This window comes from Tribolium castaneum, chromosome 1 (assembly GCF_031307605.1).
Source record: "Tribolium castaneum strain GA2 chromosome 1, icTriCast1.1, whole genome shotgun sequence".
Classification (NCBI taxonomy): domain Eukaryota; kingdom Metazoa; phylum Arthropoda; class Insecta; order Coleoptera; family Tenebrionidae; genus Tribolium; species Tribolium castaneum.
Genome location: NC_087394.1, coordinates 32,881,767 through 33,094,545, shown reverse-complemented (window position 1 = coordinate 33,094,545; position 212,779 = coordinate 32,881,767). Strand labels below are relative to the sequence as shown.

The window sequence follows — 212,779 nt, the reverse complement described above, 5'->3', positions numbered from 1 at the left end:
ACTTTAAATGTCAAAATTTGTTTAATTTTTGGTTTAAACTTACTCAAAATAGCTTAAAAGGTGACAAATATTACTAGTCACAACTCGACGAGTTAATTATCACACAGCTATGAAGTTTTATGTAAAATATACAACAAACAACCACCGTATATTGATGAATTTTAATCCACCCTCGTATAAAGTGTTTTAATTAAGAAAATTAAAATTAATAATAATAAAACAGCTTGAAAGGTAACAAATATTACTACTCACAACTTAACGAATTAATTATCACACAGCTATGAAATTTTATGTATAATATATAACAAACAACCCTCGTATATGTCATCCCATGAATTTCAATTTGCCCTCGTATAGTGTCGGCGCGCTTTATTTCCACTAAATACGTCACAAATGTCACTAAATTATTGATTTTTCCAAACCTCACGTACGAGGGCACTTATAAAATTAATTGAAACCCCAACTTTGAGGTGAAAATGTGGCTTTCAGGCCAAAGCAAAATTTTTTTTTATTTTCAATACTCTTGCTGCACTCGGTGTGTCGTCGTCTGTGAGGGTTGTTTGAAAAAAATATAATTTTCTACCCTTAAAAATAATTAAATAAAGTTGCGGAGGGAATAATTTTTGGGCCGCCCCTGTAAGCGGTGCACGACCGACCGGCCGCAAAGTGCACTTTTTCACAAGTACGTCAGCTGCGATAATCAGGTGACGCTGCTGTTACACCACTAGGGCAGTAGTCGGGCGGCTTTCGAGGTGTGCGGATGTGCGTTTTGACCGTCAAATTAATAAATAAATTATTAAACCGCGAACGCGACGCGAATTAATTAATTGTGTGTGTGTGTGTGTGTTCAGTGTGATTGAGTGTGATGTGGATATTGGATACTTTCCGCAAGTACACTTTTATTAAATTATTGGGTCGCGAAATAAACTTTAATTTCAAATTAACAAATTTATTGCGAATCGAAACGAATTAACATTGAAACGTGAATGCGGTCCGAGTACATTTTTATTAATTTGAAGCGCGAATTAAATTTTATTTTCAAATTAACAAATTTATTGCGACTCGAAACGAATTAACATTGAACGTGAATGCGGTCCGAGTACATTTTTATTAATTTGAAGCGCGAATTAAATTTTATTTTCAAATTAACAAATTTATTGCGACTCGAAACGAATTAACATTGAACGTGAATGCGGTCCGAGTACATTTTTATTAATTTGAAGCGCGAATTAAATTTTATTTTCAAATTAACAAATTTATTGCGACTCGAAACGAATTAACATTGAACGTGAATGCGGTCCGAGTACATTTTTATTAATTTGAAGCGCGAATTAAATTTTATTTTCAAATTAACAAATTTATTGCGACTCGAAACGAATTAACATTGAACGTGAATGCGGTCCGAGTACATTTTTATTAATTTGAAGCGCGAATTAAATTTTATTTTCAAATTAACAAATTTATTGCGACTCGAAACGAATTAACATTGAACGTGAATGCGGTCCGAGTACATTTTTATTAATTTGAAGCGCGAATTAAATTTTATTTTCAAATTAACAAATTTATTGCGACTCGAAACGAATTAACATTGAACGTGAATGCGGTCCGAGTACATTTTTATTAATTTGAAGCGCGAATTAAATTTTATTTTCAAATTAACAAATTTATTGCGACTCGAAACGAATTAACATTGAACGTGAATACGGTCCGAGTACATTTTTATTAATTTGAAGCGCGAATTAAATTTTATTTTCAAATTAACAAATTTATTGCGACTCGAAACGAATTAACATTGAACGTGAATGCGGTCCGAGTACATTTTTATTAATTTGAAGCGCGAATTAAATTTTATTTTCAAATTAACAAATTTATTGCGAATCGAAACGAATTAACATTGAACGTGAATGCGGTCCGAGTACATTTTTATTAATTTGAAGCGCGAATTAAATTTTATTTTCAAATTAACAAATTTATTGCGACTCGAAACGAATTAACATTGAACGTGAATGCGGTCCGAGTACATTTTTATTAATTTGAAGCGCGAATTAAATTTTATTTTCAAATTAACAAATTTATTGCGACTCGAAACGAATTAACATTGAACGTGAATGCGGTCCGAGTACATTTTTATTAATTTGAAGCGCGAATTAAATTTTATTTTCAAATTAACAAATTTATTGCGACTCGAAACGAATTAACATTGAACGTGAATGCGGTCCGAGTACATTTTTATTAATTTGAAGCGCGAATTAAATTTTATTTTCAAATTAACAAATTTATTGCGACTCGAAACGAATTAACATTGAACGTGAATGCGGTCCGAGTACATTTTTATTAATTTGAAGCGCGAATTAAATTTTATTTTCAAATTAACAAATTTATTGCGACTCGAAACGAATTAACATTGAACGTGAATGCGGTCCGAGTACATTTTTATTAATTTGAAGCGCGAATTAAATTTTATTTTCAAATTAACAAATTTATTGCGACTCGAAACGAATTAACATTGAACGTGAATGCGGTCCGAGTACATTTTTATTAATTTGAAGCGCGAATTAAATTTTATTTTCAAATTAACAAATTTATTGCGACTCGAAACGAATTAACATTGAACGTGAATGCGGTCCGAGTACATTTTTATTAATTTGAAGCGCGAATTAAATTTTATTTTCAAATTAACAAATTTATTGCGACTCGAAACGAATTAACATTGAACGTGAATGCGGTCCGAGTACATTTTTATTAATTTGAAGCGCGAATTAAATTTTATTTTCAAATTAACAAATTTATTGCGAATCGAAACGAATTAACATTGAACGTGAATGCGGTCCGAGTACATTTTTATTAATTTGAAGCGCGAATTAAATTTTATTTTCAAATTAACAAATTTATTGCGACTCGAAACGAATTAACATTGAACGTGAATACGGTCCGAGTACATTTTTATTAATTTGAAGCGCGAATTAAATTTTATTTTCAAATTAACAAATTTATTGCGACTCGAAACGAATTAACATTGAACGTGAATGCGGTCCGAGTACATTTTTATTAATTTGAAGCGCGAATTAAATTTTATTTTCAAATTAACAAATTTATTGCGAATCGAAACGAATTAACATTGAACGTGAATACGGTCCGAGTACATTTTTATTAATTTGAAGCGCGAATTAAATTTTATTTTCAAATTAACAAATTTATTGCGACTCGAAACGAATTAACATTGAACGTGAATGCGGTCCGAGTACATTTTTATTAATTTGAAGCGCGAATTAAATTTTATTTTCAAATTAACAAATTTATTGCGACTCGAAACGAATTAACATTGAACGTGAATGCGGTCCGAGTACATTTTTATTAATTTGAAGCGCGAATTAAATTTTATTTTCAAATTAACAAATTTATTGCGACTCGAAACGAATTAACATTGAACGTGAATGCGGTCCGAGTACATTTTTATTAATTTGAAGCGCGAATTAAATTTTATTTTCAAATTAACAAATTTATTGCGACTCGAAACGAATTAACATTGAACGTGAATGCGGTCCGAGTACATTTTTATTAATTTGAAGCGCGAATTAAATTTTATTTTCAAATTAACAAATTTATTGCGAATCGAAACGAATTAACATTGAACGTGAATGCGGTCCGAGTACATTTTTATTAATTTGAAGCGCGAATTAAATTTTATTTTCAAATTAACAAATTTATTGCGAATCGAAACGAATTAACATTGAACGTGAATACGGTCCGAGTACATTTTTATTAATTTGAAGCGCGAATTAAATTTTATTTTCAAATTAACAAATTTATTGCGACTCGAAACGAATTAACATTGAACGTGAATGCGGTCCGAGTACATTTTTATTAATTTGAAGCGCGAATTAAATTTTATTTTCAAATTAACAAATTTATTGCGACTCGAAACGAATTAACATTGAACGTGAATGCGGTCCGAGTACATTTTTATTAATTTGAAGCGCGAATTAAATTTTATTTTCAAATTAACAAATTTATTGCGACTCGAAACGAATTAACATTGAACGTGAATGCGGTCCGAGTACATTTTTATTAATTTGAAGCGCGAATTAAATTTTATTTTCAAATTAACAAATTTATTGCGACTCGAAACGAATTAACATTGAACGTGAATGCGGTCCGAGTACATTTTTATTAATTTGAAGCGCGAATTAAATTTTATTTTCAAATTAACAAATTTATTGCGACTCGAAACGAATTAACATTGAACGTGAATGCGGTCCGAGTACATTTTTATTAATTTGAAGCGCGAATTAAATTTTATTTTCAAATTAACAAATTTATTGCGACTCGAAACGAATTAACATTGAACGTGAATGCGGTCCGAGTACATTTTTATTAATTTGAAGCGCGAATTAAATTTTATTTTCAAATTAACAAATTTATTGCGAATCGAAACGAATTAACATTGAAACGTGAATGCGGTCCGAGTACATTTTTATTAATTTGAAGCGCGAATTAAATTTTATTTTCAAATTAACAAATTTATTGCGACTCGAAACGAATTAACATTGAACGTGAATACGGTCCGAGTACATTTTTATTAATTTGAAGCGCGAATTAAATTTTATTTTCAAATTAACAAATTTATTGCGACTCGAAACGAATTAACATTGAACGTGAATGCGGTCCGAGTACATTTTTATTAATTTGAAGCGCGAATTAAATTTTATTTTCAAATTAACAAATTTATTGCGACTCGAAACGAATTAACATTGAACGTGAATGCGGTCCGAGTACATTTTTATTAATTTGAAGCGCGAATTAAATTTTATTTTCAAATTAACAAATTTATTGCGACTCGAAACGAATTAACATTGAACGTGAATGCGGTCCGAGTACATTTTTATTAATTTGAAGCGCGAATTAAATTTTATTTTCAAATTAACAAATTTATTGCGACTCGAAACGAATTAACATTGAACGTGAATGCGGTCCGAGTACATTTTTATTAATTTGAAGCGCGAATTAAATTTTATTTTCAAATTAACAAATTTATTGCGACTCGAAACGAATTAACATTGAACGTGAATACGGTCCGAGTACATTTTTATTAATTTGAAGCGCGAATTAAATTTTATTTTCAAATTAACAAATTTATTGCGACTCGAAACGAATTAACATTGAACGTGAATGCGGTCCGAGTACATTTTTATTAATTTGAAGCGCGAATTAAATTTTATTTTCAAATTAACAAATTTATTGCGACTCGAAACGAATTAACATTGAACGTGAATGCGGTCCGAGTACATTTTTATTAATTTGAAGCGCGAATTAAATTTTATTTTCAAATTAACAAATTTATTGCGACTCGAAACGAATTAACATTGAACGTGAATGCGGTCCGAGTACATTTTTATTAATTTGAAGCGCGAATTAAATTTTATTTTCAAATTAACAAATTTATTGCGACTCGAAACGAATTAACATTGAACGTGAATGCGGTCCGAGTACATTTTTATTAATTTGAAGCGCGAATTAAATTTTATTTTCAAATTAACAAATTTATTGCGACTCGAAACGAATTAACATTGAACGTGAATGCGGTCCGAGTACATTTTTATTAATTTGAAGCGCGAATTAAATTTTATTTTCAAATTAACAAATTTATTGCGACTCGAAACGAATTAACATTGAACGTGAATGCGGTCCGAGTACATTTTTATTAATTTGAAGCGCGAATTAAATTTTATTTTCAAATTAACAAATTTATTGCGACTCGAAACGAATTAACATTGAACGTGAATGCGGTCCGAGTACATTTTTATTAATTTGAAGCGCGAATTAAATTTTATTTTCAAATTAACAAATTTATTGCGAATCGAAACGAATTAACATTGAACGTGAATGCGGTCCGAGTACATTTTTATTAATTTGAAGCGCGAATTAAATTTTATTTTCAAATTAACAAATTTATTGCGACTCGAAACGAATTAACATTGAACGTGAATACGGTCCGAGTACATTTTTATTAATTTGAAGCGCGAATTAAATTTTATTTTCAAATTAACAAATTTATTGCGACTCGAAACGAATTAACATTGAACGTGAATGCGGTCCGAGTACATTTTTATTAATTTGAAGCGCGAATTAAATTTTATTTTCAAATTAACAAATTTATTGCGAATCGAAACGAATTAACATTGAACGTGAATACGGTCCGAGTACATTTTTATTAATTTGAAGCGCGAATTAAATTTTATTTTCAAATTAACAAATTTATTGCGACTCGAAACGAATTAACATTGAACGTGAATGCGGTCCGAGTACATTTTTATTAATTTGAAGCGCGAATTAAATTTTATTTTCAAATTAACAAATTTATTGCGACTCGAAACGAATTAACATTGAACGTGAATGCGGTCCGAGTACATTTTTATTAATTTGAAGCGCGAATTAAATTTTATTTTCAAATTAACAAATTTATTGCGACTCGAAACGAATTAACATTGAACGTGAATGCGGTCCGAGTACATTTTTATTAATTTGAAGCGCGAATTAAATTTTATTTTCAAATTAACAAATTTATTGCGACTCGAAACGAATTAACATTGAACGTGAATGCGGTCCGAGTACATTTTTATTAATTTGAAGCGCGAATTAAATTTTATTTTCAAATTAACAAATTTATTGCGAATCGAAACGAATTAACATTGAACGTGAATGCGGTCCGAGTACATTTTTATTAATTTGAAGCGCGAATTAAATTTTATTTTCAAATTAACAAATTTATTGCGAATCGAAACGAATTAACATTGAACGTGAATACGGTCCGAGTACATTTTTATTAATTTGAAGCGCGAATTAAATTTTATTTTCAAATTAACAAATTTATTGCGAATCGAAACGAATTAACATTGAACGTGAATACGGTCCGAGTACATTTTTATTAATTTGAAGCGCGAATTAAATTTTATTTTCAAATTAACAAATTTATTGCGACTCGAAACGAATTAACATTGAACGTGAATGCGGTCCGAGTACATTTTTATTAATTTGAAGCGCGAATTAAATTTTATTTTCAAATTAACAAATTTATTGCGACTCGAAACGAATTAACATTGAACGTGAATGCGGTCCGAGTACATTTTTATTAATTTGAAGCGCGAATTAAATTTTATTTTCAAATTAACAAATTTATTGCGACTCGAAACGAATTAACATTGAACGTGAATGCGGTCCGAGTACATTTTTATTAATTTGAAGCGCGAATTAAATTTTATTTTCAAATTAACAAATTTATTGCGAATCGAAACGAATTAACATTGAAACGTGAATGCGGTCCGAGTACATTTTTATTAATTTGAAGCGCGAATTAAATTTTATTTTCAAATTAACAAATTTATTGCGACTCGAAACGAATTAACATTGAACGTGAATACGGTCCGAGTACATTTTTATTAATTTGAAGCGCGAATTAAATTTTATTTTCAAATTAACAAATTTATTGCGACTCGAAACGAATTAACATTGAACGTGAATGCGGTCCGAGTACATTTTTATTAATTTGAAGCGCGAATTAAATTTTATTTTCAAATTAACAAATTTATTGCGACTCGAAACGAATTAACATTGAACGTGAATGCGGTCCGAGTACATTTTTATTAATTTGAAGCGCGAATTAAATTTTATTTTCAAATTAACAAATTTATTGCGACTCGAAACGAATTAACATTGAACGTGAATGCGGTCCGAGTACATTTTTATTAATTTGAAGCGCGAATTAAATTTTATTTTCAAATTAACAAATTTATTGCGACTCGAAACGAATTAACATTGAACGTGAATGCGGTCCGAGTACATTTTTATTAATTTGAAGCGCGAATTAAATTTTATTTTCAAATTAACAAATTTATTGCGACTCGAAACGAATTAACATTGAACGTGAATACGGTCCGAGTACATTTTTATTAATTTGAAGCGCGAATTAAATTTTATTTTCAAATTAACAAATTTATTGCGACTCGAAACGAATTAACATTGAACGTGAATGCGGTCCGAGTACATTTTTATTAATTTGAAGCGCGAATTAAATTTTATTTTCAAATTAACAAATTTATTGCGACTCGAAACGAATTAACATTGAACGTGAATGCGGTCCGAGTACATTTTTATTAATTTGAAGCGCGAATTAAATTTTATTTTCAAATTAACAAATTTATTGCGACTCGAAACGAATTAACATTGAACGTGAATGCGGTCCGAGTACATTTTTATTAATTTGAAGCGCGAATTAAATTTTATTTTCAAATTAACAAATTTATTGCGACTCGAAACGAATTAACATTGAACGTGAATGCGGTCCGAGTACATTTTTATTAATTTGAAGCGCGAATTAAATTTTATTTTCAAATTAACAAATTTATTGCGACTCGAAACGAATTAACATTGAACGTGAATGCGGTCCGAGTACATTTTTATTAATTTGAAGCGCGAATTAAATTTTATTTTCAAATTAACAAATTTATTGCGACTCGAAACGAATTAACATTGAACGTGAATGCGGTCCGAGTACATTTTTATTAATTTGAAGCGCGAATTAAATTTTATTTTCAAATTAACAAATTTATTGCGACTCGAAACGAATTAACATTGAACGTGAATGCGGTCCGAGTACATTTTTATTAATTTGAAGCGCGAATTAAATTTTATTTTCAAATTAACAAATTTATTGCGACTCGAAACGAATTAACATTGAACGTGAATACGGTCCGAGTACATTTTTATTAATTTGAAGCGCGAATTAAATTTTATTTTCAAATTAACAAATTTATTGCGACTCGAAACGAATTAACATTGAACGTGAATGCGGTCCGAGTACATTTTTATTAATTTGAAGCGCGAATTAAATTTTATTTTCAAATTAACAAATTTATTGCGACTCGAAACGAATTAACATTGAACGTGAATGCGGTCCGAGTACATTTTTATTAATTTGAAGCGCGAATTAAATTTTATTTTCAAATTAACAAATTTATTGCGACTCGAAACGAATTAACATTGAACGTGAATACGGTCCGAGTACATTTTTATTAATTTGAAGCGCGAATTAAATTTTATTTTCAAATTAACAAATTTATTGCGACTCGAAACGAATTAACATTGAACGTGAATGCGGTCCGAGTACATTTTTATTAATTTGAAGCGCGAATTAAATTTTATTTTCAAATTAACAAATTTATTGCGACTCGAAACGAATTAACATTGAACGTGAATGCGGTCCGAGTACATTTTTATTAATTTGAAGCGCGAATTAAATTTTATTTTCAAATTAACAAATTTATTGCGACTGAAACGAATTAACATTGAACGTGAATGCGGTCCGAGTACATTTTAATTAATTTGAAGCGCGAATTAAATTTTATTTTCAAATTAACAAATTTATTGCGACTCGAAACGAATTAACATTGAACGTGAATGCGGTCCGAGTACATTTTTATTAATTTGAAGCGCGAATTAAATTTTATTTTCAAATTAACAAATTTATTGCGACTGAAACGAATTAACATTGAACGTGAATGCGGTCCGAGTACATTTTAATTAATTTGAAGCGCGAATTAAATTTTATTTTCAAATTAACAAATTTATTGCGACTCGAAACGAATTAACATTGAACGTGAATGCGGTCCGAGTACATTTTTATTAATTTGAAGCGCGAATTAAATTTTATTTTCAAATTAACAAATTTATTGCGACTCGAAACGAATTAACATTGAAACGTGAATGCGGTCCGAGTACATTTTTATTAATTTGAAGCGCGAATTAAATTTTATTTTCAAATTAACAAATTTATTGCGACTCGAAACGAATTAACATTGAAACGTGAATGCGGTCCGAGTACATTTTTATTAATTTGAAGCGCGAATTAAATTTTATTTTCAAATTAACAAATTTATTGCGACTCGAAACGAATTAACATTGAAACGTGAATGCGGTCCGAGTACATTTTTATTAATTTGAAGCGCGAATTAAATTTTATTTTCAAATTAACAAATTTATTGCGACTCGAAACGAATTAACATTGAACGTGAATGCGGTCCGAGTACATTTTTATTAATTTGAAGCGCGAATTAAATTTTATTTTCAAATTAACAAATTTATTGCGAATCGAAACGAATTAACATTGAAACGTGAATGCGGTCCGAGTACATTTTTATTAATTTGAAGCGCGAATTAAATTTTATTTTCAAATTAACAAATTTATTGCGACTCGAAACGAATTAACATTGAACGTGAATGCGGTCCGAGTACATTTTTATTAATTTGAAGCGCGAATTAAATTTTATTTTCAAATTAACAAATTTATTGCGACTCGAAACGAATTAACATTGAACGTGAATGCGGTCCGAGTACATTTTTATTAATTTGAAGCGCGAATTAAATTTTATTTTCAAATTAACAAATTTATTGCGACTCGAAACGAATTAACATTGAACGTGAATGCGGTCCGAGTACATTTTTATTAATTTGAAGCGCGAATTAAATTTTATTTTCAAATTAACAAATTTATTGCGACTCGAAACGAATTAACATTGAACGTGAATGCGGTCCGAGTACATTTTTATTAATTTGAAGCGCGAATTAAATTTTATTTTCAAATTAACAAATTTATTGCGACTCGAAACGAATTAACATTGAACGTGAATACGGTCCGAGTACATTTTTATTAATTTGAAGCGCGAATTAAATTTTATTTTCAAATTAACAAATTTATTGCGACTCGAAACGAATTAACATTGAACGTGAATGCGGTCCGAGTACATTTTTATTAATTTGAAGCGCGAATTAAATTTTATTTTCAAATTAACAAATTTATTGCGACTCGAAACGAATTAACATTGAACGTGAATGCGGTCCGAGTACATTTTTATTAATTTGAAGCGCGAATTAAATTTTATTTTCAAATTAACAAATTTATTGCGACTCGAAACGAATTAACATTGAACGTGAATGCGGTCCGAGTACATTTTTATTAATTTGAAGCGCGAATTAAATTTTATTTTCAAATTAACAAATTTATTGCGACTCGAAACGAATTAACATTGAACGTGAATGCGGTCCGAGTACATTTTTATTAATTTGAAGCGCGAATTAAATTTTATTTTCAAATTAACAAATTTATTGCGACTCGAAACGAATTAACATTGAACGTGAATGCGGTCCGAGTACATTTTTATTAATTTGAAGCGCGAATTAAATTTTATTTTCAAATTAACAAATTTATTGCGACTCGAAACGAATTAACATTGAACGTGAATGCGGTCCGAGTACATTTTTATTAATTTGAAGCGCGAATTAAATTTTATTTTCAAATTAACAAATTTATTGCGACTCGAAACGAATTAACATTGAACGTGAATGCGGTCCGAGTACATTTTTATTAATTTGAAGCGCGAATTAAATTTTATTTTCAAATTAACAAATTTATTGCGAATCGAAACGAATTAACATTGAACGTGAATGCGGTCCGAGTACATTTTTATTAATTTGAAGCGCGAATTAAATTTTATTTTCAAATTAACAAATTTATTGCGACTCGAAACGAATTAACATTGAACGTGAATACGGTCCGAGTACATTTTTATTAATTTGAAGCGCGAATTAAATTTTATTTTCAAATTAACAAATTTATTGCGACTCGAAACGAATTAACATTGAACGTGAATGCGGTCCGAGTACATTTTTATTAATTTGAAGCGCGAATTAAATTTTATTTTCAAATTAACAAATTTATTGCGAATCGAAACGAATTAACATTGAACGTGAATACGGTCCGAGTACATTTTTATTAATTTGAAGCGCGAATTAAATTTTATTTTCAAATTAACAAATTTATTGCGACTCGAAACGAATTAACATTGAACGTGAATGCGGTCCGAGTACATTTTTATTAATTTGAAGCGCGAATTAAATTTTATTTTCAAATTAACAAATTTATTGCGACTCGAAACGAATTAACATTGAACGTGAATGCGGTCCGAGTACATTTTTATTAATTTGAAGCGCGAATTAAATTTTATTTTCAAATTAACAAATTTATTGCGACTCGAAACGAATTAACATTGAACGTGAATGCGGTCCGAGTACATTTTTATTAATTTGAAGCGCGAATTAAATTTTATTTTCAAATTAACAAATTTATTGCGACTCGAAACGAATTAACATTGAACGTGAATGCGGTCCGAGTACATTTTTATTAATTTGAAGCGCGAATTAAATTTTATTTTCAAATTAACAAATTTATTGCGAATCGAAACGAATTAACATTGAACGTGAATGCGGTCCGAGTACATTTTTATTAATTTGAAGCGCGAATTAAATTTTATTTTCAAATTAACAAATTTATTGCGAATCGAAACGAATTAACATTGAACGTGAATACGGTCCGAGTACATTTTTATTAATTTGAAGCGCGAATTAAATTTTATTTTCAAATTAACAAATTTATTGCGACTCGAAACGAATTAACATTGAACGTGAATGCGGTCCGAGTACATTTTTATTAATTTGAAGCGCGAATTAAATTTTATTTTCAAATTAACAAATTTATTGCGACTCGAAACGAATTAACATTGAACGTGAATGCGGTCCGAGTACATTTTTATTAATTTGAAGCGCGAATTAAATTTTATTTTCAAATTAACAAATTTATTGCGACTCGAAACGAATTAACATTGAACGTGAATGCGGTCCGAGTACATTTTTATTAATTTGAAGCGCGAATTAAATTTTATTTTCAAATTAACAAATTTATTGCGACTCGAAACGAATTAACATTGAACGTGAATGCGGTCCGAGTACATTTTTATTAATTTGAAGCGCGAATTAAATTTTATTTTCAAATTAACAAATTTATTGCGACTCGAAACGAATTAACATTGAACGTGAATGCGGTCCGAGTACATTTTTATTAATTTGAAGCGCGAATTAAATTTTATTTTCAAATTAACAAATTTATTGCGACTCGAAACGAATTAACATTGAACGTGAATGCGGTCCGAGTACATTTTTATTAATTTGAAGCGCGAATTAAATTTTATTTTCAAATTAACAAATTTATTGCGAATCGAAACGAATTAACATTGAAACGTGAATGCGGTCCGAGTACATTTTTATTAATTTGAAGCGCGAATTAAATTTTATTTTCAAATTAACAAATTTATTGCGACTCGAAACGAATTAACATTGAACGTGAATACGGTCCGAGTACATTTTTATTAATTTGAAGCGCGAATTAAATTTTATTTTCAAATTAACAAATTTATTGCGACTCGAAACGAATTAACATTGAACGTGAATGCGGTCCGAGTACATTTTTATTAATTTGAAGCGCGAATTAAATTTTATTTTCAAATTAACAAATTTATTGCGACTCGAAACGAATTAACATTGAACGTGAATGCGGTCCGAGTACATTTTTATTAATTTGAAGCGCGAATTAAATTTTATTTTCAAATTAACAAATTTATTGCGACTCGAAACGAATTAACATTGAACGTGAATGCGGTCCGAGTACATTTTTATTAATTTGAAGCGCGAATTAAATTTTATTTTCAAATTAACAAATTTATTGCGACTCGAAACGAATTAACATTGAACGTGAATGCGGTCCGAGTACATTTTTATTAATTTGAAGCGCGAATTAAATTTTATTTTCAAATTAACAAATTTATTGCGACTCGAAACGAATTAACATTGAACGTGAATACGGTCCGAGTACATTTTTATTAATTTGAAGCGCGAATTAAATTTTATTTTCAAATTAACAAATTTATTGCGACTCGAAACGAATTAACATTGAACGTGAATGCGGTCCGAGTACATTTTTATTAATTTGAAGCGCGAATTAAATTTTATTTTCAAATTAACAAATTTATTGCGACTCGAAACGAATTAACATTGAACGTGAATGCGGTCCGAGTACATTTTTATTAATTTGAAGCGCGAATTAAATTTTATTTTCAAATTAACAAATTTATTGCGACTCGAAACGAATTAACATTGAACGTGAATGCGGTCCGAGTACATTTTTATTAATTTGAAGCGCGAATTAAATTTTATTTTCAAATTAACAAATTTATTGCGACTCGAAACGAATTAACATTGAACGTGAATGCGGTCCGAGTACATTTTTATTAATTTGAAGCGCGAATTAAATTTTATTTTCAAATTAACAAATTTATTGCGACTCGAAACGAATTAACATTGAACGTGAATGCGGTCCGAGTACATTTTTATTAATTTGAAGCGCGAATTAAATTTTATTTTCAAATTAACAAATTTATTGCGACTCGAAACGAATTAACATTGAACGTGAATGCGGTCCGAGTACATTTTTATTAATTTGAAGCGCGAATTAAATTTTATTTTCAAATTAACAAATTTATTGCGACTCGAAACGAATTAACATTGAACGTGAATGCGGTCCGAGTACATTTTTATTAATTTGAAGCGCGAATTAAATTTTATTTTCAAATTAACAAATTTATTGCGACTCGAAACGAATTAACATTGAACGTGAATACGGTCCGAGTACATTTTTATTAATTTGAAGCGCGAATTAAATTTTATTTTCAAATTAACAAATTTATTGCGACTCGAAACGAATTAACATTGAACGTGAATGCGGTCCGAGTACATTTTTATTAATTTGAAGCGCGAATTAAATTTTATTTTCAAATTAACAAATTTATTGCGACTCGAAACGAATTAACATTGAACGTGAATGCGGTCCGAGTACATTTTTATTAATTTGAAGCGCGAATTAAATTTTATTTTCAAATTAACAAATTTATTGCGACTCGAAACGAATTAACATTGAACGTGAATACGGTCCGAGTACATTTTTATTAATTTGAAGCGCGAATTAAATTTTATTTTCAAATTAACAAATTTATTGCGACTCGAAACGAATTAACATTGAACGTGAATGCGGTCCGAGTACATTTTTATTAATTTGAAGCGCGAATTAAATTTTATTTTCAAATTAACAAATTTATTGCGACTCGAAACGAATTAACATTGAACGTGAATGCGGTCCGAGTACATTTTTATTAATTTGAAGCGCGAATTAAATTTTATTTTCAAATTAACAAATTTATTGCGACTGAAACGAATTAACATTGAACGTGAATGCGGTCCGAGTACATTTTAATTAATTTGAAGCGCGAATTAAATTTTATTTTCAAATTAACAAATTTATTGCGACTCGAAACGAATTAACATTGAACGTGAATGCGGTCCGAGTACATTTTTATTAATTTGAAGCGCGAATTAAATTTTATTTTCAAATTAACAAATTTATTGCGACTGAAACGAATTAACATTGAACGTGAATGCGGTCCGAGTACATTTTAATTAATTTGAAGCGCGAATTAAATTTTATTTTCAAATTAACAAATTTATTGCGACTCGAAACGAATTAACATTGAACGTGAATGCGGTCCGAGTACATTTTTATTAATTTGAAGCGCGAATTAAATTTTATTTTCAAATTAACAAATTTATTGCGACTCGAAACGAATTAACATTGAAACGTGAATGCGGTCCGAGTACATTTTTATTAATTTGAAGCGCGAATTAAATTTTATTTTCAAATTAACAAATTTATTGCGACTCGAAACGAATTAACATTGAAACGTGAATGCGGTCCGAGTACATTTTTATTAATTTGAAGCGCGAATTAAATTTTATTTTCAAATTAACAAATTTATTGCGACTCGAAACGAATTAACATTGAAACGTGAATGCGGTCCGAGTACATTTTTATTAATTTGAAGCGCGAATTAAATTTTATTTTCAAATTAACAAATTTATTGCGACTCGAAACGAATTAACATTGAACGTGAATGCGGTCCGAGTACATTTTTATTAATTTGAAGCGCGAATTAAATTTTATTTTCAAATTAACAAATTTATTGCGAATCGAAACGAATTAACATTGAAACGTGAATGCGGTCCGAGTACATTTTTATTAATTTGAAGCGCGAATTAAATTTTATTTTCAAATTAACAAATTTATTGCGACTCGAAACGAATTAACATTGAACGTGAATGCGGTCCGAGTACATTTTTATTAATTTGAAGCGCGAATTAAATTTTATTTTCAAATTAACAAATTTATTGCGACTGAAACGAATTAACATTGAACGTGAATGCGGTCCGAGTACATTTTAATTAATTTGAAGCGCGAATTAAATTTTATTTTCAAATTAACAAATTTATTGCGACTCGAAACGAATTAACATTGAACGTGAATGCGGTCCGAGTACATTTTTATTAAATTATTGGGTCGCGAATTCAACTTTAATTTCGAATTAACAAATTTATTCCGAGTCGAAACGAATTAACATTGAACTTGAATGCCGTCAAAGTACACTTTTATTAAATTATTGGGTCGCGGATTAAACTTTAATTTTAAATTAACAAATTTATTGCGAAACGAAACAAATTAACACTGAACTTGAATGCAATTAAAGTACACTTTTATTAAATTGATTCGCGAATTAAACTTTAATTTCAAATTTAGAATTAAACCAAATTTAGGTAAGTGGTTGAAATAATTTGAATGCAATGAAGGAGCTGTTTACAGCAAGCGATTTAAATTTTATTTCAAAATTGAATTAAATTTATATTAATTTGTTTCGTTTCATCAAGTGATTTCACAATTAACAGCTAACGATTTAAATTTGAAAACTTCGTTTTCATTCTCGATTTAATTTTAACTAAATAAAATTTTAGTTTGCTTTTGTTAATTCTCGAAATGGGAATACGTTTGTAAAGTTCCCAATTTAAATTTAAACAAATTAAAATGAAAACGAATTATTTTACTTCAGAGTTTGAATTTGTAGATACGGAAATCATATAACTGGTTTTTTGCTACTGCTGTTTTTGTAGCATCATTGGCCTGACATTAATTTCATAAATTTTTAACCTCATTTGAGGCGTTGTGTATCGAAAAAATATTTTGAAAAACAAAGGCTTTTTGAAGTTACTTAAACATCAGTATCATCTTAACGGAGGTGTGCTTAACGATTCGAACTTGGAATTCACTGCAATTATTTTGTCTTCTATTTGTTAAACTATTGTTAAATTTTAAATTCAACAAATTAACAAAGGGAAGTATGTACTTTGAAAGAAAATAGGTTTAAAGTACACGTGTTCTTATATCTAGTATAACATTTTTTTACACCGCTACTGAAAGCAGCCAACAAAATTCTGATTTTTACCGCGTCTTGTCTTTTCTTGTTTTCAATTTACTTTCACTGTGTACCTATTGTTTATCTCACACATTTTTCACTTTATCTTTTCTTCTCTCTCTCCCCTCTTTGTTTCTTTCTTTCTCTTTTTTTTCTTCTTTTTCTTCTTCCTCATATGAACGCTTAAAACGGGAATAGATGTAACCGCAGATGCTGACTGACTGCAGTCAATTCAATTTGTTTCCAATTCATTGAAGAAAAAGCTATGAATGCAATTTTACTTATGAGATATTTTCCTCACTCCAGGTAATTTTTTGCTTGCGTCATCATCGCCTACTGGGCCAACCGGGGATTTTAAATTAATCCACATTGTTGCATCGAAAACAAATGGTCTCGTGGCATGGTGCTGAACCATTGGGAAAAGGAAACTATCTGATGGTTATAATAGAAGACATAATTGAACGTCGCTCCAACTCATGGCATGTTGGGGGAAAAGTGGAGGAAATAATAAAAAAAACTGGATTCGGTGGAACTGACTGATCTAATTATGATTTCTTAAAAGTGGGTTAGTATGATTCTCTTGAATAAGTGGGCACTGATTATTTTCCTATGACTAAATTTTATCAAAATTGATCAAAAAAAAAAAATTGCAAACCCCTAGATTTGTTAATGTATCAATGGTGTACTAAGCTCGTAGTAAAATCGAATAAAGACTCGATCTCATTAATTTGAGTGTGTTAGTCGTGCTGATGCTCCTCGATAGACACATACCTATAAACGGTATTAGCTGTCGTGCAAATACATATCTTAGATATGTAGAGGAGATGCTGCGAGCATAAAATAGTACACTAAATACAGGCATTTTCTAGGATGGCTTTGCATTCATTAAAAAAATCAAAAATATACACAAACTATAAAAAAAAATAAAAAATAAACAAAATAAAAAATAAAAAATAAAAAAAAATAAAAAATAAAAAATAAAAAAAAAAATAAAAAATAAAAAAAATGGTCGCAAAAGGAAATTAATCATTGCCTGTTTATTTAAGAGAATTGCTTAGGTGCCCAAGAATCATAATTAGATCGGTCAATTTCATCGAGTCCGCCTCTGCTTTTCTCCCGTTTGCCATGAGTTTGAGTGGCGTTCCCGTCTTCTATTATAATCATCACACTGTTTCCTTTTCCTGGTGGTGTCTGCACTGTGCCAGGAGACCATTGCTTTCGATGCTTCATTGTGGACAAATTTAAAATCACCAACTGGCCTATTTAGCCGATTATGACATAAGCAAGAATTATTTGGTCTGAGAATAAAATATTTCATGGGTAATGCGCATTTATAATTTTTTCTTGTTGTTTTTTTAATGGTGTCACATTATCATCACAGTCATCAACTGCTTTCTCATTTATTTCCACTTTAAGCGATTTTTTGTCAATATTTTGTTAATTTAATGAATTTGGTGGCTGATTTCGGTAGCGGATTTTTTTATAAGTCTTTGGTCTTCTTTAGCTATTATTATAATAATGTACATACTTTCCTTTATAATAAATATATAGATTCAAGTAAGAATTTTTTAAACATTACTATTTGTCCATTTCGGAAGCGAAATAAAAACAGTGAATTAAATTTTAATTCAGTCTTTTATAAACCGACCCTTAGTTTATTTGTTTATTAATCGAGGTTGTGGGTTTGTTAATTTTGCGTTTTAGAAGATTTATTATTTATGGTTTATTTTTTAACATTATTTATAGATTGGGTTTATTTGTTTTTCCATTATTGGTGTGGGTGTATAATTATTATTAGAGGGGGATTTAGACGTTGTACTAAAACTTTTTATGTCTGTTGACAAGTAGAATTTAAGTGAAACGTTTTAGTCTCCTCAAGAGCAGCTTTTACAATTCTCGTGTCACTTCAATTGTTACAACTTCTTTTTTTATATCTGTCCTTGGAATAAATTTTTCCGACGATTGTGAATGCTGCTCTTATTGTTCCTATTTATATTAATCGGAAATAATTTCTACTTTGATTTTGTTTACATGATTTGCTACCGCCTCAAGTTTCAGACCAAATTTGAAGAGGGCAATTATTGCTGCGACTAACACGACAGCATACATTGCATTGAACGGTAAGTAAATTTTAAGTTGATGAAATAAATTTAAGATAGAAACAAAAATCGTCTTAGGTCGTCACATGTGCCTTAACTTCGAAGTTTCCAGTTGGAGCTGAGGTTTTAGAGGTCACATAATAGTGGTGACTGGGTAAGGATTAAATTAAGCTTACTTTTTATAGATTTATTAAATATTTATCTTTAAGGATTGCTTTACGGACTGGACTGGTGGCGGTCTGCGGGATTCGGAGGACATCAAGGACATTCTTCGTCTGATTCTTCAGAAATTAATTTAACTGACAATAATGTAAAATATTTACCATTAAGATAGTTGTGTGTTTATTGAAATATTTAAGATTCATTGAATGTTGTTACATATTTGTGTGATTGGATATGTTTTATTAATAAAAGCTACATGGGGGGGGCAAGGGAAGTGCAATAAAATATAAGCATTATTGAGCAAAAAAAAAATTGAAGAAAAAGGTAAGTGGAAAAATGATGTACAAATAAAGTGTTTTAAATCGGTTTTCGCGCTTTAAATTAAAATTAAAAGTTTTATGATTACGTGTTGTCAATCATTACCAATATAAAAATCACACTAAATCGGTAACTAAATTTAAAAATGACGTGAACACGTGTTTAAAAAGTAGTGCCCCCCTAAAAATCGCGCTAAATTTGTTACAAAATTTAAAAATGCCACGTGTTTCTCGTACTGCCAACCTAAAAATCGCACTAAATAAATTTAAAAATGGCGCGGACACGTGTTTGTAAAGTAGACAACCCTAAAAATCGCACTAAATCTAAAAATGCCACGTGATTCTCGTACTGCCAACCTAAAAATCGCACTAAATAAATTTAAAAATGGCGCGGACACGTGTTTGTAAAGTAGACCACCCTAAAATTCGCACTAAATTCGTAACTAAATTTAAAAATGCCACGTGTTTCTCGTACTGCCAACCTAAAAATCGCACTAAATAAATTTAAAAATGGCGCGGACACGTGTTTGTAAAGTAGACCACCCTAAAATTCGCACTAAATCCGTAACTAAATTTTAAAATGCAACGTGTTTCTTGTACTGCCAACCTAAAAATCGCACTAAATAAATTTAAAAATGGCGCGGACACGTGTTTGTAAAGTAGACCACCCTAAAATTCGCACTAAATCCGTAACTAAATTTTAAAATGCCACGTGTTTCTCGTAATGCCAACCTAAAAATCGTACTAAATAAATTTAAAAATGGCGCGGATACGTGTTTATAAAGTAGACCACCCTAAAAATCGCACTAAACCTAAAAATGCCACGTGTTTCTCGTAATGCCAACCTAAAAATCGCACTAAATAAATTTAAAAATGGCGCGGACACGTGTTTGTAAAGTAGACCACCCTAAAATTCGCACTAAATCCGTAACTAAATTTTAAAATGCCACGTGTTTCTCGTAATGCCAACCTAAAAATCGTACTAAATAAATTTAAAAATGGCGCGGATACGTGTTTATAAAGTAGACCACCCTAAAAATCGCACTAAACCTAAAAATGCCACGTGTTTCTCGTAATGCCAACCTAAAAATCGCACTAAATAAATTTAAAAATGGCGCGGACACGTGTTTGTAAAGTAGACCACCCTAAAATTCGCAGTAAATCCGTAACTAAATTTTAAAATGCCCCGTGTTTCTCGTAATGCCAACCTAAAAATCGCACTAAATAAATTTAAAAATGGCGCGGACACGTGTTTATAAAGTAGACCACCCTAAAAATCGCACTAAACCTAAAAATGCCACGTGTTTCTCGTAATGCCAACCTAAAAATCGCACTAAATAAATTTAAAAATGGCGCGGACACGTGTTTGTAAAGTAGACAACCCTAAAAATCGCACTAAATCTAAAAATGCCACGTGATTCTCGTACTGCCAACCTAAAAATCGCACTAAATAAATTTAAAAATGGCGCGGACACGTGTTTGTAAAGTAGACCACCCTAAAATTTGCACTAAATCCGTAACTAAATTTAAAAATGCCACGTGTTTTTCGTACTGCCAACCTAAAAATCGCACTAAATAAATTTAAAAATGGCGCGGACACGTGTTTGTAAAGTAGACCACCCTAAAATTCGCACTAAATCCGTAACTAAATTTTAAAATGCCACGTGTTTCTCGTAATGCCAACCTAAAAATCGCACTAAATAAATTTAAAAATGGCGCGGACACGTGTTTGTAAAGTAGACCGCACTAAATCTAAAAATGCCACGTGTTTCTCGTACTGCCAACCTAAAAATCGCACTAAATAAATTTAAAAATGGCGCGGACACGTGTTTGTAAAGTAGACCACCCTAAAATTCGCACTAAATCCGTAACTAAATTTTAAAATGCCACGTGCTTCTCGTAATGCCAACCTAAAAATCGCACTAAATAAATTTCAAAATGGCGCGGACACGTGTTTGTAAAGTAGACCACCCTAAAATTCGCACTAAATCCGTAACTAAATTTTAAAATGCCACGTGTTTCTCGTACTGCCAACCTAAAAATCGCACTAAATAAATTTAAAAATGGCGCGGACACGTGTTTGTAAAGTAGACCACCCTAAAATTCGCACTAAATCCGTAACTAAATTTTAAAATGCCACGTGTTTCTCGTACTGCCAACCTAAAAATCGCACTAAATAAATTAAAAAATGGCGCGGACACGCGTTTATAAAGTAGACCACCCTAAAAATCGCACTAAACCTAAAAATGCCACTTGTTTCTCGTACTGCCAACCTAAAAATCGCACTAAATAATTTTAAAAATGGCGCGGACACGTGTTTGTAAAGTAGACCACCCTAAAATTCGCACTAAATCCGTAACTAAATTTTAAAATGCCACGTGTTTCTCGTAATGCCAACCTAAAAATCGTACTAAATAAATTTAAAAATGGCGCGGACACGTGTTTATAAAGTAGACCACCCTAAAAATCGCACTAAACCTAAAAATGCCACGTGTTTCTCGTAATGCCAACCTAAAAATCGCACTAAATAAATTTAAAAATGGCGCGGACACGTGTTTGTAAAGTAGACCACCCTAAAATTCGCACTAAATCCGTAACTAAATTTTAAAATGCCACGTGTTTCTTGTACTGCCAACCTAAAAATCGCACTAAATAAATTTAAAAATGGCGCGGACACGTGTGTGTAAAGTAGACCACCCTAAAATTCGCACTAAATCCGTAACTAAATTTTAAAATGCCACGTGTTTCTCGTAATGCCAACCTAAAAATCGCACTAAATAAATTTAAAAATGGCGCGGACACGTGTTTGTAAAGTAGACCACCCTAAAATTCGCACTAAATCCGTAACTAAATTTTAAAATGCCACGTGTTTCTCGTAATGCCAACCTAAAAATCGCACTAAATAAATTTAAAAATGGCGCGGACACGTGTTTATAAAGTAGACCACCCTAAAAATCGCACTAAACCTAAAAATGCCACGTGTTTCTCGTAATGCCAACCTAAAAATCGCACTAAATAAATTTAAAAATGGCGCGGACACGTGTTTGTAAAGTAGACCACCCTAAAATTCGCACTAAATCCGTAACTAAATTTTAAAATGCCACGTGTTTCTCGTAATGCCAACCTAAAAATCGTACTAAATAAATTTAAAAATGGCGCGGACACGTGTTTATAAAGTAGACCACCCTAAAAATCGCACTAAACCTAAAAATGCCACGTGTTTCTCGTAATGCCAACCTAAAAATCGCACTAAATAAATTAAAAATGGCGCGGACACGTGTTTGTAAAGTAGACCACCCTAAAATTCGCACTAAATCCGTAACTAAATTTTAAAATGCCACGTGTTTCTTGTACTGCCAACCTAAAAATCGCACTAAATAAATTTAAAAATGGCGCGGACACGTGTGTGTAAAGTAGACCACCCCAAAATTCGCACTAAATCCGTAACTAAATTTTAAAATGCCACGTGTTTCTCGTACTGCCAACCTAAAAATCGCACTAAATAAATTTAAAAATGGCGCGGACACGTGTTTATAAAGTAGACCACCCTAAAAATCGCACTAAACCTAAAAATGCCACGTGTTTCTCGTAATGCCAACCTAAAAATCGCACTAAATAAATTTAAAAATGGCGCGGACACGTGTTTGTAAAGTAGACCACCCTAAAATTCGCAGTAAATCCGTAACTAAATTTTAAAATGCCCCGTGTTTCTCGTAATGCCAACCTAAAAATCGCACTAAATAAATTTAAAAATGGCGCGGACACGTGTTTATAAAGTAGACCACCCTAAAAATCGCACTAAACCTAAAAATGCCACGTGTTTCTCGTAATGCCAACCTAAAAATCGCACTAAATAAATTAAAAATGGCGCGGACACGTGTTTGTAAAGTAGACCACCCTAAAATTCGCACTAAATCCGTAACTAAATTTTAAAATGCCACGTGTTTCTTGTACTGCCAACCTAAAAATCGCACTAAATAAATTTAAAAATGGCGCGGACACGTGTGTGTAAAGTAGACCACCCCAAAATTCGCACTAAATCCGTAACTAAATTTTAAAATGCCACGTGTTTCTCGTACTGCCAACCTAAAAATCGCACTAAATAAATTTAAAAATGGCGCGGACACGTGTTTATAAAGTAGACCACCCTAAAAATCGCACTAAACCTAAAAATGCCACGTGTTTCTCGTAATGCCAACCTAAAAATCGCACTAAATAAATTTAAAAATGGCGCGGACACGTGTTTGTAAAGTAGACAACCCTAAAAATCGCACTAAATCTAAAAATGCCACGTGATTCTCGTACTGCCAACCTAAAAATCGCACTAAATAAATTTAAAAATGGCGCGGACACGTGTTTGTAAAGTAGACCACCCTAAAATTTGCACTAAATCCGTAACTAAATTTAAAAATGCCACGTGTTTTTCGTACTGCCAACCTAAAAATCGCACTAAATAAATTTAAAAATGGCGCGGACACGTGTTTGTAAAGTAGACCACCCTAAAATTCGCACTAAATCCGTAACTAAATTTTAAAATGCCACGTGTTTCTCGTAATGCCAACCTAAAAATCGCACTAAATAAATTTAAAAATGGCGCGGACACGTGTTTGTAAAGTAGACCGCACTAAATCTAAAAATGCCACGTGTTTCTCGTACTGCCAACCTAAAAATCGCACTAAATAAATTTAAAAATGGCGCGGACACGTGTTTGTAAAGTAGACCACCCTAAAATTCGCACTAAATCCGTAACTAAATTTTAAAATGCCACGTGCTTCTCGTAATGCCAACCTAAAAATCGCACTAAATAAATTTCAAAATGGCGCGGACACGTGTTTGTAAAGTAGACCACCCTAAAATTCGCACTAAATCCGTAACTAAATTTTAAAATGCCACGTGTTTCTCGTACTGCCAACCTAAAAATCGCACTAAATAAATTTAAAAATGGCGCGGACACGTGTTTGTAAAGTAGACCACCCTAAAATTCGCACTAAATCCGTAACTAAATTTTAAAATGCCACGTGTTTCTCGTACTGCCAACCTAAAAATCGCACTAAATAAATTAAAAAATGGCGCGGACACGCGTTTATAAAGTAGACCACCCTAAAAATCGCACTAAACCTAAAAATGCCACTTGTTTCTCGTACTGCCAACCTAAAAATCGCACTAAATAAATTTAAAAATGGCGCGGACACGTGTTTGTAAAGTAGACCACCCTAAAATTCGCACTAAATCCGTAACTAAATTTTAAAATGCCACGTGTTTCTCGTAATGCCAACCTAAAAATCGTACTAAATAAATTTAAAAATGGCGCGGACACGTGTTTATAAAGTAGACCACCCTAAAAATCGCACTAAACCTAAAAATGCCACGTGTTTCTCGTAATGCCAACCTAAAAATCGCACTAAATAAATTTAAAAATGGCGCGGACACGTGTTTGTAAAGTAGACCACCCTAAAATTCGCACTAAATCCGTAACTAAATTTTAAAATGCCACGTGTTTCTTGTACTGCCAACCTAAAAATCGCACTAAATAAATTTAAAAATGGCGCGGACACGTGTGTGTAAAGTAGACCACCCTAAAATTCGCACTAAATCCGTAACTAAATTTTAAAATGCCACGTGTTTCTCGTAATGCCAACCTAAAAATCGCACTAAATAAATTTAAAAATGGCGCGGACACGTGTTTGTAAAGTAGACCACCCTAAAATTCGCACTAAATCCGTAACTAAATTTTAAAATGCCACGTGTTTCTCGTAATGCCAACCTAAAAATCGCACTAAATAAATTTAAAAATGGCGCGGACACGTGTTTGTAAAGTAGACCACCCTAAAATTCGCACTAAACCTAAAAATGCCACGTGTTTCTCGTGATGCCAACCTAAAAATCGCACTAAATAAATTTAAAAATGGCGCGGACACGTGTTTGTAAAGTAGACCACCCTAAAATTCGCACTAAATCCGTAACTAAATTTTAAAATGCCACGTGTTTCTCGTAATGCCAACCTAAAAATCGTACTAAATAAATTTAAAAATGGCGCGGACACGTGTTTATAAAGTAGACCACCCTAAAAATCGCACTAAACCTAAAAATGCCACGTGTTTCTCGTAATGCCAACCTAAAAATCGCACTAAATAAATTTAAAAATGGCGCGGACACGTGTTTGTAAAGTAGACCACCCTAAAATTCGCACTAAATCCGTAACTAAATTTTAAAATGCCACGTGTTTCTCGTAATGCCAACCTAAAAATCGTACTAAATAAATTTAAAAATGGCGCGGACACGTGTTTATAAAGTAGACCACCCTAAAAATCGCACTAAACCTAAAAATGCCACGTGTTTCTCGTAATGCCAACCTAAAAATCGCACTAAATAAATTTAAAAATGGCGCGGACACGTGTTTGTAAAGTAGACCACCCTAAAATTCGCACTAAATCCGTAACTAAATTTTAAAATGCCACGTGTTTCTCGTAATGCCAACCTAAAAATCGTACTAAATAAATTTAAAAATGGCGCGGACACGTGTTTATAAAGTAGACCACCCTAAAAATCGCACTAAACCTAAAAATGCCACGTGTTTCTCGTAATGCCAACCTAAAAATCGCACTAAATAAATTAAAAATGGCGCGGACACGTGTTTGTAAAGTAGACCACCCTAAAATTCGCACTAAATCCGTAACTAAATTTTAAAATGCCACGTGTTTCTTGTACTGCCAACCTAAAAATCGCACTAAATAAATTTAAAAATGGCGCGGACACGTGTGTGTAAAGTAGACCACCCCAAAATTCGCACTAAATCCGTAACTAAATTTTAAAATGCCACGTGTTTCTCGTACTGCCAACCTAAAAATCGCACTAAATAAATTTAAAAATGGCGCGGACACGTGTTTATAAAGTAGACCACCCTAAAAATCGCACTAAACCTAAAAATGCCACGTGTTTCTCGTAATGCCAACCTAAAAATCGCACTAAATAAATTTAAAAATGGCGCGGACACGTGTTTGTAAAGTAGACCACCCTAAAATTCGCAGTAAATCCGTAACTAAATTTTAAAATGCCCCGTGTTTCTCGTAATGCCAACCTAAAAATCGCACTAAATAAATTTAAAAATGGCGCGGACACGTGTTTATAAAGTAGACCACCCTAAAAATCGCACTAAACCTAAAAATGCCACGTGTTTCTCGTAATGCCAACCTAAAAATCGCACTAAATAAATTAAAAATGGCGCGGACACGTGTTTGTAAAGTAGACCACCCTAAAATTCGCACTAAATCCGTAACTAAATTTTAAAATGCCACGTGTTTCTTGTACTGCCAACCTAAAAATCGCACTAAATAAATTTAAAAATGGCGCGGACACGTGTGTGTAAAGTAGACCACCCCAAAATTCGCACTAAATCCGTAACTAAATTTTAAAATGCCACGTGTTTCTCGTACTGCCAACCTAAAAATCGCACTAAATAAATTTAAAAATGGCGCGGACACGTGTTTATAAAGTAGACCACCCTAAAAATCGCACTAAACCTAAAAATGCCACGTGTTTCTCGTAATGCCAACCTAAAAATCGCACTAAATAAATTTAAAAATGGCGCGGACACGTGTTTGTAAAGTAGACAACCCTAAAAATCGCACTAAATCTAAAAATGCCACGTGATTCTCGTACTGCCAACCTAAAAATCGCACTAAATAAATTTAAAAATGGCGCGGACACGTGTTTGTAAAGTAGACCACCCTAAAATTTGCACTAAATCCGTAACTAAATTTAAAAATGCCACGTGTTTTTCGTACTGCCAACCTAAAAATCGCACTAAATAAATTTAAAAATGGCGCGGACACGTGTTTGTAAAGTAGACCACCCTAAAATTCGCACTAAATCCGTAACTAAATTTTAAAATGCCACGTGTTTCTCGTAATGCCAACCTAAAAATCGCACTAAATAAATTTAAAAATGGCGCGGACACGTGTTTGTAAAGTAGACCGCACTAAATCTAAAAATGCCACGTGTTTCTCGTACTGCCAACCTAAAAATCGCACTAAATAAATTTAAAAATGGCGCGGACACGTGTTTGTAAAGTAGACCACCCTAAAATTCGCACTAAATCCGTAACTAAATTTTAAAATGCCACGTGCTTCTCGTAATGCCAACCTAAAAATCGCACTAAATAAATTTCAAAATGGCGCGGACACGTGTTTGTAAAGTAGACCACCCTAAAATTCGCACTAAATCCGTAACTAAATTTTAAAATGCCACGTGTTTCTCGTACTGCCAACCTAAAAATCGCACTAAATAAATTTAAAAATGGCGCGGACACGTGTTTGTAAAGTAGACCACCCTAAAATTCGCACTAAATCCGTAACTAAATTTTAAAATGCCACGTGTTTCTCGTACTGCCAACCTAAAAATCGCACTAAATAAATTAAAAAATGGCGCGGACACGCGTTTATAAAGTAGACCACCCTAAAAATCGCACTAAACCTAAAAATGCCACTTGTTTCTCGTACTGCCAACCTAAAAATCGCACTAAATAAATTTAAAAATGGCGCGGACACGTGTTTGTAAAGTAGACCACCCTAAAATTCGCACTAAATCCGTAACTAAATTTTAAAATGCCACGTGTTTCTCGTAATGCCAACCTAAAAATCGTACTAAATAAATTTAAAAATGGCGCGGACACGTGTTTATAAAGTAGACCACCCTAAAAATCGCACTAAACCTAAAAATGCCACGTGTTTCTCGTAATGCCAACCTAAAAATCGCACTAAATAAATTTAAAAATGGCGCGGACACGTGTTTGTAAAGTAGACCACCCTAAAATTCGCACTAAATCCGTAACTAAATTTTAAAATGCCACGTGTTTCTTGTACTGCCAACCTAAAAATCGCACTAAATAAATTTAAAAATGGCGCGGACACGTGTGTGTAAAGTAGACCACCCTAAAATTCGCACTAAATCCGTAACTAAATTTTAAAATGCCACGTGTTTCTCGTAATGCCAACCTAAAAATCGCACTAAATAAATTTAAAAATGGCGCGGACACGTGTTTGTAAAGTAGACCACCCTAAAATTCGCACTAAATCCGTAACTAAATTTTAAAATGCCACGTGTTTCTCGTAATGCCAACCTAAAAATCGCACTAAATAAATTTAAAAATGGCGCGGACACGTGTTTGTAAAGTAGACCACCCTAAAATTCGCACTAAACCTAAAAATGCCACGTGTTTCTCGTGATGCCAACCTAAAAATCGCACTAAATAAATTTAAAAATGGCGCGGACACGTGTTTGTAAAGTAGACCACCCTAAAATTCGCACTAAATCCGTAACTAAATTTTAAAATGCCACGTGTTTCTCGTAATGCCAACCTAAAAATCGTACTAAATAAATTTAAAAATGGCGCGGACACGTGTTTATAAAGTAGACCACCCTAAAAATCGCACTAAACCTAAAAATGCCACGTGTTTCTCGTAATGCCAACCTAAAAATCGCACTAAATAAATTTAAAAATGGCGCGGACACGTGTTTGTAAAGTAGACCACCCTAAAATTCGCACTAAATCCGTAACTAAATTTTAAAATGCCACGTGTTTCTCGTAATGCCAACCTAAAAATCGTACTAAATAAATTTAAAAATGGCGCGGACACGTGTTTATAAAGTAGACCACCCTAAAAATCGCACTAAACCTAAAAATGCCACGTGTTTCTCGTAATGCCAACCTAAAAATCGCACTAAATAAATTTAAAAATGGCGCGGACACGTGTTTGTAAAGTAGACCACCCTAAAATTCGCACTAAATCCGTAACTAAATTTTAAAATGCCACGTGTTTCTCGTAATGCCAACCTAAAAATCGTACTAAATAAATTTAAAAATGGCGCGGACACGTGTTTATAAAGTAGACCACCCTAAAAATCGCACTAAACCTAAAAATGCCACGTGTTTCTCGTAATGCCAACCTAAAAATCGCACTAAATAAATTAAAAATGGCGCGGACACGTGTTTGTAAAGTAGACCACCCTAAAATTCGCACTAAATCCGTAACTAAATTTTAAAATGCCACGTGTTTCTTGTACTGCCAACCTAAAAATCGCACTAAATAAATTTAAAAATGGCGCGGACACGTGTGTGTAAAGTAGACCACCCCAAAATTCGCACTAAATCCGTAACTAAATTTTAAAATGCCACGTGTTTCTCGTACTGCCAACCTAAAAATCGCACTAAATAAATTTAAAAATGGCGCGGACACGTGTTTGTAAAGTAGACCACCCTAAAATTCGCACTAAATCCGTAACTAAATTTTAAAATGCCACGTGTTTCTCGTAATGCCAACCTAAAAATCGTACTAAATAAATTTAAAAATGGCGCGGACACGTGTTTATAAAGTAGACCACCCTAAAAATCGCACTAAACCTAAAAATGCCACGTGTTTCTCGTAATGCCAACCTAAAAATCGCACTAAATAAATTTAAAAATGGCGCGGACACGTGTTTGTAAAGTAGACCACCCTAAAATTCGCACTAAATCCGTAACTAAATTTTAAAATGCCACGTGTTTCTCGTAATGCCAACCTAAAAATCGTACTAAATAAATTTAAAAATGGCGCGGACACGTGTTTATAAAGTAGACCACCCTAAAAATCGCACTAAACCTAAAAATGCCACGTGTTTCTCGTAATGCCAACCTAAAAATCGCACTAAATAAATTTAAAAATGGCGCGGACACGTGTTTGTAAAGTAGACCACCCTAAAATTCGCACTAAATCCGTAACTAAATTTTAAAATGCCACGTGTTTCTCGTACTGCCAACCTAAAAATCGCACTAAATAAATTTAAAAATGGCGCGGACACGTGTTTGTAAAGTAGACCACCCTAAAATTCGCACTAAATCCGTAACTAAATTTTAAAATGCCACGTGTTTCTCGTAATGCCAACCTAAAAATCGTACTAAATAAATTTAAAAATGGCGCGGACACGTGTTTATAAAGTAGACCACCCTAAAAATCGCACTAAACCTAAAAATGCCACGTGTTTCTCGTGATGCCAACCTAAAAATCGCACTAAATAAATTTAAAAATGGCGCGGACACGTGTTTGTAAAGTAGACCACCCTAAAATTCGCACTAAATCCGTAACTAAATTTTAAAATGCCACGTGTTTCTCGTAATGCCAACCTAAAAATCGTACTAAATAAATTTAAAAATGGCGCGGACACGTGTTTATAAAGTAGACCACCCTAAAAATCGCACTAAACCTAAAAATGCCACGTGTTTCTCGTAATGCCAACCTAAAAATCGCACTAAATAAATTTAAAAATGGCGCGGACACGTGTTTGTAAAGTAGACCACCCTAAAATTCGCACTAAATCCGTAACTAAATTTTAAAATGCCACGTGTTTCTCGTAATGCCAACCTAAAAATCGTACTAAATAAATTTAAAAATGGCGCGGACACGTGTTTATAAAGTAGACCACCCTAAAAATCGCACTAAACCTAAAAATGCCACGTGTTTCTCGTAATGCCAACCTAAAAATCGCACTAAATAAATTTAAAAATGGCGCGGACACGTGTTTGTAAAGTAGACCACCCTAAAATTCGCACTAAATCCGTAACTAAATTTTAAAATGCCACGTGTTTCTTGTACTGCCAACCTAAAAATCGCACTAAATAAATTTAAAAATGGCGCGGACACGTGTGTGTAAAGTAGACCACCCTAAAATTCGCACTAAATCCGTAACTAAATTTTAAAATGCCACGTGTTTCTCGTACTGCCAACCTAAAAATCGCACTAAATAAATTTAAAAATGGCGCGGACACGTGTTTGTAAAGTAGACCACCCTAAAATTCGCACTAAATCCGTAACTAAATTTTAAAATGCCACGTGTTTCTCGTAATGCCAACCTAAAAATCGTACTAAATAAATTTAAAAATGGCGCGGATACGTGTTTATAAAGTAGACCACCCTAAAAATCGCACTAAACCTAAAAATGCCACGTGTTTCTCGTAATGCCAACCTAAAAATCGCACTAAATAAATTTAAAAATGGCGCGGACACGTGTTTGTAAAGTAGACAACCCTAAAAATCGCACTAAATCTAAAAATGCCACGTGATTCTCGTACTGCCAACCTAAAAATCGCACTAAATAAATTTAAAAATGGCGCGGACACGTGTGTGTAAAGTAGACCACCCTAAAATTCGCACTAAATCCGTAACTAAATTTTAAAATGCCACGTGTTTCTCGTACTGCCAACCTAAAAATCGCACTAAATAAATTTAAAAATGGCGCGGACACGTGTTTGTAAAGTAGACCACCCTAAAATTCGCACTAAATCCGTAACTAAATTTTAAAATGCCACGTGTTTCTCGTAATGCCAACCTAAAAATCGTACTAAATAAATTTAAAAATGGCGCGGATACGTGTTTATAAAGTAGACCACCCTAAAAATCGCACTAAACCTAAAAATGCCCCGTGTTTCTCGTAATGCCAACCTAAAAATCGCACTAAATAAATTTAAAAATGGCGCGGACACGTGTTTATAAAGTAGACCACCCTAAAAATCGCACTAAACCTAAAAATGCCCCGTGTTTCTCGTAATGCCAACCTAAAAATCGCACTAAATAAATTTAAAAATGGCGCGGACACGTGTTTGTAAAGTAGACAACCCTAAAAATCGCACTAAATCTAAAAATGCCACGTGATTCTCGTACTGCCAACCTAAAAATCGCACTAAATAAATTTAAAAATGGCGCGGACACGTGTTTGTAAAGTAGACCACCCTAAAATTTGCACTAAATCCGTAACTAAATTTAAAAATGCCACGTGTTTTTCGTACTGCCAACCTAAAAATCGCACTAAATAAATTTAAAAATGGCGCGGACACGTGTTTGTAAAGTAGACCACCCTAAAATTCGCACTAAATCCGTAACTAAATTTTAAAATGCCACGTGTTTCTCGTAATGCCAACCTAAAAATCGCACTAAATAAATTTAAAAATGGCGCGGACACGTGTTTGTAAAGTAGACCGCACTAAATCTAAAAATGCCACGTGTTTCTCGTACTGCCAACCTAAAAATCGCACTAAATAAATTTAAAAATGGCGCGGACACGTGTTTGTAAAGTAGACCACCCTAAAATTCGCACTAAATCCGTAACTAAATTTTAAAATGCCACGTGCTTCTCGTAATGCCAACCTAAAAATCGCACTAAATAAATTTCAAAATGGCGCGGACACGTGTTTGTAAAGTAGACCACCCTAAAATTCGCACTAAATCCGTAACTAAATTTTAAAATGCCACGTGTTTCTCGTACTGCCAACCTAAAAATCGCACTAAATAAATTTAAAAATGGCGCGGACACGTGTTTGTAAAGTAGACCACCCTAAAATTCGCACTAAATCCGTAACTAAATTTTAAAATGCCACGTGTTTCTCGTACTGCCAACCTAAAAATCGCACTAAATAAATTAAAAAATGGCGCGGACACGCGTTTATAAAGTAGACCACCCTAAAAATCGCACTAAACCTAAAAATGCCACGTGTTTCTCGTACTGCCAACCTAAAAATCGCACTAAATAAATTTAAAAATGGCGCGGACACGTGTTTGTAAAGTAGACCACCCTAAAATTCGCACTAAATCCGTAACTAAATTTTAAAATGCCACGTGTTTCTCGTAATGCCAACCTAAAAATCGTACTAAATAAATTTAAAAATGGCGCGGACACGTGTTTATAAAGTAGACCACCCTAAAAATCGCACTAAACCTAAAAATGCCACGTGTTTCTCGTAATGCCAACCTAAAAATCGCACTAAATAAATTTAAAAATGGCGCGGACACGTGTTTGTAAAGTAGACCACCCTAAAATTCGCACTAAATCCGTAACTAAATTTTAAAATGCCACGTGTTTCTTGTACTGCCAACCTAAAAATCGCACTAAATAAATTTAAAAATGGCGCGGACACGTGTGTGTAAAGTAGACCACCCTAAAATTCGCACTAAATCCGTAACTAAATTTTAAAATGCCACGTGTTTCTCGTACTGCCAACCTAAAAATCGCACTAAATAAATTTAAAAATGGCGCGGACACGTGTTTATAAAGTAGACCACCCTAAAAATCGCACTAAACCTAAAAATGCCACGTGTTTCTCGTACTGCCAACCTAAAAATCGCACTAAATAAATTTAAAAATGGCGCGGACACGTGTTTGTAAAGTAGACCACCCTAAAATTCGCACTAAATCCGTAACTAAATTTTAAAATGCCACGTGTTTCTCGTAATGCCAACCTAAAAATCGTACTAAATAAATTTAAAAATGGCGCGGACACGTGTTTATAAAGTAGACCACCCTAAAAATCGCACTAAACCTAAAAATGCCACGTGTTTCTCGTAATGCCAACCTAAAAATCGCACTAAATAAATTTAAAAATGGCGCGGACACGTGTTTGTAAAGTAGACCACCCTAAAATTCGCACTAAATCCGTAACTAAATTTTAAAATGCCACGTGTTTCTCGTAATGCCAACCTAAAAATCGTACTAAATAAATTTAAAAATGGCGCGGACACGTGTTTATAAAGTAGACCACCCTAAAAATCGCACTAAACCTAAAAATGCCACGTGTTTCTCGTAATGCCAACCTAAAAATCGCACTAAATAAATTTAAAAATGGCGCGGACACGTGTTTGTAAAGTAGACCACCCTAAAATTCGCACTAAATCCGTAACTAAATTTTAAAATGCCACGTGTTTCTCGTAATGCCAACCTAAAAATCGTACTAAATAAATTTAAAAATGGCGCGGACACGTGTTTATAAAGTAGACCACCCTAAAAATCGCACTAAACCTAAAAATGCCACGTGTTTCTCGTAATGCCAACCTAAAAATCGCACTAAATAAATTTAAAAATGGCGCGGACACGTGTTTGTAAAGTAGACCACCCTAAAATTCGCACTAAATCCGTAACTAAATTTTAAAATGCCACGTGTTTCTCGTAATGCCAACCTAAAAATCGTACTAAATAAATTTAAAAATGGCGCGGACACGTGTTTATAAAGTAGACCACCCTAAAAATCGCACTAAACCTAAAAATGCCACGTGTTTCTCGTAATGCCAACCTAAAAATCGCACTAAATAAATTTCAAAATGGCGCGGACACGTGTTGTAAAGTAGACCACCCTAAAATTCGCACTAAATCCGTAACTAAATTTTAAAATGCCACGTGTTTCTCGTACTGCCAACCTAAAAATCGCACTAAATAAATTAAAAAATGGCGCGGACACGCGTTTATAAAGTAGACCACCCTAAAAATCGCACTAAACCTAAAAATGCCACGTGTTTCTCGTACTGCCAACCTAAAAATCGCACTAAATAAATTTAAAAATGGCGCGGACACGTGTTTGTAAAGTAGACCACCCTAAAATTCGCACTAAATCCGTAACTAAATTTTAAAATGCCACGTGTTTCTCTTAATGCCAACCTAAAAATCGTACTAAATAAATTTAAAAATGGCGCGGACACGTGTTTATAAAGTAGACCACCCTAAAAATCGCACTAAACCTAAAAATGCCACGTGTTTCTCGTAATGCCAACCTAAAAATCGCACTAAATAAATTTAAAAATGGCGCGGACACGTGTTTGTAAAGTAGACCACCCTAAAATTCGCACTAAATCCGTAACTAAATTTTAAAATGCCACGTGTTTCTTGTACTGCCAACCTAAAAATCGCACTAAATAAATTTAAAAATGGCGCGGACACGTGTTTGTAAAGTAGACCACCCTAAAATTCGCACTAAATCCGTAACTAAATTTTAAAATGCCACGTGTTTCTCGTACTGCCAACCTAAAAATCGCACTAAATAAATTTAAAAATGGCGCGGACACGTGTTTATAAAGTAGACCACCCTAAAAATCGCACTAAACCTAAAAATGCCACGTGTTTCTCGTACTGCCAACCTAAAAATCGCACTAAATAAATTTAAAAATGGCGCGGACACGTGTTTGTAAAGTAGACCACCCTAAAATTCGCACTAAATCCGTAACTAAATTTTAAAATGCCACGTGTTTCTCGTAATGCCAACCTAAAAATCGTACTAAATAAATTTAAAAATGGCGCGGACACGTGTTTATAAAGTAGACCACCCTAAAAATCGCACTAAACCTAAAAATGCCACGTGTTTCTCGTAATGCCAACCTAAAAATCGCACTAAATAAATTTAAAAATGGCGCGGACACGTGTTTGTAAAGTAGACCACCCTAAAATTCGCACTAAATCCGTAACTAAATTTTAAAATGCCACGTGTTTCTCGTAATGCCAACCTAAAAATCGCACTAAATAAATTTAAAAATGGCGCGGACACGTGTTTGTAAAGTAGACCACCCTAAAATTCGCACTAAATCCGTAACTAAATTTTAAAATGCCACGTGTTTCTCGTAATGCCAACCTAAAAATCGTACTAAATAAATTTAAAAATGGCGCGGACACGTGTTTATAAAGTAGACCACCCTAAAAATCGCACTAAACCTAAAAATGCCACGTGTTTCTCGTAATGCCAACCTAAAAATCGCACTAAATAAATTTAAAAATGGCGCGGACACGTGTTTGTAAAGTAGACCACCCTAAAATTCGCACTAAATCCGTAACTAAATTTTAAAATGCCACGTGTTTCTCGTAATGCCAACCTAAAAATCGTACTAAATAAATTTAAAAATGGCGCGGACACGTGTTTATAAAGTAGACCACCCTAAAAATCGCACTAAACCTAAAAATGCCACGTGTTTCTCGTAATGCCAACCTAAAAATCGCACTAAATAAATTTAAAAATGGCGCGGACACGTGTTTGTAAAGTAGACCACCCTAAAATTCGCACTAAATCCGTAACTAAATTTTAAAATGCCACGTGTTTCTCGTAATGCCAACCTAAAAATCGTACTAAATAAATTTAAAAATGGCGCGGACACGTGTTTATAAAGTAGACCACCCTAAAAATCGCACTAAACCTAAAAATGCCACGTGTTTCTCGTAATGCCAACCTAAAAATCGCACTAAATAAATTTAAAAATGGCGCGGACACGTGTTTGTAAAGTAGACCACCCTAAAATTCGCACTAAATCCGTAACTAAATTTTAAAATGCCACGTGTTTCTCGTAATGCCAACCTAAAAATCGCACTAAATAAATTTAAAAATGGCGCGGACACGTGTTTGTAAAGTAGACCACCCTAAAATTCGCACTAAATCCGTAACTAAATTTTAAAATGCCACGTGTTTCTCGTAATGCCAACCTAAAAATCGTACTAAATAAATTTAAAAATGGCGCGGACACGTGTTTATAAAGTAGACCACCCTAAAAATCGCACTAAACCTAAAAATGCCACGTGTTTCTCGTAATGCCAACCTAAAAATCGCACTAAATAAATTTAAAAATGGCGCGGACACGTGTTTGTAAAGTAGACCACCCTAAAATTCGCACTAAATCCGTAACTAAATTTTAAAATGCCACGTGTTTCTCGTAATGCCAACCTAAAAATCGTACTAAATAAATTTAAAAATGGCGCGGACACGTGTTTATAAAGTAGACCACCCTAAAAATCGCACTAAACCTAAAAATGCCACGTGTTTCTCGTAATGCCAACCTAAAAATCGCACTAAATAAATTTAAAAATGGCGCGGACACGTGTTTGTAAAGTAGACCACCCTAAAATTCGCACTAAATCCGTAACTAAATTTTAAAATGCCACGTGTTTCTCGTAATGCCAACCTAAAAATCGTACTAAATAAATTTAAAAATGGCGCGGACACGTGTTTGTAAAGTAGACCACCCTAAAATTCGCAGTAAATCCGTAACTAAATTTTAAAATGCCACGTGTTTCTCGTACTGCCAACCTAAAAATCGCACTAAATAAATTTAAAAATGGCGCGGACACGTGTTTATAAAGTAGACCACCCTAAAATTCGCACTAAATCCGTAACTAAATTTTAAAATGCCACGTGTTTCTCTTAATGCCAACCTAAAAATCGTACTAAATAAATTTAAAAATGGCGCGGACACGTGTTTATAAAGTAGACCACCCTAAAAATCGCACTAAACCTAAAAATGCCACGTGTTTCTCGTAATGCCAACCTAAAAATCGCACTAAATAAATTTAAAAATGGCGCGGACACGTGTTTGTAAAGTAGACCACCCTAAAATTCGCACTAAATCCGTAACTAAATTTTAAAATGCCACGTGTTTCTCGTAATGCCAACCTAAAAATCGTACTAAATAAATTTAAAAATGGCGCGGACACGTGTTTATAAAGTAGACCACCCTAAAAATCGCACTAAACCTAAAAATGCCACGTGTTTCTCGTACTGCCAACCTAAAAATCGCACTAAATAAATTTAAAAATGGCGCGGACACGTGTTTGTAAAGTAGACCACCCTAAAATTCGCACTAAATCCGTAACTAAATTTTAAAATGCCACGTGTTTCTCGTAATGCCAACCTAAAAATCGTACTAAATAAATTTAAAAATGGCGCGGACACGTGTTTATAAAGTAGACCACCCTAAAAATCGCACTAAACCTAAAAATGCCACGTGTTTCTCGTAATGCCAACCTAAAAATCGCACTAAATAAATTTAAAAATGGCGCGGACACGTGTTTGTAAAGTAGACCACCCTAAAATTCGCACTAAATCCGTAACTAAATTTTAAAATGCCACGTGTTTCTTGTACTGCCAACCTAAAAATCGCACTAAATAAATTTAAAAATGGCGCGGACACGTGTGTGTAAAGTAGACCACCCTAAAATTCGCACTAAATCCGTAACTAAATTTTAAAATGCCACGTGTTTCTCGTACTGCCAACCTAAAAATCGCACTAAATAAATTTAAAAATGGCGCGGACACGTGTTTATAAAGTAGACCACCCTAAAAATCGCACTAAACCTAAAAATGCCACGTGTTTCTCGTACTGCCAACCTAAAAATCGCACTAAATAAATTTAAAAATGGCGCGGACACGTGTTTGTAAAGTAGACCACCCTAAAATTCGCACTAAATCCGTAACTAAATTTTAAAATGCCACGTGTTTCTCGTAATGCCAACCTAAAAATCGTACTAAATAAATTTAAAAATGGCGCGGACACGTGTTTATAAAGTAGACCACCCTAAAAATCGCACTAAACCTAAAAATGCCACGTGTTTCTCGTAATGCCAACCTAAAAATCGCACTAAATAAATTTAAAAATGGCGCGGACACGTGTTTGTAAAGTAGACCACCCTAAAATTCGCACTAAATCCGTAACTAAATTTTAAAATGCCACGTGTTTCTCGTAATGCCAACCTAAAAATCGTACTAAATAAATTTAAAAATGGCGCGGACACGTGTTTATAAAGTAGACCACCCTAAAAATCGCACTAAACCTAAAAATGCCACGTGTTTCTCGTAATGCCAACCTAAAAATCGCACTAAATAAATTTAAAAATGGCGCGGACACGTGTTTGTAAAGTAGACCACCCTAAAATTCGCACTAAATCCGTAACTAAATTTTAAAATGCCACGTGTTTCTCGTAATGCCAACCTAAAAATCGTACTAAATAAATTTAAAAATGGCGCGGACACGTGTTTATAAAGTAGACCACCCTAAAAATCGCACTAAACCTAAAAATGCCACGTGTTTCTCGTAATGCCAACCTAAAAATCGCACTAAATAAATTTAAAAATGGCGCGGACACGTGTTTGTAAAGTAGACCACCCTAAAATTCGCACTAAATCCGTAACTAAATTTTAAAATGCCACGTGTTTCTCGTAATGCCAACCTAAAAATCGTACTAAATAAATTTAAAAATGGCGCGGACACGTGTTTATAAAGTAGACCACCCTAAAAATCGCACTAAACCTAAAAATGCCACGTGTTTCTCGTAATGCCAACCTAAAAATCGCACTAAATAAATTTCAAAATGGCGCGGACACGTGTTGTAAAGTAGACCACCCTAAAATTCGCACTAAATCCGTAACTAAATTTTAAAATGCCACGTGTTTCTCGTACTGCCAACCTAAAAATCGCACTAAATAAATTAAAAAATGGCGCGGACACGCGTTTATAAAGTAGACCACCCTAAAAATCGCACTAAACCTAAAAATGCCACGTGTTTCTCGTACTGCCAACCTAAAAATCGCACTAAATAAATTTAAAAATGGCGCGGACACGTGTTTGTAAAGTAGACCACCCTAAAATTCGCACTAAATCCGTAACTAAATTTTAAAATGCCACGTGTTTCTCTTAATGCCAACCTAAAAATCGTACTAAATAAATTTAAAAATGGCGCGGACACGTGTTTATAAAGTAGACCACCCTAAAAATCGCACTAAACCTAAAAATGCCACGTGTTTCTCGTAATGCCAACCTAAAAATCGCACTAAATAAATTTAAAAATGGCGCGGACACGTGTTTGTAAAGTAGACCACCCTAAAATTCGCACTAAATCCGTAACTAAATTTTAAAATGCCACGTGTTTCTTGTACTGCCAACCTAAAAATCGCACTAAATAAATTTAAAAATGGCGCGGACACGTGTTTGTAAAGTAGACCACCCTAAAATTCGCACTAAATCCGTAACTAAATTTTAAAATGCCACGTGTTTCTCGTACTGCCAACCTAAAAATCGCACTAAATAAATTTAAAAATGGCGCGGACACGTGTTTATAAAGTAGACCACCCTAAAAATCGCACTAAACCTAAAAATGCCACGTGTTTCTCGTACTGCCAACCTAAAAATCGCACTAAATAAATTTAAAAATGGCGCGGACACGTGTTTGTAAAGTAGACCACCCTAAAATTCGCACTAAATCCGTAACTAAATTTTAAAATGCCACGTGTTTCTCGTAATGCCAACCTAAAAATCGTACTAAATAAATTTAAAAATGGCGCGGACACGTGTTTATAAAGTAGACCACCCTAAAAATCGCACTAAACCTAAAAATGCCACGTGTTTCTCGTAATGCCAACCTAAAAATCGCACTAAATAAATTTAAAAATGGCGCGGACACGTGTTTGTAAAGTAGACCACCCTAAAATTCGCACTAAATCCGTAACTAAATTTTAAAATGCCACGTGTTTCTCGTAATGCCAACCTAAAAATCGTACTAAATAAATTTAAAAATGGCGCGGACACGTGTTTATAAAGTAGACCACCCTAAAAATCGCACTAAACCTAAAAATGCCACGTGTTTCTCGTAATGCCAACCTAAAAATCGCACTAAATAAATTTAAAAATGGCGCGGACACGTGTTTGTAAAGTAGACCACCCTAAAATTCGCACTAAATCCGTAACTAAATTTTAAAATGCCACGTGTTTCTCGTAATGCCAACCTAAAAATCGTACTAAATAAATTTAAAAATGGCGCGGACACGTGTTTATAAAGTAGACCACCCTAAAAATCGCACTAAACCTAAAAATGCCACGTGTTTCTCGTAATGCCAACCTAAAAATCGCACTAAATAAATTTAAAAATGGCGCGGACACGTGTTTGTAAAGTAGACCACCCTAAAATTCGCACTAAATCCGTAACTAAATTTTAAAATGCCACGTGTTTCTCGTAATGCCAACCTAAAAATCGCACTAAATAAATTTAAAAATGGCGCGGACACGTGTTTGTAAAGTAGACCACCCTAAAATTCGCACTAAATCCGTAACTAAATTTTAAAATGCCACGTGTTTCTCGTAATGCCAACCTAAAAATCGTACTAAATAAATTTAAAAATGGCGCGGACACGTGTTTATAAAGTAGACCACCCTAAAAATCGCACTAAACCTAAAAATGCCACGTGTTTCTCGTAATGCCAACCTAAAAATCGCACTAAATAAATTTAAAAATGGCGCGGACACGTGTTTGTAAAGTAGACCACCCTAAAATTCGCACTAAATCCGTAACTAAATTTTAAAATGCCACGTGTTTCTCGTAATGCCAACCTAAAAATCGTACTAAATAAATTTAAAAATGGCGCGGACACGTGTTTATAAAGTAGACCACCCTAAAAATCGCACTAAACCTAAAAATGCCACGTGTTTCTCGTAATGCCAACCTAAAAATCGCACTAAATAAATTTAAAAATGGCGCGGACACGTGTTTGTAAAGTAGACCACCCTAAAATTCGCACTAAATCCGTAACTAAATTTTAAAATGCCACGTGTTTCTCGTAATGCCAACCTAAAAATCGCACTAAATAAATTTAAAAATGGCGCGGACACGTGTTTGTAAAGTAGACCACCCTAAAATTCGCACTAAATCCGTAACTAAATTTTAAAATGCCACGTGTTTCTCGTAATGCCAACCTAAAAATCGTACTAAATAAATTTAAAAATGGCGCGGACACGTGTTTATAAAGTAGACCACCCTAAAAATCGCACTAAACCTAAAAATGCCACGTGTTTCTCGTAATGCCAACCTAAAAATCGCACTAAATAAATTTAAAAATGGCGCGGACACGTGTTTGTAAAGTAGACCACCCTAAAATTCGCACTAAATCCGTAACTAAATTTTAAAATGCCACGTGTTTCTCGTAATGCCAACCTAAAAATCGTACTAAATAAATTTAAAAATGGCGCGGACACGTGTTTATAAAGTAGACCACCCTAAAAATCGCACTAAACCTAAAAATGCCACGTGTTTCTCGTAATGCCAACCTAAAAATCGCACTAAATAAATTTAAAAATGGCGCGGACACGTGTTTGTAAAGTAGACCACCCTAAAATTCGCACTAAATCCGTAACTAAATTTTAAAATGCCACGTGTTTCTCGTAATGCCAACCTAAAAATCGTACTAAATAAATTTAAAAATGGCGCGGACACGTGTTTATAAAGTAGACCACCCTAAAAATCGCACTAAACCTAAAAATGCCACGTGTTTCTCGTAATGCCAACCTAAAAATCGCACTAAATAAATTTAAAAATGGCGCGGACACGTGTTTGTAAAGTAGACCACCCTAAAATTCGCACTAAATCCGTAACTAAATTTTAAAATGCCACGTGTTTCTCGTAATGCCAACCTAAAAATCGCACTAAATAAATTTAAAAATGGCGCGGACACGTGTTTGTAAAGTAGACCACCCTAAAATTCGCACTAAATCCGTAACTAAATTTTAAAATGCCACGTGTTTCTCGTAATGCCAACCTAAAAATCGTACTAAATAAATTTAAAAATGGCGCGGACACGTGTTTATAAAGTAGACCACCCTAAAAATCGCACTAAACCTAAAAATGCCACGTGTTTCTCGTAATGCCAACCTAAAAATCGCACTAAATAAATTTAAAAATGGCGCGGACACGTGTTTGTAAAGTAGACCACCCTAAAATTCGCACTAAATCCGTAACTAAATTTTAAAATGCCACGTGTTTCTCGTAATGCCAACCTAAAAATCGTACTAAATAAATTTAAAAATGGCGCGGACACGTGTTTATAAAGTAGACCACCCTAAAAATCGCACTAAACCTAAAAATGCCACGTGTTTCTCGTAATGCCAACCTAAAAATCGCACTAAATAAATTTAAAAATGGCGCGGACACGTGTTTGTAAAGTAGACCACCCTAAAATTCGCACTAAATCCGTAACTAAATTTTAAAATGCCACGTGTTTCTCGTAATGCCAACCTAAAAATCGTACTAAATAAATTTAAAAATGGCGCGGACACGTGTTTGTAAAGTAGACCACCCTAAAATTCGCAGTAAATCCGTAACTAAATTTTAAAATGCCACGTGTTTCTCGTACTGCCAACCTAAAAATCGCACTAAATAAATTTAAAAATGGCGCGGACACGTGTTTATAAAGTAGACCACCCTAAAATTCGCACTAAATCCGTAACTAAATTTTAAAATGCCACGTGTTTCTCTTAATGCCAACCTAAAAATCGTACTAAATAAATTTAAAAATGGCGCGGACACGTGTTTATAAAGTAGACCACCCTAAAAATCGCACTAAACCTAAAAATGCCACGTGTTTCTCGTAATGCCAACCTAAAAATCGCACTAAATAAATTTAAAAATGGCGCGGACACGTGTTTGTAAAGTAGACCACCCTAAAATTCGCACTAAATCCGTAACTAAATTTTAAAATGCCACGTGTTTCTTGTACTGCCAACCTAAAAATCGCACTAAATAAATTTAAAAATGGCGCGGACACGTGTTTGTAAAGTAGACCACCCTAAAATTCGCACTAAATCCGTAACTAAATTTTAAAATGCCACGTGTTTCTCGTACTGCCAACCTAAAAATCGCACTAAATAAATTTAAAAATGGCGCGGACACGTGTTTATAAAGTAGACCACCCTAAAAATCGCACTAAACCTAAAAATGCCACGTGTTTCTCGTACTGCCAACCTAAAAATCGCACTAAATAAATTTAAAAATGGCGCGGACACGTGTTTGTAAAGTAGACCACCCTAAAATTCGCACTAAATCCGTAACTAAATTTTAAAATGCCACGTGTTTCTCGTAATGCCAACCTAAAAATCGTACTAAATAAATTTAAAAATGGCGCGGACACGTGTTTATAAAGTAGACCACCCTAAAAATCGCACTAAACCTAAAAATGCCACGTGTTTCTCGTAATGCCAACCTAAAAATCGCACTAAATAAATTTAAAAATGGCGCGGACACGTGTTTGTAAAGTAGACCACCCTAAAATTCGCACTAAATCCGTAACTAAATTTTAAAATGCCACGTGTTTCTCGTAATGCCAACCTAAAAATCGTACTAAATAAATTTAAAAATGGCGCGGACACGTGTTTGTAAAGTAGACCACCCTAAAATTCGCAGTAAATCCGTAACTAAATTTTAAAATGCCACGTGTTTCTCGTACTGCCAACCTAAAAATCGCACTAAATAAATTTAAAAATGGCGCGGACACGTGTTTATAAAGTAGACCACCCTAAAAATCGCACTAAACCTAAAAATGCCACGTGTTTCTCGTAATGCCAACCTAAAAATCGCACTAAATAAATTTAAAAATGGCGCGGACACGTGTTTGTAAAGTAGACCACCCTAAAATTCGCACTAAATCCGTAACTAAATTTTAAAATGCCACGTGTTTCTCGTAATGCCAACCTAAAAATCGTACTAAATAAATTTAAAAATGGCGCGGACACGTGTTTATAAAGTAGACCACCCTAAAAATCGCACTAAACCTAAAAATGCCACGTGTTTCTCGTAATGCCAACCTAAAAATCGCACTAAATAAATTTAAAAATGGCGCGGACACGTGTTTGTAAAGTAGACCACCCTAAAATTCGCACTAAATCCGTAACTAAATTTTAAAATGCCACGTGTTTCTCGTAATGCCAACCTAAAAATCGTACTAAATAAATTTAAAAATGGCGCGGACACGTGTTTATAAAGTAGACCACCCTAAAAATCGCACTAAACCTAAAAATGCCACGTGTTTCTCGTAATGCCAACCTAAAAATCGCACTAAATAAATTTAAAAATGGCGCGGACACGTGTTTGTAAAGTAGACCACCCTAAAATTCGCACTAAATCCGTAACTAAATTTTAAAATGCCACGTGTTTCTCGTAATGCCAACCTAAAAATCGTACTAAATAAATTTAAAAATGGCGCGGACACGTGTTTGTAAAGTAGACCACCCTAAAATTCGCAGTAAATCCGTAACTAAATTTTAAAATGCCACGTGTTTCTCGTACTGCCAACCTAAAAATCGCACTAAATAAATTTAAAAATGGCGCGGACACGTGTTTATAAAGTAGACCACCCTAAAAATCGCACTAAACCTAAAAATGCCACGTGTTTCTCGTAATGCCAACCTAAAAATCGCACTAAATAAATTTAAAAATGGCGCGGACACGTGTTTGTAAAGTAGACCACCCTAAAATTCGCACTAAATCCGTAACTAAATTTAAAAATGCTACATGTTTCTCGTGATGCCAACCTAAAAATCGCACTAAATAAATTTAAAAATGGCGCGGACACGTGTTTATAAAGTAGACCACCCTAAAAATCGCACTAAACCTAAAAATGCCACGTGTTTCTCGTAATGCCAACCTAAAAATCGCACTAAATAAATTTCAAAATGGCGCGGACACGTGTTGTAAAGTAGACCACCCTAAAATTCGCACTAAATCCGTAACTAAATTTTAAAATGCCACGTGTTTCTCGTACTGCCAACCTAAAAATCGCACTAAATAAATTTAAAAATGGCGCGGACACGTGTTTATAAAGTAGACCACCCTAAAAATCGCACTAAACCTAAAAATGCCACGTGTTTCTCGTAATGCCAACCTAAAAATCGCACTAAATAAATTTCAAAATGGCGCGGACACGTGTTGTAAAGTAGACCACCCTAAAATTCGCACTAAATCCGTAACTAAATTTTAAAATGCCACGTGTTTCTCGTACTGCCAACCTAAAAATCGCACTAAATAAATTAAAAAATGGCGCGGACACGCGTTTATAAAGTAGACCACCCTAAAAATCGCACTAAACCTAAAAATGCCACGTGTTTCTCGTACTGCCAACCTAAAAATCGCACTAAATAAATTTAAAAATGGCGCGGACACGTGTTTGTAAAGTAGACCACCCTAAAATTCGCACTAAATCCGTAACTAAATTTTAAAATGCCACGTGTTTCTCTTAATGCCAACCTAAAAATCGTACTAAATAAATTTAAAAATGGCGCGGACACGTGTTTATAAAGTAGACCACCCTAAAAATCGCACTAAACCTAAAAATGCCACGTGTTTCTCGTAATGCCAACCTAAAAATCGCACTAAATAAATTTAAAAATGGCGCGGACACGTGTTTGTAAAGTAGACCACCCTAAAATTCGCACTAAATCCGTAACTAAATTTTAAAATGCCACGTGTTTCTTGTACTGCCAACCTAAAAATCGCACTAAATAAATTTAAAAATGGCGCGGACACGTGTTTGTAAAGTAGACCACCCTAAAATTCGCACTAAATCCGTAACTAAATTTTAAAATGCCACGTGTTTCTCGTACTGCCAACCTAAAAATCGCACTAAATAAATTTAAAAATGGCGCGGACACGTGTTTATAAAGTAGACCACCCTAAAAATCGCACTAAACCTAAAAATGCCACGTGTTTCTCGTACTGCCAACCTAAAAATCGCACTAAATAAATTTAAAAATGGCGCGGACACGTGTTTGTAAAGTAGACCACCCTAAAATTCGCACTAAATCCGTAACTAAATTTTAAAATGCCACGTGTTTCTCGTAATGCCAACCTAAAAATCGTACTAAATAAATTTAAAAATGGCGCGGACACGTGTTTATAAAGTAGACCACCCTAAAAATCGCACTAAACCTAAAAATGCCACGTGTTTCTCGTAATGCCAACCTAAAAATCGCACTAAATAAATTTAAAAATGGCGCGGACACGTGTTTGTAAAGTAGACCACCCTAAAATTCGCACTAAATCCGTAACTAAATTTTAAAATGCCACGTGTTTCTCGTAATGCCAACCTAAAAATCGTACTAAATAAATTTAAAAATGGCGCGGACACGTGTTTGTAAAGTAGACCACCCTAAAAATCGCACTAAACCTAAAAATGCCACGTGTTTCTCGTAATGCCAACCTAAAAATCGCACTAAATAAATTAAAAAATGGCGCGGACACGCGTTTATAAAGTAGACCACCCTAAAAATCGCACTAAACCTAAAAATGCCACGTGTTTCTCGTACTGCCAACCTAAAAATCGCACTAAATAAATTTAAAAATGGCGCGGACACGTGTTTGTAAAGTAGACCACCCTAAAATTCGCACTAAATCCGTAACTAAATTTTAAAATGCCACGTGTTTCTCTTAATGCCAACCTAAAAATCGTACTAAATAAATTTAAAAATGGCGCGGACACGTGTTTATAAAGTAGACCACCCTAAAAATCGCACTAAACCTAAAAATGCCACGTGTTTCTCGTAATGCCAACCTAAAAATCGCACTAAATAAATTTAAAAATGGCGCGGACACGTGTTTGTAAAGTAGACCACCCTAAAATTCGCACTAAATCCGTAACTAAATTTTAAAATGCCACGTGTTTCTCGTACTGCCAACCTAAAAATCGCACTAAATAAATTTAAAAATGGCGCGGACACGTGTTTGTAAAGTAGACCACCCTAAAATTCGCACTAAACCTAAAAATGCCACGTGTTTCTCGTAATGCCAACCTAAAAATCGCACTAAATAAATTTAAAAATGGCGCGGACACGTGTTTGTAAAGTAGACCACCCTAAAATTCGCACTAAATCCGTAACTAAATTTTAAAATGCCACGTGTTTCTCGTACTGCCAACCTAAAAATCGCACTAAATAAATTTAAAAATGGCGCGGACACGTGTTTATAAAGTAGACCACCCTAAAAATCGCACTAAACCTAAAAATGCCACGTGTTTCTCGTACTGCCAACCTAAAAATCGCACTAAATAAATTTAAAAATGGCGCGGACACGTGTTTGTAAAGTAGACCACCCTAAAATTCGCACTAAATCCGTAACTAAATTTTAAAATGCCACGTGTTTCTCGTAATGCCAACCTAAAAATCGTACTAAATAAATTTAAAAATGGCGCGGACACGTGTTTATAAAGTAGACCACCCTAAAAATCGCACTAAACCTAAAAATGCCACGTGTTTCTCGTAATGCCAACCTAAAAATCGCACTAAATAAATTTAAAAATGGCGCGGACACGTGTTTGTAAAGTAGACCACCCTAAAATTCGCACTAAATCCGTAACTAAATTTTAAAATGCCACGTGTTTCTCGTAATGCCAACCTAAAAATCGTACTAAATAAATTTAAAAATGGCGCGGACACGTGTTTGTAAAGTAGACCACCCTAAAAATCGCACTAAACCTAAAAATGCCACGTGTTTCTCGTAATGCCAACCTAAAAATCGCACTAAATAAATTAAAAAATGGCGCGGACACGCGTTTATAAAGTAGACCACCCTAAAAATCGCACTAAACCTAAAAATGCCACGTGTTTCTCGTACTGCCAACCTAAAAATCGCACTAAATAAATTTAAAAATGGCGCGGACACGTGTTTGTAAAGTAGACCACCCTAAAATTCGCACTAAATCCGTAACTAAATTTTAAAATGCCACGTGTTTCTCTTAATGCCAACCTAAAAATCGTACTAAATAAATTTAAAAATGGCGCGGACACGTGTTTATAAAGTAGACCACCCTAAAAATCGCACTAAACCTAAAAATGCCACGTGTTTCTCGTAATGCCAACCTAAAAATCGCACTAAATAAATTTAAAAATGGCGCGGACACGTGTTTGTAAAGTAGACCACCCTAAAATTCGCACTAAATCCGTAACTAAATTTTAAAATGCCACGTGTTTCTCGTACTGCCAACCTAAAAATCGCACTAAATAAATTTAAAAATGGCGCGGACACGTGTTTGTAAAGTAGACCACCCTAAAATTCGCACTAAACCTAAAAATGCCACGTGTTTCTCGTAATGCCAACCTAAAAATCGCACTAAATAAATTTAAAAATGGCGCGGACACGTGTTTGTAAAGTAGACCACCCTAAAAATCGCACTAAACCTAAAAATGCCACGTGTTTCTCGTACTGCCAACCTAAAAATCGCACTAAATAAATTTAAAAATGGCGCGGACACGTGTTTGTAAAGTAGACCACCCTAAAATTCGCACTAAACCTAAAAATGCCACGTGTTTCTCGTACTGCCAACCTAAAAATCGCACTAAATAAATTTAAAAATGGCGCGGACACGTGTTTGTAAAGTAGACCACCCTAAAAATCGCACTAAACCTAAAAATGCCACGTGTTTCTCGTACTGCCAACCTAAAAATCGCACTAAATAAATTTAAAAATGGCGCGGACACGTGTTTGTAAAGTAGACCACCCTAAAATTCGCACTAAACCTAAAAATGCCACGTGTTTCTCGTACTGCCAACCTAAAAATCGCACTAAATAAATTTAAAAATGGCGCGGACACGTGTTTGTAAAGTAGACCACCCTAAAAATCGCACTAAACCTAAAAATGCCACGTGTTTCTCGTACTGCCAACCTAAAAATCGCACTAAATAAATTTAAAAATGGCGCGGACACGTGTTTGTAAAGTAGACCACCCTAAAAATCGCACTAAACCTAAAAATGCCACGTGTTTCTCGTAATGCCAACCTAAAAATCGTACTAAATAAATTTAAAAATGGCGCGGACACGTGTTTATAAAGTAGACCACCCTAAAAATCGCACTAAACCTAAAAATGCCACGTGTTTCTCGTAATGCCAACCTAAAAATCGCACTAAATAAATTTAAAAATGGCGCGGACACGTGTTTGTAAAGTAGACCACCCTAAAATTCGCACTAAATCCGTAACTAAATTTTAAAATGCCACGTGTTTCTCGTACTGCCAACCTAAAAATCGCACTAAATAAATTTAAAAATGGCGCGGACACGTGTTTATAAAGTAGACCACCCTAAAAATCGCACTAAACCTAAAAATGCCACGTGTTTCTCGTAATGCCAACCTAAAAATCGCACTAAATAAATTTAAAAATGGCGCGGACACGTGTTTGTAAAGTAGACCACCCTAAAATTCGCACTAAATCCGTAACTAAATTTTAAAATGCCACGTGTTTCTCGTAATACCAACCTAAAAATCGCACTAAATAAATTTAAAAATGGCGCGGACACGTGTTTGTAAAGTAGACCACCCTAAAATTCGCACTAAACCTAAAAATGCCACGTGTTTCTCGTACTGCCAACCTAAAAATCGCACTAAATAAATTTAAAAATGGCGCGGACACGTGTTTGTAAAGTAGACCACCCTAAAAATCGCACTAAACCTAAAAATGCCACGTGTTTCTCGTACTGCCAACCTAAAAATCGCACTAAATAAATTTAAAAATGGCGCGGACACGTGTTTGTAAAGTAGACCACCCTAAAAATCGCACTAAACCTAAAAATGCCACGTGTTTCTCGTAATGCCAACCTAAAAATCGTACTAAATAAATTTAAAAATGGCGCGGACACGTGTTTATAAAGTAGACCACCCTAAAATTCGCACTAAACCTAAAAATGCCACGTGTTTCTCGTACTGCCAACCTAAAAATCGCACTAAATAAATTTAAAAATGGCGCGGACACGTGTTTGTAAAGTAGACCACCCTAAAAATCGCACTAAACCTAAAAATGCCACGTGTTTCTCGTAATGCCAACCTAAAAATCGTACTAAATAAATTTAAAAATGGCGCGGACACGTGTTTATAAAGTAGACCACCCTAAAAATCGCACTAAACCTAAAAATGCCACGTGTTTCTCGTAATGCCAACCTAAAAATCGCACTAAATAAATTTAAAAATGGCGCGGACACGTGTTTGTAAAGTAGACCACCCTAAAATTCGCACTAAATCCGTAACTAAATTTTAAAATGCCACGTGTTTCTCGTACTGCCAACCTAAAAATCGCACTAAATAAATTTAAAAATGGCGCGGACACGTGTTTATAAAGTAGACCACCCTAAAAATCGCACTAAACCTAAAAATGCCACGTGTTTCTCGTAATGCCAACCTAAAAATCGCACTAAATAAATTTAAAAATGGCGCGGACACGTGTTTGTAAAGTAGACCACCCTAAAATTCGCACTAAATCCGTAACTAAATTTTAAAATGCCACGTGTTTCTCGTAATACCAACCTAAAAATCGCACTAAATAAATTTAAAAATGGCGCGGACACGTGTTTGTAAAGTAGACCACCCTAAAATTCGCACTAAACCTAAAAATGCCACGTGTTTCTCGTACTGCCAACCTAAAAATCGCACTAAATAAATTTAAAAATGGCGCGGACACGTGTTTGTAAAGTAGACCACCCTAAAAATCGCACTAAACCTAAAAATGCCACGTGTTTCTCGTACTGCCAACCTAAAAATCGCACTAAATAAATTTAAAAATGGCGCGGACACGTGTTTGTAAAGTAGACCACCCTAAAAATCGCACTAAACCTAAAAATGCCACGTGTTTCTCGTAATGCCAACCTAAAAATCGTACTAAATAAATTTAAAAATGGCGCGGACACGTGTTTATAAAGTAGACCACCCTAAAATTCGCACTAAACCTAAAAATGCCACGTGTTTCTCGTAATACCAACCTAAAAATCGCACTAAATAAATTTAAAAATGGCGCGGACACGTGTTTGTAAAGTAGACCACCCTAAAATTCGCACTAAACCTAAAAATGCCACGTGTTTCTCGTACTGCCAACCTAAAAATCGCACTAAATAAATTTAAAAATGGCGCGGACACGTGTTTGTAAAGTAGACCACCCTAAAAATCGCACTAAACCTAAAAATGCCACGTGTTTCTCGTACTGCCAACCTAAAAATCGCACTAAATAAATTTAAAAATGGCGCGGACACGTGTTTGTAAAGTAGACCACCCTAAAATTCGCACTAAACCTAAAAATGCCACGTGTTTCTCGTACTGCCAACCTAAAAATCGCACTAAATAAATTTAAAAATGGCGCGGACACGTGTTTGTAAAGTAGACCACCCTAAAAATCGCACTAAACCTAAAAATGCCACGTGTTTCTCGTACTGCCAACCTAAAAATCGCACTAAATAAATTTAAAAATGGCGCGGACACGTGTTTGTAAAGTAGACCACCCTAAAAATCGCACTAAACCTAAAAATGCCACGTGTTTCTCGTAATGCCAACCTAAAAATCGTACTAAATAAATTTAAAAATGGCGCGGACACGTGTTTATAAAGTAGACCACCCTAAAAATCGCACTAAACCTAAAAATGCCACGTGTTTCTCGTAATGCCAACCTAAAAATCGCACTAAATAAATTTAAAAATGGCGCGGACACGTGTTTGTAAAGTAGACCACCCTAAAATTCGCACTAAATCCGTAACTAAATTTTAAAATGCCACGTGTTTCTCGTACTGCCAACCTAAAAATCGCACTAAATAAATTTAAAAATGGCGCGGACACGTGTTTGTAAAGTAGACCACCCTAAAATTCGCACTAAATCCGTAACTAAATTTAAAAATGCTACATGTTTCTCGTGATGCCAACCTAAAAATCGCACTAAATAAATTTAAAAATGGCGCGGACACGTGTTTGTAAAGTAGACCACCCTAAAATTCGCACTAAATCCGTAACTAAATTTTAAAATGCCACGTGTTTCTCGTAATGCCAACCTAAAAATCGCACTAAATAAATTTAAAAATGGCGCGGACACGTGTTTGTAAAGTAGACCACCCTAAAATTCGCACTAAATCCGTAACTAAATTTTAAAATGCCACGTGTTTCTCGTACTGCCAACCTAAAAATCGCACTAAATAAATTTAAAAATGGCGCGGACACGTGTTTGTAAAGTAGACCACCCTTATATTCGCACTAAACCCGTAACTAAATTTTAAAATGCCACGTGTTTCTCGTAATGCCAACCTAAAAATCGCACTAAATAAATTTAAAAATGGCGCGGACACGTGTTTATAAAGTAGACCACCCTAAAAATCGCACTAAACCTAAAAATGCCACGTGTTTCTCGTACTGCCAACCTAAAAATCGCACTAAATAAATTTAAAAATGGCGCGGACACGTGTTTGTAAAGTAGACCACCCTAAAATTCGCACTAAATCCGTAACTAAATTTTAAAATGCCACGTGTTTCTCGTACTGCCAACCTAAAAATCGCACTAAATAAATTTAAAAATGGCGCGGACATGTGTTTGTAAAGTAGACCACCCTAAAATTCGCACTAAATCCGTAACTAAATTTAAAAATGCCACGTGTTTCTCGTAATGCCAACCTAAAAATCGCACTAAATAAATTTAAAAATGGCGCGGACACGTGTTTGTAAAGTAGACCACCCTAAAATTCGCACTAAACCTAAAAATGCCACGTGTTTCTCGTACTGCCAACCTAAAAATCGCACTAAATAAATTTAAAAATGGCGCGGACACGTGTTTGTAAAGTAGACCACCCTAAAATTCGCACTAAATCCGTAACTAAATTTTAAAATGCCACGTGTTTCTCGTACTGCCAACCTAAAAATCGCACTAAATAAATTTAAAAATGGCGCGGACACGTGTTTATAAAGTAGACCACCCTAAAAATCGCACTAAACCTAAAAATGCCACGTGTTTCTCGTAATGCCAACCTAAAAATCGCACTAAATAAATTTAAAAATGGCGCGGACACGTGTTTGTAAAGTAGACCACCCTAAAATTCGCACTAAATCCGTAACTAAATTTTAAAATGCCACGTGTTTCTCGTACTGCCAACCTAAAAATCGCACTAAATAAATTTAAAAATGGCGCGGACACGTGTTTGTAAAGTAGACCACCCTAAAATTCGCACTAAATCCGTAACTAAATTTTAAAATGCCACGTGTTTCTCGTACTGCCAACCTAAAAATCGCACTAAATAAATTTAAAAATGGCGCGGACATGTGTTTGTAAAGTAGACCACCCTAAAATTCGCACTAAATCCGTAACTAAATTTAAAAATGCCACGTGTTTCTCGTAATGCCAACCTAAAAATCGCACTAAATAAATTTAAAAATGGCGCGGACACGTGTTTGTAAAGTAGACCACCCTAAAATTCGCACTAAACCTAAAAATGCCACGTGTTTCTCGTACTGCCAACCTAAAAATCGCACTAAATAAATTTAAAAATGGCGCGGACACGTGTTTGTAAAGTAGACCACCCTGAAATTCGCACTAAATCCGTAACTAAATTTTAAAATGCCACGTGTTTCTCGTACTGCCAACCTAAAAATCGCACTAAATAAATTTAAAAATGGCGCGGACACGTGTTTATAAAGTAGACCACCCTAAAAATCGCACTAAACCTAAAAATGCCACGTGTTTCTCGTACTGCCAACCTAAAAATCGCACTAAATAAATTTAAAAATGGCGCGGACACGTGTTTGTAAAGTAGACCACCCTAAAATTCGCACTAAATCCGTAACTAAATTTTAAAATGCCACGTGTTTCTCGTAATGCCAACCTAAAAATCGTACTAAATAAATTTAAAAATGGCGCGGACACGTGTTTATAAAGTAGACCACCCTAAAAATCGCACTAAACCTAAAAATGCCACGTGTTTCTCGTAATGCCAACCTAAAAATCGCACTAAATAAATTTAAAAATGGCGCGGACACGTGTTTGTAAAGTAGACCACCCTAAAATTCGCACTAAATCCGTAACTAAATTTTAAAATGCCACGTGTTTCTCGTACTGCCAACCTAAAAATCGCACTAAATAAATTTAAAAATGGCGCGGACACGTGTTCGTAAAGTAGACCACCCTAAAATTCGCACTAAATCCGTAACTAAATTTTAAAATGCCACGTGTTTCTCGTAATGCCAACCTAAAAATCGTACCAAATAAATTTAAAAATGGCGCGGACACGTGTTTATAAAGTAGACCACCCTAAAAATCGCACTAAACCTAAAAATGCCACGTGTTTCTCGTAATGCCAACCTAAAAATCGCACTAAATAAATTTAAAAATGGCGCGGACACGTGTTCGTAAAGTAGACCACCCTAAAATTCGCACTAAATCCGTAACTAAATTTTAAAATGCCACGTGTTTCTCGTAATGCCAACCTAAAAATCGTACTAAATAAATTTAAAAATGGCGCGGACACGTGTTTATAAAGTAGACCACCCTAAAAATCGCACTAAACCTAAAAATGCCACGTGTTTCTCGTAATGCCAACCTAAAAATCGCACTAAATAAATTTAAAAATGGCGCGGACACGTGTTTGTAAAGTAGACCACCCTAAAATTCGCACTAAATCCGTAACTAAATTTTAAAATGCCACGTGTTTCTCGTAATGCCAACCTAAAAATCGCACTAAATAAATTTAAAAATGGCGCGGACACGTGTTTATAAAGTAGACCACCCTAAAAATCGCACTAAACCTAAAAATGCCACGTGTTTCTCGTACTGCCAACCTAAAAATCGCATTAAATAAATTAAAAAATGGCGCGGACACGTGTTTGTAAAGTAGACCACCCTAAAATTCGCACTAAATCCGTAACTAAATTTTAAAATGCCACGTGTTTCTCGTACTGCCAACCTAAAAATCGCACTAAATAAATTTAAAAATGGCGCGGACACGTGTTTGTAAAGTAGACCACCCTAAAATTCGCACTAAATCCGTAACTAAATTTTAAAATGCCACGTGTTTCTCGTACTGCCAACCTAAAAATCGCACTAAATAAATTAAAAAATGGCGCGGACACGTGTTTATAAAGTAGACCACCCTAAAAATCGCACTAAACCTAAAAATGCCACGTGTTTCTCGTACTGCCAACCTAAAAATCGCACTAAATAAATTAAAAAATGGCGCGGACACGTGTTTATAAAGTAGACCACCCTAAAAATCGCACTAAACCTAAAAATGCCACGTGTTTCTCGTACTGCCAACCTAAAAATCGCACTAAATAAATTAAAAAATGGCGCGGACACGTGTTTATAAAGTAGACCACCCTAAAAATCGCACTAAACCTAAAAATGCCACGTGTTTCTCGTACTGCCAACCTAAAAATCGCACTAAATAAATTAAAAAATGGCGCGGACACGTGTTTGTAAAGTAGACCACCCTAAAATTCGCACTAAATCCGTAACTAAATTTTAAAATGCCACGTGTTTCTCGTACTGCCAACCTAAAAATCGCACTAAATAAATTTAAAAATGGCGCGGACACGTGTTTGTAAAGTAGACCACCCTAAAATTCGCACTAAATCCGTAACTAAATTTTAAAATGCCACGTGTTTCTCGTACTGCCAACCTAAAAATCGCACTAAATAAATTTAAAAATGGCGCGGACACGTGTTTATAAAGTAGACCACCCTAAAAATCGCACTAAACCTAAAAATGCCACGTGTTTCTCGTACTGCCAACCTAAAAATCGCACTAAATAAATTTAAAAATGGCGCGGACACGTGTTTGTAAAGTAGACCACCCTAAAATTCGCACTAAATCCGTAACTAAATTTTAAAATGCCACGTGTTTCTCGTAATGCCAACCTAAAAATCGCACTAAATAAATTTAAAAATGGCGCGCACACGTGTTTATAAAGTAGACCACCCTAAAAATCGCACTAAACCTAAAAATGCCACGTGTTTCTCGTACTGCCAACCTAAAAATCGCACTAAATAAATTAAAAAATGGCGCGGACACGTGTTTGTAAAGTAGACCACCCTAAAATTCGCACTAAATCCGTAACTAAATTTTAAAATGCCACGTGTTTCTCGTACTGCCAACCTAAAAATCGCACTAAATAAATTTAAAAATGGCGCGGACACGTGTTTATAAAGTAGACCACCCTAAAAATCGCACTAAACCTAAAAATGCCACGTGTTTCTCGTACTGCCAACCTAAAAATCGCACTAAATAAATTTAAAAATGGCGCGGACACGTGTTTGTAAAGTAGACCACCTTAAAATTCGCACTAAATCCGTAACTAAATTTTAAAATGCCACGTGTTTCTCGTAATGCCAACCTAAAAATCGTACTAAATAAATTTAAAAATGGCGCGGACACGTGTTTATAAAGTAGACAACCCTAAAAATCGCACTAAATCCAAAACTGCCACGTGTTTCTCGTACTGCCAACCTAAAAATCGCACTAAATAAATTTAAATATGGCGCGGACACGTGTTTGTAAAGTAGACCACCTTAAAATTCGCACTAAATCCGTAACTAAATTTAAAAATGACACGTGTTTCTCGTACTGCCAACCTAAAAATCGCTATCTAAATTTAAAAATGGCGCGCACACGTGTTTGTATAGTAAAGCCACCCTAAAAATTGCGTTTAATGTGTTCGTGGTAAAGAAGAGGGGTGGTTCTGCCCTTTTGAAATTCTACAATCCCGAAGGATTTTTCCTGCTTTTCTCATCCCCAACAGGAAGGAAATATCGCATTTTATTAAAAAAAATTAAACAACTTTTTTTAAATTCCAATACTTCTTTAATTAAACTTATAAATGGAGTAAAACCAGTCCGCGGTTGTCCAATGAGTGACGTGACTTCAACAAATATCCTTTTTATAAAAATATTGGGGACCATACCATTCGCAGGACTGCCCTGCACTAATGAGCCCCAACAAGGGCGATACCGGTCAGAAAAGTTGGAAGAATGGGATTGAATTCGTTTCAGTTGAATGTTGGAAAGACCTCTTTGCGTTTCTGTGATTCTGATACGAAATCTATTTTTTAAATTTCGCGAAATTTGAGGCAAAATTTTAAAAATGGATTTTGTATCAGGAACACAGGAATGCAAAGAAATCTTAAACTTTTTGACCTCTTTGCGTTCCTATGATCCTGATACGAAATCCATTTTTAAAATTCCGCAAAATTGTTTTACTTCAACTAAAATTTTCTCGCACTCTTAAAAATTATTATAAAAATTGGAGAAAATCTGCAATTCACAAAATGCGAAATATCTCGGTTCCTGTTGGAGATAGAGGGGTGGTTCTGCCCTTTTGAAAACCCAACGGCCCTGTAGTATTTTTCCTGGGCTATCGAATGGAATAGGTCCCGTTCCCGTATCTCAATCAGGAACCGAAATAGCACTGCACATTTTTAGATCGACAATCGATGTACATGACGTAATAGTGCTTCAAAAGTTACGTTTGCATGCAAAATTTCAAGTCGCTACGATAACGGGAAGTGCCCCAAATTTAAGTTCAAAATATTTATAATTTCTAAATGACAAAGTATTTTTGACTACCGCCATCTATACGTGACATAGTAAAACATTTACTTACAGAAACCTGTAATTTTGAAATAATTATAAATTTTTGTAATTTTTTAATAATTACAGAAACCTGTAATTTTAACTTATTACAAAAACCTGTAATTTTTAAATAATTGCAGAAACCTGTAATTTTTTAATTTATTACAATAACCTATAAATTTAGCATGAATAAACAACTGGCAATACTTGTTGCTTGTAAATTTTTTTTGAACTTAAATTTGGAGCACTTCCTATTATCGTAGCAACTTGAAATTTTACATGTTTACGTAACTTTTGGAGCACTATTACGTCATGTACTTCGATTCTCGATTTAAAAATGTGCAATGCTATTTCGGTTCTTGATGGAGATACGGGAACGAGACCTATACCATTCGAAAGCCCAGGAAAAATACTACGCGTTTTCAAAAGGGCAGAACCACCCCTCTATCTCCTACAGGAACGGAGATATTTCGCATTTTGTGAATTGCAGATTATCTTCAATTTTTATAAAAATTTTGCAAAATTCTAAAAACGGATTTCGTATTACGATCACAGAAACGCAAAAGGTAATGAGAAAAGATATATAACTCAAAATACACGCATGTGTATAACTGATTGCATGCAAACGCCGCTAAAATTTCGTAACCTCTTTGCGTTCCTATGATCGTGATACGAAATCCATTTCTAAAATTTTGCAAAATTGTTTCACTTCAACTAAATTTCCTCATACTTTTAAAATTTTTCTTAAAAATTTTAAAAAATTTACAATTCACAAAATGTGAAATATCTCCGTTCCTGTAGGAGATATTTCGCATTTTGTGATTTATAGATTTTCTTCAATTTTTATAAAAATTTTGAGAAGTGAAAGAAAATTAGGTGAAATTCTGCAAAATTTTAAAAATGGATTTCGTATCAGGATCACAGGAACGCAAAAAGGTAATGAGAAAAGATATATAACTCAAAATACACGTATGTGCATAACTGGTTGCATGCAAACCCCGCTAAAAATTTCGTGACCTCTTTGCGTTCCTATGATCCTGATACGAAATCCATTTCTAAAATTTTGCAGAATTTCACCAAATTTTCTCTCAGTTATCGAAAGTGTGAGAAAATTTAGGTGAAGTGAAACACCGTTGCAAAATTTTATGATTTTATGATTAGGATTTCTTATCAGGATCACAGAAACGCAAAGAGGTCTTGAAAAGTTTTGACCTCTTTGCGTTCCTATGATCCTGATACAAAATCCATTTTTAAAATTTTGCAGAATTTCACCTAATTTTCTTTCACTTATTAAAAGTGCGAGAAAATTTAGGTGAAGTGAAACAATTTTGCTAAATTTTAAAAATGGATTTCTTATCAGGATCACAGAAACGCAAAGAGGTCTTGAAAAGTTTTGACCTCTTTGCGTTCCTATGATCCTGATACAAAATCCATTTTTAAAATTTTGCAGAATTTCACCTAATTTTCTTTCACTTATTAAAAGTGCGAGAAAATTTAGGTGAAGTGAAACAATTTTGCTAAATTTTAAAAATGGATTTCTTATCAGGATCACAGAAACGCAAAGAGGTCTTAAACTTTTTTACCTCTTTGCGTTCCTGTATTGCAAAATATCTTTTTGCATTATCTATCTCTAACAGGAACGAAGATATTTTCCATTTTGCGATTTTCAAATTTTCTTAAATTTTTTATAAATTTTATGAATTTTTAACTTTCAAAGACTTCTTTGCGTTCCTGTGATCCTGGTCCGAATATTATTTTTTAATATTGGCAAAATTTTAAAAATAAATTTTGTATCAGGATCACAGGAACGCAAAGAGGTCTTTGACTTTTTTACCTCCTTGCGTTCCTATGATCCTGATATGAAATTTATTTTTAAATATTTGCAAAATTAAAATTGTTAATCGATATACATCACATAACAAATAATACAACAAAAGTTAAAAAAATATTTTTATTTACGATTGTAAAATCCTCCCTAAATCTGTTAACAATATATGTTTCGTTTTGAGAAATGCCAATTTTCAAAATTTCCTTGCACAGGAGAAAAACCGTACATTTTAACAGTGTTGAAGAATAAAAGAAATTACAATTTTACAATCAACAAAATTTTTTAAAAGTGTTGGTGGGACATCTCGCTGTCGGGTGCCAAAGTATAACTTTATAGTATTCTATAAAAAAATTAAAATAACAAAAATTGTGGTTAGTGGCATCTAGGTGCCAGATGCGCAAGTACATTTTTACAGTAATTTTTAACTAATGTGACGACATCTAGGTGTGGGATCTAAAACTAAGTATAATTTTATACAATAATAAAGTAACCTATAGTTTTTAGCGCCACCTAGGCGCATTATTGTTAAACATAGTTGCTCTTACATAGTCTCCTTGATTTATAAAGACAAATTGGTTCTTTAGTGGCCTTAGGAGGCCATGGTTTGTGAAATTAAAAACAGTGAACTCCCGCCATTTTGGCTCTGAAACGGCGGTAATTTTGAATTTGACAGTTGGGCAATGTCAAATGCGGCGCCAAAGTAACTCCTTTGGCATTTTTGTAGCCAAATGAGAGAACCACAACAAACGGGCGTAAACACTTGACTAAAAATTGCAAGTATGTTTGCTAACCCCTGAATGGCAATCCTCCGTTGAAAAGAGCGGTTCCTGCCTCCTGTCGGTTCTTCAAATAACATCAAAAATGGCGGACGACATGGTCAACATGTCAACTTGTCGGCGTTTTCTTTGAAAAAATGTAAATTAAGTTTGTTTAAATGCATCACAAAGTGAGTTCCAATCGAATTAGTTCGCCCCGACAGCAATTGCAAAAATAGGGTGCACACCATGAACGCCCCAAACCCCTCCGGGGACGCTTGCCGTCTCTGCGATGAAAATAAAGATAAAATGTACAGCATTTTCTGCAAGAACACGCAAGGCCTGCAAATACTGCACCTAATCAAAGAATGCTTGCCTCTTATTGTAAGTAGCGACCGCGTTCACCGTGTGCACACTTACGGCATCCGAAACTTCCAGATATATAGAACAGACCCCCTTTCTAAGCACGTTTGCGAGGAATGCTTCAGCAAACTAGAAACGTTTTACAAATTCAAGAAAACTAGTCTAGACACGGCCGACAAACACAAGAAGCACCTGCAGAGCACGAGGGACGGCGGCAACAAACGCGTCCAGCTGTACCTGGGCTGTGAAGACACCGAAATGGTAACACGTGCCCCTTTTGCCCCACTTACCCCAATCTGTGCTTTCAGAACGAAGTCAACATTCCCACCCACAGTAGCATAGGCACCTCAACGGACGACCTCACAATATCCTGTCTCAACTGCAAGTCAACCTGCTTCGACTCCAGCACCATAAACAGTGAAGTTGAGTTGTGTGCCGAGTTACATAAAGCTATAACAGACTCTCTGAGTGTTAACAAACTGGTGACTTCGTCCGAATCCGAGAAGGTGCTCCGGAGCCGCAGACGAAAAAGCCAAGCCTTCTACCACGAACTCGACGACTCACTTTGCAGCAGTTTAACCGAATTCACAAACACTGAAAGCTCGCAATGCTACGAGGAGTATCACACAGACGTGGAGTCGTACGACTCGGACAACGAGGACCTGAACAGGGCGAAACGGCGCAAACTGAACGATTCTGTCGTCAGCAAGGACAAGGCCAAACGCGAGCTGGACGTCCAAACACTTAGGGAAATTTACAAGGACGAGACCGAGGCCCGGTACTTCCCCCTCAGTCTGATGACCCTCGCCTTAAACGTGGTGAACAAACGATTAGTCCCAGGCCACGAACCCTACGATTTCTACCAAAAGGTGGTCGAACCCCAATGTACATACTGCAATTTACAGTTCAAAAACTCCAAGTTGTTGGCGTTGCACGAAGTCGAGCACATCAACATCGAGCTGGGGGAGAAGGTGGACAACCCCATCCCCTGGCACGAGTCACGCGACGACGCCCACGTGCGCAACAAGTGGCTCAACAGCTACGACGAAGTCGAGGAGCCAGAACCTGGCGATTTCATGGAAGTCGAACCACCGACAGCTGGTGATAGTTTACTCATACCCGTGGGCACGGAAATCACCCAAGAGGAGGAACAAATCACCAGTGACATACTCCTAGTGATGGCCAAACCAACCGTTCACGGCATCCCCTTAGCCGAGTACTCCAAAGAAGAACGCAAGAGCTTCTACAAGTCGATGAAAGTCGGCGGTGTTAATAAGAAGTTCTGTCCCTTGTGTCGTTACAGCTTCAAGGATAACTGGGCCATAGAATCACACTATTTCTCCCTTGCTTGCTATTACACGTGTCGCTACTGCGGCATGCGTTTCAATAAACAGCGGCATCGGTTCGACGAACACGTCAAAGAACACGAGGAACAAGGAGACCCACTTTCGACAAAAATTTACGCCGCCAGTAAACTAAACAATTTCGTCCCGCGTGAAATACAACCCGATAAAGTTAAGAAAAGTAGCGAAATGCCACAACCAGTCGTTAAAGTAAAGACGTTCCCGCGCAAAAGCTTACAATCGTCTGGTATTAAAATCAAAGAGGAGAAGCTTGATTCCGACGACGAGAAACCGCCCCCCACGCTGTCCAAGGCCCCCCAAGCCGCCCCCAAAACCACCAACCAGGCCTACTTCTGCCGCAAATGCTACAAAGTGTTCTTCAAACTGGACGAGTTCAACATCCACAGCAAGAACTGCGACTACAACCAGTTCCCGCAAGGGCGCACCAAATTCGCGCCCCCCAGCTCCAACGGCGAGGTGGTGTCCCCGACGGGGCGCCCCATGAGGCACTGCGTGCGCGAGACGACCTACAAAGACGACGAGTCGCGGGAATCCCCCACCCAAACTTTCGTCTGTTTCATCTGCAACACGCCGTTCCCCACGATCTACTCGCGCAACAGCCACATGCGCATCCACAAGGGGGAGACCACAGCCCCCACGAAGCCCACAATGACGACCAGGACGCGCCAAAGTTTGAACAATGAAACCACTTACCCCAATTATATCAAGCGCGAGCCGCTGGAGCCCGAGATACAGATACACGAGAGCGAGCAAAACAATTATAAAAATGATTCGATCGGGGCTGTTAGTATAACCCCCATTTCGAAAAACCCGAATCAGAAAGCCACGATTAATCCGAACATCATGAAGTTGGTTCAGAACAACCCACATTTGACGATTCGGGCGAATAGGTCGCCCGAGAGACAACCGGCGCCGTCGGCCAGTAACGCGAATAATGCCTCGGATTTGGATAACAAGTCGTACAAGTGTTCGAGCTGTTGGGAGCCGTTTTCGAACAAGTCACACCTTTATTTTCATAAGAAAAATCAGTGTGAGGGGTCGAAGTATCCGTGTCCGTTTTGCAAAAAGCGCTTCGGGACGGAGGCGGCGTACAGTTCGCATATTTTCTACAGCCATCCCGAGTAACTGCATTCCATGGGGGAAAATACAAGTTGCTGGTTTTATTCGGAATTTTATGGTCGCAAATGCCATTACAGTTTTATTTGTGATATATACGTAATTAGTTCAAGTGATATCTTACTTCTGATTTACACCTTCTCATCGTGCGTGGATCGCTTAATTAACTTTACCTTTTTTAATTTTATTTATTTGTCAAAAATACTCGAAATTTCGAAAGATCTACTCTATTATTTATTTGGAACATTTGGTGTACTTTTTACAGTATTTTTGTTCATGTTTAGGTTAAGTCGTTTCCTATTATGCTAAACGTAAGTTTAAATTTTTGTAAAATTAGAGTAAACTCGTAGCTATATCATGTATGTAAATAATCATGTAACAGGTTTATGACGTGAATAAACACTATATTTAGTACTTGTTCGGTTCAGTTGATTAAGACAAATTGTTATAATCCACCGTTTATTTAGATGACAAGCGTAGTGACTAGGTGTTAATAAGAGCACTTTCACATCTTAAAATTAGGTGTAGAAAGTTTGTTAAATATTTTACTTAGAAAATTAACAAATGGTAACTGTTATAAAGCTTTTAAATAATCCTAAATAGGTACTACGCCTAGAATACCTAATTTAATCTCCTCGTTTAAAAAAATAACAGTATTAAATTAGTAAATCGAATTTGATATTTTTGTTAGCAATCACAAAACACATCAACTGTAAACAATAATATCAAAAATATTGCAATATTTTGATATTAAAGTTTGATTTGTGAATAAATTTGTACGGAATTACTGAACTCACCCTCATGCAAGAACACAAAATCTCTCCATACCTACTAACCCACTACGTAACAAATACTGTACATAACAAATAAATGCAGACGCAAAATAAATAACCACGTTAGGAGACAGTTTGCACGACCTCTTCCTGATTTATTTCCTGTGAGTCGGGGGAAGTGTACAGTATATTAGCCGATATGATGATAGGATACTCCAAGTCTTTGTCAAGCGCCATTATCTGCACCTCCTCCCCTTTGGCAAGGCTCAGTTTTAGGATCTCTGACTGCTTGGAGTAAACTATCTGTCTTTGCTCGTTCAATTTGACAACGGTTACCCTAAAATCGCAATAAAATTTTTTGTGAGATTGATATTTGTTCTCTTAACCATTTAAAAACACGGGGGTGGACACCATACCTTATAGCTATATGTCTCGAGGTTTGGAAGCTTAACAGTTGCTCGAACTCCGACCTGTGGTTTCTTTTGACAGAGACCGTGTAGCCATCGGTCATCATGAGTAAATCCATTCCGAAATGGAATCCGGTCCACCTCCACACATGTCGCTCGTTCACCATCAAAATCCTGCCACACCTGAGACTAGTCTCCAGGAATAACTCGTTTGAGACTTCGCTGGGGCTGGAAGGCACAGTTACAAAGTGTGATGAATTTTTGTTTGTTGGTACCCCTTATCGTCGTTTTGGTTGACTCTCAAGACCTGCTTCCACTGCTGCAAAACCACCGGATTCAGCCAACTGTGCGGTATGATATTATCGTGAAGAACTAACTCTACGTCCATTTGGTGCGAAATTAAGTTTGGTATTCGAAGACCTTGGAAAACTGGCACAAATTTTCGTCCCTCGTCAGTCAAAAGATATGGCATCTCGTCTTGAAACATTATTGCAATCAATTGTTTTTGTCTAATTAAGTGACTGGCTTACTTTTTCTCGAACAGAAAAAATTGTTCACTTCTTTACTACTCGGAGTCTCGTCGCCCATTTCCGGATGTGTAAGTATATAAACCCAATACTTGAGTAATACATAAATGGAATATTCAGTCTGCATCACAAATAAATCGGGATGTGCTACAAGCTTCGTCATAAGAGGTATAGGAATGCTTTTTAAATTAACTACAGGATGACTAAAGTAATACGTCATTAAATTTACTAAAAACCATTTGAAGCACACGTCTTGCAATTTCTTATCACCGTACTGACATGCCGCATTATAGTACTCCAAAGAAGACTGAAACAGGGGCGTTAGCTGGGTTGTGGGTAACTAGTTTTGGGGGAAAACCTTCGGATTTATTGTTTCTAACATCACTTCCGTACATTTTTCAATTAATCCATCGAGTTGGAACATGGTGGCTGTCGCCAGCGTTGAAACGATTTGTAATGGATTAAGAGTTATCTCACAGTTGTACAAGGACCCAAATACCACTTTCAGTGCTAAAAATAAGAAATACCTTTTTTATATTAAAATAAAATAAATTATATCATAATATTATTAGCTGTGTGCTACTGGAGGGGACATAAAGCAAACAAACAAGTTTCTCTTAGAATCTTATGTTTGCTTATGTAAGCTAAAAACGTAACTTTGAACCTTATGATAAAAGTGCTCGTAAAATTAATTAATATTTTTCCTTATTTACTGCGATAATTGCTCCCATAATTGGGTGAGCTTAGACTTACAGTCGATTGTAATAAGTGGATCCACTACATCGATATGAATATACTTTTTGGTAGCTTCCAGCCACGAGCCCCCAAACATGCTCGCAAAATAGGGGCTCTGACATAAGTAAATCTTGTGTAAATAGAACTCTTCTCCCAAGGCACATACTGTTATGTCCGAATTCTTCCCCTCTTCAAACAGCGCCTGATAAATGTACTGTGCAGTGCTCACTAGCTTTTTCCTGAAAGAAAACCAACTGTCAGGTGGTGCTGCCCCAAAACTGGGGGTTGTTATACCTTTTTGGTGTGTGTAAAGCAATGTCTATGACTTTGTTAACTTCATCGTCTTCCGAATCCGAATATTTTCGCTTCCTCCCAGAAATGTAATTCGTTACGTTGTCCACTATGCTACTACTGGAGTAAATCAGCCCCATGGTGCGACGTAATAACCGCAAACACTAAATTTCGGTTACTACCTCCATTGCAGTCAGTTCAACACACAAAAAACGGTCAAAAAAACTTGAAAAGGTACATCACTGTCAACCCACGACGCTCTCCAACAATAATAAATGTGCAGAAAACTTTCTCTTTTTTGTAATTGTTTATAACATGTGCGACTCGTCGAGCGACACGGAAACAACGCAAACTCTACTGTGGCTCAACTGGACAACTTTTCGTTATCACAACGAGTCACTACGACAATTCCAAACCCAAATTTGGGTTTTATTGCACTATTATGTACCAATTAACACAAATATTGCCCCAATGATGACACTTTACAACTGCAACACCACTGATCAACGGCGCGGTCGCTCCCTGCTTTATCGGCCGAATGATATTAAGCACGTTTCAAGCTTATTAAATTTTATGAATAATAATGCGTTTGAAGCATTACACCATCTTACGCTAATTGTGGTTGACTTTTTTTAAAAATCAGGCAGAACTTCTGCACAGTTTGACCTGATTTGACACTTTGACAGTTGACAAATGTAAACAAGTCAAGTGACAGCAGCTGCCAAACAGAGAGAAAAACATTTTATGGAGAAACACGGAGAAATCTTAGTATATCATCTCCGAAAATAAACTTTGACCTGTTTTTAAGTCAATAAAACCGCCACACCGGAGGTGTGTTTTAAGAAATGAGTGTTATGCAAGGTTTGCGGCATGAGAGATATAGGTTATGTTCGTTTATTTTAAACAAGTGTAGCTCAAATAATAGGATAATTAGCCAATTGTTTGTTAAACCGCAACAGCAAAGACAGTTTTCGTTGCAATCGACTTTTGACTCGATCGCGAAAACCCAAAGTGGCATTTTTAAAAGTTTGTCAGAAAGTGCCCCAGTTGAGTATTGCCAGAAATTTTTGCTAAATGTCCATGATACGACGGGGCTCCCGTGGTGGGCTACCATAATATGCACCACGGTCATGATGCGAGGGTGCGTGACTGTGCCCCTTGCCATTTACCAGAATTACATCATGGCCAAGTTAGAGTTTGTCAAGTTAGAAATGGATGAAATTGCGCAAGAGTTGAAGAAGGAAACGGCAATTGCTGTTAAAATGTATAACTGGGACGAGAAGACTGCGAGAATCACGTTCAAACGATCCGTATTTAGCCCAGTTAGTTTTTTTGCCTTATTTACTTTTAGTTCTAGATTAGGAAACAGTGGCAGGGTTTAATACAGCGGGAGAATTGTCATCCGTTTAAAACCACTTTATTGATTTTTTTCCAAATACCGTTATGGATATCGCTTTCGGTTAGTCTGAGAAATTTGGTTTACATGTTGCCACAGCAAGACACAAGCGCTCAGATCACCTTTACTGAGCTGAGTGTTGGCGGTTTTGGGTGGATCCCCAACCTGACTGTGGTTGATTCATCACTGGTTTTGCCCATTTTGTTTGGTTTACTAAATTTGGCAATTATTGAAGTATTAACCAATTAACTGTTGCAACAAAAATAATTTTATGATTTCCAGATGCAAACTTTATCTAAGATAAATGTCCCGACCAAATTGCAACGATACTTAACAAATTTTTTTAGAGGACTTAGTCTTGTCATGATCCCTGTTGCATCAGCGGTGCCATCAGTAAGATTTTACCGAACTGTTGTCTCAAATAACGGTGTTATTTCAGTGCGTTGTGTTATATTGGACAACTTCAAGTGCCTTTGGGTTCGTGCAAAATTTAGTATTAATTTCGCCAAAAATCAGGCGAATTTGCAAAATCCCACAAACACCAAGTGAGATTGAACAACCCTACCAACACATTCTTCTAGGGTTTAAACAAAAGTGTAGAAACCTAACGAGTGGTTTTAAAACATGATTGGACAATGAATAAAGCCTGAAGTCATCAAAAAATCATATTTATTTTTACAGAAAACAAACAATTCAGAAATAGTCCCCAGCAGTAAAGTCTGGTTTTACAAAATAATGCATGTATATATAAAAAAAGAAATCTTAGAAACAACTTACTTTACTTTCTGTTTGTGTCTTAAAGTCTTATTTGTGTTTTGATCCACTTCGGGGAGATCAGATTCCTCGTTATTAACTTTTTTACCTTAAATCACAACAATTAAAAAGAATCGAGTTATTACCGCAACTTACTTTTTTTCGATTTTTCTTTCTTCTGCACTTTGGGTTTGGGAACAGTGGTGTAGGCTTTATTTTCGCGCGAACGTGCAATTTCTTGATTGATTACGTTAATGGTCAGATACATTTGCAAAACAAGGATTCCTCCCAAAACAGCAAGACGGACAGTAGCAGTGTTGTAGTAACCGGCTTGGATGTCAAGGGGTTGTTGCTCTCCTAAAGCCAAGCCATACCACAGGGTTAAAACAGCCAAGATAATGCTACCCAAACGGGACGAAATCTGTAAAATGTTGGAAACCATTCTGGCCGCTACAATTTGATAATTAGTGCTTGCGATAACAGCTGAAGTATTTTACCCTTTGAAAATTTCTCATCTTTGTCAATTGTTTGGATCAGTTGGGTGATGTGGTAAAACAATTCGGAGCTATGGTGGAGCACCAGGAGGCAAACAAGCAGGCGATTGAAGCTGGAAATAATAAAAAAATCATTAATCAGAAGTCGTTACACGTTGCCTTCGGTTTTGTGGTTTAAAAATATCTTTTAGAATATCTACTAACTTCTCTGCTAAAGAGAATGCTTATTGTTTTACCAAATAACTTTTTTATTAATAATTGCATCGCTTAAAAATTAATTATGAAATGAAGCTTTAATTTCTCTAGAATGCGCTTCATACCAGGTGAATAAGAGCTTATAACTTACTTTAAGAAGTAGGGGACAGCTACAAGAAGCAGAGTTGCAACGCTTTGGACGGCTTTTGATGAATATTCTTCGCGCTTCACTCGTTGGAAGTACAGTTCAGGTAATTCGTGCAGACTGTAGGCAAGTTGTATGATAATGTATAATTTAACGAGGAAAGTCATTGGAGCGGGATAGTCGGACCAAAGTCGTGCAATTTCGGGCAAATATTGCTCCTTCAAGATAATATCAGCCCCCCAGAATGTCGAAATTAGATAAAACACGGTCAATTGGCCACTGGTCGAAAAAACCGCAAGCTTCGACTTGGACAAATGCAGCTTCTTCGAGATTTTCTAAAAGCAATAATTGACAAAAAAATGAGCGAAATTAATGAGAGTTGCTTACATCAAGTCCATATTCTTGGATAATGGCGTGAATCACGATACAGATCAAGCTGTAGAAGAAAACAGCTGCCCAGTCTTTAATCCCGGGACTGTATAAAGGAATCTCCCCAGCTTCTGTTACGTTGTGTTGGAGCGCAATGAAGACTGAAGCTAGGGGCGATGTGGCCTAAGAATGAACATATGTGTGATTTTTGCCCAAATATGTGCCAAGTTATTAATTAAAAACACACTTACTTGGACCATAAGGCCCACCACGAACACCATAGCCACACAGGAGACGATGTCCGCATGGTTTTGGATGATGAATTCGTGGCTCAAGATTGGGGGGTTCTTGTTTGAGTTTTTTCTGACTGGTTTGACCATCTTTGCGCGATTAAAGTTATTTACTAATTAAAGTTGCGTTAAATAGACTATTCTTTTAATAACGGTAGTGTAACTGTAACGGTCTGGTCTTCTTTCTGTGTTCTTGTACTGTTAGCACCACTACAACGCACCGACACCGCTGCTTCCACGACACAGAGTGAACGTATGTTTTGGCTGGTTTTGGAGGTTCTCGAAGTGGTACACAGACACGTAGACAACGTAATCGTCGACGTCGATAAATTTTACGTAGCCACTAAAACACCAGCCGCAATTTTGACAATTACAACAATTGTCAACTGTCAAATGTCAGTTGCGAGTGAAAGGATTGCCGCCAAAGTTTGAAACAGCAATTTTCTGTTCACGTTTCAACACTGGAATTTGTAAAATTGTAATAAAACAAAATTATTATAAAATCAATAACGTTACGTTGCGTAGTTATAGACAGAAGCAAATAAAAAAACTGTTGCTTGATTCATCTAAAAATAAAAATTAGGAATGTTTTTTTTATAGACTTCATAAAAGAATGTAGCTTTAGAATTGTTTTAGGGTTTGCCCTTTAAACAAGAAGTAAATACCTGCATTGCAGAGGAACAACAGTTATTAAATTCCACTTCAAACCTTAAAATAAAACAGGTCACTTGAGACTAACTGCATAAAAACTAAATTTTGTATGATGGATCTGAAAGGCTCTTCTCACGGGTCGATTTTAGTTGTTCAATAAAAGTTCTTACGATAATCATGTTTTTCCTTAGCTGTGCCATACCTTTCAAGCAAAAATCCCTCGCCTGAAGATACAATAAAGCTCGAAACGTCGCGACGAATTTAAAATTGTCGTTTTCCTTATTTTTGCCCTAAAATACCACCTTCGTCCTTTGACATAGTCAGGAAACCTAATATTGTGATAAAAATAATACAAAATCACTGATTTTATGCTGAACATCTTAAACATAAATATCTAAAGGTGTTAGGTGTCCACATAAAAATAAAATGATGTATGTGTTCACAGTCCTGGCTAAGAATCATTTTTTATACTTTATTGTACCGACATAAGACGTATACATAATCCCTAATACTAAAGTTACATAAATGCGAGTACTAGTATTTTCCAGATTTCACAGAATATTTTATTTTTCCATCACTGTCAATTGAAGACGAACTCGAACTAAAGGCTCCTCTGGGTCCTTGAGCGCTACTTGAAACTTTAACACCATTACCAGTATCTTCACCAAAGCGAGAAAATAAAATTGGTCTGAAAAAAAAATAAATTAACAGTCACGTATTCAAATTTATAAACTATCTTAAAGAAATATATTTACACTCTTTAGATGTTCTGAATTCTTACATTTCGCATATTTAATTTTCATTATAAATTATAAAAAAATACTAGTTGATTTAAATTTATGAATTTTTTCAAACAACGGGGAAAAACGTATATTTTCAACTTAAATGGTGGAAATCCGTAAAGAAATGGACCAAGTGAATCAAGTTTTATTATCTAAAACCCTTTCTAATTAATTCTAAATGATTACAATTCTAAAAAAGATAGCTGATTTATAGGGAGAAACATTATGACTAATTTTTAAATGAATTGTCCACTTTTACGGTTCGTTTTTCACTTTCGCTTAATTAATTCAATAGCTGAGTGAAAACGGCATCAGTTACAAAAATTTTGGTCCACTGTAAAAAACACTTCAAATATATTAAGTTATTATTATTAAAGTATTTAATTATTACCATACTTTACATATAGTACGAATGAGTATATCTACTAATTAGGTTTTTATTATTGATTGCTTAGATTGAAGAAGTACACGAATAAATTAAATCTTTATCACTAACAGGTTTTAGTCGTCAATAACCGACTCATACACACGTTTACGTCAAATAAATCATTACCTGTTATTATAAAAGCACTGGAAAAGAACGCAATACTTAGAAATTATAACATGGACATAAATATTAATGTTTATATTATTTCAGTGCTGCTAATTGGGTGAATCCACGTTTAATTACAACAACGTGTTTTGTGCAAAGTTTAATGGATAAATGAATCTTACTATCATATACCTCAACAAACGTTTTAAAGAATTATTAAAAAAATGGCAAAAACCCAAAACTTGTGTATTTAGTTGAAAAAATCCCCACGTATCCACAAATATGCAATACCTGTTTAACAAAGCAAATATTTCTAATAATTCGGTTAAACAAAGGTAGCCTTCACTAAAATGAGTTGTTTAAACGAAAATATTCATTTTTAACTTGAGGCGATTTCGCTTTCATACTTTGATCACAACAATTTATAAACACTGACTCATCTTACCCTTTATATCCGGGTCCCGCCGTTCCGCCAACACCTCCAAAACCTGAGGGAATCCCCGAAGAGCCGCTCGAACTGGAACTGGCGAAAGAATGTGCAAATGCACCGCTTCCGCCGCCGCCGCCGCCACCGGTACTACTGGCAAGTTTTGCTAAGGCATCGAAGTTGCTGTTGAAAAATTCAGCGAATCCAGGGTCTATGAATCCCGGAAAGTAGTCTTTAAATGAATATCACACGATCAAGAAATAGGCCAAAAAATTAGTAAATGTTTCGGCATGCGTGTTAGTCACTGGCTTGAAAAACTATTTACCGCTGCCTCCCTGGAACGGTATGCCACCGCCTCCGGCGCCGCCGCCCCCAGCCCCGAATCCGGCGCCGCTGCTGCTGCTGCTAGACGCGGAACTTTGCGAAGAGGATGAGGAGCCGCCCCCACGTTTTACCCGGAAAAGGGGGAACGATTCCACGTCCCTTTTACTCCTGAAGTAGACGACGTCGGATTTGTGACCATCCTGGTCGATTATGTAGTAGGATTTTGGGACGAATTCGCCTGAATCTGAAATTTGAATTGTAGATAAAACAACAAAAATAATAATTATGGAAGAATTTTGTTATCAAACTAAACACTATTTACTTACAAGCTAAGACACAACTAACTAAAGCCACAAAAATTAAAGTGTTTCGCAGACCCATTGTAAAATACATTTTAGTACCGGCATGTACCGGTGTCGATCTTGAAATGTTTAAACTTTAGGCCTCCCCACCAGATATATTATTCTTCGAAGATGGTTTACAGTTAATTTAAAAAAACACGTACTTGTTGCTGTTGTTATGCAATGCATTTGTTGGTGTTAAAAGCTGTCTATTGTAATTGTTTGATTGGTGACTAATCGGTACTTCCCAAAATCCAATTTAAACAAGACCATCCTGTATTATGCAAAAATACAAGTTGTGTGTCAATGGCCAGCCTTGTAAATTTTTAACTGAAAATAAACATTGGACAAAAAGCTTATTTTGTTTATATTTAGATGAAATAATAAGGATCTCATCAATTTCCATTAACAACCTATTTTTGGTACATTTATATTTTAGTTCATTTTTTGTGTGATATAAAAACTTAATATAAGAATGTTCTGACCACAAATCCGGATTTTGAATTACATTGTTATTGGAAATAAAGCCTTGAGTGATGCGCACAGATATACTGATGATTCATTTTCAATCCAATGACCATCACGAAATCCTTCGTCTTAAAAAAACTGGAAGAATCTCTCGGAGATTCAAGTATGACATTATTTTTCTGTCTTCTTTACGAGTACAAGGTGGTAATTAGAAATTATTTTTACCAATAATATGGAATTTTTTGCATGTGTTTATAATATTTTTGAAATTCTGAACTTACTAAAATGTGATGAAAGCAGTGAACCGGAAAAGTTCAATGTAACCAAAAGTGGCGTATCCACACCTATTGTACACTGTGGATAATTCATTTTATGTTTACTTTCTGTGGCTAATCAGCTTCCTTCCGTTTTAGGCGAAGGTTATTTTTTTAATTTTATTTTTGGACAAATAAACTATTTAAAAACGTACCTGTTTTAAGGAAAATTAAAAGTAAGTAAAACAAAAGTGCAAAATAATTTTTACTTCTTTTTTGAGGCATCTTGTAACAATGAGATTGCGTATTTCTCATATGCAAAAATACTATTCCATACCACCTCTGGGTAATGCATCAAATAATTGCGATAAGATTAACCTTGATTTGTAACAGATTACATAATTTGTTATACAATAAATTGAGTCCATTACAAAGAAACAACACAATTAGATAAATGCCGTATGCAGATGTTTCAAGATAAAAATTTAATTATCCAATTAAAAGAGTTTAGCAAAATTACACCCTCCTTAGATCGGAAAATCCGAACTAAATGAAACATTAAGCTGACAGTTTCCTGTTATATTTAATTTATGTCGCATATCAGAGCGTTAAGGTTCTTGACAAACATTTAAATTCTGGTGTTACCACGTCGAACGGTGAACAAACCGTTACAGAAATTAAATTCTAAAAACCTAAAAAAATAAACTTAGGACAGCCATGTACCAAATTAATGCGTAGAATTGTTTGGACACACGTTCCAGACACAACCTAGACCTGTAATTACCACAAAACAAAGCCGCAGGCAATTATATGGGATTTTAATAAATAAATTTGCAAGTTCGACCCCCTAGATGCGGAACATCTGATACCATCCCGCCAAACTAAACAAAAAATGGTTTTTTCCATCTTATATAAGTTGTAAATTTGCATTAAAGTTGAATGCGTTCATTATTTTAATAAAAGTGCTAAAGAAAACGACAAACTCGTGACTCAATTTCGCCGAAATCTTCCCCAGCATGGAAATTACGCCAATACCAACCGAATATTGTAGCCGAGTTGCAACTCACAACAGCCCCCTTGGATAATAACGCAGTGCCCATATCGAGGAACTTACCTTGAATAATAATAGCCGCCTCATCCTTGCGTGAAATCTCCTGTTTAGTAGACCGTCCATCGCATCGTCGGATTCAACTCCGTCTCAGCGAGTAGTTTTTCTTGTAATTCAATTAATTACTTCGATTTTCAAGTTTTCTGTAGCGGCAACACCTGTTTGTCGTTCGAAAACAAGAATTACAGGAAACGAAATGAAAATGCCAGGCTTTAAATGCAATATTTAACATTAATATATTTCTATGGCTACACAATATATTACATCACTAATATCCTAGATACAATTTCTACAGAAAAGTGTAGGTACTTCAAAGAATTACATACGTGTTGTAAAATTTAGTTAAAAATTTGGAGTTTAGAAGTAAATATCACAATTGTTCAAATTTTAATTGCACTTGCTGCGACGAGAGACAACTTGTACGTAATTCCCAGAAATCCGTTTGTTTAAAATATCTAATACAAACCTGTAACAGGTGGATTAATTAAATGAAACCATCATTCTCTAATTAAAAATTAAATGCAAATTAGCGCAAGCGAAGTAAAAAATTACAAAAATTCATTATAAAAATTTCTATGTTAGGCCTCATTTTGCTAATCCATCATGCTCTGAAACCCTGTTAGTCTTCGTTTTAATGTTTGATATTCAAATAATCCATGTATTAATCAACCTTAGAACCAAACCTAGCATCTATGTATCGTACAGAATCATTAAAAATGTCATTAAGTAACATAACCATTTTCGTATAACACCACTGCTTTAATCACAATCTAGTTTGTACCATTATCAGTCGAAGTTACATTACGCGTAGACTAAATTAGACATTAATACCTTAGGATAATTCTGTACCACATACATTTCCAAATATTCCTATCATAATAACTCTACTGTACAAAATTAATTTACAGACAGATACACTACAGAGACGATGTAATTGGACCACGGAGATTTGGAAACATGACTGGTGGATGCGATATCGCCAAGAGAATTGAAAATAATTGAACCATTTGAATACTAATCATACCATAATGAGAACTTAAAAACTATGAATAACTTTATAAAATAATAGTACGAGAGAAATTACAAGTACAAATCCTTAAATCAAGCGTTTCGTTAAAACAAGCAACTTTCATAGATTAACGATAGATGAAAGTCAAATGATCACAAATGCGTTGGTGGGAATTGCTTCCCGATGACTACCGACAGAAATACAAAAAACACATTTACAATTATATACAAGAGAACATATACAAGACGAAGACAATTATACAAATGATGAAAAACAATATGCGCATTTTGAACGATTCCAACAATTTGTACTTCAACTGTCAAACTATAAGCATGTCATTTTACACAAACAGATACTCCTAGAATTTTTGGCAATTACGATAAAAAATTCAGTCAAATATGTACACAAAATCACATGACTTAGTTGTGGAAAATTATAGAATTCTTTAAGATTAAAGCTAATCACAATATGCAGATTCGATCGAAAACGGGTCACTCACAATGATTAAAAGAACTGCACGTGAGTTTTAACAACTAAAGGAACTAATCTCAAATATACATACTTAATATAAGTAAAGCAAACTATTGTTGATTTAACGTTTTAATTATCGTGAGTGAGAGTTTCCTTAGAGAAAACCTTAAATGAAAATGCAAAATATTGCAAATGGCATTATCTGTCATGACAGAAGTTTATCACAGCAACAAACTTAAAATTACGAAATAAAAGTTCTCATAATACCTAAAAACAAACTGCTTATAGTTTGGACTCGATTAAAATATGATGAAATTACAAAATATACAGATAATGACACGAAGGCACCTGAACTCTATACATATAAAAGTGTAAATTTTAAAGCACCAGTTCGTTCCGAAGGAAGTATTTTGTATACTTTGCAAATATTTTAGTTTTATTCCTGATGGGAGCTGGTGACTTAATCATGAACAATGACCATCTACCATTAATCAATCTTGAGAAAAAAAGATGAGACGAACTACTACACTCTACATACGTTCTTGTAGTGCGTTCTATTCATATTCATGTTTTTATAGAACGGTGGGTTCGTGGGATAGGAGCCTCTGCACAGCTGACGATTGGATCCCAAATTGAAATTCCCCTAAATGACAACATAGCATCAAAACTCGTTTCGTGCACCAACAGAAATAACACTTACCTCATGCGCTGTCTTGACCCGAAACGGCGAGATGAACATGTTCTGGGGGTTACGATATTTATTCGGAAAGTCGGTTGAATACCTTTGATACGGTGGTCTTTGTACTTTACGTAACAGTTTTTCCTGGAGAGGAGTCGAAGGAGGAGTTGAATTTGGAGTCGAATTCTCAGATGAGGAAGAACGGTTCTCTGATGGGAAAGTAGCTAACGTACAGTACGAACCTTCCGATTCGCCAAGTCTGCCACAAAAACACAATTAAGTGACCCGAAACAGGATACTGCCGACTCATCATTACCTGTAGCATACTTCACTAGGGTCAACCCACACCGTCAGTTCAGTGGGCAATCGAAGATCGCTGTAGGACGAACCACATTTGCTGGCAGCACGTTCTAAGGTCAAATCGATGGGGCTGACACCGTTGATGCGGATGCATCGGTATGCCTGACCCTTGGTTGGCAGTTCCGGAAACCAATGCTTCTCAAATCTGTCGTAATCGAAAAATTCGTCAATTACGTGATCGCTGGGATTATTCAATTTCGGAATTTGAAATGTTCGGATCAATGAGTAATTATCGCGCAAAAACGCACACGAAGCTGATCAATCACAACCCGTGACGCTTTACTTTCAATGTTAGTTACAGAAGTTATGCTTAAAATTTTACTACGCTTCAGTTATTATGACTGGTCTGTTTACTACCATGGGAAACTATTTTTTCGACCTTCTACTAATTTTAAAACAACACAGAAAGACACCGGTTGTTATGATACAAGTTTTGGGCAATAATCATTTGCGATCCTAGAATAACAAAGAAGTTCAAGGTTATAGCTATGATTTATCAGTCCGAACAATCACAAACTTATTGATGTTTAGAAAACTGGTGAAAGTAATGCATGTCAAAAAGATAAGGATCGTTAAATTTATTGGTACAATAAAGATAAGGTGACTTTTTGTATTATTTTCAAGCTTGGTATTGTCAATAATAAGGTATTGTTATAAAAAGAATGGTAATGTGTATATTATTCTCCTAGGAATATGGCCAATTGAATTAAATTGAAAATGTTCGACATTCACAAATGAAAACTTTTACTTTTAATAAATTAAATTGGTGTAAATTAAATTCAATATACCTGGCGTTAAGTAACCAACTTTTTATGACATTTCCTATTTCAATAACTAGAAACTTACATTTTTAATGATAATAAACCCAAAATTTTAATTAAATGATTATCATTGTTCACAACACGTATGCATATTTTTATTCAACCACAATTGCCTTTACTCCTATCAGCAAGTGAAAAAGTATTCTAACCAATTTCCTGCCATTGTTACGTTATCATACCACTGACTGTTATTTTTTGAAATATTTTTCATTCTTCACCACAATTTTGTTTCTTTTCTCGTTTATTTGAGAGTTTGAAATGTATGACAAATAATCAAAATCATAATCATAATCATCTTTGTCGAATTATTAATTTCAAATTACATTGTAACCCAAAAAGTGCCACATTTTAAAGTTACATTAAATTATTTTTATGGTCAACATCTTCGTTATTAACATAAAACATGTGTACTTAATTAGACAATAAATCAGAACAAAAAAGAAAACCACCAAAGTGCATTCTGACAAAATTATTATTAATTAAATCAGTCCTAAAGTGTCCACTTTCTACACAAAGAGTTTTTGTTTTACAAGCAACGAAAAGACTATTTTCTTCCGCAAACGCATTTGCTTCTATTTCTGGCACGCCTTACCAAATTTAAGATAATATTCGTACGTCTAACCTAGTTTTATTCTTAACAAAATATTTTATTTGAAGGTAAATGAGGGCATTTTCATTGGAAAAGTTTCGAAAATGAGGCATCCTTTACAGAAAATTACCATAGTCATTTCCGAAAGTATGTCAAAGGTTTCATAAATTTTGACTTGTGACAATGATTTAAAACGCCCTTTTTTACACAATAAAGAAAGTTCCACATCAACAAGATTGTACCCATTCAAATAAATTATACAATGAAGCTTTTCATATGCTGGTTGTTCGACACTAATTCGTTATGTTCTTGCATTATTCTTTTGTTTGCTACTTTCACTACTGTTTAAATATTAACTTTTGTAATAATACGTACACATTTAATCCTCAATTTAAAACATTTATCAAATGTAATGCGTCAATTTAATTACTTGCAAGGAATAAATATTTAAACTTTAAATGTGTGGCCACTTTATTTTATAAACAGTTTACGTAAAATGTGAAACTAAAAACGTTAATTTAAAATGAATGCAGAGAGTTTCGTAAGTCTGAATAATTTCAGTCAGATTTCAGGTTACTGATGCTATTTACTCACAAAAAACGCTGTTATATCATGGTCTTTATTCGATCAGTTGTTACCATGCAGAAGTCTATTTCTATTATGCAAACTGTTTAATATTTTAATAATTCAATCGGTTTAATCAAAATATTTAGCCATACCTGTTCACAATTTAGTGATGTAATAATAAATCGTTCCGTAAATTTTAAATCTGTTTGCCCACAAAGCCCAAAAGACAAGATAAAAATGATAAGATAAAGTTTTAAAAGAAACCTACTGGAACAATTTAACGTTCTCCGCTTCTTTGTTAGGTCTTGGATTATTATTTCAAGTAAACTCTCAAGGCTTTCTGACGTTTTGTTACATAAAAAATTAATTACAAATTACTCAATCTGGACCTTTAAACAGTCGCAAAGTTAAATATCGTCGTACTACATTATGATACGTAAATAGTACGCGTACCTTTAACTGAACCATACGTAGAACAATAATATTTAATCTACAAAGTCAAAGTTCTTGCTATTTAAAGTAATGTTTACAAAGTTCGTAGGCACGTATTGTTATCAGTTCACTATTCAGCTAGTTGTGTTACTTGACTCGATGATTAATAGCGCGCAGAATGAAACTTGATGAATAAAAAAACAACTTACCTTTCCATGAGAAGTTCGGTTAGGTGCTTTTTGAAATTTTCGATTTGGTCTTGAGGGAACTTGTCGCTTTTCTCAATGAACCTTATAAAGAACATAACAGCAGCTAAAATTTCTTCCTTCATTTCGTATTCTAACAAAATCCTTCACATCAGGGGAGAAAATGAAGACGTAAACCGAATGAAAGTTACCAAAGGTTATCTGAAAGGAAATGACGGCTTTGTTACAACTTTATCGCACTTAGATTTGCACAAAATTCTTTTCACTTATTTTACAATACGCAGTTGAAAATTGCCATGTAGGTGCTTTTAAAAATTAGATTAACGTTCATTTGATAACCTCGCATCACAGAGATTGATTAATCTTAAATTATCTGCTTTTTCTTGCGTTTATTTTTAACCCACTCTGAAGGGGAACCTGAAGTTCAAATCCCAAATCACGGCAACAGTTGCACACAGAACGATTTTCACAGTAATTACGGTTTGTCACATGATAAAAATTACACCGATTTAAAATTTAATCTATTCAGAATGACTCTGATAAAGGTCTGCTTACAAATTGTTGCGATCTCTTCAGAAATGACGTTTAAAACTTAATTGTTTGACATAAAAAACAGAAACAATCGTTACAATTTCCCCAAAAATCGACCCCGCATTTAAATAAATAGGGTCAAGTGAACTAAATGTGAGACATCCGCTTATTTAGGCAAAACTAGACTATGCTGAACATCTGTCATAAAAGAAAGATGTTATTATGTCCCAGCAGAGTGGAAATTTCAAATTACAAACCGACTTCAAAACGTTTCCAGCAATATTTTCGCCTTGAACCAAACGAAAAAACATTAGCACTTATAATTAGAAAACTCTTTGCTCACAGATTATATTTGTAAAGACGACTTACAAAATAAATGCAGCGAACGAGAATGGTTTGTGGTGATATCATGAAAAGTAAATTATGGGCCCCTATTATCTTTAGTCTTATTATTATGTTACATTATGTGATCAAGTTTTTATTGGGTAATATTTTGTTGCTAGCTGAACCGAAATACAATCTCATACAAAATGGCAGATCTCAATTTGCAACAGAAATAAAAGATCTGAAAAAGATTGAGATCACGATTATTGAAAATCCTTTTTGTACGTGACGTTACTCACGAGTCCGTCAAGGAGAACTGAACTGCTGCTCAAAATGCAACCACAAGATCATTATGCCAAAAAAGATTATTCTTACCTGTAAACACATACAAATACGGGTTTTATTAATACGGCTGGAATTTTTCCGTATTTTGAAAAGTCGGAATTTCCAACACATTTACAAGAGTTGCCATTTTATTTATTACATTCTGCTTAGAAGTTAAACACATACTTCAGACCAAAAATCATCTAATCAGAAGCCTCAAAAATTACACTTTTTTACTCTTTTGAGAAGTTTTCCTTAAACTTTGCGTTTTTAATACCAAATTTTTATTTTTATTGGTAGTTTTGGAAGAGTTTTTTTTTGTGACGTGCAAAAACAAAGAATATGTATTGATGTATTGCGATTACATATCCAAAATGTTAAAATAATAAGTAATAATAATAATATTTCAAAAATTAAGCAAAATCGACCAATAAATAAATGCAGAAAAATAAAGGGTGTTTCATTAATAAACTTTAACTCTGTTTAAACAATTTTGAATTTAAATAGCGAATTAGAAGTTTCTTAATTTCAATATAAATTGTCTTAACTGTCCTCAAAGATTTTAATTAAATAAAATTACAAATTTCTAATCAAAAGATACGTTTAATGATTACGATGTTATCAGGCCCAAAAATTTAGGACGCAGATGCCTGTTGACATTAATTTAATTATTTTTGTCGATATTTGTTTCACGAACTACACTTACAATTTTTGTAAACAGATTTCGTCTTATTGTTGATTATTTGAGCGACAGTTTTTAATTTTTGGCTCTTAATTATCAACACCTTTATCGTTGTTTGTGTTTGTTACATGATAACCTAACGATTAACGAACAATTAACAAATTTTTTCGAGTTACTGATGAAGTATTTATGTAATTAATGTGTTAAATAATAATCAATGTACAAGTTGGCAAAAAATGCTTTGGTCGAAGTCATTAAACAAAAATTCTGCTTTTATTGTGCAATGTAAATATTTTCTTCATTGTTCGGATAGAAAAACAGTACAAAGATAAAATATTTTAACATTTTTCGATAAAACAGCAATTTAAATGTTAAACATTCTTTTCATTACAAGGTACAACACTTACAAAGGTTATTCATTCGAGGAAATAAATGTAAAGTAGGGATGGCAATTCCTTGAAACTTAAACATTTCAATGCAGTATTTTGTACAAAACTAGTAAATACAGCAAAAAATTTGCATTTGCAAATAATGTCAGAACCCAACCCCAGACCAGTCCTTCTTGTAAAATCATTGAATTATTTTGGGAACAGACGTTAACGTGAAATAAAGTAGTCATTTTTAGAACCAGAATGTCCGAAATGGTTCTAAAACCGTCTGCTCATTGAAACGTATTTACAAACAAACCCAGTTGGGGCTTTTTACAACATCTGCTCCTAGCAATGAAATTAAAAAAGCAACGCTCTCAAGCACAACAAAAATACCTTCCTGCCTCATAAACTCTACAATGAGCGGATTTCTAACATTAGCAGGGGTCATATTTTTGGGAAAATTGGGCATCAGTAGGCCACAGCGTGCACCTACGAAAACAAAGAACTGGGCAAATATAGGTTGTGCCCCCCAGGAGCAGCAAAAATTATGAAAAACTACGCAGAACCAATCGTCTGGAACACAAATAACGAAAAAAAGCAATAATTGTTGCGTACTTCGAACGTATTGCGTTCCAACGTTAATTTTATGAAACACTTTTCAAGGAACTTCTGGTGACATATTTGTTCAAGTTTCACGCAAAAAAACAGCATTTAGCACGGCTTTTTCCGCACAATACTTACCTGAATTCGTGGACGGTGATGTACAGAAGCACTAGGGAAAAAACTGGCATCGAAAACACAAATTTTGAAGAGATTTTCGAAAAAACAAGGCGAGAATCAACAAACCAGTACAGTATTAGGACACGAATCGGATGTGAGTCACAACAAAAGCACAAGTCAGAAATCATCTGTTTCCTAGCGCGCGCAATTTGAAATCGACGTCACGCGATTTTAAAAAACACGTTATTCGGGCTGATTATCGACGATTTTAATAAGACAGTTGATGAATTTTGGAGCCCAAACTGATAACACCCTCTTATCTAAAGCCGAGTTGTTTGTTACGCTCTAAAATAAAACCTTATCACCGTATTATTGCAACGTCTCGTATCAAAGACGCGCCGCTGAATTAGAAATGCATACAACGCGTACTTATAGTAACTTTTGAAGGTTTTGTGCCGAAAATAACGTTTTATTAATGAAATCTAATAAAGGGGACGATTTCGCTTCGAAACTAAAGTTTTGTTCAAAAGCAACGTGTATAATTGGTTGCCTAGCCACTAAAAATTTAAGCAGTTTTTCAATCAATTTTCAGAAAAGAATGTGAGAATGGGGAATCGCAAACAATTAACACACTTTTGTACATATATTTTTGCCATGGAAGTAATTACATGGGCAATCATACATGAAAAATATATAATTTGTTAAAATATTGTCACAGTTGAATATAAAGTATCAAAACAAAGTATCGTCGCAAACTTACGTTGATAGGTACTTATAAATAAATTTGTCGAGGTAGCTACAATAAAAATGGACTCTTAGAAAATAAACCGTATTAAAGTAGTTTAGTGTAGGCCAAAGTAATTTTTAAGTACTATGTTAATCATGTTAAGTACCTAGTGCATATAATTAACCTTATCCTAAGTACTAATTTATAAAAAAAATACTTAAACTAAATCTAATTTAAATTTACACTTGAAACAAATGGAAAACTTCGAATTGTTTAAGTAACTTGTTTACACTTGAAAATAATTACTTATGGAATTGCTCGATGCACAGTTTGCAGGACCACGATCCTTCAGGAGGATCTGTTAAAGGCGGAGAGAGACAATACATGTGGTAACCACGGTCACAATCGTCACAGAATAATAACTGATCCTGGAAAAAAATTATAATACCGAATGGCGTAACAAAACTTTAAACTTACATCGTTGTCCGAATTACCACACACGGAACAACATTTACATTCGATACATTGCCAGCTATATTTCTTTACGGATATTTTCATGTTTTCGGTGAATAAGAGGCAAGATGGGTGTCCTGAAAAAGATTCGTTAAGGAACGTGTTCCGTTTGCTTACCTTTAAGACTTTAAGCATCTAATTTTATGTGCCATGAAATATAGTGTCGGTCCAATTTTAAATAATCAAGAGCCACATGACCAAGTAACTAAGCAACAGCATTGCCCAGGGTCACGTGGTGCTTGATCATTTGATGTAAAGGCACCGTAAATGTAGTGTTATTATTTTTAAACGTTGTAATTTAAGTATTAAAATTTTCTTATTTCATAAGTTGTACTAACTGAAAGTTAAAGTAAAAGATCAACACTTCAGCCTTAAAAGTTGCTTAGATCATGTGCTGTGTAGCACAGTAGCCATTCCTCAAGGAGGGGGCACTTAAACAAGAAAGTCCATCAAAGTTCTGTTTTAAAAACACTAAAAAGGAAATTTTTTGTTGTAAAAAAATTAAAATAAAGACAGAGCGTTAAATTCTGAATAGAAAGATATTAAAACAGTTGGTTTTGTTTTTTCCAAAGAAATTCAAAAAATATCAAAAGATCTACTAAATGTTGCCTCTTTGTGAAATTTCTACTCTTTAGTAGAACCTACTTACCTTGGGGATGGAGGGGAAGAGGGTATCGAGTGCCGAAGAACAGTGACTTTCCAAGTTACGTAATTTTTCTCTAATATTATTTTGAATGCATCAAAATAATAGAATTTTGAATAGCAAAATTTCAATGCATTAAAATAACTAGAAAAAAAGTTATAGAAAAATGTACATAAGTTGAAGTGCACCAATCCTCAGCACTGAAAAATTAACAACAACATTTTGTTGTATTGGCATCATTTTATTGCACGATTTTCACGATACACTTTTCAATAATATTAATCTTGGAAAATAACTGTTCTTACAACTCATCAGTGTATGTTAAATTTGGATGCTTTTTACAGCACACATTTTACATGAGCGTGTCTTGGTGTAAAAAACATTCAAATACAAGTGTTTCATTTACTATAGCACATAATTATTAAACTATGTGAACGATTTGACTAAAATAGTTTTACTTTGTTGTCTCGGCAATACTTGATAAACGTTAAATAACATTAAATAATAGACATAACTACAAACTGCTTAAAGGTCAGTATATAAAAATATTCACAAAGATAGTGCCACTAGAACAATGTTAAAAAATAGTTGAATAACATAAGTCAAAGTCTTTGAAAGCCCACGATAATGAAAGTGAATAACGATTATACTGAGACATTTAAAGAGTTTCACTTACATTATCATGGGGAATTTGTAACAAATATGTCCATTATCTTGTCTTATGCCGTTTTCAACTATTACATCTTAAAAGTGACTAAAATATTTTACTAAATCCAGCTTCGTGTTTACAAACAATGCCAACTAACATCTCCAATATCCGTATCACGACGTTGTGTCAAAAATAATGCCCTCATAGAGCTTAATTAAGTGTTAGCTTTTTAGTGTAATTTTTGTTTAAATTGTACAGTATCTTTAAGTATTGCCCATATACAAATTAATGTTAATGTGAATAAATAAGCCTTGACTAATTAAATAAATAAATCCTTAAATTTTGGAAGACAATCCAATATGGATTTTTTTGAATATAATTAAACCCAACTAAAAATTAAATATTTGGTAATCCAGTCTATCTGGCAAGATATTTAACTAATTTTACTTAGCTTAAAGCACGATACAGTTGATTAATGTTTATCTATTATATATCAATTAACTATAGATTAAAATAACTATGAACAATCAATGGTAGTTTTAATAGTCGAAATCAACTGCTTGAAACAATTATAGAAAGGAACAGATAAACGTGTAATACTGGACATTAAAATTATTGTTCAGATTGTTCTCAAATAAATAAGTTGTTGAGTCTGCTTCAAGCTTTTTTTATTTTTGCTCCTTGACTACGTTCTACTAAAATGTAAAATATCCTAGAGGGCTTTTTATGTGAGACAATGAGATTCCTCTTCTTACCATAATCATCATCAGATCAAAATTCAAGTTTCATGTATTAAAATATTTATCACAGACAAAAAAAAGTTTGAGCTTAAATAAAGAGAAGTCGATAATTTTGTACATTTTTGGCAGCTCGTTAGTACTAGAACTTAATAACCTTGACAAAAACTATATAATATATAAATGCCCAGTATTGGTCCTTCAGCGATTCAACTACCAGAAAAAATACTAAGACGCAACATTTACACAGTTTTTACAACAATTCGCTACTTTAAAATTTTGATAAAGTGGTGTTTCGAATGTTCTTAAAACATCAGGTATAGGACCCACATTATAAATATGATACATAGAAATAAACGCATCTAGTAGCACCGTAAATGTGATAAATAGTCTGATGCTGACTAGCTGCATTTATCAGAATAAAATCCCAACGCCCTTTAAAAATTGGTCAACAACTAAACCTTCAACAGTTTAAACTAGACTTTTTTTTTCCTCCCTTTCTTATTATTTCCCTTGTCATCGCTTTTTCCTCCGTTCTTACCTGATCTCCCGCAATCTGAACATGATACTAGTTCCTCCATAACGCCAGTCTTTTTATTTTCCCTTGAATCGCCTAAGCAAAAGTCACAGTACGGACTAGGTGCCGCTTTATCTTTACCGCAGTCCATTGACGTAGAAGGGGGAGGATCGATTTTTTCGGGAAGCAAGACAGGCATTGGGGGATCATCGACAGGGGGAGAGGGCTGTGCTGGAGGTAAGTTGGGAGGTAGCGTTGGAGGCGTGTTGGATTGTGACGGTGGTTGCATGATTTGAGGAGGAATAGAGGGTGGAGGAGGGTTTGGCTGACGGCCTCGACGACCCGGTGTACCTGTAGGATACAGTTCTGTTAACTCCACCATTATCTTTCTTCTAAAAAGGATACAATAAAAAGTCATGAAACGGGTCACCTCAATCAAAAATCGATGGAAAATCAGTCCCAATAGATTAACTCGTCTCGTCTGTGATGTAATCTGTTGGTATAGATTTCCATCGGTGAAAAAAATAAAAATAAAAAGATACACTCATGCTCAAATCACACTCTTGGTAACACATAATAATTGTTAAATAGGGACGTGCACCACAGGCTCTCCCACTTTTCTTCCAGAAAACATCAAGTTGCTCCATATAATTTGTTTGGGAGGCGTAGTTTCATTTCGTTTCTGCTTCATTTTTTTTTCTTGTATACCGAATGTTTCGCACACTTGTAACTATTTTATAAAAAAAATTAAACAATACATATAGATACAGATAAATAAGCTCTAACAATAATAATTATTAAACATTGGGTCATCCAAATAATTAGTTTTAAAATAACTCACCTATGAAAACAAATTCATCTGGCCTCTACGAGGAGTGCCAAAAAATAGTATTTTTTTTATTTATTGATGATTCTATGCAACACATTTTGACATTTCATTGAAAAATATACAATTAGACAAAGTGTAGAACCACGCGTTTTGTGTATAAACTATGTGACTTACGAAAAAACTAATTAGTACACCATTAACTACTTTAAAAATGTGATCATTTTGCAAGAATATTTTTTTCCGAAATTCTTATTAGTTTTCTAGTTATTAATTTTTTTTATTCTTAAAAAATGACAACATTTTTAAAATATTTGATGATGTACTAATCAAAGTTTCCGTGAGGAACATAGTTTAGGCTCGAAACGCGGGGTTCCATTCATGTGTCTAAAATCTCTGTATATGGTTTGTATTATTTCATTACAAAAATAAAACAAGTTACAAGAATGCAAATACCCAACTAAAACACTGGATATTTTGAGGGTTTTGGTTACAAAAACACAAAAGATAAAAAAAAGAAACAAAGTGAAAGCACGACTTGATGCAAATTATCTGAAACAGCTGACCTCGGTCTAGAAGAGTGGGGGAGGTGACGTGTGCGCGCCCTATTGGTCAGTGTGCAGTAAGAACTGATACTTTCAATAATACACTTAACTGCCAAAAATTAAGAACTGGTACTTGTTAATAAATTACAATACAAATTACTGAAGAGAACTACAAAGTTAAATAAAAATGTAAAACTGGTCTAATAGAGCATATCATTCCAACTACTCATGCATGCAAATAACACTCAAATGAAAGTAAAAGAGATTATAAAGGCAGTACCGGGTGTCTGGTTCAAAAAGGAAACATAACTATCTTGATACACATGTCCTTGGATGGCGGGCCCTTGAGGTATGGCAGTAGGGGCCTCTTCCCCCATCCCCCCCAGCATGGGCGGCTGAGGCATGACGGGCCCCGGCAGCATCCCACCCATCATGGGCGGGTTGAGGCCGAGGGGGCCCTGCATCAACGCGGCGCCAAGCTGCGAGGAAGGGGTGGGGGCGTTACTGTCGCGCGAGTTTTCATCACTAGCGCCCTCTTTGTGTGAATGGCTGTAGTGGTATGTCAACCCGGGTCGAGTCTTGTAACGCGCTCCGCACACTGAAATTTTTCAAAAAAAAATGCCGAATTCCACTTTTTGATTACACGATTAACGATGATTTATGTTACAGTCGAATTTCAAACGATCATCTTCTGAAAGCCAATGGCTTATGGGAAACAATGAGAGAAGATTAAGCCCCCACAATGTGTAATCAATCTGTAACAACTGCTCACGCGACACTTCTTGGCGCTGTTTGAAGATTTACCGTCAGTCGGGTTTATTAGTTGGACAGATGGAAAGTATTAACGTGTTAGTACATAAGCGATACGGAAAATCGAGCATTTTAATACCACCATGTTGAATACTTGTAGACTCACTGTAGTTCAGAAGATCATCATTTTGAAATGAATAGAACTAGGGACTGGAACCGATTGTTTTCAAAAATTGGATTGCGACAAGAAAAAGCACACAATACGCCCTCTAAACGTGTTGTCAATTGTTAGTAGCGACAGACAAACTAGGTGTAGCTCAAAGAGAACCAAAGCGCCAGGTAAGCGAACCCGAACCGAAATTTGGAACCGCTACAAAAAAGGCACAAAATATACGATAGGAGGAGATGTTATGTACACATGGCATGGTTTCGGTTCGAGTCCCTGCCTAAACAATAAGAAGAAGCTGTACTAAGCATCAAGCATTCAAAACATTATTATTGCTAAGAGAACTACAAATCATCTTCAACATAGTTCTTAAAAGATTATTTTAATGTTACATGCTCAAGCACAGAGTTCTTTCTTTTAAGGTGAACCAGGTTGATTGTACTCCAAATTTTAAATTTAATTGAAGTATGTACTTTTTCCAAACCAAACCAATACCCATAATACAGGCTTAAGAATATTATTGAATTCAAATTTCACATTATCGCTTCGTAAAACCACTCATAAAAATCTATCAAACCATTGTAATAATTACACAGTAAAATAGTAAAATACAGACTGGAATCCCAATTTTTGAATTTATTTTAAGATAAACTGCACTCTAACCCATAATTAATATCATCAAAAATAGATAGAAAAATTGGGACTCACTTCGCGTCACAGTTGAAATTATACAAGTACATATTCCAACTTTTTGATGACGAAATTATTCTGAATCATGGTAGTTACGTGATAAAACAATGTCCTTATGTATTAAAATTATGGAAAAAAGTAGAAATAAGACTCACGTTCACAAGCAAATGGCTTGTCCGGATCGCCAGGCGTTGGTTCAAAACTGTGAACTGCTTTTTTTCGGCCTCTGCCACTTCCCTTTTTTCTTCCAGGAGTGCTAGGTGAATCATTGCCACCTCGACCCTGAAACAAAATAACAAATGTTTCCAATTTCAAAAATATGTCACAAAAACAAGCCACAAAAATTATTTTTATTATTACTCTTGACAAAGCATATCACAATTTATAAATTGCTTTTACTCAAACTGTGATGTATTAATTTAATATAAGTTAGAATAAACTTAGAAACAACTACATAACTACATATCATATTAATTGATAACGACAAGTAAAATGAAGACTTATTAATACATTGGCTGAACATTTATTTTGTCATCTATTGCCTTTGTTAACACTAATTTCTTATAATTTGATATGATCAGTTAAATTTTCGTTGTGAAGACAGGAATGCAAATTTAAGAGAAGTGACGATTTTAAATCAATACAATAAATGTTTCCTTATCAATAAATTAGCTAAAATCTTCACCAAAAGTATTAGAAAATAACAAATAGTGTTTTTTTCACCTTTATCTGAAACAAGAAGCAATTTGCATAATTTTGATGACCTAGACAGTAAAATAATCATTTAACTCTCTATTTTGAGAAGTGAACTAAACCATTTTAAAGCAAATAAAATTTCTTACCCGTCCTGTATTTTTTCTCCTTTTACTTCTCTTACTGTAAGTTTCCTCATAATCCAGATCAGAATCTTGATCGGGTTCATCATAAGCGTCCATTTCTAACATATCTTGATCATCATAATACCAATCCTAAGCAAAAAATGCTCATTAGTGAGAATTTTTTTGTAACAGTAATAAAACACACCTTTGAATCATCTTTCAACAACTGACTATCTTTACTATCAGTATCCTGAAGAGCAGGATTTTCAATTTGAGATATATTGTGCATATCTGCATCACCGTCCAACATTGAGTCTGTCGCCCTTGCAAAGGCCCGTGAATTCATTATCAAATACTGCCTTCGTTTCTTTCGCCACCTCTGGCGCGGGTACGTATAGATCTGTCCTGGTAGGAGTCCAGGGATCCGCTGTCTCTTGTGCATAAATAATGAGGAATGATTCTGGGCGACCCCAGTCTGAGTGTCTATGAAGGGAAGTCGCAATCGCCTTTCGATACATAGCCGCGTATTGTAGTTCAAGGAGCTTTCTATACTTTCGTTATACAAGGGATCACTCAAAAAGCTGAAAAGAAAAACGACAATGACCTCAAAGCGTCTTATTGATTTTTCCCAGGTTGCTACACCCATCAACCATTATAAAAGCGTTAAACATTAAAATACGAAAAACTGCAGTTACAACTCTAATCGAAACATGCCAAGCGTTAATTTTTTTACAAATTTACACAACTTACCTTTCTACTTTTTCTAAATTTGTTTGATTAATTGGACCTACAGGACCACTCACAGCGGCTGCCATTTTTCTGCAGCCTCCATAGAATAAGAGATAGATAGAATTGACTCTTTCCTTGTTGGTGGCGGTTGAGAGACTGCAGCGCCATCAGTAGGTGGTCGCGAGCGTAATGGCGGTAAATTTAAATGACTCCAGCCTTTACTTAGTCATAAAATATTATAATTTTTCGTAATCTTTGCAAATATTTGCAACAACAGTTTTTAGTAACAAATTACTAAAAACTGTCATTGCAAATATGTGCAAAGAGTACAAAAAATGTTTCATAATAAAAAATTGTAATATTGTAAAAATTTATTAATAACAGCCAACTGGCAATCCAAACTACATTATCCAGGGTTCTTGACGGCTTGTATCTACTGATGGGATGTGGGAAACCAAATATGGGCCTTTTATTGTTGGTACACCCTTGTACCGAACAAACAACAGTGTTATAGTCCCATGCCCACGTTTAATTTTCTAGAGTCAAGTTTTGTTATACGTTAATTTACTTCTATTGGTTTACCTCTCACGAATTCAAAGAGTACTTTATTAGTTGTAAAAACTAAAACCAAAGTAAATGCACTGCTGTATGCATTTTGTTGAATAACAAGGTAAAAAAAATCACATACAAAATCGTTAAAAATGGGGTTTCGACCATTTGATAGTTTTGTTTGACATTTGTGCTGTCGGTATTACAGACTTTGACACCAGAGCCCACAGCCAAAGCCTGTTTAGGTAACACAGTAACACAAAGTGCAATTTGTGCTGCCTATTTATTTCTACCGATGCGCTCCCTTGCGGTGGCTGAAAGCTTTATTTTTAATCGACCAATAACGTCGCTTTACATAGCCCTGGCAGCCTCTGCTAGCCAGTGGTTGTAATGCGCATGTGCACAGTGTTTAAAAAGGATGCGCAGCGCAAATTTTTGAAAAAAAATTAAATGACTCCTATTGACCTGCTGCTGCGTCAACATTAAAACAAAGGAAATTGAAATTATAGATAAAGACCGAGTTTTAAGATCCAAAAGACAAGTGGTTAGAAGCCTCAAGTCAATTGTACCTCAATGCCTAATAATCCAGTTTTTTATTGTTATTGTAATTGTGTTTCTTTTAAAATCGTTCGTATAATAGTACTTTTCAGTACTCATATCTCAAGTACGCATACAACGGTTGAAATCGCCTTTAAATTAATCGATATAGTCTACGATGTGTGCACGTGTACAGTGTTGGTTGCATAACATTTCAAATTTTTATAAAAAAGTAATAATTTAACAAAAAATATTAATAATAAATTGTATGTTATGTACCCCATAAATATATTAAATCGTCAAAAAAATTAATTAATGATCAAAATAATGAAAAAATACTGTAGTCAGTATCAATTGCAATAACTGTAAATAAAGAAAATGTTATTTTTTGTTGGCCTGTTTCAGATGTAGATAAAAAACTGGTTTATTAATTAACTTACAAATAAAAAAAATGTACCCTTCAATTTAGAATCAAAGTGATAAAATCATAGTAATTTTTTTTAAGTATACTGCTTTTGTTTAGACAAATATGTTTCCCCTGTGGTTTCCACATAATAAATTATACAGACAAAGCAAAGAGACGTACCCGTAAGTATAGTAATAACAATTTGTAATAAAATGATTGGAGTGTATATTGAATAGCATTATAGTTTCGGATATCAATCACTTATACCAGGCCCGTAGCTACATTATTGAATATGGATTGTAAAATATGATTACCCCACAAACAATATAAAGTTTCATAGTATGTATGTTCATAATTTCATTACATTATTGATGGGTAATGTTCTGTCTTTTTATTCAATAAATCAATTCGTTGTCATGCTATTCAGTATCTGATGAATAAGAAACTAAAGCGTTTTAGAAGAGTATACTTGAAGCAAGCTTTAAAATTAAAAATAATTACAGTGTTTGCAGCTTGCGTTTTACATGCAACTGTATTTTGGTCATGAAACAATTTCAGGAGTATGATTTCAAGTCATTTTGAAAGATAAGGGAATTAAAGACAGTGAAAAAAACTTGGTTCTTTTATTTGGTCATAACAATGGACTCATTAGTATCAGGTAAGATATTTTTTGTTTAATAAAATCTTTTTTCAAAAAAAGTAATCAAAAAAGTGTTCCCTAATTAATAATTTTTATTGTTTTTGGAGAAAACAAATAAGTTTTAAATTGGTGTAAACAATAAATCTTAATGAAACTTTTACCAAAAAACTAAGTCTTTTATTTATTAATCGATCGATTATGCTTCTGACACAAGGTAAGATGTTCCCATGAATTATCCATTAGGATTGACGTAGTCGTTTATATCAATTATCTCGCAATAATTATGAAAAATAATTTTCTATTACCAGCATGAATATTTTATTTTTTCATTAAAAACATACTTGCACTGATAACAATTAATTTCAGACGATAATGACAACATTATCAGAACACAACCATTGGAATATGAACCCAATGGTGGACTTGGTTACGAATTTTTTCGAGCCATGAAATTTTATAAAAGTAATGTGTCACAGGTAATTTAAAAAAAGTAATTTTTTAAATCAATTCAATTCACAAAATTTAGTACATTGTTGAAACTGGGGAAAAAGACACATTCAGAGAACTGTTAAAAAGGTGCATCAGAACCGCACTGAACATGAAACTGGAAGGTCTGACAGAGAATGATCTCGTCTGTTTATGTTCATATAACCAGAAAGACATCTGTACCCCTTTCATAGCATCGATGTTTCTCGGACTTAAAGTAACTTCACTAGACCCAAGCCTTTCACTAGCCGACACAGCATATCTTTTGAAACAAGTAAAACCCACAATCATTTTTGTCGTGCCAGAAGCTTTAGACTTGATCGAAAATTCCATCGAACAAGCTGAAATTACGTGCAAGATCGTGGTTTTCGGTCCTTCGGACACACACCAACAGTTTGAAGAATTCCTAATTCCGAACAGCGAAGAACACGATTTTCGACCAGTGATAGTACCACCAGAAGAAACAGCTGTAATATTTTTCAGTAGCGGAACCACAGGTCTCCCCAAGGGTATTTGTCAAAGTCATTATGCCCTTCTGGCACAAGCTGTTAACGTAATGTATGCATTTTGTCCTTTTAAATGATTTACAAATTTATTTCAAATTAAATTTTCCCAGAAATTATGGTGCTGTAACGTCTGTGAGTTTGTATTATTCTTCACTGTACTGGATATCTGCTGTTTTGTTTCTGACCGCGACTATTTTATCGGGGACGGCTAGAGTCATATGCAAAAGTTTTGACCCGACACAGATTTGGAAAATACTAGACAAATATAAGGTCAATCAATAATCCTCTTCATTATCCAGGCTTATGTGATGTGATTATTCCTTTTTAGTTCTCGTTACTCCCATTTTCTCTAATTATCCCAAACTTCACTACTTAGAGATTTCAGTTTTTTTTCCTTTTGATTTTATATATTTCTTCCTCTTTCATGTGGTGATGTTCATGTGTCGCTTCAGTTTTTTTGGAGCTCCATTTTCTTACTGTTATCTTTTGAATATTCAAGGGAACAAGGTATAAGTAGTTACCTTCTTCCTTTTTTTTTTCATATTCATTTTTATTTGTATTCAACTCTCACTTCTTACAAAATGTTATGTTATTATGTTAGTACCATTTAGTTTTTTTTTCTTTTTCTTTGCCTTTTTTTCTCAGCGTAGGGTTTTCCTTTTCTCTTTCTCTTATTATTTGTTATTGATTTCTGTTTTATACTGTAACTTCTCATTTCATGTTTATATACCTTTTTTTTTCAAATTTTCGTTAGTATCTTTACCTCGCTTTTCATTCTTTTCATAATTTTTGTTTTTTTCTTATTGTCAAATCTTTCCCCAGCATTATTAAAAAGAGACAAGTGGTATTAAATACTTTTGGGTAAATCATAAGACGACCAATTTTTACAAATTGCTTAGACTGCAATTGAAACAGATAATTTCAGGTGTCTTTTGCTTTTCTGGCCCCCAGCCAAGCCTCAGAAATGCTAAAAGTCGGACGACCGGACAACGTTGACACCTCAAGTCTCCTCTGTGTCCTAACAGGCGGTGGTGTTTTTTCCGAAAAACAGTTACTAGCTTTAAGAGATTTGTTACCAGGAACCTACATAAGCCAAGGCTATGGTCAAACTGAAGTCGCTGGTGTGCTAACTTGCTTCAACATGAACGATGTGAAAGACACTTTACGACTGCACTACAAGCCCTCTTCATGCGGGCGCCCCATTCATGGCATTTGGTACAAAATCGTCGACGTTGAAACTGAACAAAATCTTGGACCAAACGAACAAGGCGAACTCCGAGTCAAAACCAAATACGCAATGAACGGTTATTACAACCTTGATTCATCCGAAAGTTTCGACACAGACGGTTGGCTTAAAACTGGAGATATCGTGTATTACGATGAAGACCACTGTTTTTATGTTGTTGACCGGATTAAAGAAATGTTGAAGTACAAATCATGGCATATTGCCCCCGCAATGTTGGAGGATATTCTCAATAACCACCCAGCCATTAAACGGTCGGTGGTTATAGGAATTCCTGATGAAGAAGATGGAGATCATCCAATGGCCGTTGTTATTTTAAATCCAGGAAGCGAAATTACAAGTGAAGAAATCGAAGCTTACGTCGCTGAACGTGTCCAAGACCGACAAAAACTCCGAGCTGGAGTTAAATTCGTGACAAGTTTCCCGATTACACCATCAGGAAAAATAAAAAGACGCGAAATCAAGCAAATGGTACTGACGGGACAAATATAAAAACACAGTTGGGAAATTGACCATCAATTTATTATTGCTGAAAACTCGTAACATTAAATAAACATTTAACCGGCACAACATGCAGAAATAATTTTAACAAGATGTTTCATCACAGACACGAAAGCTAAGAGTTATCACAAATAAAACTGGAGGGTTGTCAATCAAAACATTTGTGCTATTACTTTTTCAGTTACGGCAGTAGATACATACCCTGTGAACATTAATGTAATAAAATAATTTAAATCGTGTTATAATATTCTCTAAGACCTTTACGTAGTTAATTATTTTTTTTACTTTCATCTTCGCTTAAAATTGTTTCACTTGTGACGTCGTCAATTCGTGTTTTATCAACAGGATACAACCTGAAAAAAATGGTTTTCTCAAAACCCAAAATAAGGACAAACTCACCATCTTTGGTACAAGTATATTAAGAAAACTACATCATCCCTGAAGCACGCCACTCGATGTGCCGTCGGCATTGTAATAATAAATGCAAAAATATCGTCAATGAAAGTGTTAAATGCTCTGTAAGTGAATGCCCTCCAAGGCAATGCAGCGACTGATTTCAGTCGGTAGTTTATAAATAATTGAGGAAGCATGAAGAGGAAACCAAATGCATACACGCCATTTACTAGACTATTGATGGTCCAGGAATACCAACTGGAACAATTCTTATCAATTTGGGAGCAAGTTACGGGTAAAACTAGGAGGCAAAACGGATTTAGAAGCACTACCCAGAAAATTTAGAACGCTAGGCGCAGTTTTAATTCAAGAGCATTATAAATTTATCCATAATTTTTTCTAAACAGTTAAAGATATAAACACGCGTTTTTTTAATAATTCCTTATGCTTTCAAAAAAAAAAAACACCAATGAAACTAACAAATTATAATTTCTACGTCGTCTCGCCTCCTGTTTAACCACTTTTTATTTTTTAGTTACCTTTTATGAGGTTGATACAGTAATGAATAAATAGCAGCACCAGCACATAAGGGATACAGAAGATAACATAAATATTTCATACACTCTTCATCATATTTCCGCGTTTGTAATTCTTCTGCACTTTCTTCTTCACCTTTGCTGAATTTGAGACCACCATCCCACTTGATACTTTTTTTGAGAACCTTACTAACTTTCCAAAACTAGAATTGTTATTTTGTATAAAAAACTAATAAAAGTGGTTTAACATACTTCAATTATTGTCGCAATCCCACTTGGTATTAAAACTAATAAAGACGTGCCCTCATCTAAGAGATACAAAAATATAACAGTTTGGGAGAAAGCTCGCCATAGAACACTGCTGGTGGATAACCCAGCCATTGAAGTTTGAGCTTTCCAGAATTTAACATCGTTTTTGAACGACAGAAAATCAAGAAGTAACTAAAAAATATTGTATTAATTTAATATTTAATAATTAATGAAAAAGTATGCAACCAATAATACAGATAATACACGATTTCAAACAATTTTTTTTTAATAATCATAACTTACATGGATGCTGCCAATGAGGACTGTTGCACACAGCAGGTAAAGGTTTGTGTCTGCAAAAACCCCCTTCACTTCGTCCAAATCTTTTTCGGTGAATCCCAGAGCAATAAACTGGTGCAAAGTTGAGTCTATCTGTGATACAAATCGGATTTTTCCAATAGAGACTGGCGTGTAAGTGAAAAGTATAGTAGCCTCTCTCATATCTTTGGTCACTTCTACCAAGTCTCTCAATCTCATTTGCATAATATCACGTTGTATAATTGGCAAAAACTGCTTCCTGTAATTGATTCTTAAATGCCTGATAATTTCTACTGGAATGTTTGACGAGGATAACTCGAATTTGTCTGTGCACATGATTACGGAAAATTTCGACCGTAAATGCGTGACTGGTTTCACATTCTGTTTTTTTGATTCCTCCTTCAGTAAATTGAACGTTGCACTTGCAGGTATTGTGTACTGTGTTAGGGAATATTTGAGATAAGTAGCTTCTTGCTGGTTTATTAAATCATTTAAAGTGTAGTCTCTCTTTCTGGAATTGCTTGGAATGACGATTGTGTGAACGTACAAGCTACCATTATTCCTCACAGTCTTGCTAAGCTGAATTGGAATTTCTCTACAAATGAATTGGTAAAAAATTGAACTTCAATGAAAGTCTCGGGAATACTTCTCTATTCTGCTGTTGTAATCAAACTTCTCCAAACTAAACACTTGTTCCACGTTACCTGACCTGGAGTTATCAGACACGAAGAGTAACAAGTCGAGGTTCGGGTTCGTGTTTAAATACGAGATATAACATTTCTCGCCTTTTGTGCACGTCGGAACTCGGAATATTCCGACCAAATTCCATATCGAATGTAAAATAAATGCAAGAAATAAACCGACTGAAATCACCGACACCGATAACCTCATTTTGAATTTCTACGTCAACAAATGTCAAAAATGACGTACCTGTCACAAAATTTTCAAAAAATTTCGAGACAGGGTGGTTCAAAGCGCCAGATATGTTAATTAATTGATTGAAACGTATCGTTTTGATATGCAAAACATAATCATGTTGGAATAAATTTTAAATAAGGCACTCGAAAGCGCCAATGATCAAGTGCCCCGCTGTCAGATTGAACTGTCAATTCAACGTCAACATTTTCTGATCTACGTTTGTGTAGTTATGGGTTTTTAGGAGATTCCGGTAATTCATGGACTTGAAACGTGCCGTTTTCCCGTAAAAACACTGACTTAATAATTAGTGAACCACAATTAGAGTGAATAATGCATAACGTACATAAACTTATCGTTCTGTGTCTCGTTGTTGGGGCGTATTCAGATGAACATAATCACATAGTAAGTAAAGTGTAAACAAGACACTCTTGCTAATTTAAAGTGCTTGCGACCAAATTCAGTGAATCCAAGTTCGCGTTCGCATTTCAAGCGTTGTCTTTTTTTTCAGTATGGAGACAATGAAGAGGTGATACTTTGGATGAACACTGTTGGTCCTTATCACAACCGACAAGAAACTTACGCTTATTTTTCCCTACCGTTTTGCGTGGGCTCAAAGGACACAATCAACCACTACCATGAAACGCTCAGCGAGGCCCTGCAAGGAGTTGAGTTGGAATTCAGTGGGATTGACATCGAGTTCAAAAGTATCAATTTTTTCGCTAAAAACGTTCAAGTAGCAACCAAAATTGACTTTCAGGCAATGTTCAAAAGGGTGAATACTGCGCCGTGCAGTTAAATGAGGACAAATACAAAGTGTTTGTCTACGCGGTCAAAAACCACTACTGGTACCAAATGTACATTGATGATTTGCCCATTTGGGGCGTCGTGGGTGAAATCAAAGACAACAACTATTACATTTGGACCCACAAAAAGTTCGAGATTGGCTACAATGGCAAGCAAATTATTGACGTTAATCTCACATCAGAGGATAAAGTGCTTTTGACTCCTAACGTGAAACTATCCTTCACCTATGAGGTCATTTGGAAGCCGACTGAGACCAAATTTGAGGATAGATTCGATAAATATTTGGACTATAATTTCTTTCAACACAGAGTAGGACACTTCAGATTTGTATATTTTTTTGTAAATACTTGTTTCAGATTCATTGGTTTAGCATTTTCAATAGTTTCATGATGGTCATATTTTTGGTCGGTTTGGTGTCGATGATTTTGATGCGCACGTTGCGGAAAGATTATGCAAGATACAGTAAAGATGAAGATATTGATGACATGGTGAGTCATTCATTTCTCAAGCTACAATGGATTTAAAACTTTTTCCAATTTATTAATACAATGATTTATATTTGGTTAAATACCATTTTCAATTACTTTTCAACATATAACAGCTAGTGACACTTTAAGATTAAAGATAAATTAAAATGTAAAAACGTGAAATGTTATTGGATTACAAAAAATTTACTTTACTTTACTTCATTGAAAATTATATCAATGTAGCATTTATGTATTTAATTAAAGTTCAAGAGCATTCTGTATTGATTTTAAATAATGAACGAGCTGCAATAATAATTACCAAAAAAAATTAAACAAATTATGCTAAATTATTAATTTATTATACATAGATAGACAGCAGCACAAAAATTAACAAATTTCAGTGGATCATGTTATCTAAAACATTGAAATTAGATACAAATATATTTCAAAAATCTGTAACGTACTTACTACGAACTCAATTTAGTTTCTTTATCTTTGTAATTCTTAGGAGAGAGATTTGGGTGATGAATACGGCTGGAAGCAAGTCCATGGCGACGTATTCCGTCCAGCTTCCAACTCGCTCGTTTTCTCGTCGCTTATTGGAGCCGGCCACCAAGTAACAACAGTCGTATTCTGTGTTATAGTTTTCGCAATCCTTGGCGAATTATACACCGAGTAAATCATCCACTTCTATCACACAACCCTCGTTTAATTTCACACAATTTCAGACGAGGATCTCTCCTATCCACCGCGATATTCGTCTATGCAATAACCTCCCCAATAAACGGCTACTTCGGGGGTTCCCTTTACGCGCGAATGGGGGGCAAGCTCTGGATCAGGCAAATGACAGTGTCTGCATTCATGCTGCCAGCCTTTGTTTGTGGCACCGCGTTCTTTATCAATTTCATCGCGATTTATTATCACGCATCAAGGGCGATTCCTTTTGGGACAATGGTTGTGACTGTATTTTGTGTTTGATTTTACTAATTTCATTGCTTTAGGTCGCAGTCACTTGTATTTGTTTGTTTATTATTTTGCCCCTAACTTTGGTGGGTACTGTCTTGGGGCGCAATTTAGCAGGCCAACCTGATTATCCCTGCCGTATCAACGCAGTTCCGCGGCCAATTCCGGAAAAGAAGTGGTTTATGGAGCCAGGAGTGATTATTTTGATGGGCGGGATTTTGCCATTTGCTAGCATATTTATCGAAATGTATTAGATGGTAAAGAAATTAATTTGGGACTAATTTTGGTTTGTAGGTACTTTATTTTTACGTCGTTCTGGGCTTACAAAATTTATTACGTGTATGGATTTATGCTGCTGGTGTTTATTATACTGATGATTGTAACTGTATGTGTGACAATAGTTTGTACGTACTTTCTACTCAATGCTGAGGATTATCGCTGGCAATGGACGTCTTTTCTGGCAGCGGCTTCCACCTCTGCCTATGTCTACATCTATGCGATTTATTACTTCTTTTTTAAAACAAAGTGAGGCGTTTTTCTGTACGTGAATAAGGTTTAAAAATTTTCTGTTTCAGGATGTATGGACTGTTTCAGACTGCGTTTTATTTCGGATACATGGCGCTCTTCAGTGGAGCACTCGGTATAATGTGTGGTACGGTGGGTTACGTAGGTACCAGTGTGTTTGTTAGGAAGATATATTCCACTGTTAAAATTGACTGAAGTGAATGAGCCATTTGTAAATAGTTGGAAATCCGTGCGGACTTTATACATCTTACATGTTAACTGGATGTGTGAAGAATTCGTTTTTCAAATTTCATTTGCCTTATTGTGATTCGAAATAAACTATTTATTATAAAATTATTACGTTTTTAGATTACGACTCCTACATACGTTCGCACCTTGGAAGTACTTAACTTTTAGTTCAAGTTCTTGTCATAAAATCAGTGGTTATGTTATTTTATAGTGTGATAATTTAAAAATTAGCCCAGTTGGCCAAATTATTTAAAGTGTTCTGTACATTTTTGGCCAACAGGGCTGAAATGTTACTTCAACTGTACAAAATTTTCGTATTGAATACGAAGTTCAAATTTTTGTTTTGTAAAATTGTAATGTTTTTTATAAATAAATAACTAGAATGAACGATGACTTGTGTTGTGGTCACTAACAAACTTTCTACTGTAAAAATAGGTAATAAATTACTGGAAACATTTTACGCTTATTTATTTAAACAAATACAATGAACTATTAATATCTTATATCCATCTAAAAGTATATAAGTTATTTATACATACAAGTAAGTGTATAAGTATGCTTAAACTAACTGTAAAAAAACTAGGTAAGGCAATAAATCACTGACAAAAATAGACTTCTTTTTGCAGTAATTTTCACTCGTTTTCATTTTACAAATGTAATAAAAGGCACAACAATTTATTGTTAAGATACATAAAGGCACTTTGTAATACTATCACACTTGCATAATAATTTTGTACAAAAGGGGATTAACAATTTTATCACCTGAATAAAAATGAAGCTATTGCACTGAGAGAAGAGTTTTCAGGTGACAAAATTAATAGTTCATATTTACACTTTTAAGTAGATGCAACGTTGCAAAGTAATAATGAAACTTAAACAAACCACTACAAACCTAACTAAAATTCTTCAAGTAAAAAAATAACAATTAAAACTACAAAAGTATGGTTGTAGGTAACTACTCAGTACAGTACAGTACAAATAACGTCTAAATAATTAAAAAAAAAAACAACTGCAGTATAAGTAGTGAAATTGAAAATCCTCATTTTTGGTAGTTTAGTACTTATAGTAATCGGCTTTAATAAAATTATTGCAAATTCATTTGCAAACCGACCAAGTATTGGGATCTATAAAAAAATATATAACGAAAAAAGAGTATTTTTCTCAACACATTGTTATAAAAAATTAAAACAGATCTCCTGCCGAATTAAAAATTGTGGTCTTATAGATTATAAAATAAATAAATTGGATAATTTAAATCTGACTAAAACGTCAAAATTACGAAAGCTAAACAAAGAATTACCCATTTACATTTTTAATGATTTAAAAAAAACTTTGTAAATGATAATTTTCGCCTATTTTCATTATTCTCTTGTGGTAAAGTGAGAAATAATTAAATGAAATTAACTCTTAACTTAACAAAAACTTCTGATCCCAAAACGCACCGTAAGTAAACACTCATAGTTCTGCAAAACAACATTACCTAAAGACAAAAAAAAAGAGATCATCGCTGCCTTAAAACGGCAACAACCCCCAACCAAAAACTAGGAAGCCATTTCTGTATGGTGTTTTTTATTATGAGCTAGAAGCTGCGACACCCGAATGAAACTCTTCATACAAATCTCGCACCGGTTCGGTTTTTTAACCGAATGCGTAAGCAAATGTCTGTTTAAAACATCGTTCCGGCCGAACTTCTTGTGACAAACATCACACTCATACGGCTTTTCCTGCGTGTGAATAAGCAAATGTTTATTTAAATTGTGCGCTTGTTGGAAACGCTTGTTGCAAATGTTACAAATCGACGGTTTTTCACCCGTATGCACTCTCGTATGTCTTTCCAAATCGCACAACTTGTGGAACTCTTTGTTACAAACCTCACACCTGAAGACTCGCTTCTGCGAACTGACTTTCTTCAACACGTGCACCGGGTGGTGGCTCTCCAAGCCCTTGAGCGTCTTGAAGCCCTGGTTGCACTTCTTGCACACGTAGGGCCGCTTCCCTGCAATTCAACAACATTCTCCAATTTTTTCCCTAGTGTAATACCTATTTTTTTATAGTACAGAATACAATTTACAAAAAGAAAGTTTAAGCAAACAAATAAACAACAATAAATATGTAGTTAAAATAAAATTATTTCAAAACTAAGTCACTAAGACGGTAGAAAAAGGATAAATTATTTAATTTTTCAAGAAAAAACGCGACTAACGTGAAAATGGCCAAAATGGTGTGTGGAGTTCAAAAACGTGTTTAAAAGTCGAAGGGAGAGGAAAACAATTTCGACATAATTTATTGATTATTCGACTTATTTTGAAGAAATTGCAGACAAAACCTTCAGTTTGCAAAAAAAAAGAATGTATTTTGTAAAAATTATTACAATTATTGGATTAAATTTTCTGTTATGCTGCTACGACTTTTATTTTTGTATCTTTTCTTTACCATAATTTATTACAAACATACTTCTGTGTATATCTAAACTTATCAATTTATTATACAAACCTACTCCCACTCCACTGTCCTTCAACCAATTCATGAAAAAAACAAAGGATTCTTTTAAGTAAAGTTTTTTTTTCAAATGCAGTGTTAACTAAGATTATTGTGCTTGTGAGTTATTTCAGAAATACCTGTTTATTACCTTCATCGGAGTAAAATAGGACGTTGTGTGGTTTGATAATAAATAGAATAAATTTTTTTCTTCTAATACCTATTCAGAAAACTCGAAATTCAGACGCTTTCAATTCTAAGAAAATTTATTAAGTCAAAGCCTTTGTGAATAATTGAATTTAATAATATAGTATTTTTTTTTATTTATACTTTTAAATAGATAGGCAATAACATTAAGTTAGGAATACTTTATTTTCTTTCATTTCCTGTAGATAACAGGCAGGTACCTTATTTATTTATTTTTTTCTTTAATACTGAGAACTAATAAAAGTAATAAATAATAGGAGGGGTAACTAAATACAACATAACGGGGATTTTCTGTACCAACAAAATCAGCATTATTTTTAAAGTTTGAGACACTTCCTAAATGATCTAAGACAGTTTCCCAAAGTAATTAAAATGTCTGAAGATTTTGTTTCACTTTATGAATAAACTGTCCAATTTATGAAAAAAAAAGTGTTCCGTCCTGTATTTTCAAATCGCTGCAAATACCATTACATAATATACAAAAAAATAAAACAGTTGTAGAGAACTTTATTTCGTACAAAAAAACACGAGACCATGTCTTCAAATTTCAAATTAAGCCTCTCAAGCAACAGATTTGTTTCATTTTACCAGTGGTTACCTCGGAATATGGGAGATACAGACATGGTTTTGGGGACTTTACAGCTTTGTCCCTTATAATTTTTTTAGTATTTTCACGTAAAAGCTCGTAAAAGTTGTCACTATTGATGGTTAATTAAAAAAAAATCCGCTCTTCAAAATTACGTTGGTAATTCCTAAAATAAATGACAAAGACTCCAAAGTCTTGCCAACTCAATATCAAAATTATAGGCCAGCGTGGTCAGAAATTTAAGTGAAAAAATTCATACCCTGATGCGTCCTCAGATGCGCAATGAGCTGGTCGAGAGTCTGGTGGTTTTCGTTGCACTTCAGACAGAAGTAGGGTTTGTCGCCATCGTGGGCCAGTTTGTGTTTTTTGAGCTGCATATAGGTGGAGAAGACTTGCGAACAGATCTTGCATTGGGGGGCGCGTTTGCTGTACTTTTTCCCTCTGGTGATGACGGTGTTTGGCTCGTTTTTATTTTCCTGCGAATCGTTCGAGTACTCTTCGTAGTCCTCTTCAATGTCAGAGGGGGGCATGTCAAAGAAGTCTTTGTCGAAAACGTTTGGTCCCACTTTAATGTCCATGATGTTGTACATTAATTGGTCAATTGCGTCTTCATCAGAGTCGGATAAAATTAATTCAGGTGTTGGCTCGCGTCTCAGGCGCTCTGCCTCGTCTTCTTCGAAGGCGAAGGGGTCGGGGTTTACGCCCTTAATGTCTTTGATGTTCTGGTTTAGGAGTTTAATGTCTAGAAAGTCAGGGAAGGGTGTTTCCACTTGATTTTCCTCACTTGTGGACATACTTTCGCTCGGTTCGGTTTGGAATGAAGACAGGACTGGGGAAGTTTCTTCGGTGTTTATTACTGGAAGCACGGGACTCATGGCTGTTGTGGCTTCAACAAGTTCACTTGCACTTTCGCTTTTCACACTGTTGTAGCCATTGGGAGTCGTTCTAATGTCAGTCTTTACTTTCAGCGTTTTCTTTTTAATCTTCGGCGAGTTTAGTGTTTTTTTCTTAAGCCCCCGTTTAACGGAGTCTTTTGTAACAGCTTCCTTATCACTCATAACTGATTTCATTTCAATGTACTCAAATTCAGTCCCCACACTGCCAACTTTCGCATCAAGCTCCTCCAGAAGCAAGGGCGAATCGAAAAGATGGGGCACGGGTTTGAGGCACAGAGAGCCCAAAAAAACGCACTTTGTGATCTGGGTAATGTCCAGTCGACACTCACTCTGTTTGAGGTTGTCCATGTACTTCCTCAGGGTCATTTTTCGCTTGTTGATGCCCCCAAGTAGTTCCCGTTTTTTCTTCAATGCCAAATTGTTTTTCATGTCCATTTCTGGCCAAGTTTTGTATTGTTTTGTTCCCCAGCGGTTGGGCAGGTTTGGAGGTTAAATCGTGAGGTGTTAAAGTGGAAACTCAATAAATGGGTAAACTTAACACTACACAGTCTTCATGGCGTAAAATCAAATTTGTATAATTCTATAAAGTATTTTTAGCAAGAAAATTAAAACACTTGTTGCGCTTCCACCATAATTGACGAAATAAAGAAAAGGATACGACATTTTACGGAAATTTGTGATAGATGGCGCTTAGAAAAAAAATCTTCTAGAGGTGTATTGTTAGTCACATAGCTATCATCACCATTTGAAACATTTTCTTATTTTTAAACAATATTTTAAATGCCAGTAAACAAAAAGCATTAAACTTTATCTATCCGGTATATTGTTCAAGTGATTTATATAAGATTTTGTCTACAATCATACGTCTATTTTATTTATAATTATTTTTTCTTTTCGGTAACAGCGCTTTTATACTAAAACAAAACTACTCAAAAACCCATTTTTTCTTATCTTTTTATAGTTTCTAAGCTCATTTTAACGGTAATTTACAGTTACATATTTCCGTTAGTACGCACACTACATATTCATTATTTTTCAAATGCCTAAATATATATTTTTTTTTAATTTTTTTGGCAATGTTTTTGAGACAAATAAGCTACCTATAAGGTAAGTTTAGTAAAAGTATTTTATACAATATCTCAATAACTATATTAGTCACACTGCAATTTAAGTTTGCTATAAAATACTCAACTTTTTTTTCTATGCATATGAATTTTTTAGATTTTTTTTGCTTTCCCTTATTATTAAAATAAATTAATAATAATATTAATATCAATAAAATTAAATATATTTATTGAAATCAGGTATTAATAGAAATTTTATGATTTCTTCTAGTGTTTATCTAAAACATCAATGCTTAGATGAAGTTTGCTAGCACCAAATTTTTGTTTATTTGAATTTTTAATTTTTTTCTAATTAATAATTTTTTGAGGGTGTTGATATTTTTTACGGATTCTAAACATTAAATTATTTTAAAATGAGATAAGAAATAATAATTTTTACATCGACAATTATTAATAAGTTAATTAACTTCAATTATATGAAATTGTAAAAAAAAACTGTAAAAATTCACAGAAATTTGTGCTTTATTTTACTCTCCAAGAAATTCAAATGTGTTGTTGCAATTCTACTATAAAATGAAATGGGATATTAGGTACACTTTATTGTATTTTTTCTACAAAACTTTTTTTGTGGTAGAAGAATATCTAAATAAATTCACGTGTATTTCATTACCACAAAAAACCTGTGCAAAGATCACGCAATTTCGGTCATTCACAGTATTCACAGAAGCATATAAGTTACTCAAATTTGAGAAAACAAATAGAGATAAGCGATTCCAACTATAAGTTATTTTATATTAGGACAATTAAGAAATTTTATGTTTAATGATGGCAGTAATAATTATAAAAAATAAATAGTTTTTTATAAATCTACAAAGTGTTCAGGAATGACTGTTTCAGTTAACAATGGAATTATGACAAAAGAATTTTTTATTTGACAATTTACAACACGAATAACTCAAACAGTCATTCTTTTGATGGTTAAAAAATAAATACATAACAGAGTGAGTATAAAACAGATGTTAAATTAAAAAAATTAATAGAAAGAGATGTTAGGGAAAAATAAAACAGTACGGAATGTATAGCATTTATTTCAATAAAAAATGTCACTGCATGTTACACCATATTGTAAACATTCGTACCTATTTTGTAGACATACAAAAACTGGCGAAACTCAAAACGTTACGATGCCATGAAAGTTATGCTTGCATTTACGGCAAAGCGAATAAAAAATGGGGCCTACAGGGAAACCGCAAACATAAAAATGGAGATGTCGAAAATAAAACACAATTTTTTTATTTTTCCATAAAATAACAGGACACGTCTTATTCTCTGTAATCAAGAAGCGACACGAACAATAAAAAAGGGAATATTTCTTAAATAAGTGGAGAACACTTGAACTACTTTCAGGACATAAAATACTTTGTTCTCGTAATTTGTGAGGTGGCCCAAATTTTCCAAGTGCTGTCGATTTTAGCATAAATGTTTGGATCCAATCACATGGCTAATAAAACTCGTAACGGAAAGAATAATATTTTTATTTTATGGAATGTCGTTCCATTTAAATGCTTCTACAGTTCTATAAAATTTGTTAAGTACCTAGAAATAAAATTGTGCTATTTGTCATGACTATAATTGCCTTTGAACAAAATTACATCGTTCTAATAAATGTCTGCAATGCCTAAAAAAGTAATACATCAGGCGAACAAGTCAGTATTATCTCGAAGATGTTTTATTGAAACTTTCAAATATATTCTAACGGAATGTATCGATTCCCTCGTCTTCTTCTTATTGTTTTCACTATTAGGTGTCAACTTTCAGTTCATATATCGATTTGTTTAAGTAAAATAGACAATAAAATTTACTCTCTATTTATGGGGTATATAACTATGTTTTAATCCATGCAATGCATACTCTCTATAAATATCTATCTATTTTATTTTAAAAGATTTGTGCTTTTAACAATATTTATTTTTATTCAGTTATTTATTATCATTCTATTTGATAGGTACTCGATAGTCATTAGGTAAATATTAAAATTCACTATCATGTTTCTGCCAAAATTTTTCCGTGTTTACAAAACAATTGAAAATTATGTAAAAAATATTGTAAACATTGTAAATTTTATAATACAATATCGTATGCATTGATAATTTAATGGCAGTGTTGCGATTTACAATAATAATTATAAAATATAGATAAAATCCGCACATGCATGAGACAATTAATGACACAGTGTTAAAATCGCCTTGAACAGAATTCTCGCGGTCTGTCAAGCATGTTCCGCATCCATTTCCATATTGATTAACTATTTATAGTTCCTTTCAAACTAGGGGAATTGTCTACAAGTGACTCTTTCCGAACCGCAAATGTGTCATTAATTATGTCACGCATTGTACGTAATATTAAAATACGCGGCATCGACTTTGGTAAATAACAGTTCTAATAAAATAGGCGCGGAATTTGGATACCCAAGGAAGTGGATAACCACGTCCTGCACAGAAATTTTAATTATTTGAAGTCTCACACTGAACCGCTTTATGGAGGCTGTCCCAGAAATATAGTTCTCAACAATTTTACTTTACAATTTTTTCAAGACTCATGTGCTGGGTGGCTTTTTTCCTATCATCCCGCAAGATTCAAGATACTTTAAATTTAACTGAAACTGTGGCATAATTCAGTTCAATTTTTAAATTTAATATAACACAGAGCCGCGCTAATCCGGACATGGTAGGTTTAGATCCGGTCTGGATTACCGAAAGTAGGAATTAACCGGAAGTTTTACAATCTATGTAAACAAGTTTAGATGGTTACGAATATTAAAAAAAATATTTTATCTTCGCTTGTAATAATAATCGTTTTTTTTTGCCAATTCAGGATAAAAAATAATATTTTATTAAATTAAATGTTTATTTTTTATGTTCTGTTCGTTTCGTTCGAATTGTTAATCGAATGCACAGATTATAAAGTAAATAACTAAGTGAAAATTCATTAATTTAATTAATTTATTATTTTTTTATTGATTTAAAACGTGCTGGAGGAATTTTAAAGATTATTGTTATTAAAGAATGCCAAAAAAATTGCCTTTGGACCGGACCCTTTGGTAATTTTAATATAAAAATATCACAAAATTGTATTTTATAATATAGGAGGAGATGATCTGAAATCCTGGACCAACAAATTACAAAATATAAAATATAGATTTTCATAAAAATTTTCATTTTCATTAAATATTATGTAGTTTTAAGTGCAAAAAAGTGCTTTTTAACCAAATTTCGTAATTTTTTAGGGCGGATTAGCAAAAATCTCATGAAAACAAAAAAATACATTAATTTGTTGATTTATGATTTTTATGATTTTTCGTCTTTCTTTACAAAATTTCTTAAAGTAATTGCATTTCTGGATGATTCACTTTGGTGTCTTCTAATTTTGTTAGCACAAAAACGTGTTTAAGCGCAAGAAAAAAATGCCACCAATTTTTTAGGTAACTTTTAACGAAATTTATGCGCGAAAATTGAAGTTGGAAAATGAGCTTCAAAAAAGCAAGATCGAATAACACCATATTTGAAAATTTCAGCAAATTTTACTTTTATATTTTTATTATTTGTTATTTATTTTTGTTAAATGATGGTCTTTTTGTTCAAAAACGTAGTAATATTATACAAAAATGAGGAAACAACGTTATTTTTGACTTAATTGCATTATTTTTTAGATCAAGATATAGCGATTTTCTTTAGTTCTAAATAAAGGTGCTTAAACTCATGATATTTGTGAAATAATGGCTTGCTTTTATAAACTGATCTGTTAAAAAACCTCACCAATTTAAAATATAGCTTAGAAAAAAATGTGAGTTCATTTTTAAACTTTATTGAACGTCCCATATCACCAACAAGGAGTTGCTCAGGTCAAGTTAGGTCGGGTACCTGTATAATTAGACAGCAACAACAAAATCATGTCGTTTCAGTCAAAATTTTGCGAAAAACTTTATTTTCAGATCTTAGAAGATTGAACCACAAGAATAATGTAAAAATTGCTGCTATTTAAAAATTAAGAATCAAATTGCTTGGAAAAAAGCTGATTTCATTTTTAGGCTTTACTAAAAGTCCTTTTAATTTTTGGTGATTTTTTTGGCAAAATTTTGCGTCTCATGTTGAGAAAGTTTCCAAAACGCTCAAGATGAGTGCAGTGATATAATTTTTGACAAAATTTAATAAATTTTTTTGCCCAGTTTAGTAAGATCTCGACAAAAATGAGATGTAATCTTAAAAACGAATGTAAATCCTTAGAAAAAACTCACGAACTTGATAATGTAATCATATTTTTTCCGTAAAGTGAAAAGTTTAGGCAAAAATCACTTAGTTACATATTTTTGCCCAACCTTGTACAGTGTTTTTCTTGTGTAATTAATATAATTTAATTCATTTCATTCAATTTAATTTATTTAATCTGTTAGCTTCGCATGTCTTTTAGTCCATTGCTTAATGCTGACAGTCTGTATATTTGTTACTACGAAAAAAATTGGGAAAAATATAAATCTTGACTGAATAAATCTTTTCCAAAAAATCAACGGTTGTTTGTTAAAAACTGTTCTTTCTGGCCCAACCTGCATAAAGTCGGTTCTTACGGTACCAACGGTCAGGAATAAATGGAAGTGCATTGCGACTGTAAAAACGGCGCCGTATCTTCTGTCGGCAAAATTTCCGCCAACTTCCATTTATCCCTAATTTCCTCGACCTTTTCAAAGACTCGCAAAAAATTGAGTCCCGCCAAGGCGGAAATATCTCTTTCTGTCCAAACCGGATCAGCAAGCAGTTCCGCCAGGAGATGAGGGTACCTCGATACGTCCTCGAGTCCTGCCGGAGTCATGTTGATGCCGTCGTATCCGGCGCCTATCCCGACGTGATCGATGCCCGCCACGCTCCGGATGTGATTGATGTGTTTGATGACGTCGTGCAGCGAGGCGTTCTCGTTGCACGTCACCAAGTACGTGTAGAAGTTGACCATGACGATGCCGCCGTTGTGCGCCACCAGCTTGAGGACGTCGTCGGGCACGTTGCGCGAGGAGTTGCACAAGGAGTAGGCGCTCGAGTGCGAGAAGATGACGGGCGCGTGCGAGGCGTTGATGGCCGCCTTGGCGGTGTCGATGGAGGTGTGGGAGAGGTCGATTATCATACCCAGGCGGTTCATCTCCTTGATGACGCTCTTGCCGAACGAGGTGAGGCCCTCGGGCTGGCGGGAGTTGGCGCCGCGGGCCCAAGGCGTGTCGCACGAGTGCGTGATGGTCAAGTACCTTTACCACAAGAAGCGCCTATTGATTATTCCATAAACAACTTTAATGAAGAAAAAATAAAAAGCCAAATAATCATTATCGTTACGTTGGTCTGCACAAAATTACTTTTTACTGCTTTTTATTACGAGTATTATGCGGGATTATTATAAATGAGATGCTTTTGGATTATAATATAGTATAGTAAAGAATTTGTTTGTAATGGATTTTTTTATATGTGTGTATAAATCGTTTATTATTTATATTATTTTTTGTTAGAGTTTCGCGGCGATTCAACCACCAAAAATCTATCAACATTTTTTTTATTCACCTCCCATTGTATCCTCTCTTCAATAAAAGACGTGATAAAAGACGTTAAACTAAGCATAAAAATGAGTGTAGATTTTGTTCAAACAATTTAGTTTTTAATTAATTAATTTTCCCTTTTTTCCTTGGGCAACCGTATTAATGTTTGCTCCTTTAATAAATTTACTAGTTTGTTAAATTGATAATGTTTTGTACACCATAAGACACAAATTGTTTATTTTTTTTTCAACAAGAATATTTGTTTAATGATCTAAGATATTCCGTTTCCGGAACAGTCAAAGGATTACCCAAAAATGTAATATTTGTAGAGTTCTATCTTAGAAAATTTCTTCAGAAATTTTTATTAAACCACCTGTTGAGAGCCACTGCGTGCTTTATGGTGGTGTATTAGCAGTTGTTTTTTTGTAAAACAAAATGGACTTTTTGAAATAGTGTTGCTAGCATGTTTAATTGTGTAGAGGCTTCGAATCCCAATTCTGGTGCAAATTTTTTTTGTTTTTTTTTGTAAAATGTAATAACAACTCACAAATTGAAAAAAAAAAAGACTAAAAAATTATTTTGCCTGCTGTTTTGTCAATAATATTAAAATTTTTATAGATTTAATTTAGCGGTTTTCAAAATTTGTGAAAATTTTTTGGGAAAATTTTTGCTATCCTCTATCTACTTTCAAATTTTTGCTAAACCTAACATGCGAATTTTTATGAAATCGTTTCTTTTAAGGGACATGCTGCATTTCAAAGCTTTATAAAAAGAAAGAATCTTTCTGATGTTATCCTGGTAGTTCAAATCGGTTTTACACAGAGTTGGGCAAAAGTATAGTATCACAAAATTTTGTAATTTTTTTACGAATAAAATCTCTCGAAATTGCTTTAGTTGTCGAGTTGTGCAATTTTTGTTTAATAATCTAAAAATCGATACTTTTAAAATGAATTCTAATCTAATATTGCTCTTAAACATGTGTTTTTTGTTAGTAAATTAGGCTCACTACTTTCTATTAAACAAAAATGTTAGTTAATTTTTTTTCTGACCTCACAGTTTTTTGTTACGAAAGATATATCATTCTTACTTAACTGTACTAATGCCTCTGATTTACAACTGATTTAACACACACAGTATCAGAAAGAATGCTAATTGTTACACAATAGTAAATTATCTTCTGGTTGTTTATGTTACCTAACTAAAAACATAGGTAGCATGTTAAGGGTATAATCGCTGTCTTATAAGGTTTCCTAAGATCATCACCAAAGTTTTTGGGATGAAAATATGTTAGGGAATTATTATTGAATTATTATAAGAAAAAATGTTCTAAAAAATATAAAAAATAAAGTAAAACAGCTCATTTTTTGTTTGGCGTCTGTTCAGCATTTTCCGAAATCCCTTTAGCTTTTAAATTTTTTTTTCAATTATCACCCTACTAACAAGGATTTTTTTTTAGTTAGGTAAAGACAATGTTTTTAAAACTTCAACAACGTACCTCAAAATCCTCAAGAAATTATAACCTTCAGCAAAGATAAATTGTGTAAACTAAAAGTGTATGCATTCTTGATAGTGTACTAATAATTGTGTTTTTTGGAAAAAGTTCAGCTAACAAACGTCTAGTTTCACATACTGTTTTATTACCAAATAATTGGACATTTTTTCAGTTCAAACAAGAAAACGGTTGTTTTTAAATAAACTTCAAAGTTTAGAAGATTAAAAAATATTAGGCTGAAGGTTTTTTCTAATGTTATTACGTAGAATTTCCGGACTGTACAAAACTGTGCATTTTTTATTTAAATTTTAATTTAGGGAAGATTTGACATCATAGACTTTTTGTTTTCGGTGGTTTTAAAATTTAAATTTTTTACTTTTTGAATGATTTTTTTTAAATACGTTGAATAACATTATTAAATATTACAACAAAATTAAAAAAATTGTTTTGCCATTAAAAAAATTTAAAAACTTCGTATTCATAATAATAATTATTGGAGAAACATTTCGTTACAGACCAGTGTTGTTCCTCAAATTCATTACTCAAGGAATAGTTTCGCGTAACACGTAAATCTCCAATTTTTAGTTTCTGTGATAAATTGCTTTTTCGAACAACTAGTACATCGAAAAGTTTTCGAATTAATTGTCCAGTGCTTGGTACCTGGCGCCAAGGTTGTAGAAGGTCCGGAGCACCGCCAAGGAGTTCCCCAGCGCGTGTCCTCCTTCCACGCCAATAAGCGAGGCGATCTGGCCCTTGCGGTGGACCTCCAGCAGCTCGCTGGAGCTGCGCACCAGAGTAAAGTGCTGCGAGTTGATGTCAACAAGCCGCTTGACGACGTCGATTTGTTCCAATGTTATTTGCACGGCATCGAGATGCTGCGCTTTGCAAGGCACGTAAGCAGACCAGAACTGGGCCCCCAACAGACCGCGCTTGAGACGGGGGATGTCCGTCTGCGACCAGCGGCTTTTGGACCACGGTTCTTGTTGCTCGATGGCACTGAGATTGAGAGTTGACAGTTTGTTGTGGACGAACTTGCGCAAGTTCCAGGGCAGGTCATTGTGGCCGTCGATTAGGGGGGCGCTCTTTAATAAACGATGGACTACTTCTAGACGTTCCTCTAACGTTTGGGGTTTCATTTCAGGAGTTAAGGCAAAAGGAAGGCTCAAACCAGCCGCTACCGTTGCGACTATTACGCACACCACGAGGCAGATGCACCAAGGACCGCATACTGAACTTCGGGACGAATCACTGTCGGTGCTGCACGAGCACGATTCTAAAGATGCGCTGTATTCGTAGTCGTAGTAGAAATTATTTTGAACATAATTAGGCACTGCACTAAATGAAGTTTCTTGATGGACTGGCAGTTGGCGTGGGCATGGGGGAATCTGGAATACAACACAAAAATACATGTTTTTTTATACACATTTGACAATTTTTTTAATAAAAAGATTTGAAAAGTTTTCTTGTTTTTGTTTTAATCTCCATCCTCAGGTTGTTACTCAATCACATAAAATATTATGAGTCCAAATCACAACGTAATTGAGACTATTCATTAATGTATAATTTTTTTAGTGTTACTATTATTATTATAAGTATAAGCAAAACTTTATGTGATAAAAATAATACGTTGGAAAATTAACTTTTAAAATACTCGTATAGCGCACTGAAAATAATGCACGTTGAAAATGGTGGATGCGCCGGGTAAAAACACGTCACTACAATTATTAGATATTTAAAACCGGTTCAAAAAACTAATACGTTTTATCATTTCATTTTTATTAAAAAAAAAAAACTTGCAAAATTTTGTCGATCCCGTTTTAACCTCCATCCTTAGCTTGTTATTGTGTTTACACTCAGAATAAATTATAGTATTTATTTTCTAAACGTATAAAATTATAACGTAAGAACTACATAACTAAACAGATTATGTAAGAAAACATTACAATTTGTGAAAGAAAATTGTAATTCCAGAACACATTTTGTTTTAAAATTTTCTAATTAAAAAAATATTTACGATAATAATGATAAACCTACATTAATTTTAAGGAACATTAAATTAGTAATAGTATAAAAGTAAACAATTTTTTTTGCCAAACAGTTGTAAAAACTTCGTTACACAGGAGATTTGAAAGTGTCAATAAAAATAAAATAAAATAATTATGCTAAATATGTATAGTAATTGTCATAATATGCTGTATTTTACAAAAATTTAAAGAACATAACCATACGTTTAGAATATAGCGCACTGGTTACAAAATATTGTCCATCAAAAAATGGTGGATGCGCCGGGCAAAATTACCGCATTATCTTTATTAGATTTTAAAAGCGGCTAAAATGGCCAATGTGTGTTTACTGTATTCAATATTTAAAGAAATATATACAATTATTTAACAGTGCACTTAAGAAGAATGGACAACTTTATTTTTATTCCTCTCTCTTGAGAACTCCAAGCCACGCATGTGGAAAGCGCTTCCATCTGGATATTCTATTAATACCAAAATGTTATAAAAAATGTTAAAAACTTTTAATTCTTTGAATGAAAAAGCAGGAAATACACTACTTAAACTTAAACTGTTTACTTTAATAAATTGTATGTTTATAAAATTGTTATAAATAGTTTGTTGTCAAATATACCATAAAAATCAGTCACTTTAAAGATTAATTACTAGTATATAAAAAAATACATAGTTATTTTGCATTTTGAATAAAATTTAAATTAATTGTAACTATAAGTAACAACAAAGGAAAAAAAACTATTGTCTAAGCTTGTATTTGGGTTTGACCAAAAAAATTACTAACTTAAGCAGCAATTTTTTTATGTTTAATTTAATTGTTTCAATAAATTATAAACAGTAAGTAAGTTGTTTAATTTTAAAAGCTTTTCACTCGTTCTTCCGACAACCATGCATTCTTATTTAAATTCGTTAATAATCCATAGATGAATCTTTAAATTTTTTGAAACACAATGTTTTTGAATTATATCGCACTGGTAGTATTGTAATACTAAAAAAACTGAGAAGAAGAAACTACAAACCAAACATTTAACCATTGTTTCTAGCTCAGCCATAATAATTTATACTAAAAGATCTACGAGTAAAAGGAAGCATAAAACTGGAAATATTTAACAAATTTAAGAAATAAATTTCTCCTAAAAAAAGTAAAAAAAGTAGCGGAAGCTGACGATAAGCCAGTGTTTTTGATGAACAGTAAAAATCTCCAGAATTTCGAAACTAGGTTTATTAATCTAGGTTAAAGACAACGATTTTTTTGACAACCAAGCAAAAAACCTACAAAAAAACTTTTAAATGCCTATAAATTGTTTTATGAAACACAATTCTGTTCCTACTTATTAACTATGTATTTTTTCATGCGATGTTTTGCAATAATTTTTTTCTAAAATTCAACTTTGAACTTAAATCTCGAATATTTCCTCATTTTTAGTTCGGTTCGATCGCGACACTTATTGTAGGAATGGGAAATGGAATGTGGAATGGCAGCTGGGAACGGATACATCGTTCAGAAATAAATACATTTTTTCGCTGTAAAAATGAAATTTATTCGTGATAATTTCAAAAATGTTAAAATTATACCAGTTACAACGTGATTTATAAAATCTAAAGAAAGGAAAACCACAGGTTTTATTGATTTTTTTAATTAAACAACACTTAAAAAATGTAGAATTCGAACGTCTGTTGTCAATATTTTTCTTAAAGTTTTGTGTCAGCTTATTGTTGATGCAAAACGTCCTTTTAAGCGTTGCGTTTTATTTATTTTCTCAACTGCAATTCCTTAGGCGTGTTCTAATGTTTCATCTTTCTAAAACGCTCTCTGGAAAGTTTTTAAGGCTACTTTACGGTTGCATTGTGTAAACATCAATATTTAACATTTATCCTGACGTCGAAAACAATACTTTAAGGGTCAATTCCATAAATTGTTTACAACCCATTTGCTGGAAATTGCTTTTATCTCCTATTTATTTCTGTAATCGTTCTCGTTTGCCAATTTCTTGTTAACAACCTACTTAGAACTATATAATTATTACTTGCTCAAATTTCCGCACACAGCTCGTAAGCAAATTTTTCCTCGTGCTTTCTTTGAGAAGCTCGTAAATAATCTCTAAGTTAGGGTCACATGAATCTTTATTTCCACTTCTGAAAACAATATGCATAAAATTTCATGAAACCCTATCCTGTTCTGCTAAGGATAAATGAGGCCAAACACCATTGTTAGAAACATCTGTGCATATCATAATTTAATAGTACATTCTGGTTTATGCTTGTTTGCGTGTAATTTTGTTGCTAATAGTATTCCCCAAAGACCCGTCACCTGAAGCACTATGATGGACAAATTTATTTACAAATCTCAGGTGGCAAGCTAACGACGTTAATTTACTAAAACTACTGACATTAGCCGGTTTTGCTCTTTAAAACGTCTGCAGTTTATAATAAACGTGAAAAACAACCGGCGTTCGTAAACTGACACTTCATTTTTTCACACAAGATGTATCGACGTTTCCATCTACTGACATTAAAAAAGCTTCTTTGAAACTATTGACATGGATTTGATTCGGCCGTCTCGAGTTTATTAAATTGAAAAAATAAAACCAATGCTTGTCAAACTTAATTACGCTTTAAATCAAGCAAAATGGAAGCAGTCAAAGCTGATTAAATTAAATCAAATTTTAATTAATTAAAATTACAAAATCGTGTTCCTCGACAATTGTTATGCGACATTAGCATTAAATGTGTTATGTTGAGAGCACACCTCGTGCCCATTACAGTTTCCCATCAACGACCTAGAGATACTTAGACTTCTCTGTAACTGCAGATATGAGGTTTCAGTGCGAAACAGTCAATAGTTTTCCTATAATTATGAAAAAACTATTGAAGCAACTAAGCTTGTTAAAAGTTTCACCAACCGATGCACTCGTATATTTCCGATGCCGTAATATTATTATCAATGTATTTGCAGACACTTTTGATGAAATGGGTGGAGATAGGGTTCCCAAATAAATTGACTCTCTTTTCGTTGGAAAATTGTTTTCGGGGGCGCACATATTGTTCTAGTATTACATATATTATACCCACACAAAATTGATGAGCTCTGAGCTGTATTAAGTACTCCCATAAGGAATTTAAGTATCAGGTTTCCAGTCTTTAGCATTCAGGAACATTACAGTAACCCTGCCGTTATAAATAAACTTATCTAGAGATACTTTTATGGACGTTTGGTATAATCTTTAAGCGCCTGGGACATAATATAAGACAATATGTTATTTTAATATCAAACTATTAATTTTGCGAACGGAATCACCAAGCTTATTATCAAATCTTGGTAAACATAACAGATTTTACATTGAAAATATTTAGCAAATATTAAATTTGACATTCAGTGGGGTTGAAAAGTGTGATAAGCACGAACCTGATCAAGATATAAGTTTAATTTTCGATTCCTTTTAATACGAGTAAAATGGAAAAAACATCTCGATAGAACTACGGCTTTTTTTACATATTATAACAGTTTTTTACAAATATTAATATTTATAAATATTTTGCTTAAAATTAAGGTAGCCATTTTATAGTGAAAAATTTTATTCATTAAAAAAATTCATAACTCGAAAACTAAAAGTCGTAGAGCATTGCGGTTTGTTCGATTGAATTCTACGGCTCATTTTACATTTTATATCAATTTTTCACAAGGATTGAAAATTTAAAATTTTTTGCCTAAATTTAGGGTAGCCATTTGTCATAGTGAAAAATTTTATTCATTAAAAAAATTCATAACTCGAAAACTAAAAGTCGTAGAGCATTGCGGTTTGTTCGATTGAATTCTACGGCTCATTTTACATATTATATCAATTTTTCACAAGGATTGAAAATTTAAAATTTTTTGCCTAAATTTAGGGTAGCCATTTGTCATAGTGAAAAATTTTATTCATTAAAAAAATTCATAACCCGAAAACTAAAAGTCGTAGAGCATTGCGGTTTGTTCGATTGAATTCTACGGCTCATTTTACATATTATATCAATTTTTCACAAGGATTAAAAATTTAAAAATTTTTGCCTAAATTTAGGGTAGCCATTTGTCATAGTGAAAAATTTTATTCATTAAAAAAATTCATAACTCGAAAACTAAAAGTCATAGAGCAGTGCGGTTTGTTCCATTGGATTCAGCGGCTTTTTTTCTCTATTATACTGATTTTTTACGCAATTTAAAATTTTCAATTTTTTTGCTCAAATTTCCTGAGAATACACTTACTTACCTTCAAAGAGATGAAAAAAAATTTTTTTTAAACTAACTCCAGCAAATTTTTATAAACTTCTACATGTCTTAACAACCCACAAAAGTTGTTAAAAGTCCACAAAAAGTCCAAATGTTCGATTTTTTTATGTTTGATTTTTTCAATTTTCGTCGCAGATTTTGTCGGTTTTGGGTACCTGGAACATTTCTCGACCAATAGCTCCGGAACTATTAGAAATAACCCCATAAAGTGTACTATCGTTGGAAAGCTATTTAAATTATCTATTTTTTTCAAAAAAGATTGTTGTTCTCCGACTAATAGTTTTCGAGCAAATTGCTGCTAAATGCAAAAATTGGTAAAATTTTAAAAAATTCATAACTAAAAAACTATTAGAAATTTAGCAATTTTCTCGATGCCAATCGATTCTCCGGATTATTTTGCATAGGTTTGGATTAAAACTGTTCCACTTTTTAAAATAGTTTAGCCGTAAATGAGAAAATAAAAAAAATTAAAAAAAAGTTAACACTCCCCCCTTAAAATCGGTCAATTTTTAAAGTGTCTCAAAATCAAATAAAACCTATTCTTTCTTATAGATTTTGATGTGCTCTTTACGATGGAACAAACCGTTTTCTTCTAGCTCTTTTAGTTTGGCCGTAATCGGCGTTTAAAAATTGAAAATTTTTTTGCGAGATATCGCTTTAAGTCCTATGCCATTTTGTAGAGTTTTTTATTCCGGTTATCCTCCATTTTTCCGTTCTTCGATATCTTTAACAGTTTCGCCGTAATTGGCGATTGAAAATTGAAAAAAAATGAAAATGGAAACCTTTTTTTGCGTTTTTCTCAGAAACTGTAAGACTTAGAGCAACGAGCAAAAAACCATCTGATATCGCTTAATTTTATCTATTTTTTCGACTAAACCCGGAGCCGCTCAGGGCAACGGTTCCGGCTACAAAGGCGATCAAAGTTTTTCATTAAAAAAATTCATAACTCGAAAACTAAAAGTCGTAGAGCATTGCGGTTTGTTCGATTGAATTCTACGGCTCATTTTACATATTATATCAATTTTTCACAAGGATTGAAAATTTAAAATTTTTTGCCTAAATTTAGGGTGGCCATTTGTCATAGTGAAAAATTTTATTCATTAAAAAAATTCATAACTCGAAAACTAAAAGACGTAGAGCATTGCGGTTTGTTCGATTGAATTCTACGGCTCATTTTTCATATTATATCAATTTTTCACAAGGATTGAAAATTTAAAATTTTTTGCCTAAATTTAGGGTAGCCATTTGTCATAGTGAAAAATTTTATTCATTAAAAAAATTCATAACTCGAAAACTAAAAGTCATAGAGCAGTGCGGTTTGTTCCATTGGATTCAGCGGCTTTTTTTCTCTATTATACTAATTTTTCACGCAATTTAAAATTTTCAATTTTTTTGCTCAAATTTCCTTAGAATACACTTACTTACCTTCAAAGAGATGAAAAAAAAATTTTTTTAAACTAACTCCAGCAAATTTTTATAAACTTCTACATGTCTTAACAACCCACAAAAGTTGTTAAAAGTCCACAAAAAGTCCAAATGTTCGATTTTTTTATGTTTGATTTTTTCAATTTTCGTCGCAGATTTTGTCGGTTTTGGGTACCTGGAACATTTCTCGACCAATAGCTCCGGAACTATTAGAAATAACCCCATAAAGTGTACTATCGTTGGTCTCCGACTAATAGTTTTCGAGCAAATTGCTGCTAAATGCAAAAATTGGTAAAATTTTAAAAAATTCATAACTAAAAAACTATTAGGAATTTAGCAATTTTCTCGATGCCAATCGATTCTCCGGATCATTTTGCATAGATATGGATCAAAACCGTTCCACTTTTTAAAATAGTTTAGCCGTAAATGAGTAAATAAAAAAAATTAAAAAACAGTTAACACTCCCCCCTTAAAATCGGTCAATTTTTAAAGTGTCTCAAAATCAAATAAAACCTTTTTTTTCTTATAGATTTTGATGTGCTCTTTACGATGAAACAAACCGTTTTCTTCTAGCTCTCTTAGTTTGGCCGTAATCGGCGTTAAAAAATTGAAAAATTTTTTGCGAGATATCGTCTTAAGTCCTATGCCATTTTGTAGAGTTTTTTATTCCGGTTATCCTCCATTTTTCCGTTCTTCGATATCTTTAACAGTTTCGCCGTAATTGGCGATTGAAAATAGAAAAAAAGTGAAAATGGAAACCTTTTTTTGCGTTTTTCTCAGAAACTGTAAGACTTAGAGCAACGAGCAAAAAACCATCTGATATCGCTTAATTTTATCTATTTTTTCGACCAAACCCGGAGCCGCTCAGGGCAACGGTTCCGGCTACAAAGGCGATCAAAGTTTTTCATTAAAAAAATTCATAACTCGAAAACTAAAAGTCGTAGAGCATTGCGGTTTGTTCGATTGAATTCTACGGCTCATTTTATATATTATATCAATTTTTCACAAGGATTGAAAATTTAAAATTTTTTGCCTAAATTTAGGGTAGCCATTTGTCATAGTGAAAAATTTTATTCATTAAAAAAATTCATAACCCGAAAACTAAAAGTCGTAGAGCATTGCGGTTTGTTCGATTGAATTCTACGGCTCATTTTACATATTATATCAATTTTTCACAAAGATTGAAAATTTAAAAATTTTTGCCTAAATTTAGGGTAGCCATTTGTCATAGTGAAAAATTTTATTCATTAAAAAATTCATAACTCGAAAACTAAAAGTCGTAGAGCATTGCGGTTTGTTCCATTGGATTCAGCGGCTTTTTTTTTCTATTATACTGATTTTTCACGCAATTTAAAATTTTCAATTTTTTTGCTCAAATTTCCTGAGAATACACTTACTTACCTTCAAAGAGATGAAAAAAAAATTTTTTTAAACTAACTCCAGCAAATTTTTATAAACTTCTACATGTCTTAACAACCCACAAAAGTTGTTAAAAGTCCACAAAAAGTCCAAATGTTCGATTTTTTTATGTTTGATTTTTTCAATTTTCGTCGCAGATTTTGTCGGTTTTGGGTACCTGGAACATTTCTCGACCAATAGCTCCGGAACTATTAGAAATAACCCCATAAAGTGTACTATCGTTGGAAAGCTCTTTAAATTATCTATTTTTTTCAAAAAAGATTGTTGTTCTCCGACTAATAGTTTTCGAGCAAATTGCTGCTAAATGCAAAAATTGGTAAAATTTTAAAAAATTTATAACTAAAAAACTATTAGGAATTTAGCAATTTTCTTGATGCCAATCGATTCTCCGGATCATTTTGTATAGGTATGGATCAAAAACGTTCCACTTTTTAAAATAGTTTAGCCGTAAATGAGAAAATAAAAAAAATTAAAAAAAAGTTAACACTCCCCCCTTAAAATCGGTCAATTTTTAAAGTGTCTCAAAATTAAATAACAACTATTCTCTCTTATAGATTTAGATGTGCTCTTGACGATGGAACAAACCGTTTTCTTCTAGCTCTTTTAGTTTGGCCGTAATCGGCGTTTAAAAATTGAAAATTTTTTTGCGAGATATCGTCTTAAGTCCTATGCCATTTTGTAGAGTTTTTTATTCCGGTTATCCTCCATTTTTCCGTTCTTCGATATCTTTAACAGTTTCGCCGTAATTGGCGATTGAAAATAGAAAAAAAGTGAAAATGGAAACCTTTTTTTGCGTTTTTCTCGGAAACTGTAAGACTTAGAGCAACGAACAAAAAACCATCTGATAGCGCTTAATTTTATCTATTTTTTCGACTAAACCCGGAGCCGCTCAGGGCAACGGTTCCGGCTACAGAGGCGATCAACGTTTTTCATTAAAAAAATTCATAACTCGAAAACTAAAAGTCGTAGAGCATTGCGGTTTGTTCGATTGAATTCTACGGCTCATTTTACATATTATATCAATTTTTCACAAGGATTGAAAATTTAAAATTTTTTGCCTAAATTTAGGGTAGCCATTTGTCATAGTGAAAAATTTTATTCATTAAAAAAATTCATAACTCGAAAACTAAAAGTCATAGAGCAGTGCGGTTTGTTCCATTGGATTCAGCGGCTTTTTTTCTCTATTATACTGATTTTTCACGCAATTTAAAATTTTCAATTTTTTTGCTCAAATTTCCTGAGAATACACTTACTTACCTTCAAAGAGATGAAAAAAAAATTTTTTTAAACTAACTCCAGCAAATTTTTATAAACTTCTACATGTCTTAACAACCCACAAAAGTTGTTAAAAGTCCACAAAAAGTCCAAATGTTCGATTTTTTTATGTTTGATTTTTTCAATTTTCGTCGCAGATTTTGTCGGTTTTGGGTACCTGGAACATTTCTCGACCAATAGCTCCGGAACTATTAGAAATAACCCCATAAAGTGTACTATCGTTGGAAAGCTCTTTAAATTATCTATTTTTTTCAAAAAAGATTGTTGTTCTCCGACTAATAGTTTTCGAGCAAATTGCTGCTAAATGCAAAAATTGGTAAAATTTTAAAAAATTCATAACTAAAAAACTATTAGGAATTTAGCAATTTTCTCGATGCCAATCGATTCTCCGGATCATTTTGCATAGATATGGATCAAAACCGTTCCACTTTTTAAAATAGTTTAGCCGTAAATGAGTAAATAAAAAAAATTAAAAAAAAGTTAACACTCCCCCCTTAAAATCGGTCAATTTTTAAAGTGTCTCAAAATCAAATAAAACCTTTTTTTTCTTATAGATTTTGATGTGCTCTTTACGATGAAACAAACCGTTTTCTTCTAGCTCTCTTAGTTTGGCCGTAATCGGCGTTTAAAAATTGAAAAATTTTTTGCGAGATATCGTCTTAAGTCCTATGCTATTTTGTAGAGTTTTTTATTCCGGTTATTCTCCATTTTTCCGTTCTTCGATATCTTTAACAGTTTCGCCGTAATTGGCGATTGAAAATAGAAAAAAAGTGAAAATGGAAACCTTTTTTTGCGTTTTTCTCAGAAACTGTAAGACTTAGAGCAACGAACAAAAAACCATCTGATATCGCTTAATTTTATCTATTTTTTCGACTAAACCCGGAGCCGCTCAGGGCAACGGTTCCGGCTACAGAGGCGATCAAAATTTTTCATTAAAAAAATTCATAACTCGAAAACTAAAAGTCGTAGAGCATTGCGGTTTGTTCGATTGAATTCTACGGCTCATTTTACATATTATATCAATTTTTCACAAGGATTGAAAATTTAAAAATTTTTGCCTAAATTTAGGGTAGCCATTTGTCATAGTGAAAAATTTTATTCATTAAAAAATTCATAACTCGAAAACTAAAAGTCGTAGAGCATTGCGGTTTGTTCCATTGGATTCAGCGGCTTTTTTTCTCTATTATACTGATTTTTCACGCAATTTAAAATTTTCAATTTTTTTGCTCAAATTTCCTGAGAATACACTTTTACTTACCTTCAAAGAGATGAAAAAAAAAATTTTTTTAAACGAACTCCAGCAAATTTTTATAAACTTCTACATGTCTTAACAACCCACAAAAGTTGTTAAATGTCCACAAAAAGTCCAAATGTTCGATTTTTTTATGTTTGATTTTTTCAATTTTCGTCGCAGATTTTGTCGGTTTTGGGTACCTGGAACATTTCTCGACCAATAGCTCCGGAACTATTAGAAATAACCCCATAAAGTGTACTATCGTTGGAAAGCTCTTTAAATTATCTATTTTTTTCAAAAAAGATTGTTGTTCTCCGACTAATAGTTTTCGAGCAAATTGCTGCTAAATGCAAAAATTGGTAAAATTTTAAAAAATTCATAACTAAAAAACTATTAGGAATTTAGCAATTTTCTCGATGCCAATCGATTCTCCGGATCATTTTGCATAGGTATGGATCAAAACCGTTTCACTTTTTAAAATAGTTTAGCCGTAAATGAGAAAATAAAAAAAATTAAAAAAAAGTTAACACTCCCCCCTTAAAATCGGTCAATTTTTAAAGTGTCTCAAAATCAAATAAAACCTATTCTTTCTTATAGATTTTGATGTGCTCTTTACGATGGAACAAACCGTTTTCTTCTAGCTCTTTTAGTTTGGCCGTAATCGGCGTTTAAAAATTGAAAAATTTTTTGCGAGATATCGTCTTAAGTCCTATGCCATTTTGTAGAGTTTTTTATTTCGGTTATCCTTCATTTTTCCGTTCTTCGATATCTTTAACAGTTTCGCCGTAATTGGCTATTGAAAATAGAAAAAAAGTGAAAATGGAAACGTTTTTTTGCGTTTTTCTCAGAAACTGTAAGACTTAGAGCAACGAACAAAAAACCATCTGATAGCGCTTAATTTTATCTATTTTTTCGACCAAACACGGAGCCGCTCAGAGCAACGGTTCCGGCTACAGAGGCGATCAAAGTTTTTCATTAAAAAAATTCATAACTCGAAAACTAAAAGTCGTAGAGCATTGCGGTTTGTTCGATTGAATTCTACGGCTCATTTTACATATTATATCAATTTTTCACAAAGATTGAAAATTTAAAAATTTTTGCCTAAATTTAGGGTAGCCATTTGTCATAGTGAAAAATTTTATTCATTAAAAAATTCATAACTCGAAAACTAAAAGTCGTAGAGCATTGCGGTTTGTTCCATTGGATTCAGCGGCTTTTTTTCTCTATTATACTGATTTTTCACGCAATTTAAAATTTTCAATTTTTTTGCTCAAATTTCCTGAGAATACACTTACTTACCTTCAAAGAGATGAAAAAAAAATTTTTTTAAACTAACTCCAGCAAATTTTTATAAACTTCTACATGTCTTAACAACCCACAAAAGTTGTTAAAAGTCCACAAAAAGTCCAAATGTTCGATTTTTTTATGTTTGATTTTTTCAATTTTCGTCGCAGATTTTGTCGGTTTTGGGTACCTGGAACATTTCTCGACCAATAGCTCCGGAACTATTAGAAATAACCCCATAAAGTGTACTATCGTTGGAAAGCTCTTTAAATTATCTATTTTTTTCAAAAAAGATTGTTGTTCTCCGACTAATAGTTTTCGAGCAAATTGCTGCTAAATGCAAAAATTGGTAAAATTTTAAAAAATTTATAACTAAAAAACTATTAGGGATTTAGCAATTTTCTTGATGCCAATCGATTCTCCGGATCATTTTGTATAGGTATGGATCAAAAACGTTCCACTTTTTAAAATAGTTTAGCCGTAAATGAGAAAATAAAAAAAAATAAAAAAAAGTTAACACTTCCCCCTTAAAATCGGTCAATTTTTAAAGTGTCTCAAAATTAAATAAAAACTATTCTCTCTTATAGATATTGATGTGCTCTTTACGATGGAACAAACCGTTTTCTTCTAGCTCTTTTAGTTTGGCCGTAATCGGCGTTTAAAAATTGAAAAATTTTTTGCGAGATATCGCTTTAAGTCCTATGCCATTTTGTAGAGTTTTTATTCCGGTTATCCTCCATTTTTCCGTTCTTCGATATCTTTAACAGTTTCGCCGTAATTGGCGATTGAAAATTGAAAAAAAATGAAAATGGAAACCTTTTTTTGCGTTTTTCTCGGAAACTGTAAGACTTAGAGCAACGAACAAAAAACCATCTGATAGCGCTTAATTTTATCTATTTTTTCGACCAAACCCGGAGCCGCTCAGAGCAACGGTTCCGGCTACAGAGGCGATCAAAGTTTTTCATTAAAAAAATTCATAACTCGAAAACTAAAAGTCGTAGAGCATTGCGGTTTGTTCGATTGAATTCTACGGCTCATTTTATATATTATATCAATTTTTCACAAGGATTGAAAATTTAAAATTTTTTGCCTAAATTTAGGGTAGCCATTTGTCATAGTGAAAAATTTTATTCATTAAAAAAATTCATAACCCGAAAACTAAAAGTCGTAGAGCATTGCGGTTTGTTCGATTGAATTCTACGGCTCATTTTACATATTATATCAATTTTTCACAAAGATTGAAAATTTAAAAATTTTTGCCTAAATTTAGGGTAGCCATTTGTCATAGTGAAAAATTTTATTCATTAAAAAATTCATAACTCGAAAACTAAAAGTCGTAGAGCATTGCGGTTTGTTCCATTGGATTCAGCGGCTTTTTTTCTCTATTATACTGATTTTTCACGCAATTTAAAATTTTCAATTTTTTTGCTCAAATTTCCTGAGAATACACTTACTTACCTTCAAAGAGATGAAAAAAAATTTTTTTTAAACTAACTCCAGCAAATTTTTATAAACTTCTACATGTCTTAACAACCCACAAAAGTTGTTAAAAGTCCACAAAAAGTCCAAATGTTCGATTTTTTTATGTTTGATTTTTTCAATTTTCGTCGCAGATTTTGTCGGTTTTGGGTACCTGGAACATTTCTCGACCAATAGCTCCGGAACTATTAGAAATAACCCCATAAAGTGTACTATCGTTGGAAAGCTCTTTAAATTATCTATTTTTTTCAAAAAAGATTGTTGTTCTCCGACTAATAGTTTTCGAGCAAATTGCTGCTAAATGCAAAAATTGGTAAAATTTTAAAAAATTTATAACTAAAAAACTATTAGGGATTTAGCAATTTTCTTGATGCCAATCGATTCTCCGGATCATTTTGTATAGGTATGGATCAAAAACGTTCCACTTTTTAAAATAGTTTAGCCGTAAATGAGAAAATAAAAAAAATTAAAAAAAAGTTAACACTTCCCCCTTAAAATCGGTCAATTTTTAAAGTGTCTCAAAATTAAATAAAAACTATTCTCTCTTATAGATATTGATGTGCTCTTTACGATGGAACAAACCGTTTTCTTCTAGCTCTTTTAGTTTGGCCGTAATCGGCGTTTAAAAATTGAAAAATTTTTTGCGAGATATCGCTTTAAGTCCTATGCCATTTTGTAGAGTTTTTATTCCGGTTATCCTCCATTTTTCCGTTCTTCGATATCTTTAACAGTTTCGCCGTAATTGGCGATTGAAAATTGAAAAAAAATGAAAATGGAAACCTTTTTTTGCGTTTTTCTCAGAAACTGTAAGACTTAGAGCAACGAGCAAAAAACCATCTGATATCGCTTAATTTTATCTATTTTTTCGACCAAACCCGGAGCCGCTCAGGGCAACGGTTCCGGCTACAAAGGCGATCAGAGTTTTTCATTAAAAAAATTCATAACTCGAAAACTAAAAGTCGTAGAGCATTGCGGTTTGTTCGATTGAATTCTACGGCTCATTTTACATATTATATCAATTTTTCACAAGGATTGAAAATTTAAAAATTTTTGCCTAAATTTAGGGTAGCCATTTGTCATAGTGAAAAATTTTATTCATTAAAAAAATTCATAACTCGAAAACTAAAAGTCATAGAGCAGTGCGGTTTGTTCCATTGGATTCAGCGGCTTTTTTTCTCTATTATACTGATTTTTCACGCAATTTAAAATTTTCAATTTTTTTGCTCAAATTTCCTGAGAATACACTTACTTACCTTCAAAGAGATGAAAAAAAAATTTTTTTTAAACTAACTCCAGCAAATTTTTATAAACTTCTACATGTCTTAACAACCCACAAAAGTTGTTAAAAGTCCACAAAAAGTCCAAATGTTCGATTTTTTTATGTTTGATTTTTTCAATTTTCGTCGCAGATTTTGTCGGTTTTGGGTACCTGGAACATTTCTCGACCAATAGCTCCGGAACTATTAGAAATAACCCCATAAAGTGTACTATCGTTGGAAAGCTCTTTAAATTATCTATTTTTTTCAAAAAAGATTGTTGTTCTCCGACTAATAGTTTTCGAGCAAATTGCTGCTAAATGCAAAAATTGGTAAAATTTTAAAAAATTTATAACTAAAAAACTATTAGGAATTTAGCAATTTTCTTGATGCCAATCGATTCTCCGGATCATTTTGTATAGGTATGGATCAAAAACGTTCCACTTTTTAAAATAGTTTAGCCGTAAATGAGAAAATAAAAAAAATTAAAAAATAGTTAACACTCCCCCCTTAAAATCGGTCAATTTTTAAAGTGTCTCAAAATCAAATAAAACCTTTTTTTTCTTATAGATTTTGATGTGCTCTTTACGATGAAACAAACCGTTTTCTTCTAGCTCTCTTAGTTTGGCCGTAATCGGCGTTAAAAAATTGAAAAATTTTTTGCGAGATATCGTCTTAAGTCCTATGCCATTTTGTAGAGTTTTTTATTCCGGTTATCCTCCATTTTTCCGTTCTTCGATATCTTTAACAGTTTCGCCGTAATTGGCGATTGAAAATAGAAAAAAAGTGAAAATGGAAACCTTTTTTTGCGTTTTTCTCAGAAACTGTAAGACTTAGAGCAACGAGCAAAAAACCATCTGATATCGCTTAATTTTATCTATTTTTTCGACCAAACCCGGAGCCGCTCAGGGCAACGGTTCCGGCTACAAAGGCGATCAAAGTTTTTCATTAAAAAAATTCATAACTCGAAAACTAAAAGTCGTAGAGCATTGCGGTTTGTTCGATTGAATTCTACGGCTCATTTTATATATTATATCAATTTTTCACAAGGATTGAAAATTTAAAATTTTTTACCTAAATTTAGGGTAGCCATTTGTCATAGTGAAAAATTTTATTCATTAAAAAAATTCATAACCCGAAAACTAAAAGTCGTAGAGCATTGCGGTTTGTTCGATTGAATTCTACGGCTCATTTTACATATTATATCAATTTTTCACAAAGATTGAAAATTTAAAAATTTTTGCCTAAATTTAGGGTAGCCATTTGTCATAGTGAAAAATTTTATTCATTAAAAAATTCATAACTCGAAAACTAAAAGTCGTAGAGCATTGCGGTTTGTTCCATTGGATTCAGCGGCTTTTTTTCTCTATTATACTGATTTTTCACGCAATTTAAAATTTTCAATTTTTTTGCTCAAATTTCCTGAGAATACACTTACTTACCTTCAAAGAGATGAAAAAAAAATTTTTTTAAACTAACTCCAGCAAATTTTTATAAACTTCTACATGTCTTAACAACCCACAAAAGTTGTTAAAAGTCCACAAAAAGTCCAAATGTTCGATTTTTTTATGTTTGATTTTTTCAATTTTCGTCGCAGATTTTGTCGGTTTTGGGTACCTGGAACATTTCTCGACCAATAGCTCCGGAACTATTAGAAATAACCCCATAAAGTGTACTATCGTTGGAAAGCTCTTTAAATTATCTATTTTTTTCAAAAAAGATTGTTGTTCTCCGACTAATAGTTTTCGAGCAAATTGCTGCTAAATGCAAAAATTGGTAAAATTTTAAAAAATTTATAACTAAAAAACTATTAGGGATTTAGCAATTTTCTTGATGCCAATCGATTCTCCGGATCATTTTGTATAGGTATGGATCAAAAACGTTCCACTTTTTAAAATAGTTTAGCCGTAAATGAGAAAATAAAAAAAATTAAAAAAAAGTTAACACTTCCCCCTCAAAATCGGTCAATTTTTAAAGTGTCTCAAAATTAAATAAAAACTATTCTCTCTTATAGATATTGATGTGCTCTTTACGATGGAACAAACCGTTTTCTTCTAGCTCTTTTAGTTTGGCCGTAATCGGCGTTTAAAAATTGAAAAATTTTTTGCGAGATATCGTCTTAAGTCCTATGCCATTTTGTAGAGTTTTTTATTCCGGTTATCCTCCATTTTTCCGTTCTTCGATATCTTTAACAGTTTCGCCGTAATTGGCGATTGAAAATAGAAAAAAAGTGAAAATGGAAACCTTTTTTTGCGTTTTTCTCAGAAACTGTAAGACTTAGAGCAACGAGCAAAAAACCATCTGATATCGCTTAATTTTATCTATTTTTTCGACCAAACCCGGAGCCGCTCAGGGCAACGGTTCCGGCTACAAAGGCGATCAAAGTTTTTCATTAAAAAAATTCATAACTCGAAAACTAAAAGTCGTAGAGCATTGCGGTTTGTTCGATTGAATTCTACGGCTCATTTTATATATTATATCAATTTTTCACAAGGATTGAAAATTTAAAATTTTTTACCTAAATTTAGGGTAGCCATTTGTCATAGTGAAAAATTTTATTCATTAAAAAAATTCATAACCCGAAAACTAAAAGTCGTAGAGCATTGCGGTTTGTTCGATTGAATTCTACGGCTCATTTTACATATTATATCAATTTTTCACAAAGATTGAAAATTTAAAAATTTTTGCCTAAATTTAGGGTAGCCATTTGTCATAGTGAAAAATTTTATTCATTAAAAAATTCATAACTCGAAAACTAAAAGTCGTAGAGCATTGCGGTTTGTTCCATTGGATTCAGCGGCTTTTTTTCTCTATTATACTGATTTTTCACGCAATTTAAAATTTTCAATTTTTTTGCTCAAATTTCCTGAGAATACACTTACTTACCTTCAAAGAGATGAAAAAAAAATTTTTTTAAACTAACTCCAGCAAATTTTTATAAACTTCTACATGTCTTAACAACCCACAAAAGTTGTTAAAAGTCCACAAAAAGTCCAAATGTTCGATTTTTTTATGTTTGATTTTTTCAATTTTCGTCGCAGATTTTGTCGGTTTTGGGTACCTGGAACATTTCTCGACCAATAGCTCCGGAACTATTAGAAATAACCCCATAAAGTGTACTATCGTTGGAAAGCTCTTTAAATTATCTATTTTTTTCAAAAAAGATTGTTGTTCTCCGACTAATAGTTTTCGAGCAAATTGCTGCTAAATGCAAAAATTGGTAAAATTTTAAAAAATTTATAACTAAAAAACTATTAGGGATTTAGCAATTTTCTTGATGCCAATCGATTCTCCGGATCATTTTGTATAGGTATGGATCAAAAACGTTCCACTTTTTAAAATAGTTTAGCCGTAAATGAGAAAATAAAAAAAATTAAAAAAAAGTTAACACTTCCCCCTCAAAATCGGTCAATTTTTAAAGTGTCTCAAAATTAAATAAAAACTATTCTCTCTTATAGATATTGATGTGCTCTTTACGATGGAACAAACCGTTTTCTTCTAGCTCTTTTAGTTTGGCCGTAATCGGCGTTTAAAAATTGAAAAATTTTTTGCGAGATATCGTCTTAAGTCCTATGCCATTTTGTAGAGTTTTTTATTCCGGTTATCCTCCATTTTTCCGTTCTTCGATATCTTTAACAGTTTCGCCGTAATTGGCGATTGAAAATAGAAAAAAAGTGAAAATGGAAACCTTTTTTTGCGTTTTTCTCAGAAACTGTAAGACTTAGAGCAACGAACAAAAAACCATCTGATAGCGCTTAATTTTATCTATTTTTTCGACTAAACCCGGAGCCGCTCAGGGCAACGGTTCCGGCTACAGAAGCGATCAAAGTTTTTCATTAAAAAAATTCATAACTCGAAAACTAAAAGTCGTAGAGCATTGCGGTTTGTTCGATTGAATTCTACGGCTCATTTTACATATTATATCAATTTTTCACAAGGATTGAAAATTTAAAAATTTTTGCCTAAATTTATGGTAGCCATTTGTCATAGTGAAAAATTTTATTCATTAAAAAAATTCATAACTCGAAAACTAAAAGTCATAGAGCAGTGCGGTTTGTTCCATTGGATTCAGCGGCTTTTTTTCTCTATTATACTGATTTTTCACGCAATTTAAAATTTTCAATTTTTTTGCTCAAATTTCCTGAGAATACACTTACTTACCTTCAAAGAGATGAAAAAAAAATTTTTTTAAACTAACTCCAGCAAATTTTTATAAACTTCTACATGTCTTAACAACCCACAAAAGTTGTTAAAAGTCCACAAAAAGTCCAAATGTTCGATTTTTTTATGTTTGATTTTTTCAATTTTCGTCGCAGATTTTGTCGGTTTTGGGTACCTGGAACATTTCTCGACCAATAGCTCCGGAACTATTAGAAATAACCCCATAAAGTGTACTATCGTTGGAAAGCTCTTTAAATTATCTATTTTTTTCAAAAAAGATTGTTGTTCTCCGACTAATAGTTTTCGAGCAAATTGCTGCTAAATGCAAAAATTGGTAAAATTTTAAAAAATTTATAACTAAAAAACTATTAGGGATTTAGCAATTTTCTTGATGCCAATCGATTCTCCGGATCATTTTGTATAGGTATGGATCAAAAACGTTCCACTTTTTAAAATAGTTTAGCCGTAAATGAGTAAATAAAAAAAATTAAAAAAAAGTTAACACTCCCCCCTTAAAATCGGTCAATTTTTAAAGTGTCTCAAAATTAAATAAAAACTATTCTCTCTTATAGATATTGATGTGCTCTTTACGATGGAACAAACCGTTTTCTTCTAGCTCTTTTAGTTTGGCCGTAATCGGCGTTTAAAAATTGAAAAATTTTTTGCGAGATATCGTCTTAAGTCCTATGCCATTTTGTAGAGTTTTTTATTCCGGTTATCCTCCATTTTTCCGTTCTTCGATATCTTTAACAGTTTCGCCGTAATTGGCGATTGAAAATAGAAAAAAAGTGAAAATGGAAACCTTTTTTTGCGTTTTTCTCAGAAACTGTAAGACTTAGAGCAACGAACAAAAAACCATCTGATAGCGCTTAATTTTATCTATTTTTTCGACTAAACCCGGAGCCGCTCAGGGCAACGGTTCCGGCTACAGAAGCGATCAAAGTTTTTCATTAAAAAAATTCATAACTCGAAAACTAAAAGTCGTAGAGCATTGCGGTTTGTTCGATTGAATTCTACGGCTCATTTTACATATTATATCAATTTTTCACAAGGATTGAAAATTTAAAAATTTTTGCCTAAATTTATGGTAGCCATTTGTCATAGTGAAAAATTTTATTCATTAAAAAAATTCATAACTCGAAAACTAAAAGTCATAGAGCAGTGCGGTTTGTTCCATTGGATTCAGCGGCTTTTTTTCTCTATTATACTGATTTTTCACGCAATTTAAAATTTTCAATTTTTTTGCTCAAATATCCTGAGAATACACTTACTTACCTTCAAAGAGATGAAAAAAAAATTTTTTTTAAACTAACTCCAGCAAATTTTTATAAACTTCTACATGTCTTAACAACCCACAAAAGTTGTTAAAAGTCCACAAAAAGTCCAAATGTTCGATTTTTTTATGTTTGATTTTTTCAATTTTCGTCGCAGATTTTGTCGGTTTTGGGTACCTGGAACATTTCTCGACCAATAGCTCCGGAACTATTAGAAATAACCCCATAAAGTGTACTATCGTTGGAAAGCTCTTTAAATTATCTATTTTTTTCAAAAAAGATTGTTGTTCTCCGACTAATAGTTTTCGAGCAAATTGCTGCTAAATGCAAAAATTGGTAAAATTTTAAAAAATTTATAACTAAAAAACTATTAGGAATTTAGCAATTTTCTTGATGCCAATCGATTCTCCGGATCATTTTGTATAGGTATGGATCAAAAACGTTCCACTTTTTAAAATAGTTTAGCCGTAAATGAGAAAATAAAAAAAATTAAAAAATAGTTAACACTCCCCCCTTAAAATCGGTCAATTTTTAAAGTGTCTCAAAATTAAATAAAAACTATTCTCTCTTATAGATTTTGATGTGCTCTTGACGATGGAACAAACCGTTTTCTTCTAGCTCTTTTAGTTTGGCCGTAATCGGCGTTTAAAAATTGAAAAATTTTTTGCGAGATATCGTCTTAAGTCCTATGCCATTTTGTAGAGTTTTTTATTCCGGTTATCCTCCATTTTTCCGTTCTTCGATATCTTTAACAGTTTCGCCGTAATTGGCGATTGAAAATAGAAAAAAAGTGAAAATGGAAACCTTTTTTTGCGTTTTTCTCGGAAACTGTAAGACTTAGAGCAACGAACAAAAAACCATCTGATAGCGCTTAATTTTATCTATTTTTTCGACTAAACCCGGAGCCGCTCAGGGCAACGGTTCCGGCTACAGAGGCGATCAACGTTTTTCATTAAAAAAATTCATAACTCGAAAACTAAAAGTCGTAGAGCATTGCGGTTTGTTCGATTGAATTCTAGGGCTTATTTTACATATTATATCAATTTTTTACAAGGATTGAAAATTTAAAATTTTTTGCCTAAATTTAGGGTAGCCATTTGTCATAGTGAAAAATTTTATTCATTAAAAAAATTCATAACTCGAAAACTAAAAGTCGTAGAGCATTGCGGTTTGTTCGATTGAATTCTACGGCTCATTTTACATATTATATCAATTTTTCACAAAGATTGAAAATTTAAAATTTTTTGCCTAAATTTAGGGTAGCCATTTGTCATAGTGAAAAATTTTATTCATTAAAAAAATTCATAACTCGAAAACTAAAAGTCATAGAGCATTGCGGTTTGTTCCATTGGATTCAGCGGCTTTTTTTCTCTATTATACTGATTTTTCACGCAATTTAAAATTTTCAATTTTTTTGCTCAAATTTCCTGAGAATACCTTCAAAGAGATGAAAAAAAAATTTTTTTAAACTAACTCCAGCAAATTTTTATAAACTTCTACATGTCTTAACAACCCACAAAAGTTGTTAAAAGTCCACAAAAAGTCCAAATGTTCGATTTTTTTATGTTTGATTTTTTCAATTTTCGTCGCAGATTTTGTCGGTTTTGGGTACCTGGAACATTTCTCGACCAATAGCTCCGGAACTATTAGAAATAACCCCATAAAGTGTACTATCGTTGGAAAGCTCTTTGAATTATCTATTTTTTTCAAAAAAGATTGTTGTTCTCCGACTAATAGTTTTCGAGCAAATTGCTGCTAAATGCAAAAATTGGTAAAATTTTAAAAAATTCATAACTAAAAAACTATTAGGAATTTAGCAATTTTCTCGATGCCAATCGATTCTCCGGATCATTTTGCATAGATATGGATCAAAACCGTTCCACTTTTTAAAATAGTTTAGCCGTAAATGAGTAAATAAAAAAAATTAAAAAAAAGTTAACACTCCCCCCTTAAAATCGGTCAATTTTTAAAGTGTCTCAAAATCAAATAAAACCTTTTTTTTCTTATAGATTTTGATGTGCTCTTTACGATGAAACAAACCGTTTTCTTCTAGCTCTCTTAGTTTGGCCGTAATCGGCGTTTAAAAATTGAAAAATTTTTTGCGAGATATCGTCTTAAGTCCTATGCTATTTTGTAGAGTTTTTTATTCCGGTTATTCTCCATTTTTCCGTTCTTCGATATCTTTAACAGTTTCGCCGTAATTGGCGATTGAAAATAGAAAAAAAGTGAAAATGGAAACCTTTTTTTGCGTTTTTCTCAGAAACTGTAAGACTTAGAGCAACGAGCAAAAAACCATCTGATATCGCTTAATTTTATCTATTTTTTCGACTAAACCCGGAGCCGCTCAGGGCAACGGTTCCGGCTACAGAGGCGATCAAAGTTTTTCATTAAAAAAATTCATAACTCGAAAACTAAAAGTCGTAGAGCATTGCGGTTTGTTCGATTGAATTCTACGGCTCATTTTACATATTATATCAATTTTTCACAAGGATTGAAAATTTAAAAATTTTTGCCTAAATTTAGGGTAGCCATTTGTCATAGTGAAAAATTTTATTCATTAAAAAAATTCATAACTCGAAAACTAAAAGTCATAGAGCAGTGCGGTTTGTTCCATTGGATTCAGCGGCTTTTTTTCTCTATTATACTGATTTTTCACGCAATTTAAAATTTTCAATTTTTTTGCTCAAATTTCCTGAGAATACACTTACTTACCTTCAAAGAGATGAAAAAAAAATTTTTTTTAAACTAACTCCAGCAAATTTTTATAAACTTCTACATGTCTTAACAACCCACAAAAGTTGTTAAAAGTCCACAAAAAGTCCAAATGTTCGATTTTTTTATGTTTGATTTTTTCAATTTTCGTCGCAGATTTTGTCGGTTTTGGGTACCTGGAACATTTCTCGACCAATAGCTCCGGAACTATTAGAAATAACCCCATAAAGTGTACTATCGTTGGAAAGCTCTTTAAATTATCTATTTTTTTCAAAAAAGATTGTTGTTCTCCGACTAATAGTTTTCGAGCAAATTGCTGCTAAATGCAAAAATTGGTAAAATTTTAAAAAATTTATAACTAAAAAACTATTAGGAATTTAGCAATTTTCTTGATGCCAATCGATTCTCCGGATCATTTTGTATAGGTATGGATCAAAAACGTTCCACTTTTTAAAATAGTTTAGCCGTAAATGAGAAAATAAAAAAAATTAAAAAAAAGTTAACACTCCCCCCTTAAAATCGGTCAATTTTTAAAGTGTCTCAAAATTAAATAAAAACTATTCTCTCTTATAGATTTTGATGTGCTCTTGACGATGGAACAAACCGTTTTCTTCTAGCTCTTTTAGTTTGGCCGTAATCGGCGTTTAAAAATTGAAAAATTTTTTGCGAGATATCGTCTTAAGTCCTATGCCATTTTGTAGAGTTTTTTATTCCGGTTATCCTCCATTTTTCCGTTCTTCGATATCTTTAACAGTTTCGCCGTAATTGGCGATTGAAAATAGAAAAAAAGTGAAAATGGAAACCTTTTTTTGCGTTTTTCTCGGAAACTGTAAGACTTAGAGCAACGAACAAAAAACCATCTGATAGCGCTTAATTTTATCTATTTTTTCGACTAAACCCGGAGCCGCTCAGGGCAACGGTTCCGGCTACAGAGGCGATCAACGTTTTTCATTAAAAAAATTCATAACTCGAAAACTAAAAGTCGTAGAGCATTGCGGTTTGTTCGATTGAATTCTAGGGCTTATTTTACATATTATATCAATTTTTCACAAAGATTGAAAATTTAAAATTTTTTGCCTAAATTTAGGGTAGCCATTTGTCATAGTGAAAAATTTTATTCATTAAAAAAATTCATAACCCGAAAACTAAAAGTCGTAGAGCATTGCGGTTTGTTCGATTGAATTCTACGGCTCATTTTACATATTATATCAATTTTTCACAAAGATTGAAAATTTAAAAATTTTTGCCTAAATTTAGGGTAGCCATTTGTCATAGTGAAAAATTTTATTCATTAAAAAAATTCATAACTCGAAAACTAAAAGTCATAGAGCTGTGCGGTTTGTTCCATTGGATTCAGCGGCTTTTTTCTCTATTATACTGATTTTTCACGCAATTTAAAATTTTCAATTTTTTTGCTCAAATTTCCTGAGAATACACTTACTTACCTTCAAAGAGATGAAAAAAAAATTTTTTTAAACTAACTCCAGCAAATTTTTATAAACTTCTACATGTCTTAACAACCCACAAAAGTTGTTAAAAGTCCACAAAAAGTCCAAATGTTCGATTTTTTTATGTTTGATTTTTTCAATTTTCGTCGCAGATTTTGTCGGTTTTGGGTACCTGGAACATTTCTCGACCAATAGCTCCGGAACTATTAGAAATAACCCCATAAAGTGTACTATCGTTGGAAAGCTCTTTAAATTATCTATTTGTTTCAAAAAAGATTGTTGTTCTCCGACTAATAGTTTTCGAGCAAATTGCTGCTAAATGCAAAAATTGGTACAATTTTAAAAAATTCATAACTAAAAAACTATTAGGAATTTAGCAATTTTCTCGATGCCAATCGATTCTGCGGATCATTTTGCATTGGTATGGATTAAAACCGTTCCACTTTTTAAAATAGTTTGGCCGTAAATGAGAAAATAAAAAAAATTAAAAAAAAGTTAACACTCCCCCCTTAAAATCGGTCAATTTTTAAAGTGTCTCAAAATCAAATAAAACCTATTCTTTCTTATAGATTTTGATGTGCTCTTTACGATGGAACAAACCGTTTTCTTCTAGCTCTTTTAGTTTGGCCGTAATCGGCGTTTAAAAATTGAAAAATTTTTTGCGAGATATCGCTTTAAGTCCTATGCCATTTTGTAGAGTTTTTTTATTCCGGTTATCCTCCATTTTTCCGTTCTTCGATATCTTTAACAGTTTCGCCGTAATTGGCGATTGAAAATAGAAAAAAAGTGAAAATGGAAACCTTTTTTTGCGTTTTTCTCAGAAACTGTAAGACTTAGAGCAACGAACAAAAAACCATCTGATAGCGCTTAATTTTATCTATTTTTTCGACCAAACCCGGAGCCGCTCAGGGCAACGGTTCCGGCTACAGAGGCGATCAAAGTTTTTCATTAAAAAAATTCATAACTCGAAAACTAAAAGTCGTAGAGCATTGCTGTTTGTTCGATTGAATTCTACGGCTCATTTTACATATTATACCAATTTTTCACAAGGATTAAAAATTTAAAATTTTTTGCCTAAATTTAGGGTAGCCATTTGTCATAGTGAAAAATTTTATTCATTAAAAAAATTCATAACTCGAAAACTAAAAGTCATAGAGCAGTGCGGTTTGTTCCATTGGATTCAGCGGCTTTTTTTCTCTATTATACTGATTTTTCACGCAATTTAAAATTTTCAATTTTTTTGCTCAAATTTCCTGAGAATACACTTACTTACCTTCAAAGAGATGAAAAAAAAATTTTTTTAAACTAACTCCAGCAAATTTTTATAAACTTCTACATGTCTTAACAACCCACAAAAGTTGTTAAAAGTCCACAAAAAGTCCAAATGTTCGATTTTTTTATGTTTGATTTTTTCAATTTTCGTCGCAGATTTTGTCGGTTTTGGGTACCTGGAACATTTCTCGACCAATAGCTCCGGAACTATTAGAAATAACCCCATAAAGTGTGCTATCGTTGGAAAGCTCTTTAAATTATCTATTTTTTTCAGAAAAGATTGTTGTTCTCCGACTAATAGTTTTCGAGCAAATTGCTGCTAAATGCAAAAATTGGTAAAATTTTAAAAAATTCATAACTAAAAAACTATTAGGAATTTAGCAATTTTCTCGATGCCAATCGATTCTCCGGATCATTTTGCATAGGTATGGATCAAAACCGTTTCACTTTTTAAAATAGTTTAGCCGTAAATGAGAAAATAAAAAAAATTAAAAAAAAGTTAACACTCCCCCCTTAAAATCGGTCATTTTTTAAAGTGTCTCAGAATCAAATAAAACCTATTCTTTCTTATAGATTTTGATGTGCTCTTTACGATGGAACAAACCGTTTTCTTCTAGCTCTTTTAGTTTGGCCGTAATCGGCGTTTAAAAATTGAAAAATTTTTTGCGAGATATCATCTTAAGTCCTATGCCATTTTGTATCGATTTTTTTATGTTTGATTTTTTCAATTTTCGTCGCAGTTTTTGTCGGTTTTGGGTACCCGGAACATTTCTCGACCAATAGCTCCGGAACTATTAGAGATTACCCCATGCAGTGTATTATCGTTAGAAAGCTCTTTCAATTATCTATTTTTTTCACAAAAGATTATTGCTCTCCGACTAATAGTTTTTTTAAATTTATAACTAAAAAACTATTGGGAAGTTGGCAGTTGTCTCGATGCTAATCGATTTCCCGGATCATTTTGCATAGGTAAAGATTAAAATAGTTCCACTTTTTCTAATAGTTTGTTCTAGTGAATTCAGCGGCTAATTTTTGTATTATACCAGCTTTTCATTTATTTATAATTTATAATTTTGAATGTTTTTGCTTAAAATTGTAATAATCAAGACACTTTCTTACATACCCGGATGTCCGGAACATTTATCTAGCAATAACAACGGAACTATTAGAGATAACCCTATAAAGTTTATTATCGTTTGAAAGCTCTTTTGATTATCTATCTTTTCAAAAAATGTTGTTCTCCTTCTAATACTTTTTGAATAATTCACAAAGAAGAGCAAAAATTTGTATAATAATAAATCATAATTTAAAAACTTCAATCGATTTCCCGAGTCATTTTACACAGGTCAGGTTTACATTAAAATACTTACACTTTTTCGAATAGTTTATAATATTTGATGTTTTGAATTTTTTTACAAAAAAAACAAAAATTAAACAATTTTTTGAAAATTTGTTGATTTATCAAAGTTTTACATGCTCTTTTTGGAGTTGTTTAAAGTGCAGGAAACCGTCAATAGGTTTGATTTTAAAATCCAATTTCGCTTTGAAAGCAGTGATCAAAATTAGTGTATTAAACAGTTCGAAAAAACTCAGAAATGTGAACGGTCAGTAAACAGCGAAAACACACAAGTGCCACAATACCTGGTAGTCTAAGAAATTTCCATATCCCATGTGGTTACACGGACAGGGGCAGTGCTGGATGTGGTACCTCAGCTCCGGATCTAGCATCCACGGGTCCGGCTGGGTCCCGTGGCCTGTGTTGACCATGGGGCCGTCGCATCACGGCTGCATTGATCACCTCGTGCTACCTGCACTGACTGTCGAGTGCCTGGAGATGCTGTTCCTGTTACCATGACAGCGTCGCGGCGCAAGCGATGTACCAGATCGGCGTCGCTATTGTGGTCCAGGTGGCTGATGCGGACCCCGAACAACGGCAGACGCTCGCAGTGATGTGGCCCTTCCGGGGCGAGGTCTCGTGCGCGGCATAATACGGCCAAATTGCCTCATAAATACTTTGCATGCGGTGATTGTGCCGGAGAATTGCTTCGACCGATGAATGCATGTCTTTCAAGGCAGAGTTTGTTTAGCCTGGAGGGACGGTCGATAAGGCGGCGGACTCGCGCATGATTGTACCTGTTGCCCGTGGTCCACGGGGATGCTGAGCGGATACCGACCTCATTATCGCAACATACACAGCGATTAGGATAATTAGTGCGGGCTGTGATGTGGGACAAGACACGCTAACAAATCGCACGAGAAACTAGCAATTCACACACCACATACACTGCTCAGGTAAATGGTGTTGTCCTCCTAGCATATGTTACCCCTCCTTGACAATCACTTACCAAATTGCACCCCTAAATAAAGAAGAGCGAAAACAGTTATCTTGTTTACTCAATCCCGCCTAGAACACGAAATCATGCGCAGGGTTTAAGATAATGATTATAAAAGCTTGAGAGAGAATATTCATGAAAGAGTAAGTGGCAGATTTTATGAAGTGCAATTCAAGAGTTTGCATAGCGACAGATGAATCGGAGGCTATTCCTATTTCCGTTAACAAAACTTCAAAAAGCTCCTAAAATAAATATTTGGATAAATATACACATGCGGACGTAAAAATAAATGTGAGTATTTGTTTAATTAAACTTTTGCTTTTGCCGGAAGTGTAACAATTATCTGATCACGTTTGGAAATTTATTGGCCACATATCACGTAGAAATTATGACACTGAGAAGAGTAAAGTTCGGCGTAATGTCGTTGATTACTTTGTTTCAACGGTTATCTTCAAAATTTAAGACCCAATTTAAAGTCATGTGATTGATGATAATGGTCACGGAAAACTCGTTACCCGAAAGTCAATATTAATTAGAAAACTTAATGAAATTAGCCGTGTCCCAATATTGACACCGAAATCTTACAAAAGTTGGATTTATGTCCGAAAGTTTTCACCTGGATGATTTTAACTCGCTCTTGAGACTTAAAAGTTTGTTATTACATTGGCTGACTGCCTGTTGTCAAATTCTCACTTCAACTACGATGTTCCACAGAAAATGGAACAAAATTTAGAATTTTTGGTTTTGGTTCACATGTTAAATTTTTTTGTAATGTACTTATTTCTTTTAACAGTTTTGCTGTAGTTTTGAGTATACAAGCTATAAAAAATTAATGTTATGTTATACTGGTCAGCACTATTTTTCTTATTCCTTTTTTCAATTATAGAGACAAGAAGCAGAGAGTTTTTGTTAAATTCTTGAATGGGCTTAAAAAAACTGTTGTTTTTTGCGGTAGATCAACCACTTCTATTATTTCCTGTCATTTAAAGAATAAACTACCCTCACAATTGAGCTATTATAAACTAAAGTAGAAAAATATTTACCTATACTTCATAGAACTACAAAAAGCTTCTCAAAAGCAAGCTTTTGTCAATGGTTTTAAATTAATAATGCAGAGTTCCAGTGAATGGGTTTTTAATACCTGGCTCGCTAACTTCACCGTCAAACCTCTATCAAGAATAAAAAAAAATAAAATCATTGGTCTCTAAATCTCTAAGCTTTTGCTGTGACCCATAGTTTCTCGGAATATCTAGGTATTATGTAAAAAAAAATTATGAGTATTATGACGGAAAATAAAAATGTAGAAAAAATATGCCACGATCGGGCAGTAGTATTAAAATAATAAGTTAATAACTCATCAAATTTTGCTAAAAATATTTTACTATTCACAGCTCATACTTTCACAAACAGAAGGAAAAATAATAAGAATAAAATAACAAAATAATTATACCACGAGCATTTTATTCCTTAAAACTCGTATCGTATACACTATTTTTTCTATGACCTGACCAGACATAATAGTAGTTAGTTATCGGAAATGGCAGATTTACAACAACAAAAAATCACCATATGTTGTATTTTATGATGTATTCGGCAATAAATGAAAGCTGATACATGAGAAAGAAAAGAGCAACAAATAAATATACGGTTGCTAAAAAAAATTAAAAAAAAACTTGGAAGACTAGTGTTTTTGGAAAACTTTATTATCGACGCATGAAAATGCTCTAGTTCTTGATGAAATCATTAGAAAGAAAAATATTTTTAGAGCGTCTTTCCGCCATCAGTGGAAAACCAGAACATGCATCAAAGAGCCTTTTTAGGCGGCGGTTGGGCTCGAGGCGGTGCATCTGAAGTAGTCCGGAGGGCACATCCTGCATCCGGAGCACAATGGAACGTTCAAGTGGTCAGAGGTAAAGTGAACGGGAAATGTCTGTGGAATGCTTGCAAGGCTTTGAGTCTTGGCTTACTTTTAATGGTTTTAGGAGCAGCGATGGCCACCATAGGTAAAATGCTCTTTTAATTACAAACTCTTACTACTCTTACTACTAAATCGTCCAAATAAATACGTATTATTTTGCTGAAGAGATTGTAGTGCATGATTATGTTAATTTCCTCTTTACATTATGTTGTAATCTCTATAAGTTTTCATTCCTCCACTGAATAATGGTCCAGCGTGAAATCAATAAAATGAAACGATGCATCGCAACACTGTAAATTCTAAAACATATAACACTGCAACTGTGACACGAAAAACAAAAAGAAAAAATTATGAACAAGTCGCGTTTCAATTTACATTACCGAATAAATATTTAATTCAAATTCACTAGAACGGAAACTGGAAAACCGCATGTAAACTGTAAATGTGTTTCTCTTGTAGGTTATTATGCAGACCATCTTTCTATTGCTCAAGAAGTAAGAGGAAATCACACAGTGCGAGTTAAAAACGAATCGAGAGGTTTTCATTTAAATAACCTCTCTTATGCGGGGCCTATAATCATGGGAGTGGGAGGTAAGTGTACTTTTTATTAATATAACTTCAAGTAGCAATCAAGTTAGGTGTATTTATTAAAAAAATATGTTTTAATGTGTTGCCCCCAGAGAGAATTGAACTCTCGACCCCTGGTTTACAAGACCAGTGCTCTAACCCCTGAGCTATAGAGGCTTGATGTCACGCAAAATTATGTACATGTTTTTAAAGAACATCAATAAAGTTGTATTAAATTAGAAATTAAAAAAAATTAAATCGAGATGTTTCAGAAAGAACTTACTGGTTTACTTCTCAGATTACTACGCCTATAACTCGATATTTTTATTTGATGATTTGGGCTAGAAAAAACATAGTATTTGTTCTTTTTTTCCACTACTAAAAAAAGTACAAATTTTCAAATTTCTATCAAATTGACGTTTTTTTTTAGTCAGTTTATACCAACATGGATCGCTTTATAAAAAAAAATTCCTTTTTTTTACAAAATTTTATTGAAACAGACTGAAAAAGATTAATTACATCATGTTGAGCCAAAAAATTCACATATATGCAATTTTTTTCTAATAAGATAAAAAATCCAATAAAAATTGAGTCATGTTATTTTGATCTATTACTTCTCTCATTAATACATAAAAATTCAGTTTTTTGTAAAATTGACAACAAAATAATTGTTTTATTTGCTTTTGAAATGCTTTAAAACTTAAAATCATGTCCAAATATCTATTGCGATAGTTTTAGCTTTATAAACACTTTAGTTCTCTATCATTTCCACAGAAGAAAAATGAGATAAACATCAGCCTATTCCGCTGTTTCAATTTCCCCAACACTTGGCCGCCTCCCAAACGATAACAACCAAATGAATGCTTCCCATTATGTTTCACTTACAATTTCTAGATAAATAACATCGAGGCTGTCTGTTTGCTAATTGATCTTTTGTATTCACATCCACCAAATTGATTAATTGCAAAGCAATGAAAATATATTCTTCTTTTTGCAGGATTTATCGTAGTCGCTGCCTGCGTAATGACATTCGAGGCACGAGATTCTGCAGCAAAAGTAGTTCCTGCACGCCTCAAACTGAGCACAAATGGACCACCAAGTGGTTCCTACAGCGGTTACGCAGGCCACACTCACGGTGGCTACAGCGGCCACGGTTCCCTTCGAACCTCCGGCTCACAAACTGGAAGTGTTCATCAACAGGCCTCCCACAGCCATGCAAGAAGCGGCGCCACTGACAGACGCGCCCTTACTGAATCATTCTTAAATTTTTCTAGAGGCCTTTCCCTAAAAAGCCAGCGCACCAGCTCGCTCAAAATTCCACAGGTATTCATAAAATTATAACTCATTTTTTCAGCTCTAAACTTTTTAAAGAAAGAAACAAAATAAAAAATTAATAAATAGTGCGCCAAAGTATTTTAAAGTTTGTTCATTTTTAAAACACCAAACCTTGCTTTCAGGGTTCTATAAACAAAAGTCCTTCGGCTCCCAACCTAGTCCTGGAGCATCCTGTAGATAGCCACACTCGCTCTTCGCCCGTCTTCAGTCGCTACGGGACTGAAAAAGCGAATTCGAAGAGTTCTCGGCGAACATTCGCCAACTGTGCTTTGTTAAACCCGAGTCTTTTGCACAGACATGCTTTATCGGTGGACGAAACCGCTGCAAATTATAGATTAAGTCACGAGTCCCTCCAAGGAAGCGGTAGTCAAGGCTCCCTAGCACTGGACCTCCACCTAGAGTGTCCTGTCACATTGCGAATTCGCGACAAACGCAGAAACCCTCTGATCAGGCAAAGACGGGTTGATGAAGACGAGCGCCAGGGTTATGACGATAGCTCCCGGAGGAGCTCGCATTCGTGTTCCCCCAGGATTCCGATGCACATCAAAGATATGAAAAGTGGTAATTTTTTTTCGCTCAGTTTTTTAAAAGAGAATAGACGATAAATGTGTAGGTGGGAGCGGTGGTTCGACTCATCAGCTGCCGGTTTATGTGCCGTACACCATTTCCCGGAGACGGAGCTCCAACGCGTCGGATTCCACACATCGATCCAGGGCCAAGAGACGGGAATATCCCCATTCGCGCGGAAAATTAGAAAGAGCAATAAGTTCAGATTCAAGACTGATGGGCGCCATCCCGAGAACTCATCGGCATTACTCTCCGACTCAAGGTTCGTCAATTGAACAGGAACCAGGAGGGTCTAGTTCTGACACTGATATTCGTAAAGCTCATGTTGTTCACTTTTGTCACTGAATCTTTACCGTTACCGAGCTATTATCTGAATACGAAGACTTGAAATACGTACGAAAAATATACGAAGCACAGTCGTTCAACCACTGAATCTACTATAATATATTTTTTATAATAGAACGAAATATTTCGCACGTATGACTGAATAAATCAACATTAAACATAAAAAATTGTCGTACTAAATCAAAGTTTTTGATTAGAATAAAGCCGTCCGCTGGTAGTTGCGGTCTGAAGAATTTAGAGACAATAAAATCCTAAACACGAGTAAAAATACAAACACTGTTTAATTTTTTTTTCTAACATTACCTAACTGAAGAAATTTACATCTACAAGTATTTGATAAATGTTACAATTGACGAATAAAATTAATCTACTCTTGCTTATTCGGTCTAATAATATTAAAAGACTATACATTTTTTTAAATGAGTCCCTATCCTTCATATACACGAACTATAAATACAACTAATGTTACACTAACCAATTAACATTTTCAAAAATTCTGTGAGATACGTGGTTTGATCAATAAGTACGGCAAATGGTTGGTTGCATTATCCATGAACGTTATTTTGTCATCAAACTACCAAGCAGTAAAGCAATCGGTTTACCGGTTTACTGTCTGCAATCAAAAATCAAATTTTTTTTTCTAGTGTGAAACAGCATGAAATATTCCTGCTTGGTGGAGAATAGAAAAATGTAGGAAACAATTTTTTTCTTTTCATAAAGAATTAAGGCTGTTTTAAAGGTGCCAGCAGATTATTAAAATGTGTGGCAAGTCTCAAAAAGACTCCGCAGAACATTAAATGTAAATTCTTTAATAAATTTTGTGAGTTGACCATTCACCGTATTTATTGAACAGAACAATGTAGCAAAATATTTTACCTAATAGATACTGTATCTCACTTTTTTCAGTTTTTCAGAACATAATGTATAAAGAATTTATGTTGAAAATTCAGTAACCACTATCTCATTCAAGGTTTAGAAAAGTTTTGTTTATTTTTCTCTAATGCTCTTAGCTACATATTATTTTTTGACTAGTCCTAAAGTCAGCAAATAAACACAACACATTGAGTATATCGTAAAAATAAATTATTTGCTGAAAGGTAATTTCTTAAACCAAATATTGTCTTTAACACTTTGACTATCACACTACAAACTTTGTAGTGACTTAATTCAGAATAATTACTTAATAGTTTTTTAAGCAATTTTTAATCCGTTACTGTAACAGAAAAATATACTGTAACATTTTAACATTTTTTAGTAGTGAATTTTTTTTTTCAATTTTTTCTAATCACGTACTAGAACATATTGAATTTATTTAAGCATTAGAATCATCAAAAATAAACATAAAAATATAATTTAACCATTTACCGAGACCTTTTCAATTAGGTATCATAATGAAATTAAGCGAAAACGCAAAATCGTTTTCTTTATTTCTACTATTTACAATGATTCCGTGACATTCAAAAAATCCAAGCTATTGCAGGAAACCTTTTAAAACACTCATTTAGAAAGAAGAGTTTTTAAACTTTGTTAAAATAGCATTTTTTTAATAATTTCAAATATTTTGTCTCCGAATTCGTTCTGTGTTTAGAATTTTTTTTTTGGTCTATTTACTGTTGTATCTGTCTTTATATTTGATCTCTAAACTCAGAAGCAATATTCGTGCCTCTAATTGGAAGTTACTAATCACATTGTGCAAAAGCAGTTAAGTAATTTTTAGTTTCGAAAAAGAGTGTATTCTAGTTCACACACTTTTAGCACACCTTGCCCTTATCTAAGAAAATATAACTGTGGCCTCAATAAAATATAGTCCCTGACACGCAATCGACAAGATATAATCTTAAAAATTGTTTTAAACACAGCTGGAAACGTTATACTCAATGTTTTGTATAAGTTCATACTCGAAATTATTATAAATTGGACACTTAACTCACCATAAAACAATTTACTTTAATTCAATTTCAGGTTCGTAGTTCTATACAAAATTATAGTTTTTAGTCCAAATCCTGTCTTGACTAATGTATCCAGTCATTATTCTGCAATCAATGTCATAAAAAGAGAAACATTCTATAAATTAGATTTGTTTAAAATATATTTCCTCAACACTGAATGTTAGAAGCAATATTAGTTTCCAACACACAAAAGTGCACCTTACAGTCGGCAACATTTACAGCAAAAAACCCATTATCTGTAATGTTTTTCTTAGATAAGTAACTAGAAGATGGATGTGGATAGATTGTGTGTATTTAACAAATTTTTAAAGGCATAAAACAGGCATAAAACTTATTAAAAGTCGATCCGAATTTTTAAAACCGACAGTTTTAGAATCGTTTGGGATTTATTTTTCAAGTCACACACGCTAAAATTTACGATAAAATTAAAATCAAAAATATAAATTCACCGTTTAATGGGTACATCAAAAATTAATACGCATATCACGTTTTATGTAGCAAGTTTTACACTAATTAGTTTAGATTAGTTTTGAATCAAATGCCTAAATGTTCATCGGCACTAAAGATGTACCATATCAATATCTTCTGTAATATTTAAATCAGAATTTGATACGTTACAATGTTACACAGTTGTTACCAACTTGTTGTAAAATAGCTAGCTACGTATTCAGTAAATAGCAGAACGTTAATAAATATCTGCACTCTAAATTAAGGTGCCCTAAATATTTTTATATGTGTATATTTAAGTATGTCTTGTAAATTTTGTATGTTAAAGTAGATAATAAATGTTGTTTGTAAAACTTGGTGTTCTAACCCGGCGCATCCACCAAAATTTCCCCAACCTTGTAGTTACTTGAGCATGTATTTACTATAAAAAACCCCAGACAAGTCAATAAATAACCCATTAGTGAGTGGTTTAAAAGTGAAAAGTTTGTTGACCCAAATAATTCCATCAATTTATTATTGATTCCGAGTCTGCCCAACGCATTTATAAATAAGCAAAGTCTCTGTACAAGTGCCCATCAGTTCCAATAACATTGCAAGCGACCACTTGTTATATATTCGCGTTCGATATTATTTCAAACTCGATTGCCTGAACGCGTGGGTGTTTTCACAGAACTCCACGGCAAGGGTGCCAGACGTAATGACCGCTGGTCAGTTTTACCGACTTGGTCGTTACAAACAGTAGTAAAATGGGTTGTGCAAGTAGCAGTCCACTTGTGGAAAGTGGAAAGAACTTAGTGGAGACTGCAAAAAATCAAGCCGGTGATGTTGTGAACAAAGGGGAAAAGACACTGCAAGGTATTGAAACTTTTCATTTGATTTTTCATTATGTTAGTGGAAACATTAGCTAGACGATAAATCAATGATTGAGTTGCTATTAATGAAAAATGAAGCGGAATTCATTATCACTTCAGTGAATCAATTTGTAGTAGAATCAATTCAATTCAGAAGAATTTCAAATAATTTACTTTGTGAACAATATTTAATTTACTTCTATGACTACTAAATACTATACACTGGTGTAATTTTAATAATTTAAATGGGAAAATGTATTTCTAGAATCTACAATAAAATATATAAAATTGTTCGTGTTTAATAAATAACTTATTGCATTCAACCTTTGCCAAAGGTCTCCAAGTGCATGTACTAAGCTTATTTAAATGTTTAATTGTCGTTGAATTTCAATTTCAATTGCAAATTAAGACGGTACTCATTAACCTTTCTGAATTGCCTATTTACCGCACAATTGGATATGAAATTTAAATCTATCAAATAATAAAATTATTTTACATTTTTTGGTTAATTTAACATTCTTCCCAATTTCAAAATTAAATTTAGACTCAATGATAACTACAGGAATTTAAAATACGTATTTTTCTAGGATTTCTAGAAAACATTCCTATTAAAATTTATGAATCTTTTAAAAAACTTGAGTCTATACAGTTTTGATCTGAACTTTTTTATAGTTTGAAAAATAACTGCCCCTTTTTTTCAAAGTTCTAATCTATAGACAGAGCAAATTTACGAATAATTTATACCCTTATTTATGCCATCTCTAATAAATAAGTCTTTGCGCTTTTAAACACCGTTTTAAGATGAAGTTTACTTTATTTTGTGTATGTGATTATTTTACTTGTTACTTTCAATTGGCTATTAAATCAATAGTCAAATAATTGCATGTAAAAAATGACCTTCGTCATAATTTCTACACATTTTTGTTGGACAGTGACAAATCTGCTTTTACATACGAAATTTATGATTAAAATCTCCTTTATAAATGCAAAGTTCTTGAAATTTTCTTGTGACAAAAGAATTTACATTTGTGTGAAACCTTCATGACCTAAAATTTTTTTATCATTACCCGAAAATGTGATAAATTATAGAGGACAAAGATAAAACAAAATCGATCTATCTCACTATATAAATAATTTTCAAAAAAGCAAAGTTGTTTGTGTGCATTTGTGTTTCTAGGCAGATCAGGTCTATTTCCAAATTCCAATTCCAAAAATATAGAAAATGCATACTTACCTGATGACAATCGTCTGTACTTTCTTATGCAAAATTATTAATTCCATTTTAATACTTAACATTTCTCTATTCAATCAATATTTAAATCGCATGTAAAACTGAGCTTCCGATACTTAATAAATTATTTTGTTGACAATTGGGCAGATTTTTAATTAAATAAATACAATCTGTACAACAATTACACAAAAAATTAAGTAAGTATATTTTTCGATTTCTCAAAAATTCAAGGCCAAGTGTCATTGACTTGATTTCTACACTTTTTCTTCATTATTCTCCCTTGACAGCCAAAAAGGTATCGCGTGTTGTTGCTAGGTATTGACCATTGTTAAATTTTGCGTGACCACAGATTGGTCATTAAAAATGAAAAAAATTCAAATGAGGTGCACGCCTTTCACAATACCTTTACTATTTTTAACGGATTAAAAACCAAAAATAGGTTAATCAAATTTTGTGGGCAGCTTGACTGACTTTATTATGCTTTCAACAAAACCAACAAAAACATGAACAAAAAATATCTAGAAATAAGTTAAATTAGGGTGTCTAGCTAATAAATTAAATTTTCAAATAATCTTGACCTAAATTTTGTTTTAATTTAGATTTTTCCCTTATATCCCCTAGAACCTCCTCCTTCATTAATAGAAATGTTGCTTTATAATCACTTTTAAACTCGATGAAGAGCTAAAGTTTCCCGCATTATAGTCACAACGTGCTCAATGAAACCTCTGTATTTGTTTCGGTGAATGTATCCCTTCCTGTACGTCTCTATGTTTAAAGACCGTTTTCTTTTATTTAATTGGACAATATATTATACTTCCGGATCTATTCTAGTCTAGTATCAATATGACAAAATGTGCAAAGACCTTTATTTCCATGCATTTCTCTAATAAAATGATCGATTAAGCATAAAATATAGGGAGAAAAAAACTTAAACGCAAATTTAAAAAATGGGCTTGCCCCTGTACTTTTATTCTTCTAAAAATTAGTCATTATTGATTTTCTAGATATAGAACATTATAAGCATAATTCATGTCTTGGTTCGTGTATAATAATAAAAACGCACAAGACGCAAATTATAATTTATATCTCACAGGGAAATGAAGCTTGTCCTTGACTGCAAATCATGACCCTCTCAAAATCTTTGAATTTAGTTCGTAATTTTTTTTTTCAGATGTAGGAGATACCGTAAAAGAAAAAATTAGCACTGAAATGGAGCACGTGAAGGAAGCAATGCAGTCAGCCATGAATACGGCCGAAAACAGCATAGGCTCAGTGATGGGCAAAATGGGCAACAGCATAAATTCAGCAAGTGAGGAAGTAAAAGACACTGTAAACAACATGGAAGACGAGGCTGAGGAAGCACTACATGTTGCCTCGGATTCGGCAGCGGAAGCGGTTTCTGAAGCTGAAACCGTCCTAGCGTCAGAAGCCGAAAACGCGAAAGAAATGTTAACGTCAACGGCAAACGATGCGTTTGATAAATTTGATTCCGGTGAGAAAGCGATAGAGAAAAAATTGCACGAAATGCAGGAGAAAGTCGAAGACGGGTTGGAGATTGAAGACATGGAGCAGCATTACGATATGTTAGGAGAAGGTGTAAAAAATGTAGAAAAGAAAGTTGAGGAAATTGTAGCAAAGTTACCCACTCCTGCAGCTTCGCCGACCAAGGAACCGCAGAAGGAGGAGTAAGTGGTCTGATGTGAGTGTTAACCAAAATCGTGCTGGATTTGCTCTGTACAAAGTGATGATTGGTCTTGGAGTGAATAGCACGAGCATTATACAAAGATATTGTAAATAGAGATAGCTTTTTGGACCCCTAGCTGATGATAAATTTTCTATTTTACTTTACATACAATTTGGAAAATAAATCTTATTAAAGACAGGATGCATCTCTTTTATTTTTCCATTATCATTGCTTCGCAACAATTGTGCCAAAGCTCGACTATAAATAGGCCCGATTCTAGGTACGATATTAGTTGATTTGCAAATTTATTCAACGCATACAGACAGGTGGTAAATTGACTTTCTGTTATGGAAATACTGACAGTAAATCGCAACGTAAAAAACTAAGTAAGTAGCAATTTATTAGCAAAAGTAGAACAGAATTTGCATATTCGTAGAATTTTCCTTGCTTCGTGTTCTTGCCACTTCTCCAGATTTTCGTGACTGATACAAATTTTCTACAGATATTTAAACCAAACCTTTCACATTTGCATGAAAATTGGCGCCGCATAAATTTGCCAAATATTTTTTTAGCTCTGGTCATTGCCTTGAGTCTCGGACATTTGGCATTTAATGTTTGCAGACTACATTTTTAATTTGGAAATAAAACGTTCGTTGTACCTTGACTACCTTATGACGATTTAAATAATTGTTAAACGAGCAAAAAAGGCATGGCTTTAAAAAATTGTGATTTAAAAGTAATAGGTCTTCAAAGTTAACTTGAGAACAAAATACCTAGATTTTTATTGTCTCAGAAAATGTTTGTAAAAAATTAAATCTTAATGGATATGTTTATATATTTTTTTATTGTTGGTAGGTATACAAACATTTGCGATTTTTGTGTGGCAAAAACCATCTTTATATTCAGTTCAGTAATAATTTTGCTATTCTGCTTTATGTTATATTCATTTCTACCCGCTTATTTAGAGCCTCAGAATCATACATAATAAGTAATAATGGATCACTTCCGAGTGCATTCATTCACAAATTATTCAAGAAATAAAAAATTATTTTATTTCATATTTTAGACCACCGCCAACATGTTGGGAGGCAGCAGCCGATGCTATAATACAACAAAAATCCTTTAGTTCATCTATGGAAATTTATCAGATTGACGATGAAACAGAAAATTCAACGGATACCGTAAAACCTTCAATAATGGACACTTCCGAATAACAACACCACTTCACAATGGACATTTTTCTGGGAACGAACAGACGCATGAAACAAAAAATCTCTGTATAGCGGACGAGTACAAAAAAATCTCCAGTTACTATAATATCATGTAAATTTATCTCCTACAACGGACAGACCAAAAGAGTGGTGCAAAGAACGAAATGCATAAAAAATTCTATATGGAAAGTCCTGAATTAAATACTTAGAAAAATATGGTGAACAGATTGCTAATCTGGATAGTGATAAAGAAGAAACTTCCCTTAGCACCTAAGTAAACTCAAACTGTCTGAATATTTTGAACCTGTTCAGAAAATAGATGAAATAATATAATTATGTCAAGTAATAAATTATTATAAAAAACACGACCCCTAAAAACAATCAAGCAAATATTGAAGATTTTAAGTAAAACATCTGTTTACATATTCCCTTTTTTAATTTAATTTACATTAGAAAAATTTTTTGGTTATAATAAATAAATACCTACATATAATAGGAAAAAGTTTATTAACATTTATTAATTAATTAATTAATGCCGCGAATTGTATAGATAAAAGATTATTGATATTATTATTACTGTTATTATTATTAAAAATTAGCTTTATTTTGAAATAAAAAATCTTATTTTTTTGTTAAAAATGAAACGGCAAACCCAAAATCGCAACCAATTAAATAAATTTACAAAAGTAGTAGTATTTAATATTTTATTCCATAATTTGCCAGTAGAAATTCTGCCCCACCCCCTACCAACACCAAAATAAAACTCAAAATAATTTTTTGTAATTTTACAATTTTTGAACGGTTATTAATTACGCGGGATGGCAGCGCTGACATCATGGCTGCTGAATCCTGGCATTTCATTGGCCAATTAATTTCGTCCCCATTTGTGCGCATCTAACATTCTTTCGTGGCGGTAAACTCTATTCAAGTGAATATTTTCGTGCAAAAATGTCTCATTTAATGAGAATTTTGCGTGCTGATGACCAAGTTCGCGAATCTCAACAGTCCCGGGCCACCAGCACTCCTCGAGACAATAATTCTCCCAACTTCTCTTCCCCAAGCGTTTCCACCATTCCAAGGGACGAAGAACCGATGGAAGATGGAGACAGTGACGAAAATTGGACCAAAGGAACAAGCGATGACGCGGATTCATCTCTTTGCGAATGTAAATTTCTATAATTATTGTATTAGTTATCAAAATAATTATGTGCAGCTCTTGCCGAAGTTTCAATCAGCAGTCGTCAAACTGCGAAACGACTCAAATGGGAGAACTTTTGGAGATCGCTGAAACCGAAAAACACGCAGAGTCTGTATTACAAAATAATGACCCAACCTGAGAAACTAGACGTAAAGACAACAATTTTCCCTACTTTGCCTTTATTTATCAATTTTAGAGCATAACAGTTGAGCTGATAGACACCTACAAGACTAATAAAAAATTTGCCATTTTTTGCATACTCCAGCTTTTTGTTGACCTGAGTGGTTATAAAAAATTATCAATCGGCGAAGTTTACGATTTTGAGCGCGGAAATTCGTATAATGTCGTCCAACGAATGGAATCTGACTTACTGGACGAAGAACTAAAAGTAAAAGTTGGTCCAAATATGGTTCAGACTTTATTGTTATTTACAGAAAACGGGAAAATTCTTGTTTATGAAACCAACAAGTTTTGTAAAAGACGCTGAACATATTTTTGCCCAGTTTTTAGACCATTTATTAATCCAGGCATTCAAGTCTCAAGTGTTATTTGATGAAGTTTTTGCAGCACACGTTTTCGAATTCGTTAGGTGTATGTGTTTAAGTCCAGTAAGTGGTCCCTGTGTTACTGGTCTTATAACAGGTAAGCACTAACACTTTAATTGATACTTGAACTTGATTAAGCTGCCTCCTTAGTAATAAATTTGATAACGTCGTTTCTGAAACTGCACCAAAATTTAATTGCTTTAAGTGACGAAATTGATAGGAATAGTTCCAGTGAAACGATATCAGTAATACAAAGAAAAATTGAAGACCATATTGATTTTCTTTACTTCGTTTTTGATAAACATTGGTAAGATTGTATTTTAAAGAAAGTGCAGTTGGTTAATTTTTTTGTTTAGTTTGCTTTCTGATAAAAGAGGGGCTTTGGTAAAAATACGATCAGCTCAAGAAACGTTCCAGTGGATCCGTTTGTACCCTGAAACTTTCATACTGAAACGTCGTTGTTTGGGGCCTTTATTGAAAATGACTCTTGACCAGGTTTGAACAAGCACTAGTTCATAGAAATTACATTAAATCATTTTAGCACGAATTCGTCCGTTTGGCGGCTCTCAAAACTATTGAAAAATTGATCCATTGTCAGGAAATTTCAGACGTCCTGAAGCAACGAATTGAGATGTGCTTGAAATTTGCTTCCGGTCGCATTGTCGACGTTAGTCCTCAAGTGGCTGTTATGGCAATACATGTCTTCACCGTAGCCACAGAGAGGTAAAAGATAAACAAGTGGCGAAGTTCTTAACCACTCTTTTGTAGCTACTTTGACAAAATTACCACGGAACATAAGAACAAAATCATTCAGGAGATCTATTTCAAAGATGTAATTTTGGGCAAAGCGGCTGGGGAATTCCTAGTGGCTTATCTTCATCGTCCAAACACCACTGGGGAACACTTTTTGTTCTCACTTGTTCTAGCAGCATTCTCAAAACCGGAGGTAAAAGTTTTAGTCGTTTTGGTGGATGCGCCGCATTTAAAAATTCTTTAGTTTGTAGAACAACTCCCAATTTTTCTCGAATCAGTTTTTGAATTTGCCGATGAATTGAAAGACTGGCCGTTGTTTGTGCAAGTGTTTCTAAACGATGATATTCGTTTAGGCGCCAAAACAGCCCTTCTTAAAATTTTGAATGAGTGTGTGAGGTTTGTCCTCACTGGAAAATTCTCTTACTCCAGACAGGTCTCACAAGGTAATTTATAGTTAATTGTTATGCAAGGCGATAAAGAGATTGTTTATTTACGAGTGAAAAGCTTAAGTTTAAAAGTAATGAAGTCACGAGTGGACTTATTTTACGAACACTTGACTAGTTAGCAACATAATATTTTTACTGACACCCATTGATTGTTTTTCCATTAACAAACTGTTCAAAAATTTTATCATTTATTTTTCTTTTGACTCAGTAAAAGCATAATTAAAGTTGTTTCTCTCACGGTTTCCAAAATACCCTAATATTCTTCAAATACAACTGCTATTTTATCTACTCGAAAAAGTTGATAAAGAAATAATTTAATATCCGCTATAGAAAAAACTATTTTTAGCAATTAGGTATTTATTTTATTCGCAGTTTTAGGACGGTGTGACGATGAAGAGCATATTCAAATAGCAAATGCTATAATTCCTAATTTCACGCAGTTGCTAATACTGTTTCAAGCCGAGAAAGTGAGCTTGCAAAAATTAATTGAACTCTTGTCTTTTATTGATTATAGTGTTTGTCGTGTTAATGGCCTGAACGATGTAATGATACATTAACTGTCATCTTTAAAAAATTACAAAAGTCTATTTTAGGATTTCAGTAAAATTTTTTCCATATTAAAAGAAATGTTTAAAGCAACTGCTGATCGAACCTTGCTCCAAAATATAACAAACGTGTTTGCTGTTTTCTGTGAACAGCGCCACTACTACAAGGCTACTCTTGTGGTTGAAAGTTTAAAAACATGGATCGAGTCATTACCTGAAGATTTGAACCAAATGGTGTTCACTTAATTGTGTTTTTTTAACCAATTTAAATAATTTTATAGACTCCCGATTGTGACAAAACGTTACTGATACAAATAAGAAACAAATCGTTGAAAGCTTCCACTTTATTTTCACGTTTTGATTTGACAAAAGTTCTCCAATGGCAAGACATTTTCCCAGTCTTGGAAACTAACTTCTTCAAAGTGCTCAAATATTTGGTGGTTTGTTGCAAGTGGCACTTGATTTGGCGTTTGCGCCAATTTATGCGACTGCCTAAAGACGATAATGGAAGTGAACCCATCAGTCCTCTCCTCTACAACGACTGCAAAGAGTTTGTTTATGAATGTTTGAAAATGTTCACACAAGAGAAGAGCAATTCCGACTTATTCTTGGTATTTTCACATTTGAAATTCCCTCATTTATGGTTTTAATTTAGGTTTTGGAAACTTTGTGCGATCTTTACACCGACTTTGAAAACGAACTCAAACGAAAACGTGAATACTCTCATTTTGTAATTAAAATTACTGAGCCCAGGAGTTTGGAAATTTTATTTAATTTCGTAGTGCAGCACATAATTAACAATAAAGAGAGTAAGTAGAGTGAAAATAAAAGTAGTATGTATTTTCTAATGAAATTTTAGTGCCTTTGAAAGAACGCCAAAAACTGCTAAGGAAAGTTATCAATCTTTTGTATCTGGATGTAATTCCTTGTGAATATTTTTCGAAGATATTACGTTTCTATCACACGGTAGGACCACTAACTTTTCGCGCTTACCAAAATTTTGGTTTAAATTTTCAGCACAACAACGAGTTTGGTTATTTAATGGACCACATATTTGGTCAATTAAAAATAACCCCTCCAGCGTTGCCTCTAATAGTAATGCATACATTGGCAGAAATTTATCAGGAAATTTTGGAGAAACGCCAAATTGTTGATCTTCGGACTGAAGAAACAAAATTTTTAAAGGTGATACATTGTATTGCAATTTATTTAAATGACACACTTTTTACAGAAATTGGCTAAAAAGTTCGCTTCTGTTAAAGAAATGAGATCGAATCAGGATATTCTCAAATTTATTATCATGGCCCTAAATTTCACCTGCAGAACTGAACAACATTATCCTTTTCTGAGTTTCGCAAAATATTTTGCAAAACATTTAAATGAAGATGGGAAAAGCGATGCGTAAAAATATCACAATTTATTTTTTGTTATTGTCTTAGTAATTCGGTTTTTTAGGTACGAAATATTCAGGAAATCGGTTCCCAAAGAAGCAGAAAAGAATGAGATATTTTTGCTTTTCGCAAAAACTCTCAAGTAGATAAGTTTTTTAACAAAATAAATATTCGTCTTGTTTGAAATATTAAATGTAATTGTTAGCGTTAAAAGAGTTTAAAAATTTGTTACGACTTCGTCACTTAACTGTTTTTTTTTTGTTTTGAAGAACCTATTATGATTTTTAAGATGCCATCCCTGAAACATTATCTTTCTTTTAATTTTAATATTTTTTTATGTTACTGTAGCAGAGTTTTTTACCACTGATTTCGGTCCTGTATAACTAGAGAAAAGGCCAAAAAAGAATGAAACAATTAAAACAAAAAGTTATTCAATAATATCGTTATCTAATAAACCCTTTAACATTGAAGATATTTGGTAAAGTCAAAACAAAATTGTTTAAGCTAGTATATGTACCATTAAATTTGGTTTTCAGAGGTGCAAACAGCCCTAATTAGTACAAAAATAATAAAAAATTTGAATTGCCGCCCTTCAAAATTTGAGTGCGCCTGCGCAGTGCGAACCTCTTTATCTCTTCTCTCTCTCTATTAACGTCAACCTCAACTGCCAATAAGCAATAAAATTCTGTCATTGTGCCAGTACTTGTACGATTTCCGATTCGTTCTCTAAACTCTGAGAAGTCACTCATTTTCAGCAAAATTTCCAGTATTCCCACTTAGACACCTCATTTCTCACCGACCAAATCAAAAAATTAAGAAATGGCAGCCCCAATTGTTATTGCCGCAACCGCTAAACACACAGCCACGGTTAGTACATTTTTTCAATGAGAAACCCCATTTTCACAAGTGCACCTGTTTCAGTTAATTTTTTTACACGGTTTGGGGGACACAGGGTAAGTGGTGTGATTAGGTGCAAGTGACAAAACCTACATTGGGGTGTTTTAGCCAAGGGTGGGCCAGCGCCATGGCTGCCCTCAGACCACCCCATGTGAAGGTGATCTGCCCCACGGCCCCCACCATGCCGGTGACTCTGAACGCGGGCTTCCGGATGCCCAGCTGGTTCGATTTGCGGACGCTTGATGCCTCAGGCCCTGAAGACGAAGAAGGTACGAAAAAAGCGGAACTTTTTATAATTTTTACAATAATTTTGTAAAGGGATTAAACAGGCCGCTAAACAGGTGCACTCAATGATAGATAATGAAATTAAGGACGGTATTCCGGCTGAACGAATAGTTGTGGGGGGTTTCTCGCAAGGGGGCGCTCTCGCGCTGTATTCGGCGCTTGTGTACCCCCAGCAATTGGCCGGGGTTGTGTCTCTATCGGGGTGGTTGCCCTTGCATAAGAGCTTTCCCGGTTCCATGAAAACTTCAAAAGATTTACCGGTGAGTAAGTAAGAATAAAAGCAGCTGACGCTTTTTCAGATTTTGCAGTGCCATGGAGATTGCGACCCCGTGGTGCCCTTCAAGTGGGGCCAAATGACCGCGTCTGTCCTTAAAACCTTACTTAAAGAACCCGAATTTAAGTCCTACCGGGGACTTATGCACACGTCTTCAGATGAAGAGCTGCGTGATATAAAAGACTTTATTGACAAGCAACTTCCTCCACATTAACTTAATTTTCAATTTTATTTGCTGTATATAATTTGTCCATCTGATGGAACATTCCTGTTAATGATCAAAAACAGTTCTGTTGTAAATAAAAAAAATCAGTGTTTAGTGTATTAGTTGGAAATTCTTAGGACTGTTGCATCAAATTCTAGGCAATTGCACTTTGTTAGATTTTGTACTCCAAATCTAGAACTTCCACATTGTTCGCATTTTAACTGTTGCGACTGTTTAAAGTAGTGGATCGCTTAACAGTTCTTGAATAGTTGTAAGGGATATTTTGTAACTTTCTAATCATCATGGAGTACAAAATGAGAACTCGGAACCTCCTCTAGATTCTGTTTATGGAAATATGCATCTTTTACGTGAAATAATTAATATTGTGTATAACGTAAGTACATTACAAAAAATTGTATACCAAACATCCAGACTTCACATAATACAATATTGAGAAGTACTGTGTTTTTTTATGACCCGTTTTTTCATCAAAGTGAGCGTAAATCGGCAATTTAGTGTAACAACACTTATTACCATTCCGTAAATTGATTATTTAAAAAACGGCTGCACGCCTCCAATAAAATATTTTGGAAATTCCTATACAGCAATAAGAAATTGCATTATTTTTTATTCAAAAAAATTCGGCATTTGCAGCCTCCCCATGTGGGTATGTATTTGTAAATAGCAATTATAAACGTTTTCCTGTAATAAATTTATATTCAGCCAGTCACTCTACAATGACGCTTAAATTCGCAGTTTTATATTGCCGAGAATTAGTATTCCTCAACAAAACCTTATTTCTAAAATCAACCAACTCCGATAAACAATCGCTAGTTATATAACCCGTCCCTGCGCTTTTCCCAATCGAAAAACTAAAACCGCCTTTCGAAACAAAACCTACAACTTCTCTGCTACACGAATGCCTTATGGTAGTTGGCTCAGGAAGCCACAGCGCTCTCATTTTCTCCGTATAACTGCGTAAAATCTCACTGTGATCATCCGACTAAAACAGACTTATCAACAAGTTCGATTAAAACAAACCGACATTACCGCAAGCTCCGACTTTAATTTGCGTTTCTTCCGCAATTTTTTCAACAAACTTTGATGTGCACGTCTCAATTCCTTCCGCTTTTCCTTATTTACATCCTCGCAATTCGGTTCCAACAAAACTTCGCTCAAATCACTCTTACATTTCGGGACACAAATAATGGCATACTCGGCCAGTGAGCCCCGCTTCTCACACTCAAGTCTAACAGGAATGAGGCAATTTTGGGGGCACTGTGGCACCGGGTGTGTCTTAGAATTGAGAAAAGCCTAAAACAATCAAAACTTAAAGTTCACTTTTTACAAAGACAATTAATTTACATTAATCGAATGAAGCTGTTTTTTGTCCCTGAGGACTGAAAATTCGCCCGTAAAGCCACTGTTCCAGTCCTTGAGCAAAAGCCTCCAATTGCAAAGCAAAGGACTTGCGATTTTAAATTTACTGTAATTGATTCGTTTATTTGGAGGTTTTTGGAAAAACGTAACCCTGTGCTGGTTTGAATGTCTCAGTTCTTCCTCAAAACCTGCGTCCGTGTCCGGGTGAAGCAACTGTGACTTTCCCATTTCGTAAAGCATTGAGTCTGATTCCCTCAAACCCCCAACCCTTGCTCCCCTCATAACGAAGGCAATCCAAAACGGTTTGGCCCAAGCCGTTGGTAGGATGACATCCCATCCACTCCCTAAACCAACGTTCTGGGTTTTATTCCCTGGCCTTTGGATCAGGATAATTGGAATGTGGCCAATGGTCCCTTTTAAATCAGACCCCGGGACTAGTAAACCACTTTGCAAGTCAACAATTTTTGAGTCAGACACTTTATTTTCATTTGAGTACGTTCTGATGGTCTTGTCCCATAAAGGATTCGCGGAAATGTTCACAGGAATTTGATCAAATTCCAATTTCCCGAAAGTTAAAACACTTTTTATGCGCTTTTTTGGAAGATTCAATCGGGGGTCTTTCACAATCAAGGGTAACACGATGTGGGGGGAAACCTCATGTAGGGATGCCACCGAGGCTAGTTTTTTCCAAAACTCGCACTGATTTATAATCACTGCTTTATTCTCCGGCCAATCAATGTATTTTTTAAGAGGCGACTCTGGTACTAATTTAATATCATAAATGTCGATCAAAGCAAGCGCATCTTGAAGAACTGGATTAGATAAAGGCCCACTGAGTCTAAATCTGCTCAACTCAAGTCTAAGTTCGTTTATTTCGATCTGGCAGTTTTTAAAACACTCAACTAGTGTGTTTTTCGTGGTTGAATAAAAAGCGGCATGAACCCACAACCACAATTTACATTTTTCGTCAATAGAGGGTTGCCACTGGAACATGACGTTCCCGATGGCTTTTTGGAACGAATCATAGAGACAGATTTCACCCTCGCGGTTACCCTCAGAAAAGGCTTTCGCCCCAATACTTAAACCCTCGCCTGGCTTACACAGGAGTTTAATTTTTTCAATAATTTCGCTTTTATCGCCGTGGATTTCCACACAACTGTAGTAGGAAATGTCCTGTAAGAGGCAATGTTGGGTCATTGCCCTGTAGCAGGCACGGAAGGCCTTATCACAAGCGTGGTATGGCAACTTGTAGCCCCATTTCTCCACCATGTGGAACCGTTTCGCGTGCCAGATGTGGGTTTGCAACCATTTGTACTTCTTATTGGCCCTTTTGGTGTATTCTTCGAGGAGGTTTCGCGGTTTTCGGCGGTATTTGCGAGAGGGGCGCTTCTGTTGCGTTGGCATTCCGGATTTTTTCATTTGGTTTAAATGGATTTGGCGGAGACGCCGTGGTAGTCTTTTGACGTTGTGGGACATTGCCCGGCGTCTCATGTGTTTCGGTAGAGTTTGGAAGGCCAGTTTTGAGCCGGTTTGGGTCAGGAGGGAGTTTTTCATGATTTGGATTTCTTGGCTGCGGCAAGCCACGAATTTCGATAAGGAGATGTTCGAAGGGAGCTCCTCGGAGCCCCCCAGAAGGGCGTCATATTGGGCTTCTTCGTCAATCATGGTTTTGACGCTAAAATCACCACATTTTTGACTTGAACGTAACCTCAAAAATTGTGACACTGGTTTGTAATCTTGACATACCTTCCAGGCGCTAATTACTGAAGCTAGCAATGAATATTATTGAAAGTAAATTCGCACTTATCACATTTTAATGTAAAAATTGAGAGAATCATTCAAATTTACCGCGTAGCTTTAAAACAAAAAAATACCTTTGCTAGTTTTAATCGTCAGGTGACGCTGCAGTCGTTTATAAAAAAAATAGAATTTTGTGCGCATGAGTCTTACTTTCCATTCAATTCAAAATTTAAAATGGTTTTCTTGGCATTGATACTAAAATAATGTTTTAAGCTGAATTTAAATCATTATCGCAAATTTATGAATATTGTTCACTTGAATCTAGAAAGCTATGACAGTTTGTCCATAATTAGTCAAATGAAAATCCATCAACATTCAATTTTTAACAATTTTTTAAACAAAATACATTCACTAGCCTGTTTTTGTGTTTAAATTTTTTCAAAAATTTAAACGTTTAAATTTTCTGATTGAAATGATTGTTTGTTTTTTATTATTACTTGATAAAGTGTGCTTTTGACTATGTGAGTAGTTTTTGTGAAAAATCTGTTTGCATTAGTTACAAAAGTTCCTTCAAGCTCTTCTAATTGCTTTAAATTGGAATTATAAGAAATGGATCAGCTAAACTTGAACGCAGATTTCTTAAAATTCGACAAGGAGAATAATGGGTGAGTACAACAAGCCCCAAAAAAGCGAATTTTGGAAATACAGTTTTAAGACACACATCGCAACTTCATTTGTGACTTCTGTTTTAACAAAAGCCATAGACAAAAGCAGATTAAAATTCACTTATTTTGGAATTGTTTTGTTTATTAGAGCATTAGCGTCCCATACAAACTTTATTTAACTATTATCATTATTTCTACCACATAGCAATGGGGGTTAGTTTTAGAGTGCCTGATATAATAAATTAAGTACTTAATTGTTTCAGTGAGTGTAAAAAAGGTATACGTAAGTCTAAAAATGATGTTTTCAAAGTTCTGAGATAAACATCTTGCGTAAAATTCACAGACGTAACTCACCAATGTAACAAGTTATTATACCTACAGAATGTCTCAAAATTGGCGAATTTCGGGTTCAAAGCGTTGTAGAGACACTCTGTTTAAGAGTAATTTCAATCAGATGCTTTGATTCACGGGTTAATCGCAAAATAAATTTTAACACCAACATAATTCATATATTAAATCAACCTATGTTTCTATTAGGAAAATCTTAAAAAAAATAAAAACTCGTGTGGCTTGTTTTAATGGGTTATTCTGTATAAAAAATGATTTTGAACTTTATAAGTGCTTAAATACACATTTTTTTATATTTAATTTTAGGGATGTTAAGAGAGAAATCGATTTTTTGCAATGTGGAAACTTTAACTCTGTTCAACCTAGTTCGTCGTATTTATCGAACATATTTTCGAACACATTAGACGTTAATGCCAATTTAAATAATCGGATGCCATTGGATTTGAGCAATTTGAAAGATCTAGACGGTTTATGCAAACTAGAAATTATAAAAAATGAAATACCGTACCTTGTAAAGTACAAACTACAAGATGGAAAACACGTAAAAATCTGGCAATGCAAAACTTGTAAGTATACTTATAGGTGTTCGGAAAAACGTGTAATAAATTTGTGGGCTTGAACTGAAACAATGATTATTAAAAAAATAGTTTGCTCACTAAATTATGCGTCTTTTCCGGACAATCTGTGTTTATTTGTTGACTTTCTGGTGTAACAAAAAAATCTAAATATTCATCTTAATCTAGGCTTTAAGGAATTTGGCCATCAATATACTTTAATGCGTCACTTGCCTACGCACACTGACGAAAGAAAATTTCAGTGCAACACCTGCGGAAAAGGTACGTATGCACACTGTGTAAAAAATTAATTGATAAATAATTCAGAACGTAGACTAATATTTTTATTTGTATTGCATTATTCACAGCTTTTCGACAAATGTCGACACTTTCGCAACACAGAGCAATTCACTCGCATGAAAGGCCTTACGTTTGTGAAATTTGCCAAAAAACATTTAATCGCGTCTCTACTTTAATTTCTCACCGGAAAACTCACACCGGTATTAAACCGCATCAGTGTCACTTATGTAACAAAGCTTTTCACCAAAAAGGTTGTTATAAGTTCTCGTGTAACAATTTTTTTTTATACTGTACCTTATAGGAAACCTCCGTAATCACATTTTTACCCACACCAATGAAAGGCCATACAAGTGCGACGACTGTGGAAAAGGATTTAACCAAATGTCTAACTTGATGTGTCATAAATTAAAAGTAAAAAACACAACTTTTACCACTATCACTACCAAAAGTGTTTTAGTCGCACCAACGCATGGATAAACCTAAACACTCGTGTCAAATTTGTAGAAGAAGTTTTGCGAAACGTATAGCTTTAAGAAATCACGAACAATATGAACATAGGGAAAGTAATCAAGCCATTGATTCATTTCTAACAGATGACCAAAAGTAAATGATCATTTTATAATTAAAAAGTTTATTGTGTGTTTTTTTGGTAGAATTAGCAACGCAATATTTGTGGAACCAATCAAAACCAAAGCAATGCAACTAGCGATCGAGACAAACCAGATACCCTTCGCTTTACTGAGGCCTTTAACAGGAATTCCTGTTTTGGTCCGAGTTTTACCGGCTGGGAACGATAAGCAAATGCTAGTTCCAGCAAGTGCTGAAGATTTGAAGAAACATGGCCAGATATCAGTTACCCCAAAAACGACCACGCCTGGAACAACACTCGAAGGTACATCTGCAATTCCCCATGTTTCCCTACTTCAAATTTTTATTGAAAGATGTGACCGAAGATAAACATAATCTTGTTGGAAGTACCGTTCAAATTAAAATACCAGTTGTTGCTACAGTAATTCAGCAAAGTGGTGAAGGTGGTCATATGTCCATGTCGGTCGTAAGTCCTGGTCCTAATAACGAAGCAGTCAAACAACCAAATTGGCAGTCCTTGGGTTCCTATATTTTGACTGCGACTAATGACGAACAAAGTAGTGTTTCATTTAAGTTTTTGCAAATTTGAAAATGCGGTTACAGGTGATGGACAAATGATGGGCATGCAAGATTTAAATTTTAGTACAGATGAAAAAACTAACTTAACTGATTATGATATTGAAACTTCTGGAATGAAACATAATGGTGATGCGGTCCATGGTAGCTTCAACCCGGCTATAACGCGCACTTGTTGTTTCATGAAATCTTTTTCAGCACCAGACGATGTATTCATCATCACATAGATGCATGTAATTTGTTTTTGTTTTTCAAGCTTAATTATTTCTAGGTGATCAAACTTTCTATGTAAATAGCATGTGTTTAAACTTGGTTTGCATGATTTTAATGTTTTTATTCGGACAATAAATTGATATGGCACAAGTGTTTCGTTAAGTAACTTACACGATTTTAATATCTTATAAAGCCGTAACTTTGACGTAATCGACTTGTAAAGCTGTATTATCACCCTTCCAGGTCCCAAGCCACTCAGACCTTGCGTTAAAGAAGAATTTCACTTCTTTGGGATCTTTATTAACCCATGGTTTTTTGTGGTTCCCCGACTGGACACTGTCGGGGAAGTCATTATTTCCACCAACGCCAACTCCCAAAACTATTTGGACCTAATGAAGGGATATTATTGTATTACCATAATTAATTATTATTGCCATCAATTACCAAATCATCGTCTGAAAAGTTAAATTGGCTGAGGGCTTCCTTGTCTATTTCACCATACTGAGTACCATCGAGTAGTAACGACAATTTGTCTGAAAGACTCAATAAACCTATTTTACTTTAAATCAAAATTGGGTTTTTACCTTTGGTCCAAATGACCGTATAGACATGCATTTCCCTCGAAAACGGAGTGTTGCTGCGTTTAGTTTTTAAAAACTGGCTTCTTCCAGGCTCCTCTGGATCAATTACCAGTCCACCAAAAAGTAAGTTACCACCAAGATCTTGCTTATTTTTTAATAACAGTTGATTATTGCCTCTGGCATAACTGATCCATATTTTATCTTTAGGGTCGCTAACTTTTTCCAAATAAATTTCTGCAATTAATGAATTTATGCTAGTTTTTTAAGATCTACTTCGTAGCACTTACGCGGATAAATCCAGTCTCCTGCTGGCAACTTGGCTTTAATTTCGACTGTACCATATCGAAATTTAAATTTTGAAACTATTCTACCCGAAGCTACTGGTGGAACTATTAAGTAGATCTCTCGTACAATGTGGCACGCCCTTTCGGTAGCACGCGTACACCTACATGAATTTTATATGCAATTTTTTTTATTGAAATTAAATAATTACTTTCCACGGAAGTCTAATTCACCGTTCACGTCGTCGTCGTTTTGCGCAGGGTTTGGTTTTATAAATAATTTCTCTCCAAAAATGTAACATTGTTTTTTCTGGTAGGAAACAAATTCCGAATCCTAAAATGAATTAATGGCTAAGTAGAGGTGTTTCGATTTATTTTTAAATTTAATTACCACACTGGTGTATGTTGGTATGTACTGTTCGAGAGTCCATTTATTCTCATTGATTTTATCACCTCGAAAATTCTCTTCGAACACAACCTGGCCTTTGCAAACCTGGGTTTGTCCACTAACCACAGTTAAAGGCGGTTCACAAGTACCATTTGGTAATTGGAGAAGTTCTACGATAGTAGGGGTTATAGTTTCACATTTGAGAAAAACCAAGTACCTGTAACAGTCCATTCTACGTTGTCTTTTCGGTACCCCAATTTTTCATGTTGGACGAAAATCCAATAGTTGACGGTGTCTCCGATGTTGAGGGACAAATCACTATTGAAATAAGACCACACATTACCGTCAGGCGAAGTGTAGTCCTGTCTGTAATCGCCGGGATCAACTTGTGATATCTTTTTGTTTACATTCATGTGAAATGCGAACATCTGAATACCTGGCAGAGCTGAAAAAACAACAAGAACCGTAATGATTTTTTTCCACTTGTTCTTTATTGAACACTCAAGGGTTTGAGCGAAGAAATTTTTCAATCATAAAGTCAAAGGACAAGAATATTAGCGATAACTCCAAAACTTGTAGTGATATGAAATTATAAATTTGCAAAAGAATTGCGCAGATATGCATCCGGGTAATTTGAGCAATTATTTTGTTACGAGTAAGTTAGGTACAGTAATAATTATAGAAGTTTGTTGTTTGTGACTTACCAGGTATAGATGCCCTGAATCCTTTAGGAGCATAGGCTTCTAGCGTAACATCTGGGATCACAAACTGTTCATAACAAAGAAATTGTGTCGAAAGAAATAGCAACAGTACTACTCCTTTAACGAACATTCTGCCACTAAGGATTGTTATTTCTCTAATGAACTGGGAATTACATTAAGATAACTGTAATCTGGGATTCTCCATGTCTTGAACTGACCTTGCAGGCGAACAAACTGGTTTCATCAAATCTTTATTATCATAATGAAAATAGATCAATAACATTTGCAAATTAATTGATACAATAGAAATATGCTGAGCAAGAAATAGATGACGTACCTATAAATAAACAGTCAGTGGTATTTTCGACATAAATAAAACATTATAAAACAATAAGAATGTGAAGTTTGAAAAATTTGACTAAATATTTTAAAAATTACGTAAGCTGTTTGAGCATGTTTGAGTGTCTATGATTATGCTTATTATTTCATTTATTGTTACATGAATATTTTGCTTAAACATACATTACATTACGAAGGAATGAACAGAAAAATAAGAGTTGAAGGTATAATTTTTTTTGGAAAAATTCCTGGAAATTGTAGGTGCTCGTGAGATTTTGAATTTCGCTCCACTTGCTGTCACTGTTCGAATTGATTCGGCGCCGTTATCAACAGGCGTCTCGACGCAGGGTGGTATTCTCGCGACTTATTTGTTTTGTCAAATTGTACCCTTTGAAAAAGGTGATTTAATCAAACTACAATTATTTCAACAATGCTGGACCTAGAATATGATTATTTTCTAGAAGAGGATAAAATGTAAGTTGATAAAGTTAAACTCCAGTATTGATTTTATTCAACCTAGTGTACTACTGTACTGTTATCAGTTCTCCCTCAAATACTTATAAATTAGCAATAAACTGATATTCCATTTGTCACATTCGTGACATCACCTTGTTAATTAGTAAGATAAAAATTAAACAAACTCGTTTGCATGATCGACTTTATACTTGTAATATAAGGCTCATATGTTGCATGTTAATTAATTCATTACCTTTTGTACAGAATTTAGTAATTACATGATAGGGTGACAATAATAAGTCATAAGTGACAGTCACAATATAAGCAAAATATGCAGTAGGAAGTATTTTGTCTACACCCATATATTTATAATTTAATCTAAAGCTGATAGTACTTCCGGTTGTATTTCGTTGCGTACCATTTACACAACGGTGTGAAAATTCATAATTTGTGGTTAATGTTGAATACAAGGTATTCCAATATGATGATGTTGCATCTTTCGGATGTTTATCCAAATTATCAAATAAGAAGAAATTATTTTCTAAAAGAAGATTCAAAGTAAGTATTTACGATTTAAAATTTTCTAGGGCTAAATATCATGACAAAAGTAAAAAAAACACACGATTTTTTTTAATTCGTGAAGATAATTCCTGTTTATTTAACACCGACTGTTAAATTTCTTAGTTGCTACTATTAATTTTTATTTAACTTTGGTGAATTTTCCATAAATCCAATAACAACGCAACAATTTGAGAAGATTTCTCGTGTAACACGTAAGAAAATAGGATTAGTTTGTTGTTAAGCCAAGGTTAAATAATTGTGTGAATCAGATTCTTATAAAAATTCTAGCGTGAACCACTGGCACAAAATTATCTAGACTTTTTACATTTTTTTACTTATTATTTACATTTTAAAAAAATAATTATATTGAATAATAACTTGTTATACTCATACGTAAGTGGACAAGTCAAAAGAAAAAAATATATACCTCTTACATACTCATAAATTTCCAAGAAAAAAAAATAGCTGCACCTACCTATAAAAGTCAGTTAGTTTTTTTTTTAATTAAGAATTGATAAAAAATATATTTTTTTGATAATAAGGTTGAAAACAGAATATACTAGTAGTTAACTAAAAAATATAGAGGTAAAAGTACTATACACTAATGATAATTAAGAGCCATTTTATTAATAAAAAATAAATTATAGTTACTAAATAATAATAATTAATCAATTTTTATCTTTATTTATTCGTATTTTATTTACTCGTATTTTGGGCTGCCTTTATTTCGAACTATAACTTGCTTTCGAAATAAGTAGACAAAACAAAGAAGAACAAAAAATGGAAGAAAATCCTTCTTCAGTTGAAAAACAAAAGAATACTGATTTGGAAGTATTGTTATTTGATATGAGCCCAATGGAAAAGTGTCAGAGAGAAAACACTTTGTAAGTATATCATAATTTCAAATTTCAAAATAAAAGGAACTGTGTAGCAAAAAGTACAATAAAAACAATACATTTTAATTATAAAAAACATACCTACTACCTTTCTCAGGTAAAACTCATGCTCATAATTAATTGTTTTTTCTGACTTTATTTATTACTTATTATAGACAATAAGAAAACTTTAAGCTTTAAGTTAGATATATACAGCACTTCCAAATTTTTTTGATTTGACTATTTTCTATTTTGCTGTGCAGTCCTTTTATTAGTGATCCTAACATTATTATGAATTTAATGGGCAATTTAATTGATTTATGACCAATACAGACCTATCGTCTGAATGACTGTTTTAGAAAACGTTCCAAAAACGTCGGACCATTTATAGAAAATGTCACCAAAAAAATTTTATGCAAGGTCCTCATTTCTGAACAACTGGTTGGACGTTTATGGAACATTCTGCATAGTCAAAAAAGTACTTAAGTTATAAATTTGTAAGTTTTGAAATAAGCAGATTTCAACTCATTGGTTTGTAATAGTCATTAATCACTTATGCAACTTAATTAGAGCATTAAACGCACTAGAGGAGCGTGCGTAGTGTGCTTTAAAGTGTTGGAAAACTGCTTTTTGCTAATTTTTCCTTTTTTCAGGAACACCACGTGTCGCACGCTAGAAAATGTACACCTCACCCCACACCGTTAGCTGTAGATTTAGAATCCTAGTCACGACACACTTAGGATCCTTTAACAAAATATTTTTGTAAATGTAAATTGCGAAAATAAAACATTACGAAATTTAGAGTTTTGCAGCTTTTTAGTGTGTAGTTGAAGTGTGTCCTAATAAAACAATCTTCTGAAAACGTTTTTTCAGGGGAATGACTGTGACTTCCGGAAGCGTCACCATCAAAAAAGACGCCAATAATTTAATCGGCATCAGTATTGGCGGTGGGGCCCCACTGTGCCCCTGCTTATACATTGTCCAAATTTTCGACAACACTGCTGCTAGTCGAGATGGGACTCTTCAGTCTGGAGACGAACTCGTCTCAGTCAATGGGCTATCAGTGAAGGGCAAAACCAAAGTGGAAGTCGCCAAAATGATCCAAGCTGCTAAAGTAAACAGTCTTTGCTCCAATTTTCCTTTAATAACACATTCCAGGACGAAGTTATTATAAATTATAATAAACTTCACGCCGACCCGCAACAAGGCAAAAGTTTGGACATTGTTCTGAAAAAAATGAAACACCGCCTTGTCGAAAACATGAGTTCTTCCACCGCCGATGCTTTAGGTCTTTCACGGGCGATTTTGTGCAACGACACCTTAGTTAAAAAGTTACAAGAGCTCCAACACACCGAATTAATGTACCGGGGACTTGTCGATCACTCGAAGCGAGTGTTACAAGTAAAGTTTGCATTTTCTATACGTTTAAAAAATTGTAAGAGTCGTTTAGGCCCACGTTGAGCTGCAACAAGCTATCAAAGCAATGGGCGACGTTTTCGCCGGGTTGGCTGTGAGGGAACCCCAACCAAGAGCAAGCGAAGCTTTTAGAGTTTTCGGTGAGCAGCATCGCAGTATGGAAAAGTTTGGCCAAGATATGGTCAAAAAAGTGAAACCAGTGAGTCGAGAATTTTGAAATAGAGATTTTTTTTACAGTTTTTGGCAGGTTTTGGCCGATATGGGTACGTATTTGTATAAGGCCATTCCGGACACGAGACTGACGGTAAAAAAATATGCCGATGCGAAATTTGAGTATTTGGCTTATTGTCTGAAAGTTAAAGAAATGGACGATGAGGAATGTAGTTATGCAGCTTTGCAGGAACCTCTATACAGAGTTGAAACAGGAAATTACGAATACCGGTACGTATACCTACAAAAAAAAAATCCTTTTCTTGAAAGGTGACACAAAACTGTCTAGGACTTGCACTTTTTAGAACCAACATATATTTATTTAATCTATGGTTATTCCAACAGACATGCGAATGTAATCGTTGATCTCTATAACATTGTTTACCAGAATACTGAAAATGTGTTGTGAAAATAATTTTTTCGAAATTAAAAAAAAACGCTACTGTTCACCAATTTATAACGTTTTTTTTTGTAGTAGTTTTACAACAAATGTTTTCAACAAGTTTGCCTTCAAAGATTTTCTGATAATCCCACTTATACATAAGTGTTACTTTCTAAAAAAATACTTTTTTTATATTTTTCCAATTATTCAATGCACATTCAATTGCAAAAATGTTTGATTACTCGAAAACCAGGGTTTCACTGCGATGATTTAGTAACGTCTTTAAAGTTGAAGCTTCAAGATCGCTTCTTTTTTAATTTTTATTGTTTTTTTAATTTTTATTTTCTTTTTTTTTCTTTTGTGTGTCACATAACTTTACATCCTTTTTATTTGTGAAAAAGTGTAAGAACTTTAATACACAAAATTTATTTGGGAAGAATTTTTTTTCTACATAATATTTTTATATTAATAAGAAAAGAATCAATAAATCCAAAACAATTTTTTTCATTCTTAAATATTTATCCTTAATAACATGTAGTCTTTTTAGCATATGACTTTAATCTAGGCCCTAATAAAAATTAATTTTTATTTTTTAAATAATAATTTTAATCTTTCTTTCTCCAGTTTCTATTTTCTACTAGACATTCTTTTCTAGAAATTCTTCTAACGATTCTCGTCTAAATTCGGTTTTTTTAGATCTTTTTCTACATTTGTTTTAAAATCTAAAATGTTCTATAGACTTCTGTTGCCTCTTCGTTTATAAATACTTTAGATTCCCTTTTCGATTTTTTTTATATTCTAGACTTTAATAGATACATATTGTTGTCTAATTCTTTTTTTACATTTTTTTTGTCGACTCTGCTCTGAGTTTTTCTTTAGGAAACATTTAGGACCATCTTTTAGTTTTCAAGGTGTTTACATGTGAGGTTTGTTAACTTGACCCACGAGAGCTATTTTCGCCGAGAAATCGAGAAACAGAATATTTCAGTGAAAAATGCAACTTCAAATTATTAAAGATTTTTGCGCTGCAGATACAGTTTTATGGGCCTGATATCTCCTGCCACTAATCTGAAAAATCTATTTTAGATTAATTTTGCGTTGCCGCCAGTTGGCAAGAGCCAGATTCGCCAAACTTCGATCAGACGTCCTCGTAAAAATGGAACTTTTGGACAACAAACACGTCCAATCTTTAGGCGGTCACCTTACAAAGCTAATTAAAGGATTGTCAGAAGTGCATTCCAAATCATTAGAGTTATTATCAGGCCCTGCCCTTTTCCCAGTTGAGGTCGACCTCTCCAACAGTGCCTTTCAATACAAATCGACTACTCCCGTTGTCCAGGTAATAAAAAAATTTCGAGTCATTAAAACGTTACAACTTGTAAATAAAAAAAGAGATAAATTTAACACTGTTTACTCGGCAGAATTTTCCGGGATTTTATAAACACAACGTGCTGTCACGACCGGTTGTAATAATTATCATTAGTTACTATTTTGCGTTTCTTTGTACGAAAAACTGTTTTTTATGTTAATCAGCACGAGGCCGATGAGGATGAACAGGAAATCGAAAACGGTGAAGAAGTGCACGAAATTGAAGAAAATCTCTTGAGTAATTTAGTTGATGCGGGATTTGATGAGATTACAGAAAGCGACCCACTTATTCCCGGTCTAAATCGTCAGCAGACTGAGCCAAACTACGACGAAATGGACAATTTGACCCTACTTTCTTCACTGAACATAAACGGAGCACCAAAGGACGACACGAACGGTCCATTACTTCCAGACCTAAACGAATAAAAACTGCACACGTTGTGTAAATTAATCTCAATGTAATTTCATAAAAATCAATAAAGGATGGTCAATAAAATGCGAGTCTAATAATTTAAATATATTCCCAAGGTCATTATAATTAAATGTACTCAATCCGTACAGTTGCACTGAGAAATGCGGTGTGTGTCGTATTTAATCTTATTAACAAACGTAAAAAGTAATCAGATTAGTCACTTTATTTTCGGCCTGTCGAATGATCAGATGATCGCGCCCGTATTTGTGTACAATAGATTGTTTAAGTTTACGTAAAAAGTAAATAATTGTTTATGATAATATACAACAACGTTCTTTATAGTATGGTTAAAATTTTAAATGAATCAGATTATTTAGAGCTCTCATTCAAGTCGGTGTGTGAATCGTTATGCTGGCGGACGAATATGAGATCTGCTGTGAGTGTTTTTTATTTTCTTGTTCTACAAGTGCTTTGGATCTTCCGGTCACTGTATGAGGCTGTAATGCCCGAAAAGAATTTGTAAGTAAAACATTTTTTTTTCTTTAATTTTTAAATTCTTTGCTATACAATTCCTAAAAAAATTACCTCACAGATAATCTCCAAACTTTTGGCAAACAGATATTTGCTACATTACTGCATCATAGTTTATAGGTACACATACTTGAATGACGTAGCGTAAGGTAACAAAAGGTGGTACTTTTAGATAAAACTAAACAATGCAAAAACTAAATAATAGTGGCTTTATTGTACCCTGTTATTAATCGCTACTATTACATTTTATTTTTCTGTTGACACATTGGTAAAAATAATCTATTTTGGAACAGTGTGTTTTCCAAATATTTGTGCAACGATAAATTTCTTTTAATAACTATTAATTTGATGAGCTAAGTTTAAACTGTAACATATATCACTTGTATCAGTCTTCACTGATAAGAATTTGGTCGCTATCCCAGAGGGAAAGCCGAGATTTTATTGGGTAATTTTACGCGGAATTTTGTAAAATTTGGTTTTATATTTCTTATAAAGTGTTATACTACAGTTTAGTAGATTTTGAATTTACAATTTACAAGGCAATATTTTATATTTTGGAAGTAATCTCGGAAATAATTTATTTTTTATCCAAATTACGAGTAATTTGTTTATCACATCATACGTCAATGGTAATAAAATTTGGCAAATACCTAGTTAGTAATAATAAAAAGAGCTTAAAATCTTTCAAAAAAACTTAACTTTCCACCAACAAAATCTCCGAAACTTTTCAACAACCCATAGTGGCTTTGGGTACATTTTAAAATGTTAAAAATTACTGAAAGTATGAATAAACTTTGACTTGAGATAAAAACTACCCAGACAAGACAATGTTTATAAAAGTATTTAAATACTAAAATATAAATCCAGCGTAGGTTTATGAAAATAAATAATAGCCTGGCTTTATAAAAGTTATAGTCTAAAAAAAAGTACAATGTAATTTTTTTTTATTTTTTATTTCCGTATAAATATAATTTATATATTAATAAATAATTTAATAATTTCGTAACATCAGCGGCTTTTATTGGCTTGTAAGTTATTCATGAAAGAATAAAGTTTGTTTTTTCATTTTTTTTAATAATAAATGACTCAATACTTCACTTTGGTTATGAACTTTCTTGAGCTGAAGATGAACAAATTGGTTCGAAAAACTTTTGAAAGATTTGGAATTTTTTCAATTGCTTCATGACATCTTCTAATAAATTTTCATTGATTTTTTGCATTTACATCCCAAAATAAAATCTAAATCTAAATACATAAGAATAAGAAACAAAAAAAGATTTGGTTTTTGTCTAAAGATCACAGAGTACAACTGTACTCAATTGTGATGTGACTGATGTGATACGATTATCGGCGACAAAAACGTGTAAAAATAATTAATTGTTTCATCGTAATTTGATGACTATATAAAAAACCTAAAAAAATTTCATTGAATCTAATCTTTAATTCTACTTACAAATCAATAGGTATAACAAATATAATACAATTATTGCTAATGTTATTTACCTATCTTTTTATCATTTTTCATTGTTGTGTTCTCAAAATTACAAATCCTATTTTAATACATCAAACTTCCTCTATTCCAAAAAGTGTCGCATTTCATCAAAAATATGAAGAGATATTATGAAAGTATGTGGGCCAAAAGATGGTGTAATTTTTTTATTCTATTCATGGGATATTTGGAGAGTGAAGCTTGAGGAACTTGAAAAAATAGTGATATTTTGGCTAAACCTCAAACCAAGGTTTTTGCGTATAGCTTTTCAAACCCAATTTCTTGACTTATCTGTTCTATCTATGATTATATTATTTGTGCAATTTTAAAATGGATTAACAACTAGGTATTTGCAACAAATTATTGTTTACATTTGTTTTAGATAATAATTTGAAGTTTATTATTGTAATTTATTATAAAAACGCGGGTTCTCGTACGTGAATATCAGTTGTACTAAATAACTATTTTAAATAATTGGGTTTTAGATCAATAGGACGTAAATTATGTTGTTTGAGATTATTCATTTTAGTCTTAAAAGTCACAGAAGGCTTATACAAGGATAAATAATTTTTGAACAGTTAAATCAAAATTCCCCGAAATTTTTATTGATGTGTTTGATCAACTGACCACATGTTAAATACTTTTTATTTTTTCTTAAGGATTTTTATAAACATTTTCCAAAATCTTGTTTGTTTTTTATAAAAACGTTAGGGTTGTGTACAGTGGTATATTTTTACAGAAACGATGACAGCTTTACACAGACAACCGAAACGAGCACGCAAGAGCCAGACACCGAACCCAATAAAAGACGACATTTGATCCACTTATTTACTACAACTCCCAAAGAACAAAATGGCAGGCCGGTGTGTTACATGCACGTATGTGAAATAATAACCCCTCACGAGGAAGAGATGCTGAGATGTGCGTGTGCAAAAGGTGCTTCCACCGCAACATTTCTCTACGACAATAACGAACAATTTCCTCCCACAAGTCGGATTTCGAGGGCGACGTTCACCAACGCCTGGATGGAATCGTTCTCTTTAGTGATGTAAATGAATAAAATTGTACGAAATCGAATATAAAATCTTATTTTTCGAAGTTGAGGTACTTAGAATAAATGTTTACAGCGTTGTCCCCGTCAACATGTAGCGCGCAAGCGTTGAATAATTTACCACTTAATAAGAGGAACGTTTTTATACTATGTACTGTTAAGTAGATCGGTCTAATCTTTAAATAATTTATTTATAGACATTCAGTCGTGATTTTCCAAAATGAACGGAATTACTTTTAAGTACTTGATATTAACACTTTTGTTTAACATTTTAAGTGCTAATAAAGTTAAGGACGGCAATTTTACACCGATCGTTATGTGGCATGGAATGGGTAAGAGTTTTGTTCTTTTATTGCTGGCAGGTTATGTTGTTGTTGTTGTTGCCGGCAGTGGCGTAACAATTTCCATAATAATAGCTATGTATTGAAAAACTGTTCCATTTTGAATCTGACAATAGCATATTTTTGTATTACGTACTACTTTTTATTATACTGAAAAAATAATAAAAATTTTTCGTGAAATGGTGTTAATTATTTATCTTTAACCCATTTAAGGATTTATTCAAGTTTTGCTACTTTTCCAAAAACAGGATGAATAAAAAAAATTGCACCCGCCACTGGAATGTCAAAGTATAAATGCAATGTTTTGTTATTCGAGATAAGAAAATTTTGCAATATTTACTTCATCACTCGATACATAAATGTGCAGGCATTTTCCATCACATTTTTAATACCAGCAAAGTTTTGCTTTACTTTCAAAATATTTTTGCTGAATTTTTAATTCCAATAATTTAGAAAACTGTAAAAACATTAAAGGGATAAGAAAGATTCTTTACAAAACTAATAAATACAAATGAATTGCATTTATTTATTAAGTTTTTTAAAGCTCTGATAATTAATATGATTTCCTCGGTTTTAACTATCATTTTAATTCATAAAGGGTTATTATTTACAGTATTTACATTTTTTTCATTGCTTAATTCGAAAGGTTTCTTCTACGTCACTGGTTGGATTAACGGTATTTTGAGTAACAAGTGTCTGGGTTTATTAAGCGGAAGAAAATTTAAATCAGTTATTTAGAAATGTACTTTAATGACAAGTTTAATCACCTATATTAACAAATTATTTTCATTAACCTATTTACCTAATTTAAAATTATAATTTGATTGCCTATAATTTTAAATAGTTTAATGAGAAATTAAATGATGAGTAATAAATTGCAACTTCTTTGAAATTATCAGCCACGGAGGAATGTATAAATAAATTATTATTTGTCAATGTAACCGTTCAAGTCTTCAGTGTAAGTGCACTTTTATCAGTTAATTGTAATTATCTTTGCTTGGTGTAAATAAAATTTCTGTTATAATTGACGTTACATAACGGAGAAATTAGGAAAAATACAATCTTTGCCGGAAGTAAAAATTCAATGAACTTTTATGCACGATAGGTAAGTACAACATCGGCTCCCTAATTTTAGCAATTATTGTGTAGCAATAAATTTTATGCAATAAAAAATAAAATAAAGTCAAAAGTCACACTGAAATACTAAAATAACAATTGTAATATGTGTTTATTAATAATAATTATTTTGAGCGGTTTTTTCTATTTTACTTTCTATTTAGACTGAGGCAAATTTAATCAATCCTGTATAACCAATTAAAAAAACAATGCTTATAATAGGAGAAATCATGCAAAAAATTTGCGCCGTGATTTTATTTTTTATCATGTTAAAGAAAAAATAATTAATAGAGTTAATTATTATCCAAAATAAGGATGGGCCCAATTTATAGTTTTGTTTCAATGTCTTTTATTAATTATTCATTCACAAGCGAAATATCATTAAGCTAAGATTTTATTTACTTTTATTTCATATTCAATGAATTAAAAGAAAAATTATTTTTATTTAAGAAAGATATAACATTAGATAATTTCTGTTTTGTCTTAAATAAAAGTCGGTTTTGAATTATTAATTTTTATGGTTTAAAAGGAAGCAGCTAAACAAAATTAAACAAAATTTCTGCATTCAAAAAATTATCATGTTATAATAATAAATAATAATAATAATAGATTTTATCATTTATTATTTGATTTAAGCTGAAAGACTTGAGATTGCTAAAAGAATAAATGAAATAATAATAATAATAATAATAATAATTCATAATTATGAGTTAGGTCCTCGTGTTGTTTTTATCACCTCTTAATTTTAGGGGACAGCTGTTGTTTTTCGTTCAGTTTAGGAGCAGTAAAACAAAAACTGGAAGAACTTCTGCCGGGTGTTCACGTTGTTTCATTAAGAATCGGTACTTCTGAAGTAAACGATGTTGAAAATGGCTATTTTTTGCACCCTGACAAGCAAATTAACATGGCTTGTAATTTAATTCAGGCCGATCCTCTGCTTTCTGACGGTTTTAACGCAATTGGATTTTCACAAGGAGCTCAATTTTTGTAAGAACTGCATTAACGTGACATAGTGAAACGAAATTTTCCTACTATACAGGCGTGGACTGTTGCAACGGTGCCCAAAAGCCCACATAAAGAATTTAATTTCGTTAGGAGGCCAACACCAGGGTGTTTACGGCTTACCCAACTGTGGCTCCTTATCACATTCGATTTGTGATTACATCAGAAGACTGTTGAATCACGCTGCTTATTTGGAGTAGATTAAGTAAACAACGAAAGGATGAATAATTCTAAGGAATGATTTTGCAGGTGGGTTCAGAAAGCTTTAGTTCAAGCCACGTACTGGCACGATCCTCTTCATGAGCAAGAGTATAAAAATTACAGCACGTTCTTATCCGACATTAACAACGAAATCACAATTAATACAGAGTATGTTCAAAGACTGCAGACCTTGGATAACTTTGTTCTAGTCAAGTTTGATAATGACACCATTGTTGAGCCAAGAGAGACGGAATGGTTCGGGTTTTATAAGCCAGGACAATCGTCGGTCATTCAAAACTTGAAGGAATCGCCGATTTATACCGAAGTAAGACCTACATTTTTACTAACACAAAAATTGGATTTCAAGGACTTGTTCAATGCAATGTTTCACTAAACATCCAAATAGAAACCAAAAATAGATAACTGTGGAAAAGTTGTTGCTCTTGACGTGTTCTGTAACCGCTTAAAATTAATCTACTTATTTCTGGTACAAGTTGTGACACACTAATTATTATTATTGTATCTGAAAATAACGGGCAATCTGAAAATGCAAATAAATGTACAGGGTTAGTCTACTAAAAGTATATTTTTACTGTGTCTTAACGAATAACTTTTTTGTTGATATTTTTTAAGTATTTTTCTTTCAGAATGTCATTAAAAATAACAAAAAAATGTATTTTTGTAATAATATAACATTTTAATTATTACCTATAATTATAAAAAAATATAGGAAAACACAGTATTTGGACAAAAAAACAAAATATCTAACAACAATAGCTGTATTTCTGTGTAATTATTAGTTTTTCGGGTATAGTAAAATTATTAGACACACCTTGTGTACAAGGGGAAACAGTCATTTTTAGCCACTCTGTGTGATATTCTGATTATTGTGAAATCATGTTTTAAACAACTTCATAGTGCAGCTTGTTTACAATTTTCTGTTTTTGAACAATTAACGTCAATTAGCGTATTATTTTATTAGAAGAATTTCAAGTAATCTTTTATTTACATTGCAAAATGGTGATAATCTGTAATGTGATTATTATTTTTGATTGTTAATAAGAGTTATTTACAACAATAAAAAATTGTATGTGGTCATGTTTTGTTTTGTTATTAATTATTATTATGTTTTTTTTTTGTTTAAGGATCGTCTTGGCCTGAGAAAGCTGGATGAGGACTCAAAACTTCACTTTTTGGGAGTAATTGGGAACCACCTGCAATTCGAGTGGGGATGGTTCCAGGAAAATATACTTGATTCTTATTTAAAAAATTAGTTTTTCTCCACTTACCTGTAGTAACTTATTGATTTCAAATACTCTTTAAAAAAGACAATTTTTTTATATTTTTCATGTACGAGTGTTTTGCCCAAAGACGAAATAAAGTTATTCTTAAATTGAAGTCTTGTTATTCACGGACTCCTTTATGTAATACTGCAGTTTTTCTCTTATTCTAATTTTGTGAATGGAATTTTTTACAGAGCTTTGTTCCCTGTAACGTTTGAGAAAATTAAATTCTTTGAAAGAACGGTTTGATGTTTTATCATGAAAATATTATTTGGTCGTAGCGAATCCGTTCGAATTTTTCTCTAAATCTAAATGATAATTAAAAAATATGGGGGCGAACAACCGTGAAGCGTAATCGCAAATTAGGTAGGTACGCTTTCCTATTGTCTAAAGTCGTCAAAAAATAACAATGGCTTTTTTCACGAGGCTATATTATAAACTAGTCTGATTAAGGCAAGCAAAACGCGCCCTTATTTGAACAGAACCTAAATAGCATTATGTAAAATTCCTTGTTCTCTCATTCAGGCAGAATGCATTAGCCAAACAGCCAGTGTATAATATAACTAATGGACGACAACACTGATTGAAAAATTTCACAAAACACAAAACGCTTCTAAAGAGAGGATATGATTGAATGAGAATACAAACCCCTCTCGTTCTGCGGATGCTGCAGGATAAAATTATTTTTATCTGCATATTTGCCTGCACACAAACAAGCAATGCTTAGTGTCGTAATTAATAAAAATGCATTTGTAGCAACCGCAGCGATTGAAGAAATCTCAGATAAGTTTGCGCTGAAAAGCGACTTCAGCCTGATTGAAAGCTTTTAAATACCTACCTAATCCGTAATGAATTGCTTAAATCTCGAGCGAAAAATTTTAGTAGCTTCCTAAATTAATTAGTTGCTGAATTACCCATCTTTTATGTTTATTAAACATTTTGTTGAGTCGAGGTGAGGGGTGGGAGGTTGTGAAATTTTGTATTTAGGACACTCTTTTTTCAAGAATTAATTAATATTAAAGTTTCATTTAAAAGTTCCTCTGTTAGGAAAGCACAGATGAATCTAATCCAAAAGCTGACAGGAGAAAGCCTCGCCACACACCGATGTTTAATTAATCAACTCGGAGCTGCTTGCTTGGTTTATTAACAGCATTGATCATTGGCGTATTCACACAGCCAACCGCAGACGAGATCAAAACCTGCATCCTTTCTCTAACCGATTGCGCGTCTATTCTAATTTCATCAACCCTACAACCCCTTAGGTATACGTACGATCCCATTATTCTACCAACGAGCTCAGCTCCGTATGGTAAAACACCCCAGATTCTAATTGATCTCAAACATTAATTAACAATTAAGTATTAATTTTGTTTTTGTACTAGGCAGGTACAAAAAAATGCTTAAATACGAGGGTAACTCATTAGTCATTCACACACTTGTTATATTTATTTAATCTTTATTTAGAGCAATTTTACAGCTTTGAATAAATGTGTTGTTCGCTCAGATAAAAACAAAAAAAATTACTCATTCATATTTTTGTAAGGCTCATCATCTTACGTGAATCATCTAGTAGGTAGACATAGCAGAAGTAAAGATGTCAACAATAACACTCAACCACAATACATTTTAGTATCAAAATATTTAAAGCATCATTTTGTTTAAAAATCTAAAACTAAAATAATAAGTTTCATTTACTTCGACAGATAGATGAAGATGTAAGCGAGTATAATTCTACAAAATGAAATATTGAATACTGACTTACGGTAGGTACGTACCTATTTACCTACCCATTAAAAATATGTAGATGTTGTTTTACTGCACTCCACACATCTTCTGCTGCATTGTTGCAAGATTTTTAATTTTAGTCATACTATTTCACTTAAAAAACTCTAAATCTAACTACTAGATATATGCCCGAATTTCAGTGCAATAAAAGATTACCTCAACAAACGATCTTTTTCTTTTTTACATCCCCATTTTTTACATTTCTTTTTTAAGTTATTGTTTATTAATTATTTTGTTATTTATCTATTATGTATGTATTAATGGTCATATAATTCTACTATTATAAGAGTCTTAAAAGACTTTTTGAGACACTTATAAACGTAATATGGGAGTACACAGAAAATCATATAACTTAACTTTTTTTACAAAAGGTCTCGGTTTTTTTATTTTTTTAAATCAAATATGTAGTTCTTTAAAAATAGGAGAGTTCAAGTTATAATAACACAAACTCTTGTTTTAGTTCTTTTATACAAAAAGCCAAAAAATTTTACATTTTCATGTAGAAAGAATATGAAAAGAGTCTTACGATAAATAAATGATAAAAATAGATAAACAAATAATGATAAATAAATGGAAATATGCATAAATCTGTAATTTTTAAGAATCTTTTTTCCTTGTCCTTGTCGTAAAAGTTGTAATTATAACTATGAAGTTGTATTGAACTATTGTGAGTGGTTGTTAAAATAATATATAATATAGGCAAAAGTCTATACGCCAAATTTTAAAACAATCGCGTGTTTAGTAAAAATTTAAGACTAAAAAAAGTTGTACACACCACGTTCGGAATAGTTATGAATTATTAATGAATTTATACATTAAAGTTGCTCAACTTCTCTTCTCTTCTATGGATTATTTTGTCTTTTGCAAACATGTCGGCAAAAAAGGGGCAAAAAAGGGTGAAATAACGAATTAAGTCTTAAAATTAGTTGAAATAACGTTATTTATATTATACCTAATTTGGCGACTTCTTGAAATAAGAGAGATTCAGAGTAAAATTAGCTAAATTACTCCAGAATTTGTAGAAATTATGTACTATTTTATTTTGATACTTTCTTTTTATGCCTTTTCTTTTATGTGTGTTTATGTTTTCTGACCTCTTTTGATTTTTTTGGGGTTGTTCTGAGAAACTCTTAAAATTATAGTTTGTTTTTGGCTCAAAAAAAGCTAGATCACACAGAATTGGCTGAAACAATGTAATTCAGACCTAAATGGAGACATTTAGCTTATTTTGGCCAAACCTTAACTGAAGTAAGAAAATTTGTTTGCAGTTTAGCGAGTTTTTGACAAAGAAATCTTCTGAAATGAGAAAAAGATACGTACATTGAAATCAGCTTTAATTTTCTTTGCGGACTAGTTGGACATCTTTACTCAGATGTAAAGTAACGCAAGAAAATATACAAATAAAATATGAATAACATACATAAAGTAGTATTTTGACGTAAAAAGGCTTGCATGATTTAAAAGACTTACCTTGCAAATTTAATTTTTGTTAACTTCTGTGATTTCTCTATTTTAAGAACAATAAATCTACTAACAGTTAGCTAAAATAAAAACTTTCTCTTCTTTGAGTAATTTTTACCAGAAAATTACTCACGCAATTATGTTTTAATATGAATTTTTGTAAACTAAGAATTAACTGTTAATTAGCAAGTTTAGACATTTTAATGGATAAGTTTAAATAAATTAATGCAGTTGCATTAGCAAGTTGTTGGAAACAATTATAGTATTTGACTATTATTTGCACTGTTTGGAAAGGAACGGAAATTGTAACAAACCTATTACATTATTTTTATAAAATCTACTGTTTCTCTAATTTTGTAACGAATATAACTAGATTGATCACTGTTTTACCCAACCGATAATTTTTACTGATAAATGGAAGAAATCTGATTTCACAGATTCAGCAGAAAAAAAAATCAATTCTATTGTCCAGATATGAATACCGTCGATATTCGTGCAATTACATTACATGTTAGTTTGGCATTTTTGACTCTTTCAAAGATTACAGAATGGATATCGGGCCCTGAATGCAAATGCTATTAACTAAACGCATTTCAATTGACTTCTAAAGAGCTTCAACCCTAATTTGTTCCACATACTGAAGGGGGAGCTTAAAGGATCATACAGAGGATTAGTACCGACTCGTTTGATCACTGTGTTAGTGAATGAATTATAACACTACAGTTTGTTTCAAATTAATGCAACCCCAAAAAACATCAAATAGAACAAGACAGAAACTAAAATCGCGGAAAAGCAACGATATTTATTAAAAAATGTGTAACACGGAATGGATCTGCACGTTAGCTAAGCTTTCAAACAAAGGCAAGAACGTGTAGATCATCACCTTCGTCTTGTTTTCCCGCCTGGAGCGCACGGAGCGCTGTTGCGGATCTGATTCCGGGTTCCGGGTATCATTACATACGCCACACTGATTTACAATGCGACACAACACGTTCATGAAAATGAATGCATTTTCATTATTTTTGTCTACGCTTTACGTTAATAATAGACACGCCACGTTCTATTCTATCATCAGGCTGCAGTTATCACGGTCACAACTTCTTGTTTTTTGGATTAAAAATTGTTTGAATTAAATTTCCGGCCGCTGGCACACATTGTGCGCCTTGTAAAAGTCCATTTATATATTAATACGGTGAGCTTTAGCCAAAGCATTGTATTTTTTTAATTTGCACAGTGATTTTCTAGAACGTGGTTGGATCATATCGGGGAGAGGGAAACAACGCGCAATGAATAAAATCATATATTCTTCTGTTGGCTGCACGTTTCCATCGAACAAAGAGTCCGAAACTCGGAATTAAAAATCATTCACTTCATGCTTAAAATCAATCATTTCATCCGGCATTGTTGGAGGAATTTTCAAACAGGCTTTACCAAATAAAAGTCCATTAATGCGATCAGACCTTTCTGTTTTTACGGTTTTAATCAAATTTTAATTAACGAATTGGCGGCTCCGATTTAATTTCATTCAACGCCGTTCAATAAAAAAATTGGGAAGGAACATGGAGTGTTGGTCAGAAGACATGGAATTATTTTGAATACAACACAGCAATCATAGCTTAATTAAACTGTTGGTGGAACTAACCTGCCCCCTTTTCTATTTCGACATGACGAGTATTCAGCTCTGTATTGTGAGCCTCTACCCCGACTTTATTAATTACTGAACTTGATGTTGTGACGCAGACCATTGTCGGGAATCTGATTGTCATATCACATCAGCAGGCTCGTTGACATCGCACATCTGTGCCAACTTTTGATGAATACAATGCACAAATTAAAGAAAACCTAACACGCAACAAAAACTGTAACAAATGTAAGCCACACAAGAATTAAAGACGTGTGAACATGCAGGATAATCCCATTTTGGGAAAATCTTACCTGCTTTCAATTCAAAAAATGTGAAAAAAATATAATTGTGAAAATATAAAAACACCAACGTTGCATTCCACCAAATTATTTTTTTTAATAAGATTGATAAAATTGTAAAATAGTTACTAATGATTAGATCTCTCATTGAAAGTATAAAGTATAGTTTTTGTAGTTTTGAAACAGCTAATAATAGTAGGTACTCATTAGGACAGGATAATAATAAATTAAAATTATGAGAGAAACATTAGAATGACTGACGTAGGATATGCTTATTTTTGTTAATTTAACCAGATGAGACGTAAAAATTAGGGTAAAACATTTTTTCCTTTTTTTGTTTTCGTCTCTCAATTATTTTCATTCATTTACCAAGTGCTCGATCTTCTCTTACCCTTTTCGCACATTTTTCTTCAAAGAAAATACTTTGATAAATGTTAAATTAAATCATTATTTACTCAAGATGTTATCATGTTTATTATAGTGGAAAAGATTTTGTAACTGTTGTCAGAAAGTTTTGAAAAAAATTATAATATAATAATAATAAAAGAATCTACTACTAAAAAATGCATTCTTTATTTTTTAAGAAACGTAAGAAAAATAACACTTGCTACTATACATGTTTAACAAAACGACTAATCTTTAGTTTATTTACCATATAATCTCAAAGTTTTAAGTTTGAGTTCCGTACTGTCGTCATTCTGCTGTCAATTTAATATTCCATTAATATTTTATTATTATGAATAACTGACTAAAGTTTTTAATGTTGTATATTTGTTGTTCGTTGTAAAGTTAACAATTTGTAATTTTTGACGTCTTTTGTAAGAATTCCTTTGAAATAGGATCGAAACCCGGATAGGAGATAATAAAAACATTTTTTTGTGGTTTTTCGTTCATACTAAAAATTTACAGAATCTCCACCATACATATTTAACTGTAGTATTAATTTCCAACTCCACACAATATGTTTATCATTTCCAAAATGATAATTTTTAGAAAAAACTTTTTTTTTCTTTTGAAGTTTTACAATAGATAACAAACATTTCTTTTGATTGCTTAAATTTTGTTTTACTTTTTTTAAATGAGATCTGTAGACACCTGGGTACTAATTCTAAAAAGGGGTACTTTGACCTACATTACAAAATCTAAGATTTTAATTCAGTTAAGAAAAAGATGTACGAACGTTGTGCAAATGAAAATTTTGAAGACATTATTGTTTTCTTTCATTTTTGTTGTATTTTCAATAAAAAAGTTTCATCTCATTAGTAGTAAAAGAGGCCGAACAAAGCTTCGGAAAAAATGTGCGGCCCATTGTCTTGTACACATTTATTTTGTATATTTTTTATTGTAACAAATTGTATGGGCCAATTTTCGCGTGTACCGAGTAAATCAATAAACATCCGTAAAAAGCGCTTCTTGTCTTCTTTTTTGTAAATGAACATTTCAGGTAAACAACCAATAAAAGCATTATTTTATTAAGCAGATACGTCTGCGCGAGCGTCTCAACGCCTTTTAGGCGTCCCTATAGGACCAATGAAAATAAATCGGGGTGGAGCGTCATTTAATTTCTATAACAACATGCAATTCAGATTCACAGTATGAACTTAACAGCGTTAAAGTAAACTCATAAAATAATCAAAATTGAGATAAAATGGCTGGACCATATTTATCACCCCTGCCGGGTGATTTGCTCACTGAATACATGTTTGGTCGAAGACGACAAAGAAGAAATCGCACCACGTTTAGTCCGCAACAGTTGCAAGAACTCGAAGCACTTTTTCAAAAGACGCATTATCCCGATGTTTTCCTTAGGGAGGAGGTCGCGCTGAGGATCAGTTTGTCGGAAGCACGTGTCCAGGTGAGTTTTTACGTAAGAAATACTATTTAAAAAATATGAACATGTACATTATTTAAAGGTATACCGCAAAAACCTTACAATGTCCAATGTGTTAAAACATTTTATCTTCTTTCTTCTTGTTCTTATCGGTCGATAGAAGTGTGAAAAACAATCGATAATAAAATAAAACAAGTCAGCAGTACGAGTATTACATTGTTTTTCCTATCATTACTGAATACTAAAATCCTTAATGGATTATCTTTCTAAAACATCAAAAAAACAAAAAGTAATATTACAATTAAAAAATGTGAAGGTACAAAGGCACAACGTTGCTAATAAATAACAGTTTAGTTCATTTCCAGTTTAACGATTACCTTTTCAGTGAAATAAACGTTGTCCATTCTCCCGCTTTCTAGGTACAAAATATGTAATACCAACTATTTTTTTTACTAATTGAAAAAGTTTTATCTCCAGATGTGTTTAAAGCTGATTAAATTAAAAACCACAGCTTATAACTTAATATTAATTATAATTAATTTTATAATTTGTTTTATAATTTATTTTATTCTTCGACACTGTCAAAATTTATAGTTTTTCTCCTGTGTAAGAAAGTTTTGACAACTGTTTGTCATTTCTCAGTACGAAACGTCAGATTATTTTTAACAAATTTAAAGCAATTTTAAGCCTTACGAGTCTATTTCGAAGAAGAAAATGTTGTATTCAACTCGTTTTTGTGTAAATAGGTTCATTTATTTCGTCTCGTGGATAATAAACCACTCGTTTTCACTCGTGGTTTAAAAATCCACTCGTGAAATAAAGCGTCCGATTTACATTAAATAAGTAACTATTAGTTTCACTTATGCAAGATATGATATTGATATTGATATTGATACCTAACAATAATAGCAACAATATTTTATAAAAAATAGTGGAAGATTTAATTGAATCTACTTCCACTAGCTTTTCACCTGGGGCTTGCTTAGGGTTGACAAGAGGAAAGAGTGCATTTTTCTCTTTCCACCGCCTTAATTTTTTTTGTTAATTTTTAATTTCTACATTTAAGTGTTTCTACAGTTTGTCTGCGTAGATTTATATTGGAAAATATCAAATTTTTAAATTAAAAAATGTGTTTTTCCAAGGAATTAAGCAGAAAGTAATTTATTTTTCTTGTACTAAAATCTTTAAATTTATTTTGATTTTTTTTTAAATCAACTTTCAGTTTATATTTTTCGAGTAATTTCATTTTTACCTTTTTACAATAAAAATATAAAATAATACATAGTTTTATTCGCTAATAACTAAAAAGTAACAATCTCTCTATAATACCCGAAAAACATCTTTGCAATAACATAAAAACATTTTCAGTTATTAGCTATTATTATTATTACCTGCCGTATTTTTTCATGCTCATAAATAAATTAACTAATAGACAGAGCACATCTTCAAACTACAACTTAATTTCATCAAAACATTGTTAGGTAATGATTTAAATCGTATTTGAAATGACCAACAACTAAAACTGGGAAATTACGTACCTACCAGTTTTTTTTTTGGTTCTCTACTTTGTAACGAAAATTTATTAATTTGAATTCATGGTTTCTTATACCTGGTATTTTACGCAAAAGTTAAAAACATTCAGGATATCTAACCCCTGATAAATTTTATTCCAAAATTTTAGCTTCTAAGTCCGTATTTTAGTGAAGGGAATTGGTTTACTAAGAATTGGGTTACGGTCGAAAACTACAATTTTTTTTTATTTTTTCTAAAAGCTCAAACAAAATACAAGCAAAGCAAAGAAACGGCAAAAGTATATAAAACTAATTAAAAATAAATGAAATACGCTAAACCAAGAAATCAAATGGTAACCAGATTTTTTTTATTTAACTGTTTACTGAAACCCAACCTATAATAATTTTTATACTTTAAAAAAAATTAAAATAACTATAAGATATACTTACTGTAAAACTACTACTTATTAAAAACAACATATATAATACGAGGATTAGAGTGTAATTATAATTAATTAAACACAATAACTAGACAATTTTTGCACAATTTTTTTAACTTTAAGTAGGTATTTTTTTGAATTACTGGTTGGTATAGTAATTTTTGAAATTATAGCAAAACCATGTTTGCTTACAACATTTCTAGTTTAATTAAATTTGCTTCCAAAAAAGGCAAAAGGCAATAAGTAAAATTTCATCAAATCAAGCCACAGGTTAATTATTGAAAGAAGTAGGTACAAAGAACCTATTATTTTTTTTTGATCAGTCGTGTGATTTTTTTTATTTTGGCAGTACAATATAATGTTTGCAAGAATTTATTTAGCAACTTATGATTATCTATTTCTTTAAATGTTTAAGATAGTCTTATTAGAGTCCCACCCTTTCATTTACATGTATTTATTTAAGGTTTGGTTTCAAAATAGGAGAGCAAAATGGCGAAAACAAGCTCGCTTGCAACTCCTTCAAGACGCTTGGCGAATGCGGTGCCTAGGCATTACTCCTTCTCCCCTAATCCTTACAGGTAAATCCGACTGACTCACAACTCATAAATATCTTAATCTTAATTGTTTCATGCACAAAAAACTAGTCTCGCATTGTAAAAACTTGTTCCGCCTGCTATTGTAAATAAACAAATTAATTCGTAGAATTTAATTTTTGTTCACTATTCATTATTTAGGCCGACCGAACGCTCCTCCATTGCCGGGAGAGCACCAACCACCTGAAAAGCTGCCAGAAGGCTACCCAATCATGACTCCCACTTTACCACCCCCATGTCCGTGCTCGCCTGGGACGGAAAGTGCAAGCCCTTCAAGCCTACGAAGCTCAAGCCCTAGCCCTTTGTCACCGGGAGGACCCGACGACCTTTCCATGTGCAAAAATCCACCTCGTATCGAACATCCCGACACAAATACCGGACAATTGCTGAACAATTAGTTTGGGAAAAATTACAATATTGTTTAATGTGTTTAAAAGAAAAAGAGTTGATTTAGGTACTAGAACATGTTTTGGAAATTCGTGTTAATTTTTTGTGCAATTGTAGTGGTTATAGTACATGTAGATTAGTTCTATCACAAACATGACCAATTGAACTAACTGCTGGGTATGTTATTAATCTGTCCCCTTTCCACGTCCACATCAAAATTTATTGCAACAATAAAAGCGACAAAACAACTAAGCCAAAAACGAAGCTGTGAAACCAGCATTCCAAAAATAGTCCGTTCTAAAATAAACACATCTTTGTTGATCCTTAAATTAGTTTCTTTTAATGAGTGTAATCGGTCCTGTTTCAGTGTACCAGTGTGTGATTATCACCAACAAACTCATTGTAAAATTCATTGTTGTGGGTGTTAAAGTAGGAAGCAAATGACCCTCCAGTCCAATTAACAAAATGTAACGTTAGGTATTTGATATTCTCGCAGTGTAAATCCGTACTGATTTCATAAAATAATCCCGCATTTAAATAATGTTATAAAAAGAGCGTTTTCTGAATACTAATGAACACAATTAACCGTCACTTGAATTTCCTCTTCTGATATGAACTGCGTGCGCAGTAACTTAGATGATAGCACTTTGATTATGTTTCTCACATTTTTAAGATTGGAGAATTGTGTTATTCACAGAAGGTATTCCCACACATAAAAATCAACATGAAGGGTAAGTGCAATTAATTTTTTAATTTAATAAACCAAACTTTGTTGCTAAAGAGTGTGTGGAAGTTGAATAGCCTTACATGAATCAGTGAGTGAAGACAAGTTTTTTTAAACCTTGTACCTTTCATTAAAACAAATGGTGTTTTAAACATAAACCAAATTAATAGTTGGTGACTAGCATAAAAACACTTATCCGGTTATGCGTAAGAAATATAGAAAAAAACACGTTTTGAGTAAAATTATATTACATGCTGCTGTAAATCACCAAAAATTGGTGAAACAAATTTTTATTTTGAAGATTGGTCGACTTGTTACTAAGCATTTATAAATTTTTAATCGTGTGTAGTACTTAATTTTTTTATCGGTAACAGTACTCGAAAATTATTCTGATGTGATTAAAAACAACTAAATGAATATACAAACATTTTAAACGTGTTATTTAGAAAAAACTCATGTGCTAAATAAACGTAATTTAATATTTTCAATATAGAAACAAAAAGCAATTTATTGTCGTTTGTAGAGAAAATTCATTTTCGAAATATTTAACAACATGCACAATTAAATACATAAAACAAAGTAAAACACACTTTACGTAAAAATATCTAATAATAAAAACAAACATATTTATGATAATGGTGGTCTTTGAATGTTGTATTTTTTAGTCTTGATAAGTGGCCAACGAAAATAGCCGACAGCACAAAAAGGAAGTTTGTTATTTTGGACCTCAATCAAAATCAAATAAACAATAAACATAATCGTAATAATCTAATTGTTAGACTGTTATCTGTATCTCTATACTTAATAAAATTAAATAACAAAAATAAAATTTATCTATTCTTTATTATATAATTAAGTAGATCAGTCCTTGGATAAGTCAAATTTTTTTCTTAAAACTGTGAAAACAATATGATTCTGGCTAAACTTTTTTAAGAAATGTAGGTAACCTTTGAAAAATTATCAAAAAAAATTAGCATATTTTCACATTATAAAAATATACAGTAAAAAAAAACGGTTTTAACGAACACACATGCACTTTTCTCACGTTTTAGGAAACAAACATTTATGGTATTGCAGAAATATTTCAAAAGTAATATATACTTCGAAAATAGCTAAAATGTTAAGTAAATAAATAAAACATTTGTCATATTATCATAATATCATAGATTAGGTAATTATTTATTTCCTGTATCTAATCCAAACTTTAAAACTCATTTATCTTGAAAATTATGCTATTAATAAGTTATAACAAACAAATTCTGAAGTCCTTTGGTTAATCGTTATAACTAAGTTCCACTGTGTTACTCAGAAAATAGAATACTTTTGGACTATTTTCAAAAAAACCTTAGAGGAAACTTATATGAATGACAAAAAAAAATAGGAAGCTTTCAATTTGAATAAATCCTGTGTTGATGTAAATTTTGATTTATGTTTAACGGTTAGATCAGTTTACGAATTTTTTGCTTGATATCTCACAATCACACATTGTTAAAACAATTAAATTTCTGATTTTTGTACGAAAATGAAGGCATGAGGTAGTTCTTATTCAAAGAAATGCATTTTTGAGATTTGATTTGATAGAACACTAAAAGATTTAAAATCAGTAATATAATAATGATTGTGATAAAACCACGAAATGGGAAAACATTTTTACACAACTTTGAAAATCAAAAAAGAGTATTTACCTAGATTTAATTTCTTCATTAGGTTCTGTGCTTGGCTACTGTAGTTTTTAAGTCATTTTATTATAAAAGAAGGTTTCTTATATAGCAATAAATGAAGTGAATAAACCGATTACTTTCTTGAAAAATAAATGAAAAATAAAAAAAAATGTTAAACCAGCTGTTTCAAAAAAAACTAAAATGAGTAAAGAAGGCAGTGAAAAACTGACTTTTCAAGGAACTAATCTTGCAGCCAAATGCTCAAAAAACGTAATAATTTTTGGTTCATAGTAGGTTCCTTTACCTTCCTGGCAATATGGCTCTATTTAACAGCAATTTACGTTTCATCTCGAAAATCAGATAGCGGGATGTAAGTCAGCACTATATAATAATTAATTTCGACTGATTTGTTACTTTGTAGTTGGTACTGGCAATGTAACACAGACGAGGAAACCTGCACAAGAATTTCAAGCACTGTGAGCAGAAACACAGATACGTATCCTACTTTAGAAACATGTAGACTGGTTTGTGGCAAATATGGGGCGCTATGGCCCCAGCCAACAAGTGTTACTAAAATTAGTAGCACCTTATTGAAGTTTCCTTATCGGTAGTAACGTCCCACATTTGCTTAATTTTAAAACAATCAAAAAATTATTTCCAGTTCTATAAAGTTTAATATCCCGGATGAGAAAAACGAAGTTAACGATTTTCTCCGCGAAATATCTTGGATTTTCCTTGAAACAGTTGCAAATGAGAATACGACAAACTGTCCCGAACAAAAAAATACAGTAACAGTCACTTTCACAGTACAATCGGATGATACAACCCTTAATTGGGGAACGAATGAGAGTTATAATCTAGACCTAACAACAACAGGAAATCAAATTGGGGTTCAAATATCTGCTCCTACAATTTTTGGAGCGAGACACGGTTTGGAAACATTGTCACAGTTGATGGATGTTTACCCAAATAATGATGGGACGAAATGTTTGGTGGTAACAGACGAAGCGTCAATTTCTGACGCCCCTTTTTTTCCACATAGAGGATTGTTGCTCGATACTGCCAGAAATTTCTTAACAGTTTCCAAGATAAAGAAACATATCGATGGAATGGCCGCTTCGAAACTAAACGTCCTCCACTGGCACATAACTGACTCGCAAAGTTTTCCCTTGGAGTTGCCTCAGCTTCCAAACATGACAAAGTTAGTTCGCCTTTTTGTGTGTTTGTTTTTTTTAAGACAATTTTAGATTCGGCGCTTATTCGAGTGATAAAATTTACCACCCTGAAGATATTACCAATCTTCTAGGCTATGCTAAATTGCGAGGAGTTAGGATTATAATAGAGATTGACGCCCCCTCCCATGCTGGTAATGGTTGGCAGTGGGGCCCCGATGCAGGTCTTGGGAACCTGTCCGTTTGTATCGACCAACAGCCCTGGAGGTCGTACTGTATCCAGCCCCCTTGTGGTCAGTTGAATCCAATTAACCCCAACGTTTTTGACGTTTTAAAGCTTTTGTACAACGATATTGTTAATATGCTTCCAAAGGGGGAAATTTTTCACATGGGGGGTGATGAGGTTTACATTCCGTGTTGGAATGCAACGCCTGAAATTATTACTTATCTCGAGAAAAATGGGAAACCTAGGACCACAGACACATTTCTGGATTTGTGGTCCGATTACCAAAACAAATCGCTTGCTGCGTTTGATTTCGTGGCACGGAATAGTGACACACCTATCATTCTATGGACGAGTCATTTGACCCAAGCTGATGTTATAGAAAAATATCTTTCAAAGGCCAGGTACGAAAAACTGAGTGGCGGTTTATAAACATTTATTTTTAATCAATATTAAGATTTGATCACTGACAACAATATGTTCTTGGTGTTTTAACCAAAGTTCTATGCATTCAAAAATTTTGAGGCAAATTTGATCCTTGGATCTTCACAATTACTATTTTTTTAGAACTTTTAAAATTCAGATTTTTTTCATGAATTCAAAGTCGGATCAGACCGAGAGACCGTTTAGTTAAAAAAAATGTGTACAACTAACTCCAAAACCAACAAAAAATCCAGTAAGTGTAAAAAATAACACCAAAATTAGTAATTTAAATAATCCATAATAATTACAAATTAATTTCAATAATCCTTAATTAATTTCGATAGTTTTTAGAAATAAAACGTTTATTTTCTATTCCATGCAATCTTGGATTGTAACTCCAAAAAGAATTCCAGTAAATTCAATAATCCACAGTAATTCCAGAATAATTACAATCATTTCAAATTAATTTCTGTACTTAATTCCAAATTATTCCGACAGTGCTAAAAAATTAAACACATTTTTTATACCAAGTGCTTTGAGATAATTCCAAAAAGAATTAGAGCAATTTCAAATAAAGTTCAGTAACTCGCAAATAGTTACAGTAATTCACAAAAATAATTGGTGTAGTTCTGTAAATTTTAAAAGTAATGTAAATCATAACCCAATTCTTCCAAATTATTCCAAGCGATTTTAATAAAATTGCAAAAACTGAACTAATTCTAATTCCAAAAAAATACCAGTAATTCCAATAATTTACAATAATTATTCCAAAGTAATTCCGATAGTTCATTAAAATTCAAAGTATTTTCCATTCAAAGTAATCCCGTGTAATTCAAAATAAAAATATTATTGCCAAAAAAAAATTCCATAAATTTTAAAGATAATTTTAATGATTGCAAAATACAGTACTCCCAGGCAATTTCTATTAAATTTCAAAAATTTGTATAGGTATAGGTACATAATTTCAATGTAAACGGTCAAAAGATCGAAACTATAATTTTACAAAAAATCAAGCAATTTTCAAAATATTTGAGTGTAAATGCTTGTTATGGTGATTTTATTTGTGACTTTTTTGCCAGATACGTTATACAAACCTGGGTTCCCGCAAGTGACAATTTGCCAACCTTGCTCCTAGAATTAGGATACCGGATAATTGTGTCAACTAAGGATGCATGGTATTTAGACCATGGGTTTTGGGGTACTACTGAATATCACAACTGGAGGGTTGTTTACAATAATAAAATTCCGACTGGAGATGGGGCTCTGGGTGGAGAGGTATTTTCTGATTTCCTGATTTTGTAAAAAAATAAAAAATTGGTTTAGGTGTGTATGTGGGGTGAATATGTGGATGACAGTTCCGTGGAGTCAAGAGTATGGCCAAGGGCTGCAGCTGCAGCTGAACGACTTTGGACCAATCCTAGCGATTACGTAAAACAGACCGAACGAAGGTTTTATAGACACAGGGAACGACTGGTAGCCAGAGGCATTCATGCTGAAGCTCTGGTCCCAAGGTGGTGTTACCAAAATGAGGGAGAATGTTGGTAATGGAAACATTTTTTTAATACAATTCATTTGCATTTTATTTTATTTTATTTCCTCAAACGCTTTGTCCAGAACATGGACTGTATAATCAGCATCGTTTTTGGTAATACACATTGGTGGTTTAATCCTTATCACCTGGAAATTACATTTTTAGTTTTAACAACCAATAAAAAAATTCACTGACGTTTCCAAAAAGACCGCCTTTTCCGATTATCAAACCCATATCTCGTGTCTTTTCCCACATTTTCATGAACCGTTTGCTGTCTAAAGGAGAGGCATTTTTATCATCTTCAACAAGCTCAACCCCTAACATTAACCCCTTTCCTCGAACGTCCCCAATTATTGAATGTTTCGCTTTCAACTTCTCCATTTCTTTGAGAAAATACGTCCCAATTTCGAGACAATTTTTTTGCAACTGTTCTTCCTCAATTATCTAAAAGCACAATATAGCACTGAAAAAAAACTCCCTACATACATCCAAAACGGTAATTCCCACAGTGCAAGCCAAGGGGTTTCCCCCAAAAGTGTTAAAATGCATCGAACTGGCAAGAGCTTGCGCAATTTCAGGCCGTGTCACAACTGCAGCCAATGGAAACCCATTACCCATACTTTTGGCCATTGTGACAATATCGGGCTCAATTCCGTGCATTTCAAAGCCCCAGAAATGCTCACCTGTGCGACCAAATCCAGTTTGCACCTAAGAAAAATTTTTAAAAAATAGTATCTTAATTTTTTAAAGTGGCACCTCATCTGATATAAAAAGCCCTCCGTGTTCCTTCACTAGCTTATAAGCACCCTTAATGTACCCCTTGGGGAACTGAACCGTCCCTCCAACCCCCTGGATTGACTCGGCAAAGAAGGCAGCCAAGCCCCCTGGCCTAACATTGTACTTGAAAATGTCTCGCAGTTGCTCCAGATATTTATCTTTAGCTTCGCAATTTTCCACCGAGCAGGAGCAAGACCTCGAGGTCTGGATGGGGCTATCGCGGCAGTGGGTGCCCCCCCAAAGGCCCCGATAAACGTCCGGGTTCATAATCTAAATTCAAATTAAAGAAATTGTTTTAAGGAAAAATTAGCAATACATTGTGAATGCCAGGCGCTTGAGGCACTTTGTACTTGTACCCCGTGTTTGAAGTTAGCCCCATTGTTTGGTAAGTCATCCCGTGGTATGCGTTTTTGAGAGTTACAATATCGAAATTTTTTGTGTAACTTCGGGCCATCAGAACCGCCAAGTCATTGGCTTCGGAACCGCTATTGACGAAGTAAACGACCTGTGAGTAATTGATTTGAAAATTTTGGTAAAATAGCATAGTTAGAGGGGTGGACCTTTAAATTGCCGGGAAATTTTTCCGTTAAACGCACGGCGTATTCGTGGATTTTTGGGTGGAAGTAGACGTTAGACACATGCGTTAATTTCTGTATCTGTTTGTGTAGAGCCTCGGTTATTTTTCTGAAACATCAAGCAATAAAATTTTTTGATATCGTGATAGTGACATTGATCATCTGTATGTTTTTGTTTGGAAAGGTCAAGCATATGTAACAAAATTTCCATATCATACATAATCTACATTTTAAATTATTATTACAACAACTCACGGATGACTGTGGCCCACAGAAACTGTGCAAATTCCGCCAAACATGTCGAGATATCTTCTTCCGTTTATATCAAACAACCACTGCATGTGCCCTTGATGGAAGGCCAAAGGGCTTCCGTAATACGTGGTTAAGGCTGGATTCAACCTTGTTTTCCGTATTTCCGACATTGTTTCAAACGATGGGCCCTTAAAACATAAACTTGGGTGATTTTTTGTTAGTTGAAATTTAAAATTCACTTACCGTATATTTTTGGGGTACAAAGTCACATTTTGGCATGGATGAATACATTCTTAAAATTGTTGAACACTTCATTATCTTATTCAATGATAGTTGAATCATTGTCGCAACTGTGGCTATTAGAAAAACTCAAGACAAAACGAACAATACAACTGGCACTAGTTAAATGAATAAATAAAAATGTATATTTGCGGCATAGGCATAGCTATATTATCATATAATGTGTTGTGAAGCTTAATGTGAAATAAATGAAGTGCTCATGTTTGACTTCCAAAATATTTTTAATGTTTGCAACGATAAAGAATTTAAATAAAAACAAAGAATTATTTATTGCGAATCTTTCAACGTTTAAGGTTTGAATAAACGTACAAAATTATTTGCACTGGTAATAAGGGGACAATTATTATAAAACCAAAAAACAGTAATTAAGCAAAAGAATAATATGCCATTCGTCATTATTTTAAAAATAATTATTTTATCAAGCAATTATGACGTAAATAAATTATTACTTTTTTTATCTTTTATCATGTCTATAGCCTTCTAGAGCGAAAATTAAAAAAAATATCGCTTTCCAAATACGCATTTTTCCAATACGTTCAAGGTTGTATTATAAGGATTGTTTTCAAATATTTTACAAAAAACAATAAACAGATGAAGTAAATTTAAACACAAATCAAAGTGTTGTTTAGATAAAAAAATCTCAACTTTTGACATATTTCAAATCTTTAATAGAATTAAGTTTTTAATACTTTTGCTCAGTTTAAAACTGATTAAAACTTAAAAATGGAAAGACATTACATGTATTTGTAACTTAAAACAAATTTTCAAATAACACATTGTGAATGAAAAAAAAACAGTTTTCCTGACCAGTTAAACACGATGTTTTATAAAATTCAGTGAAGAATTACAGTTTTTATTTATTTTTTTTATTCCTCGTCAGAGAAATTGATTTTTTTCTATCTTGTTGCACAGCTATTGATTAACTCGTTGTACAAGTAAGTATTATTTTTGGAAACATTTTTTAGTGTCTTTTTTAGGCGCAAGTTTTTCGGACAGTTATATGAAACACCTTGTATGTGTATCGCCTCATTTTTAAATGTGCTTATGCAACCAGTAATTTAATTATGTAAGTGCATTGCTTGTAAACGTAACCCGTGTGACATGCGCAAGAATGCAAGATTCAAATTAATACAAAAGATTACGGAGGACTTCACGATAAATGCTAATTTTTTTATTAAATTTAATTATTGACAAAAAATGCAAATCCGATTTGACCAAATTCCGTTTTTCTCATTTTTTTTTTTAATTTGGCGTTTGCGACAGTTGGAGACCATACTGCCATCTGCTGTTAACGTCAATTTTTAAGAAATTTGTGTGTTTGTAATTCCAAGAATTTTACTACTGTTAGAGCATTCAATCAGTGAAGACATTCATTAAAAATTAATTAGTTAAATTTGTCTTCGTTGTGATAATTTTGCTACAATGGCAGGGAAAATAATTAACATTTTCGACCCCCCGTCCTCTGCGAGTTCAGAAAGGTAAGCAATTAAAAATAAACGAATAATTTGGCCGAAACGCGTACCAGCAATTGATACTTAATAAACATGTACCGTACAAATTACTCTATCGTCTAATTTTAGTCGTAAAATTATAAAAACATTGTTCCAAATCTTCACGTGGCGAGCTAACCTCCAGCAAAAAATGAACATGCATTTTCTTTATTTAGTCAGCATTTTAGTAATAAATCTATTTGCAAAATCAAAAGCGATGTTGGCGAAACTCAGGCGGATTTTTCTGAAGTGTTTCCCGACTGCGAAGGGGATGAGGAGAAAAGCGGCGATTTTTACAACACTCCAGCTTCGCCTATTACAGTTCCCTACTGCCCGAGGCCCCCATCCACAGGTAACACCCCTCACGTCAAAGCCACAGCTAATGCCCCCTTGCCAGGGTCCCAAAAATCCCCAAGATCCCGGAGACAGCGAACCACGTCTCTGAACCAATCGTCAAAGAAATCAGCTGCAGAGTCGATGATTCGCACGCAACACCGCACGATCTACACAGCGGGCAGGCCCCCGTGGTACAACAGTGAAGGTCAAAAGGTAGAGCCTCTGATCATAGGTGAGTGCAGGGTAAAAAAAAATTTCGTTTAAAATATTGATCACAGGAATTTGTGGTGGAAGTGCCTCAGGGAAAACGACAGTGGCTGAGAAAATCATAGAGGCTTTGGGGGTTCCATGGGTCACTTTGCTCAGTATGGATTCGTTTTATAAAGTCCTAAATGAAAAACAGCGCGAGATAGCCAATAGAAATGAATATAATTTTGACCATCCTGACGCTTTTGATTTTGATCTCTTGTTCAGCACTTTACAGAGGTTGAAAGAAGGGAGGAAAGTTGAGGTCCCGATTTACAATTTCGTGACGCATGCACGTGAAAGTAGGACGGTAAGTGATTATTTTGCTACAGGGTGGCCTTTTTAATTGCTCAATAAAATACATGGCTGGTTTTGAAGGTTTATCCTGCATTGCCTCCTTAATTTTGAAATTTTTGAGCAATTGTAATTACGTAAATTTATAGAATTTTAAATAAAAACAATACCAAAAAAACAAACAAAAAATACAACATACAAATACAAATTACAACATAGCAACTGCACTTTTCTGAGGTCATATCTGTCATAAAACTATACTGCGCCTCTAATAAAATTAATGATGAAAGTGGATTGTGATTCTGAAATTAAGTTGTCAGTATTGCATATAATATATTATATGTAATAATAGACAGTGTTATTATTGAAAAAAGTTGAGACAGAGATATAAAAATGTTAACTCTTCCTATAATTTTAATATTCAATTTTGCCAACTTAATTTTAAATTTGTAAAACGTTATAATTGCAAAAATAAAGTTACTTTTTGACAGAAAATTTGATGCAATAATGAAAATAATTATGCTGTCATATGTTTGACGTTTTTTTTACAAAACAATATATCAGAGTTTACGTTTATAATTAACAGTGATCAACTAATATGAGGTATCTTCGAGTATTTGATAAACTGTTGTTGACTTGGACTAAAAAAATAAAATAAGAAATAGACTGTTTTAAAATGCTCTTTAAATTACTCTTAAGACAAATCAATTGATCTTTAAACTTGGCATAATCGGTGAGACATGAAAAATACAATAGAAATTAGCAGTCCATTATAAATTATTTTATTATTTGTTGACACATTTTGTAAAACAAATAAACGCAGTAACACTGCTATATCTATCTACTTAAAGGTTAATTTTATCTTTCAATTTCCTGGTCAAATCAATTAAAATGTCAAAGTCTAATTGGTACTTTTGTACATTACATAAAGCTAATTTATACATTGGGTCAAGGATTTGCTCCTGAATTTGAGAAAAAAGGCTGTGGCCATGATAAACATTGGTGGTATTTTCACTGACAAAAGATAATGCTTAAATTAGCACTTGGACATTCCTTTTTTTAACTGATATGCCTGTGGATATGCACAATATTTTTTATTCGGAAAATAATTACTAGTTATTTTTTAATAAAAAACTAAAAATGCCTGATCTGATATTTTTGATCTTAGTCCTAAGTTCTTTTGATAAAAACCAAACAAACTTGTTGCAATTTTTATTTTTCAAACGACGATTATAGCAAAATAATAATTTCATTAAAAATCTATAAAAAAGTCAATTTCCATTGTAAAGAATAATATCAACAGCCATAATCTATATCGAATTTTATACAGGTGCGTGTTTGCAACAATTTTCTTACTAGTTTCCTCAAATCTTGATCAAAAAACAGTCAAATCGGCATGAAATGGCTCCAAAATCACGATTTTCGGTTTAGTTACGTTGAAATAAGTTGATTTTCAATTCTGGTTTTCAAGCGAAATAAGCATTTCTTTGATTAAAACGTTTTCAGCGAAAATAATGCGTTTTGAGCCGAGGAATCATTGAAAATCCTAACGGAACCACTTAAAAAAATTACGGTCTGAGCTTTTCTCAAGCAAATTCATAACGGAGAAATCGTGGAAAATCAAAGTATTTAAACAGATATGTTGTAAATTACTGTTTACGGCGAAAAGATCATTTGAGTTAATGCCAGATAACAACCAACTTTTATTATTAATTGCGTTGATTGTTTTTTCGAAGATAAATGGTGTCTGGGTGGTGGAATTTGCGCAATTACTTATAAGAAATTGAGGGAGTTTTTCATAACGAAGCTGGTTTGAGGAAAATTCAAGAAGGAAAAGTACAGCAAAATGTAAATCTAAATCGTATGATTTGTTTTTAATTTTGACTCTAGCTTAAAAAGGGTGAGACACCCACAGAAGACGTAACTTATTTTTTGAATTTTTATTACAATTTTCATGTTTCTTGGTCTAAATAACCCTAAAACAACCCATTAAGACATAAAATACGAACAACATAATTACAAAATTGCGGAAACAGTAGAGTTTCCTAGATTTTTCACACGTAATTGGTTCAATTTCAGAAAACCATGTACGGAGCCAACGTTATAATCTTTGAAGGAATTTTCTCGTTTCACAACCCGAAAGTGCTCGAAATGTTAGATATGAAAATCTTCGTTGACACCGACGCAGATGTACGTCTAGTCCGTAGATTAAGAAGAGACATTAGTCAAAGAGGCAGAGACTTAGATGGCGTTCTTAAACAATACTGTGGCATGGTCCAACCATCATTCAACCATTACATCGCCCCTTTAAAAGTCCACGCCGATATAATCGTTCCAAGAGGCGGAGAGAACGAAGTTGCCATCCAACTTATAGTCCAACATGTTCACACCCAATTGCAGTTGGTGTATAATCTAACACTTTAAATTGTTTTTTTACTAATCGACTTTAACCAACAGCGCGGGTTCAAATTAAGGGAAGAACTGGCACAAATTCACGCCAGGTCTGGCCAACCTAGACCTGACACTTTAAAACTGCTGCCAACCACACCACAAATCAGGGGACTCCACACCTTCATCAGGAACAAAGACACACCAAGGGACGAGTTTATTTTTTACAGCAAACGTCTGATTCGGCTTGTGATTGAATACACTTTATCCTTGATGCAATTCAATGAGAAAATAGTAGAGACACCTCAAGGCGTACAATATAAAGGTGAAAAAATATTTTCGCCAACTGTTGCTTGAATGATTTATTTTTCAGGGAAACGAATGGCGACTGACAAAATCTGCGGTGTCTCGATTTTACGCGCCGGTGAGACAATGGAGCAGGCTGTGTGTGACGTGTGCAAGGATATCCGAATAGGGAAAATTTTAATTCAGACTAATTTACAAACAGGAGAACCTGAGGTAATTTAATTAAAAATAAGTCCAAACTTGGTTACGTTTTGTTCCAGTTGTATTATTTAAGACTTCCCAAAGACATCAAAGACTACAAAGTCATTCTAATGGATGCGACTGTGGCCACAGGGGCTGCAGCTATGATGGCGATCAGAGTTTTGTTGGATCATGACGTTCCAGAGAGCAACATACTTATAGTGTCTCTACTGATGGCAGAATCTGGGGTAAATTCGATAGCTTACGCGTTTCCGAAAGTCCAGATCGTTACCACTGCTATTGACCCGGAAATCAACGATAAGTTTTATGTTCTTCCCGGGATGGGGAATTTCGGGGACAGGTATTTCGGAACTGAACCGTCAGACGATTTGCTACAATAATTCCAACTCAATCATTTGAAAATGACCAGCACAACTGATGGGTAATTCTGGACAATCTATTATTTTTTCCTGTTATTTTATCTATTTAATTGCCATAGTGAAAACCATTACCAATATTGTTATGAGTAACAGTACTTAATGCTTATAAGGCTGTGTTTCCTAGTTATTAATTATTTAAAAGGTTACTGTACATAATACAAGTCATCGTCAACGTTCCTTTAAATATGAAGAAAATCATATTAAATCTTTCGGGTGCACCATTTTATCATGGGTGCTGGCTATAGTTGGTTAGTATTTTTAAACCAAGTCTGTATTAAAATGATTTTATAATTGTATTTGAATTGTGAGAATAAAACTGCAACTTGAAATTAATTTTTATTAATCAACACTAAACAAATGACTAACAAACCAGACTACCCAGCAACAACATTCAACTTTTTAGGGGCTCTAAAGTCGTAGCTTTCAATTTCGGGGTCTTCCTCACAGATTACTTTGTAGGCGTAGCAAATGCGGGCGAATTCTTCGTTTGATATTTCGAAAGGGCGAATTCGTGAGTCGACATCAGCCAGAGCAAACAGTTTAACAGCTGGAAAAACAACAACAATATTAAAGTTTATTATGAATTATTAAAACAGTGCTGGTTTGTACATGTGGCAAATTTTGAGGTCTACAAATAAATCCAAATTATCAGTAATCAGCAGTGTGAGGAAATCTTATGGGCGAAGGTTAGTGCATGGGCGCGCGCTTGCAGTCCGATAAACCTTTAAATCGAAATGTTGTGGAACAGATTGCATTGTTGATATAAGTTAGGAAAGAGTATTAAAAAATGTTTAGACAAAGAATTTTTTGTTTCAACCCTCGCGAAGGGACTGAAAAGACGTTTTAGCTAAAAACACCTAAAATTTGACACATTTTGCGTTTACATACTCATATCTTTCTTCTGGATAAAGCTAGAAATTCCGTTTTTTTTGCAAACAAATTTTCAATAAATGCAGATTTATACGTAGTTTAACAAGGTTGAGTTTTGATAAAGGGAAACCAAAAAAATTACATTTTCTTGTAACGTTGCATAATTGTGTAGTGAAATTTTCGAGATGCGAGAAAGTTTTTTAATTTAAAAGATACACTCCCACATAATCGAGACGAAATAAAGCTAATACTTGAAATAAATTTTTGGTGCAAGAATCATTTCGTTATCTGTAAGACTCACCAAGTTATTGCAATTTAAAATTACTGCAAAATGCGCCTGAGGTGAAACCGAACCGTATTTCCCTCTGAAGCGTGTTCATCGCCTTTGATAACATTTCGAGAGATAAAAATCGTAATTTGTAAATAATTAATGTCACTTGTCTATTAATATTATACCTTTACTTTTAACCGCCCTAACTCTCTGTTAATTTTAATAATATCTAAAAAGTCAAAAGAACATTTTTATCTCATGTACTTATTTAAAAAGCATAAAAGTGACCCAGTAGAACTAGATTACGAAATTGTAATTCATTTCAAAGTATTCTTTGGTGTGACATTAATATTTTTTCAATTATTTACCATTTTTAGCCCTTGAAATGTTTTCAACCACACCACGTTTCAAAGGGAAATGCGCTGCGATTTCACCTCGAGCACATTTTGTAGATAACTAAATAATCCTTCTTTAAAGTCCCTTTTTAAAAATATACAAATCGTAACGTTTCTGACGAATCAACAATTGTAGTTACACGCTGGGGTACTTGGTTAGAAGCAAATGTCTAAAAATTTTAATCAATTAAAATCATTTGTTTATTGCTTTAAACGACGATGCACAAAGCATTAAATAATGTAAAACTTTAGTTTTAACCACAAATTTAGTTTCTCAACTTAATTTTATTGAAAACAATTTTTAAAATATTCCAACTACGATCAAATTTCTAGAAACGTAAAATTTAAAATTATCCATTACAGTTGAGAAATTTGAGTCTACGTTGATAGAGTTAAAATCTGTAGAATGGTCATTACAAGATAAATTTTATGCAAAAATTGCAGTTGTTACTAGAAATCCCGATTTTCTAGTTTTAAAACAAATAGCGAATAATGTACCACCTTCGACATATTTTGCATTAGCACCAAACTTTTTATTTACTCCTGTAACCAGCTGTGATGTAGAAAGATCTTTTTCGAAATTCAGAGATATTTTAACCGCAAAACGGAATCAGTTTTCGAGAATTTAGAAAGAATCACAGTTATTCAAGCGTATTTCTCAGAGAAAATGATTAAAATATTTTTGTTTAGTTTTTAAATTTAATTTCCACTGAATTAAAACGCAACATGTTCAAAATGTAATAGTGACTTACGCTCCCCTGTATTAAACATCTTCATTGGTGTCCATGTAAGATTGAGGAAATGATGAAGTTATTTTTTAACGATTATGTCAAATTAGGTGCCTTGTCAGGGTTTGAACTAGCCAATCAGAAGCTGATATTAGCACCTATTTTAAAATTGGTTAAGAAAATAATCTCAACAAATATACCGCAGTCTTAATAAATTAGCGACTATTTTATTGCCACAATTTTTCTTGGGTACTCCGTAATTATAATAAAACAATAATATTTATGTTTTAATTAGATTTTTGTAAGCGACCGGTAACATTAATTGTATAAACCCCAAGTAAACTACGCCAATGTACGCGCTGTAACGGACCATTTCATCAATAAATATGAACATCGCGAGAGCGCTACGACGAGTCGGCTGAACGGTTGTGGCCTCATGGCCACCCCATAAAATTTCCTCAGACTGGTAATCAGTGTACAATTAAAGCAGAAAAATGGCCAGAAATTACGTAAATAACACTACTTAATGAATTTGTGGAATTGCAAATTATATATAAATTATTAGGCAGTGCCCCCGCTTTACATCCTCCAGTAAAAGTGTTCCTAAAATACAGATGAATATTAAAATACCAATATCCCTAACTTTTTTGAATTTATTACAATTTATAATTAGAGTAGACGTTTTTTTGTTGTTTATGATTGATAAACTAATGCAAACTGAGGGAAAATGTATTTTAACTGAATAATGCCGTTTTTACACTATTTATACCTAGTTCGTCCCGCTTATCCTCTGGGAACAGCCTGCCCCCGCCCTTGATGGACCACTTTTGCCGCATATTGAAGACAGTCCTGAGAATTTTCTCAACCGTTTTAAACGGTAACTTCACCAACGGATGCTTCTTAGGAACCAGTGTTACAACCCCGACATCAACATCCGGTTTGGGGACAAAAGCCCTCCCTGGAATAGTGAATTTGTGTTCCACATCGCACCAGAACTGGCACATTACAGAGAGTCTGCATCTCTGTTCATGAGTCACTGGAGCGACAATCCTTTCAGCAACTTCCTTCTGGAACGTCAAGGTCATGGTAGAGCGCCCAAAACTCCAAGCCGACCTTTGCTCCGAAATCGCATGTAACCACCGGATAATCAAATTCGTTGAAACGCTGAAGGGCAGATTGCCAATGAGGTGAATGGGGGGCGGGTAGTCCGTCCACTCGCGTGCAGGAGCGCCCGCAAAACCCTCCTCGAAATTAAAATCCCGGATATCCTGAATTTTAATCCCCATTTTGACGTGACTCTGACTCGCTTCTTGAAGCAACTCCAAGATGGGCACAAATCGGGGGTCCTTTTCCACCACGATGAGCTTCTTGGGGCACTTCCTGATGATGGACCGGGTTATACTGCCGGGCCCAGGGCCCACTTCACAAACATAATGATTCCGAATATTTCCAGCCGCTTTAACGATTTTGTCGGTGATTCTTTCGTCCAAAAGAAAGTTTTGCGATAGCTGACGTAACGCCCTTAACTTATACAACTTAATTAAGTCCCTCACTGTGGGCAAGGGGGGTAACCTAAGATTGGCCGCTGCCATTACTACTTTGCTGATTCTGTTACAGTGGTTGGGATTTCAAAATCGTCGAGGAAGTTTTCTTGTCGCACTGCCCAAATGGAATAGCCGTAAATGCCCAAGACTGCAGTTCCAAGGAGGCTAACAGTGATCAGGTTTTTGCGGCGAAGGGTTTGCAGTTTTCGGACACGGTCCAAATTCTGCTTTTCCACGAATTTTATGAAGTCGATATCGGTTTGTTTCAGTTTGGTGCGGTCAATTTTGGGCATGCGATCACTCTCTGACATCGTAAATATTAACTGTTTTGGGGATTTGTGCAAAAAAGTGCGGACATAACCTCGAAAGTTAATTAATGTCTTTTTTGGTCTGTGGTTAATGTCACGTCAATGGCACAGTATCAGAGCTACCAACACTAAACATTTTTCGCTCTTAACTGTTTTCGGACGAACGAGACTCGGCGTCAAATGCAATTCGGGCGAATTGTTTATTTGGTAAATATTGGAAAAAGCATAAAATGATGCATTTTTTAATGTTTTTAGTGTACAGCTGTGGAAAACAAGGCCCTAAGAGCATACCCTACAAGTTTGGAAGAAAACTACTATTGCGAACATTTTTCGGTTATAGAAAAATCCAAATTTAGAATATTTTACTCGGAATCGGTTTACACAGCACCAAAATAAGTTACAAATTCATTTACATGTAGCCCCACAATGCCGATTTTTTTTTCCGAATTTTTAGTGTATAAAAAATATTAATTTACAGATTACTGTAAACTACTGTTTCAGAGTACAACACACAGATCTTTTTCTAGGTTCCTGTAAAGTAATGTTTGGACACCTGATGGTAAGATGGCACCCAAAATTTTAAAATAAAAAATTGGAAATATAAAACTCGAATTAAAATTTAACAGAATGCAACATAGAAAACACGAAATATTTTCGTTCTTGGTGGAGACAGAAGGGTGGTTCTGCTCTTTTGGAATCCTACAATCCCGAAGGATTTTTTCTGCTCTTCTCATCTCCAACAAGAACGAAAAATCGCATTTTATTAAAAAAAATTAAATATTTTTTTTTAAATCCCAATACTTCTTTAATTCAACTTAAAAAATGGAGTAAAACCAGTCTGCGGTTGTCCGATGAGTGATGTGACTTCTACAAATATCCTTTTTATAAAAATAATAGGGATCATTCCATTCACAGGACTGCGCTGCACTGATGGGCCCCAAGAAGGGCGAAACCGGTCAGAAAAGTTGGAAGAATGGGATTGAAGAATCTATGTTTTTTGTTTCAGTTGAATGTTTCAATAAATATGTTAAAATTTCGAATTTTGTTTTATAACTTTCCCAATTTCTCTAACTTTTTAGAAAAAAGATTCGTATCAGGAAAAAAGTCAAAGACCCCTTTGCGTTCCTGTAATCCTGGTCCGAGCATTATTTTCAAGTTTTGCGAAATTTTAGAAATGGATTTCGTATCAGGATCACAGAAACACAAAGAAGTAAAAAAGTTCAAGATCTCTTCGCGTTCCTGTGATTCTGATACGAAATTCATTTTTAAAATTATGCAAAATTGTTTCATTTCACCTAAAATTTTGGTAAGTGAAAGAAAATTTAGGTGAAATTCAGCAAAATTTTAAAAATGGATTTCGTATCAGGATCATAGGAACGCAAAGAGGTCACGAAATTTTTAGCGCCGCTTGCATGCAACCAGTTATACACATGCGTGTATTTTGAATTATATATTTTTTCTCATTACCCTTTTGCGTTCCTGTGATCCTGATACGAAATCCATTTTTAAAATTTTACAAAATTGTTTCACTTCAACTAAAATTTTCTCGCACTCCATGGGGCTCTTCCTGTTATCGTATTAACTTGAAATTTTGCATGCACACGTAACTTTTGAAGCACTATTACGTCATGTACTTCGATTCCCGATTTAAAAATGTGCAGTGCTATCTCGGTTCCTGAGGAAGATACGGGAACGGGACCTATTCCATTCGATAGCCCAGAAAAAATACTACGGGGCGGAAGCGTTTTCAAAAAGGCAGAACTACCCCTCTATCTCCTACAGGAACGAAGATATTGCGCATTTTGTGAATTGTAGATTTTCCTAAATTTTTATAAAAAAATTTAAAATTGCGAGAAATATGTGGAAAAAAAAAGCAATTACGTTAAATTTGCAGGTTACTGTAAAGTAAAACCTAAAAGTAACACGTGTAGATGGCACTCAAAATATTACAGAATACTGTCATTTTTTTAAATCTAATTTAACGTAGACAGGAGCACCAACAGTTTTTATTTAGTTTTCGACTTATCACGTAGATGGCGCAATAAAGTTTACTTTTATTTTTTTAAGAAAATTTATATTTTATAACTTTGGGACAAAAAAAATTACCAATAATAACAAATTTACAGGTTACTGTAAAATAGAGCTTAGAAAAAGTATTTGCAGATGACACTCAAAATATTACAGAATACTGTAATTTTGTTAAAAATAATTTAACGTATTAACAGCAGCACCAACAATTTGTATTTAGTTCAACACTTATCGCATAGATGGCGCATTAAAATTTACTTTTATTTTTTTGAGAAAATTTAAATTTCTATCTTGTGACACCAATTTGCGTTTTTTTTTGAGCCGCAGTCCCCCGACGCTTACGTGGTTCCCGGTACAGGTCGTAGCCTCATTATTTTC

General features: G+C 33.5%; 26 protein-coding genes, 2 long non-coding RNA genes and 1 other non-coding gene across 45 annotated transcripts; 14 read left to right on the top strand and 15 right to left on the bottom strand.

Moving 5' to 3' along the window:
• The first annotated feature begins 15,026 nt into the window (after positions 1-15,026).
• On the top strand, positions 15,027-21,972 carry LOC107397477 (uncharacterized). Its single transcript, XR_001574556.2, has 3 exons — positions 15,027-19,354; positions 19,412-19,487; positions 19,543-21,972. It is a non-coding gene; the product is annotated as an uncharacterized LOC107397477 (long non-coding RNA).
• A 39,063-nt stretch (positions 21,973-61,035) lies between these two features.
• Positions 61,036-64,357, top strand: LOC103314829 (hypothetical protein). Its single transcript, XM_008201853.3, has 3 exons — positions 61,036-61,484; positions 61,539-61,724; positions 61,772-64,357. Exons 1-3 carry the CDS (start codon positions 61,350-61,352, stop codon positions 63,950-63,952), a joined length of 2,502 nt encoding a protein of 833 aa, XP_008200075.1. The 5' UTR covers positions 61,036-61,349; the 3' UTR covers positions 63,953-64,357.
• A 28-nt stretch (positions 64,358-64,385) lies between these two features.
• Positions 64,386-67,156, bottom strand: gcl (germ cell-less). Its single transcript, XM_962690.4, has 7 exons — positions 66,680-67,156; positions 66,404-66,624; positions 66,009-66,160; positions 65,654-65,957; positions 65,399-65,600; positions 65,133-65,351; positions 64,386-65,053 (listed from the first exon to the last, which is right to left on the bottom strand). The coding sequence occupies exons 1-7, from the start codon at positions 66,814-66,816 to the stop codon at positions 64,840-64,842; spliced, it is 1,449 nt and encodes a 482-aa protein (XP_967783.1). The 5' UTR covers positions 66,817-67,156; the 3' UTR covers positions 64,386-64,839.
• A 203-nt stretch (positions 67,157-67,359) lies between these two features.
• LOC656058 (uncharacterized protein) lies at positions 67,360-68,738 on the top strand. Its single transcript, XM_962613.4, has 4 exons — positions 67,360-67,986; positions 68,034-68,306; positions 68,355-68,465; positions 68,512-68,738. The coding sequence occupies exons 1-4, from the start codon at positions 67,522-67,524 to the stop codon at positions 68,698-68,700; spliced, it is 1,038 nt and encodes a 345-aa protein (XP_967706.1). The 5' UTR covers positions 67,360-67,521; the 3' UTR covers positions 68,701-68,738.
• TRAM lies at positions 68,725-70,779 on the bottom strand. The gene is made up of 6 exons (XM_962533.5): positions 70,280-70,779; positions 70,047-70,211; positions 69,666-69,994; positions 69,323-69,432; positions 68,982-69,275; positions 68,725-68,934 (listed from the first exon to the last, which is right to left on the bottom strand). Exons 1-6 carry the CDS (start codon positions 70,406-70,408, stop codon positions 68,846-68,848), a joined length of 1,116 nt encoding a protein of 371 aa, XP_967626.1. The 5' UTR covers positions 70,409-70,779; the 3' UTR covers positions 68,725-68,845.
• A 642-nt stretch (positions 70,780-71,421) lies between these two features.
• LOC655901 (putative lysozyme-like protein) lies at positions 71,422-73,521 on the bottom strand. 3 transcript variants are annotated; one of them, XM_971050.5, is made up of 4 exons: positions 73,361-73,521; positions 73,036-73,278; positions 72,729-72,942; positions 71,422-71,657 (listed from the first exon to the last, which is right to left on the bottom strand). In XM_971050.5, exons 1-4 carry the CDS (start codon positions 73,425-73,427, stop codon positions 71,504-71,506), a joined length of 678 nt encoding a protein of 225 aa, XP_976143.2. In that variant the 5' UTR covers positions 73,428-73,521; the 3' UTR covers positions 71,422-71,503. The 3 variants fall into 3 exon arrangements, with proteins under 3 accessions (XP_976143.2, XP_008200072.1, XP_008200073.1); XM_008201850.3 differs by having other exon boundaries at positions 72,729-72,921; XM_008201851.3 differs by having other exon boundaries at positions 72,729-72,876.
• Positions 73,522-75,416: 1,895 nt separating this feature from the next.
• On the bottom strand, positions 75,417-83,660 carry LOC655815 (protein BTG1). The gene is made up of 5 exons (XM_962375.4): positions 83,313-83,660; positions 80,343-80,540; positions 77,681-77,869; positions 77,386-77,623; positions 75,417-77,328 (listed from the first exon to the last, which is right to left on the bottom strand). The coding sequence occupies exons 2-5, from the start codon at positions 80,462-80,464 to the stop codon at positions 77,209-77,211; spliced, it is 669 nt and encodes a 222-aa protein (XP_967468.1). The 5' UTR covers positions 80,465-80,540; positions 83,313-83,660; the 3' UTR covers positions 75,417-77,208.
• A 260-nt stretch (positions 83,661-83,920) lies between these two features.
• LOC655725 (zinc finger protein ubi-d4 B) lies at positions 83,921-91,754 on the bottom strand. Its single transcript, XM_008201849.3, has 8 exons — positions 91,623-91,754; positions 91,078-91,453; positions 90,897-91,022; positions 90,210-90,336; positions 88,729-89,046; positions 87,102-87,428; positions 84,496-84,608; positions 83,921-84,446 (listed from the first exon to the last, which is right to left on the bottom strand). Exons 1-8 carry the CDS (start codon positions 91,685-91,687, stop codon positions 84,321-84,323), a joined length of 1,578 nt encoding a protein of 525 aa, XP_008200071.1. The 5' UTR covers positions 91,688-91,754; the 3' UTR covers positions 83,921-84,320.
• A 1,695-nt stretch (positions 91,755-93,449) lies between these two features.
• On the top strand, positions 93,450-96,708 carry LOC655644 (uncharacterized). Of its 2 annotated transcripts, none has more exons than XM_015977593.2 (6): positions 93,450-93,556; positions 93,606-93,751; positions 94,100-94,209; positions 94,260-94,777; positions 94,836-94,995; positions 95,651-96,708. In XM_015977593.2, the coding sequence occupies exons 2-6, from the start codon at positions 93,733-93,735 to the stop codon at positions 96,458-96,460; spliced, it is 1,617 nt and encodes a 538-aa protein (XP_015833079.1). In that variant the 5' UTR covers positions 93,450-93,556; positions 93,606-93,732; the 3' UTR covers positions 96,461-96,708. The 2 variants fall into 2 exon arrangements, with proteins under 2 accessions (XP_015833079.1, XP_015833080.1); XM_015977594.2 differs by having other exon boundaries at positions 93,495-93,556; positions 93,597-93,751.
• Positions 96,469-98,995, bottom strand: LOC655566 (uncharacterized protein). 2 transcript variants are annotated; one of them, XM_008201848.3, is made up of 7 exons: positions 98,612-98,995; positions 97,951-98,560; positions 97,651-97,839; positions 97,402-97,601; positions 96,869-97,120; positions 96,728-96,822; positions 96,469-96,671 (listed from the first exon to the last, which is right to left on the bottom strand). In XM_008201848.3, the coding sequence occupies exons 1-6, from the start codon at positions 98,854-98,856 to the stop codon at positions 96,738-96,740; spliced, it is 1,581 nt and encodes a 526-aa protein (XP_008200070.1). In that variant the 5' UTR covers positions 98,857-98,995; the 3' UTR covers positions 96,469-96,671; positions 96,728-96,737. The 2 variants fall into 2 exon arrangements, with proteins under 2 accessions (XP_008200070.1, XP_008200069.1); XM_008201847.3 differs by having other exon boundaries at positions 96,469-96,822.
• A 79-nt stretch (positions 98,996-99,074) lies between these two features.
• TM9SF3 (Transmembrane 9 superfamily protein member 3) lies at positions 99,075-101,978 on the top strand. Its single transcript, XM_962024.4, has 9 exons — positions 99,075-99,285; positions 99,392-99,587; positions 99,641-99,996; positions 100,044-100,175; positions 100,663-100,829; positions 100,883-101,108; positions 101,156-101,364; positions 101,412-101,642; positions 101,693-101,978. The coding sequence occupies exons 1-9, from the start codon at positions 99,214-99,216 to the stop codon at positions 101,835-101,837; spliced, it is 1,734 nt and encodes a 577-aa protein (XP_967117.1). The 5' UTR covers positions 99,075-99,213; the 3' UTR covers positions 101,838-101,978.
• A 343-nt stretch (positions 101,979-102,321) lies between these two features.
• Positions 102,322-106,710, bottom strand: LOC103314828 (zinc finger protein 391). The gene is made up of 2 exons (XM_008201846.3): positions 105,401-106,710; positions 102,322-103,866 (listed from the first exon to the last, which is right to left on the bottom strand). The coding sequence occupies exons 1-2, from the start codon at positions 106,470-106,472 to the stop codon at positions 103,412-103,414; spliced, it is 1,527 nt and encodes a 508-aa protein (XP_008200068.1). The 5' UTR covers positions 106,473-106,710; the 3' UTR covers positions 102,322-103,411.
• Positions 106,711-108,173: 1,463 nt separating this feature from the next.
• On the bottom strand, positions 108,174-142,575 carry LOC655317 (dipeptidase 1). The gene is made up of 3 exons (XM_015977716.2): positions 142,325-142,575; positions 114,823-115,547; positions 108,174-112,388 (listed from the first exon to the last, which is right to left on the bottom strand). The coding sequence occupies exons 1-3, from the start codon at positions 142,448-142,450 to the stop codon at positions 111,734-111,736; spliced, it is 1,506 nt and encodes a 501-aa protein (XP_015833202.1). The 5' UTR covers positions 142,451-142,575; the 3' UTR covers positions 108,174-111,733.
• A 49-nt stretch (positions 142,576-142,624) lies between these two features.
• Positions 142,625-155,286, top strand: LOC103314879 (uncharacterized protein). 3 transcript variants are annotated; one of them, XM_015977717.2, is made up of 8 exons: positions 142,625-142,975; positions 144,782-145,019; positions 145,394-145,525; positions 146,499-146,824; positions 146,959-147,397; positions 147,450-147,665; positions 153,398-153,925; positions 154,977-155,286. In XM_015977717.2, the coding sequence occupies exons 2-7, from the start codon at positions 144,815-144,817 to the stop codon at positions 153,913-153,915; spliced, it is 1,836 nt and encodes a 611-aa protein (XP_015833203.2). In that variant the 5' UTR covers positions 142,625-142,975; positions 144,782-144,814; the 3' UTR covers positions 153,916-153,925; positions 154,977-155,286. The 3 variants fall into 3 exon arrangements, 1 of the variants encoding a protein (XP_015833203.2); XR_010336316.1 differs by having other exon boundaries at positions 142,626-142,975; positions 144,782-144,926; positions 153,398-154,296; XR_010336315.1 differs by having other exon boundaries at positions 142,627-142,975; positions 153,398-154,296.
• On the bottom strand, positions 145,606-145,678 carry TRNAT-UGU (transfer RNA threonine (anticodon UGU)). The gene has a single exon. It is a non-coding gene; the product is annotated as a tRNA-Thr (tRNA).
• A 586-nt stretch (positions 155,287-155,872) lies between the features above and the next one.
• On the top strand, positions 155,873-160,246 carry LOC103314888 (uncharacterized). The gene is made up of 17 exons (XM_008202078.3): positions 155,873-156,286; positions 156,335-156,468; positions 156,516-156,707; positions 156,754-156,961; positions 157,015-157,171; positions 157,221-157,359; positions 157,406-157,587; positions 157,633-157,810; positions 157,862-158,060; positions 158,436-158,605; positions 158,657-158,842; positions 158,890-159,219; positions 159,264-159,417; positions 159,468-159,574; positions 159,626-159,793; positions 159,840-160,009; positions 160,064-160,246. The coding sequence occupies exons 1-17, from the start codon at positions 156,070-156,072 to the stop codon at positions 160,143-160,145; spliced, it is 2,973 nt and encodes a 990-aa protein (XP_008200300.1). The 5' UTR covers positions 155,873-156,069; the 3' UTR covers positions 160,146-160,246.
• Positions 160,247-160,618: 372 nt separating this feature from the next.
• Positions 160,619-162,120, top strand: Apt1 (Acyl-protein thioesterase 1). The gene is made up of 5 exons (XM_964137.4): positions 160,619-160,866; positions 160,921-160,952; positions 161,005-161,165; positions 161,215-161,441; positions 161,481-162,120. Exons 1-5 carry the CDS (start codon positions 160,819-160,821, stop codon positions 161,667-161,669), a joined length of 657 nt encoding a protein of 218 aa, XP_969230.1. The 5' UTR covers positions 160,619-160,818; the 3' UTR covers positions 161,670-162,120.
• Positions 162,121-162,357: 237 nt separating this feature from the next.
• Pop1 (POP1 ribonuclease P/MRP subunit) lies at positions 162,358-164,955 on the bottom strand. 2 transcript variants are annotated; one of them, XM_015977696.2, is made up of 4 exons: positions 164,787-164,955; positions 163,026-164,736; positions 162,711-162,974; positions 162,358-162,663 (listed from the first exon to the last, which is right to left on the bottom strand). In XM_015977696.2, the coding sequence occupies exons 2-4, from the start codon at positions 164,703-164,705 to the stop codon at positions 162,388-162,390; spliced, it is 2,220 nt and encodes a 739-aa protein (XP_015833182.1). In that variant the 5' UTR covers positions 164,706-164,736; positions 164,787-164,955; the 3' UTR covers positions 162,358-162,387. The 2 variants fall into 2 exon arrangements, with proteins under 2 accessions (XP_015833182.1, XP_969301.4); XM_964208.5 differs by having other exon boundaries at positions 163,026-164,715.
• A 230-nt stretch (positions 164,956-165,185) lies between these two features.
• LOC103314881 (zinc finger protein 774) lies at positions 165,186-168,756 on the top strand. Of its 4 annotated transcripts, none has more exons than XM_064359826.1 (11): positions 165,186-165,301; positions 165,346-165,445; positions 166,100-166,359; positions 166,537-166,629; positions 166,716-166,898; positions 166,949-167,058; positions 167,105-167,250; positions 167,301-167,539; positions 167,589-167,792; positions 167,839-167,955; positions 168,010-168,756. In XM_064359826.1, the coding sequence occupies exons 2-11, from the start codon at positions 165,390-165,392 to the stop codon at positions 168,036-168,038; spliced, it is 1,437 nt and encodes a 478-aa protein (XP_064215896.1). In that variant the 5' UTR covers positions 165,186-165,301; positions 165,346-165,389; the 3' UTR covers positions 168,039-168,756. The 4 variants fall into 4 exon arrangements, with proteins under 4 accessions (XP_064215896.1, XP_064215897.1, XP_008200278.1 ...); XM_064359827.1 differs by having other exon boundaries at positions 165,189-165,301; positions 165,356-165,445; XM_008202056.3 differs by lacking the exon at positions 165,186-165,301 and having other exon boundaries at positions 165,308-165,445.
• Gnbp2 (Gram-negative bacteria binding protein 2) lies at positions 168,125-170,105 on the bottom strand. Its single transcript, NM_001170813.1, has 8 exons — positions 169,979-170,105; positions 169,492-169,719; positions 169,278-169,444; positions 169,099-169,220; positions 168,893-169,050; positions 168,609-168,839; positions 168,469-168,557; positions 168,125-168,413 (listed from the first exon to the last, which is right to left on the bottom strand). Exons 1-8 carry the CDS (start codon positions 170,103-170,105, stop codon positions 168,210-168,212), a joined length of 1,326 nt encoding a protein of 441 aa, NP_001164284.1. The 3' UTR covers positions 168,125-168,209.
• A 487-nt stretch (positions 170,106-170,592) lies between these two features.
• On the top strand, positions 170,593-179,586 carry PICK1 (Protein interacting with C kinase 1). Of its 4 annotated transcripts, none has more exons than XM_015977680.2 (9): positions 170,593-170,788; positions 172,090-172,215; positions 173,080-173,320; positions 173,365-173,607; positions 173,657-173,821; positions 173,870-174,063; positions 175,301-175,553; positions 175,748-176,513; positions 178,754-179,586. In XM_015977680.2, the coding sequence occupies exons 1-8, from the start codon at positions 170,745-170,747 to the stop codon at positions 176,006-176,008; spliced, it is 1,527 nt and encodes a 508-aa protein (XP_015833166.1). In that variant the 5' UTR covers positions 170,593-170,744; the 3' UTR covers positions 176,009-176,513; positions 178,754-179,586. The 4 variants fall into 4 exon arrangements, with proteins under 4 accessions (XP_015833166.1, XP_015833164.1, XP_064215895.1 ...); XM_015977678.2 differs by having other exon boundaries at positions 172,087-172,215; XM_064359825.1 differs by lacking the exon at positions 172,090-172,215 and adding an exon at positions 170,835-171,328 and having other exon boundaries at positions 170,594-170,788.
• Ppt1 (Palmitoyl-protein thioesterase 1) lies at positions 179,258-183,123 on the top strand. The gene is made up of 5 exons (XM_964497.5): positions 179,258-179,397; positions 181,272-181,509; positions 181,562-181,720; positions 181,774-182,050; positions 182,871-183,123. Exons 1-5 carry the CDS (start codon positions 179,286-179,288, stop codon positions 182,997-182,999), a joined length of 915 nt encoding a protein of 304 aa, XP_969590.2. The 5' UTR covers positions 179,258-179,285; the 3' UTR covers positions 183,000-183,123.
• Positions 183,124-189,734: 6,611 nt separating this feature from the next.
• On the bottom strand, positions 189,735-190,270 carry LOC135267942 (uncharacterized). The gene is made up of 2 exons (XR_010336374.1): positions 190,111-190,270; positions 189,735-190,054 (listed from the first exon to the last, which is right to left on the bottom strand). It is a non-coding gene; the product is annotated as an uncharacterized LOC135267942 (long non-coding RNA).
• On the top strand, positions 189,742-193,110 carry LOC658172 (dorsal root ganglia homeobox protein). The gene is made up of 3 exons (XM_964581.4): positions 189,742-190,032; positions 192,423-192,537; positions 192,694-193,110. Exons 1-3 carry the CDS (start codon positions 189,826-189,828, stop codon positions 192,948-192,950), a joined length of 579 nt encoding a protein of 192 aa, XP_969674.1. The 5' UTR covers positions 189,742-189,825; the 3' UTR covers positions 192,951-193,110.
• A 111-nt stretch (positions 193,111-193,221) lies between these two features.
• Positions 193,222-198,724, top strand: Hexo2 (Hexosaminidase 2). Of its 3 annotated transcripts, XM_064357630.1 has the most exons (8): positions 193,222-193,416; positions 193,613-193,670; positions 195,616-195,694; positions 195,746-195,931; positions 195,986-196,525; positions 196,572-197,123; positions 198,222-198,417; positions 198,466-198,724. In XM_064357630.1, the coding sequence occupies exons 2-8, from the start codon at positions 193,664-193,666 to the stop codon at positions 198,685-198,687; spliced, it is 1,782 nt and encodes a 593-aa protein (XP_064213700.1). In that variant the 5' UTR covers positions 193,222-193,416; positions 193,613-193,663; the 3' UTR covers positions 198,688-198,724. The 3 variants fall into 3 exon arrangements, with proteins under 3 accessions (XP_064213700.1, XP_008200272.1, NP_001092298.1); XM_008202050.3 differs by having other exon boundaries at positions 193,222-193,670; positions 195,619-195,694; NM_001098828.1 differs by lacking the exon at positions 193,222-193,416 and having other exon boundaries at positions 193,584-193,670; positions 198,466-198,722.
• LOC658321 (uncharacterized protein) lies at positions 198,714-200,845 on the bottom strand. The gene is made up of 8 exons (XM_964723.4): positions 200,521-200,845; positions 200,281-200,465; positions 200,011-200,134; positions 199,767-199,955; positions 199,430-199,720; positions 199,160-199,381; positions 198,869-199,117; positions 198,714-198,819 (listed from the first exon to the last, which is right to left on the bottom strand). Exons 1-8 carry the CDS (start codon positions 200,617-200,619, stop codon positions 198,727-198,729), a joined length of 1,452 nt encoding a protein of 483 aa, XP_969816.2. The 5' UTR covers positions 200,620-200,845; the 3' UTR covers positions 198,714-198,726.
• A 991-nt stretch (positions 200,846-201,836) lies between these two features.
• On the top strand, positions 201,837-206,586 carry l(2)k01209 (lethal (2) k01209). 2 transcript variants are annotated; one of them, XM_015977672.2, is made up of 8 exons: positions 201,837-202,055; positions 202,244-202,419; positions 202,465-202,635; positions 202,682-202,959; positions 205,023-205,346; positions 205,401-205,656; positions 205,705-205,850; positions 205,898-206,586. In XM_015977672.2, the coding sequence occupies exons 1-8, from the start codon at positions 202,000-202,002 to the stop codon at positions 206,216-206,218; spliced, it is 1,728 nt and encodes a 575-aa protein (XP_015833158.1). In that variant the 5' UTR covers positions 201,837-201,999; the 3' UTR covers positions 206,219-206,586. The 2 variants fall into 2 exon arrangements, with proteins under 2 accessions (XP_015833158.1, XP_969877.2); XM_964784.4 differs by having other exon boundaries at positions 201,838-202,055; positions 202,283-202,419.
• On the bottom strand, positions 206,581-210,113 carry mtTFB1 (Mitochondrial Transcription Factor B1). The gene is made up of 2 exons (XM_008202059.3): positions 209,291-210,113; positions 206,581-206,804 (listed from the first exon to the last, which is right to left on the bottom strand). The coding sequence occupies exons 1-2, from the start codon at positions 210,111-210,113 to the stop codon at positions 206,632-206,634; spliced, it is 996 nt and encodes a 331-aa protein (XP_008200281.1). The 3' UTR covers positions 206,581-206,631.
• Positions 210,114-210,115: 2 nt separating this feature from the next.
• Ccdc56 (Coiled-coil domain containing 56) lies at positions 210,116-210,376 on the bottom strand. Its single transcript, XM_008202058.3, has one exon. The coding sequence runs from the start codon at positions 210,374-210,376 to the stop codon at positions 210,116-210,118; it is 261 nt and encodes an 86-aa protein (XP_008200280.1).
• Between the last annotated feature and the right edge of the window lie 2,403 nt (positions 210,377-212,779).

What these genes read in the sequence shown, in the direction of transcription:
- LOC103314829 (XM_008201853.3), top strand. Translation starts at nt 61,350, where the DNA reads ATGAACGCCCCAAACCCCTCCGGGGACGCTTGCCGTCTCTGCGATGAA. An exon ending in AAGAATGCTTGCCTCTTATT is followed by an intron (nt 61,485 to 61,538) that starts GTAAGTAGCGAC and finishes CGAAACTTCCAG; the next exon opens with ATATATAGAACAGACCCCCT. An exon ending in GCTGTGAAGACACCGAAATG is followed by an intron (nt 61,725 to 61,771) that starts GTAACACGTGCC and finishes CTGTGCTTTCAG; the next exon opens with AACGAAGTCAACATTCCCAC.
- gcl (XM_962690.4), bottom strand. Translation starts at nt 66,816, where the DNA reads ATGGGGCTGATTTACTCCAGTAGTAGCATAGTGGACAACGTAACGAAT. An exon ending in GCTTTACACACACCAAAAAG is followed by an intron (nt 66,625 to 66,679) that starts GTATAACAACCC and finishes GTTTTCTTTCAG; the next exon opens with GAAAAAGCTAGTGAGCACTG. An exon ending in AACCAAAACGACGATAAGGG is followed by an intron (nt 65,352 to 65,398) that starts GTACCAACAAAC and finishes TGTGCCTTCCAG; the next exon opens with CCCCAGCGAAGTCTCAAACG.
- LOC656058 (XM_962613.4), top strand. Translation starts at nt 67,522, where the DNA reads ATGAGTGTTATGCAAGGTTTGCGGCATGAGAGATATAGGTTATGTTCG. An exon ending in GAATCACGTTCAAACGATCC is followed by an intron (nt 67,987 to 68,033) that starts GTATTTAGCCCA and finishes TTTTAGTTCTAG; the next exon opens with ATTAGGAAACAGTGGCAGGG. An exon ending in TTGCATCAGCGGTGCCATCA is followed by an intron (nt 68,466 to 68,511) that starts GTAAGATTTTAC and finishes GTGTTATTTCAG; the next exon opens with TGCGTTGTGTTATATTGGAC.
- TRAM (XM_962533.5), bottom strand. Translation starts at nt 70,408, where the DNA reads ATGGTCAAACCAGTCAGAAAAAACTCAAACAAGAACCCCCCAATCTTG. An exon ending in TGGTGGGCCTTATGGTCCAA is followed by an intron (nt 70,212 to 70,279) that starts GTAAGTGTGTTT and finishes GTTCATTCTTAG; the next exon opens with GCCACATCGCCCCTAGCTTC. An exon ending in GAAAGAAAAATCGAAAAAAA is followed by an intron (nt 68,935 to 68,981) that starts GTAAGTTGCGGT and finishes TTGTGATTTAAG; the next exon opens with GTAAAAAAGTTAATAACGAG.
- LOC655901 (XM_971050.5), bottom strand. Translation starts at nt 73,427, where the DNA reads ATGTATTTTACAATGGGTCTGCGAAACACTTTAATTTTTGTGGCTTTA. An exon ending in AGTTAGTTGTGTCTTAGCTT is followed by an intron (nt 73,279 to 73,360) that starts GTAAGTAAATAG and finishes TTCAAATTTCAG; the next exon opens with ATTCAGGCGAATTCGTCCCA. An exon ending in GCGGGACCCGGATATAAAGG is followed by an intron (nt 71,658 to 72,728) that starts GTAAGATGAGTC and finishes TTTTTTTTTCAG; the next exon opens with ACCAATTTTATTTTCTCGCT.
- LOC655815 (XM_962375.4), bottom strand. Translation starts at nt 80,464, where the DNA reads ATGAAGGAAGAAATTTTAGCTGCTGTTATGTTCTTTATAAGGTTCATT. An exon ending in ACCGAACTTCTCATGGAAAG is followed by an intron (nt 77,870 to 80,342) that starts GTAAGTTGTTTT and finishes CGATTACGACAG; the next exon opens with ATTTGAGAAGCATTGGTTTC. An exon ending in GGGTCAAGACAGCGCATGAG is followed by an intron (nt 77,329 to 77,385) that starts GTAAGTGTTATT and finishes GTTGTCATTTAG; the next exon opens with GGGAATTTCAATTTGGGATC.
- LOC655725 (XM_008201849.3), bottom strand. Translation starts at nt 91,687, where the DNA reads ATGGCAGCCGCTGTGAGTGGTCCTGTAGGTCCAATTAATCAAACAAAT. An exon ending in CTTTTTGAACCAGACACCCG is followed by an intron (nt 87,429 to 88,728) that starts GTACTGCCTTTA and finishes TGTATCCTACAG; the next exon opens with GTACACCGGGTCGTCGAGGC. An exon ending in TTCAGATTGCGGGAGATCAG is followed by an intron (nt 84,609 to 87,101) that starts GTAAGAACGGAG and finishes AATCTTTTTCAG; the next exon opens with GACACCCATCTTGCCTCTTA.
- LOC655644 (XM_015977593.2), top strand. An exon ending in GCACAAGCTGTTAACGTAAT is followed by an intron (nt 94,778 to 94,835) that starts GTATGCATTTTG and finishes AAATTTTCCCAG; the next exon opens with AAATTATGGTGCTGTAACGT. An exon ending in AAATACTAGACAAATATAAG is followed by an intron (nt 94,996 to 95,650) that starts GTCAATCAATAA and finishes AGATAATTTCAG; the next exon opens with GTGTCTTTTGCTTTTCTGGC.
- LOC655566 (XM_008201847.3), bottom strand. Translation starts at nt 98,856, where the DNA reads ATGAGGTTATCGGTGTCGGTGATTTCAGTCGGTTTATTTCTTGCATTT. An exon ending in TACAACAGCAGAATAGAGAA is followed by an intron (nt 98,561 to 98,611) that starts GTATTCCCGAGA and finishes ATTCATTTGTAG; the next exon opens with AGAAATTCCAATTCAGCTTA. An exon ending in ATATACTTGTACCAAAGATG is followed by an intron (nt 96,823 to 96,868) that starts GTGAGTTTGTCC and finishes CATTTTTTTCAG; the next exon opens with GTTGTATCCTGTTGATAAAA.
- TM9SF3 (XM_962024.4), top strand. Translation starts at nt 99,214, where the DNA reads ATGCATAACGTACATAAACTTATCGTTCTGTGTCTCGTTGTTGGGGCG. An exon ending in ATGAAGATATTGATGACATG is followed by an intron (nt 100,176 to 100,662) that starts GTGAGTCATTCA and finishes TGTAATTCTTAG; the next exon opens with GAGAGAGATTTGGGTGATGA. An exon ending in CTTGGCGAATTATACACCGA is followed by an intron (nt 100,830 to 100,882) that starts GTAAATCATCCA and finishes ACACAATTTCAG; the next exon opens with ACGAGGATCTCTCCTATCCA.
- LOC103314828 (XM_008201846.3), bottom strand. Translation starts at nt 106,472, where the DNA reads ATGGACATGAAAAACAATTTGGCATTGAAGAAAAAACGGGAACTACTT. An exon ending in GCATCTGAGGACGCATCAGG is followed by an intron (nt 103,867 to 105,400) that starts GTATGAATTTTT and finishes GTTGAATTGCAG; the next exon opens with GGAAGCGGCCCTACGTGTGC.
- LOC655317 (XM_015977716.2), bottom strand. Translation starts at nt 142,450, where the DNA reads ATGGTCAACACAGGCCACGGGACCCAGCCGGACCCGTGGATGCTAGAT. An exon ending in GAAATTTCTTAGACTACCAG is followed by an intron (nt 115,548 to 142,324) that starts GTATTGTGGCAC and finishes GTTGTATTCCAG; the next exon opens with ATTCCCCCATGCCCACGCCA. An exon ending in TTCTACAACCTTGGCGCCAG is followed by an intron (nt 112,389 to 114,822) that starts GTACCAAGCACT and finishes CTTGTGGTAAAG; the next exon opens with GTACTTGACCATCACGCACT.
- LOC103314879 (XM_015977717.2), top strand. Translation starts at nt 144,815, where the DNA reads ATGCATCAAAGAGCCTTTTTAGGCGGCGGTTGGGCTCGAGGCGGTGCA. An exon ending in AGCAGCGATGGCCACCATAG is followed by an intron (nt 145,020 to 145,393) that starts GTAAAATGCTCT and finishes TTTCTCTTGTAG; the next exon opens with GTTATTATGCAGACCATCTT. An exon ending in GCTCGCTCAAAATTCCACAG is followed by an intron (nt 146,825 to 146,958) that starts GTATTCATAAAA and finishes CCTTGCTTTCAG; the next exon opens with GGTTCTATAAACAAAAGTCC.
- LOC103314888 (XM_008202078.3), top strand. Translation starts at nt 156,070, where the DNA reads ATGTCTCATTTAATGAGAATTTTGCGTGCTGATGACCAAGTTCGCGAA. An exon ending in TACTGGACGAAGAACTAAAA is followed by an intron (nt 156,708 to 156,753) that starts GTAAAAGTTGGT and finishes TGTTATTTACAG; the next exon opens with AAAACGGGAAAATTCTTGTT. An exon ending in TTCGTTTTTGATAAACATTG is followed by an intron (nt 157,172 to 157,220) that starts GTAAGATTGTAT and finishes TTTTTTGTTTAG; the next exon opens with TTTGCTTTCTGATAAAAGAG.
- Apt1 (XM_964137.4), top strand. Translation starts at nt 160,819, where the DNA reads ATGGCAGCCCCAATTGTTATTGCCGCAACCGCTAAACACACAGCCACG. An exon ending in CCGCTAAACACACAGCCACG is followed by an intron (nt 160,867 to 160,920) that starts GTTAGTACATTT and finishes CACCTGTTTCAG; the next exon opens with TTAATTTTTTTACACGGTTT. An exon ending in AAACTTCAAAAGATTTACCG is followed by an intron (nt 161,442 to 161,480) that starts GTGAGTAAGTAA and finishes ACGCTTTTTCAG; the next exon opens with ATTTTGCAGTGCCATGGAGA.
- Pop1 (XM_015977696.2), bottom strand. Translation starts at nt 164,705, where the DNA reads ATGATTGACGAAGAAGCCCAATATGACGCCCTTCTGGGGGGCTCCGAG. An exon ending in AACAGCTTCATTCGATTAAT is followed by an intron (nt 162,975 to 163,025) that starts GTAAATTAATTG and finishes TGATTGTTTTAG; the next exon opens with GCTTTTCTCAATTCTAAGAC. An exon ending in AATTAAAGTCGGAGCTTGCG is followed by an intron (nt 162,664 to 162,710) that starts GTAATGTCGGTT and finishes AGTCTGTTTTAG; the next exon opens with TCGGATGATCACAGTGAGAT.
- LOC103314881 (XM_064359826.1), top strand. Translation starts at nt 165,390, where the DNA reads ATGGATCAGCTAAACTTGAACGCAGATTTCTTAAAATTCGACAAGGAG. An exon ending in TTCGACAAGGAGAATAATGG is followed by an intron (nt 165,446 to 166,099) that starts GTGAGTACAACA and finishes ATTTAATTTTAG; the next exon opens with GGATGTTAAGAGAGAAATCG. An exon ending in TGCGACTAATGACGAACAAA is followed by an intron (nt 167,793 to 167,838) that starts GTAGTGTTTCAT and finishes ATGCGGTTACAG; the next exon opens with GTGATGGACAAATGATGGGC.
- Gnbp2 (NM_001170813.1), bottom strand. Translation starts at nt 170,105, where the DNA reads ATGTTCGTTAAAGGAGTAGTACTGTTGCTATTTCTTTCGACACAATTT. An exon ending in ATTCAGGGCATCTATACCTG is followed by an intron (nt 169,720 to 169,978) that starts GTAAGTCACAAA and finishes TTGTTTTTTCAG; the next exon opens with CTCTGCCAGGTATTCAGATG. An exon ending in GAATTAGACTTCCGTGGAAA is followed by an intron (nt 169,051 to 169,098) that starts GTAATTATTTAA and finishes AAATTCATGTAG; the next exon opens with GTGTACGCGTGCTACCGAAA.
- PICK1 (XM_015977678.2), top strand. Translation starts at nt 170,745, where the DNA reads ATGCTGGACCTAGAATATGATTATTTTCTAGAAGAGGATAAAAT. An exon ending in AAATGATCCAAGCTGCTAAA is followed by an intron (nt 173,321 to 173,364) that starts GTAAACAGTCTT and finishes AACACATTCCAG; the next exon opens with GACGAAGTTATTATAAATTA. An exon ending in CGACTACTCCCGTTGTCCAG is followed by an intron (nt 175,554 to 175,747) that starts GTAATAAAAAAA and finishes TATGTTAATCAG; the next exon opens with CACGAGGCCGATGAGGATGA.
- Ppt1 (XM_964497.5), top strand. Translation starts at nt 179,286, where the DNA reads ATGAACGGAATTACTTTTAAGTACTTGATATTAACACTTTTGTTTAAC. An exon ending in TCACAAGGAGCTCAATTTTT is followed by an intron (nt 181,510 to 181,561) that starts GTAAGAACTGCA and finishes CCTACTATACAG; the next exon opens with GCGTGGACTGTTGCAACGGT. An exon ending in AATCGCCGATTTATACCGAA is followed by an intron (nt 182,051 to 182,870) that starts GTAAGACCTACA and finishes TTTTTGTTTAAG; the next exon opens with GATCGTCTTGGCCTGAGAAA.
- LOC658172 (XM_964581.4), top strand. Translation starts at nt 189,826, where the DNA reads ATGGCTGGACCATATTTATCACCCCTGCCGGGTGATTTGCTCACTGAA. An exon ending in TGTCGGAAGCACGTGTCCAG is followed by an intron (nt 190,033 to 192,422) that starts GTGAGTTTTTAC and finishes TATTTATTTAAG; the next exon opens with GTTTGGTTTCAAAATAGGAG. An exon ending in TTCTCCCCTAATCCTTACAG is followed by an intron (nt 192,538 to 192,693) that starts GTAAATCCGACT and finishes TTCATTATTTAG; the next exon opens with GCCGACCGAACGCTCCTCCA.
- Hexo2 (XM_064357630.1), top strand. An exon ending in CGAAAATCAGATAGCGGGAT is followed by an intron (nt 195,695 to 195,745) that starts GTAAGTCAGCAC and finishes GTTACTTTGTAG; the next exon opens with TTGGTACTGGCAATGTAACA. An exon ending in CAGCTTCCAAACATGACAAA is followed by an intron (nt 196,526 to 196,571) that starts GTTAGTTCGCCT and finishes AGACAATTTTAG; the next exon opens with ATTCGGCGCTTATTCGAGTG.
- LOC658321 (XM_964723.4), bottom strand. Translation starts at nt 200,619, where the DNA reads ATGATTCAACTATCATTGAATAAGATAATGAAGTGTTCAACAATTTTA. An exon ending in AAGCGCCTGGCATTCACAAT is followed by an intron (nt 199,721 to 199,766) that starts GTATTGCTAATT and finishes ATTTGAATTTAG; the next exon opens with ATTATGAACCCGGACGTTTA. An exon ending in GGCTTTTTATATCAGATGAG is followed by an intron (nt 199,382 to 199,429) that starts GTGCCACTTTAA and finishes AATTTTTCTTAG; the next exon opens with GTGCAAACTGGATTTGGTCG.
- mtTFB1 (XM_008202059.3), bottom strand. Translation starts at nt 210,113, where the DNA reads ATGGCAGCGGCCAATCTTAGGTTACCCCCCTTGCCCACAGTGAGGGAC. An exon ending in GGATAAGCGGGACGAACTAG is followed by an intron (nt 206,805 to 209,290) that starts GTATAAATAGTG and finishes TTGTTTTTCCAG; the next exon opens with CTGTTAAACTGTTTGCTCTG.
- Ccdc56 (XM_008202058.3), bottom strand. Translation starts at nt 210,376, where the DNA reads ATGTCAGAGAGTGATCGCATGCCCAAAATTGACCGCACCAAACTGAAA.